At 38.0% G+C, this 260,317-nt stretch overlaps 1 protein-coding gene and 1 non-coding gene across 3 annotated transcripts; both read left to right on the top strand.

The window, feature by feature from the left end:
* The first annotated feature begins 80,378 nt into the window (after positions 1-80,378).
* On the top strand, positions 80,379-219,322 carry LOC149071129 (uncharacterized). 2 transcript variants are annotated; one of them, XM_089248192.1, is made up of 5 exons: positions 80,379-80,472; positions 150,592-150,945; positions 201,482-201,597; positions 211,758-212,131; positions 216,952-217,895. In XM_089248192.1, exons 1-5 carry the CDS (start codon positions 80,458-80,460, stop codon positions 217,776-217,778), a joined length of 1,686 nt encoding a protein of 561 aa, XP_089104318.1. In that variant the 5' UTR covers positions 80,379-80,457; the 3' UTR covers positions 217,779-217,895. The 2 variants fall into 2 exon arrangements, with proteins under 2 accessions (XP_089104318.1, XP_089104317.1); XM_089248191.1 differs by lacking the exon at positions 80,379-80,472 and adding an exon at positions 121,820-122,576 and having other exon boundaries at positions 216,952-219,322.
* TRNAF-GAA (transfer RNA phenylalanine (anticodon GAA)) lies at positions 213,960-214,032 on the top strand. The gene has a single exon. It is a non-coding gene; the product is annotated as a tRNA-Phe (tRNA).
* Positions 219,323-260,317: the final 40,995 nt, after the last annotated feature.

Genomic DNA, 260,317 nt, shown 5'->3' with positions numbered 1-260,317 from the left:
GTGTTTGACCGAACCTCCCCCTTACAAAAATAAATTAAACCTTGTCGTGGGCTTCCAAAGGTTGAGAACCATTGATGTAGAGCAGTGTTTTTCAACCGCCGAGCCGCGACCCGGTACTGGAGAACTGGAGAAACCGCGAGACACCCAGGCTCTGTCGCAAGAAGCAACGTAAGCACTTCGCCCCCCCCCGGGGGGGGGGGGACCAGGGCATCTCCGGTAAAACCAAAATTTATTGATATGTCAAAGATTACATATAGTGCAAGGAAATCAAAAATTATGTAAATCGAAGAATCAAATTAATCAAGTTAAAATCAAAGTGCAACGGGCACGGATAATAAATAATCATAGAAAGTTGTATAAAATCATATCGCAAAAGGCACAATCAGAAATTTGATTGATCAAGGATTGTATACCCGGTACTGGGCCTTAATATCATTCATACCGGGCCGCGACTGATCAGCGGTTTCATTTTCCTCTCACTCATTTTCTGTTGGTCGTGTGTTTGACCGAGCCTTCGACTTACAAAAAGGAATGAAACCGGGCCGCGCGCTTGAAAAGGTTGAGCATCACTGATCTAGAGTATCTCCTTATTTCTCGGATTCCCGATTACCTCCATTAGCTTCACGTCATCTGCGAATTTTCCCATCGATACCCAGATCAGTTTTATCGATAAACAGTATAAACAGTATGGGGCATAGGACACTTCCTTGAGGGACTCCACTTGTGACACCTGTCCAATCAGAAAATTACCCGTTGATCGTAACCAACTGTGAACTATCTGGCAACCATGATTCTATCCAATTAAACTGATTGCCCCCTCTTCTGCCAATCTCATATAAACGCTTAAAGAGTTGGATCCGATCGAATGTCTTCTGGAAATCAGTACATTCAAGGTCGACGTTATTGCTTTTGCCCAAATATTTAGTCACATGATCAAAGGAAGAAGATTGGTTACACACTTAGATTGTTTTATTTTCTCTTCTCGAACAAATGCTGATTTTCTGCCAATACATTATTTTCGTTGTTCACCCGCTTCTCCAGTTGTCTTTTGATAATAATATCCATAAATTTCTAGAGGGAGCTTGTTCCTTGGACTAGAAGTCCCGATTTATAATAACGATAGTGATTTACGGTTTTCAAAATTCCTTTCGATCTATAAGTGGCATCGGTGACGGCGAATATCAATCAGTGATGCTCTTCGGAATTGGATAAATGAATCGGAATGCAATCGGATGTTGAAAAGAGAAAAATGAGATGCGCTCTTTTCTGCCTCCTTCCCACAAATGGAGGGTCGTTGAATGACAGACACTAGAGGTCACACTCACTCAAGTCACAGGTCGAAAAAATGGAAATATCATCAGTCTATCAGATGTCGCTGAGTCATTCGTTTTTCCTGGATGCACTTTTTTTTTTTAACAAGAAGAAGATCGAAGCAGCTGTGACGACTTCAATCTGAGAAATCATCATTCATCCTCTCTCTTATAATCGGATATCTTTTTTTTTCCCCCCTTCCGATTATTATTATTATCAGTGTGTGTGTGTAATGTTATTAAAATTTCTATCATCGTAGCCGATCGAGAAATTAAAAGTAATCGCCTGTGTTTTTGAGAGCGGATAAACAACACCAGAGATTCGGATAGAACAGGCCAAAGGAGAAGAAACTAGTAGATGTCGAGTGGCTTGACAAGGATTAATGACCGCGATAAAACTTCTATTAATCACCGACCTTATCGGATTGACATTCGCTCTAAATTTCGCGATAGACGTCGGACACACGAACACGGCTCCGATTACGAGCCCTCGGCCGTCCATTCTTTCCTCCACCTCATCCACAAAAGTCTTACATACATAAACACGCAGGCAAAAAAGTTCTCTTCGTTATTTTGAGGTGGAAAATGTATGGAAAAAAAAGAGCAAAAAAAAAAGATAAACGAACTTTAAAGTTTGACCCTCCCTCCTCTCCCATTCCATCCTCTTTCTGAGCATGCGCGATGATACCAAAGAATCATTTCAGAATTTTTGTTTTGTGATCGAAGCAGGGTTTTCAGAGTCCAGATAGTTGAAGGAAGTTTCGTTTGACGTATATTTCTGAGAAATCGGATGTTGAATTGGCGTTGAGAATAGCTATAAAAGGAAAGGAGCCAATGCGTTGAGATGCCATTGGAATCATGTCCAAAATCTGGAACAAGTTGTTGACGATAACATCGCCAAAAATTAAAATTTTTTAAATTATAAAATACCTTACAAATAATTGAAGTAGATGAAGAAAACATCAGTGAATTATAATAACATCTTCAGAATTTTTTGTCATTGCGGTGTTTGGTGTTGTTTTAACGCGATATACTTCCATATAACCGAGTATGAAACCACAAAGAAGTCATTGCTCAGTCATTTTCATTTTGTTCTAATCTGAAAGCGTTTTTAACAATTCGTGTTCTCTCGTTGTCATGTCATAATCTTATAATTCTCTCAAGAAACAAGCATTTCTGTTTCACAGATACAGTATCGATAGCCTTTTTTGTGTGTGTATGTCTGTATATGCATAACCTTTTCAAAAAGTTAGAACACCCCAGAAATTTGCGATGAGCAGTTTACGAAATTCTCAAGTTGGAAAGCCCAAATTAAGGGCACATGGCTGTATAATTTAGATTTTTGTCTTCTAAGAGGTTCTAGAGCATATCGGCAGAAAAAAATTTGCATAAAAGAGATTGAATGTTTCTCAAACTGCCAAATTACTTTTTCCTCATTGTTTCAAAAAATTAGAATACCCCGGAAATTTGTTTAAAAAAATTAGAACGTCTGACTTAAAATGGATAATTACATGAATGCTTTCATGCAAATTTACATCAACTTGATTCGAATCAATTCTTCGAATGAATATTTTTCTTGTGTGAATTGCTGCAGCATTGGTGCGGATTCTTAGACATAGTCAAAATCTTGATGGCAAATTTTGAAATTTCCTTTTCCATTCAAGTATTCAATTTCTGGAATTAAAAGGTACAGAGCCCACCTCTATCCAGAGAAGTCTTCGGATTAACTTGTCTGTATCTTTTGGTTCCAGCAGCTGAAGACTTTTGTTTGAAAAAGGAAGAAGTATATTGGATCAAGGATACGGCAATGTACATCAATCATCATCGATGTTTCGGTGATTTCGTGATATCTCGTGATTGTACCTGATGCTGATCTTACCAAGAGTCGTGCTAAAAAAAAGCTAACCAATTGCAAACGGCTGCTATCGGCTGTAAAATAGCGACGATGGGATTCGTTGTTAAGGTCCGATCTAGACTTATCAATGCAATGTTTTGATGCATAAATCCATGGCCAAGGCCAAAGATGGCCACAGTGCAATGCATTCACACGATACGAGCATGTGTTTCCTCATACAGTTCTACCAAATACACATGTAATTTTGCGGTTGCCGAAACGTCCCGTTTTTCTACTGCATAGTAAAGATTGAACGATTCTGTGTTTACGTACATAACGAGGAAAGACATAAAACACGAATTCGATCAAATTGATGTAGATTTTCATGAACATATTCATGTAATGATTCGTTTCAAGTCACATGCTGTAATCTTTTGAAACGACTTTCTGGTTGTTCTAATTTTTTGAAACAAGGAGGGAAAAGTAATTGTAAGAAACGTTCAATTTATTTTATGCAAATGTTTTGCCGCCGATATGCGCAAGAAGAATCTCTTACTTAGAAGATGGAAATACAAATTACACAAACCTTACCTTCCTTAATTTGGGCGTTACATCCTGGGCATTTCGTGAGCACTGCTCTCACAAATTTCTGGGGGTGCTCTAATTTTTTGAAAAGGACATGAATTACCCGAAAGGTTATCGGGATGCAGGTTTCACGTATTAACGTTTTTAACGTTAAAACGTTAATACCTTTTTCTGCGCCCCCGTCGAGCGAGTCTTACAAGAGAAATGAAAGATCATCATCTGTTCGTTTCTTTCGACGCGATTCTAGTGAAACAGGACGGGGGGGAAAAAACTAGAAAATATTTTTTGAATTGAAGGTGTTATTTATCATCGAATTCCCGCTGCTGCTGTGGACGGAAGAATATCATCATCAAATACACGTTCACGAGAGAAGAGAAGAAAAGAAGACGTTTTTTTTTTGGAAAATGAAGGAGTTTCGTGTAAGAAAAGTGAATGAAGTTCGTAGATATCCTGTCTTGGGCAGCTGAATGAATGAATGAATGAATGAATTCGAGTCGAGATCTCTTTATTGCGTGTTAAATACTTGTAAGGTGAAGAAACGAATGAATCTTCCTTTCTTTTACGAGAGAGAGAGGGAACATGGCTCCGCTCTTGGGATAAAAGATGTACGGAGAATAACGTCAAAGTCCTTTCTTTTTTGGTCCTACAGTCCATCACGTGAATTTCTGACTTGAGGCGCGAAGGCGGGCCGATCTCCTATTTATAAGTTTCTCCACAGAATGTTATCAGACCAAGAACATTTAAAATTACCGCGTGCTTGAGCGACTGCATGAAAATTTTGCGCAAACATTTGAATGTACAGAAGCTTGAGGATTGAACGAATTTTGATAATGCATGATTGTTCAAGCCCCGCGTTTGAGCAAGCATAACCATGTGGGGGAACCCGTATAGACACAAGATTATTGGTTATATTATATCTATGGAGCACCCGTGTCAGTCTTCACCCTTCAATGAGCTCTGTTTGTGAGTAAATGAGTTAATGAGTAACCCAGTGAGCAAGTGAGTCGGCAAATGAGTGAGAAAATGAATGGGCAAATGGGTGACCAACTGAGCAAGTGAGTGGGCGAATGGGTAGTGATTGAGCAAGTGAATGGGCAAATGTTGCGAAATAAAAAAAGACGCAAACCAGAGAGACGGAACTACAGCTAGTTAGCTTGCACTCACTCACTCAATAGATCATTCACTCTCTCTCACTAGATCGCTCACAATAGGTCACTCACTCTCTTACGCACTCACTTACTCATTCGCTCATCATTTACTCATTCGTTCATCATTTACTCACTTACTCATTCGCTTCACTTGGTTACCGGCTTGCCCATTCACTCGCCCATTTGCTCATTCATCCATCTGTTTACATATTTATCAACTCGTTCACCGGTTCACTAATTTTCTTACTTGGCCGCTTTTCTCATTAGCTCACTTGCTCATTAATTCACTTATTTGCTCACTTGCTCATTAATTCACTTATTTGCTCACTTGCTCATTAATTCACTTATTTGCTCACTTGCTCATTAATTCACTTATTTGCTCACTTGGTCACTTATTCGCTCATTTGCTCACAGCTTCCTTCGCAGTTGAAGATGTCTGTCTCCGTTCCATCCGCTTTCAACTCCTTATTTCTTTTATTCACAGGTAATAGGAAACGATTTTTAGGGTGAGACGACGCAAGTGCAGGGTGACGGTCAGGGTGAAGTCGGGGTCAGTGTTATCCAGAAAAATAATTAATAGTTTAAATAATTTAAAGATAAATTTAACTCCTCCAAAAAATTTTAAGTGTATATACATAGACTGCTACTTTAACCGCACACAAACTCCGGTCATATCGCCGTACAGAAATTCATTACTGATCGAGTTAAGTCGGAAATGAAGGTGCCATCTATCGGTTGTCGCCTCAGGTTCGGTAAGGAAAGAACTTGTTATCTATGTCCTTCCCCGGGACCGAAACTGTGGACCCATATGGTAAACTTCATGGTGCCGCTACGGTCGCCGAGTGGTCATAGTGACGGACTCGCATCGCTAGAACCAAACTCCACCTTCGCCACAGGGGTGGTCGGATGAAGTTGGTTTTCTGTGGTTCCCAACGTCGAGGCGGGAATGAGAGCCAATCTCCCCGTTAAAAAATGTCGCCACAGAGAGCAACAGGCCCACAACGATACAATTATTTAATCATTACACTTCACTCATAGTTAGCAAAATTGATGGCAGATGGAAACACTACATACAACAAGCACTACAGAGAAACACACTTCACGTTAGGGGTTCGCTACACATGCACAGACATTCCGACATGTACCAGTTCGTTAGAAGTTCCGCAGAGGAATATGGACGTGGTGCATTTGTGGTTCAGTAGTGGTTAACTTCATGGTGGTAGACGAGCATCTTACTACTTCGAGGTGGGAAAATTTACTGACAAGCAATTCTCACCGACAACAACTGTTCGTCACCAGTGAGTGACCGAGTGATTTGAGCGAGCGAATGAGCCAGTGTGTGAGAAAATGACCGAGTGAGAGGATGAATGAACTCGTGACTGAGTGATTGAGCGAATAAGTGACCGTAAGAGTGAGCGATTGGGCGACTCAGTGACCATATGAGTGATCGATTGAGCGAGTCAGTGACCGTATGAGTGAGCGATTGAGCGAGTCAGTGGCCGTATGAGTGATCGATTGAGCGAGTCAGTGACCGTACGAATGAGCGAGTAACCGTATGAATAACAGAGCGAGTGAGCAATAGTATGAGTGACGTGACAGAGTGAGTGAATAGTCCTTCCCAGCATGGCCCAACCCACACGGGTAAAGGGCTGATACCTCGGAATGAACAGAGCCCGGGATCTTGTCTGGTCTGACAGAGTGAGTGAGTGACCGAATTAGTGAGTGATTGAGTGAGTGACCGAATGAGTAAGTGATTGAGTGAGTGACCGTATGAGTGATTCATTCACTGCTCTTTCACTCGATCATTTGCTGACTTCGCTCACCCCCTGTCGACGGATTGTTTGTCGGTGAATGTTTCTAGCGGTGAGTTTTCCCCGGTGTTGAATTGCACGGCGGTGAATTATCCGCACACGTTATATCTCTCTCTCGTACATGCTTTTCCTTTACGAGGACATCCAAACAGAAGCGTTACTTCAACGATTCCTAACCTCACACAAAATTTACAATTCGCCAAAGTTCGAAGATACGGAAAAAAAAAACCAAATCGACAAAGATTAGGATCGACAGGAAAATAAGAAGAATTAAAAGCACGTAACAACCATAAATCCAATCGGAAATCACAAAGAAACCCGTGGTGTCGGATTATGAAACCTTCGAACTCGTCGCACTAATAAATTGCCACGAAACGAAGAATCGTTTTCGAACGTGTTGTTCATACGTGAGTGTATTTTGGCACGAACATTAAGCAGACCGTGAAAGGCGAATTGCGTAAGTTTTGTCGGATCGTCCCGTATTTTACGGGAGAAGCAAATTTCTCCACATTACTCGGATTTTGGAGGGAAGATAGAACGATCAACCTCCCTCTTCCCCCACCCCCGTGCCTGAGCGAAGGCAGACATCTTCAGCTGCAAACGAGGCCGCAGGAAGATATTTTCAGTCGCGAATGGATTGGAGGCACGTGCGTCGAACCGACAGAGAGCAGCAGAAAACCTACTACGGTACAATTCTTCAATCATTACGCTTTACTCGTAGTTCGAAAAACAGATGACAGATGGCAGCACTATAACGAGCATTACACAGAAGTGAACTCTTCACGTCAGGTTCACAGTACGTACACGCATATTGCAACATTTACTGATTCGTTAGAAGTTTAGTCGAGGGATTTGTATGAGATTCATGTGCGGTTTAGTAGTTTCTGTAAATGTAGGCATCTTCAGCTGTGAATGAAAGTCGAGGAAAACATATTCAGCTGCGAATGAAGTCGAGGAACATATCTTCAGCTGCGAATGGATTGAAGGCAGCCATCTTCAGCTGCGAAAGGAGCGGAGGCAGATATCCTCAGCTTCTAATGTAGTGGAGGCAGACGTCTTCAGTTGCCAATGAAGTCGAAGCAGATATCTTCAGATATGAAACATAGGGTAGGCAGGAGGGGCGGCATATATTCAACTGTGAATGGAAATGGGCATCTTCAGCCGCGAATAGAGCAGGAGGCTCCAGGGCTATCTGTCGAAGAAGCGACTTACTGCGTAGATGCATTGGATGATCCCGCATTTTTATGGGACAGACAATTTTTTTCCCATATTATTTTGCTCTTAGCGCCCACCCCACCCCCGTCCCGGATCCGCGCTTGTCTCGATCGACGTATTGGTGATTATGTCTCCCGGGATCATACATCGGATGTAGATTTGGAATCCCAGAGAAAAAAAGAGACAAATGTATGTTCGATTCGATATGTAGTCTGAGGAAACAGAGAAATGGCGATTTCGGGCATCGAGTGATTGATCGCCCCCCCCCCCCTGAATTCTTTTGCTTTTGGCTCTTTATTGAATACCAAGTAGGAAATCTTTCCGCTACGACATCACCGGATAATATACGTCCTCGGAGACGACTCTGGAGCAGTAACATGAAATTACCGACCATGTCACGGAGCGCATTAACCTCTTTCCTTGGAGAAACAGCGACCATCCCATGTCGAATCCTTTTCCCTGGCGAACAAGGCTCTGAACGCGGTGCCTTTCAACCGAAACTCGTGCTCTTCGTATGGAAATAATGAAGACATTCCAAAATCACATTTAAATCTCCTGTTCCTTTTCCTTCTTTTTTTTTGTGGGGAGAAAAGAAAACAGAGGGTTGCCGCGTCTGGAATTTCTGCCCTCGGACCACAAATGGCGATCACTTTTTTTTCAAGGGGGATTTCGGATTTATCAATAACTGGTTTTTCTCCCCCATCTTACAATGATTTAACCCTTTAAGCGGAAATTAGAAATGACTAAACCCTCTCCCCCACTTCGAAATGTCATATCCTTTTTAATGAAGTAGGCTTTCTTCCGATTTTCAGCAGGTACATGCCAGCCGCTGTCGTGGTCGAGTGGTCATAATGACGGACTCCACACAGTCGCCACGTTGGTGGTCGGCTGAAGTTGGTTTTCGAATAGGCCTGCACAACGGCACAGTTATTCAATAATTACACTTCAATCGTAGTTAGAAAAATATATGGTAGATGGCAGTACAGCAAGCTTTACAATATTGCCGCTGTGGAGGTTGAGTGGTCATAGTGACGGACTCGCACCGCGGGGTCCCGGGTTCGAACCCCACCGCCGCCGCAGTGGCAGTCGGCTCAGGTTGGCTTTCTGTGGTTCTCAACTTCGAGGTACGAATGCGAATCGATCTCCCCCATAAAAAAACTCTCGCCACATAGAACAATAGACCTACAAATGGTGCAAATGTAATTCAATCATTACACTTCACTGAATGACAGCACTGAAAAATCAGACACGACACTAGATACGCACTCAGACTGTTAGATACACACACACACTTCCGGCATAACTTACTAGGTAGTAAATTACCCATACATGGCGATAAACCTGAGTTGTGCTCGGTTTAAAAGGAAAGTATAGCAAGCATAACACAGAAACAAATCTCACGTTAGGCTCACAACACGGACAGAAACATTACAACGTGTACCAATTCGTTAGAGAAGTTCCACAGAAGAATATGGATGAGGTGCATTGGATGCTTTAGTAGTAGCAGGTACAAATTAAGTGGAATAGGGAAAGCTTTCTATTGAGAAATCAATTTAACAAAATATCTGGGATTGTCAGTGCTAAAAGTAGAGGCAAAATCGGGGCGAGATATCTCGTCATTGACGCTTAAAAGGTTAATTTTCATCATCAACTTAAACCAAGGGTGTCATCTTGAATGTGGTGCTCATGGAAGCACCAAAGAGTTCCCCCATACTTATGCTCGGGAAATTTTGATTGACCTAAGGTTACCAGGTTCGAAAACTGAGAAAGGAGGACGCCGGCACGCACCTTTAGCAACATCACTTTCCCAATATCCACAAAAGATGGCAACACTATACAGACAAATACCCGGCTACCATAATAATTTTCTCCAACTAAAACAGAACCACTAAAAGAAAAACAACAAAAAACAGAACAAATACTGATTCATTTCTCTTTGCTTATAATTTTCAATTCCCACCGTCTTGTCAGTTTTATTGCTTTGAGGCCTGGAGCATGGCGAGGTTTTTTTGGCAAAGCACGTTGTCTTCTGTCACCTTTTTTATTGGAATTTCTGAAAGCTTTCATAGCCTTATTGGGAGGGGGGGGGGCTGTTTCCCGAAGCACAGGCCGCCGGCTTCTTTGATGCTGACCAACGAAGGTCGGTAGTAACTTCCAGTAGGCTTATGATGGTTGCTGGAGGGGAACGTTGCAGTTTGTGTCGAACACAGCATGAATAGCATTTGCCCACTTGGATTCTTTGCATTCAGGGAATTTCGACGGCGATTGGTCAAAGCGTGTAAATGAGGGGAAAGAATATAACAATAATTAGGAAAAAAAGATAATAATTCCGGAAACATGAAAAGAGGAGGACAAAAAGGGCGAATTTTCCGAAACGTAGGAGGACATGTCTGGTAACCGCTTGATTAGACCATCTTATGCAAGTTGCATTGAAGAATCAACATTAATGCTTGTGTGTTGAAGTTGACTTCAAGCATATGACATAGTTGCAATATGGGCAGGGACGCCGGAAGTCAAAAATGTTTGGTATTGCTCGATTAATGAACATAATGTTCACTTGGATATGTAATGAAGACCATACGTCACACATTCAACAAAAATGTCCCGTTTTTGATAAATCTCCCATCGCCCGAACTGGGGGGGGGGGATGAGCTATATTTGAATGATGATGGATGTTGCTTTAGCAACATGAGCATATATGTTCCGGCATCTCTGAATATGGGTGCTCTTCTTCTGATGAAGAGCATAAACTGTGCTCGCGACCAGGGCCACAACTAGTAAAGGGCAGGGAGGATCTGATATCCCAGGTACCAGGGCGCTGAGTTTTTCTTTTTTCCAGTCTAAAATAACGGGGAGAATGAATAAGTATAATTCAACTGACACTACTCCGACCTATGTAGCGCCCGTTGTGTTGGTGGGCGTATTTCATTGAAACTCGGTATATACGCTATTTGGACCAAGGGGAAAAAAGATAACTGCAATAAAAAGCGCCACTTTTTAACCTGGTGGTCAAAAATTAAACTTTCTTTTTATTGAACGAACTCCCCCCCCCCCCCCCCACCATGGTCCACATTATATACCAAGTTTCATCAAAATATCTCGATCAGAATGGGTGCGACATACGTTTGAATATTGTCAGCTTATTTACAACCATCCTGTACAAAAGGTTCTCGAGAAAATCATGCCTTACATTTTCTTAAACACTTGGATTAGTCTTTTTGGCTGAGTGTGTCATTATTTTCTCGATATCATTAAGTATTTTTAAAATAACTCTATCTGGTCGGTTATCACTAGAGCCCGGATTATATGCAAATGCATATGTGCATATGCTTTTGCATATTTTGACCTTTTTTAGCATTAATGCATATAAATGCATAAAATCAAAGAATTTTCAGTATAAGTGCATATTTTGAAGGTTTATTTAACTCACTCAATTTTTTTTTATAATTTTTCAAATAAATATCTTTATAATATCGATTTTTTTCCCGCAGGTAAAATTTAGTGAATTAATACATATTTATAAAGTATTTTAAGAATATTAGCCGTTTTATTGTAAGGCTATTTCTAGAGATATGTCGTGTTAAATCTTTTTTAGAAATAGTGTCGAAATTTTTTGTTACTGGTATTTTCGTTATTGAGCAACTACAACGAACTAAAAGTAGAAAAGATGCATTTTAAAAACACATCTGCTTTTTTTGGCATGGTAATTTTTTTAATGCATATTTTCTCATCTTTTGTACATGCTTCGGAATTTTTGACTTTGCATATTCTAGTGTATTTAATGCATATTTTGGCATTTTAAGTGCACATTTTGGCATTGTAAGTGCACATTTTGGCATTTTAAGTGCATATTTTTGTATTTTAAGTGCATATTTTTGCATTTTTCAGTGCATATTTTTGCATTTTTCAGTGCATATTTTTGCATTTTTCAGTGCATATTTTTGCATTTTTCAGTGCATATTTTTGCATTTTTCAGTGCATATTTGCATATTTTTAGAGCATATTTTGCCACTTTTTTTAGTGCATATAATCCGGTCTCTAGTTATCACTTTTGATTTTATGATTTATAATTTATGGATTTTTTTCTTTGGCGTTTGCAGTCTTTCGCTTTACTGTAATTACCCATAATGGGTTTACGGAAAATTCACCGACAACAATTCACCGCCATGCAATTCACCGCTAGGAAAATTCACCGCCTGGAAAATTCAGCGACAATAGTTCGTCATGAAGCTACCGAGTCCGTGAGTGAATGGGCGAGTGGGTAAGTGAGCGTGAGAGTGAGTGAACTTGCTCACGAAATCGGTAGCTCACCCACTCGCTTACACGCTCGTTCACGGTCTCAGTAGTTTGCTCGATCACTCCCTCACTCACCCACTCACGCGCTCACTCACTCACCGCTCATGGACTCAGTAGCTCACTCACTTACTATTTCGCTCGCTCACACGCTCACGGACTTGGTAGCATCGTGTCGAACTGTTGTCGGTGAATTGTTGGTTGTTGAATTTTCCGGACACGCCAATAATGGTGGTAGACCGGGGTTGCACTCGATTTACTCCCACTTTCTTCGGTCACTTTTCTATTCGTTAATGACCCGACATATTTTTTCTTCTGTTAAAATTGGAAAATATTTGCAAATGAATTCAAAGTGTCAAAAGTTAGACAAGGTAATTAACACAAATAATTCATTAACATAAATTAATTATTAAATTAACAAATTCATATTAACATAAATTAATTCACAAATTTGGATTTTCTTTCGAGTTTCACTCACTTTCTCAGCAGATAAAATCCCTTTCAAAAATGTTTTTGATTTTTTAAAGCGGCGACTTGATTTTTATAAAAAGGAAATTCTATAATGCAGCGTTTCTGGACCTATGGTCCGCGACGATGGCACAGGTGGCCCGCCGGCAGACTTGATCATATAATTGTAACTGGATGAAAAGCTATTTAATTGTTTTAATTAGTATAAGTAATATCCTTATCTCATTGAAGGTACTCATATCTCATTGAAAGAAATGTATGAAATTGTCATAGGTATCAATGTAATCAATGTAATCAATGTACCAAATGTAGTCAAAAATTGCAAATTATTGCTGAAATTGCTGCAAATCAAAGTAAATAAAAATGCTCTTACCGAAAAACATTCATAAGGACTGATTGACCATATTTCATCGAGAAAAATACCGGGAATTCCGATCACCTATTTGTCACCACAAAAGTTGCCATAATTTTGCAAAATCACCAGTTATTGCTGAAATAAAGATTACTAATATACGAGAAGTAAGGAGCTACTGGAATTGCAGTGAGCTGAAATATATATTTTTCTGCCGTAATTATCATAATATAATTTACAACTTATGAAAATTATCTTTATTCACCATTTTCACAAAGATTATAACTTCAAGTAAGCCTCGTCGAAAAAATGGGCAATTTTATGAAAAATATGTGTCATATAAAATACGGGCATTCCTTTTTATATGTGCTGCATTACTGTGTTTTTGAATGTCCCGTATTTTACGGGCCATACGCACAACTATTGCAGTACGCCTGTGGTTCGTCGAATTGTTTCAGACATTATAGTGGTCTTTGGGTTCAGAAAGGTTGAGAACGCTGCTGTAATGTGATTGATATTCATTTGATCTCGTTTTTGCGATTTGATTTTATAAAGCGGCTGAATACATTAACCGCTGATTGATTAACGACGGACTGCACCTGCGATACACCGTCGCAGTGAGTATGAAAAATGTTTCTTGTTCGCAAAACACCAGCAAGAAAAAAAAATAGATATATATCATAAAAATCGTTTGTCTTATTCTTCCTAATGGTAATTGGTCGATATCTTCGGTTCGGAATAATGATCGGTATTCTTACCAACAGGTCAAGATGTCGACTTTGTTTCGGTTCACCATTGTATCAAGTGCTAAGTTTAAGGTTTCTGACTGAATACTGACTATAGGACGTAGGCATTTCTGTCCTAGGAGACAGATACATTGTCTCCAACAAGCAAGGCTTCAATCAAACCTCCGTATTGGTAGATAAAGGATCAGCTGGATCTGTGTAATCCATCTCAATTACGTTCACAACCCGAGGTCATGCAGAAATGTCCGATGTTGTTTATTTTCCTCCTTCTTTATTGTTACATGATCTGCTTCTTTGTCCATTTTAGAGGTTATTTCTGTATTGAAAAAAGAAAACAAAAGAAGTTCTGTTTCTAATATCATGTGATTGCTCTCAATTGGCTAATACTTTCATCGCATCAAATGCTTTTTGAACATCCGTCCCACTGATGGGTGTAACCATCTGATGCACATGCATGCTCAACCCATGCCCGGACTAAATGTGGTTCTCGGAGTCATCTGATGTGGCCCGTAACCTCAAGCATAACTTTGTAAAAATGAACTAGGCGGGACATTTCACAGATAACATTAAGTGGCCCGCGGCATATTATATTTATAAATGACTTGAGTGACAGTTCCAGTGCACTTGAACGGCACGCGGTGAAGATCCACATCACTAAAGTGGCCCGCAGAACAATCCAAAGACACTTAAGTCACCCGCAGTGCAGTTTCAAATCAATTAAGTGTCCCGCGACATATTTACAGATCACTTAAGTAACCTGCGGCAAAGTTACAGATCACTTAAGTAACCTGCGGCAAAGTTACAGATCATTTAAGTGACCTGCTGTAAAGTTAAAGACAACATAATGTCCCGCGGCACATTCATACATCCTTCAAGCTACCCGCCGCACATTTATAGATCACTCAAGTGACCCGCGGTGCAGTTTCAGATCACTTGAGTAAATAACGATCATTCAAGCGACTTGCGCAACAGTTCTAAATCCCTTAAACGGCCCGCAGCACATTTAGAGATCACTCAAGCTACTCATGGCATATTTGCAGATCACTAAAGCGGCCCGTGACATATTTACAGATTACTTAAGTGACCTTTGACACATTTTCAGATCGCTTAATTGGCCCGCGACCAATAAAGTGGCAAGCACTCTTATAAAGATTGACCTCCCGCAATCTAATGGGAATGAGACTGGAACTTTTGAATATCTCGTGGCAATCCTACCAGATCTCGAGCAGCACCTCCTATAGATAGAAGGCCTCCGCAGTCTGCTTGTGACGTCAGTAAGTAGTCCATTTTCCCTCAGGAAAATGGCCTCAAGGAAAACAATTTCCCTGCTCGTGCCAGTATCATCGTTGTGAGGAAAAGAAATGATCGGGCTCAGAATTGGCGATTTCTATGCCCCACATCCAATCACTATGCGGTATTTGTGAGCCAATCAGGAAAATTCTACGCCCAAATTAGAAGAAACGAAATAGGATGCTGTAGTTCAAAATGTGGCAAACTTGCTAGATAGTCTGAATGACGTTTATGGCAAACAGTGCCGAGGCCTTCTATCTTTTATCTCTAGGAGGTGCCGTCTCAAGGCACCCTAAAGTGCATTGACACACTGGTAGCGAATCAATAATCGTAATACAGTTTTATTTCCTAAACACCTCGAGGCATTCCGCTGGAATCTCCGACGCGCAAGTCATCTTTTTCGTTCACCTCAGACAAGATACGCTAAATAAAATAATCTAACGAATCGCGATGTATGCATCTTTATATGTTTGGAATGTTCGAGGTTGACATGATCACCGGTCTGAAGCCAACAGTCGCCAAAAGGAACGTAGATAAAGAGTCTTACATGAGAGGGAGGGGATAACTCTACCCCCCCCCCGTCCAAGCACTATCACCTTCTGGGTAACTAGCTTATGTCCCCTATGGGGGGCCAGAGCTGGGTCATGGTCAGTTTTGGGTCCAAGCAGTATCTGAGCACCATGTATCTGGGCCAAACATGAAAGGAAGCCGAAATCAAGGCCGAAAAAAGGTTGATTATTATCAAACTATGAAATTGGAGGGAAGTATTTTTTCTCCCCCCCCCCTCCTTTTCTCATATTCTCTGTTTGCTCTTTTTCTCTAGCTATTGTTATTTAGTTATTCTGGATTGTTTAATTGGCTAAGACTATTTTTCGTCACATCAAATGCTTTTTGAACATCCGTCCCACGGATAGGTGTAACGTTCTCACATACATGCTCAACCAATGACCCGCAGGTAAAATGTGCCCATTGGAGAAATCAGATGTTGCCTTTTTTGATCCCAAACCTAATTTTTTAAGAATAAAGTATAAGCGGGACATTTAGAGATCACTTAAGTGACCCATGACATATTTCCAGATCACTTAAGTGACTCGCAGTGCAGTTTCGAATCACTTAAGTGCGCCGTGGCACATTCAAAGATCACTTAATTGACTTGCGGCACAGTTACAGGTCACTTAATTGACCTGTGGCACAGTTACAGATCACTCAAGTGATCCGCGGAAAATTCACAGATCATTCAAGAGGTCCGCGGGAAATCTACAGATCGTTCAAGTGACCTGCCGGACATTTACATATCACAGAAGTGACTCACGGCATGTTTAAAGATCAATTATGCGACTCACGGCATGTTTGAAGATCAATTATGCGACTCACGGCATACTTAAGAATCACTAATGTGACGCACGGCATATTTAAAGATCATTGAGTAACCCACGACATTGTTTCAAATCACGCAAACAACCCGCGGCACCGTTCCATATCACTTAAGCGGCCCGCGGCGCATTCACAGAGATCACTTAAGTGGCCTGCGATCAGGTCATCCTTTTTCGTTCATCTCAGACAAGATGCGCTAAAAATAAAACAATGCCATAATCTAACGAATCGATGTATCTTTTTATGTTCGGAATGTTTCAGGGTGACATGATCATTGGTCTGTAGCCAACAGCCGCCAAGAGGAACGTAGTAAAGTGTCTTAGAAGGGGGAGCTCCCCCCCTCCCCCGTCCGAGGTCTGTATCTGAGCCAAACAACATGAAAGGAAGCCGAAATCAAGTCCCGAAAAAAAAGGTAAATTATTATCAAACTATAAAATCGGAGGAATTCTTTTTAACCTTCCTCCCCCTTCTCATATTCTCTCTGTTGGTTCTTCCTTTAGTTATTACCTTACCGAAGGAAACTGTGGATGTTGTTTCCTCCGGAGGAACAAGAGACAAGAACAGAGACCAAAGCCTCGTGTGTGTGCCTCTGCAACAAAACGAGTGGTAGAGAGAGAGAGGGCAGTAGTCACTCAACTCAGTCAGTCAGTCAGTCAGTGAGCCTGAGAAGTGTGTGTGTGGTGAGAGCGGGGTTGACTGACTTTACTGCGAGGAGCAGAGGGGTGGGTCTCTGAATAGCATCTGAGAGGAAATGACGACAAAATCGCCGATGGAACCGACATCGACATGATGGATGACATACAAGGGAGAGGACGGTTTGGCGGAATCAGTCGCGACTCGAATTGGAATTTTTCATTTTGAAGCGAAAAGTCCTTGTTAAATTTCAAAGTGGGTTGGACAAGGGATACACGGAGGAGGGAGAGAGAAAGAGCAGAAATTCAAGTGGATAGTGACTTGATGCGGTTGAGAGTCTTTTCCTTCTAAGAACAGATATATATAGGGAGAGAGAGTAAGAGAGAGATCCGAAGAGTCCCTGCCTCCTTATCTTTCTGCATGTAGTTCATCGTATACTTTGCTGATCCTACCAGGAATAGGATAGGTAAGTCTTTTGATGAGCGGACGCGGGTGGGTGCAGGCGATGGACGTTTTAGAGATGCATCCGGCGATCTTGAAGATTTTGCGACATACGAAATCCGAAGACTTTTCATTGCAAGAGAGAGAGAGTCTTGTGGGAGAGAGTGAGAGAGAGAGAGAGAGAGCGGTCGAACCTGAATGATGAGAGCCAAACGAAAGTTTAGGTCGACGATGGTGGAGAGAGAGAGAGAGGAATGTCCTGGAAAACACGGTGTCTTCATTTTAGCCTCGAAGCAGAAACCGAGACAATTACTTCAGATGTTGTCGGATCAGGTTCCCTTAATTGCAGGCGAATGCTGATGAGGTGCCTTTAATTGAGAGTAATAGAAAAGTTTCCTTTTCGGATTTATTTCTCGAGTTCTACCCCAGCCCTGTCTCTCTCTCTCTGTGTGTTCCCTCCTCTTCACTTTGGTTCGAAGCGTTAATTAGTGAGAGAGAGAGAGAGAGAGAGTGAGTCGACTATCGTTGTCGATGTTAATTGCACAATGTGAATAATTTCGTATGTCTCTGTCCCTAGAAGAGAAATAGAGCTTCGATGTTTAATCAAGACATGAAGTTGGGGGACGGGGGGACGGGGGTGGTAAGAAGGGAAAATGATTAATTGCTATCAGGGACCGATGACGTTTCATCAACTCGTCGGATTAGGAATTCAACGAAATTCGTTCGCTTTCCTCTATTTCTACGAATAGCTATAGATTATTGAAAACACCTGAATCAGACAACGAAGAGCAAGAAAACACCGAGAAAAACAAAAATTCAAACTCTGAAATCATGTCTTTTTATTCCAGTGGTGAATGAAGCATTACGGTCAGATTAATTTCGACATTCTTCTAATATGAAATTATCAGCACATCGATTTCCGTGAGATTCTGAAACCGACAGATGCCCGTACAATCCAGAGCTCACACTGCATTCAAAGTTATTGCAGAGATAGCGTGTAAATACGCGAAAAAGCTGACATCAGTGTTTCTCAACCTTTTCAAAAGCCCCCATAGCCCCTTTTGAAAAATATTTTCTTCTCGTGGCCCCCTATTCTTATCCAGGGTCCCCCTACCCTCATCCCAGACCGAGACTCTTTCTACTTATCGAATTGAATTTGATGAAAACTAAATTCGTGATGAACAAAAATTTTATAAATAAGATCGATTTCTAGGACCCCGGCCTGGGCCCGATCCAGAAAGTGGGTGATCATCCCAAGAGCCAAATTTCATGGTATAAATAGTTCTGTTTATAATATATAGGACGATCTAACTGACCAACTATACAACCCTCCCCACGCATCAACATGGGTCTGCGCCTACCCTGGGCTAGAGTTCAAAGAGTGTCCTTGTGGGTGTTTTATGTGTGGCCGTCCCAAAATCGAGACTTCCTGGGCAAAGTGATGTTCTGGGGTAGGAAGTAAAGTTGGAAGTAACAGCTTACATAATTACATTCAAAATCATGGTACCAGATCTCATCATGTCCGCCCCTAGATATGAGGCCCGGATCATTAACAAATGGGCCCGTGGGTTAAGATAACCCTAGTTCTATGGACAGTTCTGCTTTATTCCGAAAGTAGTAACATTTTCTCTCACCATATTCTACTTGAAAGATCTAATTTTTAACAGCTCTCTGTGGGCCCCTTTGCCATTTGTTGTGGCTCCCGTTTCATCTGATTTTCACCCATGGCCCTCCTATATATCCTAGGGCCACAAGGGGGCCATATGGCTCTAGGTTGAGAACCACTGACTAACATCATCGTGCATATTTCCTGGTAAAATCAGTTCATGAACTGGCAACACCCAGGAAAAAAAAGTGATCGATCAGCACTTTTTACGTGGGAAAGGTAAAATAATAGGTAACTTCCCCCCCCCCACTTAAGAAGTCATTTTCTACTACTTTTCGGATAATTCGAGTTTTCCTTAATCCGAGGTAGTCTCGGTCACGTTCACTTGGAATTATCGAGACTCTACTGCAGGGGTTTTCGACGCAGAGTTTCTCGAGGAACTCTTGATTCTGATGAGGTTGTTCTATACGTAACTCATTTTTCAATATTTATCCGAAAAAAAATGATGATTACTGCCCCCCCCCATGATTACTGCCGTCTCAACATCATAGCCCCAGGGCAAAATTAAAGAAGGCTTAAGCACCTTTGCACCACCTCTTGATATACACATTTATTGTCATAAATCATTGTGCCATATCTTATCGTAGAAGCCCCTATTTAACTGAAGTTCTCGCATGTCCCCTCCCCCTTTGGGGCTGACAAGGCTCTTGCCCGATGGGGGGGGGGCGAAATGATTCTCATCATTTTTGTTTTTCACGCTATAAATTCATAATATAGGGGGGGGGGCCCACCAAAGACCCCAGCCTCTAAACGTCCATATTTTGTGAGCTTATTCACCATGACAAAAGGGTGTCTTTCTCAATTCTTTTGTCCATCATCAATAAACGGATAAAAATAAAATTTTATCAGCAAAAATATGCTTTCTAGAAAATACGGAAAATAACTAGTCAGTATTACTTGTACAAGGGTGAGCAAAAAGTCCGTGGAAACTTTAAAAATGAATAAATACTGATAAAATAATCGAAATAAGAAACGGTTTGCAGGGTTAGTAGCATCTCTAGGTCACGGGCATTTTTTTGACAGGAAAAAATAACTAAAGAAACAGTTGATAGGTGGCGCTTGCACGAGTGACTGAATCCGGTGGAAATATGCAAATGAGACGGTCATAAGAACTTGCACTCCTAATCCCCAACCACGTACGTCGGCGCCACCTATCAGCTGTTTTTTTAGTTTTGTCTTAAAAAAAAAATTCTAACCCCTGCAAATCTTTTTCTATTGCGGTTATTTTTCCGGTTTTTATGGATTTTCAAAGTTTCTACGGATTTTTTGCCCACCCTGTATATTAAATATACAGGGCCATACACCTCGCTTCGCTTCCATCTTGAATAAGGGACACTAGTAATCTATATGAAAATGCAAAGTAAATAATTATATCGTATGAAAAAAATTGGACGTATTTTCAACAGTTTTTTAGACGGAATATTTCTTTTCAACTGTTTATTGGATGTGGACCAAACGGTTTGCAGAGTTAGCATCGCTAGGTCACGGGAACGTTTTTAAGACAGAAAAAACCACTGAAAAACAGCCGATAGATGGCGCTGACGTAAACAAATCAAAGAAAAGGTACGCAAGTAGCGAAAACAGAATGCCTTCAAATCATTTATTACAGCAGTATGTGTTCCACAGGATAAGTCACAAATCCAGCGGCAGGTCCACATGCACGGTTTACAATGGTGAATAGGTTGTGGATTAGGAGCGCAAGTTATTATAACCGTCTCATTTGCATATTTCCACCGAAGTCGCTCGTGCCAGCGCCGCCTATCGGCTGTTTTTTAGTTTTTTTTTTTCCTGTCTTAAAAAAATTCCCATGACCTTTTTAGTGATGCTAAACCTGCAAAACCGTTTTTTTATTTCGGTTGTTTTTCCCTGCTTTATTCATTTTTAAAGTTTCTACGGACTTTTTGCCCATCCTGTAGACTTATAATGTGCTTCTATATACACAGAGTTTTTTGCTGGACTGAAAAAAACTACCCCATATTGTGTAAGTGGCAGCAAGCATATCTGCCATTCCGCGCAGAATTTCGATATCTGTGCCGACAGAAGCAGGTCTGTGCAGGATAAATAAAAGAGAATATTGCTGCTATATCTAGAAAAAAGGATCCTTGGTAACACCGAAATAAAAAATTTCATTTAGCTCAGTGGGTATTTTTCAGTTTCATATAGATGATAGCAGGGGGGTTCCAGTGTGCGTGTAACGCGCGATATTATTTATTATTTACGTTCTCAATATGAGGGAGAAAGCTTAGAAAAAAGTAGGATTACCATAAATTTCTAAACTTGAACATGAGGATTCATGCGCCCGCATCTTTGGTTGTGCTCCTTACATATGTTTACAACAGATGGCGCCACTTCCTCCAACAATGTACAATGTTTGACAACCAAAACAGAAGCGCTTTTAATATGTATACATATATTTTTTTATACCGTGCTTCTCAACGGGGAGAGGGGAGGAAGGTATTTATTGATTTTCAGGCATTGAGTTGCAACATTTTTGTTGCAGCAATTTTGTTTGTTTCTGAATCGGGAGGAAGGTATTGCTCGATTCATTTATGAACTACCACCAGGGACTTCTTCGCACCTAGACACACCAAGCACTGCCCACAGGGCCTTCTCGAGTGCATAGGTACGCTCCACAATAATAGGATCAGGTGCTATGGTTCCTCTTGGCCAAATGCCTCGTTTTTTCACGGAGAAATTCGAGCAATTGACAAAGGCCACGTAATTTTTGGTCCTTTCCAATAAGGGCTTCACCCTGCTCCCGAACCGGAGGCGGATTTATAGTTTTATCGCCTGTGGGCTTTTCAAGTTTCGCCCCTCTTCTCTCCTATTCCAGTCTAATTTTCTTTTCTACTAATCCTTTCACATGGCTTTCTGAAGGGTCCATGGCCTTCAACTTTTTGGCACACGGGGGTATGTTCAAGAAAAATCAATGACTCCCGGCATCAATGGTGCTCTCGATTAGAATTATCATGAATAGCGGCAATTGTCGGAAAAATAGTCGGTACCCCTCACCGTTTTAACATGGACACTAAGTTTTCGAGTTCAATCCTGTTTGTTCAGCATTTAGCCGATCGTGACATTGACCGCCAGATCGGATTTGCCACACTGGGAGCACGTTACTTCATCCCGTGTGCCGCAAAAGAAACTCCTCGAAATCAGTCAGTAATATCAGTGTGTACCAGATGATTTAAATTCAATAATCCCGTTTTTCAGATGTCGTGAACGTAAAAAAAGTTCGGGAACCTCCGCTAAACAGAGACCGCGCACGCGTAGTCTTTAGTATTGAAATTGTGTGCAAAGACTTCAAAAAATTTATTTGATCGCTGAAAACAAAGCAAATCATCGCTTCTGAGTAAAATAAAGAACGACAGAGACGGGAGGGGGCAAAACACGTTTTGTGTCGAGAAGTATTTAAGCACACACACACACACACAGAGGCAGAGATTGACCTTGTGCTAATGGAGTCGCTCTTGAATAATTCAGCATGGCTTGGGAAACAAATCTCTGGTGTGGGTAAAATAAAATAAACAAGACTCTCGTGCGACAGAACATGGGCGAGGACGAAATATTTCGCGTTGGTCGACAACAACAAGATCGTGACGTGTTTATGGTGAAGGGCCCGGTCACGACTTCGCTGTTTATTGAGATTTCCTAATACCCGTTAAATATGCGAATATATCAAAAGATTAGTTCGCACACGTAGATATCGAAGTTACGTATGTATCTGCCGCGTCCTGAGCCTCATATCACTTGGCCCATTGACAAGACAAACATCTCTATTTTTTTTTTTTGTTTTTCTTTAAGAATTTTTTCCAATGAAGCTTTTTTAACCCTTGAAGCGGCATAGCAGAAATGTCTAAGCCCCCTTATAAAACGCCATACCGTTTTCAAATTAAGTTGGCTTTCTAGCGGTTTCCAGGAGGTGCAAAGGGGTCATTCAAGTATTACGTCAGCGTCGGAGGGGGGGGGGGGGTGTTTCGGATTTGCTGACTTTTGATGGCGGGGGGGGGGGTTTGAAGGTTGCTTACGTCATCAACCACCACTTTTTGAAGATATGAAATATTTATTTACTTATTTATTCACGTCTCAACAGGCAAGGATTGCCCAATTACAGAGATGGACAAGAGAAGAAAAATACAAAAACGCAAACACAACATACTACAAAAAAAAAAAACGAGTGGAACAATACATACGGAAAAGCATAATAACATGAATATTCAATGCTCACACATAACATATTCTAAGCTGCTAACGAAATTTTGCTGACAGGGGGAGAGGGGGGAGTCAGTGTTTTGCTGACGACTGCTGACAATGGGGGGAGGGGGGTCAAAAATGGCTGAAAATCTACTGACGTAATACTTGAATGGTCCCAAAGTAAGGGGTATCGGGAAATCAAATTTTATTGATATATGTGTCCGTCAATGCTAAAATAAGTGGCCTTTAAGGAAACGAGATATTTCGTTAATATACCGCTTAAATGGTAAAAGGGGCGGAGGCGAAATTATCTATTCGAGATTCCAGTCGGAACAGTGGCGTCTTAAGTGAAGGGCTGACGCTAGGAGGTTCCAAAAAATTCAAGAATTTCAACTGCAATAATCGAATAAAAAAAAAATTCGATTATCTCACTGGATTTTCATGGATTCTTAACCTGTTCTTTTCTTTAATTCTGCCTTTAAACAGAAAAAACATGAAAAATTTAAGGATTTGATGACAAAATTTGGGACTTCATTCACTTGTAATGAAAAAAATGCAATGATCAATTTCATACAGAATATATAAAATAAATGCAATTTTTTTAAATTTGTATTTAACAAAAAATTTGTTTAAATTTGTATTTAACAAAAAATTTGTTTAAATTTGTTAAATTTGTTTAAATTGCATTTATTTTATATATTCTGTATGAAATTGATCATTGCGTTTTTTTCATTACAAGTGAATGAAGTCCCAAATTTTGTCATCAAATCCTTAAATTTTTCATCGAATGCAAATTTCTGTATCGAATCTATTGTAAATTCTTGCATAAGTTGTAAACTCTTTATTTTGAATTTTTTTCATCAAATGTAACTTTCTTCAGTGAATGTAAATTATTTCATCGAATGTAAATGTTTTCATCAAATACAAATTTTTACAAAATTAAATATACTTTTTTTTAAAAATCACATCGAACGTAAATTTTTGCGTCAAAAAAGCATCAATTCTCTTGAATTAGTTATTTTGAAAACATGAATTTTCATGAATCCTAAATTTTTCTTTTTTTTTGCATCGGAATTTTCATCGATTCTGAAGCTAATTATTTCGTTGTTTCTGAAAATTCACACACTTTTTGCATTATTTATTTTATTGAATCTAAATTTTAATCGATTCTTCAATTATTTGTTTCGTTAAATCTGAATTTTCATAGATTCTTAAATTCTTTCACTAAATCTGAATTTTTTCATATTCCGAAATGATCTTTTCGGTTAATTTTGAATTTTTCACCACTCTGAAATAATTTTTTCATTAATTATAAATATTCATCGGTATTCGCCGTATTCCTTAATTATTTCTTTCATTATATATATCTTACTAGCTATAACACCCGGCGCTGCCCGGGTTTTCTTCAATGAGGCTTTTTTGGATCACGTGTTATCTCCCTCTCTTTTTCTTGAGGGACATACAAACCGTGTCCAAGTTAACCAATATGGCGACCTGCGCGAAATAAACAAATATAGATTTACACAGAAACGTAGAAATGAATATACATTTTTCTTTTTTTAAGGGGCGCTAGGTATTTCGATCGCCCCCCCCCCCCGAACTTCAAGTTATCCATCTGTCTGTTCCAGCTTCCAAAAATCCTTAGTTAAAGCTGTGGAATTTTTTCGATGCACCTTTCACGGGCTCATAATTAATTTTAAAATTTCCTAACCCACACGAATTTATGCAAATAAATATCAAAAGAGAAAATATGGAGACATTAATTTTCATACTTGAGAAGATATAAATGAAATCAATGATATTGCTCAAATATCCAACTCAAAAGAATAGGTCCGGCTAATTACTTCATATTTAATCTCCTGGGCTTCGTATATCTCTAAGCGAACTGAATATTTCAAAAATCGAGAATTCAATACAATTTTTAAAATTATTGATGGGGCGGAAAATCCCACTAATTTCCGGATTTCTACAGTAAAATCGACAATTTTAGCACTGATTTCTATGAGGATCACCCTTTTCCTGACTCTCAAAGCGATGCTGATGATGATTATGACGTCTATTCAAAAAGCCTCATTACTGAAAGTATATTGAAAATGTGGCAAACCATTATAAAGGCATAAACTATCATACATGTACTAACAGGATTAAAGAAGTGACAAACCGTTGTAAAGGCATATACACGTCTGAAACGCATTGCTAGGGAACCACGGTAACCAAAGTAAACGTTCGGAAAGTGATTGTTGAGGCCCAAAAACCATTGTTGCCGGACAGTTTTTTGCCCATTTGGGGCATTTGCCCTGCTCTGACGAAATTTTAAAGTAGCCTATCGTTCAAGTCGGGTCCCATTTAGTATATATGCAAAATTTGGCGACGATCGATCTAAAATTGTAGATTTGTATAGAGAACATACACACACACACACACAGAAAATCAATTTTATATATATATATATATATATATATTTAAAATTTTCATTGACACTTAAATTATTTCTTCCACTAGATCTATATTTCCATCGATTCTTAAAGAATGTCTTTCAAAAGAATCGATAAAAATTGTTATCGATTGTTTTGAATTCATTTCTTGTATTAAATATGAATTTTCTTTAATTTCTGATGAAACATCTGAATTTTCTTGCATTTTTGTTCAAAACGTACGTATATTTTCGATCATATGTTTCTCAGAATTTTTGTACATTGTGTAATTAGGAAAACCTCTTCGAAAAAATCGACTTCCTCTGCTCCACTCATAATGTATAAAATAGTGACTCAAAGGAGTGGGGAAGTCCCGTGTGCTCTGAACTTGAGACCATCTTTGGTTTTAGTCTCTCAGGCGGTCTCGTCAGCAAAATCGCTTTGCTGCAGTTTATTTTGCAAATGACGAAGATTTTCAAATCTATTGTACACAGTTGTGGGCAAAAAGTCCACATAAACTTTACAAATGAATAAAAACTGGGAAAATAACCGAAATAAAAAATGGTTTGCAGGGTAAACGTCGCTAGAGGTCACGGGAATTTTTTTGACAGGAAAAAAAATAACTCAAAAAACAGTCGATAGGTGGCGCTGAAATTTTAAAATCTTTATCAAATTTCTAAATTTTCAAATGTGGATAAAATTCTTAAATTCTTAAAAGTTGGATCAGCTGTAGATCAGATTTTCGAATTTTTTTTGGTTCTGGTCAGATTTCTAGATTTTTTAAAAACCAAAAATCAAATTGAAATCCCTAGATATTTTAGATCTACATAAAATTACTAGGGATTTTCCAGATTTAGATAAAATTCTCAACCTTTAGACCTAAAGATCTCTAGATGTTTTGAACCTAATTTAGGAATCTTAACCCTCTATGGTTCACCCCATAGACTTAAGATATACTATTATTACTCTATGGTTATAGAGTAATTAAATAGTTATAGAGTAATTAAATTATAGAGTAGTAAACTATACTATCATTACTCTATAGTTCACCCCCATAAAAATAAATTGAAACTATTTTTTTTACCAAAACGGATGTAAATTAGTGCAGTTGACATATTTTTAATTAAAAATACATTAACACAGCAATTTAATTAATTAGATTTTAATTTAAATTTAATTTTTTTAATTTAAAATTAAATTAATTTAAAATTTTTGTTAATTAGCCAAAATGGTTGATTGAGTGTAGAGTATACGTTTGCATTGATTTTAATGTTATCTATAAACAGATAAAATCTTGCTTAGCAAAGTTAAATAGTTTTTACCTTGAATTTTATTTCCAAACTGTTCTCAATTTGGTACGTATCTATAAATCTCTCGAACGCGTAGAATGCAAGTAGCTCTCAAAAAATGACACCAATAACGAATAAATAAACCAATAAAGTCTTTCTAGATGAAAAAGTAATGTACTACTTACACACATAGCCGCGTATTTGTTTTGTACAGAATTTTTTTAAAAATACCAAAAGCATCGACATACCAAATAAATTGGTATAATGGGTTTTTTGACCAAGTATTTGCCATGTATATTCAAATATACACTAGATCATAGAGGGGTGAATTCCGTTTCTAGAAAGCAAAATATGTTTGTAAAATGAACTGAATTTCACTGGAATATTTACTCAGTGGAAAAAAATATTTGTTTTGTAGTTCCCCCTGTGTTCACTCATAAATTAAACAGATTTATTCCTGAAAATGAGACATCCAAATTCAATCTTTCTATTCGTGGGTAATTGAGATCTCTTCTATTTCTCTATGTATTATCCACATGGCCCCCACAAGGGGTGGGCTGGCAAGGTTCTAGCCCTGGGGCCCCGGGATGATTTTCATTATTTTTTGTTTTTTACGCTATAAATCCACTATAAAGGGGCCAGTGAAAGTCTGGTCGGGGGACCCGCAAAAGATCCCAGCCTGGGGCCCTACTCCAGGATGTGGGGGCCATGATTATCCATACAGGAAACATCTTCGAAAATCCTCCCCCTCCCCCCCACGTTCACAAAGGCAATTTTTTGATATCACTGCAAAGTGAGAATGCGTTTCTAAACGAAACTTTGCGTGGACTTTTATCTTTTTATTTGAGCTGATAATTTTCGATTTCTAGTCCTTGAACCATTTCCACGAGAGAGAAAATGGAATTGAGCCGGTGCTTTACCGAACAGCCGTCGTCAATCCACCCACCACAGAGCCACAGATAAGACCATTAGGGAAACACCCACTAATGGCCAGATAAAGGTTGCACATTTGTTGAAAGTTTCCATCGGCTTCATTTCGATAACACAGCATTTTGCAAAAAAAAAAGAAGAGAGAAGATAGAAGAGAATTCATGATGTGCAAACACGTGTGTGAAATAAACCAAGCAGATAGCGCAAGTTAACACCAAAGATCAACGCTTACGTTCGTGCGTACACTTACATGTGGGGAAATAGAATGATGGGGGGAAAAAAATAGATATAATAAATCAACGCATTGAGGAATCGATAATGTATTCAGACGAGGAAAAAAAGAATACTCAAATAATTACGAAATTATTTATCAAGAAACATTCGCCACCATTTTTGACGATTTTTTTTTTCGCTTCGTGAAATATATGTTTTAAAACGCGTTTGGAAAAATACAGCTATTATAACACAGGTTAGTGATCAAAGCAAGAAATATGACAGTGAATAAAAATATGACAAGAAATAATTGTACAGTGAAACCTCGCTACAACGATAATCCCTCTACAATGATATTTTTTTCTTGGTCCGTTAAGTATCATTGTATCGAGGTTTCACTATATATTCTCTGTCTTTTTACAACATTCATGACACCCCCCCCCCCCCCCAACACGTTGTACCAACGCTGGTGACATTTCTTCCCTCCAAACCATTGATCGAGAGGGGTTTGATCACATTTTTGTTGCTTCGTATAGATTAATGATGATTGTACTAAAATGACGAAAATGTACTAAAATTGACGAAAATGTTTCGAAATCAAGAAGCACACACGTAGGGTTTGAGGCTGGTAGCGACAACACGAGGCAAGCTAACGCGAGCTGCAACAGCTGACATTGAGCCCGACGACAAAGGGCGTCTAACGTCGGCCACTGGAAGCAACCTTTATAAGCTACTCAGTTTGCGCCTGCACTCCACGCAGATGAGGGTGCTCGTTAAATAACCTAGAGCAGCGGTTCTCAACCGGTGCTCCACGGACACTCGAGGATAATAAAATAAATCGGTAAATTTGATAAACAAACAAAAAAGGGGGTCTAAAGGGTACCGCCATATAAATAATATACTATAAAGGGCTCTTCGAGTTAAACAGGGCTCGGCCATAAAAATTATACACTGAAAAGGTCTCCGCCAGTCAGAAAAGGTTGAGAACCACTGACCTGGAGGAAATGTTGAAAAACTAGAATTTTTGAGCTAATTCATCAAGTCTATAATTAATGAGACACCTGATTCAAACCTGGAAAAGGGGTTCTTTTTGTGAACAAATAAATAATTATATTTAATCGATTACTACTTACACCATCACAACCCATGAATGGCAATTAACAAATTCCATCTTCCATGTGCACGCGGGAAAGGAGAAAGAGACCAGGAGGAGGAAAAAGAAAACGGAGAAAGTGGCGCGAGAAAAAGTAAACAACCGTGCTGCACCTTTGTAGATACGGAAAGATGCGTGAGATCCCGTTCGATTCGGAAATCTCGGTCGTCTGCTGTTGTAGCCGGAAATCACTAGCTGAAAATCATAACCATACCATCGTTGCTAATGGACGGAAATCTCGTCCTTTCTGTACAATGGGTTCTGTCTTGCGAATGCAGACAACTGCACGCGACTTCTTTACCGCTTCCAGTGAACGACCGGCCTGATTGTGAACTGCAGCGGTATCGTAGAGCTTCTTGGATATGAAAGAAGTCTGGGTGTCAAATAAAAAGATGCCAACGTCATGCAAGTCTTCCAGTTCTGGAATCAAAAGGTAGAGAGCTTAATTATTGTCCACTTGCATTCTTCTGATGCATTTGTCTGTGTTGTTTTCTGGTTCGAGCAGCTGTAGACTCCGTTTGAAGATGGGAAAATGAAGTTTCCATCAAGAATTCCGCCGTTTCCATCAAACTTCATCGATGCTTCAGTGGATTCGCGGCATTTGATGATGGCCCTTGTGGCTAATCTTATGGAGAGATTATGGTGTCATATTAAAAAAGAAAGAATCAATCTAAATACAAGAAAGCTGTTAACACTGACGATGGGAAACCACGGTCCAGGTTCAATACATATAAGTGTTCGAGGTTCATCGATTCAATGGCTTGATGAATGAAATTTATGATCAATGCATTCATAATACAAATACAAATACAAATACAAATACAACGCCACAACAGGCAAAATGCCCAACGAGGTGGCTGATAAAAAGATGCCCATAAAAATATATAAAAAATAAGCACGCGTTTTCTGATACACGTAATTTTTCGTTTGCGAAATCAACCACTTTTTATGTACCCGTAATGCCAATATTGAACTCCTTATTCTAGTTTTTATACATAATCAAGGAAGACCTACGAAACTTATTCAATCAAGATCATATCCATTTGCATGAAAATATTTCAGAACTTTCTATTTTTTTAAAAACAAAAAAGTGGTAAGAACATGGATGAATGGGATGGATCTACACATCACGATGTATGTTGCAATTTTTTGAAACAAGTTTCAGAATGTTAGAATTTTTTTTTAAATGTTTCAGAATTTTCTATTTGTTTTTTTTTTTTGTTTTGTTTTTTTTGAAGCAAAGAGGAGGCTCGAACATGAATGTAAGATATTTATGTCTACATAGATATACACATCAGGATGTTCAACTTTTTCAAAATGTCCTAATTTTTCGAAACAAGATTCAGAATTTAATAATTTCTTGAAACAAAGTGGAAAATATACTCGACATTTTTGGAGGCCATTCAATCCCCCTTTTCACTAATATGGATATATTCGAAAGTTATAGGATGTTCTATTTATTTGAAACAAGTTTCGGAATTGTCTAATTTTTCAAAAACAGTGTGTTTAGCTAACAGCTTTTAATTTTTCCAAAAACTACTTTTTTGAAATATCTTAGAAGATGGAAATACAAATTACAGGCATACTGTAAAGTTGGGCTTTCCAACTTGAACATTTCCAAACTGCGCTCGCAAGTTTCTGAGATGTTCTAATATTTTGAGAAACAAACGTGTATTTACAACACGGTCGCACCAAATTTCGGTCATCGAAATGCGCATGCTCCATCTTCCAGAACCAAATCACCCAGCAATCAGTTGTAAACACCATTTTTCACGATAAGTGATGTTCGTTCGCGTATCTTTAATACACAAGCACGCATCTTCGTTAGAAACTTGCAATGTTCAATTAAGGAAACATATTAGCTCGAGAACGAGACAGAACAAACATTGTCCAGATGGAAGAGGAAAATGTCAAAAGGAATCATTCGCTTGTGACAACATCTTCTCTCACACACATAATTTATTATTTATTTTTCTAAATTCTCGTCCAAGTTTTTTTTTTCATCGCGTTCGTTTCTACGTAAGAAAGAAGTGTTTATGAGCGGAAGCGACCAAAGATGACATCCGAACAGATGCCCGTGTCTCTATATATATTTTTTCTTACGTTTTTGTAAATTCTGATCTTAGCTCGAGATAAGATGCCTCTCTCTCTCTCTCTTTCACTACAAGAAGTCGAAATGAAAAATGAATTTAAGCAGCAAACGACGCGATTCCCACGTCACGTTCAACTCTTGTCCGAATCATTGCTTCTTCACTCTTCAAAGGAAAGAAAAAAGAAGCAAAGAGAAATTCGTGAAATAAGTTACGACGGATGAAGTCGACTCTGAATTCGGAATGAAGCGAAACAAAAAACGCGTCAAGAGACACAAACTTTCTTTAAAAATAAAAAGCAAAAGCAAAAGAAAGAGCTCTTAATTGGTGCCGAAATTCTTTTCGGAACCTCACATATAACGTGATTTTTCCGTCTTTCCTTTATCGTGAGAACAACCAGTAGGAAAAAAGGAATAAGAGAAAAGACACGCAGATAAAACTGGCCGAAAACAGAATATTAAATTATTATGAATTCCAATTTACATTCGTTTTTTGACAGTGGAAAGCATGTTAAAGAGGTTTTTCCAATCAGAGGTATTTCTGAGGGAATGGGCAAAAACAAATAATTTTTTCGACTCGGTACATGTCACGGCACAAAAATATGGTGATATCATGCTGAAATCTACGCATACGTTGAATTTAAATGCAATGAATAATCATTTGATGAGTCAGGGGCGGATCTATTGGGAGCTCGCTGTTGGGAAGGGTGATGGTATAAATTATTGTGAATAGGCATTTTGTCCCGTATTTTCCGGGACAGTCTCCATTTTTTTCCTGTTTTATTTTTCTCCGTCATGATGTTTACTATTTTTTAGTCGAAGTTTTCTTGAATTTGTTATTTAATCAAAAACGTTGATACAGGTAATTTTTTTTTTCAACGGATTGATTGAATGCAATATTATCACATAGAAGTTACGAAAATTTCGTGAATAATCGCATTGGGGCGATATTGCATATTTCGCTTAGTGAGGCTCGTAGATCCGTGCCTACGGTGAGTTTTGATAGAGACTTAATGAGCACATACAGTCGAAATTCAAAGTCCACAGTCACTGGAAAAAAAGTCAATAATTTCGAATTATCCAATTCGTCTTTCCTGGATGCATGAAATGTCTTTAAATCGTTACTTTTTATCAACAATATTCACTTAGGGCAGCGGTTCCCAATTTTTGACTCGCGGAGCCCTCTCTGGTATACATATTCTATGGCGGAGCCCCGTTGTAAATACGTCTAATACGTCTTCAAGGGCAGGTCTGTGACAGGTAAAAACCATAATAAATGAAATACTGACTAAAATAATCGAAATTCAGCGGAAAAATCGATAAGAGAAAGAAAAAACAAAAACCACCATCGAAATATCCTACAACCACGTACAAGAAATACAAAAAATAGTAAGTGGACAAGAAATACAATTCGTGAGAAAAGTCCTTATCTTAAGATTAACAAGCCAAGACTAATAACAATAATAATAATAAAAAAGAGACATAGAATTTCCATTTCCTGGGCCCGTGTGTTTTGTGTGTTTGCTGTTAATCACAATTAGCCTGGCAAAAAGAAAAAATAAAAATATATATATATCTCGTGTCAAAATAAAAGACTCACAGATGTTCCTTATCATAAGACATAAGAGAATAAGACGCAGGTGATATTGTTTTTTCGTTGAATTTTCTTTTCACTCTCGAATGTTGTATTTTTTAAAGGAGGCAAAAAACGCGAGAGATACGGGAAAATATCTTGAATGTCTTTTTCATTTTCTTTTTTTTTTTTGCGTCTTAACGTGGTTGGGAAAAATGGCCGTCGATGTTGTCAGCGGGTCGCCTTTGAAGAGTCGCTCTCCTCGGCGACACAAACGGACAATGGGACACGAATTCCTCTTTCTTTTTTCTTGGAAGCAAAAAAAGTAAAAACTTTTAAGAACCACAGAGATTATTTACGCCGCTGTCCAAACTGATGATGCCTGCCTCGGGTTTCGGCTGCCGAAAAGACTATTAGATAACACGACCAAGGTAATTACTCGATCCCTCAAAGAAAACAGAAATACCACTATTCCGAAAAGACCCTCTCTTTCACTATCTTTTTTTCCCCTTCTTACGTTTTTATCATTTACTCACCGGTGTTGTCATCATTTTTATTATCATTATTTTAATCGCAGATTTTTTTTTTTTGCAGTTGGCAAATGTCACTGCAACGAGGACGGGGGACGGCTGAAGCTACAAGTACAACATAGGATCCTATGGACAAATAAGTTTAGGTATAATCTGCTCTAATCCATGGTCTCTGTATACAGCATATATATACTCAACCCCATGGCCCGTAGGCCGCATGTTGCCCCGCAACTTCAAACCGAATTTTGTAAAAATGAATCAAGAAAGGCATTTACAGATCCCTTTAAGGAGCCGCAGGACTGTCGAACATAGAAAAATTGGGTAAAAAGTAGCATTTGTTCGAAATTCCATTAAAAATCATAAAAAAAATTTTCAAATTTTTGCATATATCATAAAGGGTTTAATTAGTTACTGCACTTGTTTCAAATTTCGAAAAAATATTGTAGATTTTATTTTGTAATTTGAAATGAAATTGAGAAAAATATTGTCAAAATTTTCAACACATACCCTCGCTACGTGCATGATTTCATCTTCATTTATGGATATTTTTTAACACAGAAAAAATTGTTTTGTGTTTAGAACTAGCCGTTTAATGGAATGAAGCAGCGGTTTGAAGATGTGTTAATTAAAAGTATTTTAAAAAATTCAAAAACGTCAAAAATTCATTTTTTTTATGATTTTTTCAAATTTTTTAAATTTTTAAGTGTGAATGTATCAACACCATTGAGATTCATTCCCTGTACCTAGCAAAAAGTACATTCCTACCAAATTTCATAGTCATTTGAAAATTATATCATGAGATATGCATGCAATGGTCGAAAAACGCATTTAGGTATTGAGGAACATAAATTTTCTTATTAAATTGTCTAAGAAACAATCTTTTCAGTTCGAGGGCCAGATATGCGGTCATTATGCCGCTCGCTGGTCAGAAACTATCTAGGGTGTCCATATGACCTGTATTTTACGGGAAGTGTCCGTAATTTTGGTCGTCCCAACTTTCTCATAAAATGTCCCGTATTTCCTTTTATTTTCAACAAACCTTACTCTAATTTTTGAAATCCAGAATTGAGGTTATTTTCATGACTTAAACAATTAATAATTCTAAATGGCTTCGTGACTTAATGACTTCTAAATTGATACCTTCAACAACTTTTTTTTGCTGCAATTGACAATTTTATCTTTTGGCAAAAAAATTATTTGTCTAAAATAAATTGTGTCACTTGATTCGTTTTTACAAAATTAGGTTTGAGGTCACGGGCCGCATTAGATGACTCCGAGAGCCACATTTGGCCCACAGGCCATGGGTTGAGAGTGTATAGCGTAACATTTATTTCTGAAAATGTGCAATTATCTATATCAGGATGTTCCGTTCAACCTTTCAGACGTAGCGGACCAAAAAAAAAAAAAAGAAGAAGCCCGTGGGCCGACAAGTCTAAGGGTGGTATCTAAATTTACACAGTGGCGTCCTAACGGGTTGGCCGCATCGGACCAAGGGCTCCGAGTCAAGCGCGGATATTATTTCGACTGTTTTATTTTTTATGATTGATTTCTATCAATTCTGAAATTATTTTTTCGCTGAATATGACAAAAAAAATCTTCATTTAATATAAAAATACTTTCAGATTCTGGAAATATTTTTTTAAATTTGTTCTGAATTTTCATGAATTGCGAAATAATTTTTTTACACCGATACTGAAATTATTTCCAATTAATTCTGAAATGATTTCTCGTTAATTCTGAAATGATTTCTCATTAACTCTGAAATTATTTCTCGTTAATTCTGAAATAATTTCTCATTCATTCTGAAATGATTTTTCATTAATACCGAAGTTATTTCTCGTTAGTTCCGAAGTTGTTTCTCGTTAATTCTGAAATTATTTCTCGTTAATTCTGAAATTATTTCTCATTAACTCTGAAGTTATTTCTCATTAATTCTGAAGTTATTTCTCGTTAATTCTAAAACAATTTCTCATTAATTCTGAAATAATTTCTCATTCATTCTGAAATGATTTTTCATTAATACCGAAGTTATTTCTCGTTAATTCTGAAGTTATTTCTCGTTAATTCTGAAACAATTTCTCATTAATTCTGGAATAATTTCTCATTAATTCTGAAACAATTTCTCATTAATTCTGGAATAATTTCTCATTAATTCTGAAATAATTTCTCATTCATTCTGAAATGATTTTTCATTAATACCGAAGTTATTTCTCGTTAGTTCCGAAGTTGTTTCTCGTTAATTCTGAAATTATTTCTCGTTAATTCTGAAATTATTTCTCATTAACTCTGAAGTTATTTCTCATTAATTCTGAAGTTATTTCTCGTTAATTCTGAAGTTATTTCTCATTAATTCTGAAACAATTTCTCATTAATTCTAAAACAATTTCTCATTAATTCTGAAATAATTTCTCATTCATTCTGAAATGATTTTTCATTAATACCGAAGTTATTTCTCGTTAATTCTGAAGTTATTTCTCGTTAATTCTGAAACAATTTCTCATTAATTCTGGAATAATTTCTCATTAATTCTGGAATAATTTCTCATTAATTCTGAAATAATTTCTCATTAATTCTGAAATAATTTCTCATTCATTCTGAAATGATTTTTCATTAATACCGAAGTTATTTCTCGTTAGTTCCGAAGTTGTTTCTCGTTAATTCAGAAGTTATTTCTCGTTAATTCTGAAATTATTTCTCATTAACTCTGAAGTTATTTCTCCTTAATTCTGAAGTTATTTCTCGTTAATTCTGAAACAATTTCTCATTAATTCTGAAGTTATTTCTCGTTAATTCTGAAACAATTTCTCATTAATTCTAAAACAATTTCTCATTAATTCTGAAATAATTTCTCATTCATTCTGAAATGATTTCTCATTCATTCTGAAATGATTTCTCATTAATACCGAAGTTATTTCTCGTTAATTCTGAAGTTATTTCTCGTTAATTCTGAAATTATTTCTCGTTAATTCTGAAGTTATTTCTCGTTAATTCTGAAATTATTTCTCTCTTTAGTTTTAAAATGTTTTCTGAAAATAATTTTGATTTTTCACTTCTTTTTCACCAGTTCTAGAATACACTTCTTCATTGATTTTTTTTTCTTTCGCCCCATTTCTATAAATTATGTCACTGCGCAAGCGTTTTCGTCACCGGGTCACTGCAAAATGTGTCCAGTGCCACATGTGTCCCGTGGGCCATACGTTGAAGACCCCTGACCCAGATAGTGCGATACATAAGAAAGTGAAAAATGCGTTGTAAACAGCAATGCAGTTTAAGAAAAAATGAATCACAGCAAAGACTCTCTTTTCCCGAGAAGCAATGACTCGCCGGTGATTTTTTGGACTCGACAAAACTAATCCCGAGCAATGGTTCTTCGGGAGAAACAAACATGTTGTATCAAAGCCCCCACGAAGAAACAAGATTCGTAATAGTTTGTAGTACTTCTTATTTCTTGTTGTCGACGTTGTTTCTTTTACTGTCCAAACAGATTCGAAGTAATCATCCGTACCTGTTACCGGAGCTGTTTGCTGACCGCGGTCTGTCCGTCCGGGGGCCTTAAATTTCACTTAATGCTGAAGAAGAAGATGTCCCCGCGGTTTTTAAGGCTCGGTCAGCGGCGACATCGTGTAAATTCACTCTCTAACTTGTATTTATTTGTTCCGGGGTTTGAAGAAGAACCCCTCTCTCTCTCGCTTATACGGGCAATAACTGGATTCCAGAGGTTCTTGTTCTCTCTCTGTGTGTGGTTTGCGAGACGAAATAAAATACCCCCTTGGACAGACTCCGAGGCGAAAAACGATGGGCTTTCCTCTAGGATTCTCGCTTAAAGGAGAATCTAATGCTTTACAAGGACTCGGCTTTTTCTCCAAGAACACCTGAAGAAGCATTAAGAGCAGGAGTTCTTGACATTTTTTAGCCGCAAACGAAAATCCTCAGCATATCGACCCACTGGTACATTTTTAGTGTAAAAATCCTGAATAACCAAATGCTTATTTTTTGAAACTAATAGAATCAGTTCATAACCTTGTAACAGGTGGGCCAACAGGTACAGGTCCTGGTCGCAAAGACTTCAGTCAAACAGAGAGCTCCAAATTATTCAAAGCTTCCAATTCTGAAATCATTTCTCTTATAAATTATGAATTTACATTTCTTTTGAATTTTTCCTCTTATTAATTATATAATTAATTTGCATAAACTTTGGAATTAGGGGCCGTTCAAGTATTACGTAACAAATTTTTAGCTATTTTTGAACCCCCCCCCCCTGTCTCACCAAAAGTCAGCAAATTCGTCATCACTGCCCCCCAACCTCCTAACGCATATTGGTGGGATCAGAAATGTACGAAGGGGGGGGGGATAGGGGGCTCGTGCGCCTCCCCCAAGACGATTTTTTTTTTAAATTCAAAAAATATAAAAAAAATAAAAAATTCGAAAGAAAATACCTTTATATGTTATTATAATCGATTTCTGTTAATTTCAATGCTATTTGCAGGGTAATAACTCAACACCCTCAACAGGGTAATTGTGACACACCCTTTAAGCTATATATGGTAAACCCTTGACCAGCGGACCAAATGTGGCCCTGAAGGTTATTTGATGTGGCTTGCCCCCCCACCCCCAAACCTAATTTTGTAAAAATGAACTTAACGGCACATTTACAAATCATTTAAAAGACCCGTGGCACATTGGTCAATCATCAAAAGTCAGCAAATCAGAAACCCTCTACCCCCATCGATGCTTGACGTAATACTTAAATGACCCTTTATTTCCTTCATCAATTCTGGAATTATTTTTCATTAATTATGGAATTATTTTTCATTAATTATGGAATTATTTCTTCGATATGTTTTGAATTTTCTATTAATTCTGGAGTTATTTCTTCCATAACTTCTGAACGGTGTTCTACGTGTGTGGTCGTTACCACTTTTCATCATATACGAGATAACGCTAACACTTTTCAACTGTTATGGTAAAATCTGGAAAACAAGATTCAATAAAACTTTTGTTATGTCGATATTTGTGTCTAGTATGTCGAAACCATTCAAAATAGTATAGTTTTCATGTTGAACGCAATGTCATTGTCCAATGTAATTAGACGATATTCTACAAATTGCAAATTTGCAGATTGTGCGAGTACATACGTATATCGGTAAAAGTTCATCATACCATGTTGGGCGTAAACACATACAATCAAAAATCGGAACCCCGAGCACTCAGGGTGCTTGGGCCTCCACCCCATGAATTCATGGATACACGATTAGATTGTATTATACAATACATGTCCCCCGTGTGTACGTACCTGAATCTCGTAAACATGAGACGCCCAGAAACTATGCCCAAAGACGAAAAACCGAACCGAAAACGCATGGAATAGAAAAAGCATCTCACATAATAATTATTTTGAGACCCCCTACTGAACCTAGGTTTGGCAGCCTAAAGGGCCCATCATTCATAAGAAAAGGATTACTTCAAAGTTGGAGAGAATTTCCTTGATTGAAAAAAAAAAATGGAATAGAATTTCTTCAATTTTTTCGAAAAGGTTTCGCGGAAACTCCCGATACCATGGCGTGTGCCACCCCTGCTCTAATTGTATTTTTATTAAAATCACAAACTTATGGAAATCAAGATGCAAATCGCTGAAAGGGAGCACAGTTCATTCAACAGTGACTTTTTTTTCCCGAGAAACACTGACCGTTTGATAGGGAGAGAGAGATCCATGTGCACAACATGTTCACACTCATAGTAGAATAAATCTCTAGGAAACATTTTCACCCTGGCGGACGGATATTATGGGTCGCGAACAGCAGAGAAAACTTATTTCGTCTGTTTTCGGATTAAAGGGATCATTGAGCTTTGAATATGGGAAAATGCCTTTTCCCATTCTTTTGGCATGATGTGTCCTCGTCGTCTCTCGGCGGGATTTGGACGATTCCCTTGGGTCACCTTTCCTTGTTACGGAAGTAATTGTGACACATTGTTCCCGTCATCATTGGCGGACTCAACGCTGGACATGATTCAGTTTCTGGTGGTGGAAGTGAAAGGAGATCATACAAACACATCCTGCAGGACCTTAATGATAGAATTTACTGCTGCTCTCCACGAAAGAGAATTATTTCCCGGTCTCCGACAAGCAATAAAAGAAATACAGAAACGCCATACACAAAACATGGAATTATGAAGGAAACAAAAGAACCCCATTTTTGTGGGGGGAGCATTTTTCGAACGAAAATTAAATTATTGAATTTCATTGAATATCAAAATGAAGAGATAACGAAGGAGAGTGCTTCGCAATAACCATTGGTCAGTTTGAATCCCCCCAATACAGCGTTTCACAACCTTTTTGGACTTTAGGACCGGTGAAACAATTCGACAGTTACAGCATGAGTTACGCAACCATATTAGTTTCGTTTTTGGGACTTCCATACATTTTTGGCCATTCCGATTGTTTTACGCAAAAATTCTCCCGTTTTTTTAAACGGAGCTTATTTGAATTTGTATTTTTTACTAAAATCGTGAGTGAAGATAATTTATTAACTTATGATAAAATTATCGATTAACTTACTACAATTATCGATATTCATCTCGAATATTTATCAGGTTCAGGCTTTTTTCTTCCGCGTACTACGTTTGTGTCTATATTATCCGTTATTGTATCGTTTTTTTAATTGCAATCACCGATATCCCATATTTAGGATCGCAATATCTTGCATTTTTTATCCCTCCCAATTTATCCCCATCCCAAAAATTCCTAAAAAAAAGGTTAACTTCCACCTTGTATTTGGCGCCTTTCCTAGAGTGGTGTCTCCGTGTGGCAGCACCGCTCCTGCCGGTTGATCCGCGGACCATAGGTAGTGAAACAATGCATAAACAATACAAACCAGAGTTAGCACTAGAATCTACTTACCAGAAATGCTTTGATTTCTCTCATTTTTATTTGGTACGTGTTATTTTTTTCTATTATTTCTGAATGTTTTATTTAGTTATAGGAGAAAATACCTGGTGTATACATTAGCTATAATTAATTATAAGTAATGCATAGAGACCACGGATGAAAATGAAGTAGAAGGTATGGCAAGGTATATTAGGAGGGGGCACGGGAACCTGTAAAAAAAAAATTACAGATGTGAAGTACTTAAGTCAGAGGTGCACAACCTCCGACCCGCGTGCCAAATGTAGCCCGTCAAAAGGTTCCATCCGGCCCGCAAAATGTTTTCCCGTAGAAAATTATCAATACATATTTAGGACACGATAAATACATAAGTGACCATATTTCCTTCATAAGAATTCGGTAAAGTCTCATGAAAGAATTTTATGAAGGATCCAACGGAATATCACCAAAAAAATGATCAAATGCAAGTAGCCGATTGCAGTCGAAAAATTTTCAAAGGCAAGTAAAGTTTACAATTACAGCCAAATTATTGTCAAAGGCAAGTAATGGTGCCTAACATTGCTAAAATTACTAAAAATCTGCTAATAGCGGGAAGTAGAGGGGCTACTGTAAGTCGTAATGGGTAATTTTTTTTTCAAACACATACATTTTTGATAAAAAAAGTAAATGTTTGACATAAAAAATATACGGTATAATAAATGTGTGAGATGAATATATTTATATGATTTTAACTAATTATGATATTCATAATTATCATAACTTTTACTATCATTTACTATCATAACTTTTACTATCATAACTTTTACTATCATAACTTTTACTATCATTTACTATCATAACTTTTACTATCATAACTTTTACTATCATTTACTATCATAACTTTTACTATCATAACTTTTACTATCATTTGCTATCATAACTTTTACTATCATTTGCTATCATAACTTTTACTATCATTGCTATCATAACATATCATAATCATAAATCATGAAAACAATCTTAATTCTTGATTTCGAAAATTTAAGTGCTCCTCGTAGAGAACACTGGGAATAAGTTGGGACGGTCAAAACTACGGGATTGTTCCGTAAAATGCAGTTCGTATGGTCACTCTATGTGTCACTCATTGTGCCCCGCGAGCGGAAGCATTGCTTTAAGTGGAGCAAAAGTGTGACTACTTTTTGGATCCGTGAGAAACTGGTAGGTATCTAGCCTATATGGGGCTTTGGGAAGCCAACCTTATTTATAAAAATTCCTTACACCATTATTAATTCATTCAGAAATAAATTTAATACGTAGAAAGGGTCCTGCTCTTGTATGAGGGGGGGGGGGCGAGTAAAGTTGGAGCCATAAGGAAAAAATATGGTTTAAATTGGGCCATGGGTGAGAAAAAGTTGAGAGAAACTGCTGGTCTACACACACCCTGAGTGTGAGCATGTCGACTACTGTAATGCCCAGTGGAAACACTAAACAGAAAAACATAGAGGAAACAATCTGTCGCGTTCTTCCCTATATTTCCTAGAGGAGCTAAACTCTCGGCGACAACCCTACGGAATATTCTGGAGAGATGATGGTGAATGGACATTGTAGAAAGAGAGATATACTCTGGAGAGCTATTGGGACAAAGCACTCTATTATCTCGACATCTGCAGGGACAGGGACGGCATTTTTTATTGACACGTTTTTTACTTTCGGTTTCGTCATTTTCCCCCCATGTTGCTTGGTGTGACTCTTCGCCGTGATCTCTGGGTATAAGAATCGTAATGGAAGATGCGGACACCGTGAAAAGTTGGCCTCTTCCGACGAAGGACAGGGGACAGGAATTTATACCCATGGGGACGGGACAGACGATGTTTACAATGACAAGGGAAGTTTTATTTTTTTTATATATATATGTATACTAAAACCGAATGTTATACCAAACATATTCTCTGGCGGAAAGCTCGTGATACTTTTGGTTTTTTTGTTCTGTGAAGATTTTGCGCGATGGATACGCGAGAGCACCGACGATGACTCTACTTCTTTGTCTGTGTGTATGTATGTGTATATCTTCATCTATACACGACACACATTCGCATCTCTCTGAGGTTTTTTGTGTGTTTTCCATTTCGAGATTCTCGTTCGTATCTCGTATTTATGGGAAAAGATATCGTAACATTGAGCTCTTGGCACCGACTTCCATGATTTCTGTTTTGGTGTTTTGGTGTCGTGGGGAACCACATAATCCGACTCGCTTGAATAAAACTTTCTTTTCTACCCATTATTTTGAAAAAGAGAAATTCTTTTTTCCAGGAATCATCTGATAAGAGGGAAGTGTTAAACACGCACAAGGTATTGAACGAAGAAATCATTCAGAGGCAATTTGTTTGCCCCAACAAAACTTTGACAGAGAAAAGCAATTACCTAGCTCAGTTGATTACGAAATTTTGTGTATACGACTTGAGAATGAATGTTCAGCATTCCACATTCTGCATGATTTTGAAACAGCTCTCAATAATAACGTGAAGCAAAACATGCAGTTACCGATGTTTCTACTTTTTTTGTTGTTGAAAACCCAAGACACGATATCTTTTTGACAGGGGTGCACAACCTCCAGCCCGCGGGGCCAAATGAATTCATTAACTGATTTTTATAAATTATTATTATTATTTCAATAATTCTAAAATTATTTCTTCCATTAAGGTGTCTTTTAGCATTTTCTTCAAATTCTGTAACTATACATACCTTTTGGATGCTCTCGAAATAAATAGCCAAAATGAAAACAAACACCTCAAAAACTGTTTTGGCTCCGGGTCCCCCGAATTCGTTGCATTTAATACACCAAATGCCCAACATTACTATTAAATCTGGGAAGTATCTCACAGTTCTAAATGCAGCAGTACATATTTTAGTGGCCAAAAAGCTCTTGAACGAATTTTTTTTTTGGAATTTTCGATTTTCCATGTAAAGTAGCTATTTTCTAAAAATGAATGGCGGGCCGCAGGACAACATTTGACCCGCGGGATATGGATTGAAGACCCTTGCATCAGTCTCTCAACTTACCCGTGTTACCACGAAATATTCATTTCAATACGATGAAAAAAATTCATACCAGCAGCTGAAACATGTGGTGCCTACTTAAAAAACGCTCAGACTTGATAGATTATTTCGCAACAAAAATCATTTTAAGAGAAAAGATGATGGCAGTAAAAGAGAAAGCTGCCATGCCTTTTACGAGTGTGGATGGTTCGTGGTCTTGGGAGATGATGTTTTTCCCCTCGAGCCCCTAAAGCCCTTGTCGGTCGAGATCCATTTTAGGAGATGGCTTGGCAACTGTTTTTCTTTTTCAAGAAGACGATAGATAGATCCACTCGCACGTTATATGTATGCGTATCTTATCTCTGAAATTGTAAAACTGAAGAACTCCAGTTACAACTGGAGAATGTGCCACGTTATGTCATAAGAAAGAAGACCAGTCCGTCATCTCTCGTTCCGGTGCGAGGTTTTTTTTTAAAAGCTCTTCAGAGTTCTTTAATTTTATATCCATCCATAAAACCACTGAAATAGAGGGGAAAAAATCCTTTTCTTTCTTCCGTTTTCTTACTTCAGTCGAGAAGATTAATGTTGAGAGGAAAGAAGCAAGAAAGAAGAGAGACTATAGACTCTTCTTTTATATATAATATGGAGACAAAAGTCTTCTTCGTTATAAGGATGTCACTAGCCCTTATTATCTTTATGCGATCGTAGCCCCGAGAGTCGAAAATATCGGGATCGGCGATCGTTGTAGAAAATGGTTTTTTTTTACTATATAGCGCACTCACTCGAATGACAGGTCAGACCAGCGATTACCAGACTTTTTTACGTTCATGGGTATGAAGATGAGATTGGAATTTAAATGTATCTCGTGGTAGCCCTGCCCCGGTCTCGAGGCACTTGCAGTCACCCTGATGTTTCCAGGATATACCAAGTAGGAATTACTGTCTTTATTGCCTAATTCCAATGCGATTTCATCAAAAAATGTCGGAAAACATGGTATCCTAGAGAGTACGGCACATCGTTTAGAGATTTCCATGTCAGATCTTTTTATTCTCAGGGGCCCGCCCTTGCCAGACGCTGGGCCAAGCGCAAAGGCAATAGCGGGGCAGCATGATTTGAGAATTCCGTAGCAACAAAATTTTTCTAGTATTTTGCTGTAGAATATTCAGAATTTATGGAATAAATAATTCCAGAATGAAAGAAATAGTTCCAGAATCGATGAAAATTCGGAATTAACGGAAGAAATAATTCCAGAATTGAAATTTTAGAATTAACTGAAGAAAAAAAACGGGAGAAAAAAAAATTCCAAAAGTGATGAAAATTCAGAATCAGCAGAAGAAAAAGTTCTACAATCCTAAAGAGAAGAAATCCAGAATCAATGAAATTTCAGAATTAACGAAACAAATAATTCCAGCATTGATGAAAGAACTAATGAAAGAAATGTTTCTAGAATAGATGAAAGAACTAATGAAAGAAATATTTCTAGAATAGATGAAATAAATAATTCCAGTATTGATGAAAGAAATAATTCCAGTATTGATGAAAGAAATAATTGAAGAATCGATGAAACAAATAATTGAAGAATCGATGAAAAAAATAATTGAAGAATCGATGAAAGAAATAATTGAAGAATCGATGAAAATTCAGAATTAAAGAATGAAATAGTTCCGAAATTGATGAAAAAAGTAATTCCAGAATTGATGAAAATTCAGAATTAACGGGAAAAGAAAACCCAGAATTGTTGGCCGATATATATCACCGTTGTTGATGACAACATCTGTAGATGCAGAATTCAAAGCTAAAAAAAAATGCGAGTAGTTTAAAATTCCCATAATAAAAAAGTTCTGTAAACAGAACATTGAAGAATAAATTTGATTCATGAACATCATTGATTACGGAAATTAAAGCACATTCATTAACAAAATATAAAGAATGCACAGGAAACCGGGACATATGGTCATTCGATGTTGGAAGTGGGAGGGTGGGCTCGACGATAGAACTCTTGTCAAAAACGGGTCGCGCTTCAAAATGTTTAGGAACCACTGACGCAGAGCATGCGCAAATAACATACAATATCGTTATACTTATCTATTGGGCAGTCGGTCTGTCGGAAAAGGTAAAAGAAAAAAAAGCCATCACACCAAGTTCAATAACTTCCTCCATGGAACATTTACGGGGCATCCACGTGAAGTAAATATCCGACATGCCCGGCAGTATCTGCAACTTTTGCCGAGGGTAAGTTTCTGATACTATTATACAGTCGAATCTCGTTTTAACGTATACCCTTATAGCGAAAATCTCGTTTTTACGAAAACTTTTATAATCCTCCAGATAAGTTTACATAGGAACAATATAAAAATCTGAAATTCCTATATAACGAAATTTCGTTATAACGAAATGATTTCTCCGGTCTCTTGAAGCTCGTTATAACGGGTTTCGACTGTGTGTGAGTTTTTTTGGCTGAATAAACTCTTTTCAATTATTTTTAATGCTTTTTCTTGTACAATATTTTTACAATGGCTGGGAATCGATTAAAATTTTTAGCTGGTTAATCAAAAAGTTTTCATCGATTAATCGACTTATTACTCTAATGTTCATCGAATATTTTTGAACTCTAACCATTCATAACAAACGCAGTATTGGTAACTGTATAATATTTAATTGATGCTATAAAAACATATTTCATTCATTTCAAGCACCTATTCTCTAGATGTGAACAAATATACGAATAGATTAAGAAATTCTGGCTGCCCGTATGAAGCAATTTAACATGCTAAACATATTTTGTTATATCCTGCAATCGGTTTTTTTCCCTTCAAAAAATCGATTATTTTAGGTAAGTCACTAATTTCGAAACTACTTCAGATCTTCATACTGTTGGTTGTTTCCTTTAAAAACTTTAGGAAATATCTAAGAGGGAGTTTCGTTCCCAGATGGTCCTGGGAACGAATGTGGCGAGGGAATGTGTCCCGAACGCCAAAACTGATGTTCGCAGTGGAGACAATATAATTTAAGATTTTAAAACTCCAATCAAACTGAATTTAGAACTGAAATCCTCGCCAGTTTCGTTGAATCAGAAAAATTTCCAAATTCGGAAAAAAATTGATGAAATTATCGATTCAAGAGTATTTAGATATGGCCACTTATTTAAAATTTTACGAAGAGGAACATCATGTCATATAATCGGTTTCGCCCAGTAAATAAAGTTAATTTACATACTTTTAATGAAAATTTTATTTGAATTCTAATCGGATTCATAGAGTCGATTTACTAAACTAAAATTTATAACAACGATTATCGATAAATCAACACAGTGAATCAATTTGTCGGACCAGCCCTAATTTTTACGTAAAAAAAATTTGTATCGTTAAATTTAATGGGCATGTGAGTTTCTCTTCTCTTAGAGTAAGCCGTTTCTGGGACTCTTGGAAAATTGTTTCAAAATCGTCGATTAATAAAAACTTGGGCATTTATAGTCGGTCTTCATGATTAGCCGGAGGAGGGCGTTTCCAGTTTTTAAGGGCGGTACACGAACTACGGGGTCAGGTGTCTCTATAAATCTTGGAAATCGGACGTTTGTTTTATTTATTTTTTGTCAAAACCCTCTGGCCAATAAGCGCATAAATCTTGGACACTACCAAAAATTTAATTTGATGTTGATGGAATCAGCGCAGACATTTGAAAAGTTATTCAATGGTCATTTTTTGCCTCTCCAGCACTTGCACCGGGTGTAGCATCGTTTCTCAATTATTGCTATTTACGTCATTATTAATGATCTTTTAAATTTTTTAGACTTTGGTGCCACAAATGTGTGGGTTGCTTTTTCACACTGCAGAATTTTTTTTTTCTTTTGACCTCAGGGAGTTTGAGCCCTGACTTAGAGGTTCGTGTGACTTTTGAGTTAGAAATATGGAAAATATGAACTTTGGAGGCTTTTATAAAAATGGCAGCACTTAAAATTGAACTTTCAGGAGATTTTTAAGATGGCTTCCAGGAGAAAATGCCTCCGGGAAAAGTGTGATTTATTACATAAGGTTGAACAATAAAATTTTGAAAATAATTTATGTGGATGTGAATATACTCTGCATCACACACATCTTGGCTGAAAAAAGTTGAGCAAAGTGGGTTATTTCTTCCCAAAATAAATTGAAATGAAGGAAAAAATAAAGATTTGCTGACATTTATGTTTTTGATGCATTTTTTGAGTATCAAAAATGCAATAACATTTTGAAAATTCGTAGAAAATGAATGTTCGGGCCTGAAAGAGTTAAGGCGTGTAGTATTGATTTCTCTTGGCAATTTGGTGCAAAACATTTTTTTTTCTCTTTACTTTGTTGATACCTAAAAGACTAAAGAAGCTCCAATTCAAGAGTCCTTGACCCTTTCCCAGTCACTAACTCTAATTATGACCATCATCAGAAGAAGAGTAATGTTACAAGTCTGCCGTATGAGCAACAGTAAAGGGGTTAATAAAATAAACATGCTATTGAATAAAAAGTTGGTTTATCGGAACTTCTGATCAACGGCGGACGTTCGTTTAAATAGATAAAAGTGATCAATCAAGATAAACTATGTGTCTAAAAGTTCTTTGACATTCCACCGTAAAAGTGGATATGGCTTTATCGTGTTCCATGACATCATAGAAATGAAATAGAAGTGTTTGGCACATTGTTTTCTTCTCAATGCTTCAAATGTATTAAAAAATAAAGGGGAAAAAATAACAAAATGAGCAGCGCGGGTGTATCTTACATATAGGTGTGTCTTCTTACATATTTTATGTATGATACACAATGTCAAAATGCGTATTACGCAACGCGAGGGACAGAGTAGTATCTATCGAAGCCAGGTTTGGTTTCATCACGCCCACTCCATTAATATTGCGTAAATAGAAACACAGATTCACTTAGGCTCCAATAGATAAATTGGCTAAAGAAGCTAGATGATAAAAGCAAAACAATAAAGAAAAATGTTCTTACCAAATATTTTTAAGAGTACAGCAACCCAAATTTACATCAATTTTGAAAAATATACTAAAATCCTTGAGGAAAAATATAATACAATTGAATATAATACAAAATATGTCTGTCACCAATTAAAAGATTCCATCTATTCATAACTCCTTTCAAAACATCACGAGACACCACAACCTTTCATCATCCTTAGAAAACCGATACTGGTGTGTCCACGTTGAAGCTATGCCAATACATCATAAATGCTTCAATTAAACCTTCCCCGACTCCTAGGCTCTTCTAAAGAAAACATAGGCCTATTTAAAGAATATAGTCTCCCTTCATAGCTCAATCTCTCTTTGTATGTCAACGAGACCACGGGAAGCTCCTCTTTTCACACCATTAACAAATTTTAAATTTTTCCGTAAGTGCTTTCTTCGAAACCATACGATGGGCTCTTCAACGCATATCCCACTGGCCACATTTGGCCCTCCGAGCTTTTAGTCATGGCCCGGATATCATTTTCAGAAAATCGTTGAAGACATTGAAAGATGATTAATTTTCTAGAATTAATAATTGAAATAATTCCAGAACAAACTAATGAAAACTCAGGGTTAACGAAAGAAACAATTCCAGAATTGCAGAAAAAACAAATTTTTGTCACCAAATAATTTTTGGATCTTCGGAACAAATTATTTCAAAATTTGTGAAAAAAATAACTTGGAAATCAATGAGAGAAAAATTCGTAATTTGGGATAAAAATGATTTCAAAATAAAGTATTTACAACTGCATAATTATTGGAAGAAATGATTTCAAGATATATTGAGAATATAGCAACTAGAGCTAGGATTTTTATGCTCTAAAAACGGTTTACGGAGAATTCACCGCCATGCAATCCACCGCTAGGAAAATTCACCGACCAGCAATTCATCGACGGAAAATTCACAGCTAGGAAAATTCACCGACAACGGTTCGTCATGAAGCTACTGAGTTCGTGAGTGAGCGAACGAGCGAATAACTGACTGAGCGAGCGAGTGACTGAGTGAGTGGACGAGTGAGTCAGTGAAAGAACGAATGAGCTACCGAGTCCATGTGCGGGAGAGTGAGGGAGTGATCGAGTGAGCTATTGAGTCCGTGAGTGAGTGGGCGAACGAGTGAAATAGTGAGTGAATGGGCGAGTGAGTGGGAAAGTGAGCGAATGAACGAGCGAGTGTGTGTGCGAATGTAAGGGCGAGCCAGTTACTGAGTCCGTGAGCGAGTAAGTGAGCGAATGAACGAGCGAGTGTGTGTGCGAATGTAAGGGCGAGCCAGTTACTGAGTCCGTGAGCGAGTAAATGAGCGAGTGAGTCAGTGAACGACTCCACGCATGGACTGAGTAGCTCGCTCGCCCACTCACTAACTCATTCACTCACTCACTAAGTCATTTACTAACTCATTCACTCACTCACTAACTCATTCACTAACTCATTCACTAACTCATTCACTAACTCACTAACTCATTCACTCACTCACTAACTCATTCACTCACTCACTCACCCACTCACTTACTCGCTCGCCCAGTCAATAATTCGCTCACTCGTTCACTTATTCACTCTCCCATTCACTTGCTCACGGACTCAGTAGCTCACTCGTTCACGGACTCAGTAGCATCATGACGAACTGTTGTCGGTGAATTGTTAGTCGGTGAATTTTCCTAGCGGTGAATTTTCCGGACACAGCTCTCACCATAGTCAAAAACGGATTTCTTCGGTTTCCTATGAGTTTCTGTGAAGTTCCTCGCTTCACTTTAGGCATGTTAAAATTTGATTTCACAATATAATACACGAATCATTCACAATCGATTCTAAAATTATTTACAGTTACTATAACTTCCGAAGAATTTGGAAACATTGAAGCCCTATGGCGTAACAAAAGAGTTTTAACTTGATCGAGCCAAAATTTCCATCAAATACAGTATTTCCCTTTTGAGTATTTTCCTCTACAAATTCAGAATTAGTGTGCTGCCCACCTATAGGTAAAACATCTAGCCAAGTATTTAGCATTAAAAAAGCATTGCATGAAATAAAAAAAAAAAAAAAATAAATAATTCTTTTTTATTTGATAAAAATTCAAAATTTCCTACAAATGCTAAAAAAAATTTCCCCAGAGATCAATTTTTGCCAATGTTTCCTACGAGTTCCTATCACCGATTCAGACGATTAATGTATTTGCTGTCTGCCGATGAAGGGCCAGAACTTTTATGCTCCAAAAATTCAATGCCATTGCTGATTGGTCGAAAAACGAGAATTTCGTGTGAATAGCAGGACTTTTTAACCAATCAGCAACGACGTTTCATTTTTAGTGCATAAAAATTCTAGCCCTAAAAGCTCTGGTCGAAAGCGGGAACCGGAAAAACCAGTCTCAAGTGGGATTGGAATAGCGGTGAAAAATTTACTTTTTATCGAAAATTACGAAATACGGAAAATATATGGCTTAAAATTTTGAAAATATGGTCTATCAAGTAAAAATCGCGAAAGATGCTAAAAAAAAATATAAATAAAAGTATGCAAAGACAGAAATCTAAGCCCTAGTAATAACTATATACAGAATTACTAAAATAAATAATTGCAGAATTACAAAAGTAAATAATTGCAGAATTACAAAAGTAAATAATTGCAGAATTACAAAAGTAAATAATTGCAGAATTACAAAAGTAAATATTTGCAGAATTACAAAAGTAAATAGTTGCAAGTAATTACAGAATTACCAAAATGAATAATTATAGAATCATTCAAAGTGATTTCGGAACAAAAATTAATTAAACTAATCAGCACTGGTGGCCCGCGGGCTTCGTGAATGATTTCAATTCGGCCCGCGATTTATGAGAGATTGAAGATGCCTGCCATACGGAATACTAACGGTTTGGACGAACTAAGCCATGGAAAAGAGAAGGGATGACTTTGAGAAAACAAAACAGGATCCTTTCTAAGCATGAAACCGATCATTCTTCACATTTGCTTTTTTGACTATCACAACACAATGACTATTTCAGAAAACAGGAGCCGCTTACCGATGATAATTAAAAATCGGGAAGCCTAGTTCCGTCCGGAATACTTCAATCATTCAACTCGCGAGTGAAACATTGGTAATTCGAACTAGGGTGAGCAGAGCAACCACCCACTTGCCAACACTGAAAGTCATGTTCATCTGCCCGTGCTGCGCTCTAATTTTTGTCTTGCAATTTAATTAATATCGCTAGAGTTTCAGACTACACCCACTGGTTTCACGTCATCTGTGAATTCACCATATACCACCGTTGATTGAGATTATCGATAAAAATTAAAAAAGACATAGGACCAAGGACACTCCCTTGAGGAACAGCACTTGTGATACCCGAATAATTAGAAAATTCACGGTCACCATAATTATCTGTTACCTATCCCACAACCATAGATTTATTCAATTTTCAAGCTGCCTTTATAGATCCCGTGAAAACTCTCCAAGAGTTTATTATGTACGACTCGATCGAATGCTTTTTGAAGATCTTGTTTTCAACATTCTTACCGATGTTGCAGATTACAGAAGGTGGCGTCGGTCCAGCATGATTTAAGAGTTCTCAGATGAATTTTGAAGAACAAAACGAATCATTCTATTAATAACGACAACACCTGAGAGTACGATTCACACGAGAAACAAACAAACTTCTGTCAGTAGCAGCCGCAGCAGCTCCTTTATTCGCTCGTCCCCTTATCCTTCATTATTGATATTCACGAGGAAAAGCTCAGGTCGAAAGTTTAAGCTTGTTTTTCGTTCTTCTTTTTTCTTGTTATACAAGAGACATGATCTCTTCTCTCTCTCTCTCTCTCTCTTTTTATTGTGAATTATATCTCTTTATCTTTTTCTTTCATTTGAAGATGAAGAGGAAAAGATTTTTGACGTGAGCCTTTTGCATTACATTCCATTAGGGAACTCGTTTACTTGTAACGAATAGCGTATATAGTAGAAACAAAAGAGGGGAGTAGAGAATGCAGGGGGGGGGGGCCGAGGGTTCCATCTAGATATATGTACGAGTATATAATAGATTCTTGCTCGTTCTTCCTTAGGATTCGGATCGCGTACGAGTCTCTTGCTGGGCGTATTTGAAGAATTACACAGCAGTCGAGAGGTTGAACAACGACAAAACAAGCAACGGTTTGACAAATCGCTGCGAATCCAAGAATGATGTTCTTCTTCATCAGATATACCACGTATTTCTTCTTATTCTTCTTGAAAAGAAAAGAAAAAAATAACGATCACACACAAAATGAGAGAGAGGTGGACAGCGGACGAAGAACGAACAGAAAAAAAAAAAAAAACACACGAAACGTCATGTTTCGCCCCCTTAAAAAATTTATGTGGCTGACACAGCAGCGTCGGAGACATTTTATCCGATGATCGTGATTTTTGTTTTTTTGGCTTCTTCTTCATGTTAATCGGGAATTTTTACCTCCGAATGTCAACGATGAATAAACGGAACACAACTCAGGAATTTCGTTTATATATAAGATAATTTTTTCCCACCACTCACTCGTATTTAGACAGAGATCGAAACGGAGATAAATCGGACGCTTCTGTCGTTTTTCACAACGTGTTTTTACTAATTTGCATTCTCTTACGTGGCATGATGTTTAAAGTAGAGTGACAATCGAGGAAACTTTTTTTTTTGTTTACTTTGATGGTGTTTTTCCATCTTGTGTCTTACATACTGATAAATGAGTTGCTGTGTGGGGAGTGTTTTTCCCTGATTATGTCACATACGATCATTGGATGTTCCATATGCGAGTTTGTACGTGTAATATTAACTACTGAATCTCATATCTTTAAATGAAGTGACTCATTAGATCTCCAACACCATCTGCAATTGAATTAGTACTAGCTTCACTTGAGATTTATGAGATGTATTTTTCAATTCAAATTCAGTGAATTCGTGATCTGTAAGTAGTCCATTACACACTGTTTACCAATAGCCCTTGTACAGAAATAGCTGTCACTATGAATTGCGTTTCGTGTCGTGTAGTTGAAAATTTTTAGAACAGCGGGTATTGTTGCCCGTGACCAAGTTCAGTGACACAATAGATTTTACACTGCAACTATCTGACTACTTAACCGAACATGCACCTCGTACAGATTCCTCTACGGAATTTGTAATGTATCGGCACATGCCAAAATCTGTGTTCTGAGTGTATGTTTCGCCCTAACGTATTTATGTTGTCAAGGTGCGCTTGTTTCGTGTTCATGCTGCCATCTGGTTTCCATTTTCTGAAGTAAAGATAGAAATGCTTGAATTATCATGTTTTATCAGTATCCGTGTTGTAGATCTGCCTGCTCTCTGCGGAGAGATTTTTTTCAAATGGTAGACCGGCTGATATTCGTGCCTCGAAGCTGGAAAACCGTAGAAAACCGACTTCAGCCGACCACCACTGTGCAGTCAATGGGTTTCGAACCTGAATCCTCAGGACGAGAGTCCAGCACGATGCCCATACGACCGCACAGCGGCAACTGTCTGACTATAGAACACGACACAGAGGCATTCAAACGTTTCTACTCGCGAGCACTGCTTGTACCCCATCATGAAAAGAAGATCAACCCTGACCGCAAGTTCGGCATACGAATGCATGAAATTAAGGTAAATTCAGTACTTGAATGCAATTTGTGCAAGGTGTTTAACAATAAAGTTGGTCAAGTGCTCGCGAGCACGAAATGGGACATGAGAATCGAGCACTCTGGATGCTACGTAGATCACCGTGGTGATCGCGAGTAACGGGTTGAAGCTGCCTGTAATATACGATTACACAACAGATTTCATATGCAGACTACTGTTTCATCCACAGGAGATGAATATAAGTTCTGATTCATCCATTATATTCTTACCACCACCACCACCACCACCCCCCGATTGCACCTCCCACTTCTTGTACAGGGTGATTCAAAAATAAGAGCATCGGGTTTTCAAAAAATATTACTTGAAACATATAAATTGTACTGTTTAATAGTGAACGCAGTATGAAGAACCAAATTTAAATTTTTATTCCTACACAATTCATTATTTCAAATTTGTTTCCTGTTTTGAAATATGCGACATCTTCATCGTTTGTTTCAGTGCAACGAACGTACCGAAGAGAATATGTCGCCGTCCGATCAGACGAGCTTCTAAGGCAAGCATCTTCAACCTGTTGCTCGCGAGCACTACGGTGCTCTCTCTGAAGCAACCAGAGTGCTCGATGCTCGTATCTCAAGTGCTCGTGAGCACTTGATCAACGCCTCAATTAAACACCTTGTACGAATTGAATTTTAAGATTAAAATCATACTTACTTCAGGCATACGTATGTCAAAGTTATAACCGCATCGTGACCGTGGTTTCATGGGTTGCCACATCTAACATGGACATATTTATCACGAAGATACGCCAACTTGGCGATGACCCGAATCATGTCTTTTGTTATCATCGGACTTTAGCCAGGGATCTCCGGACGCTTCACGAACTGGCTGGCCGGCCAGTTCGAAATTTGGACATTGCCCGGGTCAATTCACAATGAAATTGGCCGAATCACGAACTGGCCAATTTCGATCTCTTTTGCAGAACCTATTTAAATTATGAGCTGCATTAATGAATTCTTGAATGTTGTCGGGTGTCGCGATCACAACCTCGCGAGAATGAAATCAGTCACATTGCTAAGCTAAAGAGCACCAGGGTGCTCGTGAGTTGCCGTCAGTACGTAATTTTGGACATATTTCTATTTTTCATGTATAAACGCGCATGTGGATGATGCACATATTTATATATGCGTGTTGTAATATATTTACACATACTCTCCTCTCTCTGTCTTTGTATATTGTCGGAAATGTATTATTATTCTTTTTACAAGCACTTGGTGTTTTATTCTAACATTCCTGAATTTTATTTATTATCTTTGGATATAATGGTACATTCTTTTGCCACTTTGATTATGGTTCATGAGCTAAATAAATGAAATTTGAATAATCCGATGTTTTCTCTTCAAGAGGAAAACAGGTTCACTGCATGTCTGTGCCCACAAGTTTATACGGTGCAAGCCGCTTAATGTGGTCCCACCGGGATTTGAGGTTTCTGATAACAAAACTGATTGAAGAAATCCAAAAGAAAATACGATGACCATACCCTAAAGTTTAATCAAACGGGACGTATGAAAATGGGACTCGTCTATTTTTCTTTTCCACACAACTGATTGCAAAATGTACAATTTTGCCTTTTTTTTTTTCAATGCTGTTCTAAAAAAAAGATACACACACACACACACACACACACACACACACACACACACACACACACACACACACACACACACACACACACACACACACACACACACAGTACTTATACTCAGAGGAAAAAGAAACAAACTCACCGCCCGAGCGTTAAAAAAAAAATGCCGTTATAACCGAGTTTGAACATATTGAAACTTCGAACATATTAAATTAGTTTTGTGTCATTACCGAAGGCAAAGATTTCGATAACAAGTTACGCAATTTTGTGTCGAGCCCTAATTAAAACATGTGTCGTATAGAGTGTTGAGAGCTTCTTGTCGCTATTAGCATGAACTCGTTTTGTAACAATTACGTTAGTGATATTTGTCTAGGCGTTATTATTATTATTATTATTTTTCTTATTATTATTATTATGTTCGTTGCTCATCACTTCCACTCTCGTACGAGTCTCATTTTCTCTTCACAGAAAACAACCAGTCCATTCACGAGAATTGAGTCAACAACACGTCCACAAGCCATACTAAGAGAGGATCGCTTTACTTAGTACACATGTAAATTGTATAATCCGATAGGCGATCAAGAGTGTTGTTTTTCCGCTGGTTTGACACGTCGGGGTCGCCTTGTGAGGTCAACTCGAAAGCGACTCGACTGACCCGCCACCTCTTCCTCCCTCGCCTAAATTGAATGGACTGTTTGTGCCGCTCGAACGAGTTGATTCGGCCGGCAAATTCGAGCTAACTCGGTGATGACGCCAATTAGAAGGGACACTGATTTACAATAACCGTAAAATGCCTACTAGTCCCATGTCTGTTTGTTTTTCTTTGTGTTTTTTTTTTTCACTAACGTATGTACCACGTATATGTTACGGATGCAGTGTCTTCATTTTGTCATGTGATAACCTCAAAACGTCTGGGAATGAATTTGCTGAATAAGTAAATAAATAAAATGAGGGATCTAATGTTTCACAGCTAATTGGAGTTTGAAGATTTGATTCTCACTAACATACTCGCTACTTTGTCTGTTTTGTTTCGGATAAACCATATCTGGTTTCTCCAGATTCTGCAACAGGTTCGATTCTGGGAACACTGTTAACAAAGGGATTCATCGAATCTTTCACTATCACCCATTAATAAGTGGTCGTATGTTCTCAGACAACATTTTACGCTGGAAAATGATTGATCAATTTCCTCTTTATAAATTGGTACATGCGTTCGAACTGACTTCAATTGTGATTTGCAGGCGGAACTTTCTATGCTTGATCAAGCAGGGTTCTTGGCAAAATCCGTTCACTTCTGCTGAAAACCCTCACTTTCCCTGACCAAAAAATTTTTCTTGATCAACCCTGGATTGACACAACCTCTGACCAAACTCGAAAATTTCTTCGAATTTCTCTGAACAATGCCCAAAAATTTCTCTGAATTTCCCTGATCGAGGCCGTAAGTATACGTGAAACCTTTTTGCACTGTCGCACGGAGTCAGTATCCAGCTTTGGGCTCTCTTGCAATTTTTTTTCTAGTTTTTCTCTGGAAAAACATTAAACTTAGCTGCCGGGGCACTAAATCCCCTGCCCTCTCTTATTTATGGCCCTCTCCTTGATCAAAACTAGAAAATTGTCCGGACGTTTCTTGACCAAAACTCAAAAATTTCCCCGATGTTCCCTGATGAAAACTAAGAATTTCTCCTACTTTAGCTGGCCTGAAATCAAAAATTTCACTGACTTTCCTTGACGAAAACACAAAAATTTCATTGACTAAAACTCAAACATTTTTCTTACTTTTCTGACCAAAACTTTCTCCGACTTTCTCTGATCAATACTCATAATTCTCTCCGATTTTCTTTGCTGAAACGTCAGCATGTACCAATGAGTTAGAAATTCCCTGGAGTAGTGTTTCTCAAAGTGTGTGTCACGGCTACTAGAGGCATCGCTCACCTCTATCGTAAAAAAATTAGTGGCTGCAGATTACACATTCATTTTGGATAAGTGGGAAAAATTTGCTCCAAAAGGGAAAACCAAAAATGTTTTTCGCACATGTAACATATTGATTCGGGCATCTATTTTTTCAAGTTACGTGCCAGACCGGATATGTAAATGTGTTTAGATTTGTCCAGCCCTGGTGTAGAAGTATCTTAGATCTCGCTTTTTGGCATCTTACCTAAGAAAAAGCTACGTAAATATTTCTCTTCTCTTTTGATAAAGAAGAATGAGTCGCGCGTAGGCGATTTTTCTCTGACAAAAAGTTCAAAAGAAAAGATACAGGGGGAGTAACACCTGCATCTGTCTACATATCCAGTTTTTATCTGGATTCCAACCTACGACAATTTCTCTTCTTCGTTATTATCACAACTAGATTATATGTACATATGAGGGAGATATCTACGGGTTTCCCCCCCCCCCTTTCCTTGTATGACACGTATGAGTGGCGTAAAGCCCAGACTTCTTCCTAAGTACAAATGATTCGTTCTTTTCCTTGCCATATCAGTTGCGTAGGCGTATCAAAAAATAGAGTTGCGTAGACTCTTTTATGGGATCAAAGTACGACTTGATTGTCATTTCAGGCAACTAATGATATCAATTGAATACTTGCGTGAGTGTGTCGTCTCTCGCTCACATACAGGGTATTGCAGAAATGTGTATTCCTGGAAGAGTAGAGTACAATAAAGACAAGTCGGAATCATGTAGAATGATGTGGGGTTTCGTGTAGCTGATAGCGTCGTTGTTTGTGGCATTTTCATTAGTTCTTGAACATATTGAGGTTCTTGAAGTTCTCTCTGAAGTAGCAATTCACAAACGTGGAGATGACTGATATGCAACACGCATGCGCAGCAACAGATGAGTGTTTGTGAAACAGTACCCGATGGGATGAATACACAGCTATTCAATACACTGCTTCATCTAGTGTTACATCAAACAATGGTGTTAAAACTAACATTTGAAATGATAGACCGTGCAATACTCAAATTTGCAACGGTTGGAACTATCCGAGACATATAAAGGAGCGTATGCATTAGCGTGCCGATCTTGCAACGCACGACTCCCTGCAGTGGTTCTAATCCGCTCGTGGGCACACAAACTTCCGTTGTGTTTCTTTCTTTCCTTTGTGTTCGTTGAAAAAACCGATTCCAGGTGGGTCCAGTGAAAACAGCTCAAGAATCGTTTACAACCCATACAAATTACTGAACAACCAATTACGAATGCTTTCATTGCATGATCCGCGCGGTAATGTATACGCGCCTTAGGCCCCTTTCACACGGAGCAGATGCGGATGCGGACGCGGGTCCGCATACCCTTTCAAACGAGCTGAAGAAATTCGAAATTCGTGAATAAAAACTGTTTTTTCGCAATTTTTGTAATTATTTTTCTCCTTCACCCCTGATTCAGTGCCCATAGGCAGCCTAGAGGCATTCTTTGGTGGTTTTTATCATTGAGCCTAAAGATGCCTCAGTCCGATCCTCACAAGTAGTCGATGGGAGAAAATATCTTAAAATATTTTCAAAAAATTTTGAAAAAAAATCTGTCTTTTCGGAAAAATATGAAAGAAAATTCCAGAAACACATCCAATGTTCGAAAAATCCAATCCAAAAACATCCAAAACATTCGATGTTCCAAAAAAAAAAAAAAAAAAAATTCAGCACATATCAAAGAATTTGCAAGTATAAAAAAAGGGAGGGGTTGGGACTTTCAAAATGTCTGTGCTTAGAAATATTCACATCACAATTCTGTCTTAGGCCGGGATTACACTATAAAAGTTTTGTAAAAGCTCTTTGATAAAACGTGAAAAATTCAACCATTAAGATCACCGGTTGCATTTGCTTGAATGCAACCGATGCGCCTATTGGTTGAATTTTTCAACTTTTATAAAAGATCTTTTACAAAACTTTATAGTATAATCCCGGCCTCAAGTACCGATTACACTATAAAAATTTTATAATAATTCTTTTAAAAAAGCAACTAATAAATTTATCGGTTGCACTTGCAATTTATTAGTTGCTTTTTTCAGTTTATAGACTGAATATCCTAAAATGTACGGGATTCCACGCACCGATGCCGTTAAGCACGTATCACAGCTAATGATGTCAGAATATGCATGAATAAAAATCCTTAATTGTTTGGAACCTTTGCTTCACTCTGGGCCGTAATGGCAAATTCGTTAAGACGTCACCGCGACTGACTTGTTTTCTAGTCCTTGTGGATCTGGAAAACAATGAGAGAATTTTTTTCTTCGATTCCATTTTACAATTAGAATGTAAAAATTGCTATTACCAAATATATAGCCCCCGGGCATTATAGAAAGTTCGAATCCGGTCGGCAATGTCTAAAAGGTTGAAGACTCCTTTTGCATCCTAGTCATCTAACAAGTATCTTCATGTATTTCTGAGAAATCATGTCCACGCATGAGATTTCAAAATCAAATCATTCTCATGCCATTCGGTTCCAAAAATAAAGCATAAGCGCAATCAAACTTAGTTAATTCTAAGTCCAGTCATTGCAAAAAAAAAATCGAATCATTCAATTAATCTAACCTGGATCCGTAAAATGGCTACAAATTGAAACTATATCATCAGCATTCACATAGGATAGAGATGATAAATTTTAATTACCAATCATTAAAACTTTATCACCAGTTACAAAACTGTTTCCCAAATTTTAATGATACATAATTAGTTTAATCTATCTTAGCTGCTGCATTATTCGAACCGTTCTAGAATCAGCATCACTATAGAATTCCTTGCAGATGTTCAAAACCTGATTTACGGAAACAGTTCATGATCATCCGTTGCGAAACTGTCATCCAAATTTTGCTTATCATTCTTAAGCTTATCAGGGAAATATACTTTCATTAACGTATTACAATCTGTACTTCCCATACTCTTAATGACGATAAAAAGATTCAGATTTGGAATGGTCGATTAATTTTGAACACAATCGATATCTCGATATATTGCAGGAAGGGTATACACATTCCTGCTGAACAATGTTAACATGGGCATTAAATTATAAAACAAAAAACAAAGAAAAATAAAATTTTCAAAGTCATTCGTCTTCAAAGATTGGGGAAAAAACAAAGTCTGACTTCTTGCAGAATTTTTTCAAACTAAATTTGCTCATACAAAAATCATGATTTTTCTCCTCCAACTTCAAATTATCCAAAACATTCGAAAAAAAAACTCGAATTAAAGAATAAATTTTCACAAATTAAAAATTAAATTTTTTTTTAAATTTTAACTTAGATAGAAACTCAGGGGCAGTTCGTAAAATTTCAAATTAAACAATGTTCGAATCAACCAAGTTCTACTGTATTTCAGAGAGAGAAGAAATTGATTATTATTCCAATGGATAACGAGCCGAAACTATCTTTTCTTTGAGAATAAAGACTCCAAAAATAAATAAGTAAATACATTTTTTTCTCTGTCTCTCGTTGTTTCCCAGAACTGAAATCTTTGAGAAACTCGATTCCCGACATAAAAACAGAACTAATAAACCTAATTCTACGAAAAAACAGACATAATTTACGATAGGCTCAGAAATTATGACAAACGAAAGATTGTGTGTTTTCTTTTCTCGAAGACGTAGCAGCTACTACTTACTACCACTCGAAGGAGCTTCTTACACGTTTTCTAATCAAAACGAATGGTTTTCCACCAAACGAATGACATTATTATTACTGTACGCAGCACGTGAAGAATGTCGTCGACAGTGGGAAGAAAATAATAATAATAATCGCATTTAAATCTTTTCTTTTGACGACTTCTTAGAAGAGTCGTTAAAAAGAGAACAAATAAATAAATAAAGAAGATTTTGCAGTTAAAAATTTTTTTCCTCTTCAGATTTCGGGTTTCACAAGTGTATCTATTTCTGATTGGTTGCATTGAATTATCGTCGTAAACTCCATTCTGGATATTGTTAAGGCACCTATAAAGGAGAGCGGACTCGTCATCCATTTTCGACTCGATAATAGGTCCGCTGCACCAAGTGCTTGCCATCTGCTTATATCCCGCAAGGGACAAAGCGGGGGCCATGTTTGGTGTTATGCCATCTGAAGAATGAGTGCCAAACGGAGCATATTCCAAAATAATGCCATTCTGCAGCTACTGGAATTTTTTAAAGTGAAGTTTTTAAATACGGATTTTTTTTTTCATCTGAATATTAAAAAAATACAATATTAATGAGTTTTTTAAAACACAAACTTTTTTTTAAATCTGAATATTTTTTATAATCTTATTTTTTTTAAACATGAATTTTATATCTGAATTGTTTTAATCTGAACTTTTTCAAATCTGGGTTTTTGAAATCTTTAAGTTTTTCACACATGAATTCTCGTAAAATCTGAATTTTTTTTAATATGAATTTTTTAAATCTGAATTATTTTACCTGAATTTTTTTTTTGAAGCTGAATTTTTGTGAAATAAAAAAATCAAAAAAATTAATTCTCTGGGAATTTCTATTCCTATTTGCGAACACCATTTTCTTTGGACAGAACCATCCCTTGGAGTGAAGAGTGCCGAATAAGCAAAGGTTTTCTAGTAATCGGATAACTTACATATCCCTCTAGTGATTAGAGTGCTGATAACAGGCCTTCTGTTGCCCCTTATATGGTTTTCAAGTTCTTTCCTCTCCACTGCCTTCAATATTTCCATCTAGCATTTGTACCTTAGGACAAGAAAGCATATATAATCCTTTCTCCCCCATAAAATTCGGCTGATTAAATCACTAATACTCACTAATATCACTGATAATCACTAAAACTCAGCTCGAAAATGATTTTTTTCTCATCGCGATATGCATATATATATATATATATTTTTCCCCGACTTCACGCCCAAAAGTGGCCGTTGTTCGGAGTGTGGCCGTCAGAGGAGATTTTATTGTACAATACTTTTGAGTGTTGAAATGCCATTCAATGCTTAAATTCATATCTCAACACACCTCTTTTCTTACACTTCCAAAAAGTGACACTTAGGGCGGTATTCACCGACATGGTTTAAACTATAGTCACAATTTTTTGGTGAGAGATCGACACGGATTGGTTAAATTCAGGTTTCTAACCAATCTATGTTGATCTCTTATCGAAATATTGCGACTACAGTTTAAACCATGTCGGTGAATACGGCCCTTAGCTCTAGAGAAGGTTTTCTGAAGAGAAAATATTGGGTTCCTTCTCTTTTTTTAATTAAGGACCTTTTCATTCTTTATCAACTTTTTTCCTTTCTTCAGTTGAATCCCCCCAGCATAAGTTTGGATTCCTTGTTATCTTCCGACAAATGCTGTAAAAAAAAATAGCCAACTCCATACTGAAGTACCTCCAGTGTGGTGCTGTTTCGGCTCCGGAATATACTCTATACCAGTGGTTCTCAGCCTTTACAAGCCCGCGGCCCGGTTTCATTCATTTTTGTGAGTCGAAGCCAGGTCAAACACACGACCAACGGAACATGAATGAGGAAAAATGAAACGGCTAATCACTCGCGGCCCGGTATGAATGATATCAGAGCCCGGTACCGGGCCGCGAGCCGGCGGTTCAGAAACACTGCTCTATACCATAGGCTTCTAAAATAAAATTTCTCGTAAAACCCTTAATGGTTATAAGTAGAGCCTGGATTACATGCACTGGCAAAATACGCTCTAAAAACATGCAATTATGCACTTGGGACTGCCAAAATATGCACTTGGTACTGCCAAAAGATGAACTTGGTACTGCCAAAATATGCACTAAAAATGTCAGAATATGCATAAAACTCCCAAAATATGCACTTAAAATCCTGAAAAGTTGAAAAAGTCCGAAATACCAAAAATGAGAAAATATGCATAAAAAATAACCATCCAAAAAAAGCAGAATTTTTTTTTTATTTCTTAGTGCACATTCATTTACAAAACATATTCCCACGTATTCATACTTTGCATACGCAAATAACTTCTACATATTTTTCTATTTAGTCTGGGATCACACTATAAAAATTTTATTAAAGTTCTGTCATAAAACTTCACGTCACGTTACATTCGAACGAATAAAACCGATGGATTATTGTTTTTGTTTTTTTCAAGTTTTATCAAATAGCTTTTTCAAAACTTTTATAGTGTGATCCTGGCCAGTAATAAAAGAATTTCGATACCATTTCTGAAATATTGATCAGTTTCGACCTATCTCTAGAAATAGTCTTACAATAAAACGATTGGTATTTGAAAAATGCAGAACTAAAAAGTTTGTAGTACAAACATCTCTATTAATTCACTAAAATCCCACCAGCGGGAAAAAAAACCCCGATGTTATGGAAATATTATAAGCAATATTTATTTGAAAAATTATTGAAAAAAATAGATTGAGCAATAAACTTTCAAAAATATGCATTTATTCTGAAAATTCTTTGATTTTATGCATTTATATGCATTAATGCGAAAAAAGATCAAAATATGCAAATGCATATAATCCGGGTTCTAGTTAATGAGGATGTTCCGCGGAACCCTTGATGATGATGAGGCTGTTCTACAGAACTCAAACAAATTTTTGAATATTTATGCAAATCTGTTCCTACTGCTGTCCCAACAACATCATGGCGTCAAGGCAAAATGAACGAGGGCTTAGGCACCACCTTTTAATTTACATATTTATTGTCATAAATCATTGTGCCAGATCTTGATGGAAGCTCCTATTCAACTGAGGTCGCTATATGGCCCTCACAAGAAGATGGGTATGGCAGGGCCCTAGATGATTCTCATGAGATGGGATCCTTTTCTTTTTTTCCCCACTACAAATTCATATTAGAAAGGCCCAGTGAAGGGTCTGACCTGGAGGTACATCAAAGAACTCAGCCAAGGGGCTCTACTGTGGGGCCAAGGATTTTCGTGCCGTGCACGGTTGAACTCATGAATGGGACTAATGAGGTAAGAGCTCTGTCATCCTATTGGGAGGCATATTCATCAACAGAGCTTTAACTATAAGCATCACTAGACGATAAGTACCCGTACAAGATCCATGACATTTGGCTTTAACTGAAATAATCATGATGTTAATCATTGAATCCAAGGTCACCACATCCTGAAGCAGGGCCCCTAGGCTGTGATCTTTTGCGGGCCCCCAACCAGACTTTCACGGGGGCCCCTTTATGATGAATTTATAGTGGGAAAAAGCAAAAAAAATGTGAAAATCGTCCCGGCCCCAGGGCTGGAGCCTTGTCAGCCCAACTCTTGTGGGGGCCATGATTGAATCATAGGCTGTTCATCTGAGTTGTCGGGTGAATATCTCTCCGAGCATGAAATCAAGCATCTATCTTTAAGGTTTAAATGAGCACTATGGTCCCCACAAGGTTTGTCTGGCAAAGATCTAGGACAAACCTCTGCCTTTTTTTACACTATAAATTCACTATGGGGAGGCCCCAATAAAATTCTCAGTCTCAATGATGTACGAAGACATCATGATGAGCCTCTCGATAAAAATAAAATTTCATCAGCAAAAATGCTGATGAAATTATTAGCTTAGCTTATAGAGAATTTTTAAAACAATTATATAGTGCAGTATTATATTACAGAGAAACACATCAATGTGAACTAGAACCCCCTTCTCCACCTATCAAATAAAACTATTACAATTCTTCGATTGAAACTATCGACTGGATTTTGATCGATGTGCGCATGAAAAAAAACCTATATGATATCATATTGAATGATATTTTATAAGCAATAATATTAGGTAAATTATCAGGTTTGCTTCGAAATTTTAACGGTTGTTATTTGTGTGTGGTAAAATAACATTAGTAAAACTTTCAAAATATTTTCACGTTGTTTTTTCTTGTTTTTGATCACATACAAAGCACTTCATCAATAACAATATCATATTTTACCGACGAAAATATGGTATACGGATTTGTTGCGATATGTGCCACCATAAACCATATGCACCTTCGGATTAGATTGTAGTTTGATTGTTATTAGTGCAAGGACCATCAAGGTTATGTTGCGCCAAAGAATAATCATATCCAAGGACTTGTGGTAGAATTTGCGTTGCACATGAGAAGACCTACATCATTACAGTACCCTACGCCCTGGTCACGAGCATTGGCGTACGCAAGATCGACCTTTAGAGGGGCATATTGGGATTGGGGGAGCACAAGTAACTCCCAAAGAAATTTGGAGCTACTAACCTTAGAAAAGTATTTTAAATTAACAGATATGGATAAAGAGATAATATATAGTATGTGAAGGCATTTCCTTTCAATATTTAAATTTTTTACTAAAACATTTTTAATTTCTGGCCGTCTTGGGGAAGGCACGCCCCCCCCCCTCCTCCATGTTCTTTCCTGCGTACTACGCCTCTGGTCACAAACGCATGAATTCAGGGCTGTTATTTCGCTAGAAAATATCGCAGCAACGTATAAATAAAAAGGAAGTGAAACCTAGCTTTATGCTACGCAACATAACGCGGAGAATTACGATTTCAAATACTAGGAAAGGAGGAGAGCGATTCTTAGATTTTCAATAGATAAATTTTGTCTTTGGATTCAGAATAAATATTAATTTATTAATTTTCTTTTCTTTTTTTCACCCAAATGCGCCCAAAAAAGCGCATTCCTGATACTCCATTGAATACGATTTTTTAAAAATTATTTTTAGTCAATTTTAATGCTTTATATGATACGTATGTGCTAAATAGCTCAACTAATCCTTTGAAGGGCAGACATTTTGCCAAACCCCATAGGAAAGAATGCACCCACTATGGGACCAGCCTCCCGTTTCAAAGAAGAGTAATTAAAAAATGATTTGATATATTTATTCTCATCAGTGCGTTTTTATTTAGGACATTCTCTCGTGACATCTTAAATCATTAACCCACTCCCCAAGGGGGATAGTGACCAACACTTTGGGAACCACTGTATCAAGGTAATGGAGGTTAAGAAAGAAAATTCTTTCCAGATAGTCGTTTTCAAAGCGCTTTGGTCGTATCTTAAGGACGGGAAAATATTATTTGCCTCAGGTGGCAGACTTTATAGGACCGGCCCTGGGCTGAACTAGAGCACTGCCGGGTTATCGAGAGTGTACTGTATTGCAATATATTGTAATTAATATAGTACAGAATTGTAAATAAAAAATATTGAGTTTCCAGATAATATCAAAAAATTTTCAATTTTTGACACTAGGTGAAAAAAAGGCGTTTAGCAAAATATCTGTTGAGTGCACAAAATGTGATAAGTAGACAGTAAAGCTGAGTTTCAGCATTCGCCTATGTGAATGTACTTTTATGCAACACTAAACAATGTAAAAGCTCACCTGAAAAATCAGCAAAATGCCACTTGTCACATGTGTGCAGAGCCGTTTTAAGAGCATCATGGCCTCCCGGGCCAAGGGATTTTTCTGAGGCCCTAGCACAAATTTTCGAAAATTTCAACCAGATCTAATTTTGATAGGCCTCTTTTCTCTTGAATGGGCCCATGCCTTAAGGCGGTACTGCATGTGTGCACTAAGCCATCGATATACAGTAATACGTACAAAAGGAAAATTCCACCTGATTTCATACGTAATTCTTAATAGAAAAGAAATGTATAATATTTTCACAGATATTAATTCCAGAGTTTTCAGATTTTCTATTTCATAACCAAGAACTATAGGCTCAATACCTATGATACTACCCTCAATACCATGAATTCTGCGCAACTTATCATCTTAGCGATGATAAGTTGCGCAGAATTCATGGCTCAATATTAAAGTCACATATGGGAGTCACAGATGGTGGATAGACCAGTCTGAAATCCCAGGCTGACTTATCCGCCATCTCTGAGCGAAATGTAATGTCAGTATTATCGCTATATCCAGAAGCCGAATCTATCCTGCATTTTTTTTTTACAATGTCCGAAACATCACTTACGCTAGGATTACACTATAAAAGTTTGATAAAAGATCTTTAACAAAATTTGAGGGAAAAAGAACAATGACCCTATGATTCCGATGATTCACTCGAATGTAACCAATACGCTTATTGGTTGTTTTTTCAGGTTTTGTAAAAGACCTTTTATCAAACTTTTATAGTGTAATCCCGGCCTTAGAGCGGGAAACCATTTCTTTACTTAGATTGATGACGGTGCCTTATAAAACCGACCATAAAGGAGAGCGGACTCATCATCTTCCATCTTTGAACAAAAAAAAACTGGTTTGACACTCCATGTGACTAATGTCTAATCTTTGCAAAAAAAGCAGTTTAAGGAACACAGTAACTGCTTACAGCGATACTACTGACGTCACCCTTTTGCTCAAAGATGGCAGATGAGTCAGCATGGTATTTCAAGGAGCTCTAACTCTTTGTTAAAGTGCCTTTAAAGGAGAGCAACTCAACAAAAAGCTGGTCTGTCACTCCGTGTGACGTCTGATCGTTGGAAAAAAAAAAGCGGGATAGGGAACATCAATTGACTAAGGTATCTAGACAGGACGGCTGATTCATCGTCCTCCATTTTGGGGGAGGAAAAAACAGTTTTTTGTTCAGAGTGACGTCTAATCACTAAAAAGGAGCAGGATTAAAGCACGTTTAATATAGAAAAAGCGCATTTTTGATTAAGCATGGCAAATGCATCATCAGCCTAATATGTCAATGAGCTATCTAGTTATAAAAATTCTTCGATCAGCCACGTATGAAAACGCAGAATCTCGTTCTTTGCTCCTGGATGGCTAGAAGAGAAAGAAAGCAACACACAGAGCCTTCAAAAAGCCTGCTTTAAGGCGATAAAATGTTTAATTTAGGACCAGCGCGTGGTATAATCCACCACAGTGCCAAGGCATTTACTCCAGCATCACGCTCGAGTCGTTCGGTAGGTTGTGACAGGCAACTGCGCGCGCAGAATTCGTAACGAGTGCTTTACGCCAATTACAACAATCGTCGAAGATGTGAGTGACTCTTTCTTGAGAGTGAGCGAGAGAGAGAGAGAGATCAAAACCGAGTTATATGTGTTCGGACCGACGAATAATTCATCAGATCACGAAAAAAATTATGATCATTACCCCATTCTTCTACCTCCAAAAACTTTCAATCTTCCACATCTTCGAACCGAAAAAACAAATAATAAAAGATTTGGCCGCCGCTTCCTATTGGTCGGTCATTTGTCGGGGTTCAACCCCCCTTAGAACCGCGTACGTGACCGGCTTCGGCAACAACAATGCAGGATATCTTCGGGGGTATCTGATTAATACGTTCGTGCAATGCCGACATGTGATTTCCTGTGTACGGCCGAAATGACATCGGTTCCCTAAGACTGTTGTTTCCCGTGCGTGGAAGCCTGCTATTGGAGATTTACTATCGTCATTATACAGAGCTGGTGTGTGCGCGCAGGGTATATAGTGTCCCTAAGTAGTAGAAATTGATTCGCTACTTCGCCTGATGCAAATTGCTTTTCATGACACAGACGTGTTCGGGAACTTAAAACGCCTCAATTGTGCCGCCATCTTGTGATTTTCTTTTTCCCCCTTGCAACGCTCCTTTGTTCTCACTCTAATCAGATGTTAAGGTTTTCCATTGCGATGAATAAATGAAAATGGAAGCCTTTTTTTATCTGCCCTCGACATGGTAGAACATGCGACGCCGACTACCAACTCCTGTGGCGAATGTTTGTTACTACAAAGAAGTTTACGAGGCTAATAATGATATTGAATTGTGTTATTATTTTATTTCTATTCTCGACTCGAAATCAACGAATAGCAAATGAATCGGAATTTCTTCAAATGCGAATCACGGATTTGCTTTTCGTTCGGAAATATATGCTCACTTTTACGAGAGTTATAAATCACGTAATAAGCAGGTCTTTCTTGTGAAATCGATAAGAATGCTTTTCTTTTTCGATCGAAGAAGGAAACGATTTTTCTTTTTTTAGTTACTATTATATGACAGTAGTCATAATTTTTGTTTCCGTGTGTTATCCTGTTTGATGAGATCATAAAAAAACCAATAATATAAATTGTGTGCATTCTTCTTTCTCATCGTTCGTGAGAAAGAAGTAGAAAACATTTTGATGTAGGTCGGCTCTCAGTGTTTGCTTTGTGTCACAACAATGAGATGTCAATGTACGGAATCGGGAGGTGGGAGGTTCCTAACAATTTTTTTTTTTGTTTCAGTTGCGAGCACCGTCTATGCGTGTCCGGAGAATTCACCGACAGTTCACTGCTAGAAAAATTCATCACCTGGAAAAAAATTCACCGAATGGAAAATTCATCGCTGGGAAAATTCACCGACATTAGTTCGACATGAGTGAATGAATGATCGAGTGAGCAAGTGAACGAGTGATGAACGAATGAGCGAAAACCGGCCTGTCACTAGAGCTAGATCGCTTACGCTCACTCACTCACCAGGTCACTTAGTCAATCACTAGGTAGCAGATTCTATCGCTCACTCACTGGGTCGCTCTCCCTCTGTTCCTCACTTACTCAACAACACTAACCACTCTGCCACTCACTCATTAACTACTGCATCATTTACCAACTCACTCACTCGTCCCTTCCTCACTCACTCACTGGATCACTGACTCGTGTCGAAAAATTCACAGTTATCAGTCGGTGAATTGTTGGTCGGTAAATTTTCTCTTAGCGTTAAATTTTCCTAACGGTGATTAGCACGGTGAGGAATTGTTGTCGGTTAATTTTTCGTAAACCCCGTCTATGCCGGGGGGCACGAATTCGGGCACGCTGACCAAATGCAGTCGGTAAAAAGGTTCTATCCGTCCCGCAGAAAATCTTCCTGTAAGCAAGTATCAATACAAACAGCACGATGCATAGAAAACTTGTCAATTACAGCCGAAAAAATTGGCAAGTAAAGTTGTTAATAATAGCCGTCAAAGACAAGCAAAGTTGCTGATAATAGCCGATAAAATTCTGAAAGGCTAGTAAAGTTGTCAATGCAAAAAATTTTTCAAAGGTAAATTACCCAGTCTAAAAATATGATCAAAGGAAAGTTAAGTTGCCAATTACAGCCAAAAAATATGGCTACTAGTTTCCAAAAGCAAGTACAGTTGCCAATTACCCCGAAGCTGGGCTGGAAGAGACCTCGTGTACGGAGTAAGTCTGCCGGAAGAGTTCTGACGTTCATTCATTCAGCTAACAAAAATTGTCAAAGGCAAGTGAAGTTGCCAATCACAGCCAAAAAATTGTCAAAAGTTGGGATTACACTATAAAAGTTTTAGAAACGTTATCTTATAAAACTTGAAATATGCAACCAATAAGAATATCGGTTATATTCGAGAGAATGTAATTAATAGGCTTCTTGGTTGTGCTTTTTAAATTTTGTATAACAGTCCTTTTATCACACTTTTACAGTGTAATGCCGGCCAAAGTCAAGTAAAGATGTCAGCTATCGCTGAAATTGCTGAAAAATGTAAAATCAAAATGTTATTACTTACGAGAAAAAAAAAATGTTTAGCAAATATGTGAGATGAATATATTTATATGACTATCAGTGCCATAACTAGCCATTCCTGTGCCCTGTGCAAGAATTTGCATTTTGGCCTCTTCTGGTCTATTCTTTTGTCTCCCTTCCAAGCGGTGCACCTGCCTAGTTACGGCACTGATGACTATAATTAAAAAGATGCATGCATATACAGTATTGCTATTTCATATATAGGGATATATTAATATGATAAAATAACTAATACACATTTAAAAGTTTTCATTAATAGTGTGTCAAAAATGTTTCATTTCTAGTGTGTCAAAAATGTTTCATTAATAGTGTGTCAAAAATGTTTCATTAATAGTGTGTCAAAAATGTTTCATTTCTAGTGTGTCAAAAATGTTTCATTAATAGTGTGTCAAAAATGTTTCATTAATAGTGTGTCAAAAATGTTTCATTAATAGTGTGTCAAAAATGTTTCATTAATAGTGTGTCAAAAATGTTTCATTAATAGTGTGTCATTTATCTCTATTTTCCAGTTGTACAAGTTTTTCATTGCGCATATGCATTTCAAACAATGATAGTCATTGACACACAAAAAACTGCATTTGACGGAGATATTTTTATAGTTACAGTGAAACCTCGATACTTTGTGGACCAAGAAAAGTGTTTTAGCGGGATTATATCAGTGCCGGACATTGAATCCTGCGAACTACGCGGCAGCAGAGAGTGCCAACTGAAGGGGCCGATTTTTAGTCAATTTTCCAGGGTGCCAACTGGAGAAGGGAGCTGATTTTTTTTATCACAAAAATATTATTCGCTTACATTTGAAAAATGTCCAGAACCGGCCCTGGGGTTTATTGCTATATCGAGAGGCAACATTATTATTCACGTGCCATCAAATTTATGTTATTGTTGTCATCTTTTCTAAATCGTCATCATTAGTACAATCAGAAAATGTGTCTTTATGATTTATACGCTGCGAAAAATTATAATTCATTAGTTGTTTAATAAAATTCAGTTGGATGCATTGCTCCTGTAAAGTTGCTTACCGTATATTGCACTTTTGCATCTTACACAGAAAGCAGCAATAGCAAAACCTTCCTTAGTGCTTTCGATGATCCTGTGGAGCAAATTTACCAATGTTATTAAGACGACTTCAGAAGAATCAAAAATAGTGATCAAGTTAAAGATAAATTGAAGACGCATTTCAGAAAATTATAGCAAAAAATATCGTTTTGTAGTGATTTTTCAAAATTTTTCTAAAAATATCGTTATAGAGGGATTTATCGTAGTAAAGGGTATCGTTTTCGAGAGGTGGTTAACATTGGGCTATAGGCGATACCAAACAAGGATCAAAAAAATATTGTTCCGGAGGGATTTATCGTTATATCAAGTATCGTTGTAGCGAGGTTTCACTGCATTCAGCACCTTAAAATCAGTTTTAAAGCAACTGAAACTCTCAAATAATTAAATACGAAACACGATTGTAAATTTAATTACTTCAATGTTTTTTTCATCCCCATGCGGCCCTCGAAAAAGTTCATATTCGAATTGACACTCGGTCCCTGAAGCCTCAGTTCTTACACGGACCCCCAAGAGTGGATTAAAATATAGCCCAGAAGCAGGAACGTTTGCGTGCGCACCCATGTAATAGTTTAATAGAAAGATATCCCTTGCAGTTATAGCATAGATGTGACGGTGGTAATTATTTACAATGACCATCGAGTGCACTTGAGTATCATCATCAACATATCTTATTGCTCGTTGTCCGAGAGTCGCCTCTGAAATCGTCGCATTTCCGGGCGGCGGAATTCCAGCGAAGAATTCATACGGCAGATTAACTTTCGCCGGTCATTTAAAATATTTGCATGTGTAATCGTTGTTAAATTGTAGTGGACATCCCCCTCCGCCGGCGTGTGTCACGAAGTGCAGACATGCGCCCTTGGATCCCTTAATGACGAACACGACGGTAGGGAAGTAGGGGAAAAAGGACATGGACGGCGATGATGAGCTGCGAGCAGAAAAGGATCCTTCTTAATTGGGCTCATTAACAGCGCGCGGTTGTCCCGAATGAGCTGCAGCAGCAGCAAATATTAACTGCTGCCGGTGCTTTTACCAAGAAAACAAAGCAAAAGATGTTGCCGAATGAGAGGAGGGAAACAGACAGGGTGGAGGGGGAATCGAATTCAATATGACCGAAAGAGAGACAGAGAGAAGAGTGGTGGACTGCTCTGTGCCCTCTTTATATTTCAAACATCATCTCGCACACAGTTGTATTCTTTGATCCGCCCGCTAACCTTCGATGCATTAAACTATCTGGAATGAGAGAGAGGGGACCGTCCTTAAAAGAGGACTTCCTCTGCACGTAGTTCGTGGTTCCGAGCATTTATTCCCACCAATCCGTCTAAATATCGAAATTAAAGCCAAAATATTAATAAAACAAAAGAGTCGAAATGATGCTGTGTTTTCAGTATTCTGGGGAGCCGCATATGAATCATGAACTAAGCCGCGGGGTGACAAAAGCTTGGGAATTTCTGCAGTAGTAACTGAAATTTTTCTGGTTATTATAACGGTACGAACATCCTGAAAAATAAAAATAAGCTGTCTTCCCCCGGGAATCGAACCCGTCCCCCCTTGAACACTAGGTAAGAGTGCTAGATGTACATCAGAGAAACAACCTTCCTGTGTACGTAACACTATTTTGATAGTGATATAATATTTTGAGAATTTTTCCTAAAGTCCGAGATGATTTGTTTCATAAATTCTGAGATGATTTGCTTCATAAATTCTGAGATGATTCTTTTCATTATTCAGAGATGATTACTTTCTGAGATGATTCCTTCCATTATTCAGAGATGATTCCTTTCATTATTCAGAGATGATTCCTTTCTGAGATGATTCCTTTCTGAGATGATTCCTTTCATTATTCAGAGATGATTCCTTTCTGAGATGATTCCTTTCATTATTCAGAGATGATTCCTTTCTGAGATGATTCCTTTCATTATTCAGAGATGATTCCTTTCTGAGATGATTCCTTTCATTATTCAGAGATGATTCCTTTCTGAGATGATGATGAATTATTATGATGATAAATTCTGAGATGATTCCTTTCATTATTCAGAGATGATTCCTTTCTGAGATGATTCCTTTCATTATTCAGAGATGATTCCTTTCTGAGATGATGATGAATTATTATGATGATAAATTCTGAGATGATTTCTTTCGTAAATTCTAAGATTATTTCTTTCGTAAATTCTGATATCATTCCTGCCATGAATTGTGAGATTATTCCTTTCATTAATTCTGAGATTATTCCTTTCATTAATTCTGAGATTATTTCTTTCGTAAGTTCTGAGATGACTTCTTTCGTAAATTCCAAGATGATTTCTTTCATAAATTCTGGAATTATTTTTCTCATTTTAATATCCAATAATTTCTTTCACTAATTCGTGAAATGTTCTTCGTCTGGATTTAATTCTGATGAATTCTGAATTTCCATTAATTTTTGTTTAGTGTGGTCAATATTTTTGGAAAGATATTTTTCATCATTCCGGTGTATTCTGTAACAATGCTGACCTTAACCACTTGTTTTAAAAGCAAAGTTTTATTATGCACGGGGAGATTATTATTTATCTTATCTTATTAATATTATCATATTAAATTACATTAAAAATATTATTTAATAATCAATACTGTATATCTGAAACTTGGTAATTATATTTCATAATATATGAATTGTGATTTATCATTCAAAGTAACTTGATATCTTTCATCATTACTTTTTAAATAAAATTTTAAAATTGAGCAAAAACATAAAATGTGAAAATGTATTATTGCCTTGCGCACAGGATTTAATGAGTTGATATCACTTTAACAAAACAAAAACAGATTCAAAATGAAGACAGCAATTCATTCATGAAAATGAACCAAAATATTTAAAATCCATCAACTCAATGAAATTAAAATTTTAAAATACATCCGAAAAAAAATTTGTTAAAGAAATTATAAATCAAGTATTTATAGAAATGTCTGAAATCTTTTGGTTCATTTTCATCACCGTGCCGGTAATTATAACACTGCAAAATTTCAAGTAAAGTCGTTAATTAGTTTTTGAGTTATCGCGCGCGCGAGCATCAAAAATGTCAATTTTCAGAAATCGCAAAAAACGAAAAAAATTGCATAAAATGTAAATTATTCACCAGAATTCTTTATAAAAAAAAACCCGTCAAAATTCTCCTGCAGCATTGAAACACCTTCACTATTGCTTAAATTCTTACTGGTGACATTAAATACTTTGCGTTTTGCCCGATGACACGCTTTCGTGCTTTGGAGCACCCTTTTACCTCAGATGTTTCCACACGCCTTTCGTCGAGCTTCAACATGCATTTTGTTGCATTTTCTCCGGTTCTAATGTTGTGTGAAGATTTCTGTTCTCCCACAATTTCCATCATTATACAAGACCACAGCTTCATTTACAGTGTGTTCAACAATTTTGCGACCCACAACTGACGTCTTCGGGTAATGTTTCCATACTAAGCCGTTGAATGATTCGTTTGCATTTTGAGTCTTGCCTCCAAGACACCTGGTAAGCTATTTTGGATGAGATGAGTCATTAAATATAGGTTTTATGACATTCATTATATAGCAACAGGAATCACTGTTTTGTGTCGATATGTTGAAAGCTCGTTATTTTCAACGGCCCTTTGGTAAGAACACCAAGAATCAACATCTCTGGGACAAAAGTTGTGAGTTGACTCACTGTCTCTAGAACTCGTACGAAAATAGATGGCCCATATAAAGCTTTACGCATAGGATAAAGCTTTTCTTTCAAAGAATCCTTATGCTCTCGAATAGCATTGCCATAGTACATTGTAAGTTTGTTTATCAGTTCGTCGGTCGATTTTTTCCCCCGAATCCCTTGCCGTCTTCCAATTTCTCCCCAGTTGAAGTTTGCTTCAACTTTCTTAGACGTGTGCCGAGACGCTTTTGCACGTGACTAACACATTCTACTTTCTGGATGTCCACGTCGCTTCCATATGGCTCACCCTCCATGATGGCTTAGTATGTTTTCGCATCACCATCTCCAATGTACCCGGTATACCGAACACCACGAATATTCTGCAATCTGTATAGTTCGGGAAGAAAATTCACATTCCTCTGTGGGGGAATCGAACCACCAATTGCTCACTGTCCGGGCGAGTGATATTGAACTACAGAGGACATACATTTCCATTCCTTAGAGCATATGTAGGAATGCTGAACGGGACTGCGCATGACCTCCTAGCGCAGCTAATAGGTCATACGACGTTAGCCCCCAGATGGCGACATATAGAGAGAAACGATGTCACTCTCCGCTGTATGCACAGTCCCATTCAGCATTCATACATATGCTCTAAGGAATGGAAATGTCTGTCCTCTGTAGTTCAGTGGTTAGAACACTCGCCCTGACAGTGAGAGATTGGTGGTTCGATTCCCCACAGAGGAATGTGAATTTTCTTTCCGAACTATACATCTCGATCTCCGCTTGGTTTATCCAGGCTTTCGTACTTCGTTTGAACAGCGCAGAGTGGCATCGTTTCTCTCTACATTCTGCGATCGCTGAAAAATCCTCGTCATGACTTCCATTTGTGTCCCGCAGATCCAACGTGGTTACGTGAACATTCTTCGGTGTGGCCAAGTTTCCATTCATCATAGGCTGGTGATCCTTTGTGTCTCTTCCAGAACTCACACGATTTGCAGTAAGATGACAAAACCTCTCGATCCAAAACTTTGTCAGTGTTATCACCTATAACGCTACACACATCTATGCGAGATATGTGGTTTCTCGTTTTCCATGTGCCATCATCACTAATAACCAAGTGACTGGATGATGTTGCTCTGACACTTCTTCTTTTACGCCCTTCAACATAGACTGCATGGAGGTAGGTACAGTGGATGCAGCAATGTGTTTGATAATGTTGTAAGGAATGACTTTTCTGCGCAACGGAGAAGGCAAGTCCATAATTCCACGAAATTTCTTCATTTCTTCTAGTCCTTTTTCAAGGCACCGCATGGCATATGTGAATCGCCTTTTGATTTCCGGAATGTACTTTTTGCTTGACAGTTTTGAAACTCATTTCATCGCACTGCATGCACACAACCTTGAATTTCGATGACAGTCCGCGAGTACTTTCTTCTCTCAGAGCAACATCAGAGTGGGTTTTTTACATTACAGCACAGGTTCTTTTCCAAAGCAGGAAACAAAAAAATGTCAAACAACTATCAGTCATGAAAGTAAATAAAATTGCAGAGAAATCTACGAAAAGACTGGATCACGCCGAGAACAACGATGTCAACAAAGATCAAAATAGTAAACATACGCTCAAATCGGCAAAGTTGTTTGCTTTAATCGGTTGGAAAAAGTATTCTTCATATACAGTCGAATATAAACAATGTCATGCATTCCATAAAAGCTGTACAAAATTCAAAATAAACTTAAAATAACTAGAAAGAGCAGCGGAAAATTTTACAGGTTCTTTGAAATCAATGTTATGTTTAAATTTTTATTTTTTAACATAACTCGAGTTGTAAATGAAATTTTTACATGCCGTTTTCTATATATTGTGCAGAATGAACTCTAGTTTATAGGCACATAAAAAATCGATTTTTTTGATGGTTTAAAAGGTATAAGACCCCCCCCCCCCTAAGAGGGGTTTTTACTAGTTACTTCCCATTTTAAAATGAATACTTTCAACTACAAAACGGATAATTTCCACTTTGAAGCAATCCAATAGAGTTTTTGCAACTGGCAACGTTGCACTGGTTGTAGGGTAATCCAGAAATTTGGATTTGGCAGGGTGATCCCCGACGTTTTGCCTGCCTTGACCGTATGAGTGACCGAACGAGTGCATGAGAGACCATACGAGTGACCGTATGTGCCTGTGAGTGATCATGCTGTGAGTGTGGTGCTGCAAAAACTCTGTTAGATTTAGTATTCTCAGAGTGGAAAGTATCCGTTTTATAGTGAATATCATCCCAAGTAAGGTTCAATCAATTCTATCTAAGTATTTTAAACATCCGCTAGTTTATCAAATTCATATAGTGCAAAATATTCGAACTATAGTTCCATGTTTCAAGCGCCAAGTATTCAAATTGAAGTGCACTCAATATTACCCCCCAAAAATATATCCGTGTCTTTGGCCATTCCGCCGAAACCGTTAAGATGCCCCTGAAACCAGTGGTGTAATAGATGAATGTATAACTCGATTGAGGGTGGATTTTTTTAGGACCCATCTTTTAAGCCCCCGTGACCTAAGACCCATAGGTTGAGAACCCCATGCGTTAACTAAACTTGCAGACATTCGTCTTTATTGAGGAAGTTTGCTCGAGTTTCGAAAAAGCATTCAGAAGTCCAGCCTCTCGTACTTACGTTAATGGAAATCGAAGTTGATGATCTCATTGTTAAATTTACAAATCAGTTAATTTCCGCACTATCGAAAGATAATTCGAGCAACTTTGGAAACAGTATGTACATGGGCATACCTACAGGCAAACTTGGTTATAACGACACTGAATAATCCACGAAATTTTGTCGCTATAATTGAGCTGTCGTTACGACTGAGGTCACCGAGGCTGACGTTTTCAAAACCTTTCAAATATGAAAGGTGCAATCAGATGCAATCAGATACGCAGTAAGATACGAAGAATAATCAGTATACGAAGTTGTTATTTCATTATGGTATAGGATGACCGTAATTTAGGGAAAAACATACGGGAAATACCGATCATAAATACGGGATATTACCAATTTTCGCCAAAAAATAGATTCAAATTTTCTGCAAAATTGTCAGTTATTGCTTATACTTTAGATAACCCTTAGTGGGAAATAAAGTGCTACAGCAAGTTGGCTACGCAGTCACATAAAATGTATTTCATGTAGAAAAAGTTGAACATGACAAATGTGATATGAGCATTAACGGTCATATTCATTTTTAAAAAAAAATTTATTCAATACTAATTACGTACATTATCTCCTTCCCCGATTTTAGTAAAGATCGTGAATTACAGTATAATCTTTGAAAAAAATGGAACATTTTATGTGAAAGGCCAGACAAAATTACGGGAAAAATATAGAATGTCCCGTATAATCAAGTCATACCAATAAACCAGTCGAACCGTCAAACATGTAATAAATCGTGTTTTTTTTTAGTCGTTAGTCAATTTCTTTGAAAAACCCGCAAAACCGTTATATCCGAAGTCTTTTCTTGCATTTCTTCGACGTTATACTCAAAACTCGTTACCATTATTTGCTATGGGAATCGGTTGAAACAACAAATTTTTGACGTAACATCCGAGGTGTCGTTACTACCGAGGTCGGTGTAACTGAGTGTGACTATACGGTAAATGGGATGTAAGGCGGTTAATATATATAATAACCGATTAATTATGCATAATCACTGCACATTTTAGTAAGTTTGATAAATTTCCCTAAATTTAGCACTTCTACCGGCGATTATGCATATTACACAAACACCGTTAGTAAATTTAATAAATACTAAATAAATTTTACTGGTGATTATGCATAATACTCGTCGTTGGAAAACATGATAAATCGCATTATATCGGAATATGATCATAAACTTTATTATTATTACATCGGGGTCCGACTATATTCATCACACATACTCTATACTCACTGAGAACTTTTCATATTTATCAAATTCATCAATTACACTAGTGTATTATGCATAATACCGCTGTATGCCTCTAGGGACGGGACAGCAATATATGACTGACATAATCACAGATAAAAGCTATGAATTGCAAGTATGTATCAAATTTAGCAACGACGCTTGTGTATTACGCGTATTTGACGGTAAAAGTGATAAATATTTTTTACAAAACTTATCCAAGACGATTGGTAAGTATGCATAATAACCAAGACTTATCACATTTACCGTAACATATATCTGTTCCTCAGAACCATACTGTCGCATGTCTATTACTAGGTGCAGATATATTATTATTACTATTTTTGTTAACTTGGTGGAAAGTCCCTTGATGCTTTAGAGCACGGCTCCGCACACAGCGACGATTATGTTTTCCAAGAATTTTTTCCTCAAGTGTCGCCCGACAGCAATTTGCAGTGTCAAAGCCCATAATTAAGCGATACACATAGTTAACACTGGCGGAGCGGCCGCGCGACGAGCGACCAGAAGCTCAGCTCATCCTGGCTCTTCCATTCACTCTTCCCTCCTCCCTCCCCCATACATGCATGCACATTATCATGACGACGACGACAATGACGAAATATAATTCACGTCCTCATCTTACATGGAATTCTCATAATAGTGTGTACATCACAAAGACAGTCGCGTGACGTTCGTTGTTGTTGTTGTTTTTTTCGGACAAAACAAATATAGAGTCATATTAATTTTTTCCTTCGCTATATCGAGCATAACATCATCTTTGATGCCAGGAGAGTCGGTAAGTCTCATCACCATTCGCTTTGAAATTTTCTAAATAAATGAATATTAACGGAACGCTCTAACGCGATCACTCCGCAAGAGAGTGTGAGACGCGTTCATTTATTCTAAGCCATTAACGCCAACACAGCAATCTTCCCTCGTGTTTTAGTGAATTCACTTAATTTCAATATTAAATGGTCTTTCGAGAGACATCTACGCTAACATTTTACAATCATGTTCGCCCGTGATGCAATTTAATCTTCAAGCTCTCCATATACGGCGATTCTCTTTTTTTTTGAGAGCATCAGCTTATTTTGAACAAAATTTCCGTGTTAAAAGCAGGAGCACCGTTTATGACTGGCATCAGGAGTAGAGGAGAAACTCTGACACATGCTTCGAATTAAGTCTTAATAATGGAACGCTACTCTCTTGAATATGATAGTTTAATCGGATTGTGTCCAACAATACCTAGTGAGCACGGAATCAAGGGACGAGTATCTAGCACTCTTGGGAACTTCGCGTAGTACTATTACAGTGAAACCTGTGTATAACGGTGCTGTCTGTAACAGGCGTCTTCACCTCAATGCTCGCGAGCACCCACGGTGCTCCCCCGAAGCACAAAGAGTGCTCGAGGCTCGCGTCCCATTTCGTGCTCGCGAGCACTTGATCAACATTCTAATGAAATACCTTGTACAAAATTGCGTTATGTTGGACGTGCCTGAAAGGTTGCTCTTCTTTTGATGGTTGACACAGACGGTGCTCGCGACTAGGAAAAGGTCGAAGACCTCTAGAAGAGATCGTTATAGATCTCTCTGGTCTATAACGATATAAACCTGCCTATAACGATATTTTCTTTAGTCCCGGGCCGAATTCCTATTTAATAGGAAAATAGATATAGTCCAGCCTCTCTTATACAGTAAAACCTCTCTTTTGCGGACACTAGTGTTACAAAAATTTCATCAGACAAAGAGGGGTGACCGTTAATAAGGGGTTTGAAAAACATGTTTTCATTATACAGAGGGGGGAATTATATATTATTTGGCCGTAAAAGAAGCATCTGGGGGGGGGGGGGTGTTCGCTAACAGTGGTTTTACTGTGGATGATGATTCCATTGTTAAATTTACAAATTACATTCATTTATATTACTCCTTATGCATCACAATTGCAAATTTAAAGGTCACAGAAAGCCAATTGCCGGACGAGGTAGTTGATAACAAAAAAAAAATTCCGTAATGAATATGGATGGAATATGGACAACATGATGATATATATGGACCTACTACTGTATACAGGGTGTCCTGTAAGTGCTAATACGGCCTTCACCTCATCAATCAATCGTTCATCGTAAAAATGAGGTTTCCATTCAAAGATTTCTCAAAATGTGTTAAAAAATCACTCTGTACCAGTTCCGAGAGTGAAAATACAGTGTGTCGCAAAATAAGAAATATAAGTTGTTATGCGATCCCTTTGTCCTCTAACTTCTAATTAGAAAGTTGCTGCCCCGTCTCTCCTTGAGTCCAACAAAAGTAACCCTATGTTTTTAAGTGCAATATTCACTGAGATATTTAAATCCAAAAATCAGGGAGAGGATTGGAGGAAACAGCATAGATAGCAGAAAGAAGCGTTACCTGTTAGTTTTTATTGTTATTTCCAAACTTTTCTCCGATTTTTGAATCCAAATGTCTCAGTGAATATTGCAGTTGGAAGCATGGAACTTTTTTCTGTTGGGCTCAGAAAAGAAAGGACAAGAACTTTCTAATTGGAAGTTAGAGGACGGGGGGGGGGGGGAGGACCGGTATAAAAATGTAGTATTTTTTTATTTTCTAACACTGCATTTTCACTCTCAAAATTGGTACAGGGTAATTTTTGAACGGACTTTGAGCATCTTTTTAATTGCAATCATACCTCTACGACAGACGCGGTTGATGAGACACAAGCTGCATTAGCATTTATAGGACACCCTGTATACATGCAGTGATAATACAGGTGCTCAAAAATTCATTTTTGAGGGCCCATAGATCACTTCTTCAGGAAGCCGGAAATATGAACAGGAGAACGGTTACATGAAATCCAGTTGAAACATAGCCAGAAACTTATATACCAGGGACTACAATGTGATCTGTATTTTACGGTACATTCTCAGGTAATTTGGGTCGCCTTGACTTTTTTTTGTAATAAAAAACGTCCCGTTTTTCCCCGTATTTTCAAAAAAGCTTATTTGAATGTTTCTCCATTACAGGGATCAAAAATTGAGATTATTTTCACGACTTGTACTGCGATAACTATGACAAATTATCAATTTCCGTCACATAAATGTGCATACTCGTCTTGCATATTTGTCGCACATATCCGCATATTTCGTGAATTACAATTTAAATCCATTGCGACTTCCAATAATTTTCGCAATTGGTGATTTTTCGGCAAATTTTAGCGGTAGCCCGCATTTTTATTTATCTGCGATAGTGTTTTTGGCTATAATTGGCAACTTTACTTATCTTAGACAATTTTTTCGGTGGTAATCGATGTCTCGTATGTGGATTTCGATTTCTCATATTTTTTTATACATAGTGATTCAGAAAAGATGGGAAAATCTTCAAGAGGTGGTAGTACATACAAAAACGAACGAACAATTTTCATCGAAGAATGCATGGTCTAAAACGAAATGCAAACGTGCTACAGGGCGCAACATAGTAAAACCGGGAATACGAGGAGAAAACACAAGAATAGCGTATACGTTAAAAAAGCAACTTTAATGAATAATTTACACTAATTTCTCAAAAGAGCTACCGTCAACGGTGATGCAAGAAGAACAGCGGCGAAGAAGGGATTGGCGAACGTTCCAGAATATTCCAGACATATCGCGAACCTCTTCAGCAGCAGCCGAAAGTATTGTGATTCACACCTCTCACCTCTCAAGTACCTCTTCACTGTCAAAAGAAGTCTCATACACCAGACTCTTCAGCTGTCCCCACGAAAAGAAATCATTACACGACAGATCGCGGGCTATCGTGATGACCGAGCTACAGGACCACCTCGCCCGATGCGTCGGTTTGGAAAAGTGACGTCGAGATAGTGCCGTACCTCTTACCCAAAACGGGCTATAAGCTCTATCCTGCTGGAACCACGGTGGAGTTAGTCGCACCACAAGTCTGGTAGCACCTCTTGCAGAAACGTCCGGTATTTGCCCTCGTCAAGGCGTTCCGGCAGAAGATGCGGTACAATTAGGTGGTCGCCGATGTTTCCTGCCCAAGGATTGATGGAGAAGCGTTGCTGATGCGCATGTGGATTTACAGACGCCCAGACATGTTTATTGCGGGTATTACAAATGCACCACCTCGTGCGAAAGTCTCCATCTTCTTCATCGGAGAAAAGAACAGTTGCCGCAAAATATGTGGGCGTGCTGCGCTCTGATCTCAGTGCCGTTATTTCAACTTTTTCCAGGGGGGGGGGGGGACAAAGCACATGCACTCAATGTATGTATGTATGTATGTATATATATATATATATATATACCATTTTTAGTGTATTTTCAAAACCCTGCCCCCCCCCCCAAATGATGGGCCTGGATCTGATGTAGGAACCAGCGGGCGAAGTCTACGCGACGAGCATAATCTTCTTCATTCAATGCTTGGACACGTTGGAAACGGTATGGGTGCAACCTCTCACCCTACAGCTCAGCACCCGCCATGTCGTGGATTGTGGCACACCATGGCTACGGCTAATCTACCGCCATCTTCAAAGTCTCGTCTTCCACACCTGCTGTTATGGCAGTACTTGTACGACCTGCATCAGACCGGGGGGTCTATTACGCTCACGTCGTTATACAGCGAGGTCGTTAGTGACGTCACGCCCTTAACGCAAATTCTCAACGAGCCTCATAACGCAAATCTCAGCGACCATCGTCAAAAACTTGATTTTTCTCAGCAACCAGCGGTATGTCGTTATCTATTTTACGAAAAACTCCCTGGTCCGAGAGTTGCGTTAGCTCCGAAAGGGATGGACCAATCGGATAATTTTCTCCGCTGCTGATAATCATCATCACTATCAACGAGTGCTGCAGCACGTGCGTTATTATTATTTTATTTATTTGTACGCGTTAGTGTGTGTTGGTTGTCCCTAATTTTCTACGCTGCATTTTTTTTAATTCATCCGGATTTTTTTTATTTTCATCAAATATTTGAGAAAAAGGTAGGCTATGCACGCACATGATACTGGCGCGGGGAAATTTTCTAAATTATTACGTTTAAAAAATGATTTTCTATTGAAGTTCAATGATGTTATGAATTTCCAAAACGACTATCAAAAATATATCTTACCATGTTTTTAACACATTTATCTACCGTCTTGATATTAAGTCAAAATCAAGAACAAGTAACCTTTTATTTACATCATTAATTAGAAAATTGGTTTTCTTGTTTCACACATGAAAATGAAGTACCACCAAATTTACACTGTTGTTGACATCTTTTTTATACTCCGATCAGAAAATGCACTCAAGGATTAGAAAAAATTTATTTGTTGATTAATAAAATTTACTTTGATTTTTTATAGTGTACAGAGTATAGTGTGTGTGTAATGGTGTTTACTGCATTACGCTTCTGTGTACTGCACAGAAAGTAGCAACACTTAATTCATATTACAAAATATCAATGTTATTAAACGAATTAAGAAGGGGAAAATCTGGAGACGTTTAAATATATATTGACGTCGATTTTGAACGAGATGTAAAAAAAATATTGAGCAAATTTCAAAATGTCTTGAAAACATCGCGATAGAGAGATTTACCAGTTAAATAATATTCTTATATTGAGATGAGTTTAAGATTAGAATAAAGACATTTCCATACAAGATTAAAAAAAATAATAACGTTGTGTAGAGTGATTTATCTTTGTACCGAGTATAATAATTTATAACGATTTACCACTATGAATAATTTTTTCCAATCAGTATGTGTACAGATAACATTTTAAACGATAATGCTGTCTCTAAATCATGTTACTAAATTAAGTAATGTAATTCAGAGAATTATTATTCATTATAATGAACAACTTGATAAATTAATAATGAATGAATAATTTCCAATTCTAACTAATTTGTCTCCGTTGCTCTCACCATCGAAAAATGTACGCGCGAGCGGCCATGTTTATTTCCGTAACGCGAACATAACGAGTGGTCTCCGGTTCTCGTTAGTTAACGTTTCACGTAGCGATGTCTATAGCGAAAATCGCTAGTAACGATGTGAGAAAAATCAACCTTTAGCGATGGTGACGTAAATCTATCCCACAATGCACCGCAAACCCCAAACACGTTTGAAACGCGGGCATAACGACATGAGCGTAATAGACCCCCGGGAAGCAAGAAAGGATCCCGTTTCGCTCAGCTGCCGATGCAAGCGCGCAAATGGTTTCGGATTGGGCAACCGCCTGTGGGGGAAAACACTCACCGCACATTCGTGTTGTCTCTGTCGTACTTCCATTTATAGCTCCGTAAATAAAATACACGTCTGCTTTTTCAGTATTGCTGAAGTGCGCTATTATCCCGTACGTTACAACTGTTAGAACGGTTGCACACTGGAAAAACTTCACAGGGCTGGCGTCCACGCCTTTTATTCACTGTGACGCAGATTTCTTCTTCTTCCCCAGGCTATATTTGAATGCATGGTGTTCTTTTTCTCCCGATAAATTTCAACATGGATGCCGTTTTAACGTTTGCGAACGCTAGCGCGTTCCAGTTTCACGTTAGACCATGCATTCTTTGATGACAATTGTTTGTATTGGTGTGTGCTATCACCTCTTAAGGTTTTCCCCATCTTTTCCGAATCACCCTGTATAGCAAATATGGTCAGCCTAATTATATTATATAATAGTGCTGTTTGTTGATTATATTTCCTGCCGGAACATCTTTCGCGGGCCGATAGAATAACCTCCGCATTTGACCCACGGGCCGAAAATTGTGCCTTCCTTATAGGTTTGGTTGGGGATGCGAACTATCATTCATAAGAAAAGGATGGAAATTCAAAAATTAGAATTTTCCTTCGATAAAGGTGATTAAATAGAATTTCTGGGATTTTTTAAGACAGCCTTCACATGTCACGAGTTGGCCATCCCTGCTGTAAGGGATCATAAGCGGTGTTTGCACATCCAGGGGCGTATTTACAGTGGGGTTTAGCGGGCTATAGCCAAGGGTGGGGCAAGCTCAGAGGGTGTGCAAATTTGATTAATGAGGCCAAGAAAATTGGTAGATTGGAAGAATTTTGGTAAAATTCGTATAACCCTCAATAAATCCACACCCTTCCCAGACAGCTAGGGGGTGGGTCAGTGAGTGAATAAGAAACTCACAGAGAGAGTTTTCAAGCACGTGAATGAAGAGCACTCAAAAAAGAATGCACCTCAAAAGAATGACTTGGAGCTTGAGCAAGCATGTGAATGACTAAAAGGAATGACCTACCGAGTGAGGGACCAGGCCAGTGAGCGACCTAGAGCATGTGCAAGCTTATGAATAACCAAAACAGTGACCTGGAGTGCGTACAAACATGTGAATGACCAAAAGAATGACCAAGAGCATGTGTAAGGGTGTAAATGATCAAAAGAGTGACTTGAGCACGTGGATGACTAAAAGAGTGATTTGAAGAGTGTACGAGCATGGGAGTGACCAAAATAATGACTCAGAAATACAAGTGTACTTGCAGGAGTGGAGGGAGGCCAAATGTGTGTGCACAGAGCGGCGAATTCGAGGAAAGAGTAGTCAAGAAAATTATACTATAATGGGAGAATTCGTGTAGTCGTGTAGTCCGCAGGCTGCAAAACCATAAATGCGCCCGCCTTTGGTGACACCATGTTGATTTCATTCCATTGTTGAATCATTCTCCGGTTTACCATTGTTGTCTCAACAGTCTATTTTAAAATTCTAGATAACTGTTAGGAACAAAGCAAATAATAGTATATAAGGGGGAAAAACCTCACTAATTCAGTTTCAAATTTAATTTTATCCGATTACATTTAAAGTGGGAGGGCACTTTAAATTAAAAAGTAAAATTAAAACTAATTTCTAACGTTTTTATACTCAGCTAACTTTCGCTGCAACCGACTTTCCTCTTGAGGGTGTCTTGGTCAATTCCGAGGCGGAAAAAATAAGAGGTTGCGGCGCGGGTGGTCTCTTGGAATGGCTCAAGTTGGCTGGTTCTTGTGAGATTCTGTTAACTAGGAAAGTGGACGGTGTTGAAAGTGGACGGAAAGCGTTAGCTTACTTGTCCACGAGCCGGCAAACGGTCACATTCCGGTCTGGTCTGGGCTGGTATGGTAGACGGCGGCGTGGGATAGCATGGAAGCTATATCGGAACCGAACCGGCGAGATGCTCGGGTCGAAAGCTGGTTAAGCGTGGTTAGTTGTAGTTAATGGAGTTGCATTTAGAAATCGGGCTTCAACATGGAGAGTAAATTGGACAGAGTTGATGCAGGAAAAAGAGGAGAGGTGTGGGAAGGCTTTCTCTCAACTAATGATCTCAAGTTGTTCTTGGGTGCATGCGACAGGAATCTGAGGATGCGGTAGTGGGTTTTATCAAAAGCCTCCTAGACTATAGACCTAGTCCAGACCTAGCCTATAGACCATCTGGGGGGTTTTTGTTTAAGGTGATTCCTGTCTGAGTAATAGAACGACAACTGTCTATGTTGGAATAGATCTGGTGCAATTTCTCTAAATTAAATATAATTAAAAATGGGAGGGGAAATCGGATTCATCAGAATATTATGTTATGGATTATAAAAGAATAAAATCAATGGGTTTTTTGTGTGTGTGAAAATTCATAGGAAACAAAATAAAGTTAGACTCAGCAGTTTGTTAATGCATTTTGAAGGCATGAGAGAAACAGGTCGCCTGCTACAACCAATAAAATGAAAATAAAACTATTTACTGTAATTTTCCAAGTAAAACTGAGTGTCAATTTCACCCATTGTTCAGCATCTAAATGAATGTTTGGTAGGATATCAACCGTTTTTTTTTTCCATTGCCATGCTGCACATCAGGGAAATTTTAGGTGCCATGATATCGGTTTCTTATGTTTGCCGCAGAATTTCGGCAGCTGCAATAATTTTTGGTGTGCCGAATAAGAATATAGATGAACTTGAAACTAGGCCACACGCCTTCCATATTTGGAAGTGAAAATGATAGATGCCTGAATTTGAAGATTTACTGCAAGTCGAAAGCAAGACTAAGATAACATGTGTTTGGAAATCTCAGTAGGAACGCAATAGCGTCGGAATATACTTGAATGCATTAGATGCACGACCACCCACATTATTTTGTGGCATGGGGCTGAGTAACCACGGAATAAATTCAGAAATCTGGTATAGCTCAACAAGCCGAGAAGAGTAGACGTGGTAAAAGACCTGGCCTGGCCACGGTAGAAGGCTCATTAGAGCCACCAGGCCGAGAGGAAAGATGTTGCCCAACACCTGGGCTGGCCGCTGTGACGCAAAGGGATCACCCGAATCACCAAAACCTAGAAGAGTAGACATGGCCCAGGACACGGTAAACAACAAAGGGCTCGCTAGAGCTACAAAGCCATAGACATAAATTTTGTATACTGAGAAAAGTCTTCTAATTGTAAAATTTTAAATCTGAAACTACTTTTCTTTTTAATGCGTTTGATATTCGTGTATTATATATGCATAATAAAGCATCCGACACCACCCAGCCCCTCATCCGGGCAATGGCTAACCTGACAATGGTCGATAGAGCCTGGGCAGTATGAAATGGCAAATCTCAAGTCAAGCAAGCAACCACTGGTCTGAAACACTTGCGACGCCCCCCTTGTTTTAAAGAAGTTGTTATGCAGAAGTAAGAAATCCTCACAGAATATAAGAAGCCGATCCGTAATGGCTGAACTCCGAGGAGATGGCTTCGTGAAATCTATTTGATGATGATAAAGAAATTGACTGCAACTCGGGTGGTCAAGGTGATAGCCTGGGTTCGAATCCCGGTTCGGGCATGGATGTTTATTCAGTGCTGTCCTAACGCATGGACTCATCCGGGCACAGCCCGGGGACCTCAAGAGTGGAGGGGCCTAATAAAAATTAGATCTGATTAAAATTTACTAGAATTTACCAGGCAGGGCCTCAGGAAAACCACTTGGCCCGGGGGCCCATGATGCTCTTAAGACTGTAATTTTCCTTTTTAATTAGCCCTTATTTTTAACTAGCCCTGTGTCTACTAACACTAAAAAATTCCCTGGACAGGTCATACAGATCTCTTGGGAATACGTCAAGATCACGTTATTTTCTTTATAAAAAAGAAAACTATAAATTGTAGAATCTCGTTAATTCCCTCATTCTTATTAATTTGTACTGTAAACGCTGGCTACTTTGGCCGTTAGATCCTTCTTTGGCTCAAAACGATAAAATAATAAAACGTATTCTGAAAAAAATTTCGGAATCAGTTTCTGTGTTTTTGCTAAGAAATCATAACGAAGCAGGTCATCGGGTAGTCCATGAATGTCCGACTATAGGCAGCGACAGTGGTGGTTTCGTATGCTGTGATTGCAGGTGGTTTGTTTTTCCCCCATTTCTCCAAACTTTTAACTGTTGGGGGGGGGGGGGGGTAGCTCTAATCCAGCTTTGTCAAGTTAGGCAGGGGCCTAATTAGAAATTTAATACTTTAATACTTATAACTGTAGTGTGATTAAGATATCGTTTACTGTTCCATTTTCTTCGGAAACATTGTTTCAAAATTTCAGCTCTGGCAACTTCAAAAATACGCCCAAATTTATCCAATCAAAATGTGGGCCAAAGTAAGTCGTATTTTTGCAATCTTTGGTAATTTGTTTGTGAGCACATCTAGACACATAAGTATATATTGAAAAATTCTCTTCATTTTGTAAACGCCTATCACATTTCAATTTTTTGTTTCTAGATTGCAAAAATGGCTTATAAATGTATGCGTTAGCCTGGAAGTCTAGGTTATGTAAACTACAGCGAATGACCACCTTCTAAACTGTTTAAATGCACACAGATCTGTTGAAATAAACCAAAGGCAAGCTGCAGATAACTTTAAAATACCTCGAAGCACCATTAAAAATGCATTTTCTAGCAAATCAGGGGTTTGAAAGTGCAGAGGAAGAACTAGCTAGTCACGTGTGTTGACAAAATGTGTGATTATGGATTCTTATTATGCCTCCAAACCTTGTTAAAAAGAAGTCATTTTTTTCGGTCGATTTGTAAGACATAAGATTATCAAGTAAAAATTACGATAAAACACGTAAATATTGCTATTCCTATAATCAATACAAGTTGAAATATAAGTTTTCCTTCAAAACTTAAAGTTTTATTACGAGCCCAGATATTCAAGAAATACTCTAGCTCTTCAGTTAATACTTTAAGATAGGAAAAGGGGAAATAGGGCCGAAGTTAGCAACTTACAAGAATAAGATTGGCCTCTATAAAATGTTTTTCTTATTATTTTTTTAATTAGCTTAAGTTGAAACAATCTGTTCTGTATTTACATACACATAATATAAGCATATCGATATTTAAAAAAAGTGGTTTACCGAAACTTAGTGATAATAATAATATTGGGTTAATTGGAAAATTAATTTGAATTTTTTTTAAAAATGGGCCAAATTAGCCCTCGTTTATCGTCCGTCCAGTAATCCGGGGGTTTTCATCGAGCCCATGGAAGAGGAGGAAACTTATCAGTGTATTTCTGTGCGCAGAAGTTAATATGTTAATATTAATCAAATGAGTTTCTTCAATTAACTTCCGATAATTTCTGTAATCGACCAGCACACCGGCACACAGACCAGCACACATGGTCTGATATGTGTCGGAATAGCGAGAGCCTGCTGTACTATGCAACTCGGTGTTTTTCAACATGGGGACCATATGGCTTTCTTTTGGTCGTGGGATCACGAAATGAAAATCAAGGGAAAGGGTAGCCATGTGGAGGTGATTCTGTCCTCCAAGGGGGTTAAGGGGGACAGAAGGAGGACGAGTTGCAAAAAAATGCCTCACTATATTATGTGAAATGTAGTGAGGAGAAAGTGTGACTACACTCACAGAATCCAGCAACTTCCTACAAAAACAGGACCATCTTAACGCGTGGGCCCTATACGGGAATGGCCTAGCAGGCCTACATGAAGAGATCCGGAATTGTGATTTTTCAAGAATAAGTATGTGAATCTGCAAATATTGCTTTTGCCGAACTTAATATTGAAGGAGAGAAAATCCCCACATTTTGGCAAAAAGTGTTGGTTTCGGGAAAACAATTTTCCAAATAGATCTCATTTAGCTAACACTTACAAATCTAGTGATAAAGTTATCAATATATTGGGCGAAAGTAATTCGTAATAACAATGTTGTGTGAAAATATTACTCAACATGAAGAGGAAAAAAAGCGCCAATAGTGAAACATAAAACCTAAACTTGGCTTCTAACGGGACTGAATATTACAGCTAATTTTCGAAAAGGGGCAACGCCCCTGCTGAGGGAGAATTTCGTTTCCGTTCGGTGTTTGGCGCGTAACTGAGCGTTACAAAAATGACGCGTCACAAAAATTAAAAACGCTGTAATTCCCTAAATATTCGTCAGACGCTAAAATGAAAAACACTTTAATTAGTTGGATTAGTTTAAGGAATCATGTGCGTAATTATTGGGCGGTCGATAGTATCCACCCAGTAGATTGCTGAAGTTACCCACGGTGCCACGGTCCACATCATTCAAGTGGCCAGCGATGCAGTTTCACATCACTCAAGTGACTCGCGGCATATTCCAAGATCACTTTAGGGACTCGCGGCATATTTGTAGATCATTTGAGTGACCCACGGCCAGGACCGCAACTAGGGCAGAGCAGGCGGTTCTGGTGAACCGGGTGCTGATTTCACCTTTTCTTCTACACGCAAAGACGCCAAAGTGTCGACTTGCTCCGGGTAGCAAAGTTTCTGGTGGCGGTCCTGCTCACGACAGAGTTCCAGAGCACTTATTCGGCCCGCGACAAGTTTTCAAACCAATGGAGGTTTTCAAACCTCCAAAATAGTGAGCACTCTTGGTTTGAGACTTTATGGTGTCAATTCAGAGCATTAATTATTTCTCGTCTGAAAATTTCGAAGTCTCCCGACACTACACGCACACAGCAGTCATTTTTCCAGGCCCTTGAAACGAAACAGATGTGAATGCATTTCACGCGATCGTGTGAGCCTCGGAATACGGACTCGATTTCCGGAAGGATTCATCAACATCACAAGCGGTCTCGGGCCTTTATACACACATAACACGCTTCTAGCATATGGGCCTAGAATCTGAACGGAAATGCATTTTTTTACACCCTCCTTTAATATACATTACATATTTCATTACCATCCATCTTTATGTGTTTTTGACTTCGTTTTCTTTTTTTTTTCAAATTTAATCATCACAGAGAGAGGTAAGAGTATCTTTTCCTAAGAGTATCGTGTTAATATAACAGTTTTTTTCTCCCTCGGTCCCCACTCTTACAGCTTTCATTCATATTTAACTCATGTCTGACACTTTAAAGTTTTCTTTCATGAAATTAGCTCCAAAAAAGTGAAGAGGAAGTTGAATGTTTTTTCAAGGCACAAAAACACGCACGTACAAACGCCATGTTTTTTTCGCTTTCAGTTTTTTTGAGGTGCTCGTAATTTATTCTCGTACAGCATTTTTTTTTTTTTTTATGCGTGTGTTGTACGAGAAGTTATTATTATTTTTTTTAATAGGTTGCGTATCCTTTCGGTCATTAGTTGCTTGGAGTTGGAGCTCGTGTTGAACATACGCATTTCTGCTTGTGTGTGTGTGTGTGTGTGTGTCGTTACGTGTCATTGGTGGGAAGACACAGTTCATCCCCTAGTTAAAATTACTCACCCTTGTCTTGAGATCTTAATTCGAACTTCTATTTTCGTGAATCAACATGCCTCGCATTCATTTCCTTTCACCGTTCCTGAGTGATTGTTGGCGATATTCCAAGAAGAGAGAATCATCTTGAAACAACTTACGGAGAAAAAGCGTCTATTATAACTTCGAGTAGAGTGTTATTGGGAGGTAGGAAAAAACTTAGAAAAGACCCCAGGCGCATAAAGAGTTCGCCAATTGGCTTAGATCAGATATCATCAACCTGCTATTCAGAATTTAGAATACTGACTGAAGTACCCAAGACTGATCGATACTTGTACCTGATATAGTACCTATAGAACAGGCATCTTCAACACCTTAGGGGCCGTTCAAGTATTACGTAAGCAAATATTTAGCCATTTTTGACACCCCCCCCCCTTGTCAGCAAAATTTTGTCATCAGCTCTGCCCCTCTGAATCCTAACTCATATTTTCATAAAGGGTGGTCGATGACGTAAGCATTATTCCAAACCCCCCCTCACCCCTTTTCATCAAAAGTCAGCAAATCGGAACCCCCCCCATCGATGATGACGTAATACTTGAATGACCCCTTACTCGCGAGCACCATGAGGTCCTAACATCGGTCAAACCGGGCCGTGAAAGGTTCATCGTTTCATTTTTACCCATTAATTTCACGTTAGTGTATGACCGGGCCTTCCACACACAAAAAAGAAATCAACCATCTTTCTCATTTTACCCCAGGGTTATGATGCTGTTGAGACAGCAGTGGTGGCGCACCTTTTTTTGTTTCTGAATAGATATTCAAAAATTTGTTGGAGTTCCGTAGAACAACATTATCATCAAGGGTTCCGTGGAACGACCTTATAGCTATCAAGGGTTCCGCCAGAGGTTTTACGTTGGAAAAAGAGTTTTACCAGCAAAGCATGCTCTTATAAACTCAGTGTCATGCTGTTCAGTGATGAAATGATGATGTTCTGCTGGATATGTTCGTGTACCCTCTGCAATGAAGCTCAAGGCCCCCACAACCTGCAGCAGAACGTTTTGGTTGGCCCCTTTATAGTAAATTCATAGCATGAACAAACAAAAAATTACAAAAATCGCCTAAGGCTCCAGGTGGAGCCCTAACGGCTCTGCCATTTTTTTTTTTTTGGGGGGGGACGACGACGACGACGACGACATTATGAGGCCCGAGCAGTTTGGAAACGTGATGCAAAACATTAGCGTCGGCACTACAATTTGAATAGAGAATATCCTCTGATACAAAACCCATTTAAGGGGTTGGTGCACTCAAATTTTCCAAAAAAAAACATTTTCTCCAATTTTTCAATTTTTAAGTACTATGAAATTTTCTGTGTCTAACTGCGTTTGAGTTTTTATTCTTCTACCTGTACTAAAAATATTTTAATATTTTAATATAAACTCCTGGCAGGTGTTACGAATGCTAATGTTTTTCACTAAAATGCTTTTTCCTCAAAGCTAAGTTTTTTTGTCAGATAACGAACATTTTTTTCAACACAATTCATTCTTGGAATTTTGTGTCTCTCTCAACACTACGGTGTTATACACTTAAACATGAGCTTTTAGACTTTTAATTGCTGTTTATTTTTTTTCTTGAATTTTAACTTTAACAACATGCAACATTTTTAAAAAGCACCCAAATTTACTCATATTTCAAGCTATAAATTTTTTAAAATAATTTTAATAAAAAATTCTTGTGTTAAAGTATGTAGTGTTGAGAGACCCACCAAGTTTCAAGACATTTGAATGAGTGGGGTTCGAATAAAATGTTCCTTATCTAACAAAAAAACTTAGCTTTCAGGAAAAATGCATCTCAGTGAGAAAAACATTAGCATGCGTAACACCTGCCAGCAGTTCATATTAAAATATTTTGATTTTCAGAACAGGTGGAACAAAAACTTCAACACAATTAGACGCAGAAAGTTTCGTAGTACTTAAAAATTGAAAAATTGGGGAATGATGTTTTTGAAAAATTTGCGTGCACCAACCCCAATTGCTTTGATAGGTGTATACAACAAATCTTTTGGAGTGTTGATCGCCTCAGTTCACGTAATTCTAGTTATTATACCTATTAAGTTCAATTTCCCGTTCTATGTCGTATTTCAATGTAATGAATATTTTTTACGAAATGATCTATTGGCCTGATAAAATTCTCAAACGCACCAGTTTGCGTAACTAAAAAAAAATAACCGTAAAAAATTTTTTTCTCTTCAAAATTAAATTTTATGATTAGGCATGAACTTTTCAGGCATGACATTTTTAGAGTTGACAACATTTCATCAGGGGCGTAGCCAGAAATTTCGTTCGGGGGGGGGGACCACTTTCATTTTGGGGGGGGGGGGACCAAAGTGACAGAACAATGGATTTGGCCATCTTTTTCCCTTTTTTCGGTCATTTTCTCACATTTCGGGGGGGGGGGGGACCAGACCCCCAAGTTTCCCCCCCCCCCTCGCTACGCCCTTGCATTTCATACCCTTTTCTTTGGTTCAATTCAACATTTATAACCTTACATCATATATTTCGGAAGTCATCTGTTTGACTCAGAAAGTTCTTGCGTCATTAAGAAAAAACAGAACTCCATCCAATCCTATTAATAATTCCACAATGATTGTTGCGTGAGTGGGTGATTTTAAACTGGATACGATAATTTTCACTTTACGGTTTCTACAATTTCATTTTTGACCTAATCACATACTCGTTTCAGATTTCAGTGAGCGAATAGGAGTTTTGATGGCTATTCGATTCGACCATTGGTTAACTATTTATACTTATACATATAATGTCATTCTTGGGCCGGATGGGATTCGTCCTAATGGCAGTGTTATGATTAGAACGAGGTTTTCCATCCGACAAAGGTGAGTTTTGTTGTGTAAGAGGAGAGGTCAGACATATACACACGCAAGGGGATCGGATGAACTGGTGTCTCTTTTAGCGCCAGAAAAGACATATTCTTCCATGGATTTCTCTCGCCTGTCTTTTTTTCCCACAGCCGAAGTGTCTCCACATTTCCTGTCTGACCTCAAACAAGACAGCTTCTGACACCAAACACTGACACACCCAATTAGTAAGAGGCACTTCCTAACCCCCCCAACATTCGCAAACTGAGTTAAAATGCCGCTAAAAGACCTTTTCCTTCAGAAAAAAAAAAAAAATAATGAAAACGAACGGCACCTCCGCCAAATTTAGCGGGAAATTCCGCCGAAATTACCCGACGGTATGCATCCAGTCATGCGAGCACATGGTGAGAAATGTGTCAATCAAACAACATCATCAAAAAAGAAAAACCGGTCAATTAATTTTGAAGTTATTTCAATGATGGAAAAAATGCTCCCACCCTCTTTTCCACGAATCGGCGAAACATCATGAAAATGAATCCCAACTTGGATGACGAGGCATTTTCGGGAGGTCCGAGATAATTTTGGAGTGGAATTTATGTTATTTTCAAATTAGGTAATTATCTCACTAATTTCCAGCATTGTCATCGCTGTTGAAATCGTAAAATTTTTATAGTAAGACACACACCAAACTTTGATTAAAGATGGTCTATGTGAGACTTTCAATGTAACATCTAGGTAATATATGGTAGAATCTTGATCAAGACGTTAACAACCACATGAGTAGAGACTGGAATATAGTGGATTATGGGAAGTTAAATTGTAACGGATTTGGTGTATGTTTGTTAGTTGAAAGTTAATAAGTTTAGTTCTAGGAAACATTTATCTGTAGATTGTTATCAAGGAACTAATTTCGAGCAAATGAAAGATCACTGTTATTGCTGTCAGCGAGTGATTGATAATTTTCTCTAGAATATAACATATCAGTGTCATCAGCACAACTGTTATTTTACTAGAAATTTTCAAATTGCGTATGTCATCAATAAATATTATTAAAACAGTCGAATCTCGTTATAACGAACTCCAAGAGATCGGAGAAATCATTTCGTTATAACGAAATTTCGTTGTAAAGGAATTCTAGGTCTTTGCATTTTTCCTACGGAAACTTATCTGGAGCATTAGAAGAGTGTTCATTAAAACGAGATTTTCGCTATAGCGGTACAGTCGAATCCCGTTATAACGAATTCCAAGAGACCGGAGAAATCAGTTCGGATGTAACAAAATTTCGTTATAAATTAATTCTAGATTTTTACATTGTTTCTATGTAAGCTTATCTGGGGGAATCAGATATGTTTTCGTTAAAACTAAATTTTCGCTATAACGGTGTTCGTTAAAACGGGAATCGACTGTAGTTATATAGATCCTAGCACTGAACCCTGAGGGTGTCCGGTTATTGTCTTCTCGGAATTACATATGCATTCATTCTGTCAACTCTGGATTCTGTTAGTAAGATAAGACTAGAGAATGTCAAATGCATGTAATAGAACTGACTCTGTATTTCTTCTAGAGAGAAAACCATACCAATTATCGGAGAAGAAATTATTATTGTATTAGAAAGAATGATTTCCAATAATTGTTCCACAAATTTTAGAAGTAAATGGAAAAATCATGATAGGTTTGTAATTGTTTCAAGTTATTTGTGTGGGGGTCTCCTTTGATAAAAATAGGTGATAACTATTCTGACTTGGAATTCACCTTTTTCAATGGAGTTTTATTTCACATCTTTTCGCTAATCGGAAAGGTTCTTTTGCTCGATTTGTTCAGTCCTTCGGAAACGACTTCAAACTTTAAGTTTTAGTTTCGCGACCTCTTAGTTAGTGGTCGAATATAATAATTGCATAAAATATGCATTTAGTGGGGGATTCCCAAAAATAGGAAGGGTTAAAACAATTTAACTTCAGTGCGAACTTTGAGCCTCAAAGGAATTTTTACGAGGAGCATGTCATGAGTGTCATAAGAGTTATTATGTTCAATTCTTAAAGTAGTAAAGATTGCAATTATTGAAAATCTTTTTGACGTTATAGCGAATGGGCTTCTTAATTTTCAAATCGTCGAATATTTTTTTGTATCTATAACTAGTCATTTGACAATCACTTGCAAAATCGCTCTTTATTAGCGAGATTCTCGTTACAAGCCGTACTCGTTACATCGGACTTTTCACTGTGTATACAGAGTTATTATTAATTTCAAATTCTGGTCAACTATGAATTTTCCCTAAAGAATTTTATGCCTTTTTTTTTGAATGCCTATACACAACCCCTTGCAAATATGAATGCCGTTTTGGAAGTATGTCCCTAGGATCAACGGTTCATCAGCAATTTGTGGCGAGAGGCGTGTGGCAGTTCACACAACTCGAAAAGGGTTGAAAACTATTGTTCTAATCAGGGGTGGCTCGAGCTAACCTGCCGCCCGGGTGTGAAGCCTCATATGCCGCCCCTAATGGTGACCCTGTCAAGAGGCTTTTTTCAGAAGAAAGCTGCACCCATGTGCGTGACCATACATCCCACTTTTCAAGTAGATTTTTCTGTTTTTCTTTTGCTCCAGAATTATTCTATTATTCTTAATAATACCAGATAACTTAATTTTGGAAACAGCATTTATTTTTGTGAGCCATCACATCCTTATCCTGTAAAGATGATAAATAACGAGGTAATTTTTATTAAGAAATTTTGTGTGTTTAAGTAATCGGAGAACCAGGTGTTTCTGGTACTCCGGGAAACGGACAAGTGAGAAGCTGAATTTTTCCTAAGCTTTCATTTGACTATCCTCGAACAAGTTCTGGGTGAGGGAACCAAAATGCATACTTGCCCCATGCGATAGAGTACAGGGGTGGCTCTTGTCCATGCGACCCATTGCGGCCGCAAGAGGCGTCGCTCAAGAGGGGTGCTAAATGCGATGTGAATAGGTAAAAAAAGTTCCATTGACCGAGATGAAAATGCGAATTTTTTTTTTGTCAGGAACTGTTTTGATAACTTGTGAGGAAGGGGCATGATCCCCCAGGGTAGGGCTCACAGGGCTCCAGCTTGGAGCCCGGGGCTAAATTCTTATCATTTTTATTTTTTTCACACTATAAATTAACTGTAGAAGGGGCCCCCGTGGAAAATCTGGCTTGGGGTCCCACGAAAGATTCCAGCCTAGGGGGCCCTGGCGAAGGATTTAGGGCTATGGGGGGAATAGGCAGGAGGTGTAAAAAATCCCTAACGGGTACAGATTTTGTTTCGATAGCTCACATTCTTAGGCCCTGTCTATTTTGTCAACGTTTCCGTTGTGACTCAAGATATGTGAATTCTTACTGTGTTAAATTTTGGAGTTTTAACTGAAGTCTACGCTTGCCGCCCCTTGAAACCTGCCGCCCGGGTGCACCGAAAGCCTTTCACCCTCGCTTAAGCCGCCCCTGGTTCTAATGCATTTCAATCGTCCACGCAACTGATCATGTTTCGTTATTGTTTATCCTTTCCAGTGTTTTTGTTGTCGCAGAACGCGATTATTATACACCACAACACCCGTGGGAACTCCATCCTATATATTTTCTTGACGAACGAGCCACCGGCAACGAAATGCAGCTTCGCCACAAGACGAAAACCAGTAACGTTTTCTCGCCGTCTTCCCGGAGTCAGGTAAACATTTGTGCGGTGATGGGGGCCCCCTGACTGTTCAGACTAAATGTCAAAAAAACAAAAAAAAACTGAGTGATTCCCGTAAGTTGATAGAGGCAGCATAGGGGGAAAAAAAATAATAATTTGAAAGGAAAACCGGGATTTAAGTCGCAAAGAACGGGAACTCGATGTTATTGCTGACGGGTGCAATTTTTTTTTTTTTTTTAAATGTCGGGGGCGACAGTGAAAAGAGAGAGCCTGAGGCCTAAAAACGCGAGGGTGGGCTTTTCTGTCGCCACAGCGGCACCATTCGTCGCGTTGCCCTTTTTTTCCACGCTCTTATTATTATAGTTTAGACGACTGTAACGAGAGGTTTTTATAAGGCACGAGCCCCAGTTGTCAACGACCAAAATGAGTGACGCGTGCGTTTGCGTGTGTAAAATGGCGGGGGCTTTAGGTTCCCAGATGTTGTGTCCGATGTCTGAAGTGTTTAGTGAGACTTTTTATTATTATTGTTGTTTTCCGTGAGATTTTTCACGCTGAGAAACAAAAAAAAGAAGCGCAAACTTATTTTAATCGGATACTGGCGTATTTCTGAGAAAGCAATTTACAATTGAAGCTCGTTTACGAGGGTCTAATTTCTTAAGAGAAAGGAAGAAAATGTTATTTATTTTTTTTGGACAAATTCTCACTACTGTTGAAGGACGGAGTCTACTGCCACATAGGAAAAATACATTATCCGCGATAATTGTTGCATTCATTTGTGTCTAGCTGGAACAACCAACGCACGCACAGATTATTATATTATAGCTGTTTATTTCTTTTCGCCCACTCTCGTCGTGAAAGGAAAAACATTTTTTTTTCCTATTTCTGGTCCATATTTTCTTGGAATCGTCGTGCAAAGGATTCCAAATCTCCAAAACAAGAACTATCCGAATAAAAAAATTATCAAAAAAAACACATTTAGTCATTCCTCATATGCGAAATGAGACTGTCCATCGATGACTCGCTATTCCAAATTTGTATAGAGATCTCCTCAATTAAATAAAGGGTGAGCAAAAAGTTCGTAGAAACCAATGCCGTAGCGAGGGGGGGGGGGACTTCGGGGGGTCTGGTCTTCCCCCCCCCCTCCCCGAAATAGGAGAAAATGGGCGAAAAAAGGGATGGCCAAATCTATTGTTCTATCACTTCGGTCGTCCCTTCCGAACGAAATTTCTGGCAACGGGCATGGTAGAAACTTTGAAAAATGAATGAAAACTTCAAAAATAACCGAAGTAAAAAACGGTTTACAGGGTTAGCATCGCTAGGTCATGGGAATTTTTTAAGACAGGAAAAAAAACTCAAGAAACAACCGATAGGTGGCACTGGTACGAGCGACTTCGTACTACCGACTTCGATGGAGGTATGCAAATTCGACGATAAGAAATTGCGCTCCTAATCCACAATCAGTTCACCATTGTAAACCGTGTATGTGGACCTGCTGTGCTCTGCCGTTGCTGGAATTGTGACTCGCCTGCAATGTATTATCCCCTGTGGTGGTGGTCATGTGGAGCACATACTGATGTAATAAACGATTTGGAGGCATTCTGTTCGTTATTTGCGTATCTTTTCTTTGACTTGTGTACGCCAGCGCCACTTATCGGCTGTTTTTGAGTTATTTTTCTTTCTTGTCGTAAAAAAATTCCAGTGACCAAGCGATGGTAAAACTGCAAATCGTTTTTTATTTCGGTTATTTTTCCGGTTTTTATGAATTTTTAAAGTTTCTACGGACTTTTTGCCCACCCTGTATTGAAGAACTTGAGTCTGTTTTGAAAGGAGTTAAATACAGCGATGCCATATAACTGTATTAATAAACGACACAAACATTGATATCATCAGTACAAATTCAATTCAAGACCAAAATATTCTTCATTGCTATAGCTTTTACCCACTAATTTCAAATATAACAAGATCCCCCCCCCCCAAAGTCATTCAGAGACCATATTTTCATCGGCAACTCACAGGAGCTATTTAATGTTTTGTAAACTAGAAATTTATTTAATCGATTCGGAAAACTACAAATAACAATAATAATAATAATAACATAAATATGGAGTAGATTTGTTTGGAATTTCAATGTATCTCTTTAAAATTATAATTTTATATTTTGAAATAAATCTCCTCGACTAATTTTAACAAATTAATTATAAAAAAGATCGCAGATAGTCATGCTAGACTACTAGAACAGTCGGCTCTGCTTATTCGGATATGACGATTAAAGCACACAATATCCAATTAAGCGGGGGGTATTCGATTATACGGAGAACAATTCGATTGTCATTTCACCACGTCAGTATAGTTTGTACATTGAAAAATTATGAAGGATCAATGTTATTAAAGCTTCTCTAATAAATCAGACATGAAAAATTAAACGAAAATTATACTTAATTACTAGCCCTATTAATTACATTGATCACTATGTCTAACATTTTTGCTTTTCATTACGAAAGTTAGCGCTCTCCATTGGCTTAACATCAAACAAAAATAAAATAATCAAATGTCCGTATTGAAGACAACATGAATACCTGGAGGCCGAGACCTACTCTTAATTATTATTTTTTTAATCTCAACTCAGTAACGTATTTCTATTAATTCCAAATGTTTCATTCAATAAAAACATTATGTGTATTGTGGTTGATGTGTACTAACAGTCGACGTGCCAGACCTAATATTTCATTTAGCGGCGGGGAACTTTAACATTGTCTCTTCGGGAGAAACTTTGGTGCAGGAGAATTTCATCCGGTTCATCAGGGCCGACTGTACTTACCCGTACATGCACTTCGTACACATTCCGCTGCGAACAGTACATCATTACCAAAAATCAATTTTATGACAAGAGTTCTGTTCATTCGTTAATATAGAATGATCAGAGACACTTGAAAGTTTTAATGCAGAAACAGTAATTTTCTGCAAACTTTGTTACCTGATAATAAGCAGGTACGGATCCAGAGTAATATATCGGGAGGGGTGAATTGTGTAAGTGCAAATCCCGTATTTAACGGGACAGGCAAATTATCCCATATTATTCGGCTCTTGGGAGGGGCAATATATCTATATACATAAAATTGATTTTCTGTATGTCTGTGTGTGTGTATGTTCTCAATACAAATCTACAATTGTAGTCGATCGTCGCCAAATTTTGCATATATGCCAAATGGTACCCGACTTGAACGATAGGCTACTTTTAAATTTCGTCAGAGTAGGGCAAATGCCCCAAATGGGCAAAAAAAAGCTGTCGGGGAACAATGATTTTTGGGCCTCAACAATCACTTTCCGAACGTTTACTTTGGTTACCGTGGTTCCCTCGCAATGCGTTTCAGACGTGTATATGCCTTTACAATGGTTTGTCACTTCTCTAATCCTGTTACTATTTGTATAGTAGTTCATGCCTTTGTAATGGTTTGCCGCTTTTGCAATCCTCCCAGTAATGAGAGCTTTTTGAATAGACGTCAGAATTATCATCAGCATCGCTCTGAGGGTCAGGAAAAAGGTGATCCTCATAGAAATCAGTGTTAAAATGGCCGATTTTAATGTAGAAATGCGGGGGTGAAATTCGGTGGGGTTTTCTGTCACATCAATTATTTTAAAAATTGTATTGAATTCTCGATTTTTGAAACATTGAGTTCGCTTAGCGATATACGAAGCCCAGGAGATTAAATATGAAGTAATTAGCCGGACCTACTTTTTAGTTGGATATTCATGCAATAACATTGATTTCAACTTGTTATTTATATCTTCTCAACCATGAAAACTAATGTCTCCGTATTATTGGAGTATTTTATTTATTTTTTCAAATTTCAAATTTCCTTTATTTAAGATTTTTAAACACAGTAACAAAACATTTAGGGGCTAAGCAAGCTTGTGAGCCCACAAAACAATATCCGATACATATCTGTCGGCATAAATAATGAGAGAAAAAAAGAAAGAAAAAAAAACACACACATATATATAACACCAAGAAATAAGTGGCAACAGGAATGGAATTCATAAACAAAAAATTTTGGCATTTAGCAGCGTATGCAGGATAAAAGAAGATTACATTAAAATATCAAACAGATAATTTAAATCTTCTTGAGTTAACAACCAAGATTTTAAATTGATAAAAAAAGATGTACATGAAGATTGTTCTTTTATTAACTGAGGAAGTAAATTAAATATTTTGGGAGCTAAATAAAGGAAAAAATTTTTGGAAACGAGTTTTATTTGGCCTTGGTACCTGTATAGTATGACGTCTAATGATATCCAATTTGTCTTTTGATATCCAACTGCATAAATTCATACGGTTTAGATTGTTTTAAAATTAATTATGGGCCCGTAAAAAGAACATCGAAAAAATTCCACAGCTTTAATTAAGCATTTTTGAAAGCTGAAACAGGCAGATGGATAACTTGATGTTCTCAGGGGGGGGGGGGGTAGGATCGAAATAGTTAGCCCCCCCCCCTCCTTAAAAAAGGAAAAAATATATATATATTCATTTCTATGTTTCTTTAAATCTAGATTTGTTTATTTCATGAGTTGCGCAGGAAGTCGCCATATTGGTTAACTTAGACATGTTTGGCATGTCCCTCAAACAAAAAGGGAGATATCCAAAAAGCCTCATTAAAAAAAAAAACCCGGGCAGCGCCGGGTATTACAGCTAGTAAAGTATAATGGTAGGAACTACTTCCCCCCCCCCCCCGTTGTATCCGCAGTTGAGTGAAGGCAGGCACATTCAGTTGTGCATGGAGCGGTGGCAGGCGGAATCCAGGGCGATGTTTCGGACAAGCGAGTTATTATGTAGGGGCATTGGATCATTCTGTATTTTACGGGACAAACAAAAATTTTCAGAAGTAATGAAAAATAATGCCAGAATTGATGAAAGCAACAACTGAAAATTAATGAGAGAAATATTTTGAAGAAATTAATGAGAGAAATATTTTGAAGAAATTAATGAGGGAAATAATTCCACAATCAATCAAGATGATACTCACTGATAAAAATTTCGAAACCAGACATTTTGTTATTTAGCAGAATTCAATAAACACCTCAATAACATATGGGTCGAGGAGTTTGTCTTGTTAATTTTAGATTGTAGCTGAAAAAAGGTTGAGAAGCCCTGAATTAATGTATCCTTAAATTTTCTAAAGCAATGTCTTCATTTTAGACATTTCTTATCGGTGCTGTTCTGGTCAAATTCATAGTATGTAGAATCAATTCATTCGACTTTCGTATCAAATTTGAATTCCCGATTCCTTATAGACAAGAAAATGAGTTTTTTCCTTTCCTCTCGTCTCTCAGAGAGAGAAAGCGAAGCATTTTCTTATGTTTGGAGCTTATCTTATGGTCTTTTGTGTCGGTGGCGTGTCTATAGGCACATACATAAACTTCTCACAAGGTAAAACAGAACTCGGAACAGCATGTGTGTGTGTGTGCGTGTTTCTTTTTGGTGCAGAGAGCGAATAAGAGAAATGAGCAATGAGACAGCAGCTCTTTATCGGAGACAAGGTTTTTCTTTCTCCTTGGCTCCCCCGACATAGAAGAACTTACTCACTGTTAGAAAAAGCACCAACTCTCTCTCCACTCTCTCTAAATGCGGTTTCACTTAATTAGACAACTACTGTAAACGTTGGGGCAAAGAGTTTTTGGTGGTGAAGAGGCTCCTCCTCGTTTGTCAACTGTATTTACGCAGCACTTCGAGCTTCGTTGACACAAGAAGAAATCTCTCGTCTTCAAGGGAAAAGCCAGAAAAGAAGTGGGATGGAGGGTAATGATGACGCACTCCATGTGTGTGTGTGTCTCGTCTTATTATTATTATTATCCCTTTCTTATTACGTATTTATTTCCAAACTTTCTACGGGACAATGCACTTGCTTCCCACCTAAAATCGGGTATTTCCAATCTTTACTTTATCACATTTGATTCTTGAAAGGGTCTCTTCGCGTTCTTCACTTTTCCCAGGATTAGTTCGTCCTGGACTGGAGTAATGCCGTAAGGCCGTGGGGGTGGGGGGGGGGGGGGGTTCTTAACCTGTTTTAGCGGCGACCCGAAATCGACATCACGACTATTTCGTGACCCATCGGTATATTTTTAAATTGGAAAATCTTATTAAACATTTCTGAATAAAAAAAGAATTAGTTTTCGAATCAGTGAAACTATTCAGTGGTGTTTTCATGGTTAGGCCAACGATGGCTGAGACTAGACAGTGTGTCTATATAGTCTTAACGTATGGGACCCACCCGGGAAAGGCCCGGAGCGAGAATGTGATCTTGTTAAAATTTCTGGTAGGCAAGCATTTATATCCAGAAACCTGAAAAAAAACTTTACCCGTAAGCCAGTTGTGCTCATTGGACAGCCCTGAGCCCAGGACCCTGAATCAAACAATGACACCATTGAAAGTTTTCACTACGTCTGAAATTATTTCTTTCATAAATTTTGAAATTATTTTCATTAGTCAACCGCTCCTTAACAGGTCTCCCAACAGGGGGCCGAGTACAGAGTCCAAATCAAACCGGTCCCCAAAATAATTGGAAACATTCACTGATTCCACAATTACTTATTTATTTATTTAAGTACGCCAAGCTGCAGAAAACCATCTATTTACAGCAAAAGTAAGACATAGAAGTGTAAATACAATAAAATCGAACCGGATAAAATGAAATACACAGATATAAAAAAACCAAAAAATAAAAACAAACACAAGCCAATACAAAACAAGTAAAATGAAGGGCCGTATGAAAATCACTGGATCAATTAAAAACAAATAAACAAAACAAGATATACGGAAGACTGGATGTTGTGAAGATATTTATTATTTGAGATGTTAATTTTTTAAGGAAGGAAAAAACTCATCACTACCTCTACCGGGAGTCGAACCCGGGTCCCTCGATTGCCGGACGAGTGCTCTGACCACTAAGTTCATGTCATAAATAAACAAAAGCATGCGACCATTAAAATAAAATCAAAATATATAAACAAGCAACAAAGCAATTTGATCATTTAAAGAAGAAAAAAAATCGTTCAAAAAGCTCTTTGAATTTAAACCAGTAAGTGTTGCAAATATATACAGGGTGATTCAGAAAAGATGGGACAAACTTTAAGAGGTGATAGTACACACCAATACAAACAATTGTCATCAAAGAATGCTCGGTCTAACGTGGAACGCAAACGCGCCAGCGCGTTTCGAAACGGCAGCTCCGCAGACGTTAAAACGGCATTCCTGTTGAAATTTATCATAAGAAAAAGAACGCCGTATATGCAAATGTAACCTGGGGAAGAAGAAACCGTATGGAGAGAATCTTCGTCACAGTGAATAAAAGGCGCGGACGCCAGGCCCTGTGACGTTATTCCAGCGTGCAACCGTTCTAACAGTTGTAACGTGTGGGATAATGTCGCTATTTAGTAATACTGAAAAAGAAGACATGCATTTCATTTAAGAACTAATGAATGTTATTGTTAAAATGGTGGAGCGCTGGAATAAGTTCAGAGGGCTGGCGTCCGCGTCTTTTATTCACTGTGACGCAGATTTGCATACGGTTTCTTCTTCTTCCCCAAGTTACATTTGCATGCATGGTGTTATCCCGATAAATTTCAACATGAATGCCGTTTTAACGTTTGGAGAGAGGTAGTTTCGAAATGCTGCGTTTCATGTCAGACCATGCATTCTTTGATGACAATTGTTGGTATCGGTGTGCACTACCGTCGAATCCCGTTTTAACGAATACCGTTGTGGCGAAAATCTCGTATTAACGAACATTTCTCTAACCCCTCAGATAAATTTGCATAGGAACAATGCAAAAACCTGGAATTTCTTTATAACGAAATTTTGTTACAACGAAGTGATTTCTCCGGTCTCTTGGAGCTCGTCATAACGGGAGTCGACTGTATCATCTCTCAAAGTTTCCCCCCACCCCCAACTTTTCTGAATCACCCAGTGTATCAAATTCCTCAGGTAAACTATTATATGAAATACAAAATATGTTTGTAGCTCAAGACAGACAAATCAATGTCCTAAAGTGAGCTATATGAAATAATTTATTTCACCTTTTGTTGTATCGTGTGACCAAGAATCTTATTTTAGATAACAGAAAAGAGCAATCGATATCACCATTGCAATTAATTGCAACAAAAAATTTCAAAAGAATGAAATATCTTCTCTTTTGGAGACATAATATCATACATCATATAATCATATATAGACATAATATCTTACGTCTTAAACTTCTTAAAATGAAAATATCGAATATAAATACATTTTGTATTAATAAGGATGATGTGCTGCATATTTGAGATTGCATAATTGCCAGAAGAACAGAGAATTGCCACATTGGTTTACTTCTTTGATTAGTCGGTGCTCTCAAACGTGTTTTGTAACACAGGAAAAACATGGTCGTGAGAACAACACAATGTTGTTCCTGCTAATCGAAATTTTTGAATGACCAACAAAATTTCTGAAGTTTGTGACCAGCCCGTGCCAGAAAGCAAGCGTTAATATGCCCAGCATGCAATTTTATCCTCGCACATAAATAATAATTTACTAATGCAAATTCAAGATCTACAGCAGGCAAAATGCCCAACAACGTCACTGAGAGAGAGAAAGAAAAGTAATAATTAATAATAAACGATGATGATAATAACAGTGATGTCTATAAAAAATATGTAGGTCATATATATCCCCTGAAATAGAGAAAGTTAGAATAAAAGAGCCTACGGCAGTGTTTCTCAAAGTGTGCGTCGCCAACCTTTGACAGTGGCATCGTGGCGAGCTGGAGATATTGATTTGTGTGTGTGTGTGTATGCCTATTTATGCTTTGAAGTGATTATTTTATGTGGGAAAACATATACCTCTAAATATTCTGGGGAGCCGCATGAATTGAGCACGGGAGCCGCGAGTGATACTTGAGAACCACTGGCCTACGGTATAAATATATAGGATAAAATCTTGAGTCCGTTTCAGCTGAAGTAATTCGTGAACCGTCGGTTATGGAAACATTATTTCGATTAGAAAAGTGTCCAAATAACGTGTTCACTTTAGATTCCACATCACGAACTTTTTTCTTCTTTTTTTTCGACTATAAGTTTCGTGAAACCCTTGAAAATGCATAACAAGAGAAGAAAAAAGAAATAGGAAATTTCGTTCAATTTTTATATTATCAAAATGATTTTCAGCTGTTTTAATCTACCCCACAGTTGCCACGGTTTTATCGGCTGAAGTTGGTTTTCTGTGGTTCCCATCTTCAAAGCGAGAATGCAGGTCATCTCCCGTTTAAAAAGTCTCGCCACAGAGGACAACAGGCCTACAAATGGTACAAACATTCAGTCATAACACTTCACTTCTGAGATATAGGTGCCAGCACTGAAAAATCAGACACAACACTAGATAAGCACTCAGACTGTTTAGATACACACACTTACTCTTCCGGCACAACTCACTGGGTAGTAAATTGTCCATGGCGATAGACCTGTGTTGTTCTCGGTTTGAAACAAAGGAAACAAGAAAAAAAGAAAGAAAGAAAGCAGCTTCAAAGCATACAATATTGATGTGAGGTCCCGACACGTGCTGAAAACGTCAAACAACAATATTTCTTCTACTGCATGCATACAAATTTTGAAGTTTTGTATGCTTGTCTTCTTCAAAGAACAGGTTCTCTACTGAAAATGGAGAGTTCCTGTTTTTTTAAACTTGAGATTCTGCAACTCTACAACTCGTTCTGTAGATGAGTATGAAATTCCTATGTATCTTAGTCAATTTCACACTGATTTTATGCATTTTCTCAGTTCCACAACTGATACAGAAAACATCGGATTCTCTCCCGTATTTCGAGAATCACCTACTAGAAATATAACGACAGCTATTTTTCGAATTCCAGCACGAATCCAGAGGGGGAAGGGGGGGGGGTTATTGTCCCTCTCAAGAGATAAATAATACGGGGTAAATTTGTCTGTCCTGGTAAATACGAGATGATCCAATGCATAAGTCGCTTCTCCGACACATCATTTTGGATTCGCTTGCCTCCACTCCATTCGCAGCTGAAGCTGATTGCCTCGGCTCCATTTGCAGCTTAAGAAGTCTACCTCCATTCACAGCAGAAGTTAGGCGAGACCTTCACTCCATTCATAGCAGAAGTTGTGCGAGACCTTCACTCCATTCATAGCAGAAGTTGTGCGAGACCTTCACTCCATTCATAGCAGAAGTTGTGCGAGACCTTCACTCCATTCACAGCTGAAGTTGTGCGAGATCTTCACTCCATTCACAGCAGAAGTTGTGCGAGACCTTCACTCCATTCACAGCAGAAGTTGTGCGAGACCTTCACTCCATTCACAGCAGAAGTTGTGCGAGACCTTCACTCCATTCACAGCAGAAGTTGTGTGAGACCTTCACTCCATTCACAGCTGAAGATGTCTGCCTCCACCCCATTCCAGCCCCTACTTCATTCATAGCTGAAGATATCTACTGCGGTTTCATTTATAGCTGAAGATATCTACTGTGGTTTCATTTATAGCTGAAGATATCTACTGCGGTTTCATTTATAGCTGACGATATCTGCCTCCACTCCATTCGCAGCTGAAGATGTCTGCCTCAACTCCATTGACAGTGGAAGGCTTCTGCTTTATGCGCAGCTGAAGATGGCTATTTCCACTCTATTCGCAGCTGAAGATGGCTATGTCCACTCTATTCGCTGGTGAAGTTGGTGCCTCCGCTCCATTCGCAGCTGAAGATGCCTGTCTTCGCTCAAGCGCGGATTCAGTGAGGGGATAGGAATGATAGCCCCTCCGAAGAGCCAAATAATATGGGAAATTTTGCCTCTCGGACACGGAATGATTCAAAAAACATACACAATTCACCCCTCCCGACACTTCGTCCTCGATCCGCGCCTGATTGCCACTATCATGATCAAAGTATGGAGAACAATATCGAAACGCAAATAAGTTGCATAATATATATATATACTTTTTCAATGTCAGGCTACCGTGCTTCGTATAGGATTTATTTAATTTTGTTTTTATATTACCCCGATGAAACTCGGTGTTTGTTCTTTAGGGGAGGGTTAAAATCCTTTCCTCTGCAAAAGGAGGATGCTGTGTTTGTTTAGTAAACGCCAAAGCAAACACGAAAATTCGAGTTTCACACGGATTCCAACTACTTTTGAACTTTAATTACCTCGAATTAGCTGTCGAGAGAAGTTGTGTAACAAGCTCTCGACAAACTTGGGCTCTTCTCTTTTCTTCGACGGTTTATATTAGGTAAGCCACCCCCTGGCTGCTCTCTTTTAAAAATAACTCTTACTTCCTCTCGTATGCATACACAGTATGCGTTTCTCTCTCTCTCTCTCAAAAACGGAGAGCGGGAGGGGTTTTTGTTGGATTTTCATCAGGAGTTGGAGTTTTTTATGGGCCTATTCCGCGAGCGGAGGGACAAATTTCCTTGCCACGCTGTTGTTGAAGGGGATAAATAAATAACTGGACCTCACAGCAGTTGCCGCAATCCATCTCTTACGTCTGTCTGTCTTGGTAGGAGTACAGCAGTCTTATATATACGCGAGAAGTGATGATAATAATGCTGCTACTGCTGCTTCCTTAGACAGTTGTTCTTGCGATTCTTCTTTTCACTTTTCTACGTGCCTTCCAATCTGGGTTCCCCTTGTGAGAAATGCCGCAATTAAATTTTTGCTTACCATAACTAGGAACGAGCGCGACATTTATCTCTCTGTGATGGGGATCGGAGTCGGGAGAAAAGATATATTATTTTTTCCCGTCGAGTTTTGCTGGTGGTGCAGTAAATGCTTAGGCGCAATGTCCTCCGAAAGTGTAGTCCTCCAACTACTAGGTGAAACTTGTCTTTGTCATGACGCGTCACGCATGTGGTGATTTTATATTTAAGTAAAACGATTACGCATCCAGAATGGTTCGTCAGCGGCCGAGTTTCCCCGCCCGAGTGGCATGATGCTCGTCTACCACCGTGAAGGTTGCCGTCGCGGTCCCATGTTCAAACCCGAGGGAGGAGGATAAAGACAAGAGATATTTTCCCTAACGGAGCTTGATGCGACCACTGATAGATATAGCGTCTTCATTTCCAATCCATCTCATTAATGGCAGTAAATTTCAATACAGCGATACGGGCAGAGTTGGCGTTCGGTGAAGAAGTAGTAGTAGCGACCGAGCTTTTACGTTTGGCTAGTCCTTCTAGAAAAGAATAGAATCGCCTGAAGTGACATGATATACCGTAGCCAAGTCTCATCTTGTGGTTGGAGGACCTACTGCATGTCCTTAATTTTTTTCTCGTGATGATGAAATCGGAAACGGTTCGAGTCATGCTCCATTTTTACAATTGGAATTGGATATTCACCGCCGTATTTCTGAAATCTTCACAAGTTTTGGTTTCAAATGACTATATATAGTTGGTATATAACTCAACAATAGATTAATTCAGGGGTTCTCAAACTTTTTCCACCCGCGGCACCCCTTTCCCCTATTGAATGCTTGTCCGCGAGCTGGCTCCCCCTCTCGCGTTTATATAGACTATTTTCGCAAAAACCTTTAACAGGGTTGGAGGTGTACAGTTTGTGAACTCCTGTTTTAGTTGATAATTTTTCCGGAACTCGGAAAATTTTAATTCGACGCATAATGTCAATCACATTAAAAAAACAACAACCTGAGTTCACTTTCTCAGCATGTGATGCTTGAATCTGAACCTCCCAAACACCCAGATTCTCTAGATAGGATATTTTTGTAATTTACACTATACATTTATAACTACTGTAAGACAATGGCTCTCAACCTGGGGGCATGTGGCTCCAATTGCAGGCCTGAGATATTCTAAGTTCAACACGGTTGAAAATTAAATAGAAAGGGAGCCTGACAGGTGGTTACGGAGGACACAGAGAGCTATGAAGAGAAATAAGAATGTAAAACTTTTAACTGAAATACGATAGAAAAAATTGTAAGGAATTTCAGAATCAAGCAAAACTGCATACAAAGCTAGCGTCATCTTTAACATATGGGGCCCATCCATCTAGGCATAGCCCGGGGACACCTCATGTCCATAGGAAGCCTACATGATGCGCCCTGGTACAATGATCTCTGAGCGTGAACATGTAATTATGTAAGCTTTCACTTCCAATCAAGTACGGACCCCCCCCCCCCCCCAGAACATCAATTTGCGTCAGGGCTCATTATTTTGAGGCAGCCCTATTCAAGCGCAGAACCCCCTTCTTCAACAAGGAAGTTCAATGAACTCTAGCCAAGGGGCCTAGAGATCAATCTTAATTTTTTTCCTTTTCTCTCTAATTTTTTTTTTCCTTCAAAAAAGCACATTTAATAAGCAAGAAGTTTACCCCTTCACTCCTGGATGAAGGGGCCCTGGATAAGACCGTGGTCTACGAGAAGGAAATTGCCCAAAGGGGACCATGGGCGGGGAGAAAAGGTTAAGAAAAACTGCTAAAATGGATAAAAATGAATAAAATTCGAAATAGTTAAAAAAAAGTAGCGCGCTGTAGTAAATAGCTACGGAAGCCCCGCAAAATGTGAGTAAAATTCGCGGAGTACCCTCCGCTCAGAGTACCCTGTGCATGATTGCATGCGAGAGCAGCGCAAACGAGCTCCGTCTTCCCCTGCATCTCGTTATTTCTGATCTGGCCCAAAAGTCCGAACATTTCACTAAAATTCCTCGCAGTTATTTGCTAATTAGCTGTTTAAAAACCAAGCCATCGTAATGTGGCTCCATCTCGCGGTACGAAAATGTTTTCGATTCGGCCCGGCAGATGGCGCGATCACCCCGAGTTCTGGTTTGCTCTTCTCATTCCGACTCGCGACAAACTTTTCTACTTCGATAACTAGGCCGCGGTAAAGTGAAGTTGCATAGGCTCTACGTTATTGAAGAAAACAAAACAACTCGGAGAGAGAGAGATCGGTATATTCCAGTTTTACTTAGAATGGAATATAGATGATAAAAGTTCGAATAATGCCTGTTACAATATCTCCATTTTAAGATTTTACCGGTACATACGTACGTATTTATATTATGTTATAGTTACTGCATACGAACCTTTACAATACTGTACATTTATTTAGTGCTTGAACATCGGGTACTTTTATGGGACTTTTGCCATTTTTGTGCAACATAGCAAGTACTGGGATTATGAAATGGCATTTTTATTTAGTTTTTATTTCATTTACTCTGTAATTATATACTCGAATATTTACTCTCATTATATACTCGGTGAAAATTTTGTTCCTTAATTTGAGGGGGGGGGGGGGTTCGGCTTATACACTGGTCAGTTTTTAAGGAGAGAATATCGACCATCCTCTCCTTTACCAAGTCATATAGTCATATATAGCTACATGGCATGCGCATGGCTTGCTTGAAGATCCGCGACGTCATTGGACTACTTTAGATGACGTCACTAATCAGTAAAGTTATTTTATAGCTATGTTCAAACCCCACACATAACCATGTAAAAGCCAAAGCAAAAAGAATCAAAAACGTCATTGCCTTTGATACCCGGTCGACTAACGTCGATTGTTTAGATGTGACCATCAACAAGAATTTCAAAGATTATTTGAGGAATTCATGGACCGAATGGATGAGTTCCGAAGATGAAGAAATAACAACACGTGGTGCCTTAAAGAAACCTAGTGTGGCAGTGGGTTCACGAGGAGACCGGAATTCTGTTTCCGCCAGAATCATCATCACATCTTGTAAAAAAAAAATGTGTTGTACGTATCAGTACGACGGTGATGACAGCACGGTTGAAGATGAAAACGGAGATGGCCAGGGCCGCATCTAGGAGACAGGGGACAAGCGGGTCTAAGTGCCCCGGGTACCAGGCCAGAGGGGGACACAAATTTCGCCGTTTCACCTCTACTTCAACCTTACAAGGGTGCCAGGAGGCACTGGAGATGCCACATCGTATTTGGCCTTCGATGTAAGAACTCGGAGAACCAAAATAAGGAATGGATTAGAAAGTTTGAATCATTTTTCATTGCAGCAACTTAAATTGCATGAAAAATATATGATAATTTTTTTTTCCGCCTCTAAAATACGCTGATTTTTTTCTGGGGTCGGATTATACACGAAGTGTATGCTGTATTCCTTCTTTTATTATTATTCCAATTTTTTTTAAAAATGACAAGAACCTGAAACCTGCATTTTTATGAAATTTGGATTCTTTTCGTTGCATTTTGAAAAAAAGATGTATGGTATTCAAAATTAAATATCCTTCCCGAAGAAAACAAAGAGTAGGTCTATTTAAAGAAATGTAATCCGGAGGGTAAAATATTAAATAGTTTGGGTTAATATGGGTGTCCACAATGAAGAAAAACAAATAAAAATAATCGAAAATAAGAATAAAGAAAATTAAAATTTTATAATGCGATGAATGCATTTTATAATCATCATGTATCATAATAATCATGTATTATATCTAAGTTTCATGTGGTCTCTTAACATAGAGGAGAAGTTAAAATATATATATATAATGAAAAATACTATGTAACCATTGATTTATATATTAGCAATTTTTTTTCACATACTTTTCATTAAATATGCTATCCTATATGCTGGTATAAAATTTTACATATATTTAATACTTAATTTTTTTAAATTCAAAAAACTACATGAAACGCACATGATAAACTGGCATGACATCAATGTAACCATACAATATTGGAATTAAAATGAAGAAAACAGTTCATTTCTCATAAAATGAACTAAAAGATTTCAGATCCATTCATAAATAAATAAATATATATATATATATATGTATGTATGTGTACATATATATATATATATTTGATTTATAAAAAAAACATTTTTTTATCTTTGAAAATTTAAATTTTAAATAAGAACGAGTCAATGCAATTTCAATCTCAATATTTTAGTTCATTTTATGAAAAATGAATCATTTTCTTCATTTTATTTTCCATATTGTATTTTACATTGATTTTATGTCATTTTATCATGTGCACAAGCTGTTTATAATGTATTTTTTTGAAATTTTTTTTTGAAAAATTAGCGTCCTATTACCTAACCGGAATGATTCGCTAGCTAAAAAATGGGCACAGCATAATAAAATACAGCTCCTGTGATGTACATTGAGCTCAGTTTCAAGTTATTAGGCTCACTTCCAATGAAGACTTTTGGGAACTTTTCTGAGCGTATTTTCTGAAAAACGGGAAAAACGAATTTGCACCTGTAGTTGGCGTAACGATGATGACAATCGAGCGGTAGGTACTCACTGTAGAGCATCATTTTGTAGTAATAAGTTTTCACCACTGTTCTACTTGACGACCATGCTCAAAGATGGAGTGAAACTCTGGCATATTCCATATTACCCGACAATTTCATAATCCCTGTACTTCCTATATGATGACTAAAGAGTCACCAATCTTTGCGCTGTAACAGTAGGTACCCATACACGTATACAATTTGTAGCGCTTGATTGAAACCAAATGATTGCGCACAAACTTCGCAGCCATGTTTCTCGCCACATTTTCTTTTATGAACCTTCCGGAGATTGATTAATTAATTCTTCAAGAGTGGTCAAATACTGATGAAATCGAAATTGACCGTAAAGTAACATAACGTACTTTTTTCAAATAGCTTTTTGAAGAACAAAAATTTCACCACTAGAAGAACTCTCTCATAAATGCTAAAATTTGAATCAATATAATTCTAGCTGTTTCACTTGCCAATAAATAGTTCAATACCTATACAGCTCAAAATCTCTTAGAAACGTCGAACAATCCCGATCTCTGGCATTCCAGTGGGCAGTGTGTTGCCAGCGTGTATTATTTACGTACAATTATGTGAGCACAGATATGTGGCACTGTATTTCATTTTTCTTAATGTTTTCAGTCTCTTTGTAACTTTTTCTTCATTTTCTCTTGTTCCGTATTTTAGTATAGTTGACATCAAAATGCTACTATTACCAAACTATAGCCTACATGCATCTCTCGTAAACATTCCTCTGGGAAATTTAAGGCATCCATGTGTGTGTGCTGCTAATGGTTTTCTTTTCTTTTTTTTTTACGAAATATATTTTGTAATAAAAGATTACGCCAATGTTAGTTGAAGATGCAATCGTTACGATGCACATGCTAAAATATCGCAAAAATCACTTCTGTAATCAATCAGATTCATATCCGAATTCTTTAGAATTTTTTTCGTCTCATCGCCCCCAAAATCAAGCAAACACATAGGATCCTATGTTATGGGCTTGCTTGATTTGGGGAATATCGCCCCCCGGAGGCCATATTGTTCACTTTAGGAAACACTGATATAGGCCTACTGGGTGGTCCAGAAGTGTTGACGTCTTTTGAAAAAAATATTAAATAAAAAAGCTATCAAAGATAGAGATAAACGGTTTAAAGCAGTTGAAATTGAAGGATTCAAAGTTTTTTGTTCAAATCCATTTTGCTTCCACTCTTATTTTCGTTCTTTGTAGTCCTCAGGGTGCAAATAACATGAAATGCTATAGACCTATAGTTATAGACATCCTCCACCTCACTAAAGATGCGCATGTGCAGAAATTTTGTAGTGAGTTATAAAAAAACTTTGAAACCTTTATCAAGGAAACAAGCAATTTTTGGAATTATGCTGAGGTGAACTCAGAAAGAAAAGTCGTCTGGTCTCCACTGGGACTCAATCCCAGGCCCTCTTGCAAACCGGGCAAACATGCTACCATCTACACCACTGGAGATACGACCCTGCCTTCCTCATTTCACGCACTGTGGCGTGATTCGCTGAAGTAGAAGCATGGAATTATGCTGAGTTCACCTCACAGAATAATTCTAGAAAATATCTGTTTCCTTGATATCTTGGGCCGAGAGAAAAGACTTCTATCTCTTTGGAAACCTTTTCTTCCAAATGCTTCAAGTCAGTGATTCCCAACGTGGGCGTTAACACCCCGGGAGGGCTGTGGGATGTTCCAGGGGGACGGTAGAAGCTACGAGTATAACATAGGATTCTATGGGTTAGATTGCGTTGGGGGCGATTTGAGAAAAAAATTTCTGAAGAAGGGGGCAATGGGGGGGGGACATCTCTCGTCTCTATCTTTAAAAGCATTTTTTTAATATATATATTTTTAAAGAGGTTAAGACTTCTGGACCATCTTGTGTTTAAGATAAAACAAAAACTAGCCAATAGCAGATTTCATTGGCTAATTTTTCACCAAAAAAATGCCAATGATTTTAGAAAATATTTCCAATCAAAAACTACATTTCTTTTTTCTACATTAATTAATTACCGAAGATCAAGGGTGGGAAAAAAACAAACGATTTCACCATTTGGTGCGTCAAAGTTAACTTCTTCCTATTACTTTTATGGAGAAATCACCGTTGCGTAGTTTCTCCGCCATTGACCACAATGTTCGCAATAGAAAGTGAGTGGAAAGGAAATATCCTACACCCACACACACACACACACATTCATACACATCCACACACACACACAGAAAGAGACTCTGGCTCCTCAGACAAGAAAGGAAGCTCTTGGGAGCTCTCTAGGAATTGGGCTCATGGCTTCACTCCCTTTTTCTCTCTCTTTTTCTCGGAATTTACGATCTCCCGTTTTCATCATTCCGGAAACCATTCAATCACCACAAGGAAACAACTCACTCTTTCTACTACTTTTCTGTACCAGAATGATCAGAAGGGGAGAGAGGAGTCAGCTTTTTTTTTTTTTCTTATATTTTTTACTGGAAGAACATCCCGATCACCATCTAGTTGTGCTTCTGGAAACTAGACTTAAACTGATGTCTTGGAGGTAAATTTTTCTTCTTAGCAGTGGAAGCTCTTGGATGTCGAACATGCGCGAAATTAGAAGAAGTGTTGGTATTGGAAACACCCTCTCTCTCTCTCTCTCTCTCTTCCATCGCTTTTCTATTTTTACTTCTCACTTTTCTATGTGTGTGTGTGTATACGATATCTGGATACAGCGAGGGGCAGTAAAGGGAATAGGGCTCTCTTCTCTTTTATCTCTCCCAGAAGAGCTGTACATCAAGTCGTTTTGGTCGAAGAAGAGAGAGAGAGAGAGATTCTCTCTCTTAGTCGACGACCCTACAACCACACTTTACAGTGGTGTACGTTGAGTGTGTTTTCGACGATCCCAAATACAAAAAAAAAAAAAAAAAACGAATAAAACGAACCTTTCTCACATACAAGTGAATAGGAGATGCGAGTCTCGGCCATTCGCTGAGACATCAATGGCCAATAGAATTGATAAACAACCGAACAATTTACAGTTAAGGGGCAACCAGTTGTCACATCGGTTTTCGTTTAGTCGTTCTTGATGTTTTGGCCCTTTTTTTTGCCCATTTTGACTCCAAAAGAAAGATAAAAGCCGACATTTTGGCACTTTATCTCCTAATTTTACTTTGATTTGAGCTGTCTTTTCGGGATCTAAAACAAAGAAAAGGAAAATCAAACAATTACAGCGATGGTGGCACTTTCGAGATTCGACCTAATAAAAAGGTTAGACCTTTATTATCGATGAATGTTTCGAATCATTCCACGGAAAATCGTCAAGCTTTCGAGGGAAATCCATTGGGAATATAAAATCCATGGAACAGTAGTTCCCGGAATGTGCGTTGCGTCACCAACATTTGTGTACAGGCGTCGCTACGCAATGGTGTATTAATATGTGCCCATTTAGTTGTTTGAAGTGGTTCTATTCTACACTGTTGTTCTACGAAGCCGATTGAAAACGGTCGCAAAACCAAGGGAGACACATGGGGAAAAAGTTTGAAACTGTCATAGAAAAAACTCTAATATTTTGTGAGATTCTCTCATAATTTTTTTCTTCATGCCCATTTTTGTGGAATTTTTAGGCCATAGTGGAAGAAGGAAAACTGTTTTTGGGTCGCATTGGAGAAAGAAAGAATGAATAAATAAAGGATAGCCGATGAGAACATTTTGAAGCCTTACTCACTGTTTTAAATTGAGAGGGGGGGGGGGAAAGGGGACCACCAGCCGGGGTCCTTGCAGAGGTTTCAGGGGTCCGTGAGCTTTAACGAGAAAGCAATTATATATTTTTTTATTTATTACACTATAGCCTACTTAATATTATTTTGTGAATGGGTCCGTGGCTTTCATTTTATTTGCACGTAGGGTATGTGGGACATAAAATGTTAATAGCCCCTGTCTTAGGTTCATAATGTTGCCCACGTTCATCAAAAGGCTGAGCACTCCTGATCTAAAAGCATAGGATGATACCGTTCATAAGATGATACCGGATTATTCAGTTCATAGGAACCAATACCAGTTCATTAATTGGGACCCCGTGTTTATCAAAAGGTTGAACACTCCTGACGTGACCGTTAGCATGAATTACAGTTTAAAAAAATCTGATAATTAATTAATTTATTTATACAATTTTCTTGGCCCTGGGGACTGACTATACAAGAAGATGCGATTGAAAATGACAGAGATATTGTTTGATTTTGGACAAAAAACTAGTGATGGGGGTATTCGACAATAGAGCTTGTAAGTTTGTTCCATTCACCATTGGTATGAGGAAAGAAGTTATATTTAAAGGAGTCAGTGGAAGCAAAAATTTATTTTAAGGGAATGGTCGAGTCTTCGAGAAATGTAGGATGGTTTGGCTAAGATACCAGAGGTATCTATGTTGAATTCACCATGGGAAGTTTTACATAACAATGTTAATCGAGAAATGAGACGAAGAGTAGAGAGAGGGAGGACATGAAGTTCGTTTTTAAGTTCGGACACGGAAACGAAAAGTAACCAGCAGTCGTGAACAAATCGGGTGGATTTATTTTGGATTGATTCGAGTTTGTCTATATTACAGGAGGTGTACGGGTCCCAGATTTCAGTGATGTAGGAAAGAACGGGGGAGATATAAGTTTGTTAACAGAGAAGTCAGTGGAGTTAAGGTTGCGGCGGAGGAAGAAAAGTTTATTAACACACTTCTGGTAAACGTAGTCAACGTGTTTATTCCAACGTAGGTCGGCTGAGATTATGACACCGAGGTATTTGATTTGAGAAATTTGGGATAACGTTAAATTATTGATGGAGTACGAGTATTCAAGAGGAAGTACAATTTACGGGTAACTTTCATGAGAACTGTTTCTGAGATATTGATTGGCATTTGCCATAAAGAACACCAGTCCGCGATGGACGCCAGGTTATGTTGGAGAAGTTCTTGATCAGATCCGTGGCGAATGATACGGCAAATTACACACAGTCATCACCAAATAATCTAGTGGCGCAGTCGAGGGATTCTGGGAGGTCATTGGTGTATAATAATAATGTAAATAGAATGTAAAGTAAGAATAACAAAAAAATGTGTTCATTCATCCTCTTTACTTAACGGGAAAATTTTTTCGGGAAAAGGGCTCTTTCTGTGTTGATCTCGCTCTTCCTCTCTCTCCTCCTTCTGTATGTGTGTGTCCCCCGTAAATCAGCACGAGAACGCACCCACGGTGTTACAACCGCTTCGTACATCGGTTGTTTCACGCCGCAACAAGCCTGAAAAGCAAGGGGGGGGGGGTAAAGGAAAACAATAATTTTTTTCCATAACATTCAACCAAAAAGCGCCAACCAACCAACCAGCCATACCCAGAAAGAAAAAAAAAAGGAAGTAAAAAAAAGAGAGAGAGAGAGAGAAGGAAAAATCATCTCTTCTCTTAACACAATCCTCAATTTGTACGACGCGGCGTTCTCACAACGCTGGTAGGCGTGACCCTAAAAAAGCTCACCGGCCAATCAAACAACGGAGAAGATCCGATGCTCTCTCACGATTGGATGGAACCGGAACACAGCTCCCAATTCAAGAGAGCTTCTCTGACGTTTCCGGGCGTCCGTCAGTTTTAGAGATAAAAACCAAAAAAAAAGTGGGGGGGGGGGGGAGAAAGAAAAGTAAAGAATCAAATAAGCAGCGTTTATACGGAGAGGGAGGGAAGTGGGGGGGACGAGAGACGTGTGTGTGTGTGTGTGTGGAGAGCGCTAAAGCGTTCCACTGAATTAAACGTTTCTATGAGTTCCGAGCCGCCTATTGATAGGAGCGGTGGAGGAGGGGGAGTCGAACTTTGGGTTTTCGGGCGCCGGGCGTGGCCAAACCTCACGCGGAATCACCCCGTGCTGGGACCGGTTCAGTTGAGCCGATTGCTGTTCAGGAGTGCGTGCGGTCGACGGCAACGTCGGGGAAGTCGTCGATGTAATACCGACAAACAATAACAAAAAAGGGAAGTCGTTTTTGCGCGAGAATTATCAAATTATCACGCGGCGTGTGTGACAATTATTTCCCCCCCTCCCCCCCGAGAGATCTCGTTTTTTTGTTTTATACTTGATTTCTAATTAATTGATTGATTGGAAAAACTGATCTGTGGACGGAATTGAGACGGGCTTGAGAGTCGATTTTGAAATAAAACTGAAAACTCTCTCTCACTTTCTGATCGACTTTGTGAATTCGAGTGTGGAGAAGAAAATCATGGAAAGATCTCTGAAGGAAGTCGCTCTGATGTCGGATCATCATCATCGTCACGTGATGTCGGAATAGTTTCGAGCAGGAGTTTTTTTAAAGAAAAAAACTTGACAGAGAAAATTCTTGGGTTCAAGTTTGAAAGTGATTTTTGTTTTGTGTCCAAGAAGAAGTGTTTTGGAGAATTGATATACGGAGCATGAATGACTCTCGAAAGAAAACTCTGTCACTTGATTGACTTTATGATGAAATCATTCCTCGAAGATGTCATGCCCGCAATTTGGCTATAACGGATCATCAACCACGACTCAAGTAAGTACGCCACTGGTTATCATGTATAATGCATTACTCATGTTTGAAAGGGCAGCCTAATTATAATGAGTTTGTCAGTTAAATTGATAAAGTACACTTGGTTAAATGATTTAAGCCTTCTAGGTTCTCGTGCCTACTTTTAGAAAAGTATCCAATAAATTCTACTGTCGAATTCACAAAAAAAAACCCAGCAAAACTTCGGTTTTAAGGACACCGGCGGACAAAACAGTTTGTTCGTATAATAGGGAGTGACAGTAAAAGAATTGAGTTCCCATTGAGAAGCTCTTAAAATAAAATTTAATTACTATTTGGCCGTAAAAGAAAGAGTGACCGCATCTGCGGAGTGAGGGTTCAGAAGGATTTCACTATATTAAAACTTAAATACATTGAAATCTCGATATAACGATAGGTAGTCCGTGGATCAAGAAAGAATATCGTTGTAGAGGAATTTATCGTTGTACAAATACAAGGCCACAACAAGCAAAATGCTCATGCTGTTCGTTGTAGTGAGGTTTCACTTTGCATAATTAAATGTTGGAAAAGGGTAATGTGTCTGTGAGTGAAATTGGGGCTCATTGTTGAATGATTTAAGCCTTCTAGATACTTTCGTACCTACATTTAGAGAAATCACCAGTGAATTTTATTATCGGATTCACAAAAGCAGTAGGCCTATGGTCACACTTCTGTTTTAAGGACGCCGGAATGACAGAAATTTATTTTGTAAAAGAGGGGTTACCGTAAAAGGGGATCCCCATTGAGGCTCTTAAAATAAAATGTAATTATTATTTGGCCATTATAGAAAGGGGGCAACCGTCAAGGAGGGTTTCACTGTATTAAAATTTTGAATTTAGCCTAATATAACGAAGAAAAATTAGTTTCAGCCAATATTTATGGAAACAGCCTTGTGGGACCCCATAGTCGATTCTAAGGGGGAAATCAGGTGATCTTTTCGGCACCTGACTGCTTTCCCTGATTGTCTAGGTAGGTCTATACATTAAGACTCCTAGATACTCGTGTCTACCTTTAGAAAAATTTCCAATTAATTTTACTGTCAAATTCACCAAAACAGTAGGCCAGCCTACAGCAAAACTGCTGAGAATAGCTACTTTTGAAGACACCGGCGGGACAAAAACATTCGTCCGTAAAAGGGGGATGCCTGTAAATGAAGAGAGTTCCTGCTGAAGCTCTAAAAAATAAAATTATTTATTATTTGCCCGTAAAGAAGAGGGTGACCGTTAGAAGGATTTCACTGTATTGAAATTTGATTGTGATGTAGGCCTATAACTTATGTTGGGAAGGGTAATGTGTTTGTGAATGAAATTTTTTGATACTTGGTTATAATAATAATTTAAGCCTTCTATACAAGATACTCGTACCTAGTTCAAAAGAATTTTCAATGAATATTACTGCCGGATTCACAACAGTGCAGTGAAACTTCTGTTTTGAGGACACAGGCAAGACAAAAATTTCTCTTGTAAAAGAGGGGGCGACCACCATTACTAAAAATATTTGAGTGGAAACGGTATTTTTTGGAGACATAGGCAGCTTTCGGCTGATCGGGTGATCTTTTTTGATGCTTTCAGTGATCGTCTCTGTCGGGGGTTCTTAACCTTTAAGGGGCGCGAGATCAACATGATCAATTTCGCGACCCATCGGACTGTTTGGTTTTCGAAATTAGTGAAAAACCATTGGCGCAATAAGCTACGTTCATGACAGGAAGTAGGTTTGTACGGACCATCTCTCGGAAGTCTCTGCGACTCTAATTTGAGTCGCAACCCATCCATGGTCTATGTAGGCCTATAGTAGGTTATCTATCCGTAGTATGGATTGAACGACTAGCGAAATAGAGGGACCGACATTGACCGGAAGAACGTCGGGTTGTCACTCGACTCAATTCTGCCAGCAGGCCGTCACATAGAGAGGAACTTCTGAAGAAATTTGGACATTTTCTTAACCATCAAGCCGATTAATTTTGAATTTCGTAGATAAGATACGGAATCGCATCCAAGTTTGCCGTCTAACAAATTTATGAATATAATTATCGAATGACCAGAAAATATACTGAAAATTTTTAGAATTGATGGATCCCCCCCCCCCCAGTCTGGATATTCTTCTGCTGATATAGCCAACATTAATTTCTCATAAAAGATATGGAATCATACTGAAGGGAAAATCTGTATTACAATCGACATAACTAATAATTACAATTGATGTCCATATCCGACAGTTTAAATGGAGGTACAGAATTTTTGACTTGGGGGCCATATTTTGCCAATGATTTCTTATACGGTCCATTTTCATAAGATATCTGAGTCAGGGAACTCGAAAATAGTAACAAGAGAGAAACGTTCTTGAACTAAGTCCTCCGAGTGAATTAAATTAATTTTAAACGAGAAAAACATGCTAATATTTCTTTCTATAATACATTAGAACCTCTCGACAACGGACGCCCATAGAACTAAAAATTTTGTCCGTTAACGAGGATTGTCCGCTATTTGGGAGGTACGATATACGGTGTTACCTCGTTTTACGACTTTCATACTTATACAACGTTTGACTTCGATCGGAAATGTATTGCTGTGTGGAAGTAGTTATGCATAATCACCGATCGTCTGAATAAAGAAATTTTTATTAAATGTCACTGCGCATTTATCACTTTTACCGGCGATTATGCATAATTCCCAAATGAAGGTGGAATGCCTGGTAAATGCAGAAAAATGTATAACCTTTCTTCTCTTCATTATAAACCAATTACTTATTTTTACCCGCACGTGATACGTGCACTACACATATATTTTGCAATAGAAATTGAATTAATTTAAATTAAGTGAGACGAAGAGATAAAAACGCGCGCGCGCGTATCACCATATGCAAACATAGCCAAGGTTACCATTCGAAATCAGTATCCCGGACCATAGTTATGTTCAGTTAATCCAGTAATTAATTGAAGGATTATCATATCTGCCAATACGAGCTTGGGATTATACATAATCACCGTTCACTATGATAAATTTTCGATTTATGAGCAAAAATGGGTAAATTAGAATCTTGGAGAAAAAAAAAATTAGAGTTCTCCTGATTTTACCGTCCGCTATCGAGAGTGTCCACTAACGGGGGAGTGAAATGCATGAAAGCCGTATTCCACGGGCCGAAAAGTGTCCGTTAACGGGGAGTGTCCGTTAGTGGAGGTTCCACTGTATTTCGTAAAATTAACGATGCAATCCTTTTTCGTAATTGATTGATTTCCTTCGATTTGAACATTGAAACCAACTTCTTTCGAAAATGGTGGGTTGTTTGTTACTAAGCTGCTTTTATGAATCGATTAGTTCTAGCTGATGAATTATATATATCTCTCAGGATTGAAACTCCATAATGTAGGCCTACGAGAAAGTAAGGATCCACGATGTGGACTCAAATCAAAATATAATTTACTTAAACTTCATGATTTAATGAACGCGATCCTGATCTTCTTTGATAGCTCGGTATTTTCAAATGAATTTTCATCTTTCCCTTTTAAAGCTTTAATTTAAGACACTAGATATTGATATGCCAATTTAAATGCTGACAATACAATTCTAGCAAAATTCTTCGTTACAAGTTACTTCCGTTAGAATTTGATTTTCAAAATTATTTCTGGTTAGACACGAAATTTGTGTCCGAAGTAATGGGACTGATTATTCAGTGCGGTTGGATCTATAAAAAATACATTCCTCTTTCTATGTTTAGTTTGGGTGAAAATATTTGAAGAAAGGAAAATCGGATTTTTCAAATGTTAATTTAACTAGAATAACAAGAAAATATACGAAAATAAAACGTTTTCCTTCGTTTTCGAAGTAAAATAAATCAAATTCCCAAACAGTGTGCCTTGAGATTGTCGGCCAATGATGTCGTGTCGTATTTTGGAGATTGTGTTGAATGCATGATAAGGACTGCGATTTTCCCTTACAAGATGACACTTTTTTGGGTGCCATCAAGATGCCTCAAAATGTGAGCCACTTTTGAGTATTTTATCTCATATGGAAGGGTGAAAAGTTTCGTAATCCCCGGAATATCTAGTTGAATACGCAAAAGAAGAAGCAAAGGTTTTTAACAACTGCCTGTTGCGAAGATGAATTTTTTGGGAAAGAGAGAAAATTCAACTTCCTTTGCGGGGAATCGAATCTCCGTCCTTTCACTTTCCGGGTGAACGACCTAGACCAGCGGTTCTCAACCGGTTCTCCGCGGAGCCCTTAACATAAAAAAATAGTAAAATTAAAAAAAATAATTATAAATATTTTTAAATAGTAAATATATATCAGTAACTTTGATGAATAATTAAAAAGTTGGTCTACGGGCTTCCGCCATAGAATTTTTCTACTTAAAAGAGCTCCGCGCGAGTCAAAGAAGGTTGAGAATCGCTGCCATAGACTACTAGACTACAGAGGTAACGAATCGCTCAATTTTTCCTTGGAGCTCGTGCGCACTGAACGGGACCGTACATGGACGGCCGGACCTGACTCAGGCCAAGCTCAGAATAGTCACCTGAATCAGGTCTGGCAGGTCCATGTGCAGTTTCACTGCACACGAGCTCTAAGGAAAGATTGAGAGATTCGTTGCCTTTGTAATTCACCGTATTTCTAACTCCAAACTTACACAATCTTTTAAGTCAGATTAACTGCCGGAGGTCTAAAGCAAAAGAAAAAATTGATTATAAACTCCCAAACGGTTGCTACGGTAATCCCTCGGTATGTTATTTTGAGATATTTCAGGTGTATAATTGTGTATGTGTAGTTATTATGAAAGCGATTCCCAACCGGCGGGTGTCCCTCCCCCATTAGGCTTCCAAAGTGCCTTGACATCGAAGAGAGGCGTCGTAAATATTTGAGATTCTATTCTCATCCCAAATGGAGCTGCCGCAAACGTAAAAGGGTTACGAATCCCCGACATACGAGATGATCCAGAAGAGCTCAGTTCGAATGAATATTTTAATATGAATTTCAGGTTCATTTTCATACAGACACAATATGCCTTTGAGTGTTTGGATAAATAAAGCTTATATAACTGCAAAAAATGTTCACGTTCACGGCAGCATTGCGAACGAAATTAAGATTTTACATATCTCGGGCGCAGTACTCAGGGCCTTCTAACGATCATCATGTGTCCCCGGGCAAGTGATCCTCAGGGGGACCTTATCTGGCTGGAATTCAGAGCCGGGCAATTGACATACTTAGGCCCCCCCTACTCTCGAAAACAAAATAGTTCCGAAATCAAGGATTTCCTATGCACTGGAGACCCTTCACAGTTACCATACGCCCATGCGTTCGGACGGCGGCGATCTCTATTACTTAAGCGGCGTGTTAAAACTGCCGTGACGTAATGAATAACTTAAGGAAAATTGGCCAACAATTCACCGCCAGGCAATTTACCGATAGGAAAATTCACCGACGAAAAACTACCGCTTTAAAAATTCACAGTTTTTAATTCACCGACAGCAGTTCGCCAACAGAGTGTGAGTGAGTGAGTGACCCAATGATGGAGCAAGTGAATGAATATGTGAGCGAGTGAGTGATTTGAATGAGTTAGTTAATTAGCTGGTGAAATAGTTAGTGAGTTAATCACCCCATGAGTAACCGAGTGAGTAACTTTATGAATGATCGAGTGAGCCAACGATTGAGTGAGTGACCTTATAAGTGCTCAAGTGATTCAATGAGTGAGCGAATAAATAAGTAACCACATTAGTATCGAGTAAGTGGGTGAGTTATTAACTGAGTGAGTGACCGTACTAGTGAGCGGGTAAGTGAGTGATTGATTTAGCGAGTCAGCAACCATATGAGTGACAGAGTGAGTGAGTTAGAGTGGGTGACTGACAGTATGAATGACCAGGGACCAGGCCTAGAAACTGCAGATAGGGCACAGAGACGCAGGATCGGGGTGCTCTCCAGCGAATCTCTCGCGGGCGTCCCAGCCAGGCACCCTTTGTCCCCAACTCGGTAAACGGCTACAATCCCGGAAGGGGCAGAGCCCTGGCCTTGTCTAGTTTGAAAATATGAATGACCGAGTGGGTGCGTGAGTTATCGAGTGAGAATGGGACTCACTCACTCTGTCATTTCCTCACTCACTAACTCTCTGACTCACTTGATCATACACTCACTTGTTCACTTACCTGCTCATTCAATCACTCAATGCCACTTAGTCGGTGAACTGCATGGCGGTGAATTTTTCCAGCGGTAAATTTTCTGTCGATGAAAACTTTTCCTCACACGGTAATGAATCACAACCCTGCAAGTCAGCGGTACTCAAACTCATGGCACCCGCGACTCCCTCGCCCAGTATTCATGGTTCGTCTGCGGCTCCCCAGAATAGTTCACGGGAGACATTTCCACTCATAAAAGAACCACTTCAAAACACAAAAAAATAGCCTCACAAATCAACATCTCCATCTCGTCGCGACGCCTCAGACAAAGGTTGACGACGCACACTTTGAGAAACTTTGCTCTGTGTTTATAGTATACGTAATCTTACCCCAACAAATAACTCAAGAGTGACACACAGTATTCAAAAATAATATTTGTATTATTTTTAACGATATTATGGTGAAACATTATATATACTTAGTTGTTTAAAACTTACACAACATTCTTAACGGAAAGGGGGAGGCAGGCTATCGGAGAGAAAAAAGACCTAAGAAGTTACGTAAACGAAACCAACCCCGTGTTTGGCGTTTATCTTTTTAACAGTAAATTTTGACGAATCTGGTTCGAGGGCCCCCCTTTCCTTCTTAGGTTTTTCTGACTATGAACAGCCATTAAAGAAATACGTCCAAGAGATCTGTCATTAGCTCCCCTCCCCGCTAATAAGAGACAGAGCTTCTGAGAGTCGGAGAAAAGGTCATGTTTACTTTGAAAAATCTTTTCAACTCTCTATCAAATATGTATACGTTCATTTATTATTATTTTTTTTTGGTGGTCTTCCCTTTAAAATAACGAGGTCGAAACAAAAGAGAGAGAGAGAGAGAGAGAGCGGGTGAGAGCCACGGCAGCAGCAGCCCTGAAAGGTTAATAAGGTTAACAAGACTCTCGTCGGGGGGTTTTTATGGAATCATTCTCTGGCTGTCCGGTGACCCATAACCACCCCAGACAGACAGAACTCATAACACGCTCGTGTGTCCCTTCCCACTCGGGCATTTATTGCACAGACTACTATCCCCACCCTCTCTCTCCCCCTCAAACTATGTACCACATATTATTTTAAGGGATGTTGCGAAATTACGGGCGTAATACTCTGTAGTACCGGCGACTGAAGTCGGTGTGGTTACGCGATCCGGGTTAAAAATTAGCATCGCGCGTATACGGATCGATGGAAGTTAGATGATTGTTATTTATGTCACTGTGAATGTGATAAATCCGTCTATTATGTATGATCACCGAGCATTTTGATAAGTTTGGTGAATTTCCCTAAATTTTATCCGTTTTACTGGTGATTGTGCGTAATAATACCCAAGCGTGGTTGGCAAACATGATGAATCGCACTGAATTCATTTCATTTGCCGGTTATTATGCATATTTGCCGTTTCGTATTGGTTAATATGGTAGAACGGTCCCCATTGCCGCGGTAGGATTTGTTATTTAGATTACCGTATTTTTGAGCCAGAGTCTGAAACGGATTTAATGAACTCTGATTTAATGAATTTTTCCGAACATCCCCGAAATAACTCCAACGTACAATTAACTCACATTTCACGAATTTTTAAATCGGACCTCTATATTAAGTTCGTCTTATTAATCGGACCCTCATTTAACGAATTTTACGACCATACCCCGATGTAATGAATGCCTATTTAACAAATTTCACTATCGTACCTCGTTGCAAAGATCTCTCATTAAATAAATTTTATGGTCCGTTATACTTATAATAAACTATGATTTTTTTTTCATTGATTCTGAATTTATTTTTAAATTGATTCTGAATTTACTTTTAAATTGATTCTGAATTTGTTTCTCCATAAATTCTGTGATTTGAATTCTTACCATCAGAGGCGGATTTAACGGTGGGCGCATCGGGCACGCGCACAGGGCTCCGAAAATCCCAACTTCACCAAAACTTCGCGTTTTTTTTCTCATTTAAGGAGTCCAATATTTTCTTCTGTGCCCGGGGATTCGAGTGACCTTAATCCGCCACTGCTTACCATTAATTTCCATTAATTCTAAAACAATTTTTCATCAAATATGACAGCATTTTCTTCATTAATTCTGAAATTGTTTTTAATGAATTATGATTTTTTTTTCCATTTATTCTGAAATATTTTCCATTAAATTCCAGAAATTCTTTTATCAGTGATGAATTTCCATCAGTTAAAGGATTTTTTATTAATTGTGAAATAATTTGTTACAGAATAACTAACTGTATAGAACTTCTTTTTTTAAACATCACTATTAGTTTCTTTCAATTATAAAATTAGTATATATACAGTCGAATCCCGTTATAACGAACTCCAAGAGACCGGAGAAATCAGACGTTATAACGAAATTTCGTTATAAAGGAATTCCAGGTTTTTGTACTGTTTCTATGTAAACTTATCTGGAGGAGGGATTAGAAAAGTGTTCGTTAAAACGTGATTTTCGCTATAACGGTATTCATTGAAACGGGATTCGACTGTATTTCCACCAACTCTTAAAATTATTTCTTTCAATTATTATAAAATTATTAAAATGACGTTTTCAGCATTTCAGTAGTAGTAATAGTAGTAAGCGTTTCAATTATACTGAATAGGTGTATGTCTTTTTTTGGATGCCTATTTTTATCTTTCGAGATATATGAAATCAAGGGGCCCCCCAAAAAAAAGTGTTTTTACGTCGGGGGTCGACGAATCTGTTGCCCTTGTTGTATAATAAACGCATACGTTAATGGTGAATCTGGAGAAAATCTCACAGTTCTAATGGACAGCAGTATAGCTGTTAGTGACCAATGGAGCTTAATCGAAATTATTTCCGAGGGCCATGAGTAGAAGACCATTCAAACATGCATTTTTTGGCACCTGTTATGTGCGTTATATTCGTTATATCGAACGGTTCGTACAAGGACAGCGATTCGGCACTCCCACTAGTTCAACGCTCGGGGCACGAGGCCCACTTCGTAGCGGCCCAGTTTGTAAAACGATGGCGTATGTTCACCTTCCAATCAGTTTGCGAGACAATTGACTACAAGCAATCAACGTCGAAAAGCTGTTAATATATTTTTTTGTTAACGCATATAGTGGATCCCGTCTATAACGTTTTTAAAATATCGTCATGAAAAAAACTTCGCAAGTGGGGGAAAGTAATTTAAACAGAAAACCTTAATGAGAATTACAGGGGTTTCCGCTTACATTCTTAAAAAATACCGTCATGGAAAAAATGTTGTAGGCGCGAAAACGCTTTAAACGGGAAATATTAATGAGCAATTTTACAGTCGACGCTAGATATAACGACCCACTTCATCCCGTCAAAATCGGGCGTTATATTGGGAGGGCCGTTATATCGAGAGTAAAACATTTACGATAGTCGTTCTAGGGCAGTGATTCCCACCGTGGGCGTTAACGCCCCCGGGCGATGGAATGTTTCAGCGGGGCGGTAGAAGATACGGGTATAACAGGATCCTATGGGTTAGATTGCGTTGGGGGGCGATGGAAGAAAAACATTTCTGAAGAAGGGGGCGATGGGACAAAAATGATTGGGAAACTATGTTCTAGGGAAACATTTGAGACTTACCCTACCGATCATTGTAATGGAATGGTCGTTATAACGTGGGGCGGTTACAACGAGCGTCGACCGTAGTTAGATTTGGGACCAAGAAAACAAGTCGTACCTAGCGGGAGAAAACATTTTAAAAGGGAATGTTATAAGCGGGATCGACTGTAAAAGTTTGAATTTGATTTGATTTTGAATTTTTTTTCGCGCAAGGGCCATCTAGGTCAAACTGCGCCAACTAAAAAGTTTGGACCACGAATAAAAGTCGTTGTACTGAGTGGAGACCGTCCCAAGTAGTATCGACTGTATTTACTGCGGTCATTTTACAGTGCCGTCGAATTAACCAATCGGCCCTGTCTGGTCTTGGCATGGCCTGGTCTCGTTCGTAGATAGAGAATCAAGCCTAGACAGACAGGTAGTCACCAGTTGTTTCCGAAAGATCTCGTATTTAACCATCTTTGTCTAACAAAAGGAGAGAGAAACCTACTCCAGAGGTCATCAACCACACACATACCGTACCGTACATAAAAGGTTGCTGGTCTTCTTGTACCTGCCAAGACTCACCTGTTGACGAGTCTGAGGATGGAAGGAGAGAGTGAGGAGCGAGAAAACAAACTATACTCTAATTCCCTCGAAAATGAAGTGGACCTCCCACGGTTAGATGAGATGTTGGAGTACCTGAGATCTTCTCTATTTATTTTTTTGTTTGTTAAGAGAAGCAAAATCTATTCCCTCCCCGTCCCAAATTTTCTTGATGACGACGAGAGGATTGTGTCCGACGACGGCGGGGGCCAATGGCGTTGCCGAGAGATCTCCAACTTTTTACTGTACTTAGAATTTTCTCCTCGTGCTTTGAGGAATAGTAATAACAGAATTCTCTGTTCAAGTTGACGGTAAACACGAGGGAACGTTCCTTCTTCGAGATTAAATGGAGTTTTCTTTTTTGTTTCGCTTTGTATGGACGGCTGGGGAACAAAAAAGAATTAATGTTTGGAATATATTTATTAACTAGGCGAAAACCTTTTAAAAAAAAAAGAACAGCAACGCTTTCAGTCTAAAATTCTGTGATGAATTATTATCAACTGGATTTGTTCTGTTTCTTAAACTGGAAATGAATATCTTGTGCAAATGCGGGAAGACTGTGATCGCGCACAGGCTCGTTCCATCAGCATTTCACAAGCACCAGGGCAAAGAGACCTCCTACCTCGCGAGGGGAACCTACCTACGGATGTTCCTACCTACCTACTTCTTAACCGTACACGAACCTCGTATTCCGGTATTTCTAACCAATCGGTCCATGTGCGTTCCGGGTCTAACGTAGTTCATGTTGTCGGAGTTGTGCTTGTTTCGTGTTCTTGCTAGTGTTGTCACCTCTGTATTGAAGTATCATGTGCTAGGTCCGTCTGCGCTCTTCGGTCAGGCTTTTTTTTTCAAATGGAATCTCGGCTCGTATTCGCGACTCGAAGTTGGGAAACCGCAGAACGTTGGCTACATTGCTGTGTGCTTGTTCAGTGCTTTAAAGTGGTTCTTTTTTTAGATTTTTTTGGAAGCCCCGGGTGACAAAAATATAAGAACCGCTGCATGAAGTGATTGACTCCCTTGAAATAAAGAAAATAGTAGGAATCATATTTTGAACCGATTGGTTATTTAACCATTATCTGAATGCGTCACTGCTACACGCCTAAACCAGCATGATTTTCTTTCCCCAAGCCTTGCTTTTGCTAAGGGGCCGTTCAAGTATTACGTCATCGTCGATGGGGGGGGGGGGGTCCGATTTGCTGACTTTTGATGACAAGGGGGAGGGGGGGACGTTTGGATAATGCTTACGTCATCAACCACCCTTTATGAAAATATGAGTTAGAATTCAGAGGGGCAGAGCTGATGACGAAATTTTGCTGACAAGGGAGGGGGGGGGGGTCAAAAATGGCTAAAAATTTGCTTACGTAATACTTGAACGGCCCCTAAGATAAATTAAATTGCTGGTAATTTTTACTGCAAAGACCCGCGATGCTGACGAGTCATTTCGTGCATTTGGACAGTAGGCTAATGAGAGTAAGAGAGTCGTCATAATAGAAGCATGCATCGGAGTGTCTTTCACCACGTTGCCACGTAACATGATAAAAGTTTTCACTAATGGAGCTCGAATAATTTAAAAATTCCCGCGAGCATGCACATTCCGAAATCATGTTCGATCCATGCCTGTTGTTTTTATCATTCATTCGCATTGGCAGTGAGAGAAATTATACACAGATCAGGTGAGAACAACCGAAACAGCGAAACGTGACGCCCATCACTGGAAACATTCGCCAAGATAATTCGCTTATCTCAGCTTGGTTTTTTCCCCCCAACCTCGTTAGTATGTTCTTGGAACTTCAGTGTCGAAGAATAAAAAAGTGAGGAGATAATTTTTTTTTTAAGGTGGAGAGAAAAGAGAGATACAAAAACACACAAGAGGTAACCATAGCAAGAAAATCCAGTCCAAAAACGACTAAAAAAAACAAAAAGACTTTCCTTTCTCTATCTCATATGTTATTCAGAAAAAAAGATAGAGCCATCTAAGGGCCGGTTGTGACGCTGTGGGTAGCGTAGTGGCCTGTGTGTATGCATGTCTCACAGTGGCGTTACCGCCTCGGGTGTTAAGCCGCCTGGTCACGTATATCCTGCGTCCATCGCCCCCCCCTTTTTTTTCCCTATCCTTGCCCAACACTGGCTTTTTCTTCGCGAGCGGCTAATTTCGACGCGTGAGATGTATTTGCAATGTTCTCAGCAATTACACTTGATATTATTTGTTGTAATAACGTTTGGACGTCGCGGCCGACCTGCGTTTTTCGCCGGCAAACGGCTCTAGTCGTTCATTGCACGGAATTCGTGTCGCAATCATGTTCCGTTATGTAGCAGCTTGTAAAAGTTGGCGGAATAAATGGGGAGGGGGGGGGGGTTGCGTCGCGAGATTATGTTTAAAGGAAAATAATCTACTCCATTGTGAAAATAAAATCTTTAGGTATAACGTGAGAGATTTCACCCATTCTAATAATTTTACTCCTTGTTGAAAATCGGATCCCTCTGACCAAAGCCGAATTTTGACTCGTGCAATGGAGTTGGTGTTCAAATTGGACTCGACCCCCCAACCCCCGAAATATATTTGATTATTCAGCAAATATATATTGATTTGATTGGTCAAATTTTTGGAGGCCATGGTAAAATGCTCAACTTGTCCAAGGGGGGTACAAGTCTCAGCATCTGACCCAAATTTATCACACTTCGCTGATATAAAATCCCTAGATCACAGAGGTATACGTATTAGCGGTAGGAGGGCCCCCGTGCTTCCCGAAGACGATCAAATTTTTTTTTTTTAAATAAACTAAAATGTCAAAATATGTGCATTTAAATGCAATCTTAATCAATTTTTGTTAATTTTAAACCCTTTTTGCATGTTCAGTAACTCAAAATTTCTCTAGAAGATTTTTGTGCCTTTTCCAAATCCGTTGTGTTCCCATCCTAAGGTCGATCCCTGCTTTATCAGTACCGTAATATCCCAGATAGACCGATTGAAGACTATTTTTAGCACTGGCGTACGTAAGCAAGGGAATGAATTCAAAGTTCGACTGCTACCCCCGAGCTGAAATTATGGTTGTATTTTGCACAGGTACACCAGAGTAGAAAAGGGATGAAACACTTTCCTCGAGAAAAATATAATCAAAAATACGACCCCCTTTTCTTCCCAAGAAAAATCTGCGTACGCCACCGATTTTTAGTATTAGAATTGATATATTACAAACTAACATATGTAACGCGCTCAAGTCTAAACGTATTACTATTCGCTGAATATCGTTCGGTAAAGGGGTTCTGGTTCGTTTGACAGTGTCCGAGGAACACAGAAGGTCAAGAACCCCCTGCTGTATATGTTGTGTGGGGGGGGGGGAAGGGGCTTAAAAAAAAACATGCCAACCAATAAATAGTCTTCTATTCTCTTTTCATATTCAATCTGACCACAGTGCCTGGATCCATTTCCATATTGTTAATGCTATTACGCCACTGAGTGGATGATACGCTTTCCATGTAGCCATATCAAACGAATTTCTTCCGCCGGAATTTCTTACACATAAAAAACTAGGGCCCCTTATATTCCATAATAATAAAAAAAAAAAAAAATTGTCTTTTCTTTCTAAGAGGTTGTTTTGCATGTTGTGGAAGCGGGGCTTTGGGTTAAATATCCGTCCAAACTTCTTTGACCAAATAAAACCAGGTTACAAAAAACCTATATAACCTTAGCTCGTTTCTTTTAGAGATCCTCTATATATATAATATAAAAAAAAAATTCATTTTCTTTTTATATTTTTTTAGGTCAAAGAGATCAAAGCCACAACCTTTTCTTCTTATATCGAATGTTATTGTATTAAAGGTAGGAGAAGGGGAAAAAAAACGCAATTACGACACGAACAATGGCGTGTTTATTTCATGCTTCTCTCTTTTTACTTCCAAAAAAAGAGATTGACCGTCCATATATTTAGTATGGGAGAGATCCCGAAATTCGAAAAGTTATAGTTTATTCGATTTGACCGAAAGACCAAACCTCTTCTCCTTTGTATTGTTGTTATTATTCCATCTTATACTTGTTTCGTCATTTTTTGAAGAAAAGCCTTTTCTTTTCCTGTTCGTATGTAGATTTTGTGTAAAAGTAAGAAGCGCGTGCGTGTAAGAGAGTAAAGTAAAGCCGTGCTCCTAATGCTCTCCAAGGACTTCTCTTCCAGAGATATTCGTGTTCAGTGTAATTGTGGGGTTAACAACAAAGATAATATATGTATATACATATATAATATACATATATGGTTTTTTTGTTGTTGTCGTTGTTATCAATTCTGTGGAGTTGTCGAGAAAATTCGTGATCGACGTCTTTACTTGGATACAAGGAACGGAATTGCGATTTCTTTTCTTTTGTTACATTAACATTTCTTTTTCAGTTGATTTCCAATTGTGGAAACCTTCGTTGGAGATCCGTAGTTTGCGAACAAAAGTTGACAAAGATACTTATGCATGCAATCTTTTTTTTTTTTTTTTTTTTTTTTTTTGCGTCTTGCGTAAAGAAAGGGGGGAACATGCAAAAATATTCTTGTTTGGCTCACACTGGCGCTGCAGACAGACAGAATGCGTAATTTCAACATTGTCCTGGGAATCTACTTTGATTATATGAGTGTAATAATGTTGCACACGCAATGTAGTGACAAATTTACATGCGTCCTACTACTGTACTTATGATCTATTTCTCGAATCATAAGTACAGTGGTAGTGAGTATCAGCAAAACAATGGATGCATCGATGGCTCTGGAACGGTGCGCACCGGGAGCCTAGGAATCACGGATTGAGAAGTCGCGGCTCTGATCTGAGGCATTACTTTAGGACAGGGGTTTGTAGTCTTCCAAATTCACGAAACCGCCGGTGCCAATGAAATGAAGGTCACATACCCTCTTTTATGGTATAAGTATTTTCAGTAAATAAGAATGCAAAAACATTGAGTAAATCGTTTCCTCATCCAAGCTCACGGACCCCCCTAAACATCTCTCGAAGGAACCCTAATCCGGGGACGGGGACGATTCGGGGTTGATCGAAACTCCCAAGAGCCGAATAGTCTGAAGAGAGGTGGTCTGTCCCTTACAATACGGAACGTTCCTATGAACATGCACAGCAAGTCACCGCTAACAGAAACATGGCCTTCGATCCGCGAACCCCTAGTCAAGAAACCCTTCGTTAAAGTGATTTTAGCCGGGAAGATCTTCAAAATTTTTCGAATACCTATCATTTAGGGTTTGGTTCGAATGCAAGCCGATCTCCCCGTTAAAAAGTCTTGCCAGAGAGAGGGAGAGAGAGAGAGAGAGAGAGAGAGAGAGAGAGAGAGAGAGAGAGAGAGAGAAACCGGCCTACAACGGTGCAAATCTTCAATTATTACACTCCATTTCTCTTCGGGAAGATAGATGGCACCACCATAACCATCATTACACATAAACATACTTCACGTTAGGTTCACAACACATACACGCACATTCCAACGTATACCAATTCATTGGAAGTTCCCCAGAGGAATATGGACGAGGTGCCTGTGTGTGGTTTAGTTGTAGTAGTAGTACCATCTGAAGACCACCCACGTAACAACTGTAATGTACTTAATTCAACATGATATGAATTCTTGAGTAGGTTTTTTTTATTATTTTTTTTTATTTGGGTCCTTCAGAAACAACTCCCCGTGTTCCACAGAGTATGCCACGAGGCTTACAAACGTAAGTAACATCAACAAACATATACTGTTCAAGAAACTCAAAAATTGCAATACAGCGTAATACAAAAGAAAGGATAAATCAGATCAGTATGTACAATAACAATATACGAATGCAAGTCGAAGCGCAATATTGCACCAGTGAATGCCATATGGTATCAATGCAATGTAAAAAAAAAAATTCCAATACACATACATGAATAGAAAAATATACGACCACACATAAGGATATATATACACACATACACACATATATATACACACATGCATACACATATATATATAAAGATAGTGAGAAAAGATAAAATTAAAATAAAAGTTAAAAAAAAAAATGGAATTAGTACTTAAATGAAAATTTGATTAATTATTCAAGAATCGAAAACAGCACTTGCAAGGAAAATGAGAATGTACACAAGTACACACTGTATATACAAAAAGTAAAATAGAAACCAATTATTTTTTCGCAAAGATATTTTGTACATATATTTTTCGAATGCGAAGGACTTCCTTTGATCTGACCAAATCGGACAATGCAGGCGGCCAAGAAACAGACAGTTTCTTAAGTTCTTTTCTGAAATGAACCCTCTCCTCCGTTAGATTTTTGCATGACAGAAGAAGATGCATAGGATCTTCTTCATTGGTTCCACATGTACGCAGCGAACTACTGGCAAGTTTCATTCTCGCGAGATAACTTTCAAAATTCCCATGCCGAGTAATAAATTGGGTCAAATGGAAATTTGTGTAGAAATGGTAACACTTCATTCTCGCCGGAATCGAAGGGAAGAATTTCTTTACCGGCCTGGCATTTTTGGAACTGACATATTCTGTGTTCTACTGATGGATTGATTTGTGTCGATAAACATATTTATAGTGAGATTTTGGGACTTTCACATTTTCTATAACATTAAGAAGTGTAGCAGACCGTGCGAGATCATCTGCCCTCTCATTCCCAGTGATGCTACAGTGACTTCGAACGTGTGTGAAATCTATTATATATTTTTTCTTTTTAAGATCATTTATAAGACATTGTGTCTTGAATAGGTTGGTTTTATTACCTCGTAGACACGAAATTGGACGCAAGCATAGGGCCCTTTAGCACCTACCCAAATGAAGCCCTGCATCGAATGACCGTTACCTCGGTTTTCTTTAACCGTCCCAGTGGCATTCACGAGATATCTCGTCTTCTTAAAAGCCTTCAATTTTACCAACCAAACCAAGACCCAGACGCTGTAAAGCTGATTTCCTCAATGGAGCACATTTTCCTATTGCCCCATTACTTTGCACTTACTGTCACTCAGAAGAAAGCCTACACTATGAAGTAGGATACGGTATTTTACAAGGGGGGATTTCGTGAATATTGGGATGCCGTTTAAAATGGCTAAGTCTTAGAATTTTCAAGCCCTTACATTTTAGTGAACACGCGCACTATTTCTCTGGTTTCCTCGACCTGGCGTGAGCCTCATTCATGGTTTTTCAACGAATTTGACGATGGAATCAGCTAATCAAATGTATTGCGTGTATCTGAACATCATTCGGAAGATGACACGTGAATGACATACCACTCGGGGACTAGACTAACTTCGGGCCATTGTATAGCAACTGCCTTAACGTCACCACTGATCGTTAGCCTTGGAAAAAAAATAAAAAACAAATGGGAAAAGTTATTCCGATCAGACAGAAACTCGATGCATGCAATTGCATGTGTTGCCGTCGGTATCTTTTGATCCCACATTAGAATAAAAGAGAAAAACGCAAATCAAGGATTACTAGTTTAGTGCTCGTTCGACGGTTGATCAGCCACTGGTGACCGGATCACCACTACTTTCCACCACATTTCGAACATTATTCAAATAAGCTTTAATTACCATCAAAAAGTCATGTTTCTTGTTGTATTATGTCGTGTGCTTTTTTTTATGTGTATGCGCGGATTCACGTAGCAGTCAGTGTACCACGATCGAGACAAGTCACAGAATACGTAAATTTTGTTTTTACGACATTCAAATTTGGACACAGGGAGGGGATTATGTATAATTACCTAGACATGTTTGAGTTTGCTATTACGAAATTCTGTGTCTTTGAATAGATGTAAACAGTGCGTGCAAGTAGTAGACGGAGTATGCCCCGAAGACAAGCTGCGATTACACGCACCAATCCTCAATTGCCAATATTTCACAGTTGTTAATTACTTACTTTTTTCTGAAAGGGATATTTTGAATTCTTTATTTCATTTTTAATCACCAAAGTGATGCGATTTTTGCGTTAATACGTCCTAGAAATCCTTGAAATATGAGGCTGACTCATCTGCTATGTTTGAGAACTATTATCCTGACGTCAGAATAATCGCTATGAACAATATCTGTTCTCTGTCATGTTTTTGGGGGTTTTTTTCCGACGCTTTTAGACGCATCTCTGGGCGAACCCGTTACAAATTTGAAGATGGATGATGAGTCCGCTCTCCTTTATAGGTGCCTTAGTGCACCATGTATGTACTCGTAAGTCAAATACACCGTGTGTATCAGTATCAACAGTTTTAGAAAAGATACCTGTAACGAGAAGCACGTACACGTGTCACGGACTCCCCAAGGCCTCTGGTGTGGCCGATACTGATCCATGACAAGGCGTTCCGTAATGCACGGAGATAGGTCAAAGTACGACATGGGGCACGTATATGTCACGGTAAATGTGATAAATTGGTTATTATACATGATGACAGATTATTATGTATAATTACCAATCATCTCGGTGTGTTTGGTAGGGTTATCACTTTTACCGGTGATTATGTACACTGCCCAAGTGTCGTTAGTAAATTTGATGAATAAATGGAATTTATCATTTTTACTGGTGATTATGCATAATACCGTAGTGTAATTTCTGAATTTGATAAATATGAAAAAAAATTCCCTAATGTGTCTCGGTTGTATATTTCATGAATATAGTCAGACCCTGATATAACGGATTCCTATTTGGTAAATTTCACGATTTACCGATTTTTTTAATCCTATTGTTGCGTGAATCTGTTAAATGAAAACTTGAAGAAATTCGCTTTATCGAAAAATTTGTTAAATGATAGTTCATTGTATCGCCTCCATTTCCTCGTCCATGCAATACTCGGTGATAACAGACGTTTTCATAACCCAGGAAGAAAAAGGAAGAACGTCTTAAAATTTGTTGAAAGAAAGTTTATTAAATGAGGGTACCATCGTACAATTTGTGAAACATGAGTGCGCTATATCGAGGTTCGATTTCAGAATTCGTCAAGATATGAGTCAAGTGTCGGAGTTACTTCTGGGATGTTCAGAAAAATTCATTAGATCAGAGTTCATTATAATCGGTTCAGACTCCGGCTCAAAAGTAAGATCATTTAAATAATAAATCTTATACCAAAACGGGACAGATTTATCATATTTACCAATACGAAATGACGATTATACATAATAACCTGCAAATGCGCTGAATTTAGTGCAAATTACCCTGCTTACTAACGACGCTTGGGTATTCTGATAAATGCCTGTAAAAGTAGTAAATTTTTTAGTATTTATCAAATTTTCCCAACGACGCTTAGGTATTACGCACCGCTAAAAATGATAAATTTCGGGAAATTTAATAAATTTACCAAAATGGTAGGTCATTGTGCATAATAACTGGGTTTATCACATTTCCCGTATCATACGTACCGGGAGACTCATTTACCCGGCGTAAACAGTGCCCAACACGAGGAAACCACCACCAACACCACCGTCCTGATCTGTACCCCGTTTCCGCAAGGGATTCTTGTGCTCGGCGACGCGCTCGTTCCCTGTGCACTCCCGACGTGCGTACCAACATCTATCTGTTCCTCGTTCCAAGCTATCTCGCCTAAAACCGTGATCTTCGTGTTTCCATTTATTCTCTTCTTACAATCGTTATTACGGACGTTATTTCACAGGCACGGATCCAACCAAAGTAAGGGAGGGAATGAGAGGAAAAATATACCAAGTGTGCACATAATAACAGTAGGACGTGCGCTGCTCGTTTAAGATGCGCTCGAGCGGATCGGCACTCGATTCACACTCACGAACGAGCCCAATTGCCATCGAAACCAAAACTGCTGCCATTTACTCTCCATGCGATCTTTTACTTTGAAACTACAACCATTTTTTTTTCTCCCTAATACCAAGTGCAAAGAATAACTTTTCCACCTACTTGAGAGCATTTTTTTTTCTTAAGGAGAAAGAAAGAGAATGCCGTGTAATGTTCGGGAATTCGGTGGAGCAAGACGAATGGAAAACGAGCAGCGCGTATCATATGCGTACGCACATGCTGCTTCAAGCAGCTTGGGAAAATTAGAGACACATGAATATAACCTTGTAAAACAATCGGATCTATGCAATTTCTCGATTGTATATTGGATATGTACATTTCGTTTATATACTCGTATATAAAGTTCAAGGATTACTTAATCCGTTGGGTGGAGAGAAATACATTAATACACGAATAAAATAACGATAAAACGGGTAAAAAAAAATATTTCCATTTCGCTACGCGTTATGCATACTTAATGGAGGTGGTACCGGCTATGTTATGTTTCGAGTAGAAAATAGCCATTCGTGGAGGTGACGATCGCAATAAGTCCGTCACGTCCTGACTTGATGAATTTTATTGTGACTGTTCATACAAATGCCAAGTCCACAAGAGTCAAGAAACCAAAAAGGTTCTCCTGTATGGAGAACTTTTATCCCGTATGTTAGTGTCCCTGAAATATTCCCTTTTCAACGCTCTTAGCCTATTCTCCCGGCTGTTCAAAACAGTCTGCATCACAGAACTGCTTCAGATCATTGAATAAGCTCTCATCAGCTCACCACGACATAAACTTTGCGAATCACTGCTTTATGTTCAGGGCTGTCTTTCAGCATCATAGAACGTCTTAACAGCATCATAGGCCGTCTTACACATCATCATAGGCCGTCTTACACATCATCATAGGCCGTTTTAACAGTATCATTGGCCATCTTAACATCATAGGACGTCTGTCACAGCATGATAGGATGCAATAACAGCATCATAGGCCATCTTAACATCATAGGCCGTCTTAACAACATTAAAGATGTCTTTACAGCATTACAGCCCGTCTTGGCAGCATTGAAGTCCTTCTTAACAACATCACAGGCCGTCTTAACATAGTTATTTTTCGGGGTCCTCCCTTTCCTGTTGGCTAGGAGGGAGTGCTGGTCTACCAATTTACATATTCTCGGAAATTTTAACCATATCTTATTATCATGAACTTTGCACTTCTTCTTCACTCTGGGCCTATGCGTTAAGACAGCACTGCCTCATGCTATCGTATATGCATATAATCGATACATGCATATCTAATCAAGCATAATTTGATTAGAAAAAAGCATTTTGGTAAAATACCAACGAAGTTCTCAGGTACTCGTGAGTAAGTGTATAGAAAAAAAAAGTAGAAGAGTGTGCCTAAGGTACCTATAAGAGAGAGAGAGTGGACTCGTCGTCGATCGTTGAACAAAGAACAGGGTTGTGGCTCCTATTGATGTTTTTGAAATCTTTTAAAAAAGGAAAAAGTACAGGACAGGGCAACAGCGATTGGCTACAGGCTGACGTCACACTTTTGGCTAAATATGGCAGGTGAATCAGCCTAGTGTTTCAAGGAATCTAGGTGCTTCCCTAACTTTTATCGAGTCGAGAACACTTGTTTATCAGAAGAACTTCCCTATGGCAAAACTCAGACAAACCATTCAACTTCCTATCAGCATAATACAGGTGTCTCAGTCTATAGTAGAGAAATCCACAGAATTCACAAATTTATTCTCATCTTTAGAATTTTCTCGAATCGCGAGCACCATTTTTTCGCTCGGCATCAGAAGAGCACTCATGCATCAACACTCACCATCATAATGCAAATTCTCGAATGTGATTTTATAATTGGGGTGTCGATCAAGACCTCGCGAGTGCAAAGTTGGACACAAGCATCAAATATTCATGGACATTTTAGTCAGCGGTGCTCGTAAGCCACAGTTTCAAGATACCTGAAAAAATAACTATCTGTAAAAAAAAATAAATTGAAACTTCTCCGAGTTGCTTAATCGTTTCATGTTCCATCACATGAAATTGGTTTCGGCGTTGTCTCAACCCCCTTTCATAATGAAAAGCGACCGAATAAGAGTAGCGGTCGGTCGGTCATTTTCGGACAATGTTTGGTCATGCTTTCATAAGAATTTAGTAGAGTTTTGACCCGTTTCTTCTCCACGTTATTAGAAGCATTATGTGAGTGACTCTTTTGTTAGTTGAGTAAACAGAAATGTGGCTGAAATTCATTTACATCGTGAACTAAATGGGGTTTTCGTTCTGAATTAGACGAAAATCGTGACGGCTTTTCTATGCAACGTGGAAAAAATGTCATTTTCCCACGCCTTGAATCTTTTCAATTCTCTCTCGTGGTTATTAGTGTCGATTTTGTGTTTCTTGGTGGATTTATAATACTCATTAAGACGAGAAAATGAAATGGTTTCGTATGAACGAAACTGTGATCTATCAAATATAATTTGTAAATGAAAAAAAGAATCACGGAAATTTCATTTAATCACTCGCTGTTGAACCGAATTCAACGATTACGCATTTCAGTTTAGTACAGTGTAATAGAAGCAAATTCTTCTGTATTCATTACTATAGTGATTCCGAAACTGTGGTTCATCACCACCCGGGTGGTTATGAACTAGATTTCCTCTGGGTGTGGCATTGATTAAACCAGAGAATTTACGTTTTGATAAGAAGCTTATTTTCATCTTTAGACGCTTAAATCGGATAAAATCCTCCGGCACTGAAACTTCTCCCATAGAGACAACGTTGAAGTTCACTTGTTTAATATGATAATTTCATTGTAATTAAATATTAATTTCATTTCATGAAATGCTGTTGCAGTTTAACGGCCGGGGGTGACCGATAACATGTTTTGCTGAAAAATGAGTTACCGGTAAAATTTTTTGCTTAAAAGTGAGTCACCGGTAAAAAATTTTTGCTTAAAAGTGAATCACCGGTAAAATTTTTGTTGAAAAGCAAGAATCACCGATAACATTTTTGTTGAAAAGCAAGAATCACCGATAACATTTTTGTTGGAAAGTGAGTCACGGATAAAAATGTTGTGGGCGTGGGAGGTCACCGATACAATTCTTATAGAAAGGGGGGTTCGTGCTTCAGAAAAAAATTGGGAAACTGTTCTGCTACGATCAGAAGTTCACTGGGGGCCAAGGGGGAATCACGAGAAGAAAATATTCCCCAAAGTGGGCCATGGGCTAAAAAAAGGTTAAGAAACACCGGTCTAGATCACTGAAGCATCCATAAAAGGGCACAAAAAACTTTCTTCCAAATTTTCAGTTTAGTTGAAAAAGCATTTAAATTAACAAAAATTGGTTAATATAGCATATAAAGGATAGTTTCTTCCGATATTTCATTTTTTCACCAAAATATTACATTTCTTTTCTAATTTTTTGTCAGCTTAGGAGGGAAGGGGGGATGGAGGGCACGGGTCCCCTGAGCACCTACCTGCGCACGCCTCTGATGCTTATAGCAGTGCATATCTTGAAAATCCCGGGTATTAAATTAAAATATACGCTCGAGACGGAAATCAAAAGTTTATGCTCATTATCTTATTATGATTCAACATGATTACGCTAGTCAATTACGATTCTTTCTCCACATGTTCAGCACAATCCTGGAATTCGGATACAACATTGTTATTATTATTTTTTTAAATTCGAGGATGATTTCCTAAAAAGAGTGAAATTCCTCCTCTTTGGTATCCCACGTGACCATTTTCCTCCCAAGACCCAATCATCTTCTCACCTTCCTTCCACACAATCGTCGATCAATACTTACTTTGACTTAGAGATGGCGAACGAGGTTCTCTGTCTGCTCGAGTAAGTGCTCCTTTTTTATCCTTTAAAAAAAAAAAGGAGTTTTCTTCTCTTCGCTCTCAGCCATTCACGGGAAAAGTTGGGGGGGGGGGAAACGAATGAATTTCTAATTACATATGCGTACGATTCAAAACACGTTTGTACATAAAAATCTGACATCACTTGTTCGGTTATGGATAACACACGTTTTACTCATAACGGGATTCTCGTTTTGCCGGTGCGTTAATTTCTCACCGGGGAATTCACATCCGAGTTCGGTGATCAGTCGGGTCCGAGGCTGAATCATTCACTGTCAGTGTTTTGACAGATGTTGGCGGAATCATTAGATCGAATAATACGATTTTAGTTTGAATTAATTAGCGATGTGCGTATCAGTATAGCGTTTCGATGTGCTACGATGAATGTATAAAATCGGTTATTATGCATAATCGCTAGGTCTGGGAATCGATTAGAATTTTCAACTGGTTAATCAAAAAATATTTAATCGATTAATCGAATTTTAATCGAATATTTTCAAATGCTATCCATTCACAGCAAACGTAGTGTTGGTAACTATGAAATATTAATTGATGCTATAAAAACGTATTCTACTGAATTTACGTATCTATCCACTGAATGGATGTAAACAAATGTAGAAATAGATTAAGAAATAAAGGCCGCCCGCTTGAAGCTATTTTTGTATACTAATCCCCTTTGTCAGAAACATGAATGTGCAAATTTCTAGAACTTGGGAAACGACTTTTGAATGTTTACTCTACCCAATGGAAGTTGTTCGTTCTCATAAATTGTTTTGCAAAATTTGTTTCAATGGGTAATTTTGATACACATTTGCGTGTTTCTGGCAAAACTTAGCAGCATAAGTGATTCCCAACCAGCTGATAAACCCGAGTGAAAATTTTCACATTCGTGTCTCTGGTATAAAAGGGACGATATGCTGAACATGCTTATCATATCCTGGAATTTCTTAACTTGGATTTTGTCATTTTCTTAATCAGGAATTTTAGAAATCATCACTGGTTTTCGCTGAATCGACTTGTGTTCTCTCATGTCGAAAAATTTGATCAAAATATTGGTTCAAATATTTTCAAATACGGTCGCGAATAAGAAATGTTATGTATTGGTACATAATTTAAGACATTTAATCGTATCGGTCAAATAAATTAAGTAAAATTAGAAACTGTTAATACAAATTTCAACCGATTTCGATTGGATTAATCGAGTCGATTAATTCAACTAAAATTCTTAACTGCGATTAACAAATGATCGATTAATCGGACCAGCTCTAATAATCGTCAATCGTCTCCGTAAGTTTGATAAGTTTTTTTCACTTTACCGGTGATTATGCATGATACCCAAGTGTCGTTGGTAAATTTGATGAATGCTTAAGAAAATATACGTAATGATAATTTGATGAAACGATACGTAGGCCTAATATCGGGGTACGATTGTGGAATTTGTTAAATAAGAGTTAATTTTTTTCCTCGTACTGTACAAGCGAAAAATTTGTTAAATGGAAGTTCGTTTTATTGAAGACTTATCATGGAATTTTTCGAATTGGAGTCAATTATATCGGGGTCTGATAGCAGAAATCGTTAAATAGGAGTTGCTATATTGGGAATATTTGTATTCACATAAAAACTTCTAGAAACTCGTTGAATTAAAGAATTTATCAAAAGAGAGTTCGTTATATCGAAGTGCGATCGTAAAAGTTGGAAAACAGGTAGTTCGTTGTATAAAAATCCGATTTGAGAATTTGTCAAATAGGAGTTATTTCGGGGATGTTCAGAAAAATCCAGTATATCCGTTTCTGCCTCTGGTCACAAGTACGGTCATCTAAACAATCATTCTTATCACGTCAATGGGACTGATATTTACCAATACGAAATGCCGATTATGCATAATAACCTGCAAATGCACTGAATTTAGTACAAATTAACATGCTTACCAACCACGCTTGGGTATTATGCACAGTCGCCGGAAAAAGTAATGTATTTAGGAAAATTTTAGAAAGAAATGTATTTAGAGCCTGGCAGTCGAGTGGTTAGGGAACTAGCTTCTCATTGTGCAGGTCTGGGTTCGAATCCCGGTCCGGGCATGGATGTTTACTAACACTAACAAATTCCCTGGACGGATCATGCTGGTCCCTTGGGAATACGTGAGGATCACGTTATTTATAAAAAAAAAAAAAAATTACCAAACTTGCAGAAATGGTCGGATATTATGCATGATATAACCGCATTTATCACATTTACCGCGAAACAGATGCATTATGAGATAATTCGAGCTGGAATTATAGGTATAATTTCAATTACGGGGATGGGCTATTTGATGTTTTTATACTATATTCACATATTGTTTGGACAAACATACTTGATTTATATAATAGAGATTTCCAATATTTTCTGACGAGCAGAGCATCTTTTATGTACTCAGTATTGAAAGAGCACTGTTGTCTACGAGCTACTCTTAGGGTTCTCTACGGTAAAAACTAAGATCAGTAAGCGTTTTTGAATAAAACTTGTACATGGGATGATTTTATTGAGTTATAGAGATCAATGTCTCACGTTCATAAAACTGAGGACAAGTATCGAGCACTTTTGGGTGATTCAGCGAACACCGCGGTGCTCGCGCGAAGAGTTGTGGCCGGAATTGTGTCGTTTTGTAAGGCCAATCAACACAGTAAAAATGACGCATTGAAGAATAAACCGAAGTGCAAATGGCATCAGTCACTCGGTATAATGATGGAATTGTGAAATGCCAAGTAAAACATGGCATTTTCAAATCGGAATAATCGATAATTATCATACCTCACACTATGCAACCTACGTTGAAAAATCGATTGTTGCTGAATTAATTCTATCGAATGAATGAATTCTAAGGAATCGATTATTCTATAGAATGAACATCACATTGTTACCAAGATATTTAATTGCTGCGTCCCTCTTATTGTTACCAAGATATTTAATCGGTATATTACTCACATTGTTACCAAGATATTTCATTGTTACATTACTCACATTGTTACCAAGATATTTCATTGTTACATTACTCACATTGTCACCAAGATATTTCATTGTTACATTACTCACATTGTCACCAAGATATTTCATTGTTACATTACTCACATTGTCACCAAGATGTTACACTACAATTCTCCGCGATTGGCAATGCAAAATGTTCCATGATTGTCTACGCGCAGTCGCGCGCAAAAAATTGTATTTTGAGTGTTCCGCGACATCTCATGGACAAAAATAGCAAGTCCATGTAAAGCTTAAGCTACGTTCGCATCCTCACATCCATAGACAAAATCACACGACTGTATGTAAACCGATTGCGGGTTTTGTCTAAAGACAGTCGCAAAACATGACTTTGCCACGCGTCCACACATACATTCAGTCACCAGAACATAATGTGGACATACTCTCTTATGTCCACACTCGCAGACAAAATCCGTGATTAACAAATCACGAATTTTGTGTAGACCGTCGCATGATTTTGTCTATGAGTGTGAACTTGATTTTATGCTAGTCATTGTCACCAAGATATTTGATTGTTACTCTCATTGTTATTGGTCTATGTTAAGCTTAAGCTACGTCCACACTCATAAACAAAATCGCACGACTGTCTGTAGACAAATCACGGATTTTGTCTGAATACAGTCACGAGCAAATCGCGACACAACTATGTCACGCGTCCATGCGTTCTCAGTCTCCACAACTTTACATGAGTATGAAGATACTCATCCCACACTCATCGACAAAATCTCTGATTTGTCTTTGGACCGTCTCATGATTTTTTTTTGTTTTATGAGTGAGGACTTGATTTTACGCCACATATTATGATCAAGCGATTTCATTGTTATAAAAATCATTGTTGAACGAAACAACACAAGAATGATGAGACTTTCAGAAGTTCTTTCGGAATCGATCGCAAATGCATCATCAAAATCAAACTCCTTGCTGAATACGATGTGTACATAAATATACGATACAAATAATTTTTATTTAATTTTACTTGGGGGAAAGTAATATGAAATGTAAACCACTCATTGTTGCTTTTTTCCAATTGTTGCTGTGTATAGTTATATTGTGTGTGTGGATCGTGATTTTGTTTTTGTGTTTGTTTCATTGCAGTTACTCATGGCGGGACAGTCGGCCACCGGCCAGCCACTGCATTCCTCGGGATCTACGGGATCTGGAAGTGGGTCGGCCACCGGGTCCGGTGGGGGTCAACCCTGCTGCGAGTCCGGCAGGCCAGTATTGACAGACCCCCTGACGGGCCAGACAGTGTGCTCGTGTCAGTACGACGCCCAGTTGCTCAGTTATCAGAGACTGGCGGCTTCGACGGGTCTGCCGCTCAACGTGTACGGGTCCGCCGCGGCTGCTGCGGCGGCGGCCGCTGCTGCTGCTTACGGTGGTGCGGCGGGCGGGCCGGACCAGGGCTTCCTTCCTCTCGGTGCCGAACAGTCCGCTTTCTACTCACCCACGGTAGGTGCATTAATTTGCCATGTTTTTTCATGTCTTACCGTTCTTTGAAGGATTTTCCCTTTTGTCTAAAACAGGGGTTCTTAACATTTTGTGACTTTGCGTGAATGAGATGAAGAGGGAACGGACCCCTTTACAAAATAATATTCAGTTCACAGCAATGTAGAAACAATAAGTTAATTGCTTTTTCATTCGAGCTCACGATTCACTGATATTTCTCGAAGGACCCCTGGTTAAGAACCCTGAGAGAAAGGAGAATTACTTCATACACAATGAACCAGGAAACCGATTGACATCCAGAGAAATGACGTGGTATAATCTATTCGCACAGTTCTAAATCCAAATAAATTTAAAAATGTAAATAGATTTCACGTGGAATTAATCTCCATGCAATGAATTAGTTATTGAGGTTTGAATTAATTAATTATGTCACCTACCATTATGTTATTTGAATAATCTCAAGTCATTTTTTTCCCCTTACTAAAACCATCTTAATCTCATCTTCACGGTATTGTAGAATGTCATTATGCAATTTGAAATTTTAACAAAAAAATTACGGGATGTTACCGATCAATCTAAAATTCGGCTTCCGTAGTCCAAACATAAATGGCCGTTTAGAGAAGCGTTTCCCGAAGTGTGTGATTTAGGTCCCTCAGAGGGTAACTTGAATTGGGAGGGGGAGGGGGGTGGTTGGATAGAATGGATCCAAGGGCGCGATGGAAGCTATGCGTTTGGGGCGACGAGAGAAAAAAATTATGAAGCAGGAACGATGCACCAAATGGTTTGGGAAACTTTGGTTTGGAGCAGAGTTTTCCAATCATTTTGTTACTTCGTGCTTTCCCCCCCCCCCACCCCCCAACTACAGTCACCCATAGGATCCCGTGTTAAACCCGTAGCGACTACCGTCACCATCGACCCTAGAGGGTGATATTGCCCACTTTCGGAAACACTGGTTTAGAGGGTTCGTTAATTTGATGTTCACGTGGAATATATTGAAGGCTATTGATATAAACAAATGATTCTCAAACAATACTAGAAAAAGAAAAGTAAAATTGAAGGAAGTACGCCAAATTGTCCTCGGATATAAATTATATTGGCATTAATAAGGCTGCGAGTCCCTACCAGTGTGTCACGGCAGTTTTGGGTGCCACCAATGTGCTTCGGGTTCTTTCACGAGTGCTGTGAGATATTTAAGATTCCCAAGAGTGACACGAACCTGAAATACTTGAAAATCCTTACGATAAATTTCTGAAGCTTCTATGAAGCACAAAATATTGAAGAAAATTAGAGAACAGCAAGTGGCTTTACTATACAAACTAAATCTTTAATTCTACCATTTTCATTGATACGCTTCCATTGTATCATTATTATTATGTACTCACATAATATAGAACGTTAATTGCAATTGTATTTTAATCTTATCAAAAGTAGTATTCCAAGAATTCATCGACCACTAACTTGTCGTGTCGTGGTTAACTCGAAGTATCTACATTAGGACTATATTCTGTTACAAGAGAACCGCGTGGCTGTTCTCAAGCACCAAAGAGATCTCGATGCTTGTGTCCAATTTCTAATTCGCGATTTCTCGATCGATGTATACCAACACCCAATTAAAGTTTCATTAAAAAAATTCATATTAGACTGTTCTGAATTGGGGCGTATGTAAAAATCTTCGAATATGCATTCTGAGGGATGGTGCTCGCGGCTTGAAAAATGTTGAAGATGTCTCGCCCCTCAGCCACAGTATGGCCATATACTCATTGAGATTTACCGTTTTAAGCATGACTTTTGACCATTTTTCATGACTTTTTTTTTTTGAAAACGTTATAAGCGGAAATCATTGTATTCCCCGTACTTGTTATGTTAACTCCAAGGGGGGCTACAAATATTGAAGCGGGGTCCCCTTACACCATGATTTCCCAGAACAACTTCTACATTTCTACGTTGAGTTTCTAATAAATCCATAGGGTTAAAAATTGAATAATGATGATAATAATAATTTACGTGGGCCCCCCTCCCCCCAAGGCTCCACCTTGCACGCGTATTCATTCCACTCCCTTATCATTTTTTTTTTATAAATCTCAGTACGAGTTGAGTGAAATTAATGCAGATCATATGTGAATAATAAGTGAATACCGAAAAAAAATGGGTCGCTCTTGTTATCCATTTACGTACACACGTTTCTTAAAAATAAGTAACAATAATAAAAAAAAACCCGAATAAATAATAAAATAGAATACATATAATAGAGAAAAACGGAGCAATCGTTCGCTCCAGGCAATATTAAAATAAAATATATATAATATAAAACAAAAAAAATCGCCGGCGGATCGTTTCGCGATAATTGAAATGATCGCGAATGTTTACTGCCTGTTTTACTTATTTTATTATTATTACTTTTCTTAACAGTGTCTACTGCAATACGCATGCATAGGTACATACACATACGCGCGCTCGATAGACCGTGTAATAAGTCTTCCACACACACACACACAGTAAGTAAAAAATAAAAAAGATACACCGCATTATACGATAATTTTCGAATTATCCAGTTGCATTGTTCCTTCTGTAGATTCTTGCTCTACTGCACATACGCACAGACAGAAAGAGAGAGAGAGAGAAACGATATATTTTTATTGTATTATTGTTGCTACTGTTATTATTATTATTATTACTTGTTTCTATTTCAAACGGATGTAGGGGTTGGTGGGCAATGTAAATTAATTCGATAATAGGAGCATAACGAGAGGGTATTTAGGCAATGAGAGATCGATATTCGGATGGAGAAATCGAAATATCGATATCGTAACGATTCTATATATACGTTGATATGTTTTTTTTAGTCGAACGTTTTTTGCTGAACTTTGGCAATTTTTTTGATATTTTGAATAACGCAAAAATGTATTTAAGCGTTTCATTTTGTTAATTTTTTTTTTTTGTATTATAATTATTGTCGCGTTAAAATTTATTTCGCGGGGTTAAATCCTAGCCTTGGACCTTGCCGGAGATCTCGTCCTTGGTGTCCGGCTCCAGGATTTTATTCCCTCATATCGTAGGTTAGTTTTACGGAAATTATAATATTTTCTGATATTCTGTTGTCGTGAAATTTCCCCACGATATAGAAACCGTAGAAAGGAAATATGTTAAGTACAGAGAGCTCGGATAATATGCGCTGAAAAAGTGGCAAATATTCTCTAAAAATATGCGAATATGCACTTAAAAAAGCCAAAATATGAACTTAAAACTGCTAAAATATGAGCGCATGAATTGTTAAAATGCGAACTTAAAATTGCTAAAATATGGACCTTGAAAACGGCCAAAATATGAATATAAAATTGCCTAAATTTCAACTTAAAATTGCTAAAATGTGGATGAAAAACCGACAATGTACACTAAAAAATTCTGAAAAGGTTAAAAATTCTCCGAAATATGTACCAAAAATGAGAAAGAATGCATAAAAAAAATCAGCATGCAAAAAAAAGCGGATATTTTTTAAAATGCGTATTTTTTTTAGTCATATTGATTTACAAAAAATATCGCCGCCATATGTATGCATATTCAAATAACTTCTACAGGTACGGATCCAAGGAAATATGTCGGAACGGTTGATTTGTTGTATAGGTTTGTTGGATCGTCCCGTATTTTACTGGACACACAGACCATTTTTTCCCTCATATCGTTCGGCTCTTGTGATTGGCGATCACCCCCTCTCGGCAGATATCATGCAATAAATTCCAAACACTTCATGCTGTTCTCAGCTTGTAATTTAGTAACTACACAAAGGAAATTTTAGGCTTCAATATTAATTTTTTTTAGTCGCCATGGTGGCCTGGCGCCTAGGATTTGCACATCCCTGCTGCAGCTACTCAGTAACAAAGTACCAATAACAAAAAAAAAAAAAATTTCAATACTATTTCTAAAAAAAATTTGACACTTTTGACAATGTCGCTAGAGATTGCGCTACAGTGTATTGGAAAATACAGTATTGCAAACATCTCTAATAATTCACTAAATCCCATCTCCGTAAAAAAAAAAAACCAAAACTCATGTTAAAAAAGTATTATGAGCAATATTTACTTGAAAATTTTTAGAAAAAAAAGTGATAGGGCGTAAATAACCTTCAAAAATTGCACTTACACCGAATTTTTATTTTAATTTTAAGCATTTATATGCATTAAATATGCACTTATATGATGTTTAGAGGTGTTGCGAGAGTTCGATACCCGGGGGGGGGGGGAGGGGGTTCATCTTTGTCAGAAAATTTTCTGACCCAGGGGTACAGCAAAAACGGTCACGTGACCGCTTAAAAAAAAATTGCTATCACAGGGACTCCTACACCCAGTGCACCAACCTCTCGGTGAGTATAATGAATAAGGCTGCCGTTCGAAATCGGCAAATAAATTGTAGGTACCGTTCTAATTAGCCCTAGTATGCAGAAAATGACCCTTGGCGCGACAAAAAATGATCGATGATCAATATTGTATTTTATGAGTTTACGGAAAAATGCTTGCTCCCTTGAAAGCGTATTTAAATGCAGCTCGTGTTGCACAAAGACTCCAATTTCTTTACTTCAATTGAGTTTTTTACCACAGAAAAGTAAAGAAAAATTACCGAAAATTTTTCCAAAAATATTATCGAATTTGAGGGCTTCACGGTAGAAAGAAACTGAAATCAAAGTAAAATATATTTTCTTGGGTTATATGTTCTTTCCCCCTTGAAGAAACAGAAATAAAGAAGATGTGACTTTTGTTGCGAATTTGATGTCACGAACTTCCTGAAACAAAGATATCCGGTTGTTTCGAATACCATTTCCCCACTTGAACCCGGAAACGCATCACGGGTACCGGAAGAAAGCTATAGTCCCGGAAGTTGTCACGAGTTTCGGGAACTAAAAGCCACAAGTTTCACAACAAAAAACCCAAGAAAATTTTCTTTACGACATATTTTCGTTTTTATATTACTTAATGCTGGCAGCGTACGGCTCCCCCCTTAAGAAGGTTCGGGATTTTCTGACCATCGACTGGGAATTTCTATATATGTGTGTGTTGCTCTTACTTTTATTTTTTTCTGTGGAGATTCATCCGGAATTTGTTCCGGGCTTCATTTTTGATTCGTGGCTCGCATCTCGGAAATTCTCGAGAGATACGAGAACGTATATGTAATCGTTGCGTGTATGATTCGAGGGGTACGTTGGGACTTATGGTAAAACATTCAGCTGAGACCATCGAAGACAGAGAGAGAGAAGCCTCTAAAGTGCGGAAATGTAAGGTTTCAATCTCCTATGTCTCTGCATATGCTGAATCCCACCCCCCTTTCCCTAACAATGAATATCTTTTCGTATTTTAGACGTTGGTTATATCTTAAACCACAAAAATGCTTCCTATTATAACCGTGCTAACTTCTTTATGTGCTAATTCTTAATTAATATATTATTATGCAATGTAAATGCGTATTTCTATTCATACTCGGGTTTATACTAGCATCCTCTGTATATAGATTCTAGATACAAATAATGGGAGGGGGGGGGGGTTAGCCTATACTATGCCCCAATTTAGGGTAGTTGAAATATTCGTTTAATACAAAAACCAGTTAATGCAGTTAAACGTCCGAGAGACGTGGTGGTAAGATCTCGTCTACTAGGTTCAAACCCGAGGGAGGATATATGTGAGATATTTTCCCTAACGAGCTTGAGGCGACCACCTGCCTTCATTTCCAACTCATCTCATTAATGGCAGTAAATTGCATTATAGCGATATGGCCAGAGTTGGTGTTTGATGTAGTAGTTAATGCAGTTCGAAGTTTTTCCTCAAATAATTCAGAATTCTGCGCTTAAGGTTTCTAAAATGAATTTAATTAAGGCGGTTGACATCAGAGAGTGTGATGTAAGTCAATTTTCAAAACATTCTGACTCAAGTCCCGAAATGCAATCTAGAAGTGCTGAATTGCTATGTGCTAAACGGCTAAGAAAAATGAACCAAGTCTAGATTCAATAGTTCGCCACTAGATTGTGAAATAATAAAAATTCTAACATGGGAATATATGAGAACAATTAGTAAAATCTTCTGTTTCTCAAAATGAGAATTATTGACGTACACCCAGGACTGTCTTAGGAGCATCATTGGTTCTCCGGACCAAGTGATTTTTCTGAGGCCTAACCAGGCAAATTTACATACGTACTTTCGGAAATTGCATCCAGATATAATTTTTGTGAGACCTCCGGGCCGTTCCCGAGTTGGCCCATGTGCTAAGACGGCACAGGGGTCTTACATCACTCTGAATTTAAACCCCCATCAATTAAGAATTTAAAACCGTGTGATGAAAATTTCAACAATATAGTGTTAGTTACTTCTTAAGCCACATAAATATTTAAATAGCCATTGTTCAAGTCATGGGAAAAGTGTTTGCTCGCTTGACGATGTTTAAAGTGCTTTATTAAGATTTGAAAATAGACTAAACATCGATTTTGTCCGCTAAATATTTTGATTTTGGAACATGTGTAATGAATTAATAATATACGGGATGCAACAATGGATATAATAAACTTTAATATTTTATATATTTAGTAGCTATAATACCCGGCGCTGCCCGGGATTTCTTCAATTTCTGGGAGGATTAAAAAAAGTGAAAAACCATTACAAAAGCATATAAACCATTATACGTAATACTGGCAGCATTAAAAAACTGACAAACCATTGTAAAAGCATATGCTTGTTGGGGTAAATCGAGAAGCTATTCATACTTAGAATAAGGCAACCATAAGTATTCTTTATGGGCATTGTATAATATTTTATCGTGTGTATATATTGTTTATAATTTTTCAAATTACATTTTTAATTGGGTTGCTTTATTTTTTGAAATACCTTTATATGACATCCATATTTGTTATGGGCATCTTTTTCTCAACCACCTCGCTGGACATTTTGCCTGTTGTGGTGCTATATTTGTATTTGTATTTGTGTGAAACGTATTGCTAGGGACAGTCGGTCCCGCTCAATCGGGTAACGGATAAACAGATACCGCTTTAAAGGATAATATAGACTGGAACCAAAATTTCTCCCATAGATACAATGATAGATATTATTCATAGTATTGAGTCGCATAGCGTTCCCCGCTTAATACAATATTCCAACTTTACACGGCAACTGCAAATATATATATTAACCCCTATGTATCATTATATTTTTACTGGGTAAAACTATAATCAGTGTGTTAGGGTTTTTGAGAAACCTAGACTCAGAACCTCGTATTGTCCACACTGTCTCCAGTGCACTCTTACTTTATTGAGCCCATAGAGCGGAATCGACACAAAGTATGGAATTTCCACACAAGCTCAGGCGTCAAGCGTTAAGTAAAATTCTTTTGAAATTGTAGAAGATTTTTGTAAACTTGATAAGAAAATAGGAGAAAAAAAATCTCATTTCGACTGTGTCGACCAAAGCTGGAAGGTGTTTTGAAAACTCCGAATACTTTTTTTAATACTTCAAAAGGATGGTTACACATCAGATGGCAAGGTTACACACAGATGGCAGCAAAGGAAAAAATTTTTGTTTTGAGGCACTGCTGAAAACTATATAAGACATATTTTACAAACTGAACAAACGGTGCAAAATGACAATGTAATTTTTTATTCTCGGCTTAATGGAATATCATATACTAGAACCGTTGCTATCCTCAACCTGTTTCTCTCGAGCACCGAGGTGAGCACTCAAGAGAACTTAGTCTGATATGGTGTGTGATAAGTCTTAATAAATAACCGAATTGTTCCACTATATTCAAGTCGAATCCAAGGAGTTAAATTAGGAGACTATAGGCTTTTATCACAGCTTGCATATGAGCGCTCTGATACTGTATAGGTGGTGCTGTCGATTCATTAAATGTTGAAGACCTCTGGCATAAATGAAAAAGGAATTTCCATAAATGAAATTTGATCGATTATATTCTTAACAGTGAATCACCAAGACGAGGTTTCGAAATTGGGAACTGGTAAAAATTTGTGCATTGGCTATTACTTTTCTCTGTTAAGGATAACCATTACCTTATTTTTTTTATTTTGGTGATTGCGTTCGGGATTGAAATCGATTCCAACTACTCATGTCCACGATGATGATGGTGTATATATATATATGTTCACGTGCGTGTGTATATATGCATCGAATTAAACACGTGAAGTGGATATAGTGAACTTCCCGACCTTTCTTCCAAACAAGAACGAATGGTATACTTCAAAGTGGAGGAAGTGGCCTCGCTTTAGTTTTGAAATCGATTCCACCACCAGGGAATTGATGTTCGTTACGTTTCGAGAATTATCTCGACAGGTTTAAGCATGTGGAATGAGAGGAAAAATATGAAAGAAAAAAAAAAAGAAAAAGGAAATCTTGCCGAAGAGTGATGGAAAACGAATCATGACAAGTGAAAGGTAATCACTTCTATAAGTAAGTGAGCATTGTTCAGCGTTAGTCTATGAGGATGAAGAAGAGAAAGGACAATTGGGTAGCGTTGACCTCGCGGCACAAAGAACGATCTTCCACGACGGCGATGATCATGATGATCATGATCATCATCATCATCGTCGTCGTAATAGTCATCGTGATGATTTTAACTCATACAATCTTTTCTTCGGGGTTAAGATTCATCCTCGAGAGAGAGAAATGGACCGTGTAAAAGATGGTTTGGAAGCGAACTTCCTCAAAATCGAGGGCGGACGGAAGAAGCGACGCTAAGCTCGGGTGGAGCTACGGGATTAAAATGTGCATGGGGTTTATATTGGATATACTCTTGTGTATATGTGTGCCATGTATCCCCATTTTTCTTTTCTGGTCCGAAACTGGTTCGAGATCCAACACGAGCTGCTCGTTAAGGATTGCATCCCCCCATTTTGGGATGAAAGCATCTGTGCATCCGGCTCATTCACTCGACTCGGCGCAGCATTAAAACGTTGGGAAGAGAAAGTCATCACTGGGGATCGATTACATAATCGTCGATGATATTACATACATCACTGCCGAGTTCGGGATCGGAAGGGAAACGATGGAGATATTTGAGATGTAATGATAATGGTTTACTAAATATTGTGTATCGAATCAGTTACGGATGGATATAGAAGTTTTGAAATTTTGTTTTGAGAAGAAAAAAGCGGAAAAATCTGATTGGCAGTCAAACTCGGTTATAACGACATAGAAGATACCGTGGATTTTTTGTCGTTGTAACCGAGGTTGCCGTTTTCGAGACTTTTGTGACAGAAAGCAATGGAATGAAGACCACGTGGGGGGGGGGGGACAAAGACACCTCATTTTTTTGGAGGCATTTCTTATATATATACAAATACAAATTCAAGGCCACAACCGGCAAAATGCAATTCCCAACGAGGTGGCTGAGAAAAAGATGGCCATAAAAATATGGATGTCATATATTTCCAAAAAAATATAGCAACCCAATTAAAAATTCAAGTACAAAAACTATAAACAATATGTATATACATGATAGAATATTATACAATGCCCATAAAATGTATTCATGGTTGTCTTATTCTAAGTATGGAATTTAAGCTTCTCGATTTACCCCAACAGGGGTCGCGGAAGCCCAGGTCGATAAGATACTCGCCTAAAGTACGAAAGGATGTTTAGAGTTGTCGCGAGTTCGATACCCGGTTCGTCCTGGTCAGAAAAAACTTTCCTGACACGGGTACAACAGAAACGTGACATGACCACAGAAAAAAATTGCTACCGCAGGGAGTCCCACATCGGGGAGTTAGCGCACCAACCTCTCGATGAGTATAAAAAACAAGCATGCCGTTCGGAATCGGCAATGAATTGTAGGTTCCGGTCTAATTAGCCCTCGTGTGCAGAAAATGACCGTGGTGCGACAAAAATGATCAAGTGATTACCCCAACAGGTAAACATGTTGAGGGGGGGGGGTAAACCTGTCAATTGTGTTATATAGGATAGTAGGATATATATATATCCTAGAAAAAAAAATCCCATTATAGCTGTGAATTACTGAATCAAAACGATCTGGAACAGTTGTCTCCAACCGGGGGACCAACTTACAGGGATTTCAGGAGTGGTGGGGAGGGTGGAGTCTGCGAGCTTGGATGAGGGAAGACAATTGACTTATTGTTTTTAAGTTATGATGAATATAATTCTGTGAAGTGGGGGGGGGGGTCCATGGCCTTCGTCTTATAAGCACAAAAGGTCCGCGGAACAAGAAGAAAAAAGGTTAAGAACCTCTGGTATAAAAAGTTGCTTGACCATGAAAACAGAGTGTGTGTTATCACTACCGCTGCATGATCAACATCTATTATTTAGCATTTTTTAGGTAACTTAAAGTACCTATTGAACTTTTCTAGTTTATATCGATCCAGGGATTGAAAATAAAATATCGAATCGAACTTCTTCACATTCCTTTACATAGTTCGTAGTTTCTTGTCATGTCCTCTCTTCTCGTATATGTACTTCTCCTTAGAAGAAAAACCCCCCTCGTAAACACCGATTTTCTAAGCAATTCCCGTCAGCTCGATGTTGTGCACCTTTTATCCGTAACAGTTATCCGGTCCGAGAAATAAATACCGAAGAAAAAAAAAAAAGGAGAGTCAAAGCCTGAGCTATGCGACAACATGAGTGGACTAGGGCATGCGTTTGTGGTCTGGTCACGTTCTAGGTTACAGAGAAACAGCAGCACCCTTCGCACCGGAATAAGAAAGAGCATCCTATTATACGACGAAGTCTCTCTTTCTCTGGACATTTGGAGAAGAGAGAGAGAGAGCCGATTGTTTTCCGTGTGTGGAGGATATGTGTGTGTGTGATGACTGTAACTTGTTTGGAGGGAAGCTGTGAGGCCCACTCTAGTCGTTGCAGGTCTTGAGTGTTGTTTTTCCCATCCAGGCATTCCTGTAGGAAAGTGCCTTTGCAGTCAGTAAGTAGGAGGTTCTGGAGGAAAGAGAGGAGAGAAGCATTTATATCCATACATACTGCCTGATTATCGGAGGTTACCCGTGTTTGCGCCGGCACGTGCGAGTCCTCAGTTTTGTGGATGATGTCGTCTCTCTCTCTGTGCTAGCTCCTTCTCATGGCACGATCGTAAAGTGAGTTCCTGAAGGATCATACGAATGGCCTAATCTCGGTCGGAGACTTTGGAGCTTGTCTCACACCCAATTTCGACGCTATTGCTGTTAGCTCTGGAAATCTACCAGAAGCTGGTGAAAGTTCTATGCCTATCCCACTCTCCTCCTTCAACGTAATTGACGTATTTATATGTATTGCTGTTCGTTTGCCTTATTCGGAACCTTGATTCGTAGTTTGGTGAGTTCGCTCTCCTTCAACTCTTTCTCCGAAATTGATCGCATTTGCGCGATCTATTTCCAGTTTCCTTGGGACATAAAATATTCTCTGTAGTGGAAAAATGTTTCGCCTTGAATATAAAATCACGTTCCTTCTTGAACAAAAAAAGTTTATACGGGAAAGCTATTGGTGGTGATCGCGTGTTTCCTCACGTCCAAAACTTTTGGTCCACATTAAAAATCATTAAGCACCCATATTCATTAGGACTACCAGACTGATGTCAAAATCAAAAGCTTCTCCTAAACATTCTAATGCTCGGTGCTCAATGCCATCCCGGTACGCGGAATCCTTGAACATAAACTGTTCTGTGGAACTTAAATGTTTCGTTAATTTATACATAGCACCAATGAAAAATTTTACTCTTTTAATTCCGTGAAATCCCAGAAGATCTCTTGTGAAACCTTCTAGTTTCGCAGAATACCAGTGGGAAATCTAGTGAAGAATGTGTGTGAAAAACGTGAGAAAACATTTTATTTCAAGGGTTCTCAGAATATGAATGTCATCTCACGAGTTCCCTATGAGAATACGATTTAGAGGCTTCTCTAGAGCAGAAGTTTAAATCACGTGGAGCCCTTGGTGGTTTCCGGGGCTCTTACATGGCACGAGGGAGAGAGAGAGTGCTGTTAGAATGAAAGCTGAGACTGTTGCCAAGGTACAGGGACAATCTTTTATAGAGTTCCCAGTGACCTGGACAGTCGAAGAATTGAAAAATGATGAGGGGGAAAATGTGAAATATATATATTTTTGGCAAAAGCCAGAGAACTATGAAAATATTTTTCTGTGAAGGGGAAAAACCTGAAACTTGAAAAACATTTGGAAGGAAAATTCTGAATTAGCTACTGTATATATTTCTTTATTAGGAGCTTAGGTTAGAAGAGTTTTTTGAGTTTTGGTGAGTGAAATGCCAGGGAACTTTTTGACTTCTAATCGGGGAAAGTCGGACAAATTCGTGTGTTTTGGTCCGGGAAAGACGGAGAAATTTTTGAATATTTTTCTTTGAATGTCGGGGAAATTTTTGAGTTTTAATGCGAGAAAGTAGGGGAAATTTGAGTTTTGGTCAGGGAAATTTTTAATCTTCGGTCAGAGAAAGTCGGGGCAATTTTTGGATTTTTTCCAGGAAAAGTCAGAAAAGTTCTTGCGTTTTTGTCAGGAAAGCCAGAAAAAGGTTTGCGTTTCGGTCAGGAAAAAAGTCGGGAAAATTTCTGATTTATAGTCAAGTTACTCGGGGTATTAATCAGTGGAAGTCGGCGAATTTCTTGCGTTTCGGTCAGGAAAATCAGGGAAACGATATCAAGAAGATTTTTCTAGAGACCCTGCCGATGATTTTAGATGATGTTAGACGATTTTTCCTCAACTCACAAAATTCGTCTCTTCTGTTGGATGCCCATCCACCTTGACTATTCTACGTCAACTTTACGTGTGACTGGATTAACGATTTCGAAGTAACCCGGATGTGTAAATAGCGTTAAAAGCATTGGTGAGATCATTCGATCCGAATCCGATCCACAAAAGACGACTAGAAAGAATGATATTACAACAACAAGGGACTAAAGTGTTCCAGCATGTCGCAATCAGACTGATTTCGAGCTTTTCGGAAAGGTACTAGGTGTGAAAGATATTTCTTATCGAGACATAAATAACACCGAGGGATGGACGGAGTGTAAGAGGAGGGTGAAACTCTGACAGATGTTACAGATTATGCGAAAACTTTCACAGATTCTGCTATATCTTCCATTTTTTGTTTGTTTGTAAATGTATTGTGCTCTACAGGTACGGGTATCGATTCATATCAAGTTTTTCTGCGTGATTTAATATATATAGAGGTCATTTTTACAGATTGCGTATTTTTTTTATTATTACTTTGAATCGTGTGCACAAGTGTGTTTATCGAATGATAAGAGCTGAGATAAGAGATAACCCCGAACCTGTACTCTCTAATACAGTCTAGTCTAAGAGAACTTATTTTACTTTGCCCGTGAGGAGAAATTATATCAAGAAAAGAAGTGCTTATTTTGGTGCACTTATCTGCGAGAGTTTTTGTGGACGGCCGTGGGAGACGATTATGAAATCGATTGTGACGAAGTTGACGCCTACTACTCGTCCCGATTGACGTGCTCGGTCGAAGATATTAAGGAAAATCCAATTCGTTACTGCGGTTCCACGCTGCTCAGGTTGTGATAAGTGTGACATGTGCCAACATGTTTTCGACATGAGCAAGAAACGCAAAACCAAATGTTTGACGGAGATATGACGGGGGAGAAATATTCGAGAGAGCCATCGGTTCTTTTCTTTTCTTGGCTTTTAGTTTTTGCAATGTCATGCCACGTGTGACTTTTACTGACTCGTATCTGTATTTGTCGATGTTTAATTTGGGGTCCGACTTTTTGACTTGAGAAGAGGACCCTATGGGCACTGCAATTGCCCTACTTTCCCATACAGAAATGAGCCTCTACCTGCATGATGCCTTTTAATATCGTAGAATCGGAACCTGATTTTCGATTACTATTAAGCATTGGTTTCCAACTGGTGTTCCTCGGAACTCCGGGGATCCATAAGAGTTTTTCAATTACTCCGCGGTATGAGAAATGAGAAGCTGTAATTTTTTCATCGGTAAAATAATGAAAATATCGTTAGTAGCGGAGGAGGGGGGCAGACTTGGGGGGAATCATGGCTAAATATATTGTTCTAACACACTGCCCTCACTTTCGAAATGCATGTTGTCCCCCCTCCGAAAGAAATCTATGGCTACGGTCGGAAAAACATTAATTTCAGAGACATATTCTATGAAAGTTTTGATTCTTTTTAACAGTGTGATGACCATCAAAGGTCCCAAATCACGAAACCATCACGGGTTCTATGTTTCGTAGTCATCAAGGGTTTTATGCCTCGCAGCCGTCAAGGGTTCCGCATCCCTTAACCACCAAGGGCTTAATGACTCGTAACTATCGAAGAGAGATTTCATGTCACGAAACCACCAAGGGTTCCATGTCTCGTAGCCATGAAGGATTACGTGTGTCATAACCATCAAGGGTTTCGCACAGGGGCGTATGCAGGATCGATCTTTGGAGGGTCACAAACGGACTGTGGGGGGGGGGGGGATATTATTTCAGAGAAATTTTGAGTTATCACCCTTCAAGAAGTATTTAAATTGACAGAAAGTGGTTGAAATAGCATTTAAAAGGTATTTACTTTGCATATTTCAATATTTTAATCGAAATATGAAACATTTTTTGTTTTAATTTTTGATTGGCTTTGGGGTCATAGGTGCTCGTGCCCCCCCCCCCCCCCGCTTACGTACGCCTCTGGTTCCGCATCTCTTAACAGCAAGAGCTAAATGTTTCGTAGCCATCGAAGATTCGCAACCACCAAGGGCTCCATGAGACCGTGTCGTAACCATCGCGTCTCCAATACGTTAGAGGTTCTCACGAATATTAACGTGGAGGCGTGTCTGGTCTTTCTGTCGTAACCATCGAAGATCTCATGTCTCGTAACCATCAAGGCTTCTGCATCTCTTAACCACTAAGGCTTCCGCATCTCTTAACCACCAAGGACTAAATGTCTCGCACCCATCAAGGACTACATGTTTAACCTACAAGGATTTTATGTGTCGTAACCACCATGGCTTTCATGAAGTAATCATCAAGGATTCTATGCGAACGAAAATATTTGAAATCTATGTATTATAGTATGATAATCTAGTCATGCAAATTCAACTAAGGTCAATTTGAAGCGCCTTCATAAGTTGTGATATTACTACACTTCTCACATGTAAATTAAATATTCATGAAATTAGTGAAAGCTTCGCATCATAATAATGGAAATTCGTATTTAAGGAAACGCAAGGAAATCCCCCTATCGAGTGAATTTCCGTAAAAATAAGAATCCCAGTCACTTTCACGTGACGACAGCTCTCTCTCTCTCTCCCCTTGGCTAACGAATTGCATGAGCAGGGATTGGTGTTTTTAACTCGGCAATAAAGCTGTCCGTTGTTGACCATCTAGTGGTCTTATCGAGGTGACCCTGCGGCTTTTATGTTAGCTCTCTCTCTCTCTTATAGGGGGAACGTTCTCGCATCCACTAAATCGAACGCTCGGAATTGCCTATCCGTGGAATGTTATTGGAGGTTGAAAGGAGAGAGAGAGATAAGGAGCCTCGAATGAAGAAAAATGGCATCTCGAGAATCGAATGAAGTCATGGCCAGATGAAATTGCTGCTGCTTCAGCAGCATGAAGGAAAAAAAAATGCCAAAAATAAATGCGAATTTTTCCTTCCATTTTTCTTTCTACATGGATAGGATTTTGTTATATAGTCGAAAAATAACTTTCAAAAAATTTACATGCAAATGCTTGAGAAAGCCTCGGTCTAGTAGAATTGGAATGGAATCTGTCTGAAAAGGGTGCAATTAATCAAATTTAATATGTTCACACCAATAATGACGGCAGAGTCGCCCTTAGGGTTGTGTGACCCCACATTGTGAGGGAAAGCGGTGGGGGCGGGGGGGGGGGGGTAATAATTTCTTTCGTAAACTCGGGATTTTCATCAATGCTGGAATTATTTTTATTCATAATTTTTGAATCTTCATCAATTTTGGAATTCTGCATTTTCATCGAAGAAGAAAAAATTCTGAAACTTTCTACACATTTTCATAAATTTTGAATTTTCATCATTTTTTAAAATTTCAAATTTTCATTAAATTCGAATTTTTATTAATTCTGAAATTTTTTTCTTCCATTATTTCTGAACATTTTCATCACTTCTGGAAGTATTTCTTTCATTCATTCTAAATTTCTACCAATTCCAGAAATGTTTCGTTTCTTTAGTACATTCTGAATTTTCATAAATTTCCGGAAATCAAATGTTTCTTTCATTTTTCTTTTATTATGAATTTCCACAAAATACGTTTCTTCAATGAATTCTGAATTTGTGATGCATTCTGAAATTCTGAATTTTCATTAATTATAAAAATTTTTCTTTCAATTATTTCGAATTTTCATTAATTCTAAAAATATTCGTTTCATTCATTCTGACTTTTCATGAATTTCGAAATGATTTATTATGTGATAGGAGTGATCTCCCCTCTTCCCTCTGTTCCGCCTATGTGCTGACAATGACGAGGGGTCCACCTCTCCAAAAGAGCTCATTTTCTGAAGATGGAGGGTGACCCTTTCGGAAAAGTTTCTAAAAAAATGAGAAAATCTTTCCAAGATCGTTTTTTCGATCAGCAACGGAAAGTGCACATTTACTGGTCACACCAATTCTGAAGAACACGAATCCGTGGTTTCATCCCACGTGCTTCCTCCGTCCACGACGACACTTTTCTAATGATAATGGCAAACAACGCGAATATCCCTGTAAGAATCGCTCAATTTTCTCGCAGCGGGTTTAATTATAAATACCACCTCCCTCTCGAATTAACATTCAACGATAATTTCCCATCAAGCGAATTAATGAAGACTTTAATTCCAGAGAAATTAAAGATGGTAATACTTTTCTCTTCCCTTCCTTGAAAACCGCAAGCTCGCGGCACGTTATACAGAATGGGTGATGGTCGGTTGGCGGCGATGATATAAACCCCAAAGACTTCCTAGTCTCACAGCAACAGTTTTAAACAACTGTATTTCGCCTTTTGAAAATTTCCTGTACAGCTCCTCCACTTCGTCCATAATAATAATAATTCCAACAACACGTACACATTCATCTCTCTTCTCCTTGTGCTCTTCTTCTTCTTAAGATCTCTCTCTCTTACCGTCGTTTATCTCTAGAAAGCCACTTCAATCTTTAATTAAAAATCTCGCTCTCTTGAAAACTCGGATTTTCGGAGTAATAGAACGTGTCCTCAATTCATCTTAACGCTTGTTCTGTTTACACGGAGGAAGAGCATCTATATCTGAAAACGACTGTGGAAAAGCGTCGACTTTAACAAACCGACACACACACACACTCTAGCATAAAACTCTCTCTCTCTCACACACACACAATCCTCTCCAACCACCGCCAAAAATGTGCATTAACACCGTAGACAATAATAACCGGCGAGCGGCGACATTCATTAACTTCTCTTCATAATCACTATGATTAGCTAATGATAAACGATAGGTTGGTGCTTCATCCGCTCTTAATTATTGTTAATTAAGCGAAAAGGTTCGGTAAAAGCAATTCCAAAAGCCTCGACGAGGATGAGGAGGAAAGAGAGGCAGTTATATATGCAACAAAAGTAAGCCAGTGGCGTAGAGAGGGGGGGGGCAGAAGTGGGTGTTAGCAGTGAGGTAAATTTATTTAGAAAAGACGGGAATGAAGGGGGTGGAATGCTATTCCCCCCTCCCATATCATCACCATCATCATCATCAACATCTTGGTATTCTCTTTGCCCCATTCTTTTAAGCATGAAACTGGAATCTTGAGATGAAAGAGAAAATTTTATTTTCCACGTTGTTTTCTGATGAATGAGATCCCTCTCTCTCTCTCTGGATCCTCGTAAATCTTTGAAGATAAGCCTTTTTGAAGTGGCAATCCTTCCCTGTCTTCGACATTACCGTTGTCACTGATATTAGATGAATTTCTGCGCTGGTCTTGTTCTAATCCGCATATATCATTAGACCTTTGTTTTCGTGCTCGAACCGAGCTCCCGGGAGAGGGATTCGATGCGAGCTAAGAGGCCCTTATGAGCTAAGAACATGCCTAAGATAGAATTCGTGGGATAGGTTATGTATCTTAATTTATACGTGCCTGGTTCCCTTCCCCCTATATCAATGTTATGAGTAACTTACAGTGTTATAAAGTAGCTCAACTTGTTCTTGATGAGAAGAAAAATCAATTGCATGAGCAAAAAGAATTGAAATCAAGGAAGTTATGTCTTTAGCTCTTATTTTCTAAGGAAAAATTAAGCTGAATCATGGATGAGTTAAGCAATTTGACAAAAATTGGGCGTTTTTCCTAATGGCAAATAAATTCCCAGTGACCTGCAAAGGTATTAAATATTTGACGAAAGTCAGGGAAATCTACAAATATTTGGCAAAAGTCAAGGAAACGTGCAAATATTTGATAAGTCATGGGAAAATTCTGTGAAGTGGAAGGCTACAAATTTGAATTCTATTTATTCCCTCTACCGGGATTACACCATAAAAGGTTGATGAAAGATCTTTTACAGAGCTTTAAAAAAGCATCCAATAAGCCTATTGGTTACATTCCGCCGAATACAACCGATACGCTTATTGGTTGTATTTTTTAAGGTTTATAATAGAACTTTCTACAAATTTTATAGTGTAATGCTAGCCTTCAGGAGTTAGTGAGACAAAGGGAATTTTTTTTGAGTTTTGGAAGGGATGTTTAGGGAAATCTTTGAATTTCTTCTCGATCAGGGATGTTGAGGGAAATCTTTGAGTTTGGTCAGGATTCTTCAGGGAAATTTTTGAGTTTCGGTCAGAGATGTTCAGGGAAAAAATTTCGAGTTTCGGTCATTCATTTTCAGAGAAACGATCAAGCAAATGATGTTGATCTACAATATTTGTACGCTTGAGGCCCCCTAACATGAGAAGACAAAGATCTCTAAAAACCGGCATTAGTTTACTATAAAATCAAATTTTGGTTATTCAGGGAGACTTCTGTGTGGAATTCTTCCTAAATGTCCTGGCTACGTAGCCCATCGAATATCCCTTGGCCTAGACATAAGTCCTGTTTGTAAGTGTTTATTTCTTAGCAAGGCTTAATACTAATATTTTTTTATATGACTGATCTTCAAATGGTTATACTTTTGAGTAGAACTTCAGTAATCAGTTGAAATCAAAATTTAGTTTTTCATACACACCCAGTTTATTTCAACCAATCCTGCTTTGGCTGCCACTCACGCAGTCTTTCCAACTGCAGCCCTGAACTAAATCGATGTTTTATAGGTTTGAATCATTGGCATATCAGACGCATATTTACGCAACTGCGTATAAACATTTCCGCAGCGTCTTTTTCCTCTAACTCTCTTAAGAATATTATTAGATATTACGGCACCTGATCACAGACGCGGACGTAGGGACAAGAGGCAGATGTGTATGAATAATAAAAGAAAAAAAAACTGTAAGAAACGTTCGAGATAGAGGAGTATGCATACACTTCTCCGCGTCCATCTTAAATCTAGGTTTTCCGATTGTCTAACTAAGCAAAACCCGGTTTCGCCAAAATACGGAGCATAAATAACGCTCGTATAGGACAATAGCATCCTAGGAATTACGGGCAAAGCCGTTTATGTTCCTCTCTCTACTCCTCTAAAAAAAAAATAAAAAAAATAGCGAATTCAATTCGACACTTTTTTTCCTACTGAGTCATCCCCGGCACCGTCTTACAACGTAATATGGAGAAACAAAAAGCACCCTTTTTTTATGTACCCAAAACCGTTCCGCCATGATCTACAATGGACTTTCTTCTCGTGGGGCGAACCAAAAAACAATTGAAACATACACAGACAACGACGACGACATTCAAGTCATTTTTTGTCCATGTGTGTTCATAATGCATACATATCTTAGACTATAGGTAAAATAAAAAAAGCAATATTAACGCTCTGAAATAAAAAATAGAAAAAAAAACCAGCCAAAAAAAAAGAGTATTAAAGGTTGTAATCTCGAATACAAAGAAGGTATATAAGGTATGTTATTATTATTATTTTTATATGTATATTCTGTTTGCTCGAACCTAAAAGAGAGAAGAGAGAAGTACGACGCACGACATCCCCTGCACCAGCGACTTTATGTGATGTTATTTGCTATAAATTGTTCCTAGTAGCACTTGTCTCAGTTTCAAAAGAAAAAAATAAACGTATAAAAAAGGGAAGTAGATAGGTGTATATTCCTTACTATTTTTCTTTTTTGGTAGGCACTGGCCCCCGGTTTATGTCTAAGTAGATGGTATAGGCGAGGATAGAGATGTCTCTTCTCTATGTCTCTCTTTTTTTGCAAATGATGCCAATTTTCTGGAGTTTTTGCTTCAGTGAGCTCACGTTTGGTTCTTCAATTTTTCTTTTCCAATTTATTTTATCTCTTATTTTATTTTTCTTACTTGTCCTCGTGTACTCTTCGCCCTCTCCTCCATCTTAAATAAAGGACCCCGTTTCTTTTTTTTATATGTATATTACCGGAAAGGTCCTATCAATCTGACTGAGAAGTAATTTTGTTTCGGATGAGAGGCAGATTATGTGAACCTGTGAGTCGTGCTGCGAGTCGCGCGACTCACCATTTTTTCGTATGAAGTTTCCATTCTTTACCTTGTATTTCTTCTTTGTACATTATTTAACAAAGAGAAAGTATCTTATACATTTATTTGTTTTTTTTTTTCCCCTTCTTCTTTGGAGTTGTTGTTATAATGTATTATTATAAAAAAGTCGTTCCGCTTTTGTGGAAGTAAAAGTATCTCTCTCTCTGTCTGATGTCCTTTAATGGCGAAGTAGTTTTCCGTACTGTGCACTTTTTCTTCTTCTAAGTTTTTTGGCTATATGAGAATGTGCATTTTGTTTCCACAGATGACAGGTGCTCTTAAAGGTCTACCGTTTATCCGTCCTCACGCCTATCGTTAGATAAGCTATACGCTCTCCTAAGCGTGTAACGCTTCCGATAGAGACTAGAGAGGAGTGTGTGATTATTGGAACTCCTCCGCATTTTATATAAAGATACTTTTTTTTTTCGGATTCTAAGTGTTTGAAGCTATGGTTTAGTGTTATTGGGGAGAGTATCTGCAATGCGTAGGATATTTGAAGAATGAGTAAGATTTTTCGATATCTATGCCCATAATAGCTTGCAAAGTATGGCGAAGATGAGCCTACAATTTGCAAAATGTTTAAGCTTAAGGTAAGCGAGGTAAAACACTTGAGCTTATATAAGTTTCACATGTCATCTAACACAGTGTTTCTCAACCGTTTCCAGCCTATGGCCTCATTAGACCATATTTTCTTCTCGTGGCTCCCCGTTTTTTTATCCAGGGTTCCTTTAATCTTATCCCCAATCGAGACCCTTTCTGCTTATTAGTAAAAGTTAAACTCTCATTTAACAAATTTAATGGATATACCCCAGATATTAAGTATCATTTTATCAAATTATCGTTAAGTATAATTTTTTAAGTTAACTCCGCTTTTTATCAGACACCTCGTTGGGCATTTTGTCTGTTGTGGCGTTGTATTTGTATTTGTATATGTATTTAGCATTTATCAAATTTAACCAACAACACTTAGGTATTATGCATAATCACCGGTAAATGAATTTATCAAACTTACCAATACGATTGAAGATTATGCATAATAACCGATTCACATCACGTTTACCGTAACGTATATAAATACTGTATCTAGAATTATGAACGTTCTTCTCAGGTGAGCTCTCAGGTGCGCCTTCCCTAATTTCACACGTAAAAAGTTACACATTTTTTGTATGGCGTCATTGACCAGCCTTTTCAAATGGCTGAATAAACTGAAAAGATAATCGTTAGAAAATAATCCATAATAATAGTAATAATAATCCGATGACAAGATCACACAGGTGTTGAGAGAAGAATAGTAGAGTCCTTTGTATGACTTCCAAATGGAGGGGACAGTATTGAAATTCCTAGTGGTGACAGGAGACATTTCCACGTGTCTGTGTTATGAAATGTTATGAAATGTATATCGTTTCCATTGAAACCTATAATTAACGGAAAAATATCCACTCAATGAAAGAGGTAATAATACGAGCTATTATTGTTTGTGCGAGCAAGTCGCTGCCAATATATAGTCATAAACACGCACAGCAGCGGGTACAGTGAATTCTCATGGGATCAACACGTGTTCGTGCTGTACCTTTTATTATTATTATTGAAGAACGGACTGGTGAAAGGCTGTTCAAAAGAAATAAACGATAATAATCCGGCTCTTAACCGTTTGCGTCAAACAACACCAGAAATCTCAATGAAAGCCTATCCACATACGCCAGTATTAGATAATAATAGGCGGCTTTTTTTTATAGAAGTAATTCTTGTTTATTTTTTTGTTATTATATAGAAGCGAATTGTCATTCTCATTGTACTCGGGGCGCAGCATTTACTTTTTTATGTAGGTTTTCCAAAAAATTGCTCTTTTTCTTTGGCGACAAACGAACAAATCGTGACTTTCGTGCGGAATTTCGCGTTTCTCTTGTCCTTTGTCAACCCTCCCTCGAGAACTAACCTAACGTCTATTTCTATTTCATTTTTTTTTTAACCGTGAAATGTTCACAAATAACTGTATCACGAAACATTTTAATCATTTATGTAGTACATATTTCATATATGTGAATTGTATAGTTATATATTTCGAAGTGGCTAAACATATTCAATGGTTTTTCGTGTTGTATTGGAATAGATGGCGGCTGCGGTGCTGGAATAATATCATGTGTTACAAGTTCCTGAATGAATGGCGTGACTTCGTAATGTCATTATGGAAAATTCTGAAAATATACACACAGTCTTATTTTAGTTGAAAAATCTTCAATATATTTTTTCACGTCATTGTTATAGTTCAGTATAATAGTATCAATATAGTTTTCACGTAAAGTGTGTGGATATTACGGTAATTTTTACACTAGTTGGAGATAGTAATTATCACAATCTATACATGTGGTTACGGTGACAGTAAAATTTACCGCTTAGAAGTTCACCGACGACAGTCTGGGAGTGTGTGTGAACGGATAAGTTGGTGAATGAGCCGACGAATATAAGCTTGTGAGTGACCGAGTGAGTTACCAAGTGAGTAAGCGATTGAGTGAGTGATTGTATGAGAAATCAGGGCAAGTCGTCTTAAAGGCATCATAGGCCCCCCAGAGTTAAAGGGATTTTTATGAGGCCACCACCAGACTAGACAGGCTTTATCCTCGAAAATTTTAACAGGATTTCATTTTTAAGAGCCCCCTCTTCCGTCCCTTGAAGTAACCGGGTGATATGCGGTGAGGTGAGACGGCACGATGATAAAGGGGCCAAGTGAGTTGGTGAGTGAGCGATTGAGTGACTGTATGAGTGAACTATTGAATCGGTGAATGACCGAGTGAATGATGGAGTGAGCGAGTGGTTGAGTGAGCCAGTGACCGTATGAGTGGCCTTTTTTTGCTTTCTAACCGAGCGCAACTCCGGTCTACCAATTGAGTTGCGCCGGAAATGTGTGTTTGTCGGGGTGGGAGGGGGAGGTATCTGACAGTCTGAGTGACCGTCTAAACGTATGAGTGACTGAGTGAGTCAGTAACCGTATGAGTGACTGAGTGAGTCAATAACCGTATGAGTGACTGAGTGAGTCAGTAACCGTATGAGTGACTGAGTGAGTCAGTAACCGTATGAGTGACTCACTCACTCACCTACTGACTGACTTGCTCATTTGTTCACTCAAACGTTCATTTGCTTATCCACTCACTTACTTGGTCATTTTGCTGTTGATTTGTTTGTCGGTGAATTCCGTGGTGTTTGGTCAGAACCTGATAACTCCAAAAGATATATAATATGAGAGAGATTTGATTTAATTTGATATTATTGAGATATAAGCATTTTCATTGTCATTTAAAAATCCAAAATAAAGCATACACACAAATACAAATGAAAATATCATATATCAGCATGTTGTTTAGCCGTACGCACATATTTGTGCATTTATCTCACTTCTAATTAGTTACAATTAGCAAGACTTACTTTTAGATCAAAAATTCTTTTTTTTTTGGAGATATCATGTCGTGACCAAACGCCATAGAATTTTTCCTTTCGATGAACTGTTGTCGATGAATTGTCGGCACACGAAAATAGCATGTACAATGTACTTTTGATAATTACACACAGATATCATTTAAATCAATGTTTCCCAAAGTGGACAATATCGCCCCCGGGGGCGATGAAATTTTCCAGGGGGGCGGTGGAAGCTTTGGGTTTAGTATAGGATCTTATGGTTTCGATTGGTTTGTTGGGGGGACGGTGAGGAGAGAATTTTTTTGAAGAAGGAGGCGATGGAACAAAAATTTTGGGAAACTGATTTAAATGAAATCGGATCGAGGTAATTGGCGAGCCGTAATGACGCGATGCAATAATAATTAAATCGAAATTATTTCCTTGACGGAATCTCGCGAAACGAAGTCACAGCCAAAAAATTCCGATCCAAAAACAGAACGTGGGATTAGAATTACTTTTCTTTTTACGTTGACGAGGTTTTTGCCGGTAATATCGTAACACGCGCTCCGCAAATCCATTTGGATGAAGGGACGGGTAGAAAGAAATATTCGCATAACAATCGACAGGTTAGATCAGCAGTGGACGCGGTGGAAAAAAGGCTCTCAATAATGGGCTTATTTTGCTTTTATTATTATTATTCCGTCAAGGGGAGATGAGGCTTAGGGAAAGTAGTGACTAAATCCCGGGATTTCGCGTGGCAGGAAAAAAAAAAAAGGATATATACAGTGTGGGCAGCAGCTCTGAAGTAAAATATATATAAAAGGGTGGTTTTCGAGAGAGATCTGGGAGGGAGAATGTGTGTTGGGTTATATCCACTATGTGTGGTTCGTTTGACTTTCGAGTGCGATTCACTTTTCCCGGGTGATTGATTAGAATGAAGAGAAGTGAGTGTGGTACTCTCTGGAAGGGCCACAACTTTCACACCATAATCTCGATCCTCTTGATGCGATTCTCTCTCTCCCTCCCACTACCTTCATAAAAGAGAAATTGGGGGAAACGGCGATTTTAAATTACACACACATCCAGAGAGGAGGGTGTACAGATGAATGTGTATTTACAGTAGTACTCAACGCGTGCCTCTGGCTGCACAGAGTGATTTTACCCCCGATGGCAAATGGCGATAACGAGTGATAATACCGTGGAAAATGAATTGTGCCAACTCTATATTATTTTGGCTTCCTCTTTTCACACACTCCCTCTCTTATTAATAAGAGCGTCCCGCTCAGTTTTACGTAATAAAATTGGCGAGAAATTTCAATGGCGTGGGGGGGGGGGGGTTGGGCGAATGCAGAGACATATTTTTTTTTCTGTTACGGTGTCAAAATCAAGTCTATGTTCATGAATATGATGACTTGAGATGACAATTTATAACTGTTTATATTAGAATCTGAGCTCCCATGTCCTGAAAGGGACAAGATATTTTTTGAAAGGCTCCATGTTTGGGACTTTTACGTTCTTCTGTTCATTTGATACTTCTGATGAACTCGTACTGTGTATAAAATTTTGTCGAATTTTGTGTTTTCTTACGCTAAAGCTCTGTCAGCACCCCTTCATGTTAGAGGCTATTGCAGGGTTGCGACTTGGAGATTCAGAGAAATGAAAAATTGTCAGAGTGAAATGTAAAATGTTTGATAAAAGTAAAAGAAAATGTTATATATTTGGCAAAAGTAAAAGAAAATGTTAAATACTTGGCAAAAGTAAAAAAAAAAATTTTAAATATTTGGCAAAAGTAAGAAAAATGTAAAATATTTAGCAAACGTCAAGGAAAATTAAATTTTTTGGCAAAAATCAAGGAACATTAAAAATATCTGGCAAGTCAGAGAAAATGCAAATTGGCAAAAGTCAAGGAAATATGCAAAGATATGATAAATTTCAGATTCCAAATTCATCGCATTCCTTTTATTTTTGCATCATTGGTGAACTTCATTTTATTGGCATGATGGGTCCGTGGAACACAAAAGGTTAAGAACCTCTGGATTAAAATTGAAAATATCTCACAACACATCTACTTAGACTTAAAATACTTTCGTGGTGCCCCTTATCGAGGCCATTGACTGAATAAAAACATTTAATTTAATTTTTTTTAATTCCTCGTGGCAATAACTGTTAAATTATATGACACACCATTTAGCAATTCTATACTTAAAAGCCGCAGAATGTCTTAACCAGGGCTAGACGAGAACCTCCAAAAATTTACATACCCGACTTAAAAAAACACATGCCCGGTTAAAATTTTTAGATACTCCGGGAACGTCGGGCAATACATATGTCCAGCCCTGGTCGTAACCCATTTTTGAACACTTTTTCAATTCGTGACCAAATTTCTCAATTTTTAAATCTATAAATGCTTGAAAATTAAAAAAAATTTACATCAATTTTGAGTACGCGTTTCTTCTTAATTAATGTAACTTTTCAATCAGTTAACTTTTAATTACTACCACAAATTAATAAATTTTATTCAAATTAAAACCAAGTAAGTATGATTATGGGGAAACCTTAATGCATCGTCTGACAGAAAAAAATTGGGAAGCAATTTATTTTTTATTTTTAAAAAAATTATATTTGCGAAAAACATACAGGACAAAAACAAATTCCTGATCAAAATCATCAGAGATAAAGTAACTTGAAATTAAGTTTTCGAAAAATCATGAAAAATTGAATCTCTCCGTAAACAAATTTATAAAAAAACTCTCTGACACTCAAAAATTACATCTTCCAATTCCCAAAAATGATCATTTTTTAGAAAAATTCGTATGAAAATTGCTAGAAAATTTCTTTACAACAAAGCAAAGTCAATCAAAAAATTTGGATCAGGTGGTTTCGAACATCCCCTAATCAAAGAAAACAAATCTGATTTTGTATCTCTCTCTCGGGTAAGAGTCAATATCCGTCTACACGCACACACCTGTGGGAACTCTTAAAATCCCCATCTTCCCTTCTTCCATATAAATTGTTTCAGAGGTAAACCATAAACAAAAAAACCATTAAACGCGTCACAATTTCAAGAATCTAAATTCAATTTTTATCCAAAAAAAGTATTTATTTCTTTTTTAAAAGAACAGAATATTTATTCGGTTCCCAGAATTCCTTTCGGAGTCAGAAAAACTTGTGATTTACAAATATTTTTTGTATTTTCAGCTTTTTAAAAAAAATTTTTTTTTTCTTGTGCTTTACCGAACAACAACAGCTGCTTGAAATGAAATAAATAGTAAAAAAAAAAATTTTTTTTTTTTAAAAAAGAGGGTTTTTGAAATGGAGTTAAACTGCTTCGTTGCTCGAGGCTGTCGTTCACCGCTGGGTTTTCATAAAATATTTACGCCCGTTGCGACGACAGCTTCCCCTCAGTCGATGAATTAAGGGCTTTTCTGCATATGTCAGCCCTCATAGGCAATAACCCTCCCTCCTCCGCCTACCACTTCTTTTCTTACCTCTCGTCTTTCTTGTCTTTTGTTGTTATTTGTTTTATTTATTTGTGATATAAGCTAGAGAAGAGAGCAAAAGGAGGGAGGAGCACCCTATCTCCCCCCCCCCCCCGAAACTATGATTTCTCACCGACAAGAAATCTTGGCTCTGTTTTACGTCTATTCCGAGATTTTAAATTTTGGAATTACTGGCATCTTGAATATTAGTTTCGGAGGAAGAGAGTGCGTTTTTTTTACGGTTTTCTTTTTACTCCCTCTTTACTTCAATTTTTTGTGTTCGAGTTATTTTTTTATTTCCCAATGTTTGATTTCTTTCGCGAATTTTGTGCTTATTGTTCGTTGGTTTTATTTTTTTAAAACTTATAATGCAAATTATGCGTGATATTATTTAAAAACTTTTGTATTTTTTCGAGACGTGAGATTAGGACTTAGAATGCCTAGCGGAATCTCTGCTTGATGTTGATGCTTTGCAGTGGCACGCTATGGTGCCCCGAAGTTTGGGACAGGTTTTCCAGTGACTTGGGCAGTTGGGGGAATTACGAAATGATCAGGGGAAAATCAGGGAAATTCGAAAACGGGCAGCAAAAGTTACAGGAATTTAAAAGTGCACAGGGGAAAGTAAGATGAATTAAAAATCGTTAGGGAAACTTTTAGGAAAATCGAAAATGCTCACGGAAAGTCAAGTAAATGAAAAATGGTCATGGAAAGACAGGGAAAATGTGAAATTTTTGGCAAAAGGCAAGGAATAAAATTTGAAATATTTGGCAAAAGACAAGGAATAAAATGTGAAATATTTGGCAAAAGGCAAGAAATAAAATGTGAAATATTTGGCAAAAGGCGAGGAATAAAATTTGAAATATTTGGCAAAACTCCAGGAATAAAATTTGAAATACTTGGCAAAAGACAAGGAATAATATTTGAATATTTGGCAAAAGGCAAGGAATAAAATGTGAAATATTTAGCAAAAGGCAGGGAATAAAATGTGAAATATTTGGCAAAAGGATAGGAATAAAATGTAAAATAATTAGCAATGTGAAATATTGTGAATTTGATAAAAGTCAGAAAAAAATTCTGTGAAAGAAAAAGAACTGAAAATTGAAAAACCTTTGGAAGGTTAAAATTTTGAGTTACATTTCTGTTTGCAGAAGTTTCGGCCAGCGAAAATTAGCGAATTATTTCAGTTTCTATCAAGAAAGACAAGGAAATTTTGCAGTTTCGGTTAGGGAAAGTCAGGGTATTTGTATGAAGAGATGGTATTTTTTCCCCCGGTGTGCAAGGGGGCCCCGGGTTCGATTCCCGGAGGAGGCAAATCACTTTTCTTTCCAAATATCAGTTTCGGCATTAACATCCAGAAATTTCAATTTCTCAGGGTATTTGTGTTGAGTGTCGGTCAGATCAAGCAGATTTTGCTGGGAACCTTGTGAAGAAATCCCTATCATTCAAGTTTACCGTGACATGAACCGCTGGATAACAAAAGTCTATTACCACTTAAATTAAATATCATCCCGGTCTCGCGGAACCTATCACAGATATCGATGACTTTTTTTTTTTGCCAAATTTTTCACTTTCGCATTTTCTCGAAGCGTCCGTCAGTCAACCAATACTGAATAAATTAATTAATAAAATTCTTTCACCAAACTTCAAACCAACGTACTGATCAAGAATCACAGCGCTATTACAACTTTCAATATGCAATTTATTCCAAAAAATTCTCCGTGTCGACCCTGAACTTATTTCGCAGCACCCTCAGGTGCTACGGCACATTGTATGCGAATCAATGTTAGTATCAGTCATTTATTTATTAATTTTATCAAAAGAAAAAGGGTGAGAACACTTTATGTGAGCGTTCAGAATTTACGTACCAAGGTATATTTTCCTATTAAAAGTTTGTCTAAGTGGAGAAATACTATCAGTTTTCTTGTTTCGCTCACTTGGACACATGTACGTTTGTACAGAGCCTAATCGTTCACCATGAGTATGTTGGTGACGCCGACACGAGCAATTTACTCGTCAGATTTCAGCTGCTTGAAATTGCGACAGTCACTAAAATACACAAAAAAAAAAAAATGACAGCAATTAACTGGTATTATGTTTTAAAGATTAAAATATCTCGAACCACGAGATACATCGTTCTGTCTGATCACGTGGTCGAAATTTTCTGCCATGCGTAACGGACACTCACTATGTCTCGTTCTCTACAATTTGACATCATTTTTGCATTTAAGGGTTGAGCAAGACGGAGTGTATGTATACACATTATATTGGCTAGCGAAACGCTCGACTGATTGATTCGGCGCGGATAGTCTCAAATATGTAGACTTTGAAGATACTTAATATCAATCATTATCCGCTGCGCTGACTCGGGCGATATCAATTAAACTTTCTGGTTCGTTCGCCACGAATTACATGCAACGCCCGGCAGCACCAGATACTTAGTATTATTATATGGAAGGTAAAAGCTTACAAAATATTACTTGAATTGCATCTATTGCACCATTTCGGAGTAGATCAATATTTACCCTTCACGGGCATTGAAATACCTCTCCGACATTGGTTTAGTTTTTGGGAAAACAAAACCATTTCAGTGATTACTGTACACTTCCAGTTCAGAGCTCTCGGAATTCTACTTGAAAAATTATATGGTTCATCCATATATAGACTTCCTTTATTTATTTATTTATTATGTACATTTATCATGGTTCATCCATGTACTGTCTCGAATACCATGAAATTCCATCAGATGCAGCTCAACTTCTCTATAGTCAAAAGTTCACTTAAATATCTTTATATATACATATTGCGACTGTATATGAAGACACGTGTAGATTGTTAAGGTGTGTGCAGTCAAGATGTTGGAATACAGATTTATAGAGCCCAAGAGAATGCTCTCGAGCATCGTGGATCCTTCCTGAAGCATCAAAAAGCGTCATTACGCTTGTGTTTAGTTTTGTGCTCGCAAAGTCCTAATTGATACACAATTTACTCAAGAACTCACATTACGCTGACCTTGCTTTTCCATAAAATGAAAACCGGAACTGTATACCCCAGGGATATTCCACTCACGGTCCAGAACGACTATAAAACCTAATAAGAAATTTTAAATAGATATTTAATAGCAGATATTTTTTTAAATAAATTGATAATTAATCAATATTGGCAATACTGTTCCAAATCTTACACATAAGGTGGCTCTGAAAACACAAACGTTTGGATTCCCCAGCCAATCTGATGGGGCATATACAACATTATAAATAATGCACTATCTGGATACGTTTGTTACTGAATAACGGAATTTTTTAATAGTTTTCTTACAAGAATTTTAATGAAACCGAAAGTAAAATAATGAGCAATGAATAACGAAAATGAAAAAACCAATTTAAGATAAATTTTTTGGGGTTATTAATTTCAGATTAGGCATTTCCTTCAACTTGTTCGTGAGCACTTTGATATCTAACGAAGCACCAAATAGGAACCATTTCATGTGGCTAATTTAGGCTAGGTCTTGATCGACACCCCCTCAAACAAACCTCCTTCAAGAATTCACATTTTACTGATTTGAATTTTAGTATTTATTGCCATGGGGATATTAAGTATGAATAATGCTCGTGACTGAAAAACTTTGAAGACCTTCCTCCACCCTTCCAGTGATCATGCACTCTCCGCAGAACTTGGCATATGTTACTTTCACTTCTATATGTTTCTATACAGATTGCAGCACCAGTAAAATATGCAACATGCATAATTCTGACAACATAAATACGTTAAGGTTACATATTTACACATGCAACACATTCCGGCATGCACCAAATCTTTGGAAATTAGTGAGAGGAATGTTTACGAGCTGCATGTACGGTTAAGTAGTAGTAGTAATCATCATTTATAGGATCTTCGCGATTAATAAAGTCCATATAGTCGGATGAATCCTTCAGGTGGATTTTGCCAAAACGAGGCTGCGATTCTCTAAAATAGCAAAGAAACTTCCTCTTTCACTATTATCCGATTACTACGGAAATATAAAGTCAGTCCTAGATATTTTTCTATTTTATTGCCACTTTGCAGCAAAGCGCGTTGCCTCGTGTCTTTCAAAATACATTTCGATGCATTTGGAATTCCACCAAGTATTGAATTCACTTAAACTGATACAGACTGTCTGTCCCAAATTGTTTGCACAGCAGATATCTTTGCAACCGTTGACTTTGAAAACATACTTTATTACAAAGAGTTTTTAAATGAAATGCTATTACTTAAGATCTCAAAATTAGTTTCAGGTCGCGTGCATTAAAAAATTAAGACATTAACTTTTTATGTAGACCCTCTGTGCTAAAACTTTGAATTAATGAAATGTACATTTTAATTTAAATGCGGCTCTGACAAAAAATTTACAAAGAATTGCATAGTTTCAAGTGGAATGTTTGTGCAAATATTAAATACATATATAAAATCATTACGTTTTGGCAACTTATCCCTGTTACGGCAAGTTTTCATTGGCTCAAAAAAAAATTTAACTTTTCGGGACTGTAAACAAATTGATGAGAACTCAATAATTTTATTCTTTTATTCACAATGAATGGCAATTTTTGGCAATTATTTTGAGATTTACAGAATTTTTGATACTTGGAATTTAATTTATGTTTCGCAGTTCATAAACCTGGCGAATAAATGCAGAAAACGTCAGAGTCAAATATCTCCGTTAATATTGCATTTAAGAATACGCAATTGTTTTTATATTTTTCTATGTATTCCATTTGGAAATTTAAGACATTTTTGAAAAGTTTTGTAATTTAAAGTATTTTCATAAAGTCAACGGCTGCAGAGATCAATTTAGGGCAACCTCAAGTAAACAATAATGTCATCTCAACGGGAAAGGATCAGCGGTGATCTCATAATTACAGTAATATTCCATACGTTGAAGCTGAAATTCATTGCTCCAGGAAAAAAAGATTTTCGAGATCAAAGGAGTAAATACTTGACATTTCTAAATAAGTGAAAAGATGAGATATAATCGCATCGGCAAGAAATGCCGCCCGATTTCTATCAAACAAACACACAATAACGATACGCCACAGCGACGAAGTGCTCGAAAATAAATAAATACTGCAAAAAAAAAGAAGCAATCCATCATTACTTATTATAACTTTTCTCTCTCCGTCAAGAAATGTGGAAAATGTTCGCGAAGTCGTTTAACATTTCGCATGAAGCTTTCTTTCCTCCCTTTTGGCTGTTATTTGCAATCGCTACTCGCGGATATTATTAGAGGCACGCGCCATTAAGCAGTAGTAATCAGCATCCACAAGCTTGTTTATGCCGTTTTATTGGTTCTTATATAATACACACGCACATAGAAAGCTAGAGAAGGGATTGACATGCACAACACGGCAAATTAGAATCGCCAAGAGTCTATCTTTCATTTTTCTTCGAATGTTTTGAAGGAAACGAATAATGGATGGATTGATGGCGTCTGCTGCTGCTGCCCAAAAAAGAACCTTTCTATTTCACTCTCAATCGTCGTCGTCGTCGTCTATGGAAATCCTGTTTCCAAAGACCCTGTAATTTTGAGACGGATGTTTGTTATATTATACACACACAATATGTTTTTTTTTTGTTATTATTATTATCATTACCATCTCGTAGTGGCTATTTGCCCATATCCGTGTAAATACCGGACTTGATGTCCCTTGTCAATCATTTTTTCTTTTTGCTCGACCCTTTTGAAATGCTCAACTTGTGTTTTGACATGAGCTTTCGTTCTTCAAAAATCGTTGTAATCGTCTTGTTAAATTTATAAACATTTCAAATTCTGAATCGTTTTCTCGTTATTAGTTACTCGATTAGTATACGGTCGATCCCGCTTATAAGGTTTTCCCGCTTAATACGACTTATTTTCGTGTTCTCGACTCTAAGTATTTCTCATTAAGATTTTCCGTTTAAAAAGTTTTCCCGCTTGCAAAGTTTCTTCGTGATAGTTTTTTGAAATACGTTATAAGCGGGATCTACTGTATATACAGTAGAACCTCTCGATAACGGATACCTATGGGACTATAACCTACTGAACCACACATGCACCTCATTCATGTTCGTTCATATGGGGGACCAAAACCTAGCGGACGGGGAGTGTCCGCTATTGGGGAGGTACGACATACAGTAGTACGTCATTTATACGAATTTCACATTTATACGACGTTTGGCTTCGGTCGCAATTGGTTCCTATATGTTACTCAGTGTAAAAGTGATACACCGGTGGTTATTATATGCAGGCATAATCATCATTCGTCTCGATAAAGAAAGTTTGATTAAATTTCACTACATCTATCACTTTTACTGGCGATTATTCACAATTCCCAAACAAAGCAAGAGAAAGTCTGATAAAAAATATTGAAAAATTTACAGCCTTCATTAAACCAATTACTTATTTTTACCCGTACATAATACGTGCACTACACGCATTTTGCAGTAAAAATTGAATTAAAATCAGCGTGGAGAAGAGAAATAAACTTTCATAACAACATTATCAGTTACGTTGGCTTTCGTCACACGTAGCAACATATGCATACAATACCAAGATTACCATTCGTAAGAATCAGCATCCTGGACCATAGTTATGTTGAGATAATCAAGTAATTAATCGATGGATTATCATATTTACCAATATGAGCTTAGGATTATAATTAATCGTCGTTGAATATGATAAAATTTTTTCTCGATTTATGAACATGAATTCACAAATTAGAGTTTGGAAAAAAATGTTTTCCTGTGACAGTATATATATATATATACTGTCCGCTATTGAGAATCTGAAATAATTTCTTTCAATAAATCTGAAATTATTTTTAGAAAAATCTGAAATTATTTTAGAGTAATCTGAAATTATTATTGTTATTTTTTATCAAATGTGAATTTTCTTGATTGTAACGTTATTTTTCTCAATTATTTTGGATCGAGAAATATTATCTCATCAATTATAAAAGAAAATTTTTCTCATCAATTCTGGTACGGGTTTTAAAATAATTTCTAAATTTCTTCTTTCACCAATTTTAGAATTATTTGTTTTCATCATTTCTATTTTATTTCTAAAACTATGTATGCCTTTTCTTCGGCGGAACACGTCTAAAAATTTGAGGGTTATACGTGGCCCATTTGTTGAAGACCCGTGGTTTAAGCATGTCTGAGTTTTCACATGAATGATTTTCTTTTGGTGCTGGACACATACACCACATACCTGTATACACAATGATGTAGAGAAAAAAATTGTCGACATGATGATGATCATACATGAAGTTTTTAGTCATGTATCATATCGATAGGCCAGTCGAAAAGAGCAAAAACTCAGAAAATTGCTTTCTTGAGTTATGCAAACGTCGTGAGAACGGTGTAAAATGCCTGTATATAGGGGTCATATTGAAGTATTACGTAAGCATCGATGGGGGGGGGGGGTTCCCGATTTGCTGACTTCTGATGACGGGGGGGGGGGGTTGGATGATGCTTACGTCATCAACCACCCTTTATGGAAATATGAAATATTCTTGATGGCAAAAGTTGATATCCAAAAACGATAAAAATCTTTCGCTAGTTTGTGGGCACCTGAATTGACATTCTCCCTAATGATAAGCTTATAAATCTCTTAGAGAGCCATTTCAGCGATTTGTAAATGTTTCACGGATTCCTCAAGTGCTCAGGAAATGTTGCCGGGCCGCTTAAGTTCTCTGGAACTGTGCAACACATCACTCAAGTGATCCGCAATTATGCCACGGATCACTTGAGTGATCTGGTAATGTCCCGCGGGTAACTTGAGTGATGTAGAACCGCATTGGGGGGCCGCTTAAGTGCTCTAAAATTGTGCCTCATGTCACTCAAGAGATCTCTAAATGTGCCACGAATCATTTAATTGTTCTGGAACTGTGTCGCGGGTTACTTCGGTGATCTTTGAATGTGCCACGGGCCTACTTCGGTAATCTGAAAATGTGCCACGGGCCTACTTCGGTAATCTGAAAATGTGCCACGGGCCACTAAAAGGCTCTGGAATTGTGCCACGGGTCATTTAAGCTATCTGTGAATGTGCCTCTAGTTCATTTTTATAAAATTGGGTTTGAAGGGGCAAGCCACATCAGATAACCTTCATGGCCACATTTGTTCCGCGGTTCAAGGGTTTACCATGGCTTAGAGAGTGGGTCGCAATCCATTTCTTTAAGAACAATTTTTTGTTCTTACCCTTCAGATAGCGTTGAAGGGTAATAGCAAGGGTGAATAGCAAGAGGGGGAAAGGGTCAGAGTTTTGCTTAGTTTTGCTGACAAGGGGGAGGGAAGGGGGGTCAAAAATGTCTAAAAATTTGCTGACGTAATACTTGAACGGCCCCATATTGCAAAACAGCAACAACTCCGAACTCTTCCTATCCGTGCCCTACTACTGGGCTGTTTCTCATTCGGTCCGATTAAAAGTGAATCTTCGGAATGAAAATATCTCAAAATATAAGAATTTAGAGTTCTTTCCTTTTCGAACGGGACCATCGATATGAAAGCTCCATAAAAATCGAAAAATATCTGAAACTTCATTTCTTACAATGTTTGAAGAGCCTCTTTCTTTAAAACCTAGAAGCATACTGATATATAATACAAGGATACGAACGAGGAAGTTTTAGTTGAGAAAATGCAATTGGTGTTTAGAGTAACTACTTATTCTCATTGTCAAAGAGACATAGATTCCCACGCTACGCCCTTCACGTAGCAATAATAGCAACGTCATCATCGCCATAATCGCAGGTATGCAAGTCGAATCACGATTAACTCGCTCCTTCTTTCCCGGAATGACAAAGAAGATTAGAGGGAAAAAAAAAAATTCATTTACCCTCTATCTTTTCTTAAAGAATAATAACATTAAGAAGAAGAAGATAAGGTAGTAGCAGAATCACTTTACCTACAGCATCTTTCCTATTTCTTTTTTTTATATTATTATTTCCATCTTCTTTTAAATGTGAAAAGCTTGACTAGATCTTTTCATAATAATTATTTATTTTGCGGTTCTCTCTCTCTCTCTCTTATTCAATTGAAACTCGTTTTATGAAGGGAAAAAGAGAGAAGAAAGATACGCTTTTTTCTTTATTTTTTTTGAATTTTTCCTATTAAATTTAATGAATTTCAAACGTCACATTTCCATTGGTTATGAAATGTTCTTCATTTCGTTCCATTTTCTCTTTAGTGATATTCTTCTTATTCAATTGAGGCAGATTCTTCTTTTTAAAAACCTGTTTCCCTTATGTATTTTTCATTTGATGGAATTTATTGTTATTTTTTCCTTTTTCTCGAAAATTTCGCCATTCATATGCAAATTTACAAAAGAAATATATCATTAATTCTCTTTTCGCTCGTTTTCTCTCATGTTTCTATCCTGTTTTTAGCACGTAGAACGAATCATGAGCACTATGTGATTACAGATAATAATTAACATACGGTTTCTCAATATTTTTCGCATTGGTCGGGAAAATTTTTATACATTATACATGTACTTAATTTTTTTTTAATCACATATTCAATTTTACGTCGAGTTTACACTGGATGTAAAATTATTGACACGTAATTATGACGTGAAGCTAAGAACGTTAAATATAATGTCAGTTTCGAACTTTATTATTTTTTGGTACGAGCGGCAAATAAATGGTTTGTGGTCAGTGAATATACGTAAAATAGGGAATGGAATATCTCTTTTCGTCGACGAAATCCAAGCAGTTCTATCATAATGGCCCTGATGTCGAACAAAGGGTTTGAAACTTCGATTGACGAGTTGCTTCCGAATCAAATTAAAGCTACGTCGAACATAAACGGAAATTACTTCATGTTCGCAAAAATTAATGGAGGTGAAACTGATTACGTTAATTAACGACCAAACTAATGAAGTATATGAACATAACCGAAAATCATTTTCGGAACGGTAAACGTAGAAAATGTGATCGCTCCTTTAACCACAAATTTAAATCTGGACTTTCCACACGGAAATTAAAATGTATACGTACCTTTTATAAGTAGGCTACATTTCGATTGATGTTTGGTGACTGGTTATTTTGTTAGGAATAATCTTGTTTATTAAGATAGGAATGGATGCCTTCGCACTGTTATTTTGTTTTCCTTTCCCGACATATTTTCCAAAAAACGTGACGAGTTAGCGTTTTCATATAAATTGAATAAATTCAATACAAATCAAGAGTCATTGCGTCGTCGCAGCAGAACCTATCTCAATGTACAAGTTTCGGCTAGAGTGAAGCATTTCTATTCGACCAAAAAAAAAAATAGAAAAGGGTAGAAAGAGGTGAAGAGTTGGGGTGCGTGTGTGCATGCTTCGAGACTATACACAAGAAAACCGAAAGGAATCAAGACCATACAGAAAAGGAGTAAAAAGAAATAGAAAGCAAGAAGGGAGAGCTTTGCTCATTCCTCAGTCAGAGCAAGAGAAAGAGAGAGAGAGAGAGAGAGTCTGAGGGAAATGATCAGGAGCAGAAAGAGAGTGAGTCAAGGAAAAAAAAAATCCTAATAAATAAAAAAAACATAAACAGCAAACAAACTACCAGATTCAATTTATGCGATCGAAACAGGTATAAGTGCACTACAGGCGAAAAGATCCCGAAAATGTTTTCTTGGGACACAGCAGCAGTCATAAGAAAAGAAAAAAAGAGAAGAAGAAGCAAAAAGCACAGCAGAAGCCAAAAGAATAAGAAATGGAATCGTGTGAGGGAATAGGTGGTAGGGTATAGGAAGCAGTTTGGGTTTATGCTTGGAATCGAAAAGAAAAGAATTGAAAAGCAACCAACGAACGAACGAACGAACGAACGCTGGTGGGTTGCTGGAGAAAACGGGAGTTGCCCCGTGTGTGTGTGTATATGTATGGTGTTGTATGCGCGTGAGAAAAAGAGTGTTGGAAAACGGCAGCGTGTCCTGGACACGGCATTGGTGGATGAGAGAGAGAGAGAGAGTAAAAGAGAGAGGTGTGTGGGTTTCGTTCGAAAATTGCCTAGGCTGGCAATCGAAGCAGTTAAACCTGCCACTGTCGTTTGGCACGCTTATGTAAAATATGAGCGTAGAGCGATCAGTTTATCTTACTGCACCCCCACTTCTTCAAGATGCAACGAAGGAGGAAAGAGGAGAAAGAGGAAGCAGAGTCGGTGAATAAACTGCAACGTTTTAAAGATCGCGAGGATGAAGAGGAGGAGGAGGAGGTTTCGAACCCCCCGACCATAGTGAGGATGTGTGTGCGCAAGGAAGAAGGCAAAACCTCCCCGCGAAAGGTGAGAAGGAAATATAAAGAGAATGAGGATCGGGCAAAAGGAGAAAGTGGGCGGGTTACCATAAGATGCCGAAGAAGGAGGTCGAGGATGAGGAAGGATTGGGAAAATGTCACTACTCCCATCTCTAGCTCAACCTCCCCCCCTCCAAAACCTCATTCCCCCCCAACCTCCTCGTCGTCGTCTTAAAAGATGGCTGCCGCCGGCCTCGTTATCGTAGGGTAATTTTGACTCAGAAATTGACTGTGATTTCAAGCTGTTGACAGCTCGGCCCAAAATTATCATGGCTGACGTGTTGGGTTGACTTGTCTCGAGCTTTATACTAGGATGGCGGGGAGGGATTGAAGAGAATATGTGAGAGTATTTTGTGTGCCAGATAGCGGAGAAGTCGGAGAAAAGTGTGAAATAGAGGGTTGTGGGAGAGGAGTATAAGGAGTACTTACAGCATGGCAAGGAAAGCGATCCAAGTAGGAGGAGAGTGAGAGAGAGAGAGAGAAAAAAAAATATATATCCCACCTTCTCGACCATCTTAGGTTGCCCCTTATTTTATTTATTTATTTTACTTGCGTTTCCCATATCTGTGACAATTTTTTTCCCGGTTTTTTTTATCCTGATCCTCCCTCATTCTTTTTCCATGTCATTGGTGGAAGAATCGGAGAAGACAGTCTAACGACTGGTGTAGAATTCAACGGGAATACCAGCGCTAAGGAGTTTATTGTTTGCTTGTCTTTTTCTTTATTATTCTACTTTTATTGTTCACGCACTTCATCTCTCTCTCTCTCTCTCTCGCTGTACCTTTTCTTATTATTCGGGGGTTTTTTTTTGGTTGAAGAGAAACTATTATGATTTTTCTTGAGAAAAGTCGAAAGACAGCGCTCGAACAACATGTTATTCACATTTGATGAGAATCACGAATTTCTTTCTTTTTCCATTTCGTTTAGTTATTTTATTTGCATGATTTCTCTCTTTGTTTTGTCATCATCATCACCCGTGTGACATTAATCAGGTGATGATGCTGAGCAAAAATATTTTATATTTCATTTGAGACGTATTGGAAATATTTACATAAGTTTTTATTATGCCATTGAATTTTTCTGTTTTAGTTTCGATCTTTCTTCCCCCCCCCCCCCTTACATTTCAGACCATGATTTCGAATTATTACTTATTCTAGTTTCGGTTCAATTTAAATACAAGGTACGGTCAGAATTCTCGGGAAGATATCGAAGTCAACGTTGAGCGTTCATAAGCACCAGAACCTAGGGGCTGAGGACATTTCAGCCCCCCCCCTCCTCAATCTCCTCAATAAATTTTGAAAGGGGGCTGAGCCCTCCCAATAATTTCTGAAAACAATGTACTGCTCCTTGCTCCATCCTGCGTACGCGTTCGAGTCTTGTATATACGGGACGACCATCACCTTTCAGCCCCTTTCCCTAATGTTTTCTTCATGTCAGCGCCACTGTGAGCACTTATCTGTAAATGAGATTTGACTTTTTTTTTAAAACTTCAGCTACGGGATTCCGGAGTCGTCGACGGATAGTGGCTATAATGCCTAAATGTGGTGAAGATACAGATTCTTGTCTTTTGAGCAAACCAGAGCTTGCTCGCCAATGGGTACTTAAGACAAGTTCTTTGGCTGAATCAAAATCCAATTTTTCGAAATTTTTGGGTTTCGGAAGCTTGGTTTTGGCCCATCGCGGCTTCTATTTCAATAACGCCAACTCGAGATACCAAATGGTGGCGTCGGTATCTCGCCAACTCGAGATACCGATTGATAGTATACCGGCTAGTTTGATCTTAAATGTTTAGTCTACTTCGGCTTCGAGTACTTTCAGTGTGTTTTTAGACAACTGTAGGATAAAATTACACTTTCTTAGCTGGAGTCATACCGAAATCCACCGAATGCGTTCTTTTTGACAGTTAAAACGTTAGTTCATAATGTAGAATATTCGATATTCTCCCCGAGATATCACTAATTAAACATAGAAGAAGTTTGCCAAAACTGAAGCCAAAATACATTAGGTTCTCTTCCTAATTTAGAACCGTTTCTAAGCAGCCACAATGGCTAGTCAAATCGTTGACTGAAAGAATTCCCAATGAGAAAGAACCTAAACATGAATTCAAAAATTCGCAAAGATGCTCAACAAGGAAAAATAACTATTAGTTTCTTCCAGGAGATGAAAAATCTCCTAAAACGTGACTTATTAAGAGGTCGCTTATTCTTCGAAGATACATTTCTTACCAATCATTCGATCATATTTGTTTGCGAAACGATGTTCTTCCTTCTGTAACGATTGGAGAACATTTTTTTTACTTTTTTCACCGCATACTTAACTGTATTATAATTGACGAACATGTTTAACATGATGTCAGAACGCATCGTACACGTATTCCAACAGCTTCAGTACTATGTGAATTCATGGTGTTTTTGCTTATATGTATATAACTAGTGATGGAAGCTGGTTCTTTTTTTTATTAAGGTGTCTGACAGGTCTCTGTACCTGACAGATACGTCGTGAGAGGAGTAAAGGTGCAATCTCTCTCTCTCTCGCTATTTTTCCCTTATATATTTATATAAGTTCACTGCTGACACTGTCAGTAAAAGTATATAAACTTCGCTCAACTGCTCTCATATATTCAGTTGCTTGGTCTTCGGGAATTTCGCTGGAATTTTCTCTTCTTCTCATCTCTCTCTCTCTCTCTAGGAAACTTGACTCTCGTTTCTTCTATTTCCTTCACATAGCGAGACGCTATCTCACTCACTCTTCACAAAGTTTAAATTTTCTTGCATATATTTGGTGGAGTTCTCCTAGTGGAAAAAAAACGGAGAAGGTAGCTAGGGATAGGATCTATTCCTGCCTATCCTCTCTCTCTCTCTCCCTAAATATATATGTACATATATACATTGCAGTGAGCACCACCGACTCACGTCGTCTAAAAAGTGTGTGTGTGTATATATTTATACATATATAAAGGAGCTTGCAATATGGAAAAGAGAGAAAGAGAGGAGAGGCAAAATCAGGCAGGAAGGAATTTTCCTAGTACGACAACGGAATTTCAATTTTGGTCCAAGCTTATGGAATAGACTCGAGTCTTTCAAATGCATATACAGTTTTCGGGGGCGTCCCTTAGCTTCCATCTTCGCCAACCCCATCCTCTACTGCTGCTGCTACTACTACCTCCAGCATACAACAGCAGTAGCAGCAACGAGAGGAACGCCATAGGTCGGCTCGTATTTTGCATGCATATGAGTTGTGTTGGATCAGGGGGTAAAACCCCTCTCTTTGCTCCACATTCTTATCCACAGACTTGGCTCTTCTCTCTCTCTCTCTCTCTCTCTCTCCACTTCTGTTTGATATAAGGATGGCTCATCTAACTCGTTTCTGGAAGCCCCTGGAAGCAACCTTCGAGTACGGGTTAGGCCTAGCAGAGAAGGAAAATAAAATAAAGAGAAACGCTCTCGAAAAAGATCTTATAGGTTATAGGCTAAAAAAAAGCGAAAGAAGAGAGAAGCCTCTTGTGCAGCATCATATCCTTTCTCCTTTCGAAAATAGCCTTTTCTTTTTACATCTTTTATTTTATTCATGTCGATATGGGTATGTATATGTGTTTATATACATACAGACTTCACGGCCGTGAACTAAATGCAAAAGCATTTTGATGGTTTTGGGCGATATTCGCCATTTGCTTCCCAACTTTATTCTTGTGTTACCATGAATATTTTATCTTCTTCTTCCTCTCCTGCTCCTCAGAATCTTTATTACTAGCATTTGATCTCTCTTTTGATCTTCGACATTTTTTTCTTTGAATGCCTTTCAAAGAGCGAGACTGAGACAGAAAGAGAGTTTTTATTATTCTACCTTATCGGAATCTTTAAATTTCTTTTGGTTGCGGTAACCCAATCAAGTAGATAAGAATCCGTGCGATGTGCAAAAAACATTCTGAGATTTCGTGACTGGGTCAGCCCTACTTGAAATATTTGTTGACCAGTGGTCAGTAAGAAGAGATGTCCCAATGTCACACCAAGACGACATCATAGGTGAGGATTATTCGGGGGTTCTATATCAACCTATCGGTATAGACATGGAATAAAAGTCGTTGGGAATCGCAAATTGTTTGCCCTGGTTGGCAACGGCAAAAACATCGTCGATCAAGACAACTTTTGATTTACAAAAAAACATTCGATCGGGTCCAACATGGTAATTTATTTAAGCTTTTACATGAGATTTGCATGGGGTAAATTGTTGAATTGGATAGAATCGTGGTGGCGAGATAGGTCACAGCGAGTTATGATCAACGGGGAATTTTCTGATTGGACAGGTGTCACAAGTGGAGTCCCTCAAGGAAGTGTCCTTGGCCTTATACTTCTTTACTATCATTTAATGCATTTTACCAAAATAAAATTCGAGGTCGCAGACCCAGAACTCCTGGGGCCCCACGTGGCAAGCAAGTCGAGTTTGTACATGCATGTTCCAAGGCATTTGTGTTTAAGCGAAATTATTACTTTAACGCAGAGAGGTTCCTGAAAGGTCTGCCGTGAAATTAGCCCTTGTTGGCAAGAGATATCCCGATAATAAAATCATATTGAACGGATCGATAAAACTCTTATTCTCAATCAGTGTGTTACAAGAGCAGGGGTGCGAAATATTCAATATTGTAATCTTATTCCCAACAGAAAACCTAAAATGTTTATGAATCCCTGCGGTAGTGCATGATTGATAGATTGGAACGGAAAAAATAACCCTAAATACAAATGTTTACTTTGGAAAATTCGGGAAAGAAATAAGATTAAATTATTCTTATTATTTTTAGATGATCGAAATAAACTCGTAAGATGTCTCGAACGAACGAACGATCGTAGAAAGGAGACAAATGACATCTCCAAAACCTGTCAAAAAACGGTCCAAAGGGTTGAACAAGAAAATTTTCGGTTTTCTCGTAAATATCTGCTTGTCCAAACCGTATTTCAAATTAGTCTCGGAACAGTTTTAACAAGACGATTCGTGTAACCATCTTGTTTGCTTTGGGCATCGATCCTTGTTCTACTTTTGAGAGGATTCCAACCCACCCATCTTCCAAGTTTGAAACAAAATGAACTGATTTTTAAAACACTTGTAAAAGAACAAAAAAAAAAGATATAAATTGCTTGCCCAAAGGAAAAAGAAAAAGCTTGACCATCTTCCAGGAATCTGAATCATAAAATGTTGGGAAAAAGGGTGGAGTATAGGGATCGGGGGGTTCAAAAGAACAAGTTTCCGATCTGATGCATAAAACATGAAACACACATATATTTTCTCCAAGATGTTCGCACACCCCCAATCCCTTTCACTAAAAGGTGTTAATCTTAAGTTTTGCGATTTATTGCTCCAGAAATATCTGACCCGAACATCTTTTTTCTTATTCTTCTATTCCTTTTTGGAAAGAATTTCTGCCGGAAACACATTCACAAGTATTATTATAGTATGGCATGAATAGACGTGTAAAGAGAAGAAACAGACGGATACAAGTTTCTGAAAAGATATATTTGAGAATTTTTTAGGATTTTTTTAAAAAAATTATTTTCAAAATTTTTTTACTAGAAGTTGGAAGCCGAGAGAAAAGTCTACTAAAATGTTCTATATTAATTATTTCCAAATTTAGTGTTACAAAATTTTCAGAAATTAAAATTTAACTCAGCACCATAAAAACATATTGATTTTTTTTTTTACAAATATGAACGTAAATGGGTAGTGTGTTAGCATATTTTGTATTTAAACAATACATCAACACAACTATTTAATTAATTAGAGTGGATTTTTTTAATTAGCTGCAATTGCTAATTAATGGTAAAATATACGCTAGTTTTATACTTTATTTCACTGTTATTTATGGATCGATAAAATCTTGCTTAAAACGTTAACTAGTTTAAGTTAAAAGTTAAGTAAATTAATTTAGTTAAGTAAGATTAGTCAAAGTTAGATAGTTAAGTAGATACCATGAATATTTGGTGCGATTTTATAAATCTCTAAATAAGTAAAATTTTAGTAGATCTAAAAAAAATAACACCCACAAGGAACCAACTTTTACAAGATAAAAAATGCTTTGTACTTACATTACTGTATTTTGTACTGAAATGGCCCTGAAAGATTTACGCTCTAAAATTTACAAAAAATTGAGTAAATGAATTGGTGTGTAATGGTTTTTTTTACCATGTATTTGCCACGTGCATGCAAATAGACACTGAACCATATAGGGCCAAGTACCTGTGGGTGCTATGGCTAATTTTTATTGTTTTCTTTTAAGTGAGTTTAGAAAATTCTATAAAAAAACATTAATTGTAAAAATGTCTTAAAATGTTGTCAAAGGAAAACAACATTAATTTTTCTTCATAAATGAAAAGTCTGTATTATAGTCACATTGAAAGCAGTGATAATTAATTTGACTAATAGAGTTATGTGTTTTCTTAGCTTTCTTAAATTCGCCTTAAGAAATTAACAGATAATTTTTAATACAACTTTCTAATTAAAACAAATTTCTGGCAAAAATTTAATAGAAAATAAAATTCAGAAATGTGTGAAAACTTGTAATTTTTATACAGAATTCGGGAGCTGAAATGAAAATTCAAATTTTTCTTAATGCGTTAGAAGACACGCAAAGACGACGGTGGTAGAAAATGTTATTCTTGTAGTGGTACGAATACAAGAGACCAGGAAAATAAGAAATGTGAGCTTTTCGTTATATAAACGTGAACTTGCCGTAAGAAAAAGTGGCTGATATTCCGCATGTGCAACGAAGAAAGCCAACATGACCGTGCATCCTAACCTTGTTACGAACCAAAAAACTTGCCGCACAAATTTGTAATGTACAAACTTTGCCGTAAAAAAAATAATCAACCACCAAAAAAGTATATTACATGCTGATATTTATAATAAGTGAAATTATGATAAGTTCAGCCTAGAAATCACAAAGAATCACCAACTGGATTCCATTCGAAACAAGAAAGGTATTTAAATTTAGCAATAATACCACCAGAACTGTGCATTGAAAGTTGAGTAGACGCCGCTTATTATAATCAAGGAAAATGCTATAGTTCGGATATTTATTCATCATTGCAGAAAACGAAATGTCCTTTATCATAACATTCGGAAAAATTATTTTATTTATCAGGATTTCTCGGTTTATAATGTTATTAATTTCTTTCTTTAGATTTTTTCCTGTTTCTGCATAGTTTGAAGCTAAGGTTGAACCAGTCACATTTTCTCCCCATTAGTTATCGTTATCAACCTACAAAATTATGTACGGAATCAGAAGGGGTCCGTCTTCCCTTGTAGAGAAAAATTTCCGTGCTCCGTTCATAAGAAAAACGAGGTTTTTCCGTTTCGTGCGTCTCGTTCGACCAAACCAGACATGTGATCATCGTACTTACAACCGGGATTTCCTTCTGATATAGTTATCGATAAGTTATTGTTATCAGAAATTCCGAGTCCCGATGCGATCACATCAAGCAACGTGCAACGTATTGTTCTGATATTGATTCTCAACCGGTACGTCGCGACTATTTAGAGTGCAGTTACTGTTCCAGATTGGGTAGGAGGCAGCAAAATATTTCAAATTAAAATTTCATTCCCAATAATGTTACGATTCTAAAATCTTGGAAATAATTTTGTGGTGTTTGGTCAGAACAATGATATCTCCAAAAAAATGACTTTTTGATCTAAAAGTAAGTCTTGCTAATTGTAACTAATTAGAAGTGAGGTAAATGCACAAATACGTGAGTACGGCTAAAAAATCTGTAGATGTATGGTATTTTCATTTGTATTTGTGTATATGCTTTATTTTTAATTTTTAAATGAAATCAAAATTCTTATATCTCAAAACTGATTTTGGAGTTATCATGTTCTGACCAAACACCACAGAATTGTTCGAAAGCTTTATTAAAGTTTGTTCAAAAACCTCAAGGGTCATCTAAAAATCAAAGCCAAACATTTCAAAACAAATTAGTCTGTCACAAGACAAAATATCTAGGACGTTTTATCAAAAGCGAATTAGCATTGTCATGCGAGCTTGACATCTCTTCGTCATATATAAAGAAATAAGAAATATTGTAAAGTAACTAAAATATTTCAAGAATGAAACATTCATCGTAATACAATTATAAAACCCTATAATTACACGAATTCGTATCTCTACCAATCGTGACTAAAATTGCAAACTTCTGATTCATCTTAACATAAGCATGTTTTGTTTTCATTTCCCTTTATTTTGATCCCAATTATCCGATAAAAATCCTAAAAAATAAAATGTAAATCCAGTAATTTCGAGAGAGAGAGTATATATTTCCGAGTAATTTATTTATTTCTCTCGCCTAAGTGTCGTGCAAGGAAGAAGAGACATCTGTTGCGCTCGTTTTTAAACATTTACGGGAAAGATTTGTAGTTAGGCAATAAAGTTTATGGCAAACACGGGACCAGAAATAGATACGGGAATATATATATATATAAAGGAGAGAAAGTAGAGATAGAGAGAGATAAAAAAAAAATTTTTTTTTTACAGCCCTTATATTAGCAATTTTCGTGCCATGATTTATTGCCGCTTGTTTCAGGTGAATTATTATGGTTGTTCGGACAAAGATTTTAGGTGCTTAGGGACATGAACATCCCGGAGAATATTTGACCGTAATTCTCTACCGCCTTTTTATCTTTGTTTTTCCATCTTTACTTATCTCTTTCGGAAAGTTTTTTTTTTCTATTATAGTATGTTTTTTTTAGTCGTATTTTGGTTTTTTTTACCTTTATGTTTAGAAAAAACAATGAGAGAGGTTTTTTTTTTTTGTTGACTCTCAACATTATTATTATTATTGCGCGTCCGTCACGTGGAAGTTGAGAGAGAGAGAGAGAGTTTGTTGTATATTGAATTGTGTGCATATGCGTGAGATGGTTGTTTCGCCATTTTTACGTCAAACATCCGAGTAATGTTCAAACTTTTATGAGCGCTTGTCGTAGAGCCGCCGCGTATGTGTGTGTGTATATATTATATACTTCTTCCTTGTCCCGTTTGCGAGTGATTATCCGCAATTTTTTTTTGGAATCGAGTAGGAATTTTTGTGTCGTACAAGAGACATGCACTTCGTTGTGACCACGAACTCCATTCACTTCCGCATTCGAGAGCATTCGTTTTGTACTTCTACGTTCTCGACTTCCGAAAACGCTAAGACGGTTGCTGTGGTGTTTAAAAATAATCTCGTTCCTGTTAAGATCATGATACGAAGGTTTTCAACAGCTTACTGATGCGGAGATAGATTTAAGGGGGGAAAAAGGAAATTTAACTGCCTTGCTGGGAATCGAACCCATCTCCTCTTACTTGGATAAATCACCGTCTGGCGGCAATGTCAGCAATCGTGACCTCGTGAGACGGAGTTGGGTCTGACCGTCCATGTACGGTCCTCAGCACAAACGAGCTCTAAGGAAAGGATGAGGTCTGTTGCCTTTGTAGTCTAGTGGTCTCGGGAGCTCACCCGGCAAGTGAGAGAACATTGGTTCGATTCCCCGCAAGGGCAGTTGAATTTTCTCTTTCCTAAATTCATCTTTACGCAAGCCAGCTGTTGAAAACCTTCGTATGGATAGCGGGGAGTGACGTCACCCTTGGATGAGATCATAATAACACAATCGAATTCGGTAGTAACGACATCGAAAATTCCGTGAAATTTTGTCGTTATAACCGAGTTTGACGTTTTTCAAGACCTTCAAAAATTTAAAAAAAATGATCAGATGTGATCAAACACCACACGTGAAGTTGAAATTAATTACGACTATCGTGGCCATTGTTTATCGAGAAAAGTGCAAGAAATGGGGATCATAAACAGTGGGGCATCACGGATTCCCGTTTAAAATTACGCACATTTATAGCGAAAAATCGCCAATTATCACTTATAGGCAGCCGTTGACGGGAAACGAGGTGCTCCAGCAAGTTTGCAGTGAATTGAAATGTATTTCTGGTAAAAACAAAAGTTGAAATTGGTGAAATATATATATATATATGTGATGGTATATATATTCATGTAAGGAAGCTTGGGTAATATGGAATAAAATACTTTAATTTTTCCGATTATTCCAATTTAAAACACTATAGGATCCTGAAACTTGCATTTCTATAAAATTTAGATTCTTGTTATCAAAGTAGTCAAAAATGAATGTTATATCTGAGAAAAAAGGCATTGCGCAAAGAAATAGTTTTTAGTGGGTAATATAGAAATAGGTGGTAGTGTCAGAGCAATTGTGAGCTTTGGCCCGAGTTAGGTCCGACCGTCCATGTACGGTCCCGTTCAGTGCACACCAGTTCCAAGGAAAGATTGAGCTATTCGTTGCCTTTGCAGTCTAGTTGTGTAGGGCATTCACCCGGACAGTGAAAGGACGTGGATTCGATTCCCCGCAAAGCCAGTTTAATTTTCTCTCTTTTCTATATCTTCACTAGCCAGCTATTAAAAAATTTCGTAATATAGAATAACTCGGTGACATATAGAGTACGGTATTCAAAGGAAGAAAACAAATTCTCAAATTGATCAAAAACTAGATTTAATGGGCCTATGACCCTTTCAGACCCTGGTGCCACAAGTGTGTGGGTTGATTTTCCTCACTGTAGAATTTTTTTTTTGTTTTGACCTCAGGGAGTTAAGCCCTGACGTAAAGGATTGATTAAGTTTTAAATTAGAAATACGGCGAATATGGACTTTTGGGCTTTCATCAGAAGGCAGCCCTTAAAGTTGATCTTTCAAGGGCATTTTTCAAGATGACTTTTAGGAGAAAATGCCTCCGGGAAAAGTGTGATTTATTGCATAAAATTTAGTAATAAAATTCTAGAAAGAAATTGTATGTGAAGATGAATGTAATTGCATCATCTCGGCTGGAAAAATTTGAACAAAGGGAATTATTCCTCCACAAAATAAATAAATAATTGAAGGAAAAAAGATTTGCTGACAGGTTTTAAATGCATTTTTTCAGTATCAAAAATTTTAAAAAATTTGAAAGTTATAAAAAATGAATGGTCGGGACTGAAATATTGAAAATTTCATCCCTTTTGTATTTGATGATGCGGTGGTGTTACAGACAAAATTTCGAGGAATGAATATAGTATTGTAATTTGACCAAGAAGTATGTGTGAGGAAGATGATTTCAGTACGAAATTATAACGAGAAATTTTCAGGCAAAAAAAATCATTGAAAATCCATAGTAATTCATTGCGTGAGTCACATGTTCAATGAATTTCTATGTGATGTACGATAAGGTGCAAGCATGAATGCTGATGGGAAAGTACAAAATATTGTCTTGCCCGTGAGAATTTAATGAAACCATCGATTTCTATTACCGATAATGTGAAGTTCTTCACATCTAAGCAAAACATCGAAAAAACTATTCTTTTTTTAATGAAGTCGATGGCGCCATAACTGAATATTAATGCGCGCATATCTAGTTATTTAGACCATTCGTGAATTACAGACTAATGAATTCGCACATTAATACTAATAAGTTATTAAATAATACTCTAAAGCTGTTTACGGAATATTTTACGTGCGCCAATGTTAAAATTACCAATTTATGGGTGTAACGATTTACTCGGATATGTTATTTCGTGGTTGTAAATTAATGAACACCAGTTCGAAGAATTGATTAACATTAACTTCTCTTTGAAGTTTCTCGTCACGCGCATTGAGTTCATTAACTCGTATTTCAGAAAAAAAAAATTAAATTATTTTTTCTTTTATATATTGTTTTAGAAAAATGGTGATCGATGGCATTATATTGAGTGAGATTCTGTCGTAGAGATATATTATTTAGATAGTTCATTTTTCTTGTTGTAGGCGAACGGATTCGATCTGAAAGATAATTTGGATGCCTGGCGGAGCCTGCCTTACGCTGCCTCTATGTACTACCCTTACGAGTCAGCAGCTTTAGCTGGATATCCTTTTCCTAATGGGTGAGTAATTTTTGAAACTTCCTGATTTTTTTGGCTTAAAATACCATCCTATCGATGGGTTTTTCGACAATATATAGGAATTACAGTCGGTCCCCGCTCAATCGGATACCAACGATTCTAGCACGTAATATCCTATTAAGCGGAGTATTCGATTATGCAAGGAACAATTCAATTGCCATTTTACAACGTTAGCATAGTTTGTACATTGAAAACTGATGTGAAGGATCAATATTAATAAAGCTTCTCGAATAAATCAGACATCAAAAAATGAAATTAAAATTACATTTTATGGTCAGGGCCGCAACTAGAGGGGGAGGGGGTGCAGGTGAATCTGGTGCCCCAGGCGCCGAACCAGAGGTGGCGCAAATTTCACCCATCAACCCCTCCTTCAGCATTACAGGGGGCGCCATATGTTCTTGTCCCGGCTGACCAAGCATCTTGTTGCGGCTTTCTGTTCATAGTGATCACAATACAATAAGATTTTTACTTTTCACTAGGAAAGTTAGCACCCTATATTGGCTCAAAAGAGAATAAAAATAAAATGATTCAATGTACGTATTGAAGGCAACTTGAACTCTTAAGGCGAGTACCTACTCCCGAATGTATTTATCTTAACCTAATAACTAATTTTCTATTAATTCTAAATGTTTCATTCAATAAAAACATAATGTGTATAGTGGTTGATGTGTATTAACAGTTGACATGTGAAGGGTTATAAGCGGGGAAAAAAGTCGCTGAAATGATCATATTAAGCGGGGGAACTTTAACATTGTTTCTATGGGAGATAGTTTTGTGACGGAGGATTTTGTCCGTTTGAGCAGGTAAATCTGCTTATCCGTTATCCGAATGAGCTTGGGTCGACTGTAATGGACAATAGAAAAAATGGAATAATTAAGTGTTTGTATCTTCATAGAAGTGAGTTTTATATTATCTGACCTGTTATTTGTTTTGTACATCGATTTTTTAATATTTCAATTTCTGCAGTATAGATATTTTCGTTATAACACCAAAGAAAAATTTTTATAGCTTCCGAAATCGCTGAACCCCCAAGTATTTCTTTCGGAACCCCATTTAAAAACTATGGTCAATCCCACGGGTCATGTGTGGCTCTCATAGCGATTTTCTGTGTCTAAAAGAAACTCATAAAAAAAAGAAGAAAAAAAGCTTAAAACATTGAAAGACGATATTTACTTACAAAAATTTATTTCGGTAAAGCTCGCAAAGCATTGAGAGTAAAACTGCGGTATTTAAAATAGTAAGATGCTTACATATATTTGCTGGTAACGTTGTGCATTTGGTACGTTACCAGGGTCATCTTGAAAAGTTTAGGGGTGTCGGTGTCCAACCACATTTCAAGGCCCCTGATTTCATATATTTCAAGATTGAAAATTAGGCATTCAAAAATACATGCATATCATTACAGATTTTGTAGAAATTCTGGGAAAAAAACATGTTGAGGAAATAAATCATTTCATCAGATTTATTGAAAGAAATAATTAAAAACAAATTAATATGAAAAATAAAGCTAGAATCATTGATTGAATTATTGATTGTTTGAAATCAAAAGTGATTTCAAACTGATCAAAATTTATAATTAATAAAAAATAATTTTAGAATAAATAAAATCTTCAATTAGTTTTGCCCCAATAACAACTCGGGGCCCTACTGGTCCCTTCTGTTGAGATGTCACTGTAAATTACAAGAGTGAAAGTCCTTGTATATCATACATGCTCAACCCATGGTCCGAGGGCCAGCCCTCGGAGACATCTGATGTGGCCCGTGACCTTGAACTTAATTTTGTAAAAAGAGCTAAGCAGCATATAATCAAATTCCTTAGTGACACACAGCATATCAACAGACCACACATTTAAAGCCCCATTAAATGACCTCTGGGGCAGTTTTCTAGATCTCTTGACGTGTGTCGCGACCCCTGAAGTCGAATTTTCAAAAAATGACTTCAAAAAATATTTCATTCGATTGCAAATGAAATACTAAAAATTTCGTGTCAATCGGTTTATTTGTTTTTTCGTAATAAAAGAAAGAAATAATGAATTATAGTGTAAACGTATACAAGAAAAAACGCTTTGAACGCGATTTTCTCAAATTACAGTTTTTGAGCTCAATTTTTGCAGTAATATTTATTCGACATATGATAGTAAAATGAACCTCGGATTTAGCAATTGACTAATGGGAAGTATTTTTAAACAAATGTTGAATTTAGATTTTTTTGAAATTTATTTATTTTTTTAAAACTTTAAAAATTCATAAAATTCTAACGAACGGTCAGATATCAAAGTTCCAGGTTCATTTTACTAACACGTATCGAATAAACACTTGTGGAAAATTTCAGAATTTTTGGGGCAGTAGTTTTTTTTTTAAATCTTACGGATGAGCTCGAAAATTGCAATCCGAGAAAATCGCGTTCAAAGCGTTTTTTCTTGTATACGTTTACACTATAATTCATTATTTCTTTCTTTTATTACGAAAAAACAAATAAACCGATTGACACGGAATTTTTAGTATTTTATTTGCAATTGAATGAAATAGTGCTTGAAGTCATTTTTGAAAATTCGTCTTCAAGGGCCGTGATACCCCTCAAGTGGCTCTTGGCGCATTCTTTCCTCACTTAATGACCCGCGGCGCATTCTCAGATTACTTAAGTGATCCGCAGCACATTTATAGATAACTTATGTTTTCCTCGACACGTTTTCAAACCAATGAAGTGGTCCGTACTCTCCAAAAAAATTGAGCACCCTTGCCGTATATAAATGATCTTGCGTACTGTGCTAAGTAAGTATTAAATAAATTATCCTTAGACAAAAAAAAAAAAAAAACAGCGTGTGCTTTTCTACGAATTTAAAGTTTCAGATTCTAATTACGCTACGGAATTTCAGATACTAATTCATCGAGCAATTCGACTATACAATGCAACCTCTTTTCCAACGTTGCCGTGTACTGTTTTAACGTGCACAAGTGGGTCCGCAAACACGGTGCACAATACGACCCACGAAATCATTTCCCCCCCCCCGGCTGATACCGTCCGGAAAATATTTCCATTTTTATACCCACGATAAACTCTCTTTAAATATGCGAAATAAATTTTTTTTTTAAAGGAGCCACTCACAGTAACATAATTTTTTACCCGCTGGAGAAGAAACGGGAGTGTGGGAAAGGGACAAGTATTTAAATAAGCAGTTTTATCGCGCACTGATGCACCGACCGATGCTCTTATATAAAACTCACCGATATCAGAATTGACTAGGAGATTCTTTATTTTTTTTTATTTTTTCCGTACGAAAATAGAAATGAGCAGCTCGAACAACCGGAAAAAAAAAACGGAAGACATAAAAAATAACGTTAAAAACCTCTTGCAGTACATTGTAACGTCAGTCGAGAGAATAATAATCTATACATATAAAAAAACATTATTTCTACGCAAAAAGTGAAAGGAGATTGGAGAGCGAAGGGCCTATAGAAAAAAAAAAAAAGTAGGCTTTAGGAAGAAGCCCATCAGTTTGCATTCATATGTGTATAAATATAAATATATAACGGGGAACGCACATAAGAATCAGTGGCGTAGAAAATTCAAAGCATTTCCCCCTTTTATCCCATTATTTAGCTGGCAACTGGGTGAAAAATTGGCATTCGGGGTAAAAAAGAAAAAAAAAAAAATTTTTTTTTTTCATATGTATATACCGATGCCATACACACACATACACATACATACAACCTTCCATTACTACTTTTTTACGCATCCAAAACCTGACATACCTCATTATAGCGAATCCCTTTTTGGTACGAGGCTCTTGCATTGGTAGATAGATGGGAGAAGAAGGGGCTTAAGAGTCCCGGGCATGGCAAGTTCCAAACTGGGGCTATCCTGGAGGTTCTCTCCCTACCCCTCAAAATCCCGGACCAAAGAAGAAAAAAACAGTATATAATGGTACATTGCTTGTTTCTATCGCTTTTTTTTCTTCTTCTTTCCAGGGTTTGTACTCTATAAGCATTGCTTTTTCTCCTTATTTTGCATGCACGAAGAAAAGAACCAAGAAAAAAGACTCTTTCTCACGGAGAGAGAATCCCATGTACCCAGAAAAAAGTCAGTTTCTGTTTGTTCAACAAGAAATCGGGGAATTTACTGGGCTAAGCTCTTATACCCTTTTTTTTTTTGGCTCTTTCTTTTACATTCTGTTCTTCTTTTTTGTTTATAGTTTTTCAATTTCATTTATGTACATATATATTTGAAAAGAAGAATATTCAAATTTTTTTCCTCTCTTTGCCATTACCTGAAAGCAAAAAAAGGGCTGTTTTTTTTTTTTTTTTTTTTTTTTTGGAATCACGCAAAATATTTTATTTGGTTTGAAGAGTTTTGATAAGTCTTGAAGTCTTTTTTTCTTTGTTCTCCAGTACAAACACACACGGCAGATCTCCTCCTTCATCTGACTAGTCTATATATTCCTTTTCCTATATGTAGAAAGTATGTGCGTGTGCGTGTGTGTGTTCTTCGTGGTACATGCTTTTTCTGGAACGTCTTTGTTTCCGCTTATTTATTTTGCCTCTTCTTTCCAAGTTTTCTTCTGTTTTGTGATTCCAGAAAAAAAAAAAAAAAAACCGAAAAAGAAATCTTTCCCATTCTTCTTATTCGTTCCCTTTCTCACTACATATTCTCAATATAATGTTTTTCTTTCTGTTTCGTTTCTTTGGATGGAGAGAGAGAGCACACGTTTGCTGTGGCGAGAGGTGATGACGAGAGAGAGAGAGAGAGGGCAGAGCAGTAGATAGATATGAGTTGTTTTGCATCGATACAGCATCATGGAAATCATGGAGCTTGAAAAATGCATAGATAGTAATATATATATGTGCATATATACACATATACTTGGTTGGGGGGGGGGAAGCGAGAGGATTCCGGCCGAGGATATGGGAATTGGTCACTCAGGAAGAGAAGAGCAAAATGAAAACAGAAAGATAGAGAGGGTTCAGGAGAGATGTTCGTATCCCGCTGGTAACATATGCATCCATCTGTTTTCTATGGTGATTTTTACGGTATGAGAATATGCGAGCGTCATGTTCACTCCAAGTTTTTTGGCCATTTCTGTTGTTTGTTTTTTTGGTTTTGTTTTTCTGTGAAACGGAAGAGGAATACACCAAAAATTCCTGTATATATTTTTCCTTACTCTTGTTTTGCATGGCTGTCATCAAATACATCAAGCGTGCTTTCTTTTGCGTTTCGTGCCAGTAAGAGATGGCACGTGCATTTGTCTTATATGCATGTATATCCATCCGTATGAGTTCACTCCTGTTTCGTAAAAAAACAGACACTTTTTTTTTTTGTAGATCGTATTCGTCTTCTTTATGTGTAAGAGAACTGTGCCAAATATATTTATTTTTTCTTATTTCTTGTATATCTTTGTTTCACGCCAAGAAGCTTACGAAACTTTCTTTTCTCGTCAAAAATTAATATTTTCTCTGTCTCTCTCTCTAAGTTTCATCAAGCTATTCAGTCATATAAGAATATAATATAAACGTAATAAGCAAAGAAATTTTCCGAGACTGTGTTGCAGAAAAACCATTTACTCATAAAAAAAAAAAACTGAGCTAAAGCCACGAAAATTGTCTTTTTTTCAAGATAATATGGAACGTAAAGTCTTACAACTAGATGAGATATTTTAATGCATGGTGTATTCTCACTCGCAGTTGTACAGGCTGTTATCTCGTGTGTGGTAAAATCAATTGAATCCCTGGGCGAAATACAGTCAGCCCCACTCAATCGGATATCAACGATTCCAGAGCACATAATATACTCGATGAAGCAGCAGGGTATTCGATTATGCGGGGAAACGATTCAATTGCCGTTTTTACAATGTTACAGCAGTTTGTATATTGAAAAACTGATGATAATATTAATAAAGATTCTCGAATGAATCTGACATCAGAAATTAAATGAAAATTATGTTTAATTACAATCATCACATTACCTAAGATTTTTACTTTTTTTGTATTGTATTGTATTGTTTATTGTTTTAATTTTTTATATAAGTACAAGATGAAACAAAAAATCAGCCAAGGGGTCTAGAGACCCATACTGGATGATACATTGCAAATTTATAATGAATAATAAGGAACACAGTTACTTATTAGTAAACAACATCAACAAACTAAAACGGAAAAACCGAAACATTAGAAAAAAAGCACACACACACACACACACACACACACACACACACACACACACACACACACACACACACACACACACACACACACACACACACACTTCTATAGGCTCAACACAGAACAAAAATGTAATAATTAAATGTACATATTGAAGACATCTTGAATACTTATGGGCCCATACCTACTTTCAAATATAAAGAGGATCTCAACCTAATAACATGTTTTCCATTAATTCTAAATGTTTCATTCAATAAAAACATTATGTGTATAGTGGTTAATGTGTATTAACAGTTGATATGTTAAGCGCAATATTCGATTAATGGAGACAAATCGATGAAATTGCCATATTAAGCGGGGGGAGCTTTAACATTGTCTCTGCGGGAGAAATTTTGGTACCGTAGGATTTTATCCGTTTGGACAAGCGGAGTGTCCACGTTTAACGGTTATCCGATTAAGCGGGGCCGACTGTAATATGTAATAGATAAATGAACATAAAATAAATGTGTGTGTTTGTCTCCACACACATAGAAGTTCATTTTACATATTATCTGATCTATAATTTTGTTTTTTATATCGATTTATTTAAAATTTGAATTTGAGGATGTTATCCGTTTGACCGGGTATCTCTTTATCTGTTATCCGATTAAGCGGGGCCGACTGTATTATGCCAGCCACTCAATCCGACCGGCTGATGTAATGAAGCTGAATTAAGCTTCTGAACCATTTTCTGTTTCATTTTTTTTTTCTTTCTAAAATTGGTGTCTTGTATCCAAGAATACGAGAGGCCGAAGCTTAGGCTTGTGTTTGCAGTTGTTAGGCCCAACTTCTACGAAAAATCAAAATGTTCAATTGCAGTAGTTTTGTGATTGCCGTTATTTTTTAAAAAAATCTATTTCAATTCCGCGCAGACAGTGCAACGGATAAATATCCGTTAAATTTCGATGCAAATTTCTAATGTTGAATTTCAGTTGCGTGTGTAGCGATACTTATATCAGCAGTTTCGTAGAGAAAGATAAAAATTTGACTTAGTGCCCTCTATACATAATGAAATAAGAATTATCAGGCTTGAATTTGTACCATGTGTGCTCCGAAGAACCAGGTGCCGCAGAATAGTAATTTTTTTTGCAATTTGCCATTTTAGTGCGTGTGCAATTATTAATACACATGCATATAGTATTTCGAAGAAGAAAAAAGTTTGTATTTCTATTCGTTCCGTGACCTTTATTTTTTTTTTTTAGTACTTGGGTGTGCTCTATCGGGTTACACGCGCGTGCGACTCGTGTGCGGCGCGAGATCACGTGATAAAACATCACCGTGGACAGAAAATATGCCGGCCGGATACCTTCTCCAGCTTCCATATAGGAAAAGAAGGTCCTGGGAAAATCGTGCAGTCGGCAAACATTCGAGGGAACGGCACACATGATACGTATGCCGTATAGATAACGTTGCCACGCGTCTCAATCTCTCTCTTTAGTGGGGATGGATATATTAAAAAGTGTACTTAAATTATATTACTGACTCATATATTATTGCGACTCATGATCGATTACCTCATTTCAAATCAAAATTTTAAAATATGAGGTGTAATTAGTATTAGGAGGGGAGTGTTACATTACAACTTCAAAAGCACGCAGGGCCTGATGTTATCCTAAGGTTGGAGTCAGACGTTGTGGATCAAATTAGAACCTTTCAGCAGAAGGGTCCTGGGGGCAATAGGAGTCCCCAACTCAAATTGCAGTGTTTAGAATTGTGAAATTTAATAAGGGCTTGGTCTCATGTACAGCAACGTCGTAACGGGTAGGCTAACGGGCCCCGGGTTCTAGCGGGTTCTAACGGGACCCTTAATTCTAGAATTATTTTTTTTTCAATTATAGATTATCAATTATGAAATAATTTCTTTAAAAAAATTACGGAATTATTTCTTTAAAAAAACTATGAAATTATTTCTTTGAAAAATTATGAAATTATTTGTTTGAAATATAATATACAATTATTTCTTTGAAAAATTCATTCATTCAATTGTACTTCACTATTTCTTTAAAATTCTAAAAATTATGTTTTTTTTGGATACCGACTTTCCCCCCCCCCCCCGAAATGTATTAAATCAGGGGACTCCAAAATGTATTCAGGCCCCGGGTAATAACTTCCAAGCCTCGCCCAAACTTTTTGGGACACCCTTGGGAATGTATGTAATGCACAACGTTACGGGTGAATCCGGAAAGTATATAATAGTTCTAAAAAACCGCAGAGTGTAACCTCTCAGTGACGTGCAGGCTTTATCGAATAGGTTTTATTTATTTGTCGTTCTCATCTGTTAAATACAGTCGAACCTCGCTATAGTGACCTCGGGATATAGTGAACTCTCGGTTATAGTGAAGTTTTTCCAGTGGTCCCAACACTGAACACTTATTTAACTAACTCCAATGTTTCAACAAATTTGGATATAGTGAACCTTGGACTCAATACGAAGCCCCGGGTCATGCCTACATGATCCCACGGGTTAAGATGGCCCTGATTCTATGGCCATCTCTAATAATTGTTAAAGTACTGATATTTTTCCCAAAACAATTCACTTGAAAGCTTTATTTCTTCACAGCTCTCTGTGGTCCTCTTTCGCCACTTTTCCTGGCTTCCCTTCCATCTGATTTTCACCCGTGGTCTCCCCTTAGCATATCCCAGGATCACAAGGTTAAGAACCACTCGCCTATCTAGATTTCGGTCATTTCATTGGTAGCACTTTCGGTTTACACTCTCGTTATCCGATGTGTTTTGCTCGTATCGGCCGTAATTAATGCAAAGCGCCCCCCCCCTCCCCCCTTAATACAACGTCGTGTGTCAAACTGCAGATCCTCTGCACGATCACGTGACGATCGAATAAATAGCGTGATCGAATGTCACGAAAGGAAATATGATTAGTTCAAAGACAATTTTTTCGTATCGAACTGCGAAATCACAGTGACGAGACCCACTGGCTCCTCGTTTTTGTGTGTGTGTGTCCCGTATTAACAATATTGTTTTTTTTCAAGAGATCGAACAATTGAAAGGTGATATTAATAATACTGACAGGAAATTATCAGCGTTTTCGCTACAAAAGATCTCGTTCGTGTGGTGATTTGTGACATCGCACACACAGATAATACAGTACATACAGGGTGGTACAATTAAACTGACACTACTCAGACTAATGTAGCGCCTGCTCTGGTGAAGGTATTTATTTGAAACTTGGTATGTATGATGTATGGACTATGGGAGAAAAAAGGAAACTGCAATAAAGAAAATAGTTCAATCTTGACCACCAGATGAAAAAGTGGCGCTTCTTTATTGTAGTTTTCTTTTCTCACCGTCCAAAAAAACGTCCCTCGTAAAAACGAAAGTTTCAACGAAATGCGCCCACCGAAACGTACATAGGTCTAAGTAGTGTCAGTTAAAGTAAGACAGTTCTGAGTAGTGTCGTTAAACTGACACTACTCAGGCTTATGTAGTGTTCGTTCTGGCGGATGCATTTGGTTGAAACTCGGTAGATACGTAATAGAGTATAGGGAGAAGAAAACTGCAATAAAAAGTGCCACGTTTTCACTTGGTGGCCAAAAATTGAAATATTTTAGTACGTCACCTAAAAGACAGTACTCAGAACTGTCTTACTTCAACTAGCACTACTTAGACCTATACAGTGCCCGTTCTGGTGGACTTTTTTTGTTGAAACTTAATATATATATATATATATATATATATATAGTATATGCTATACACATCAGGAAAATAAAACTGCAATAAAAAAAGCGCCATGTTGTGCGTCACCTGGTGGTCAAAATTTGAACTATTTTCTTTATACATTGCAGTTTTCTTAGAAGAGTGTCGGTTTAATAAAACCACTTCATGAAGTTTTGTAGATGCTCTTTTAATTTTGTGAAATTCCCGATTAATCCTGATCATTGATTTCTTTGGCCGTTGGCTGAAATTCTTAATGGATTCTATTTTGGCAGATACGGGGTGGACCTGAACGGAGCTAGGCGGAAGAACGCGACGAGGGAGACGACGAGCACGTTGAAGGCGTGGCTGAACGAGCACCGGAAGAACCCTTATCCGACGAAAGGTGAGAAGATCATGTTGGCCATCATCACCAAGATGACCCTGACCCAAGTCTCGACGTGGTTCGCGAACGCGAGGAGGAGGCTCAAGAAGGAGAACAAGATGACGTGGTCACCTCGTAATAGATGCGACGACGACGACATCGACGCCGATCCCGACGATTCCGACAGGAAGGAATCCGACATTCACAAAAGTCGATCGGACAAAGATCTCAGAGAATCAGACAGGCGAAGAGACGACAGAGACATGCACGACATCAGGCAGCCGGGTGAGTAATTGACGACCACCACCACCGTTGGTGATCTCATTGCGATTTCACAACTCAAAATCTTATTCCAAGACACGTTCCCCCTTTGAATCATATTTTATTCTCATTGCCCTGTTTGCACCCACTCTCCAGGAGCAAGGCCTCTTCTACTTATTAAATTGATTATTTTCTGTACATTTTTTGTAAATGAACAAAAATTTCATAAAATTTATCTCCGGGCCATTATGTGCGTTTCCTTTTTACCTTTTTCCTATGCAGGGCCATCTCAATATTAGTGTGCCCCACGTAACGTGGTGCCCGTACTAAGCTGGAGAAGCAACAGCTTTCATTATTGTATATGAGTGTAGGTCGTCTGCGGACTTAAGGCTCCAGGGCCATGACAACGCCATCTGCAGCAGAAGGCCTCCGCGCGAGGCTCGTGACGTCACTGAAGAAGTCCATTTCACCTTTAGGCAATCGATATAAGCAGCCCGACGCATACGTTACCATTTTTTTTATACTATATCCAACACGTTAAATGTGTGGACTTCTTCACGTTAAATGTGTGTCCCCTGTCCCCTTAGCCACCTGTCAAGATTTAATTTCATTTCCCACCTAATTTATACTTTTGGCCTTAGAGGCCCCAAGAATATCATTTCATTCCGTGCACCGCCCAGCCTCTATCGACCATTGTCAATTTTAGCCATTGCCCGGATGAGGGGCTGAGCGATGTCGGGTGCTTTATTATGCATATAAAAATATAAAATACATGAACATTGAATATAAAAACACATTATTGAAAAAAGTATATACAGATTTGAATATTTCTATTATACAATATCCAATTTATTCCGATAAGCTCTTCTGATGTCTTTTTTAGCTTTATTGAGCTTGAGCCCTTTGTTTTCTCTCTGTGGCCAAGCGCCAGGTCCTGAACCACGTTTTCCCTCATTGGCTTGTTGGCTCGGGTGGGCCTCCGCTGTCGCCAGGTCCTGATCTACACGTCTTTTCTTGTTGGCTTGTTGGCTCGGGTGAGCCCTCCGCCGTGGCCAGGCCAGGTCCTGGACCACGCGTCTTCCCTCGTTGGCTTGTTGGCTCGGGTGAGCCCTCCGCTGTGACCAGGCCAGGTCCTGGACCACGTTTTCCCTCATTGGCTTGTTGGCTCAGGTGAGCCTCCGCCGTGGCCATTCCAGGTCCTGGACCATGCGTCTTTTCTTGTTGGCTTGTTGACTTGGGTGAGCCCTCCGCCCTGGCCAGGCCAGATTCTGGACCACGCGTCAGTCCTTGTTGGCTCGGAAGAGCCCTCCGCCGTGGCCAGGCCAGATTCTGGACCACGCATCTTTCTTTGTTTGCTCGGGTGAGCCTCCGCCGTGGCCAGGCAAGGTCCTGGACCACGCGTCTTTCTTTGTTGGCTTGTTGGCTCGGGTGAGCCCTCCTCCGTGGCCAGGCCAGGTCCTGGACCACGCGTCTTCCCTCGTTGGCTCTGGTGAGCCCTCCGCCGTGGCCAGGCAAGGTCCTGGACCACGCGTCTTTCTTTGTTGGCTTGTTGGCTCGGGTGAGCCCTCCGCTGTGGCCAGGCCAGGTCCTGGACCACGCGTCTACCCTCGATGGCTTGTTGACTCAGGTGAGCCTCCACCGTGGCCAGGCCATGTCCTGGACCACGCGTCTTTCTTTGGCTTGTTCCCAAGAATATCAAGGGCAATATCGCCCCCCCCCTTTCCTATCAGGTGATCCACTGATCTAGATCAGGTTTTTTTTTTTTTAACTTTATCCGCTCGTGGCCCTTGGACCATTTTCATCTTGTAGCTCATATCTTAACCAGGAACACTAGGACCACGGTTCGACAGTAGCCGAAATAGCTCAGTTGGGAGAGCGTTAGACTGAAGATCTAAAGGTCCCTGGTTCGATCCCGGGTTTCGGCAAGTGAAAGCTTTTTTTCCCAATCCCTAGGGATGATGTGCTTATATCCCACATGGGACAGAGCAGCACCTCCTAGAGATAGAAGGCCTCTGCACTGCTTGCCATAAACGTCATTCAGACTACCCAGCAAGTTTGCCACATTTTGAAGCACGGCATCCTATTTCGTTTCTTCTTATTTTGGCGTAAGAATTTTCCTGATTGGCTCACAAATTCTGCATAGTGATTGGATGTGGGCATAGAAAAACCGCCAATTCTGAGCTCGAGATAATTTCTTTTCCTCACAACGGTGATACTAAAACCAGCGCCTTACACCACTCGGCCACGCTACCACACAACGATGATACTGGCACGAGCAGGGGATTTTTTTTCTCTGAATATTCTGAGAGAAAACGAACTATTTACTGACGTTACAAGCAGATTGCGGAGGCCTTCTATCTCTAGGAGGTGCTGGACAGAACCTGAGTCATGTCTGGGACGACCACAGTTGTGACCTATGTAAAAATGTAGATTCCCTTATCATTGATTTACAATGTGCTTTGTGACAAAAATTGCTTGTTCTATCACTCTCATGTATCCTGAATCATCCTGTGCGTAATTTAAGTGACTAAATTACGGCAAAATATTTAATATACAGTCGAATCCCGTTATAACGAACGTCAAGAGACCGGAGGAATCACTTCGTTAAAACGAAATTTCGTTATAAGGGAATTCCAGGTTACCTAGCATTGTTTCTATGTACTTATGAGTTCTATACTATATGAGTTCCTATGAGTACTTATTTGGGGGATTAAAAAAGTGTTCGTTAAAACGAGATTTTAGCTATAACGGTATTCGTTAAAACGAGATTTTAGCTATAACGGTATTCGTTAAAACGAGATTTTAGCTATAACGGTATTCGTTAAAACGAGATTTTAGCTATAACGGTATTCGTTAAAACGAGATTTTAGCTATAACGGTATTCGTTAAAACGGGATTCGACTGTATCTCATAAATCATAGAAAATTCTAAGATCTCGTAGCATTTAGAGGGGGGAAGAGATTATGGACGGACAATAATATTGACCACCGCTCTTCAATCTGTATAATTTTCTCTGCCCATTCCGCATGATAAGACCAAAGGAAAAAAAACCGTAATACCAGAACGGAGAAAGAAATAAAGCAAAAAAAGAGATAGAAAGTAGCGAGAGAGAGAGAGAGAGAGAGAGAGAGAGAGAGAGAGTTATATTATAAATCACTAGAGGTTGATGCAATTTCACAGGAATCAAACACAGATTGTCGTAAATTAGGTCGGACAGGCTGGAAGTGGAAAGAGGCTTAAAAACGATCCCCGAAGGAGGAGGAGTCGTCGATGGCGATGTCCAAAAAACGGGTGTAATGTGCTCGAAAAAGCGAATCGGGCCTTGTTCTTCTCTTTAGTATACGTAAAAGTTTCATTTTCGACTCTGTTGAACACTGTCGCCGCAAGTTTCCACAAGAAGCTCGCTTAGCCGCAAATTACTATTACACGGGTGGCTGGCTAGGCTTCTGGAGCCCGTTTTCACCTTTTACTGTACGGGTATAATGTGCCTTGCCATCAGAGGGAGATTCGGTTTGTTTCGGTTGCGGTCGTAGGAGAGAGAGAGAGAAGAGAGATCACGGAGAGATGAGACAGAGAGAGATCGCCAACCCGTGACGTATTCTCATCATAAGATAAGCACGGAAAGGCTCTGCGATTACAAACACGTCTTTCTCATCAGACGTACTAGGAATAAAAGGGATTAAGGACTTTTGATGGACGATGATTTGTTGTCGAGGTTTTTGGTCTCTTTCCTTGGTTGTTTATTGCGTCGGTGTCTTCCAGTTCGTTGACGTCAGTTCCTATACCTATCGACGATAACTGCCGCGGATGTTAATTAGGATGCGAATTTTGCAGTACCTACCTTATCTACGATATAAAATACAGCGGGTCTGTGCTAAAAGTATCCAAAAGTAATAGCTTGTAGTGAGAGAACCACGCATGATTACTTATGAATTCAAGTTGGATTGAAGACACCAACTCCTCAGGTTTAATAAGATTCAATGTAAGCAGCAATAGTGACTCAGCAGATGTCCAAGAGGTACTCGATGTCAATCATTAGAGTGTTTGGTAGCAGCATTTGAGGTGTTATTGGATCATCTGCTGTAGACGCTGCTTCAATTTATGTAGGAGGCTTCACATTTCAATCAGTTTGTACATTGTATTGACATGCGTCACTGATTTAGATTCAGCTGGCCTAAGCATTCGCTCTGACCCTTACGTTGAAGCATCAACATACTACTACCAAACTGCACACGCACTTCGTAAACATTAGTCTAAGAAAATTCTTTTGAATTGGTCGGAATTTTCCATGTATGTATCGACTGTCAAGTGTTCCAGACGTGATGCACATCTGTTTTCCGGATTTGGAAGAAAACAACTCGGTGGTGTATTTTTCCTGCGTTGCGTACAAAGCATGGATTTTTAATGTTGTAGTCCTGACAGAGAGAGAGCGAGAGAAATATTGTGTGTGGAGAGATTTTTTTTAAATGATAGACGGTCTTGAATTTTTACTTGAAAGTTGATAAACCACAGAAAACTAACTTTAGCCGACCACAGTGTCCCCATGCTGGCAATCAGCGCAACTGCTGCGAAATGCTTTTCAAAGTAGCCTTCGACAGTGCGCATGCGTGATCTTGATACAATACTTTGATAAAAAATCTTCGAGCAATTTCCTACTGAGCCGGTTGCAGCATTTTCATAGCTAAGCATGTGTGGTTTTCACAGTAAAAGCTATTAGTTTCGCACACCTTTAGCACGGATGCACTGTGCTTCTCGAACTAAGAAAAATTCAGTGCGTATCGTCATATCTATCCATGTTGTGCCTGTTGGTGGCCCTAATTTTTGTTCATTTTTCAATTTTTCAGATGACAAAAACGAGTTCGTCGACGTGGATGACGACTGCAAGTCATGCGCTTCGACAAGCACCGACGGCCACCTGATCAACAGCTCCGACAAAGAGAACTTGGGTGTCAAGCCGAGAATACCGAGTCCCATATCCGACGCGTCCCTCGCGTCCGATTCGGAATCGTCCCAGAACTCACCCATCGTTCACCACCAACCTCAACAGAGCACCGACATCACGCCTCAGAAACCTCGGATATGGTCCATAGTGGACACCGCGACTTCGTCTGGTCCCAGCAGTTCTCTGCACTCTCCTCCCGGTGCTTCCTCGAGACTGAGTCCCCTACAGAGGGCGGCGTACCTCAGCCCGTATCCCAAGCCGTCGTCCTGGTACACCGGAACTCTCGGAAACATCGGGGTCGTGACCAGCGGCGGGATGGTGGGCGGCACATTCCCCCTATCGGCGGTGTATTCTTGTCCACCGATCGTGTCTTCGATGACCGGACCAGTGGTGTCGACCGGGGCGTCGTCTCTGTCCGACTCGCCCGCAGTGTCGTCTCTCAACCGGTTAAGGACAGCAGCGGCAGTGTTTCCATCCGGGGGACCCGCCGAAATGACGCTGCACAAGGCCGCGGCGGCTGCTGCTGCAGCGGCTGCCGCAGCCGCCTCGTCGTCGTCCTCTCCCACGTCTGGGAACACGTCATCCGTTTTCAACCTGAGCACCAAACTCGGATCCGGAATCGGCAGCGGTGGACACCATAACGGCTCCCAACATTCAAGCTCATCCGCAGCGGCCATAGCAGCCATGGCAGCGAGCAATGGCACCGTATCCAATAACCTCGTCAGCTAAGGAGACGGGGGCTGAATCTATCGAACCATCATCGCGAGATGATTCGAAAACATGGAAGACACTTTGAAGAAAGCATCAAATATATTGTAAATATCTACCAAACAAATAAGTTCCTCGTTTTACAGCTTTCTTCGGGAAATAATACAGCCCGGAGATACCAATATACCAGTGAAGTTGTTTTCTTCTTTTATTCTACGTACGGAAGAGATACCTACCATGAACACACACCATGTTCATCTTCGGGAACGGGAGACAGTCGCCAGAGTACCTGGAAGAGATAGAAAGATGTCATTCTCTGCTTGTTAATTCAAGATATATGCAGGATAATGGTTGTTATGTATAGAGATGGTGATTTTTGGAAATAAACATTTACATTTGCTTCTACTGGGACTCAAACAGCAGCCCTCTCGCAGCCCGGGTGAGTGAGCTACCACTACGCTATACGAGCAATGAGGAATTTTTTCCTCGTAGCTTATATGTTACTGCCAGTTCCGAAGCCAATTCGCGAAATGTCCGAGAGGTCAAAGTCCGATTTGTAGAAACGATTCGAGCTTCGGCCAGCCGATTCGTAAAGTGGCCGGAGATCCCTTGCCAATGTTCTATATGCTGACACAGGATGGTCTGGTGGGCAGGGCCGTCTTGAGAACATGATGGAGCCCCCGGGACAAGTGATTTTTCTGAGGCCCTACTTGGCGTATTCTCGAAAATTTGAACCGGTTCTCATTTCTGTGAGGCCTCCCGGGCCGTGCCCGAATGGGACCACGCGTTAAGACGGCACTGCTGGTAGGTGCCAAATACATTTTTTTTTCATCGCCAACGTGTGATACATGGCTATACGTGTATAGTAGCTGTATTGGATTAGTTCTATGTAACGAGAGAGAAAAAACAAGAGATATTTGAGTGAAAAAAGCTATATAAAAATCAATATATACTCATAGTTTTTTCTGTCAAATTTTGAAAACGAAAATTATTACCACACCGTGACTGCGATTTGATGGTTTGCCACATCTAACGTGGACATAATTACCACGATGACCTTGAATCGTGTCTTTTGTTATCGGACTTTGGCCAGGGATCTCCAGCCACTTCGCGAACTGGCTAACCAACGCCCGAAATTTGGACATAGGAAGGGTCAATATTCAAGAAAATTGGCCAGTTTGCGAACTGGCTGATTTCGGAGACCATGCAACGGACGGTGACAGCAATCAACTAATGGCTAGGAGAACATATTTCCCACATACACGTCCCCATCTGGTGTCGTTGATGCCGTTTACAAGCCATTATTTGATTGCTGTCACCGTTCATCCACACGGTACCGTTCCACATATATACGCTGCGAGGAAGAAATTCCTCACTGCTACTATAGCGTACTCTCCGGACTGCAAAACATCTATAGTTCGAGCCCCAGTGGCGGCAAAAATGCAAACTTCCCCCTCCCAAAAAAAATCACCATATCTACATAACAACCAGTTCCCTGCGTATCTTGTACCTAGAAGCAGACCAAGTCGGATCTGGAACGAAAACTACTGAAAGTGTTTCCCAAACAGTGTCATCGACCCTATGGCCGTCTTAGGCGGAATCGACAGCAAGTGACGACGTCAAAAAAATATCTCAAAATTGTTTCTTATAATGTCAAAACTTTGTTACAAGCGAACTCTAAAAGTCAATCTCTGTTCCATGGAACCCGGAATCGGAAGCACGAAAAACTCTATAAATGAAAACTAACGTTAGATGAGTCTTAAGAAATTGTAACGGAAGGTGTTGTTACATTCGATTGAGTGGCCAAATATCGTATTATATATATATGTATACATAATGTACATCATAATTAATATGAAGCACTGGTTCTTTTTATATATGTTAATTAATATTATATCGAAACGCAAAAAAGTTTCAACCAAAGCATTGTAAATAATTTCGATCTCCCCCAGAGATAAAAAAAAATAATGACTACGTGTACAAAAATGAATCAGACGCTTTAAAATTGCAAAGTTGTTGACGGCTGGTGTTGCTTGTACACTGCGTACATATGTATATGTGTGTGTTACGTGTCCAAGAATCTGCGCATGCGCGTAGAAAAACTATTTCCTCGGCCGGCCCTCGAAACAAAAAAAAAAATGTTGCTCTCGTTCTTCTCGATGAAATTCGTAATTTATTCGTGACCAGATGAACTTGTAATCAAAAAAAACAAAAAAAAGAAAGAAAAATTGTAGAAATTTTTTGCTTGTTTTTTCTTTTTAGAATTATTCGCCCTCCCCCCAACTATCAAGGGAAAAAACAAACCTTTTCTCTACGTGAAAAACAAACAAACAATTGAAATGAGAGAGGGGAGAATGTCTCTATCTTTTATTGTGACGAAGAGACAATGTCGTCTCGATCATGTTAATAATGCTCCTAACAATAAAAAGAGAGATGTTTCACATTGTACTCAATTGTTTCCGTCTATTTCTCGTTGTTTTGTACGGTTATTATTCATTTTGAAATCTTTGCCAGTTTAGATTCGCGAGCACTGTCTAAAAGTGTACCGGTCGGCCACTTAAGTATGCCACAAATACACCACGCGCCACTTACGTGAGCTCGAACTGTGCCGCGAGTTACTCAGGTGATTCGGATATGTGCTTGGGTCGCTTAAAGTGATCTGGATATGCACCGTTGGCAAATTAAATTATGTGGAAATGTGCTACGTATGGGCCACTCAAGTGATTTAAAAATCTTTATTGGGCAACGAATGGTTTGGTAATTTGTCACTGGCCACATCAAATGACTCCGAAGACAACATTCTTCCCACGGGCCCTGGGTTGAAATGAATGCCCCAAACATCGTGTACATTGACGCTGCTACCGTGAGTGGCTTACCATTCCATCCGAACCATATCAAGATGAATAAGCATCAGATTCAAGCATACATAAACTGTTGCTCGAGTGAGCGGCGACCCTCACTGAAGCACTGAACGAAGCTTAATACCTATGTCTGATTTTTTTTCACCATTTAGATATCGATGATTCCAATATGACCGATTTGTGTGAAAATAGAGGTACACAACCCTTTGTGTTTTCCACGAACCCTTTTCACCAATTAGAAGAGCACCAAGGACCCCCCACGTCAGTACGACGAATTTCTCGGACCCCCCTTCAGAAAATAATATTTAGCCCGTAATAATGTAAAAACAATAAGTTAATTGTTTCTCTTATCAAAGCTCACGGACCTCCTGAAACGTTTCCAAGAAGCCTCAAGGGGCTCTAATGAATTTAGCCCCCCCTGGCTAAATTCATTTTTGCCGCCACCTTCACTGCAAATCTCGATTTTATAACGATATTTTTGTTCTTTTCCTAAAATTTTCCACCCGGGGCAGTTGCCCCCTCCACTCCTTTGCCACCCTCTAGTTCCGGCAGCTTGAATAACAACTATTCTATTTTTGAATGTGGTTTTAGTCAGTGAAATCCACACCAAGCGAACACGAAATCGAACACAGACATTAGTCCTGGAATACATATGCTACTAATTAGCACAAATGCATGCCACTTTCGACAATATGCAACCAATGTGATTATTTGTGACATTTACACGGATGTCGCGGTGCTCGGAAGCAAAACGGGGTTGAAGACGCCTGTAAGAGACGTCGTTGGTTAAGACGTTGGCTTCAGTGACGTCACTGCAATTTAAACACGTCTATTTTTTGCTGAAATTAGCCTTGATGCACCGTAGGGACTAGGTCTGTACTCCTCAGTAACAACAGCGTTCAAAGAGAGTGATGGTGTTGTTGGTGAATTACGAGAGCCACAAGAGAGATTGTCTTTCGGACATCAAATTTTTTATTAGATGTACAAGAGTAAAGTGATGTCGCACCGTGTGTCAATGTCCAACTCACACACATACACCGCTCCCAGAGACATAAAACTGCTTTTACGGTCAATTATCCGAGTTGGTTACCCCCTTCCACCTCGAATACGTGTAATAGTTTCTCTCTCGACAAGATTATTGGGACGTCTTGCATCAATTAATAAATTAATCGTGTCTATTTCGTCGTGTATTCGGATCTCCTCCTCGGCTATGACGCCGAGCTTCCGACGTAACGCTTGGTTCGTCGATGTCGAGCGAAAATGTTAAAGTTTGTGTTACATTCGAGGAGAATTTAACCACGCCAAACGCAGAATTGAAGCCGGCATTATTTTGTATCCGTTCCAAGGTCGACCACACAATCGCGTTTAACCAACCGCAACCGAGCATTTGATGTCTTCTGCGTGGAACTGGTTGCGAATGACTTTGACATGGTCCGACTAACACGCACAAAACGGGCTTGTTTCTATCCATCTACGATCAAAGTACCACTATTAACTTCGGTTACCGAGAGAATTATCATCTCCACACGTTATTTCGGCTAATCTGCTAATTTATGCGTGTGTGTGTATATATAGATCTCTATTCGTATTCTCCCGGCCTCTGCGCGTTTGGCTGATTAATAATTAAAAATCACCGGATTTCAATCAAAACGAAATTTTTCCCGTCGATACTTTCGCTTACTTTAGCGTAGGGAAGGTGTTCTTAACCTAAGAGTCGCGACTCTAACATTGGTATCAGAGGCAACTGAGATCTGTCGTACAGGTATAGACTCGACTCAATCGGGTAAAGGGCTTACATCCCTCAAAGGACAGAGTCCGGGCCTTGTCTGGTCCTCAGGGTCGTACAGATACGCTTCACATTTCGGTTATACATCCATTTGTTGCGTCACTGGTTTCAGGGGGGTCTTAGTGATTTCGGTGACCCGGGATCCAAACATTTTTAGCTGTTTTGTTGAGCCATGATTTAATATGAAATATTTTTTGGGAGAAGTCGGCACCTAAAAAAAAAGTAATAACTTTATTATAGAGTGCACACAGGAATGCTGTACAAAGATATGAACACAAGAAACAACTCCAATGACAGAAATAATTCCGGAATTAATGAGAGAAATGATTTCAGAATGAATGGAAATTCAGAATTTATGAGAGAAATAACTGCAGGAATAATGAAAATTCAGAATTTTGGAAAAAAAAAAATTTTAGAATTACTGACACTTTCAATAACTTTTGGCACCCCCTCCCCCGTTCTATTCGAAGGCCTTCGAAAATTAAAAAATTTGTTAATCAGGTGTATTTAATAATAATTTTCAAATTAAAAATAGACTGATGGGTCACGAAGGTGATCCTGTTGTTAGTTTTGGGTCGCGGCTGAAAAAGCTTAAGAACTCCTGCGGCGTAAGTTTTCTTAACCAGGGGTCTTTGGAGAGATTGTAAGGGAGTCCCTGAGCTCGGATGAGAAAACAGTTAACTGATTTTTTTTACCCTCTTTAAAATCTTGTATGAATATTATTATATAAATATATCGTCCAAACGCTAGTGGAATAAATTCAAACAATTTTGTGTTTTTCTTTCCTTTCTCCTCAATATCGCCAAGCTTTATTGTAAACCTATGAATCAAAGTATTTTTTGCTTCCCCGTTCTTTGTATTAGAAAAGAAAGAGAACACATAGGGTGAGGGTGAAAATATAAACCTATTGTGTACTCTATTATCTACTTATATGACTGTACGTTTTTATAATGTACGTCTTAATACTATTTTTACTCTTTTCTATTTATTTTTATTGTACTTTTTTTTCCTCGTTCTTTTCTTTTTCCTAACGTGCGTTAGGTTAGGACTAGGTTACCACATTTATCGCCGATTCGTCAAATATACATCATTCAAATTTTTTGCCAAAAGCTTGCATGTGAATAGGTTAATATTCCTAAATACGAAATATTTGTTATTCTGTTTAAGAGGTCCACGGCCTTCATTTTATTGGCGCAAGGTGCACGTGGAAACTCGAAAGTTTAGGAATTTATGCTTTAGTGAGAACAGATAGAGAATCTTACACCAAGAATCTTCACGATTTTTCTCCCGACCACCCAAGATTGCTCAATGCTTGTGCGTGATTTCGTGCTGAAGACGATTGCAGCGATCCCGAAGTAAACCATCTCAATTTTTTTTTTATTAATTTAACAATACACAAATATACATATGAAATTGAGCGTGCACACAAACAATAAAGACATCTGTGTGGCCCCAATTGCATTTAAAAATCCACATTACGCTGGACTTAATGTTAAACATATGCTAGAATTGCCATTTCAGTGCACATCTGCTGAGCATAGACGGTGCTCGAGACTCGAAGAATATTGGAGGACTCTTTGTTCTAATGCGTAGAGTTTTTGGAAGAAACAAAATAGGTCTCGTCGAATATAGTTGGTTGAGTCATTGATGGATGAGACAAACGTTACAATCACCAATCATGGCTTCATCACCTTACCATTACCTCCACATCCTAGAGCAGGGCTCCATAGTCCAAATCGTTTATCGAGCCTCTTTTATTGATTTTATATTTGGTTTATGAAATAAAAAGGATGGAAAATAAATGTGAGGTTGATCATCCGTTTCTTTTTTGAGAACCATATTACAGAGCCTACGTTGGCGGAAATGATTCGGATCACTCGATTGCAGTTACTGTGTTGTGCTACCTACATATGACACAAATGTACTTGGCTGGCCTACCCGTCTAAAATGCATAAGCATCGATGTGCCATCAGGAAGCGAAATTAATTAATTTATTATCAAAATTAATTAATTTGTTATTCAAAAACTTCTACACTCATTTCGGCGACTTATGAACATTAGACTTAAGGACTCTTTGAGTTATGAACCGAAAGGATCTTAGTGAGAAATATTTTAACCAGAACCGCCTAACTCCTTTCTGTTCCAATCTGATTCAAATTGGCGTGATTTAGACTTACGGGTGAAGCTCGGAATGGATACTGTTCCTAAGCCGAGGGAGGGGAGGAGAGTAGCTGCATATTAAATATAATGATAGGAGACTTCCAACCACTATGTTACGAAACTTTGGTGGGCCTCGAAATTCCTCAAGATCAGAACGGGTTATCTGAGATATTTCAAACTTGAATCTCACTCCTTAGAGTTCCAAGAACTTGAAAAGTTTCGGAATTCTTCAAAGATGTGTCTCCTAAACCTCAGAATATACTCAATACTGAAACAAATAAAATTCTCTTCATGGCAGAGAAGGTTTTAAAATACCTCGACATGTTCAAAACATCCTGGTTCGGAATTCATTTCAATACGTTGATTCATCTCTAGTAAAACATTTATGGGCTAAACATGTTTAAAAAAGCCAGATATATTAAGCCTCGTTGTTTGCACAAAGCCTGTCCGATCGCTCTTTATACTTTACAATCGAATCAGTCGTGTATTGAATGCATTTAATGCGACTTGTCGTGTCGGTCACATCTGATTATTTCCTTTCCTCGTAACACCAAACAGAAGAGTATTGATACGTGTGCGTGTTATATACATTTCTCAGCCCCACGATTAATAATAATCAACGTACCATAGAAGCGTGAACGATTATAAGTCACTAACATCTATAATTTCCTGCCCACAAACATCGGCAAAAGCTAGCGAAGCCAACTTCCTCTAATGTGGAAACTCCATCCATAACTCTATCATAGACATGTATACATAGGCCTACACTCACAGACAAAAAATAAATGTAGGCCCCCACATGTATCTCTTTGATAACTGATACGAATCTGTGGAAAAGCGATTACAATATAATCTCACAACATTTCCGTTCAATAAAAAGAACTGGTTTCGTCATCGTCGTAGGCCTAGGATTAGGCTTCATGACCACCACCACCACCACCACCGCACGCTCACTGACCATAATTTCTTTTGTTTTGTAGTTTTGTACGGGGAGGTTGAAAGTGAGCCTAGCTTTTATAATGTTGTGGGCTGACCTGATGGTGAGGACGAGGTGGTTCTCTTCTTTGTCTATTCTGCGGTTGTTTGTTTGATAGGAAAAAGAGCAGACACTGGCTTGACCTCCACCACGCGATGTTCCGAAAGGACAGAAAGCCTAATTGTAATGTCGGTGCTAATGATTGAACGTTTCTAGTCGCGTGTGTGCATTTTCTCGACACGTCATCAGGAGGTTGTGACACAGTGGCCAAAAGGTACCACCAGCAACATTACCACATCTGGAACTTCCGGTAGAAAGAGGCATGGAAATGAAAAATCTCTCGTGTTCCATCCGGTTCTTGAATCGAACGTGACTCGATCACGAAAGCTTGATCTCTCCGCTCTGTCGTTACAAATTATTTTCTCCGTTCAACCATTCGCATATAACGGTATCAAAATCTGCCCCGACAGATCATGCCATCATGTCAACACACGCATGATTTAATTTTTTTTCTCTCCACTAATGTAAATACATGGATAACACCATCGTCTAACGGCGTTCAAACGGCGTTCGGTGAAGTTGAATGCAATATTGAACAAGTAAGTGTTAAGTGTCCTGAAGTGAATCAAATGCGTTTATACTAGGGCCACCCTATATTCCTAAAGAAATCGCGTTCCATAGTGGCGGCACCTTGAAGCTTAAATTATAGTGGTTGAGAATCATTACCATGGAGAATAGAGAATAAATAAATTCTTTCCGATGCAAAACTAACAATTTTTTTTGAAATTCAAAAATCACACCTCGATTTAGCAAACTCTTATTTAACACTAGAACGATGGAAACGGTTATTTTGACTGCAAACCTATTTTGTATGCGAAAGAAATCTCGTGACTTTCCTCATCCTGCTGAGAGGCTCTGTACAAATATTCTAGTTTTAAATACTCTAAGCGGAGAAAATCTAGGTCTTGAGTACCATGCTCACACATGATTGGACAAAGGAAATTTCTACCAGAAAATAGTTTAGTGATGAAATGAAAATCTACCTAGAATGAAGGTAGCGGTCATTTTGACCGCCATAGAGAACAGATGTTCTATCAAGAGGTTTGTTTTTCTCCAACTACCCATTTTGTACCATACAAAGGCACACTTTTGCAAAAAGTTCGTTGTCGTACGTTATTAAATTCATTTAGCGTTTTTATGAATCTTTGCGCTTCTACTACATTGCATTGAATCTGGTACAATGTCACACGACCAAAATAATCTTTAATTTTCACTATTTTACCCATAGACAGAGCACCAGCTCGGAAGCCGAGACGATTCTTATATTTTTTGTCTCTTCACAATATAAATTCAATATCGGGGGGGGGGCACCAAAGATCTCAGCCTAGGGGCTCTGCTCGATGATGTGGGAGAGCCATTATTTCACTACATATGCTTTCCACTGGCCAAAAAAAATAGTTCTGCAGTTCGTAAGCAGGAAAGATCTAGGTCTTGAGTACCATGCTCACTCATGATTGGACAAACGAAATTTCTACCAGAAATTATGAAATTTTATTGCTCTACTAATGCGTGTCGTGTTGATGTTTTCAACAAAATCAACTCATTCAGTGCACAATGCGATCGGCATCGAAAAGCTGCCTTACAGTAAAACCTCTCTTTTGCGGATACCGGAGGGACAAAAAAAAAAAAAAATTCGTCCTCAAAATAGGGGTGGCCGTTAATCAGGGGTTTGAAATGCATATTTTTATTATACAAGGGGGGAATCATTATTTGGCTGTGAAAGAGGAGTGACCGCGTCTGGGGGGGGGGGGTGTCCGTTAAGAGGGGTTTAACTGTATTTTACCTTGTTCAGGTTTTGGGGACTACTCACGGTTTTTTTCATTCCGCACATGTAATCTCATCGCAAATTTCTCAAGCATATTCCGCTGTATTTCAAACCTTGCAAATGAAGCCGCAAATAACAAGAGCTGAAAAAAAATCATAGTCAAATTTTTTGTTTTAGGTAAAAAAATGCGGGAATATTCTTTGTCATAATAAGTCTTTTTCACCAAAATTCCAAAAAGCTAACAAGGGTTTATTGAAAAAAATGAGTCAGAGACTGAAATATATACTGTTTTAAGAAAAATAATTTTTATTGATAGTCCTATAGCGATCATTTTGACCAATACCATCGTTCAAATTTTACAATTTTATCCGATATAATGAACTTTCATTTGACAAATTTCGCGATCGATGATGATTTTTCTTAACATTTTTTTAAATTTACCAACGATGCTTGGGTTTTGTGCATAATCGCCGGTGAAATTAATAAATTTTTCAAAACTACTGAGACGATTAGTGATTGTGCATAATAACGCTAACTGTGATGATGCTCTGCAATCGCACCTCAGTATAATGAACTCTTATTTAACATATTTTGCGATTTTATCCGATATAATGGACTCTCATTTGAGAAATTTCACGATCGTACCCCGGTATTACATATACTTTTATCAAAATATCATTACGCATGCTATCATTAACGGTTCTTGTGTATTATGCATAAACCTCCGGTAAAAAGTGATAGTCATACTTACCGAATAGATTGGCGATTATGCATGGTAACCGTACTATTATGCATAATTACCGATTTATCGCATTTCCCGTAACATATGCGACAAATACAAAAAGAAGGTGATAAATAATAAAACTATTTTTGTTTGTCTGGGACCGCACGATTCCGGGTCCCACGAACAGATAACAAAAGCAGCTGCAACCCGTAAAAGACCAAAAAAAAGACACCACTTGCCCATCTATCTCCCAGTGTGTCCTGGATGGTGTGTCGCCTCTAAGAGCAGCCTCTAACGACTTTTGAAGAGGCCATTTTAACTTCCCAGTCATATATACAACACATAGGAAAATACAGGATGGCGACGATGACTTTTTCCTTTTTTTTTTCTCTCTCTCTCTATCGTTTTTATTATTATTTTATCCCGGAGAAAAAGAGGTGGTGAGAAGATGTTCCGGGCATCGCTTATTACTGGATTTAGGGTGCAAGGAACGGGACGACTATCACCATGGGAAGACATTACGCCGACCCGCGTCAACTTCCCAACAATCTGTCGACATTAGGCGTAAGCTCCTACTTGTGGGTGTATGTGTCTCCAGTTTTTTTCCAGGACACACTTCTCACACTCTCTATTTCAGTATTATTATTATTATTTTTATCATCTCTCGCGCCTCTTTTACTCACTTCCTATTCTCTATCCAAGGCTTCATTGAATATGGATGGAGGTCCCGGAACTCTGTACTCTTCATTTTTTTCCAGTTTTTTTCCCTTTTTTTCCTCTATCTTCCCTCTTATTTTAGGCTTTCATTTTTCTCTTATTCTATCAGTGCGCTGCAGATGCATGTGTATAAGGGGCCCTCGCACTCGAGAATACTGCTTCCCTCACGATGGCTTTTTAATGTTTCCGATAGTCACATTCGTGGGTACACGCACTACGGGCTCCCGTAGCTTTCAAGGCTCTACAGAGGGGGAAAAAATGCATATAATAATAAAAAGAAGTGATGACGTGAAATTTCCCGTTACTTGTCCATAAAAATGGATGCCTTGTATCTTTCTATACGGCAAGGAGAGAGAAAATGGAGTAAAAAGAGTTCTCTGTCGAGAGTTTTGCCGAGATCATTTGTTACCGTCAGTGTGAATTTAGTGTCCAATAAAACAATGATATTGCATATGAAATTTTCATAGTGACTATCCACGCGCATAATCTGTAATTTCATTCCACGGGCCTACTAATACTATAGGTGTAAACGCAAAATAGCCAAAGCCAGTTTGCGAATTGACCAATTTCACTCTAAATTGGCAAGAAAATGTTAGATCTTTTTCTGGACTTCGGGCTTTGACCAGCGAGTTCGCGAAATAACACGGAGTGATTAACTAAAGTCAGAAGGAAAAAAAATAATGATATTAAATTTATTTATTTTTTATTCACAATCAACGGAATATTTCTTCATAATTATGGCATATTTTTTGTTACCACGTGCATGCCACCGTCAAACCAGAAGTAATAGATGTGCTGCCAACTGGACCCTCTAACATCAATCAGCACATCGAATTTTGGACAGGGATCTCTATGACATGGCCAGCCAAAGTAGAACAACACTAGCCATTTCAAATAAACCGACTTTGGCCACACCTTTCAGCCACTATTCAAATTATCCGGCAATTGGCCGGCGGTAGGAAGTTCAACACCAGGGAAGAATGATGTTACGGACTCACACTTCGCGAAGCTTACAACATGAAAACTATTTCTGTTGTGCAGTCGCCATCTTGACAAACACTGAAGTAGCGGCCGAAGGAAGAGCGTTAGCGCTACCTGTCGGCAACTGCGTGAAAGTCGAGATTTCCTTCTTTCTACCTATACATTATTCCGGATTACATTATACATTACATTTTTATACGGTATACGTATATTTTTTTCCGGATTACATTTTTATACATTAAAACGGATTAGAAGCTGAATAGATACAAAGCCCTATTTAGAAAGCCTTTTCTAAATAGGGCGATTCTTTTTGAAACACCCTGTAAATTCCTCGAATTCATGTATGATGTATGAGCCGCAACAGCAGAATGACCCTAAAACTCATAGTTTGTGTTTCCCACTTCTTACCCTAATTTAAATGCATCAAAAATTACATTTGTCTCTATCATTCCATGCATTTAAACCACTCTTAGTTGGAATTCCCACAGACAAAAAATATGTAAACTTTTCTCTCTGGAAATATTTATTTCTCTTTTGCCTTGATTTGACACCCCTCATTTAATGGCTGCATGGGCCGCACAGCCCTTGAGCCGCCCACGTGTATAAGTATATCCTTAAGAATCACCTTGTACAGTATTGTGTGAAGTAAACTACCTATTGTCAACTAGTCTGACGCGAACTTTCACGGTGTTAGTGGATCCAGAGCAGTCTTAACAGCACCGGGTAACCGGGCAAAGTGATGTTTCAGCACTGGTAGTTTCTGTATCTGGGTGGAACCCTTACACACTTACTCTTGAAAATTCCATCCTAACACACCTCATCTTCATTCTTCTCTGCGCATTAGGCTGCTGGACCGCATATAAACATTTTTTACTTCTATTCGAGCGAGGAAAAAATTAGCATGCACGGATTGGTCGGAGTGATTGACGAAGGTAGTAATACGTCAAGAGAGGCGGACTTTTTCTCACAAAGCAACATGGCCTGAAACAACTTTATACCTTAATTCATTGTAACTTTTCCCCTTGTTCGTAAAAGAGTAAACAGTGTGCATATGCTCATGGTCCTTTGCCGGATGGGCACATGGGTAAACACAGCCCTACGTGGAAGCATCCAAGAACTTGACTGTGTCGGATTTCGCAGTCGGAAGATGTTAATGAATACCCCAATTAGGAAGCTCTTTAAAATTACTTACACAGATTTGAATTCGGGCATATGTCACAGTCTGGTGATGGTATTCTTGACTGAAAACTTTTGGATGGAGACCAAAACCTTTGCACGACTCATGTAAAAATACTCACGAAAACAAGGTGCATGGCCGACTCCTCTTGCGGCAAATTACTAGCAAATAGTTGATCCTAGAGAGGCACATTTTCAATTAGAAAAACTGTCTAAATAATGTGTGGACCTCAAGATACGTCATTCATGTTGCAAAGGGTTGTATAGTTATCAAAATAAAAAATACTTTTTATGTGTAGACCTTGTTCTCAAAAACCCAATAAGAAAGTGGTTGCCCTATCTTTTTTCCTGAGCCCCAAAAAAAACAAAAACGATTCTAAGCGCAATATTAGCTCAGGTATTTGAGTTCGAAAATCGAAAGAAAGTCAAGTCGGGAAAGAACAGCCTAAACGAGGGAGAGGAGAATTTTTTGTTAATTTATGTTGTTCTCTTCTACCTTTTCCACTATTTTTGAACTCAAATATCTCAGCGAATATTGTTTTTGTTGGCCTGTAGAGAGACATCAACTTTTTAATTGGGTTTTTGAGGATAGGGTATCCGTATAAAATTTAATTGTTTTATCACAACCCCTTGTAGTATATGAATGACGTATCTGATGTCTACACGTTATTTGGATACTTTTTCTAATTGGAAATGTGCCTCTAGGATCAACGGTTCGCCAGTGATTTGTTGCGAGATAAGTTAGCTATGTAACCTGTGTAATGCTCACTACCCTGCAAGCGATATCGGAAATATATGGGAGACAATTAGCTATTAATCAATCAAGCAGAGAAAAATAATTGATTGGATTGAACCAATCTATTTATTCAAACTTATCGACTGATTAATCTCTTTAATGTTAGTGAATTAAACTTTCTTTCTGCAATGAAATGGATGAGGTAATGTCAGGCTTTTTAAATGCTGGAGTATCAGTTCAATCAAAGTTTTCCGATTACGAGTAGGATTGGATGAGAAAAACGCATATAATTATCATTTATACTCCGTGATCATTATTCATACTCGTCCTTTCATGATTATTGAACTTCATCATCATTATTCCGTTGTTATCACCGTACAATTACAACGGCCATAAATCATAGTTATCCGTGGTCCGTCGCAGCGCAAATGCACGTATATATATAGATACAGACACTCCTTACCATATACATACATCCGGAGCAGACCATAGAAAATATAAATGCACGGAGAATTAAATTAGCGATAACAATCTCGGAAAACCACCGGGTTATGACATAATGTAAAGTTATTACGGCGACACAAAACACAGAGAAAGGACTTGCAACAACGATGATCATGCATGATGATAATAATAATAATAATAATAATAATAACAAATGTAGGGAAAAGAAAAAATAGGAAATGTATGACAAAAGGATCACGGTCTTGACAGTCTTGCAGTTCTTTTTCTGCAGTTTCCGCAGCGTCGAGCATATTTTGTCTGCCTCCCATTTATATTTTTCTCTCTCTATTTTTTTCTTTTGCTATAAATAAATCCCTTTATCAGATCGTTGTTGTGTGTGTGTGTGTATGGAGCACACCAAAAACAATAAAATACACCCAGAAAAAGTAGAAGAAATAACACACACACACAGGAGCGCCGCATCGAAAAATTGTGTACAGTGTATAGGAGAATGTGTTTCACAGCAGTTACGACAAAAGCCTGTTTATTGGAGAGACTTAACCGAGGAGGAAATGGCATCATCCATTGGCCATCACACAGAAATGGAGAGGATTAAAAGATGAACACACGAGTCTCTCTATATTTTCCCTCTACTTTTTATATATATATTATTTGTTTTAGTTTTTGGTATACCAAGCTTAGTCACACTCACACAAACGTTATTACTGGCGTCCGGAATGGAGGGAGGAAGAAAAAGAAATAGATGAATTTCTATTTTTGTTCGGGGCTCACGTAACTCTGTATGTCTTATTATTATCGAAGGGAAATGACTTGTAATTTTTTATTTGCTCTGTCCATTATATACTCGAAGAGCATTTAAATGGCAGCGAGGAGTCCCCCCATGCGAGTAATGTAAAGCGGTAGGCGTGTACGAAACGTTTGTGTGTATTTTGGGTTAACCTGATGTACTTTGGAGAAAACTTCAACGGGGTAATGATGCGATATCTCGTGATTGGGATTTGTGTATTCTTAGCCTTCCAGTATAGTTTTCCATATTGATTCTGGAAATTCTTTTGAGACTGAAAGTGTTTTCAGTCTGTTCACTCTCGGTGATCTAGAACAGCGGTGGGCCGACCCGCAGCCCACGTGTTACAGGTGGCAAGGTCCATGGTGTGGCACGAGAACGCTTTTCAAAAATTAGACAAGCTTTTCATGGTTTAATGCCAGACAAGCTTATTTTATTTTTAATTTTGTCTCTTTTATGTTGTATATGTGTCTTTTTTTTAATGTTTCTGTTCATGTCGTATGCTTTATATATTTTATTCATAAATTATCATGTAAATTTTCAATCATCCGTACAGGCATCACAGCCTCTGGATGATAAATATGTTTTTTTAAATTAATCTAAATCTCTGTATGTTGGAAATGAATAAATTTGATTTGATTTGTTGCATTTTTCAAAGAAATTCTCCCCAAGTATTAAATAATCCCTTTCTTAGGCCGGGGTTACAATATAAAAGTTTGATAAAAGATCTACAAAATTTGAAAGTAAAAAATAGAACCAATAAACGTTTGTTGCATTCGCCGGAATGTAACCAATACGTTTATTAGTAGCATTTTTCAAGTTTTGTTAAAGAACTTTTATCAAACTTTTTTCAGTGCAATCCCGGCCTTATTAATAAGAGAAGGGGATATATAAGGAGGAAAGCAAAATAATATGGAGTTAGCATATCCATTTTTCACGGTATTATCACTCGTTATCGGCTTAAAAGTGGGCCCTGTGAGAGAGGGTGCACCTATTGCACCTACCTATAGTTACCACCCTGTATATATATATGCATAGAATAATGCATATATATATATATATACAGGGTGGGCAAAAAGTCCGTAGAAACTTTAAAAATTCATAAAAACCGGAATGAAAACGGTTTGCGTGGTTAGCATCGCTAGGTCACAGGAATTTTTTTGACACGAAAAAAAATTACTAAAAAACCGCCTATAGGTGGCGCTAGCGACTTCCGTGGAGATATACAAATGAGACTGTTATAAGAATTTTCGCCCCTAATCACCAACCAGTTCACCTTTGTAAACCGTGTATGTGGACCACTCTGCCGTTGCTGGATTTGTGACTCTGCTGCAATGTGTTATCCTCTGTGGTGGTGGTGGCCATGCGGAACACATACTGCTTCAATAAACGATTTGGAGGCATTCTGTTCGTTATTTGCGTATCTTTTCTTTGACTTCTGTACGTCAGTGACACCTATCGGCTGTTGTTTTAATTTCTTTTCCTGTCTTAAAAAATTCCATTGATCTAGCGATGCTAACCATGCAAACCGTTTTATATTTCGGTTATTTTTCCGGTTTTTATGAATTTTCTACGGACTTCTGCATTTTTATATTTTTTACGTGCAATTTTCATTTACATTTTTTATTTTGCACACACACACACACACACACTGTTTGCAAAATAAAAACAAAAGATTGTTTTTATTTTGCATCTGCATTTCGTATTTGTGAATTTGAATTCCATGCTTAATTTTTGGGAAGCAGTATACATATTGGAGTATTAGAAACTGAGTTCTCAAGTCTGTCGGGAATTTTTTCTCCTCGCGATTTTGGTTGCGCTGGGGTTATGTTCTGTCGGAATTTTGGCTTTGCTGGCCGGGGTCATGTCCCATTGTCGTAAAAATTATACTGATCGGGTCACGTAATCAAAATTTCATGGTTGATTGGAAGGTATCGCGGTTATTGCTGAAATTTGTAAAATGACCAAGATGAGACGAAATGTTCTTAATAGCGGCGATTACATAGCATCACTATAAACGGAGTTTTAACAGATAAAACTGCAATTTAAGTGAATTTACTACTCGGATACGCATCGTGATCAGTTGCTTCGGGTTAGGGAAAAAAAACTTGTAAAAATCGAAGCAGGTTCTGGTTTGACATTCTATTTGTTTTTCATGCTTTCGGAAACTGTAAAGGAGAAAAATCGCGGCTGCGTATCCACAATCCTATCTATGCGAAGGGATTTGCCAAAGAAACAAAAAAAAAGAACCATTTGTGAGCTGTTTTATAACCTTAACTAGATTGAACTATACAAACTTACAACCACTTACGACATTCTTTACTTGCTTTTTTGTGTGTGTGTGTGAAACGAAACAAATGAAGGGAGGCAATAACTGTGGTGAGGTTTGTTTGATGCGGACGTGACAAGCTTTTGTTTCACGCTCGTTTGAGTTTTCGGAACGTAACATTGAACGTTTCTTTTTTTTTTTTTTTTTTTCAAGGTAAATAGCAGAGATTAAGAGATACAATTACCTTCCACCGCAAAATAAAACAAGGAGGCTTATCGAAGATTTTCAAAGGATTTTTCCTTCGGTAAAGTGCTAATGTACGCTTCTGGTATATTAGCGCGTGGCCGATCAGGCGGTGCTAAATAAACACATATGAGAATAATTACATGAGGGTAGTTGTTACAGTCGATAAATTTCATGCTAATCATAGTTCTGATGAACACCGAAATATGCGTTTGAAATATCCAAAGGAAAGTAGATTTTGACCGCTTTAAGGAACAATTCGATTGTGCTGGTGGAAGCCTAAATATGTTTATCATTGTTATACTATCTACTTCGTAAGTAATTTTGAAAAGTTGAATAGCTATATTGCGGTGATTATGGGCGATTATCGTAAAAGAAAGGACGAATTTGTTGTTCGTTTAAGAGCTCTTACGTTTTTAATTTACTTTTGTTTTGACCAATGTAATCTGTTTATCAGTGCGATATTGTGTAGAACATTTTTATTAACAACATTCATTTAAGTCAATGCCATATTTTAGAAGAAAAATTATTAAATCATCCCATGATTCGGTGCTGTCTCGCTGCTGTGACCGAGCGTTGTTTCAAGTCCGATTCTGAAAAATTAAATATTTTAATCACCCTGAATCAAATACTAATGCACCCTTTAATTAATCGAAACAACAGACGTAAGTGGGTGACCGGACATGCCGAAATGGACCTGTCAATATCTACGTGATTTATATTCATTTCCCACCTTCAGATTTCGAGTGAAAAGTTACGTTTCAAATTATTATTCATCCAACTTGGTCTCTGTTACTTAGTTCCAATTTTTTTTCCTGAGAAGGAGGTAATTGCTTTAGGTTTAGGAATCAACTTTGCCTCATAGAACTTGAAAAACTCAACTAGAAAAGGGAGAACCTAGTCCACACTCATGGATCAGATGGTAGTTAATCATGTTTAGCCTGTGGTGAACGGACATTTTCGGGATTCTTCCGTCCTTAACACGCCAGCAGGAAGGATTGTATATATAGAAGCGATATCAAGAAAACCCTACATGTAAAGCACCATTTCCCAAACTGGGCGATGGAATGAACCGGAGGAAGGCGGTAGAACCAACACCAACCATATCAGAAGGCCTCCGTGCGAAGTTCGTGACGTCACTTAAGAAGGTCATCTCCATTGCATATAGCAGGTCGACGTATACGCCATCTTTACCCTATTTTGTAATGTATCCAATGGCTATGGGTGAGATGACCTTCTTCAGTGACGTCAAAAGCTTCACACGGAGGCCTTCTGTTATAAATGGTGTTAGTATAACCCACAATTACAGAGGCACAACATAGAATCCTATGTTGACACAACAATAGGGTGCAATGGGGAAAAATTCTGAGATATGTTTGAAGACTCTGCAACATGGAAATCTGCCGCAATAAGCACTCATATCTCAGCAGTCTGATTGCATAGTCAAGTTTAAGAAGGGAATAGGTCCAAATATATTGAGATTTTGAGAAAATTAAAAACGAAAAACTATAAGTGAAAGTGTTTTCATTTAATAACCACCAATTTTCAACGTTCTGTGCCTGCCTTTAGGAACTGATTTTGGTTTTTTGTAAACACACAAATGTAGAGCGAAGCTTGGAGACATTTAAATGTACAAAAAGTAATTTTTTTTCATTTTTGGCCTCATTTTCTTTTAAACCTGACGGTTCAATTTTTCTATATTAAGATAACGACCTGCAGATATGAAGACAAAATGTCAAAAACTGTGTTGGTCCAAGCTGCCATAAGATTGACAAAAGCATCAGACCAAGAAAAAAAAATTCAGAGGAGACCTATCAGAGTCGCAGCTATGGGAAGATCGGGGGGGGGGGGGGAATCTACTTCAACACACACACACACCAACTTTGGCCATTATCTACACTACAATTTACACCCATTAACGAGTTGAGTTGGAAATGAAGACGCCATCTATCGGTGGTGGCTTTCAGCTCGTTAGGAAAAAAATATTTTGTTATCCATATTCTTGCTCTGATTCGAAGCTCGGACTTGTCGGCGACCTTCACGGTGGTAGACGAGCATCTTACCACTACGCTTCTCTGTCACCGGCAGGGGGGTCTGGTGTTCCAGCAGGTGGGTGCCAAAAAATGGAGATATTGTCCTCGGGCGACAGTAAATTATCGTTTCTAGCGGTCCTGGAACCTATATCCTTTAGTAGACCTAAAAAAAAGATGATTGTTGTTTCGCATTACTGAATACACATCTCTTCTGGAAGTCTCTACCAGTTTGGTTGTAATGCTTTCAATTTCCTTTGCTAAACTTTTTAGAAACCTGAACAGGTTACATCTAAAACTGCAATCAAGCCGAATATAAAATAACTTGTTAAGAAGCAACGAATCTGAATGGAAAAAATTAGCGATAACAAATCGATGGCAGTGGGTTCCTCACTTCCGCTCGTAACTTTACTCGTACATACGTACTTAACATTGAATCCGCAGCCGAATCAAGCTTTCTACGTTGTACGTACAGTTACGCTACTGCACGGAACTCCCATGTCACGCTCTTACTACCACTACCATGTACGAGTACGTTTTACGTTTCGCATTCCGAGCACGTGACGTTACGAGTTAGTAGTGAAAAAAAAATGAATGCAACAGCGCTTAAGGCTAATGTTTCTTTTACATAATGAAGTACACGCCCCTTGAATATCAAAACTCAGATAAAAATCAAAAGAAAACAATGTGGAAATCTAAGGGTTTATCATTATTATTGCTTATTATGAAGAGGGGGGGGGGAGAGGATATAGTTTTCCTACTCCCTGTATGTGTTTTTATTCACATGCAGAATTGCTATTTGGACCGAATTGTGGCTGATGCTTTCTTTATTTCAAGTTTCTGTCCTAATTTTGCTTTCCTTTCCTACAGGAACTCTTTCAAGGCCTCGATTTCTTTCTTTCTTTCCTTTTTTGTAGGTTAATCCTTTTCGTGAAACAAGAACTTTTTCAAGTTCGAGAAAATGTGTTTTCTTTTTATTATAGCTCATGTTGAAACGCGTGTTTCGGTAACTAATAATAGATAATTTATCATAATAAGAAAATAATTGCGAGCGGTTTTATATTTCACGTATGTTTATACGAATAAAATCGGCTGTGATTATGTAGTTATTCTACTCTGTTTACCGTCGATACCTAAGTCAATGGCGAATGACCCGGGAATCGTTTAAAATAATACCCGCAGTTTGTAAGCGGAGTATGCTTTGCGGTATTATGTGGAGATATATTGACCCGGAGTATGAAATTTTTGTTTCCGTAATCGATTCGGACAATAGAATGGAACTCCATAGACATCAATTCCGAGCCAATCATTGGAGTGAAACACACATAAAATGTAATCTTACAGTAAAGTCAAGTTTATTACGAAATTCATCAAGCTTTCTACGTTGTACATACAGCTACGCTACTGCACGGAACTCTCGTGTCACGTGTTGAGCCAAAATAGACTCAGATGATTTACTCGACAAAAAGCTTAATATAAAAATCATTTGAGAGTGATAATATTTATCCACACTAGTTCAGGGGTTCTTGACGTTTTTCAGCCGTGACCCAAAATCAACAACGAGCTCAGTTTCGCGACCCATGGGATTGTTTGTTTTTGCGAAATTAGTGAAACAAGTGACGCAATAAGTGTATTTGTAACAAGACTTAAATTGATTTGTACGACTCTTCTAGGATGCTCCGGGGAATCGAGTCTTCGGCTGTGACCCATAGCTCAAGGGTCCCTGAATGATAGTGGATTTGAACGACCCATCTCGGAAACCCCTAAGAATTAAGTTTGGGTTGGGACTCCCCTGGCTGTTAGTGGATTTTTACGACTCATCGCTGCGGCTCCTGTGAATCTAGTTTATGTCCTGACCCATAGTTCGAAAATCCTTAACTGTTACGGGGATTCGAACGGAAAATTTCGGAAACCCCTAAGAATCAAGTTTGGGTTGTGGGATTCATGGCTCAAGAGTATATGTCTGTTAGTGGATTTGTACCACTCATTGCGGGGGACCCTGCGAATCTACTTTATATATCCTGACCCATAGTTCAAGAATCATTGACTGTTAGGGGATTTGAACGGCCCATCTCGGAAGTCTACGTAATCCAAGTTTGGGTAGCGACCCGTAGGTCGAGAACCCATGCACTCTAATGTGAGAAATAATTTTAGAATTAATGAGATCGAAATTATTTCACAATTGTCGAAAGAAACAATTCCAAAATAAGTGGAAACAGTTATTTCTTAATGCCAGAGAATTCATAGTTAATGATAGATATTTCCAGAATAATTGAGATAAATATTTTAATTAATGAAAATTCATGTTGATTGAAAAAATAATTTCAGAATTGATAGGAATTCATATTTGATTTTAAAAAATGTCTCAAGACAATGAAAATTCACATTTCATGAAAAATTAATTTTAGAATAAATGTAAACTCACATTTGTGATGAAAAAAGAATTCTCATATTTAATGAATAAGAAATAATTGTTCATATTTCTTGAGAAATTTTTTTCTCTCATATTTATTGAAAAACAATTTCTCATATTTAATTTTAAAAAATTACCATATTTAAGGAAAAATTTTCTCATATTTAATGAAAAAAATTCTCATATTTAATGAAAAATTTCTCATATTTAATGAAAAAATTTCTCATATTTAATGAAAAAATTATATTTAATGAAAAAATTTCTCATATTTAATGAAAAAATTTCTCATATTTAATGAAAAAATTATATTTAATGAAAAAAATTATATTTAATGAAAAAATTATATTTAATGAAAAAAATATTTAATGAAAAATAATAATTTCTCGTATTTAATGAAAAGTAAATCTCACATCAAATGAAAATTTATGAAAAAGTAATTTCAGAATACTCTGCTCGAATTATATAGATCTCCCTGTCTGACTCAGAGTCCTGTGTCCCTGGAGTCCATCGTTAAGACGCCACTGCTTTAATTCTAGACATCGCAATATGACTTGTTGACCCTCGGTTTCAATGGAAATATTTTTTTCAGCCCACAAAGTTTGAAAGGCTGCGTCAGATAATAGTTTATGTACGTCTTAATCACAAATGGAGGCATAATATCAAAATAAATTTTAATGTAACAATGATTTTAGTCAAATGTCATTCATGACATTAGTGTGATATTGAATTTATTCTTGGATATTCTGTAGAAAAGTTGTCAAAAAGTGTCACAACTCTCAATGAGAAGTTATTCATCCCTCATGTAAGAAAGGGATTTCTTCAAGGGTCAGCGAATCCTCCGACCTCCGAATCCTGGAAAATATTTATCCAAATCCTAATCTTTTGATGCGCAATACTGAAAAAAAAAATCTCTATATCCTTTCGGATATGACAGAAAGCTTTATTTATTTATTGATGAAAGCTTTAACGTTAAAAATATCCATACTACAATATTCTTATTGCTCTGCTTCGTAGATTTTAGTAGGATACAAGCTAAAATGTATGGTGGCCAGTCTAATTTCGCGTCGTTTTTCCCATATCATATCGGCGCAAAGGGTCCGGGGAACACAAAAAGTTAGGAAAGCCATGCTTCAAAGAGTTTTCCAAAACTAAAAAAATAGAATTGAAAATACAAAATTAAAAATGCAAAGTTAAAAATACAAGGTAAAAACTACAAAATACAGACATAAAATAAAAATACAAAATGCAGATACACAATTAATCAAAAATACAAAAAGTTAAAAATACAAAACTAAAAATACAAAATCAAAAATACAAAACTAAAAATACAAAGTTAAAAATACAAAACTAAAAATACAAAGATAAAAATACAAAACTAAAAATACAAAAATAAAAATACAAAACTAAAAATACAAAACTAAAAATACAAAAATAAAAATACAAAACTAAAAATACAAAACTAAAAATACAAAACTAAAAATACAAAACTAAAAATACCAAATTAAAAATACAAAACTAAAAATGCAAAATAGAAACTGCAAAAGGGGCAGATACGAAATAAAAGATTGAAATGTATCATCAGAAACATACAAATGGAAAATGTATTTTATAAATATGTTTAATGAAGGCCGTCTTTCTGTGTAAATGAAAAAAGAAAAAAAGAAATTCAATATATATATATATATTAGTACCAGTACTGTATATATACCAGTTTATATAATAATTGTGTGAAAGAGTATTCAAACTTTGCCTAATAATACTCCGAAAAATCACCAACGGAAGGAAAATTCAATATTCCTTCAATTTTTCTTGTACATATCTGCCTTTTTCGTTGATGATTTTCCTGAATATAATGCTAATTGCAAATGTAATTGTAGTGATTCGAAACAATGCTGTTCTTCAATGACAGAGAAACATCGTTACGATTTAACTATGGTTTCATCCTTTTTCAACACTCCAAATACAGAGAAAACTCGGTCAGTACCAAGCACTACAGTATCTTCCGCTATTCTTCACAGAATTTGAGATTTGCATTTTTCACCACTATACACATTTAATAAAAGTAGTAAAATTATGACACATTTTTTTATGATAATTATTATCATATTTCAACATTGTTATTTTTCATGAACAGTTTCACAGCCAAATACGAGGAATTCTCGAAAAATTTTTATGAGAATAAACTTCTCTCCCCCTCCGTCGATTTTCTTTTTAGTACATATTCACCAGACGAAATTTCTCGGTGCAAAACCAAAATTTAATGCAATAACATTAACTAACGCTTATATTAAAAACACTCACACACACACACACGAAAGAAGAGTTCTTGACGGATGAAATTAAAACCTTCCATAGTTTTGTGAACAAGAGAAACCTTAGCTTTCGCCTCTTCTATCCTAGTCTTAATATTTGAAGAGAGAAAAAAATAGCCTGAGAGAGAGAGGCACGCGCCTCAAACGCCTCACGTTCACATAAAAAATGATCCTCCAAGAGAATAAGATAGTAAAAAAAAATTAAATAAAAGAGAAAAGATGCTGATATTGCGTACAACCAGCCGCTTGGAAAATTAATTTCTGAGGCAAAACTTTGAAATGAGTGTTTTCCAATTTTTTTTTTCCCCCTCACCCATTTTTTATGTGGATATGTGTGCATTTCTACCCGGCGCCCTTCACTCACTGTACTTCATAATACTACACGTACTCATGTATTTTTTTTAGTATTTTTTAGTATATTTTTTGCTTTCATTCAGCAGGAGCAGATTTTTAGATATGTTTTTTCGTCGCTCACAGCTACTATTCACCTCCATACAATGTTTGTTAGTAGGAAATGGGTTTCTTTTCAACGCGATTCTCTAGAATAACTCAACCCATGTATAAAATCAAAATCAGAAGAAAAAAAGAGATGTGAGAGTGGATTTGATGTATATACTGTAGTACGTACATACACTATACCTGACAGAATACTATTCCTGCGAAGAAAAACTTATTAACATCATGAATGAAGGAATTCGATTTCCGCGGACTTGAATAAGGACCGTATCATGTTATTAACGTGGTACAGCGATGAGGATTCATTTTTGTTCTTTTTTTTGAAGGAAAATAATATAAAAATGAGAATAGAGTTTTTTTTCATTTTTGATAGTTTTTTTTTCTCTTTTGATCCAGTTTCAGCTCTTTACATTACTATTATATCCGGGATGATATTGCGTTTGAGAGAAGATGATGGGAAAAAAAAATCACGTTTCTAGTCCCGGGAGAATTCTTGGATATGCGAATATGTAGATAAATTGGATTAATTTTTTTTTGTTATTCGATGAGAGACGAGGTCCTGGGAATTATTATTATTTTTTGTACCATTTCTATAGACTATTTCAGTTACGCTCCGATGTAAAACAGTATTTGAAATATGGAGACGAAATTGAAAATTGATGGATTTTTAGTAATTTTTCTCTCTTTTTTTCGTTCAGAGTAAAATTTCTGTATTTATACAATTGTTCGAGAGTTCTGATTTTTGTCAGATTTTTGATATTCCCAAACCGTATTGGACGTGAATTCTTATATATACGTATTTTAAACCCTTGAAAAAAATTGCAAAACTGTCAAAGTCGTCAGAAGAGCAATGGTCTTCGTTTCAAAAATGACTTTTGAAGTATCTACTTCGGTTATATCATGTATCGAGAACAACGGAAGAAATAATTTTATAATTATTGGCAGAAATAATTTCAGAATCATTAAAAGAAATAATTTTATAATCATTGAAAGAAAAAAATTTTATAATCATTAAAAGAAATAATTTTATAATCATTAAAAGAAATAATTTTATAATCATTGAAAGAAAAAAATTTATAATCATTGAAAGAAATAATTTTATAATCATTGACAGAGATATTTTAAGAATCATTGACAGAAATAATTTTATAGCAACATTTTCAAAGAAATATTTTTACAATCATTGACAGATTAATATCAGAATCATTGACAGAATTAATATCAGAATCATTGACAGCATTAATATCAGAATCATTGACAGTATTAATATTAGAATCATTGACAGAATAACTTTATATTCATAAAATTAATAATTTTTAGAACAATTGAAAGAAATAATTTTATAATCATTGAGAGAAATATTTTTACCATTACTTTTAGGAATAATATCAGAAATATAAAAAATAAATCAGTTTCAGAATTACTTTCAGAACAAATTTTAGAATTATTGAAAGAAATAATTTCGGACAAAAAAATTAATTTCATAATTCTGGAAAGCGATTTTTAGAATCACGTAATATAGAAGGGAAAAAATTCATAATTAGTGAGGAATATTTTTAGATTTATTAAAAATTAATTATTTAATTAAAAATATTTTTAGATTTATTAAAAATTAATTATTTAATTAAAAATATTTTTAGATTTAATAAAATTCTTTAGTAATGGCTTCTACATAACTCGGGTCTAGCCTCTCAATTCCTAGCCCCCCCCCCCCCATCCGTTAAGATACCATTAAACATTACATTAAACACTTTGAATGTGCATACCATGTTACAATCCTAAATACCACAATACGACTCAGTGATCCCAGTTAATATTGTTTTACATAATGTACAATCATATTTTTTTCCTTTATAATGATTGTTATTTCTTGGAATGTCGTAACGCTCCAAGAATAGAGGAAACATAGGCAACACCGTGTGTTTCTGCGAGTTGACGTGTGAGAAGGGGTTATAGTATTTTTCAATAATCCTTTCGGACCCTAGCATTAATATTTTCTGATTTTCAAAATGTTTTTGCATTTTTGATGCTCAAAAAAATGCAAATGCATTAAAAACATAAATGTCATCAAATCTTCATTTTATTTCAAATTTTTCTTTTTGTAGAAATAATTCATTTCACTCAAATTTTTTTACCCAAGATGATGCAGCATATATTCATCTTCACATACAATGTTTCCCAGAATTTTATTGCTAAATTTTATACATAATAAATCACAACTTACCGGAGGCACTTTCTCCTGGAAGTCATCTCAAAAACCCTCTGAAAGTTCAACTTAAAGTGCTGCCGTCCGATGAAATCCCCCAAAATTCATATTCACTATATTTCTAACTCGAAACTTACGCAATCTTCTAAGTCCGAGATTAACTCCCAGTGGTCAAGAGAAAAAAAAATATTCACAGTGAGAAAAAGCAGCCAACACATTTGTGGCACCAGGGTCTGAAAATTTCAATATGTATAAAACGAACTTTCTACCTTATAATGCAAGTTTTAAAATGCATATTTAATTCCTTAAAAAATTAATTCAAATTAAGCTCCATGAATAAAGTATTACTGAAAACAAATTGAAATTACTTTTTTCCGGATAAACAAGTTTCTTGGGAACAACAAAGAGTAACATAAGAAAAAAAATTATTTTTAAGGAAAATTAACACTAATATACTATAAAATAATATAATTAGAACTACTAAGAAAGCGATTCGATATATTTATAGCAGTTTTATTAATTAATTTGTTTTGATATTTTCCCCCTTTTTTAAAACTGGTGTAAATTACAAGATTTTGATAAAATATTAATCGAGAGTTGATAAAATATTAATAAAAAGAGCAAAATTTTATTAATTTAAATTTATTAATTGAAGCAAACAAAAATATAATTAAATGTTGGAAAAATATTTTGGTGATTTTAATAAACTAATCTTTTTAATTCAATTAATGTGTTTTCCTTTACTTTCGACCCGAAATGAAAACTTTATTTACGAAATTAATTTATTTTCCATTGGAAATTTCAATATTTCTTCTTATGCTTTAAATATATAATTTATGTTTTTCTATTAGAGAGGTTCCATAGCTTTGCTCTCCCACAAAATCTTTAGCTATCCCCATTTCTTCTCTGTGAATTCGCAAGTAATAATATATATAGGGTGAGATTATTATCACATTATTCCGTAAGTACTGATGTGGCCTTCAACTTATCAATCGTTCGTTGTAAAGGAATGGTTCCAATTTAAAAAATGCTGAGAGTGTGTTATTATCCTCCACTGATTAAAAATTATCCTGCACTTGTTTTGAGAGTGAAAATACAGCGTGTTACGAAATAGAAAATCAAAATTGTTATACGGCCGACACAAACAAAAATCACGTTTCTAAGTGCAATATTCGCCAAGATATTTGAATTAAAAAATTCAAGTCCTCGAAAGAACAGCATAAATGAGGGGAAAGGAGCATTGTCCGTTAGTTTTTGCTGTTCTTTCATAACTTTTCTCCGTTTTTTGAATTCGAATATCTAAGTGAATATTGCACTTAGAAATATGGAATTTTTTTTCTGTTGATCTGAGAAGAGACAGGGCAACAAATTTCTAATTGATAATTAGAGCACAGGGGGACCGTATAGAAATTTATGTTTTTTATTTGTTTACACTTTGTGTATTCACTCTCAAAACCGGTACAGGTTCATTTTTGAACACCTGATGAGCATTTTTTTAATTGAAATCACCTCTAAGACAGGCGGTTGATGAGCTAAAGGCCGCATTAGTACTTAAAGGACATCCTGTACATTAATAATTACATTTGTGTCATAATTTTGATATTTTTATTTAAGTACAATATTTATGTAAAAAAAAAACCTCATTATATTATTTTCCCAGTGAAATATTTGAATTATTTATTTTTTTGTAATTTCACCCTGTTCCAAGGTACAATATTACATGTTTCATAGTATAAGACCCAATGCTGACCCTTGGAATATATAGTTCAACCTTCTGTAAAAATTCATATCTTATGGTTACAGTAAAACAGAAAAGTAATTTAAATATTACCCGATGTCTCATAAAAGTACACATATACAAAAAAAGGAATTTAGTGGGATCTTCGTGGTAAAAACTGGAAATAAAAATAATGTTCAATGGTACACAACGGTCTCCCCCTATAGTAATGATACAAACAAACACCGGAAAGTTCACAAACACGACAATTCCGCAATATACGACGATACCATATTCCAAATGAGCAAATAAAACATCTGAAATCCGGGGGGTGGGGGTCGATAGAAAGTGCGACGCAGTTTCGAATTTACATTCCACGTTGTGTTTGCGCTTCGAATGTTACATGTACAACTGCGTGACGAGTTCATTTGCATTTTATTTATGACACAACATCTTCCATTATCCAGCATCAAACAACAACATTAAGCGACGAGAGAGAGAGAGAGAGAAACAAAAACGTCCTCCCGTGTGTGTACAACGCGTGATCTTGTTCCAGCCATTTTTTAAAAAAATATATATTTTTTTTTACTCTGTTATCCACTACGAACTTCTTTTTTTCCGAAGAAGAACATGAAACTATTGAGATTACGAACGTCAAAAAATACAAAAATCCATGCAATGGACAAGACAACTCTGGAAAATTACTCTTTGAAAACTGCTCACACACAAACAAACCATCATCATCCAATATTTAGCGCAAAAAAGAGAAACATCGAAGAGAGTAAAAACGCAATTTATTTTTATTTTTTTTTAAATATTATTTATTCCAGAAGAGAAACATGTTCTTAGCCGCGATTTGAATACTAATGCCAGAAAAACATGGACCATCTTACGCGGCATTAGCACAACGACATGTCCAGAGCAAAGCCCATTAATACACGCAAACACGCTCTACAAGAGACGAAAAAAACGAGGAAAGGTTGTTGTAACGCGAGTTATTATTATTATAAAGAGGAAAAAGAGACAATTCAAACTCTATATAAATGTAATACATTATAATAAGAACTAGTTCTTTTCTCTTGTAAAAAAAAAAAGTTTCAGGATATATATCTATGTAGTTACGAAGTCCTCTTCGGTGATAAGTTGTTGTTGTTGTTGTCTCTACTTTACGGGATATTATAATCTCGAGAGATTGTAGGTAGCGCGTGTTAAAATCTATACGACTTTTTGTACTTTAGGTATTTTTTGTTCCTATTTGAGATACGGCACGCGACCTGCCCATTAATATGGTCCCGAGCGCGCGCGTGTGTGTTTGTATCTCGCCTTGAAATCGTTTGTAAGATTTTTTTTTCGTGTGTTGTGTTGTGTTTTTTGGCCGATCGACAGTACATCGCCTCCGGAGACGCCCAAGGCATGTCGTTTCGAGTGTGTATCAGTGAGAGAAAAAAAAAAGCTATATGTATCGTTCCCGTAATTGCTTTCGACCATTTCGAGTCAAGTCTCGATTTTCTCGAAGAGATCATCATCATCGTGTTGTTTTGTCTGATAGATAACCTCATTACACACATTTAGTCTCTATCTCGTGCTGTTTTCTCTTTTTTTTTACTGAGAAAATTAGTTATTTTGCGTATTTTTATACTTTGTTTTAACGTATGTATGATGAATCTGGTTATTATGCATAATTGCTGGCATAGGCGTACACAGGATTGTCTCAAGAGGGGGGGGGGAGTTAATTTTTTTCTTATTCTGTGAGGGATTACGTTTTTTTCCCTCAAAAATAACACTAAAGTCTCAGCACAGGGGGGAAAGGGTTGGAACCCCGACCTTTCCGTAGGCCAATGATTGCAATCCATTTTTAAGGTGCGTTGGTAAGTTTGATAAATTTGCCCAAAAGTTTACCACTTTAACTGGCGATTATGCATCTTACGCAAACGTCGTTCGTAAATTTGATAAATACTAAAAAATATCACTTTCGAAGGTGATTGTGATCCAATTGTGTGAGTACGCAGGCGTCCGTGTTGGTGAACATGATGTAAGAATGAGAGTAAACAAACACTCGGATACAGCTTTGCAATCCCCAGGGATGATTCTTATTCCTTAAGAGCCCATGAGGAATCCTGGCCCGATACCCAGCACAGATTCCAGTGACAACGATGAAGCATGGATGACCGTGGGGGGAAAAAAACCAGAACATTTTTAAATCTCCATTTCAAATTTGTGTCAGCTTCTTTGAAGAGGGCACGAGGAACTCCTGTCAAGCTATGATTATGATAATTGGCTCAATTAAAATTCGAGTTAAGCAGACAAGTAGCATAGTGTTAGAGGAATATTTCGAACACAAGGGAAGTTTGCATGTTGAGCGGTGCCGTCTTAACGCATGGGCTCACCCGGGTACGGCCCGAGGGTCTCAAGAGTGGAGGGGGCTTAATAAAAATGACATAGGAATAAAAAATTTACTGGAATTTATCAGGTAGGGCCTCAGAAAACCACTTGGCCCGGGGACCCATGATACTCTTAAGACGGCCCTGATGTTGAGTGTATTATTGCATATTCTAATATGCAATTATTGACAAGCAATTATGATTATTGCAAGACGTATCAGTCATTTATAATTTAAGGTATTTAACTACGTAAAAAAAATGTCAATTTCAATGCAAGTATCTGAACAATTATTTTATGTCTTATGAAAACTCTGTTTGTTGTGATTCTAAAGCAGGCTATGTTTGGTTTATGTCAGTGGTGCGCAAACGTTTGGACCAAAAGAATTTATTGACGACGCCTACATATAAGCTGACCGGGTTTACGGGACATTCCGATTTTTTTCGTCAGTAAATGTGTATTAACGAGACGTGGCCGGCGAACGATTTGTTTCGATTTCTATTAGGCGATATTGACTTCCCAAGATATTAATTTTTTTTAATATCATAAATATTTGCCCCTTAAGCAATATGGAAGTGTAGCAAGGTGCATGGTCCTTGGATTTTCGTATGCGGGGCGATTAAGAAAGAATAATCTGATTTCAAAATGATTCTATACCTGAAATCGACCATTAAAAAATTGTTCTTAAAACGTACATTCCATTCTTATTCTATTCTGTGTTTTAAATTTTTAAGAAATATTAAATTTTGAGAAATCGGTTGATTCTATCTAAGTCATCCCGTAAAAGTACTAACTTGATATCGTCCGCCGCATGCGCGCCAGAAGCACGAATCTACAAAATTTCCGTTTTTTCAATCAGCTGTTTGAATACCTTGTTTTGCTATCTAAGTTGTGTCTGAAACGCGAATGTGTATCCCTATTGAAACACACATTTCAACAAAATAACTTCCATAGAGTAACATGGGTAGAGTAAATATTCAAACGTCATTTCCCACGTCCGTTTCTTGCAAAGGCATTGCACATTCGTGATTCTGGCATGACGGAGCCGAATATATTCATTATTTGTACGAGTAGAATTCGAATAAATTTGCATTGTATTATACATGGTAATTACCTGTGCTGAATGAAGGCATTCTTCAGTTTTGGCACATTTTTAAATGAAAAAGAATTCCTTATTTGGATTTTCTTATTTTGCGGAATCTCTCGCGACCTTCCACATCCCCCCCCCCAGTTCATTGACGAACCCCTCAGGGGGTCGTGACCCATGTTTCGCGTACCACTGGTTGGAATAGAAGTTACGCCCACTTTATTGTTGGGTTTTTACATGGAAGTAATCTGGAAATGAAAACTGTAAACGCGTTTAACAAAGAATGCTATATTTTTGACATTTCAGTTGAGTTTGAAACATGATTTCTAAAAATCTGTTCATTGTATCATTACAGAATTTTAACATGATATTCTGCTATACATTTTTGAGGTTATGGACCAAAATCTAAGGTCTATCACATATATTTGTTTAATCGCAGTTTTTTGCAGAAAATATGTAGAATGAAATTTCAAAAAAACTTCACGGATACTTTAACAGATTTGAGTGTAACTTATGAGCATACTATACAGTGGTTCATATTCTTCAACATCGCTAGCTAAGTAGGCCTACACGGTAAAAAAATTCCATTCATAGAATGTTTTGCAATTTTGTTTCGAATATTACATGAATTTTGCTCAAAATTTCACATAAAAATGATTTTTGCGACATCCATCAAAAAAATGTTAGTAAAGTTCATTCCAGTACTATTTTATAGAAAAGTGCTTTCGAACGTAGTCGGGATCCTTAACAATAGCGGTGCAAATTGGTATGGAAAGTTAAGTCGTGAGTTTCAACCAAAAAGGTTGAGGAAACACTGGATTAGGCTCAATTTGCCAACGGCAATACCATACTGAAACATCGTTTGATGTTTTGAGAATTAACTGCCGACGAAAATTGAAATCTGATTTATGTGACCACTACAAGAAGAATATAATGATATCGCGAGCGTATTCGCAGTATATCATCATTAAAGAGACAAGCGAATCGTTTCTTAGATGGTCAAGATCCGTATCTAAATGAGTCGACAACCCCTTAAGTATTCATCCATTTTGCTTTCGTGGCCAAGTTCCCGAGCAAAATGAATATATTAATGACTCGCACGCCACACGTCTACGACAGAATGTTAACCAAGTGTTAAGTCTGAGACAAAACATAGCGCCTTGAGCACATCTCGAGTGACAGACATGCATAAAAGGTGTGCATGCATGCGTGCGTGCATGAATTTCATCCCGTTTCCAAAATGCAACCGTAATTAGTACGAGCGGACCGTTTTTCGGAACGAGAATCGTACATTTATCGCGTTTCCATTGCATTCTCATGGATTCATTATGAGGAAGGTCGGAAATGTCAGTAGTTCATCGGAGCTGCGTGTGTTTTGGTCTCCTAAACATAACTGAAAACTTAATGGAAAAAGAAATTTGTCATTTGAATACTCTTTGAAAATAGCTTTTCATTTCATTTCAGTTCTCTTTTTGTGACTCTCTTCTATGAGGAGTTGGAAAGATTCATTTCACTATTATTTGAATTCTTTCATGAGTTTCTTTTTTTTCAATGTACAGCAGAGGTCTTCAACCTTCTTCTAATCGGGAGCACTGAATGCACCTTCTATCAAAAAATGAGCACCCTTACGGCAAGTTTGGCCTCGAATGCACAGCGTCAGGATGATTTCAATCCTTGAATGCAATTGGCACAAGGTGTTTGATCGGAACACTGATCTCGGGCACGAGCATTGAGCACTCTGGGTGCTTCAGGGAGCACCGTGGTGCTCACGAGCAACGGTTTGAAGATGCCTGATGTACAGGGTATCCCGATCTCATCCATAAACTGTTCATCGTGAGATAAATGCTTAAAACGTGCTATCACACTCTGAAAAAGAAATCACCCTGTACCAATTTTGAGAGTGACAATACATCAACAATATCACAAAAATGAGAAACTAAATAAACTTATAAAAAAAAAAAATACATCAATAAATTTAAATTGAAACTGTACCTCTACGACAGGCGGTTGATGGATGACATAAAGGCCGCTTCAGGACACCCTGTATATTAATGAATAATGTTACAGGAAATTGTAATAAAGATAAAATTCAAGTTATATCGATATTTGTTTCGAAATAATCAATCAACATCCACTGCGACTCGAACTTACCTGCCGCCCGGGTGTAAAGTATCATGTGTCGGGCTTATGGACGCCCTGGCGAGGGGGGAACTGACATGGCATTAGCGCAGGTGACACTGCTATAAAACTGAATTTTTTTCAGTAACGCCACTGCTTACCGGACAAAATATCTCTGGCATACGTTCCGCTTAAAAAAACACTGCCACATTTTGGTACACGATGTTGTGTAGTTCTAAATAACGCCAGATATCTGTATCACATCATTCCCCCTCCCCCCATCCTGGAGCACGGCTTGCGGGCTGGAATCTCTTGTGATCCCCAGGTCAGAATTCTCATGGGAAATAGTTAATTTATAGCGGGAAAGAGGGGGGGGGGAATCAAGAGAAAATCAAATCGTCTCGGGCTGCAGGGTTGGAGCCCTGTCAGCCCTACCCTATAACGAGGGGACTTTCATTAAGGAATTTATAAAAAATTCGTTTCTCGTGCTCTAGAGCAGTGGTTCTCAACCGGGGGGCCATATGGTCCCCCTTGTGGTATTGGGATACTTCAAGGGGGCCACGGAAGAAAATGGAGAAAGGGGCCATGACAGGTGGTTTGGAGAGCTGAGAAGAAAAATTAAGGTGTGAAGAAATAAAGATTTTATATCAGTGACTAACACTTATATACAGTGAGAGAGAGAATCCAACAAAACCACCCATAAAACCAGGGCCTTTTTTTAGGGCATGGACCCACCCAGGCCTCACTGCCTACATTTTGCAACAAGTTTCCAAGGATGGGGTTTTTCCTGAAGTTCCCGGCTAAATTTTTCAGACCCCCCCTTCGTTATATGAAATTTATTGTATGAAAAAAAAAATTATGAAAACCATATTAGGTCCCGGGCTGTAGCTCTGTCAGTCCCACTCTTGTGAGGGGCCTTATGCCCATAAGTGACCCCACCTTATATTTTGTATAGTACAATTAATTTTGAAAATAAGTAGGAAATATGTAGACTGTTTATTTCCAGCTAAAGTATGGGGCTACCATAGCATCACTTTGCCTAGGGGGGGGGGGCCTCCATGATGTTGAGACGGTCCTGGTAGAACTCGGACTAGCGGGGAGATCAATAAATTCTAGGCTAGTGGTCTGGAGGCCAATTTTCTTTGCAAAATTTTTGTTCAGTATAAATTCACTGAAAAAAATCATTTCAATAAGTATAAAGTGTCTTGCTTCTAGATGAGAGTTGAAAACTCTGGGTAAAACAGGGGAGCCACGAGAAAAAAATATGGTTCAAAGGGGGCCACGGGCAAAAAAAGGTTAAGAAACACTGCTCTAGAGCAGTTTCCCAAACTTTTAGTTCCATATCCCCCTTCTTCAGAAATTTTCTCTCTCATCGCCCCCAACTCAAGTGTACTCATAGGATCCGATGTTATACACGTAGCTTATCGCCCTCCACCTGGAGAATTCCATCGACCACCAGGGAGCGATATTGTCCACTTTGGGAAACACTGCTCTGGAGCCTAGACAAGTAAGTAGTTTTTCCTTTTGCTTTCGTTTTACCGTTCCAGAAAAAGTACTGGTTGGGGAGCACCATTCTTGCGAACCAGCGCGAATTCGGGGGGGGGGGGTCATCATTCCTTCCAAGAACCGAATAATATGGGAATTTTTTTTTATCCTGTGTTTAATGCGGGACGGTCACCGTATACGCTCAAAAAATGAAGAGAAAAACAAAATCGTTTCCCTCGCGGGCTCGCGCAGGACGGAGACAAATAAAGATCTAACCTTGTTGCACGAACCCCTCGGTGAGGGACTTCCTGCGGCAGTAATGGTTGCATCTGCAATGGTTGTTTCCACGTGTTTATTTGTCTGCGTCAAGCGCCGGCATTTATGATGCTACAGGTACCGTTCCAACGCCATTCATGTTTTTTTTTTAACTGCACCTTTGCATAAAAGTGGTCGACTTGAATTGTTTTGAAATTTTGTTGCTGCAACCGTAACCGCGAGATAGATATATAGAACCAATGTATCTATCGAGAGCCAAGATTTATTTTTTTTGTGAAAAAATCGACTGTAGGGGGCTTCTAGAGGCTCGTGTATCGGCAACGTTATTTTATGACCACCCTGTAAGTCCCAATTTCATTGTCTCCACAAAAGTTGGAAAAAGAGTAAACGTGAGTGGTATCTACGAATACGAATCCCAAATATATGCCTTAGAAAAACCCATGATACTCATGTATTCTGAGTGGTATTCTAATCTAAAGTGCCCAGGGCCGTATTTATAGTTTTACTTCTTGTGGGTTATGTAGATTTCGTCGCCCTTTTTCTTATTGAAGTCTAATTTTATTGACTCAAATTTGCAGCTCTATGCCATCATAACCCTCTTGGCCCCCACCCTGCAAGTACACCTCTGTATCTAGGTCACTCACTGACCCTGTCCCCCGCTCTCTAGGCCGATTCCCCTGTTCCTAAACTCCTCCGGTCACTATTTTGATCGCTCACTGACAAGTACCTCGTTATCTAGGTCACTCTCTTAGTCCCTCACATGCTTGCACACTTTCGTGGTCACTTTTTTGGTCTCACTGGCCTGGTCTCTTGATCTCTAGGTCATTCCTATGCTCAGAAACTCTCTAGGTCACTTTTTTGTAGCTTACTAACGTATCCCTCGCTTTCTATATCACTCTTTTGGTCATTTATATGCTTACATAGTGTTTTGATCACTCATTGACCTGGGCCCCTTGATCTCTAGATCACGGTCACGCTCAGACACTCTATATATCATTCTTTTTAGTATGTCACTGACCTGGTCCGTCGCTCTCTAGGTCACTCTTCTGAACATTCACTGAGAAGTTCTTTGCTCTATTGGCCACTCTTTTGTGCACTCACATGCTTGCAAACTACGTAGTTTACTCGTTTGTTCATTCACTGTTTAGTGTTCCACTCTCTAGGCCCGACTCACGTCATTAGTTTTGGAATGAATTACTGACCTAAGTGTTGGGCTAGATTGAGTCGTTCAACGTCTACTGAGTAGGCCTAATGATGATCTACAGCAGGAGTTCATAACCTTTTCAGTACACGGGCCAGATATGCAGCATCTCTGCCACTCGCGGAATAAAAAACTTGTACAGAAGAGTGACCATATGACCAGTACTTTACGGGACATTTCCGTAATTTTTGCTCGTTCCCAACTTTAAGTGTCCCGTTTTTTCCCCTGATCTTCAACAAGGTGTAGTTTAATTTTATGAAGTCAAGAATTGAGATTATTTTCATGAGTTATAAATTACGTTATGAATCTATCATAATTTTATAGTCATATAAAAATATTTATCTCCCGATATATATGCCAAATTACAACTTTTCTTTTTTGTGAGTTACATTTTTACCCATTGCGATTTGCAGTAACCTGCTTTTTCCCGTCGTCATTGGCAATTTAGCCATGCTTTTTATTAATTTTTCTTTTGGCTGGAATTGGAAAAACTTTACTTGTTTTTGACAATTTCTTTCAGATGTAATCGGCAACACCCTGCATGGATCTCACAATTTCCCGTATTTTTAACGAAGAGAATATGGTCACTATAGGCATTTATCGTGTTGAGTACATTGATGCCTTCCAACCGAAACCTTTCGCGGCCCGCAACGCTACAGCGGACCGCTACGTTAATAGCATTTTTTGTTAAATTAGCGAAGTAGTAATCGGACTATTGTGAAAAATACATATTTACTAAAATCTAATCCTTTTTAAATAAATTAATTCATACATAAATACAGTAAAGTGAAAATTTTATTTAATTTTTTTTAATTATTCAAGATTTTATATCACACAAATAAAATTGTGGGCGCTTTTTGATCATTTACGATAAATAAAAATTTACATAATTTTCGACACTGGATGACGCTGAAACTTTTAATCTTTAAGATGTGAGAACATCAAGTTTTAATGACTAGTTCTCGAATTTTTATGATTTCGCATATATCTCTACTTTTACGTGATAGAGTATTTTTTCATAATTTCTCATGACTTTTCAATAATTTCGTGAAATTTTTCATGACTAATTTTTTGAAATGATTTTCAGAATTTAAGGCACGTTTGCATGTTTTCAATCGTTATTTTGCTTATTTCAGATGAAAAAGGATTTGTTTTTGCCAAACTCATTACTTTTCACTTTCTTAATTTCCCACTTTCAGATTTTTGGACCATATCAGCTAATAAATAAGTATTTTATTTATGGATTTTGGCATCATTTTTAGCAATAATAATTGAAAATTTTTCGGCGATATTAGCAGCCGCTTGCAATTTCATTTGCGTGCTTTGGCATCATTTTGGGCAATGAATAGTGATTTCCCGTAATTTCCTCGTGAAAATATGGCCAGCCCATCTATAAAGACATATTTTTAGGTGTTTTTCACTGCATATTTTTTTAGGGCATAAATGCCCATTTTTATTAAGCATATTCTGTCGGTTTTCGGATCATATAAAAATCCTAATGACCATAAAGTAGTTTTCCAACGGCTTTAAAGTGAAAATTTTCACAAATTCTACGTGAATCATGAATTCTATTCACACATACACATTGTGAATTGTCGCCATTTGCAACAGTTTATGTAGTTCAGGGGGTGACCAACTTCTCACTGTTCGAGGACCAACATAGAGCGAGCTATTTAGTTTGTGAAGTGAGCGAGCGCGCACTAGCTGTAGTTACGGTTTTGCAGTTTCTCACTCATTAACTCACTTAATTACTTATTCGCTCACTCGTTAACTCACTTAATTACTTATTCACTCACTAATTAACTCAATTACTTATTCACTCACTCATTAACTCACTTAATTACTTATTCACTCACTCATTAACTCACTTAATTACTTATTCACTCACTCATTATTTCACTTGGTGACTGATTTGCTCATTTTCTCAATGGTTCCCTCACTCGCTCATTCAATCTGTATTAATTGCTCACTCACCCCCTCACTTAATTGCTGATTGACTGACTCACTTACTCATTTGCTCTTGTTCACTCACTGACTCATTTGATCACTTTTTTTTCACCGATTCACGATTAATTGCTCAGTAACTCAATCATGTGCTCACTCATTCACTCATACCGAACGGTTGTCGGTGAATTTTCCCAGCGATTAATTGTTCTATCAGTGAATTGCTTGCCACTAAATTTTTTTTTGTGGTGATTTGCTGGCGATATATTTTTCTTAAAGTGAATTGCGTGGTGATAAATTGTTGGTGATGGATTTTCATTGCGGTGAACTGGCGCTAAATTGTTGGCGATGAATTTCTATTACGGTGAACTGCGTGGCGGTGAGTTTCCCTTACGTTGATTTACGTGGCGGTGAATTTTCCTTGCGGTGAAGTGCGTGGCAGTAATTTGCCGGCGATGGATTTTTCTTGTGGTGAATTGCCTGGTAGTGATTTGCTGGCAATGGATTTTTCTTGTGGTGAATTGCCTGGAAGTGATTTGCTGGCGATGGATTTTTCTTGTGGTGAATTGCCTGATAGTGAATTGCTGGCAATGGATTTTCTTGTGGTGAATTGCATGGCGGTGAATTTCCTTTTCGTTGAATTACATGGCGATGGATTTTTCTTGCGGTGAATTACATGGCGATGGATTTTTCTTGCGGTGAATTGTTGGCGAGAAATTTTCCTTGCGGTGAATTGTTGGCGAGAAATTTTCCTTGAGGTGAATTGTTGGCGAGAAATTTTCCTTGCGAGAAATTGCGTGGCGGTGCATTTTCCGGACCCGATCGAACATAAAATATGACGGATTAGCGACGAGCCCATCACAGTATGACGCAGATAAATACGCTATTTCCAACGCAGCAACGACGTTATTCCAATTCTTTCTTCGTCACATGTTTTTTGTTTTCAGTCACGTTACGGCAATTCCCATTTCGAACAACGGTACTTTATCGGCTAAAAACAAAATAGTTTCGGAAAGAGCTTAACAAAACAATACTAATAACAATACATGCGTCGATGCTAAATGTTCTTATTAATTTCGCATGTCGGAGTCGATGTGTAAATAGACGGTTTGGTCGTTATGTTTCGTGACCAGAGATCGTTACCGAAGCGAAATCCACTCTGAGAAATAACTTGTCCGCTCCGTCACTCCCCCAAATACATTTTTTTTTATTTTTTATTATTATAATATTTTACAGGCACAGTTTGTCGGTGGATAAATAAATATATCCACGGTAATAGACTTGCTCTCAGAGGCCGAGAAGTGGCTGTGCCTTCATCATAGATACACAATTATTGGACACGTTTTCACTAATACACGATTGGTTGGCTCTCGGTAATATTCGGAATAAATCTCTGGAACACGCCATGCGACGTTTAATGACCGATCGATCCCGTGTAATTGCTTAAATTGATGAAATGGTGGTGGTGGTGTGGGGAACTGAAATGAAACATTTTTTTAGTTTCGACAGCACGTGTCGAAGAAAGTTTTTTTTTGCGATAATGACGGTCTATGTAGTTATTGGAGGGTTAAGGTGGAGCTTGGTTTTTGCTCGATGGCATTCGAATAGACCAGTGGCTCTCAACCTGGTACAGCCCCTTTGTAGACCAGTGGGTCTCAACCTATATAGTCCCTTTGTGGGTCTAGGATGTTCTAAGGTCACCGCGAGTGAAAATGAAGAGAAAGAGGGGGAGCCACGAACGGTGGGTAAGGGGGGCAGGGACACAGACAGCTGTGAGAAAAAAAATCCTACTCTAAAAGGATAAGCTTCTGTCTGTGTGCGTGTATGTGTGTGTGTGTGTGTGTGGTTCACAGCTTTCAAGTGAACTGTGAATAATGTAAAACTTCTATGTGAGGTAGGTCTACCAGCAAAACAAAAAGTTCTCCGGGATGGTTGTCACCCGGGGAGCATGGTCTGGTCAGTTGGAGCGAGTGAGCGAGTTCTACCTATTCGGAGCGGTAGGCTGAGGACCCCGACGGATGACGGATGCTGACAAGTTGGAGCTGTGGGCGCTGGAGGACTGGGGGAAGGGGGGGGGGGTTCTCCGCTTTAGTCCACCCTTTCGGGGGTAAAATGCAGTAAATCGCCAAGCGGTAGGCCTGGGCTGATATCGGTCCTTCAGTTCAGTTCAGCTTTCAAGTGAAGTATGGTGAAAGAAAAGTGAATGCTTTCGTAATCCAAGAGACTTGCCCATATAACCTGGACCATATCAAAACATAGGCATGAACTGGGGGCATCATGCCCATATTACGCCTACATGATAAGATCTGGTAATGTGATTGATCTTCGTGAGTAAACAGGTGAATATATTCATTGTTGCTTCCTGCTAAGCATAGGGTTCCTGAGCACCACTTCACCCAGGGAAGTTCTGGTTGAAACAGCCCTGCGTAGAACCCTCACATGAAAGACGCTCACTGAACTGAAGAAAGGAATGGATCCAGGGGTCCGGAGTTGTGATTTATTGTGTAGGTTCGTTGGATCATCCCGTATTTTACGGGACAGACTGATTTTCCCATTTAATTCGGCTCTTGTAAAGATGATTGCCCCCCCAGATCCGCTTCTGGCCCAGGGGCCCAGATCGGCCCCCAAAATACAAGAACTGCATATACTAAATCAGTTAAATATTATAACAAAAGCATGCAGAAGAAATTAAGACCAATAACGTTATAAAAAACGTAGTTGTCTTTTAGTATCTTTTGTTTCCGATTTTTAAATATTTTATAGCTGTTTATGACTAATTAACATACATACTATAGTTTTTCTGTTTATTTTTAGGCGATTTGCGATCGGAAAATGCATTAATAAATTGGAGAAATTTTTCACTAAAATTTTCAAATATTTTTTATCACATTTTCAGAAATTTGAAATCGTGATCTGCCTTTAACTAATTGAATATTTAAGTTTGCTTTCAATGTATAAATTTGTTGGTTTAAAAAATAAAATCGTTTATGTAACATTGAAAATAGCGCGATTGCACATTTGAAATGTCTCGCGGAACATCGGTGGAAATGTCTATCTCGTTTGCACCACTGTTCCGCGACCAGATACGAAAATGAAGATATCGTACAGTTACGCGAATTGTCGTAGAGGCTGAAGCAACGTGATTAGCTGTGTGGAAAAAATTACGGAAATATCGTGTAATCGCGGAATAGCGGTGCATTTGCGAAATATGCATCCTGGTTGTAGGCCGAGCC

This window comes from Pholcus phalangioides, unplaced genomic scaffold, assembly GCF_987345545.1.
Source record: "Pholcus phalangioides strain wild (caught in Gottingen) unplaced genomic scaffold, Ppha-v1.0 ptg000019l_1, whole genome shotgun sequence".
NCBI classification, from domain to species: Eukaryota; Metazoa; Arthropoda; class Arachnida; order Araneae; family Pholcidae; genus Pholcus; species Pholcus phalangioides.
The sequence above is the reverse complement of the archived record's forward strand: the minus strand, read 5'-3'. Positions and strand labels throughout refer to the sequence as shown.

Excerpts from the sequence above, each read along its gene's own strand:
- LOC149071129 (XM_089248191.1), top strand. The coding sequence starts at position 122,529 with ATGTCATGCCCGCAATTTGGCTATAACGGATCATCAACCACGACTCAA. Across the intron at positions 150,946-201,481 it reads CCGCTTTCTACTCACCCACG|GCGAACGGATTCGATCTGAA; the intron begins GTAGGTGCATTA and ends TTCTTGTTGTAG. Across the intron at positions 212,132-216,951 it reads GCACGACATCAGGCAGCCGG|ATGACAAAAACGAGTTCGTC; the intron begins GTGAGTAATTGA and ends TCAATTTTTCAG.